At 43.2% G+C, this 234,296-nt stretch overlaps 1 protein-coding gene across 1 annotated transcript; it reads left to right on the forward strand.

The window, feature by feature from the left end:
- Positions 1 to 25,721: 25,721 nt before the first annotated feature.
- On the forward strand, positions 25,722 to 212,187 carry HS6ST1 (heparan sulfate 6-O-sulfotransferase 1). Its single transcript, XM_032119276.1, has 2 exons — positions 25,722 to 26,548; positions 205,609 to 212,187. The coding sequence occupies exons 1-2, from the start codon at positions 26,031 to 26,033 to the stop codon at positions 206,315 to 206,317; spliced, it is 1,227 nt and encodes a 408-aa protein (XP_031975167.1). The 5' UTR covers positions 25,722 to 26,030; the 3' UTR covers positions 206,318 to 212,187.
- Positions 212,188 to 234,296: the final 22,109 nt, after the last annotated feature.

Here is a 234,296-nt window from a genome sequence, read left to right on the forward strand (position 1 = left end):
AGCTTGAATCAGAACTTGAGAAATACACTAAGAGCCATCATCTCTAAGAGGGTTTTTTATTGCTAATTGCAACATTCCCCTGTGCAAGGTCCCCTCCACCTCTGAGACCTGGTATTGCAAGCCAGGGAGTGGGGCTGGACTGAGTACTTTCGTGGTTTGTGCTGGAAGTCCCATGGAGAAGGTGGTGGATGCTTTTCAGCTCTTGGCTGCTAAAACCATTAGCCTGGAGGGAGGGTTTGTTTTTGTTGTGTAGCTGCCAAACGTGGTAGCCAAGAGAAGTCAAAGGACACTAAGTTTGGGAATATATTTAACCACACATCCATCACTGGTCTTTTTAATTGGATTGTTGTTTTTTCATCAAAAAACCTCTCAGAAATCACCTACCCCTTCCATACAGTCATGGTTTCACTTTTGTATTGCAGCAGCGTGAGGCTGAATGGTTGGCAGAAATACTGTACTTTGTAGAGATGGAAAGGATGGTTTTATATAGGAAAAATGTGTGGGGCGCATTGTGGTCACTTCATTGCTGCTAAATTTGCTGCCTGCAAAGATTCTGCACGCGGTGGAAGGATTTTCTGTCAGCAGACTTCAGAAATAAATATTCATTGCTTTGGTGGAGGGACCTTTCCTGTACATCCAGTCATTTGAAAATGAAAGAGCTATATTGCAACTGCAGATGGTACCTTCCAGCACAGCTGCTTCCAATCTGACATTCCTTGGGCAGCACACCACCCAAGACTGTTGAAGTATTGCATTTCCCTTCCCCTTCAAGATATTGCAAAGAGCATGCAGGAGGTGACAGAAGAGGCTGGGTGGTCCTTCCCAGTGTGTAACATCAGAGGTTAAGGAAAAGAGACCATCATGGTCAGTGCCAGATGAGATTGGACAGGCTGTGGTAGAATGCACAGGTATTCGAGGTGTTACAAGTGTCTGTCTTGAGCATCTCGTTTGCTACTCTGAGGCTTCAGTCAGAAGGGTCTGGGAAAGGGGCAGCTCGGGCGTTTGAGATAGTGTCCAGAAAAGTTTGTGGAGAGTAGATTTGGTTATGTTGAGAATGTAGACATTGGAAGCAAGTCGTGTTGTGCTCTTCTTCCCTTTCACCACCGGGAGGAGCTGGGAGAATGGGCTCCCCAAATGCCCCGGTGCCTCCGCTGCAGGCTGGTGGCAGATGCAGGGGAAGCAGGGATGCCTGTGAAATGTACGGGGGTAGGGGAGGGTCTGTGTGTGCAGGATAAAGAGAAGTTCCCTGCATGTGCATTTTCCTCTTGCACTGCTCTCTTGGTACACAAGGGGAAGATGCTCCTTTCAGCTCAAGGATCTGTGTTTAAATGGAATTTTGCATTGGATTAGGTGCCATAGAACAGCCGGAAACCAACCTGCTCCGAGTGGTATGTAAACATCAGACATGTCAAAGCCATCCAAAAGCCAAATGTTGCCTTGGGCCAAGAGGCAAATGTTTGAGCAGGCGTCCAGCCCCATCAGATGCCTCGGGCAATGTCCCTGCCCACCTGGCAGGCACAGCTGCTCCCTGTACCGCACGGCTCACCCGCCCTCCTCTGAGAGTGGGCAGGAGCACTTCAGAGAAGGGAGCCAGAATGTTCAGACCTTTTCCAAAATGTCATGGCTCAACTGTCTTCTCAGGTAAGATGAGGGCAGTGAAGAGTTTCTGAGACCACAAATGTAAAAAGCAAAATAATGTTGGAAGCGTGTGACAGATGTGGACTCTTCCGTCTCAAGACAGTATCTGGCAGTAACAATGGGCATGTCTGTGGCTGTGTTAAATCAGTAATTCTTCCTAGCTTGCATCTTTTTAAGTTTGCAGAGTTATTTCTGTGCAACATGAATGAAATACATGGTAGCTTTGATCTTTGGCTCAAGGCACAGATGACAAACATTGTGCAGCCCCTCCAAAGCTGTCTGGGGATGAGGCAGTCACCTGTAGCTCACTTCAGTGTTTCATGGAACAGGCCAAGGAACACGGGTACCTTCAGCTGTGGGAAGGAAAATGGAAGAGTGCCAAGCATTTTCCTGAGCTAGAATTTGCTTATGATATTATAGTGTCTTTTTGCCTGTCTGCTCACCCTGAAGATTTTCAGACTGCACAGAGTAGCTCCTCCCCAGGTAACAGTATGAACTCATGCTACAACTTTGAAGGGCTAGAACAGTTTATGAACTTCCATCTCTACTTAGATACTGAGAGATTGCAAAAATTAATTTAAAGAGACCACACAAGCCACACATCCTGGCATTTAGTAGGGCATTTCACACATACTGTGTCATGTATGGTTAGCTAATGGAGGGGTATAGTTTGGTGAGCACCTCTCAAGCAAATACAAGAGGTATTTGAGTGAAGCAAGAGCATGGAAGCAATTTGAATATTTTCCATCTCAGATGCTGAATTTGGGACTTTTAGCTAATCATTGAAACTGCAGAGTATCCAAAGTCCTTGAAAGTCTTTAAGATAAGGAGGAGGAAGAATAGGTAGCCATGAAGCATTTATTTTCTTGGCTCCTCACACATCTCCTGCTGCCAATTTTCTCTGCTCTGCACACAAAAAGCTATTTGTCTCTTAATGCTAAATCCCATTCTGGGATTCACAAACGGTTCTTCCATGTGTCTGCAGGGATCAAGCAGATATACAGAACTGCCATCAAAGGAGCTGAGTGCTTTGGAAGGAGAAAGAATGGGACCAAATGCTTAATGTTGCTATTCTGCGTTCAGCTATGGAAGTAATCCCAGTATTAAGACAGAAGTAGATCTGCAAATGGAGTCTGCAGTTCAGTGCTGTGGCTGCCCAAGAAAGCTTCAAAATTCAGCAGTGAGGCAATCTCATGGATGAGAATACCCTGAAGAGCTTGAAAGCCCAAATCACCTCCATAAGAAAGAAAGTACTGCTCCATAGTGGCTGTCACTGGAGGTTCAAGGCTGCTGAACGGGGTCAAGATAATTTTTTTTTTTCCATATGTCTATCTAATTTTTCCAGTATGATATCTTATAGCAGCCCTTTGTAGTAGGGCTCATACCATACCTCACAGAGCTGATCCCTTTGAGCAATCAAAGGCATTTTCCCAAGAATAATGTAGGCAGAGTTGCAAGCATCACCCAGGAATTCCTTGACACCTGTAGTCCTACAGTTTGCTGTCCCTGGGAGGATTTGGGATCATGACTTTTGGTTCTGTTTGCACTAGCAGATGTGTTTTCCATCTGGGTTTCACTGCTCATTTTGTTTTCCATAAAGGAGTTGTGTATGTCACTGCTACACACGTGAAATCTGAACAAATAGTATAGATTATCAATCAGCATGATTTGTGAACAATGAATGTTCACAAAGTGAAAGGAGATGTAGATACACCAAAACAAGTCTTATTTTCTCATATATTGAGAAGTTCATTGTAAATGGTTTACATCTGAATTGCTCTCTAAGGATTGCTAGTAAATAAAACTTAAGAAACAAGCTAAATTTGGCAAAATTGCAGGACACATTTCACATACTCAAACATTTGAAAGGAGAGACATCAGTTTTGAAACTTACAGCTCCCCTTGTTCCTTCTTATAAAAATATTACCAGTTCTGTATTCTGCTGCTGCTCCTACATCTCCAATAAACATCCAAAGTATGAACATGGAAATCTACCAGCAAATGTTTAAGGGTGATAATGTGCTTTTATACCCACCCATCAGAGCATCACAAGTTCCATATGTTCCATGAAGTCTTTACTGCAGAGGTGGTAGTTACTTACAAGCTTCTCCAGAAGTGGCTGAAGGTGCAGAGCAGCAAACCTAGCATGCTAAAATATTCACTGTGTTCACTTCAGGCTGCATGTTCAGTTCTGGTTAAAATCCTTTCAACAAACACCACATCTTAAATTCTGGAAACCAGGAAGGGCAGACTGCAGTATGACTGATGGATGTATCTGAGAGGTGACTCAAAAGGAAAAATTATTGCATTTAGAAATAATTAAAGCTTGACTTTTCATAGCAATGAAAAAGTATCTCATAAGTGTGTCAATTCTAGTTTGCCTTTTGCCACTTCAGTGACGTTTTTGGCAAAAAGTAAATTCCAGAAGAACACTGGAACCACACTGTAACTGAGCAGGACCTGCACCACAATTAAATGAATTGGGAAAAAGGTGTCTGCCTGCCTGAGCTCCCTTGTAGAAATAACAGTTAAGATAGTGACATTTTTTCTATTTTGCCCCTACATTTTTATGTCTAAATATTCACAGCCACCACACCAATGGACTTGCAATTGAGGACCAAAGTGCATGACCCAGGAAGAATACTTCCATACAGGTTTAAAATCAGTCAAACAAACACTTATTTGATAAAAAGGAAGGAATATGTCATCTGTTGCCTTTAAATCTGGACAATCTAAAAGGCCAAGAGAAGTTTTTCATGCCAGTGTTCTGTGTCAGCACTTTCTGATTGCATTACATTGATTTAGGGTTTTAGGTTACATATACACTTTAGATCTAAGTCTAGGTTAGAAGAGGGCAAGTGATCTTTTCTTTTTATTCAGTGTTTGGTGGAAGAAGGAATGAAATGTCTCTGTTTAATTGGAGAATACTTTATTTATAGATACACTGCAGTACTACCATTACACTTAAGTAGAAATTCATTATGTGACTGTGCTTTCTTTCAGTCAAACAAAATAGCTTCCATTTTTCTCTGTGATCAGTGGAAAATTTAAATCTTCAAAGTAATGGTCTAATCCACCTAAATTGCAAAAATGTTAATGTTTCCTGTCTCTTCCTTTTCCCATTGTGCCTCTTTCCCCCTCTCCCTTTTTCTGTGAGCTTCCATCCTAAGTTATTTGCTACAGCCAGGAATGCTGCTTTTTCTTGGCCGTGTTCTTTCCCTTTCTTCAGGGCTGCGTGCCCTGGGAGAATTAAAGCAGCATTAGTCCAAAATATGTTTGCCAATAGTGGCTTGGAGTACTGTAACTTCAACAAATCTTGGCCCTGCATGTCCACGTACTGTATAAATATAATTTGAATTCAGTGCTCTCTCACTTTTCTGCAACACAAGAAAAGCAGTGACTTAGGAAATCGTAGAGTGGCTGAACTTTATTCTGCAAGTGACTCTCAGTTGTGATCACGAGTGTGCTGTGGAGATGTTTGTTTTAGAAAATAAAAAGTAAAGGAAAATAAAGCAGTGGCATACACAGGGAGATGATCTAGAAAGCCTATGCTGGTAGCTTTAGGAGTACATTACACGGAGGCAGAATGAATAAATGTTAGTCAAAAGTGGTAAAAGGGAATAAGGACCCTTGCCTATATCACAAGAAAATACTCTGTCTCAAGGACTGTTCAAGTTTACTAAGTGGCAGTTCTGTATTTATATCCCTCACAAAGCTTAGGAACATAAAAGTAAAGAAACAACCAAGGATATCACAAATCTAAGCTTGGCATGCAACAAATGCCTCTCCAGTCAAATAGGAAGAAATTTCTTTCGTGCCAGCATAAATATTAGTGGGACATAACAAAAATAGTAATTTTTAAGTACTTTAAATCTTAAACTACTTCCATTGTCAAATGTGAAACTTGAGAGCCCTCTCCCTTCACAGCATAGGAGAATGTTGTGACATGCAGAGGCCACAGCCTGGCTTTGGCCTTTTTATTGTCCAGTTTTCTGAGGTACCACCTTGAAGTGTTAGCTATGCAGAAACTACCAGCTTTTCATAACATCTGGAAGCTGTTCTTAACTTAGGGAGAAAATACGGGTTAAAAAGATGATTTGTGACAAGCAGAGAGTTGATGTAACAGGTATTTAGACTTTAAATCTGTAAGATATAAGATAGTGGGTTTTTTCCCATAATCAAGGGACAAAGCCATGGACTCTTGAAAACCTTTAGATCCTTGTGTCTAGTGAAGACCTCTCCTAGTAAGCCAAATATTTCTTAATTTTTTTTTTCAATTCTTCTGAGCAAGAAAGACAGAATTACCCATCTTACAGGCCCTCTGAAGTTGTCTTTTGGTCCTTGATACTAGGAGAATCATCAAGCTCTCCTTGCAAGATACCTCTAATGAAACAACATGGAAATTACGGCAAAGGAAGGGAAAGGATTGTGAGCTAGTTTCCATTAGCTCCTTCATGTAGCAACCTGAGGGCTTCAGTTGCTTCTCCTCATCCAAGCTGCAGCACTGTAACTTAGGGGCTCTTCAAGTAAAGGAAATATCAGTGCCAAATACCCAGGTAATGGCACAGAGCATTTATAGCCTAATGCTAAGTAGCAGCTGCAACATCATCTTGTACCAGACAAGTTTATCCAGATTTGTGTCTGTTTTGAGACATACCTCAGAATAAACTACTTATGTTACCTAAGTATCTCAAGCAGGGTTTTAACACTGGGCTGTTTCTTTTTGCCTCTGTTGCTGCCCTGCTGACTTTTAGAAATGAGCAATATTTCCAAAGGCTTCCAAAGTTCCCACGCTTTTTGTGAAAAACCTTCAGGTGTACGTAGGAAGGAAACAAGCTACCAACTGCTGTGAGAAAGCTGGGTGGGCTGAATTAAACTGTCCCAATCTATGCAGATTCGTAAGTAGGGAACTAAATATTCTGATATATACAGTTATATATAGATATACACACACATATTCTTATCTATTCTGATATATATAGCAGCTAGAGATGATGAGTCACCCCTGGAATAGTTTGAGTGTTGTATAACTGCACATAAAGGATGTGGGGGAGGCAGTGAGCATTGGGAGCGTGGTAAAAACATGGGAGTTGTGCAGAGCAGGGGGTGAACTCAGGAACACAATGTACAAATCTGTACAGACCCAGACTTTGTTCGTTTTGCTGTTCACAGAACAAAAAAGTTGTTATTTGTCCAGGGAAACTTTCATGTGGTATAGGAGTACATGCAAACTCTGAGTGGAATAGCACTGACCATTAGTTCCTGGTGACAAATTTAAAAGCAAAACTGCTTTTAGCCTTCCTCATTATTGGACTCTTTTTTAGGTCAGGCAGTTACTGTGAATCCATGGCAACTTTTCCTTTAGACTGTGACATTAGCATTTAAGTGAACAACTGAAGGGACCAACAAGAGACTGTATTATCAGCACAGCTTCAACAGGATTGTACAAAGGTCAGAGGTAATAAGGGAGTATTTTCTTAAGAAGCCATACCTGGGTTTTTCTTATTCCTTTGTAAAGACACTAAAGATGGCAGAGGTTTTCAGCCTTGAGGAATAGAATGAATAAAACCTTTTATTTTCACAGCTCATCGTTGAATCAGCAATGATAACTCATTGTCTTGTTGCTTGCCTTTAGCCAGTCAGTGGCAAAGTCAAATTCCTGCATGTCACATCAAGCTAACTCTCCAAGAAGAAAGAAGAGAAAAAAAGCCTTGTTCATATAGATTTACTCCTAATTGTTTTCTAATCAGTTTACATTCCATTTGTAATCAGAGAAGCCAAATCAATATTGAGCTAGGCAGGTGTGCTATGGAGGCAATCTTCCATGACGCCAAATATGAAAATAATGCCAGCTTGCAGTGTTATGACCTTTCTAATCTCACTATATTAACAATGCTGAATCTTCAGTTTCACAATTGCCAGGTTGTTACAGCACCCCTCGTTGTGAGGATGGTTTACTATATACTAACAGGACCTTACCTACCTCAATAATTTTGATAACATTTCTTCTTCATAATGCTTGCAATGTGTTTTTCCTATTTTACTAATAGGAAAAACCAAGAAGTGGGAGACAGGTTAAATTAGCTGCTCATGGCAAAAATGTAACCAAGTTTCAGGATTCAAATGCCTTTGCTGTACTCAGAACTACAGTTTGCTCTTCTTTTCTTTATTACGTTTATTTATTGATTGCTTCAGGGACAGTGTGAATATTTTCCAGACAGTTTACTTTTTCATAAATGTGCTCATCTGAAGAAAAGCTCTTAGAAATCTTCATTAGTATTTTGTTTTTAATCATATTTATCATTATCTTTAGGAATATGACTTAAACCAAAATACTAATATTCACGGTATTGATGTATGTATATATATATGATATACGATTTGTATTTCTTTAAGATTCATGATGTATTAAAATATCCAAATTCTCCAAAATTTTCCTAGTATAAGTCTGTCCAAAGTCCCAGAATTGATGAGCTCCAGGTGAACAAATGTGTATTCTTCAATTGCACTTCTGATTTTAAAACATTTCTGTGTTATATCTGTGGGCCCAGAATCTGTATTATTTCAGGCATTTTTGATCAGGAGTGCAATATTTGTAGTTGCTAAACTTGTAAACCTCACCAAGGGGAAGTAAAACTTATCTGGTGCACATTTACAACTAATACCATGGGGTCTTTTGGTTTGTGGGTTGAACAAACTTTCATCTTATTTTGTTGTCGATTGGATATTAATTATTCTTTATTATCAAAAGCATTCAGGGAAATAAAATACGACTCTCTGTGCTCATAGCCTTAGAGGGATTTGACACTCTAGTGTCATCTTTTATTCTCTTAGTGTTTAAAACCTGTTGGAAACATTTTTCTGTAGTATTAAAAGCATGATAGAGGGATCCCAGGTTTAGGGACATCACTGACCTCTGCCTGTCCTGAAGGCAGAACATTACATCTGGGTTGCCAGCTTGGATTCATGTCTTGTATGCAGCCAAGCAGCTGATTCATACTCCATGGTAATATTAAGGAGAATTTTTTCCCGTGGCATTTATCCAGTATTTGCTCAAGCATATCTATTCTCACCTTCTGAGGTAGCTGTTGAGCTGAGGTCTCACTCAGAAGGAGGCAAAGGCCTTTAAAAAGCATTCTCCCAAGTTCTCACAATAAGAAAGAATCTCTTATGGGTCAGATTCATGTGGTAACAGATGGTTGACATTATTGATGCTCTTATTGATACTCTGAACACTCCTAATCCAGACCTTGGCCATGAAGTCCAGAAACAAATGAAAGATATTTGGGAGGCTGACAGTTGTAAACAACTGCATGAACCTACTCAGCCATTGTGTGATTTCATTTCCTTTTTTTGCTTAGGCCCTTGGGGCTAGATTTGTTCCCTCTTAAAATAAAAAATACACGTGCAATGATGTAATTCAATAATGTATCCTTCACAGCAAAAAAGAGGCCAAATTGAGATTAGACAAGCACCTTTATTTCTGGTATTCTAAAGTTTCATTTTTTTGACAAGTAACCCCGTGTCCTCTCCCTCCCTCAGATTTCATCATCTGTATACTGATATAATCAATGAGCACTGTTAGGGCATTTATCACACAAGCTAGGGCTTTATGGTAGTGTTCTTTACACAGCCAGGCAGTCTGAGATGGGAAGGGGTTTTGTCTTACCTTTAGAAGCTTTTGCTTTCATAAAAGCAATGATGATTTCAGAAAATGCCATGTGTTGTTGCAGACTGTAGAACTGCTGCTCTGCTTTAGTGAGCAGAGCCTCGTAAGCTGCAGCAACTTCTCTTTCATCTCCTCAGACCTGTTGTTGTCCAGCTTCCAGGCTCTCAAACTTGTTTTTGTCCCCAGGCTCCAGCTTGTGCTGTTCTGCTGCTTTGCTCCTCCTCAATCTCTGTCTTTTTCTGTGAGGATGGCCCTCGAGGAAGATCAATACAGAGAGTTGAGAGTAGTTTGTGCATGATCAAGGAGGAAGAAATCATCAAGAGCCTTATCTGCTATCCACTGACACCTGGGTGTTGTGACCTTCATACATGTCTGTGTTTTCCTTCCTTCTCCAGCAAGAATGTAGTAATTTTAGAGGACAGGCAAGTGGCTTATTCTTCATAACCCAGTAAGCTCAAGAATGTAATCATCACAACTAAGAAACGAGCTTCGATAGATTGCAGTGCCTTTGAATAGCTGCAGTTAGCACAGGAGCAGAGACTCTTTTCTAAAGAGAATTACAAGACCACAATCCAGTGTGAACTCTGATAAATACAAAGATAACCTAGCTGTCTGCTTGCTGCAAAGATACAGTTACAAGTCAAAAGTACCTTTTTAAATGAAGGCTTTTCCATGCATTAGGAGAGATACTTCCCAAACCTCCAGAGCACTCAAGATTCATTGAACTATCACGATGAAAACTGTATTTTTCCCTGCATCATAGCAAACTATCAAGAATGCCATACTGGCCTTCTTTCTTGTCTTCCACCCACCCTTCAGCAGAAAAAATATTTTTTAAATTGTCTGCCACTACTCATTAGGGTACCTCCCAACCCCAAGCACTAAAATGCAGTGTAACAAAGCACGGTGCTGTGAGCTGGTCCAGGTGACACAAAGATGCTGGCTGGTGACAGGAGCCCAATAAAGTACCTCTGTCCATGTAAAACACTTCCAGAACACTTCTGGCTTATATGGACAAAAAAGCCCTTGATTCAAACCAAAAATAAGCTCGTGAGGCAGGGCTGGGGATGAGGAAGAAACCATGGATTAAGCATAAGGAAATTCTATGCTTTTAAAACTGCCATTAAATCAACAAAACTCCCATGAATGAAGAATGTTACCACCTTCTTTATGGCAGCAATAATTAATATTAGAGGCTGTGCCAGGTGTGAAGGAAAGGTTTGTACCTCAAAAAAAAAAAAAAGGGTTCTGTGTTGTCATTTTAATTTTCCAGCAGGAGTATCTTTTGGGACAAGGAAATAGGAAAGAGGCATTGGAGAAAATAGGAGAGAATCAAAAACTGGCCGATAACAGCAAGGAAAGCGTCTCCGTGCCTTGGTTCCTCAGTCAGAGTGTGCAACTACCACTTGCTTTGTGCTTTTTTTCTGTAAAGTCCACAAGGCCACGGTGCCAGTGCCTGTCCCAGGTACCACCTGTGTCCAGTACACTGCAGTTAAAAATGAAGAACACAGGTTTTATTCTGCTTACTACTTAGAACCATCATGGGCATGCCTGTCAGCTCCTTGTATTTTCTGAAAGGCCTTTTCCATATGCCATTAAAGGGGCTTGGTTCCAGGTCTACTTCAGGCAGTTAAAGCACCAGGTACAATTTTAAACTGCTGGAGTTAGGATGCAGTCTAAAATACAACTGTTTAATGTGTGGGAAAGGTAGAGTAATTTCTTTATCTGTTTTATGTCGTTGATGTATCTCAGCAGCAGTTGGCAGCATCTCTGTTCAGACACCTCAGTTTATGATACAGTCAAAATAGAAACTCCAGAGCAGCATGCCTACACTGGATGTCTAGTCAGAGAGACCAAATCTCTCCTACTCGAATCTATTTTATTTGAAAACATTTTTTAAAGATAGGCAAATAAATCAGTAAATAAATAATATAAATTATTATTATTATATATATATAAAACCTGATGGGTTTGTGTTATTTTAAAAATAGAATAATATAATTTATTCTGGAGGGGACCTCTGGACATCCATCCAGTTCAGCCTCCTGCCAAAAGCAGGGCCAGCCTCAGAGTTAGAGCTGTTTGTTCAATGTCAGTCCAGTCAAGTTTTCTGTACCTCCAAGGACAGAGAGTCCACAATCACCAGGCTGCTCTAGTATTTCATCATGCTTGTTTCAACTTTTATACAATATCCAGTTGGAAACTTTATCATCAAAAGATATGCCTCAGTTTTATTCACAGCTGTTGTGTTACACTACAGATACATCAGAGCTTGCTTTAAATGAGCTGGATTTGGTACCAGAGCAGCTGGTCACAGCAGTGTGGAGCCAAGAAGAGTCTGCAAAAAGCACCATGGAGAACCATGGAGTGAACAAGGAAGCAAAGGACTGAATAATCTCTTTATCAGGAGGGCATAATGGGATTAAATGGATACAATTCAATAATAAGGAATAGTAGGAGAACATTGGGTATTTCAAACACTGTGTTAATAGTCTGTGTTAAGTCACACCTAATTGGCATTTTATTGCCAAGTTTTCTAGTATCTCAAACTGCTCCCTCCTAAATTGCATTAAGTGTGAAATACAAGTCATATTCCATTCATCAAAGCACTGCTAAAGGGCCAGCCTGGAACTGATTGCCTTTCCAAGTGAGCAAGGGATGGCTGAGGCTGAACTGCAGCAGTCAGATGTGAGAATGGAGGGACTGCAACATGGAGGAGGGAGTTTGGTAAATCAACAATAGCCAAGCAAGACTGAAATGTTGTCTGGGCACTGTAACCATAGAGAACTGGAATTGAAAGAATTGGGTACTGGTACAGCAAATCCGTGCCGAGGGAAGGGATGTCAGAGTTACATGTCTGTGGTAAAGAAATATGATTTGATTAGTGAAAACTCAAAAAAATATGGTGGCATAGGGAAAAGGAGGAGTTTCCACTACTGAAAAAAGATGTGATGCACTTTGCCAGTAGAACCCTGACTGTTCAAAGCTGGGAATACTGAAGAGCAGGAAGGAAGTAGCTGTGCACTAATGAATGCGAGCAATGAGTGAGAAGTAGGTGCACAGATTTAAATAAGTGAAAGTGGTGGTATTTTGGAGCCCTCTCAGATTTTGAGTGCCCTTTTGCTTTGGTGGCCATATGTTCCTGAAGAGGTTGACAGAAAACCCTAATTGCTCACAGGGTTGCAGCCTCAGGAAATGGAGTTTTGAAGGTACTTCAGAGCACCCTCTTGGCAGCAGGGTCCTGCTTCAGCGAGAGTAACAGAAAGAGTTGTGCCCAGGATGCTCAATAGAGTTTATGGAAGAGGCTAGGGACACAAACTCTTCAACTGAAAAAGTTTAAGGGCCCAGAAATCCAATGTGATGGGTCCCAAAACCAGCTTGTTAAAAGCTCAGCTTTCTCAACAATACATTATATTTTGAAACACTTAAATTGACACTTCTAGTATCAGCATCACATCTTTATCTGAGGCCTATGACAGGAGGACTTACAGCTTTAATGAAACACATTAAAAGTAAGTAACATATAAAAACTTGCTTCCGTGACTCAGACCAGTGTCCAAAATCACATGAGCCTCTGAGAAAATGTTGAGAATATTCAGATATTAACTGATTCATGAGATCAGCCTAATTATCAACAGGATGCACTGCTAAAAATTAGTTGTGATACACAATTCCAGATAACAAAAGAAAACTCTATTGTTTTAAGAGATAGAATTGAAAAGAATTCAGAACAAGACCCAAGGATGATGAGATTTCAAGGAGTGAAACATTACTACTTATAAAGAAAGAATAATAAAAACTAAGTCAATAGATTTGCTGAACCTATATGATTGCCAAGCAGCTTAATATATATATATTTTTTGTGGCTGTATTCACACTGATCTGCTAATTTGGGATAGCTTCATTTTGCTTTTTTAGGGAAAAAAAGAGGATGGTTGGTATGATAATCTTAAGAACTGAAAGGGGACATAAGCTTTCTGCATCTTGAATCAGACACAGGAAAAATAAGTTTGTCTTCAAGAGCACCAGATAAGAGAGCATTTGCCTCTAATGGTTTAGCTTAGCATACTGTAAAGATCAGGGCAATTTATAGAACACTGATCTATGTTAGAGCCTAAATTTCACATGTGTTCTGTTTAGGATCTGGCACAGATAAAACTCTATTTTGACCAGAGTTAATTCTCTTCTAAAGATCCCTGGGACTCCTCCACTGTCTCTATCTTCAGTGAATTACATTAGTTGTCAGCTCAAAAGATGGGATGAACTCAAATTTGAATGCCCTGGATTGTCTTACATATTTTTACTACAGTAACAGATTCATCCGTTTAGAGGTAGTTGTTTGCAGGCAAACAATAAATACTATTTACCCTTACGTTTTTTCTCTCCCATTATAGTCTCTGTAAGAAGACAAAAGTAAATTTGAGTAGAATATGGTCAAGATTGGCTATTCAAGTGTCTAAAGCTAAGCCACATCTGTGTATATGTGTCTGCATTGTCTATCCACACAGTGCAGGGAGCACAGGATTGTGCTTTGTGCAGTACCAAGGCAAGACAGCACAAACTCTGGGACTTAGGCAGTTGTTTGGACTAAATATTGTAGTTAAAGTTCATGACTCATGGCCTGAAGTTCATAAAATTTACCAAGTTCTTTAATTTAAGAGCACAAGGTCCAGTGATTATCAAACCCACCACAGCGCAAAAAAGTCATACAGGAGGTGGCAGTACACTGTGATATGGCTTTAGTTCAAATGTTTTTCTGACTACGATACTTTCTCAAACTTCCCTGTCACTGTGATTATCATTCTTTATCCAAAGTCATAAGGCACTGATCAATAGATCTCTGTGCTCAGGAACCCAGGCTTTTTGCTCTGGGAGATCAAAAGATCTTAAAGAGTGGGGTTGCACACTTTCCTATCAACACCTTCAAAATGTTCCTAGATCCACAAGACTCAAGCTGTAGTTTTTTAAAAAACGTACAATGTAGTTTACTGCTGAGAATTGTCTGCAGTGTGAATCTACAGCAAGACCTTTTTTATGGTTTAATGGACAACTATCTCCCTCAGCAGTACTGGGCAAAGGGAAATGTATTGCAGAGCATCAATACCCTCATCTTGGTCTGGGGAAAGATAAAGTGTCACAGCACAAGTTTTTCTTCTCATGGAGGTTAATTCCCAGAACCAAGACCCTGTTTCTTCCTCTCTCCAGATTAACTGAAGTGGGAGGACAGTGCTCATTTTTCTTTCCACCTCTTTTCTCCCACATGCCACAAAAGTTGTCTCTGAATTCTTTTTCCCACAGACAAATCACTGCACTTTCTAGGCTTGTTCTGGGGCTATAATTCTTAGGGGTGGCCTACATAGGGAGAGGTCTGGTAATTTCTACTCTCAGCTTGCCCACATTATCTTTCCTACTGAAGTGCCTGCTCCATTCCAGTGCAGGAAGACTCAGTTATCTGAAGAGCTCCCAAATCATTGTAAATTATAGCTGACATAATAGGGAAAGCTAAAATCAATGCCAGTTTACCATTCTGTAAATTATTACAGTTCAGCTCATACCCTTTAAAATCTCAGGGAGCAGTGAGCCAGCTGTGTATGGAAACCATAACAGCTATTCCTCCCACTCAGGTATGTGTGTTTCTTGCACCAGACCCTTTCCCAAAATGACAGTCATTTGTAGAAAGTAATCTTGAGGAACCTAAGCGGGGAGATAATGAGAGAGTATTTTACTTTTCCCATTTTGACCTTCCCCTCCACAGCATTATGCAGTTCAGCAGTGCAAGGGCACCAGAGAACCACACATCTTCCTGCTGTGGCTACTGCCAGAGAGCATTGCTGGTCAGTGTGCACACAAGCTGCCCTCTGACGGCTGCTCACAGCTGCCCTTCCACAGCTGTTTGCAGTGCAATTGCCATAAAATCTGCTCTGAGCTCAGGCCAGAGACACTCAAACTGTCAGGCTCCCACTGTGACTGCATGAACACTAGTAAAGGTGGCATTTTTGTGGTATAACCAATATTCCTAACAAAGAAACCACACCCATTTTGCTGATTTTCTCTTACTGGTGCTGCTCTGCTGCTGGAATATGTGCCCTTTTAGCTACTTGTTCTACAGCTGAGCATCTTTGTCAGAGGTTGTATTGGCAAAGCCATCAGGCACTGGCAGTCCTGGGCTTACAGCTGCTGTGTTAACAACCACAAAAATCTGAGGGAACAAAAATTTTCCTTCTCCGCAGATCAGAATATCCAAACAAACACAGTGTGCTGATACATACTCACTTGTCATATTGTTTCTACAGTTTTGCATGTGGAATTGTTGACTCTCTTGAAGTTATTTAAAGGAATTCTTGCCAGTCCAGTGGCAACAAATGCTATACAGAGGCTTGACCTTATCAGCAGGCAGTTGTTTTCTCCTTGAAGCTATGAAGAGTAAAGTGCTAACTGCATTTTACTTGAGTTCTGCAAAATCAACACAAAACCTTCTCCAGGATTTATCTCCAGGAATGATGTGGAATTTTTTCTAGTATATTTGGCTGGATTATCTGAAGAACAATAATGAAGTACTCGTAACTTCTTTTGGTTTCTGCTTTACTTGGGACATTTGGATCCTTTTCATAGGTGGAAGCAAGGGATGCTGTAGTTACCAGCAAGGTTCATGTGTTCCTGCAAGGGATGCCATGGACTTGTAGTGCCTTGTTACAGCTTTTGTTTCAATAGAACACACATTTTTCCAATTTCCATTTCTCTGTCACAGACAAAGTTTAAACACCTTCCTTCCTATACCTTCTTCTCTTAAGAAAATGCCCCCTCTTAGCCTAGCAGCAGGAGCAGAGGAAGCTCTGAATGAAAATTCTCCAATGCATTACAATTACTCAACTTGGCTTTTGCTTTTCCACATCCCTAATTTTCCTGTTGTTTAGTAATGCAAGTATCTACCTAACTGACACATCTGTTCTGAAATGATGCAATAGTTTAACATTGAAACAAAGCCCCAGTGACCACAGTAAGAATTCCAGAATAGTTCTCTGTATGGACACTGCTCTAGAAAATCAGCTCTGTGTGTGTGTGTGTGTGTGTGTGTGTGTGTTATACTAAAAGAACCTACATTACATTTGAAAGAAACTTATTATTCCAAAATAAATAATTTTTATTATAGAACAGTGTCCACCCTGAGAACTGTTATAATACATTTCACTATACTGCGAAGCACAAACTAGGAAGAATAATAGCTTTATTTTAAACAACATCCAGCCTGTGTGAACTCATTTTTTTTTCAGGTTATTTCCATTGTAAAACTAGTATCAAACAGTCTGTTTCTGTTCAGAGATTCTTATCTTGGTGTTCTCAAAAGCTGTTTTTCGAGAGGTTACCAACATGACAGATGTGTGGATTTTTTTAATATTCTGGCTGGAAAGAGAAATCTTTCTTCTTCCATTTCTTGTACAGTGCAGCTTCCCCTTGAGTTTGTTCTGGGAAACAAACACTTGTGTCTGAGTCAGGGAAAATGATCTCTCACCTCTGGCTTCAGTAAATAGCCTTGTTTCATTTGATTCTCATCAAATCTAGGAAACAAAGTTTGAGATAAATAATTATTTATTCTTATAAATAATATCCCATGTGCCCATAAATTCAGCCTTTTCCATTTTTAACTAAGACTATTCCTCTATCAGTTTTCCAAGCAAGAAGAAATTACGAAGTAATACTTTTCAATTAGGGATGTCAACATTAGAGCCAGGTTTCATCACAGGGCACAGTATAGGCACATCAACTCCACCTGAGAAAAAAGGGCAGAGACAAGGATTTTGTATTCCAGCAGCGTGTGGAATTCTGTATCATTGGTACAGACCCATTTCTGTCTGTGACAAAGCCTCAGCAAGGTGCCCTCTGTTATATTTCAATCCTCTCTGCATTGTAAGTAAGGTAGATAATTGCTGATAAACAAAACTTTGCCAACTTGGAGGAAAAAAGAAGACAGATAAAATGGCTAATTAAAAGAAGTGATATTAAACTTCAAGTGTTTTAACTGTGTAATAAATATATCAGAGGGAGAGATTAAAACTTCTGAAATCAAGGGGAAGTTCCTGTCTATACATTCAGTTTCTTTCCTTTTCTGTGATAAATATTTTAAGGGAAATAGGTTGCTGGGCTTCCTACAGCAGTGTGTATGTGTTCTGTGTTTTCCTTTAGAACATGCAAAAGCTGTCAGGGCTGGCTGGTCTGGCTTAGGTCCTATTTTATTATCAGTGATAAAGAATTCTTGGAATTCCTCTGTTTCCACTCAGCATCCTCCACTGGTTAGAATGTGGTACAATAAAGAAGGTAACACTGCATCCTCTCAGGGAATGATGTGGAATCCTCTCTTGTAATTCTGGCTGTGAATAGTTGTTGACCATAGCCTCTCTCCCTCCTGACAGAGGACAACAAGGCAGGATTTTTTTTATTGCAGCAGACATAAATGGAAGTATGAGCTGGATGAACTGCAGTGACAGAGGGAGGAATCAATTAACTGAAGTTGTCAGTGTCTAGGAATGAAATCTAGGAAAAAAATCAGCACAAGTTCAATATGGAGTTTTATGCTTACCTGGCCTGTGAGACTTGATGACAGGGTAGTCGGGACTTCTATGTTTACACTAAAATTAAATAATACATTTTAATTTTTTTTTCAAGTTTAATTCTCTATTTCTGTTATGTATGGACTAGTAGGCTCAAATTTATTTCCTTTTTCCTCTTATTGTTCTTATGAGTCCTTAATCCCAACTGACTGTAATACCAGTGTACTTCATCTGTACATATTAAGCCAATTTCTAGGACTTTATATCAAAATTGAAGAAGCAGATGAGTCTGTGCCACCAGCTATCACTGATGCTCAGTGTAGAAATCAAGAAAAAGAATTAAGAGATTCATATACTATGGATAATGCCTTAAGTAGATCAAGCTTAAAATACATAAGCTCTCACAGCAGAAACTGCTGGGTCTACAGTTATTTCCCCTGTGCACCCATATCAGGCTTAACTGATGATCCCCTCTGAAGCTGGTCACTCCTTCATCTGGTGCAATTTTAAGTCACCACTAGGTACTGTTTGGGGAGATCTCTGCTCTTATCTCTCTGCCAAGTCACCCTGTGGCAAGGTTCAAACAGGGATTGAAGTGCCACCTAGGACAGAACAGCACGGAAAAGAACACGACATTCAGTCTGGGCAAGCAGCCTCGCCCTACAGCCCAAATGCTCTACACAGGCCCCACTGCTTTCATTGTCATCAAGAATGTGTTTGCCTGGTGGCATTTCAGCCTTTTCTCCCAATTTTCTTGTTGCTGTGGCCTAAAAATATTCAGCACTCAAGAGCTTCTTTTGCAGTAACTTTCCCTTAATTATAAATGTTGTGGACTTAATTTTAGTCCTGCAATCTCCATGAAATTCCTTTTCCTTGTGCTCTCGAGTGTTGATTTGGTATCATTTATAAGGACTGTTTTGATAGGATGCTGATAATCACAATCCCTGTGATAAAACCAACTGTGGAAAATCCCTTCTGTTCACAGCATCAACATGTCTGTGAGCACCCAGATCCATGGCAGAGTACAGGGCCCGGTGGGTGGGCAGCAGGGCAGGGAAATTATCCATCTCTTGGTTCTGGCAGCTCCTATTACACAGAGGCAGCTGGAATGTGAACTTCTTCCTCTTGCTTTGCCACTGAAATAATTTTACTGTGCTTCAAATATTGCAAAAATGAATGGGGGAAGAGAGAAGGGGGAAGTATTTCTGCAATTTTTTTTCACACCAAGGGATTTTTCAACCAATGGCTTTTATTTGGTGAGAAAGTATTCAAACTTTGATTGGTCAGCCTACAGATCCTCTGCTACATTGCTTGTAGAAGCAACATAATTGAAAGAGCTGATGCTGTGAACAAAAGGCAGAGGCTGTGATTATTCACAGCTTGGCTTTGTCAGACAATTTCTTTTTTAAAAAAATACATTAAACAGTGCATTTCAAATTCCCTGCACTTTTCAGGTGGTTGACTTCTGTCTAAAAGCTTTCTAAGAACTGAATGGTGCACATTTTCAGTTTAACTGCACATCTCCGAGCATAATTGCTATATAGCCAGTTTATTTTATAGCTTTCAGCTTATTCACTTTATTACATAACTCCTTAATTTGAAGATTAAATGGGAAAGTGATTAGTCACTTTTTTGTGTGTAACTCCGTTCTCCTGAACTTCGGCATCCCTGCTTTGTCTGTTCACGATGTTGAAACATCAGCAAGGAAGGATGAATCCGAGTTCTAATTAGATTTTTTTTTCCTGGAGAATCCTGCAGAGATGTCAAGTCAAAATCCTGTAAGCACATATGCTTTAGAATGCAATTTCCAAACTGGGTTTTTTTACAAAAGTTTTTTTTTACAAAGATCAAGGAAATTATGGTATAAAACACTAAAAAACAATGCACGTGCTAACAGGACATCTACATGTTTATGTAAGACCCAATGGCAAAGAGACAAGGATCTTCCTCGTGCATTGTAGCATTTCCTGAAGAGCGTAAAGATAAAACAATTGTATTTCCAATAATATTTAGATTAATATGTACGATACAAAAAACCCGTGACAGCTAGCTTGGCCCTAAGCCAGGCTTAAGCTTCAAGTCACTGCAGAAAGCTACTAAGCTGTTGTACAGAAACTATTCCAGCACCATTTTCTGAGTGTACATATCCATGTTACACGTGTGGAGAGAGCCAACAGCTTTGCTGGCTGCAGTGGCTGCCTTCCACGGTGAGAGCATCTTGGTGCTTCTAAACACATCACGCTGATGGCCCTAGCAGAAGCCAAGGATTTGTGTTCTGAGGGGTTTTACAGAGCAAGTCTGAAAGGGTTACACTTGTTCCCTGCTAACAGGCATGTCCCAGTGGACAGCTGCTGCAGGAGAGAGTCAGGGGAAGTGAAATCTTGTAGAAGCCAAGCTCCCTTCGTGTTTATTTAATACCCATGAACGAATGAGGAATAATGCTAATAATATGCCACTGCCAAATAGGCCTGTCCTTTCCATCAAGCCCAGACAGCATCATCTTGCAGCTGTTGTAGTACAAGTAGGAAAAAAAAGAGTGTGAATGGGGAACAGCTGGCACCTTGTGCCTTCTCTGTGGACCCACAAACTCCTTCCTCACAAGGATTAATACCTTAGAAACTATATATGCATCAGCTGCAGTCCCAGCTTCCTGCTTAAACTTGTAGGCATTTGTACATCTGAGAGATCAGTTAAGGTCTTTCCAACGTCACACATTCAAGTCTGGCATCTGCAGTCACTACATGCAGCACGTATTTGTGGCTTTGAGAAGTTCCACTGTTGCTTATCACATGAGGTCTCAGAGAACTGATCTGCTCATGGAGGCTTTTGCAGTGGGTCTGTTTCAATCATCTTCCCTTTGCAAGAGAGAAAATACAATTATTAAGTAACTAGCTCCGTCTCACCAGTCATAAGCTGACATCCTGCTAAGCCACAGGTGTACAGATCCACAGCATCCATGTGAGAGGAGGGAGCAGGATTATATCACAAACACACAGTCTGTGAATGTAGTTTGAAAACACAGATTTCATCTCCGTAGCTGCTGAAGTTACACTTTCCTTTGTTTAGGACAGCTGATAGTGCCTTCACTGTTTTGGTTTCTCCCACGGTTTCTAAGACTGTCTTTGGTACCTTTCAAACAGCAGATCTTTCCAGCAGTCCCCAAAAGCAGTGCAAGAGCTGAAATCAGAACCAGGTTTGGTGAGTCTAAGAGATTTTGGCATCATTCAGTGCCTGCTTCCTTGAATTAAGTGGAACCATGCTGTACTCAGGGATCAGTGATCACCTTGCTGGCTGTGAGAACTCTGTGGGGTTGTGACTAACCTACAGCATTAGGAGTGGAACCACAGAGTATTTACACTAGAGTTTACAAACTGCTACAGGTTTCCAACTGGGAGTGCGAGTATCACAGGAAAATGATATGTGAGTGCTGCCACTCTGTGCAAATGTGCATGGCTGGCCACTGATGCTGCAAGAGCAGTGGACAAGCAAAACCAGTTCACATTAGAAAAACAAGAGTTCTACATTTTGCTGCAGGTTGGAATGTTGATATTACAGGCCAAGGACTACAGTCTGTGATTTGTGACTCCTCACCATTCACTCAGTATATTGAGTACACACACACACATCAGCAAAGCAAATGAGCATCACATGCCCACTCTCCCTAAAGGAGCCGGGCTATAAACCCAAACAGCTAAAGTGGGATAACAAATGGTTTGTCTCAACTATTTGGGGTAATGGGGAGTTTATCCTCTGGAAACAAAGTAGATACAAACATTTTTTTCTTAAAAAGTAGTAGAACTTTATTTAAGGATAAAACATTTCTTGAGGTATTTCTTAGGGTTTGCAAGTGTTTAAAGAGGATTTTTTTGGTAATGTTTTGGTTAACTAAGTTATACTAGTTCGCAGCAGACTGTTGTATCTTCTGAGTCAAGAAGCCTTTAGACTTCCCTTGCCTAATAAAGCTACTATTTATTTATTAAGCTTTGAGATAAGTATTGCATGAGGTTTTGGTGGCAGAGGTGGTGTGTGGTTTACACGTTTCTTACTCTTGTTTTCTCATGGGAGGTTTCCTGTAATAAGCCATACTCTCACGATACCCGAGTTTGTCCTCACCTAGTGTTAACTCACATGTTAATATTTTATTAATTTTTTTTATTAGATTAGATTAGAATATTTTAGTAGATTTAACATAAATATTTAGGCATCCCATGGCCAGAAGCAAGCAATGATAAAATACCTTCCAACTGCTTTTGCAAAATTTGTGTTTATTTCTTGTTATCTCTACAAAGATCTCTAATCCTTGTAGCTGACTCCTAGCAAGGTCTTACCACAAATAAATCAAGAAAAAGGAAAGCCAGGAAAGTGGCTGAGTGTAGACCAAGCTTAGGTAACTTAGCTAGTATAGGAATTATTTTGTAGTGAGAATTCAAAGTTAGTTCCTTCACAAATACAGCTTAGTGCTAGGGAGTGTACAAAAGCCATAGGCCTTTCAAATGTGCCCGAAGGAACTTAGTCATGTGAAAATCACTGAAAATCAGCACAGATTATGCTCCTAGATCAACTGGATTCCTACAAAAGTGCCAAACATAATCTTTCCATTTGCTTGTGTAAGAGGGTTCTGCTCAGTCTGACACAGATCTGGAGTGGAAGGATGCAAAGGATTAGATAGACACTAAAATGTCAGAGAACTTTTCCAGTGGGGTATGGGGTGGTCTTTTGTTTGCATCTGCCTAGAAGAACGTGGAGAGAAAATCTGAAATGCAGCTCCTCTAGCCCACACTCAAGAGATAAAAATACAACTTTTTCCCCCCTCTAAAATGCTTTTTATACAAATATTTAGATTTTAGGCATCTTGATGATTGCAGAATGACAGTCTCACTGCTTCACAGGAAATAGAGCTTTGCTTCTGGAGCTAGTCAGACCTAGGGTGGTGAATTCCAGATAAGACGTAGGAAAGCCTAGGGAGGTCTGGCCTGAGAGTGGAAGATTCAGCTTGGAAAGATGGATAATGGCTAAATGCATGGAGGAGGGAAACTCACAGACTAAACAGGCAGTTACAGTATGTAACAGGAGGTAGCAGTAACAACTTGCATTTGTCAGATTTCTCACCCCTTTACAATGTTGTTTCCAATGCAGAAGCTAGGGAAAGTGTAGATCTTGTTATTTTAACTCTACTTGGATCTTCTCTTGTCCACAAAACGTGCTGGTCTAAACCAGCACTGATGTAGTACCTGATGTTTAACTCCCCATGCAGTGAAGAATTACTCTATCATTGTCTTCAGTGGAATTTTGAGCATAAATAGAGAGTGATTTAAGTATTTGCTTAAGTGATCATTTTAGGTGAGTCACATCTGCAAGAACCTTTAAAATAGCAGCATTTCAGAGCAGCATATAGAATTATCAGGGAAGGATTCCAAAGCATTTCGTAAAAATAAAAGCACTGACCCCTGAGTCAATGCAGTGTCTCCAAGGCAGGATGGCGGTAATTGTGTAAGTGTAAATCAGAAGGGTATAGTCCTTCCCTAATGCTTCCAGCATGTTCCCCAAAACCCACTTTTAGATGAAGGTGCTGCAGTAAAGAAAACAGCACTTTCAGCCATAACTCTGTATTTTCCTTTGTGGTCTGTTTATCTTACATGGATTGAATTTTAGTATGTTCTTTCACAAACTAACGGGCACTATATTTACCACAAATACAAATCTGTAATGAAATATCTCCATCTGTATAACTAATGAAAAGAGCAAAATATTTTATACCTTAGAGTTTAAAACAATTCATTACCAATTGCTCATGTAACTGGAAATAATTTAATGGCTGATTTCTCCACAGTTCTGGCATTTCTAAATACTTGTATGTTTAGAACTGTAGGCAAACACATTACAATCAAAAAATCTGCTCTGTGTTTTTTATGCTGCAATGTGTAGTGCAACCATGTATGTAAACCTCATGTATATGCCTGTATTTCTCAAACTGTCATACAAATTTCAAACGTGTAAATTAGGTTTATGCTCTGCTTCTCAGTGTAGCTGAACTCTGTGCATAAGAATGACATCATTGTTTCTGGAGTAACTAACCTACATGAGGAGAACCAGAAGTAGACTTTTAAGAGGAAAATATCAAACAGAATAAATGGTTTGAACACAACATATGATGCTTTTGGGTGCTATAAACATTTTATTGTTACTTGTTTGGGAAGAACTGCGTAACTCACTGGGGCTCCATAACTTGTGAGTAATGCAGCCATCTCAAAATGTAGCAGTTTTATCTGTCAGGGTGTTCAAATGAAAATCCAGGATCTCATTTCCTCCTTGGCCGTTGTAAATTTGACCCAGTGTTTAACAATGACCCATCGGCATGAATTCCTTTACATTTACATAAGGCGTAACTTGGATTAAAAAATGTAACCTGGTGGAATATTTCAGTGCTGGAGCGCTAAAATCTAGTTGTAACTTCTATTTTAAAAAGCACCAGAAGTTTAAGGAAACTTTCTCCAACAGCAGTAATGACAGGAGAATAGGGCATTTCAGTTAGACTCTTTTTGGCTAGAAATTAACAATTGTCCGTATCGTTTATTCTGCATAGACAACAACTCGTGTCTCGATGAGGTGGCAGCATGACTGCCACTACATTTAGCCTCACTCTTTGACATGGGGCCACGTTTCCTCCTCCGTTTACAGTCAGAGAAGAGAGGCACCAAATGGTGATTTCCAGGGGTTCCCTGGATACTTGGTGGCAGTGACCCCCATCTGCATTTCGGCCCCGGGCTGACAGACGAGCCGCGGGACCTGCCTGCCCTTACCGCTCCGCTAAGGGGATGCCTGGCTCCGAGCACACCGGCCGGGCTCTGCGGATCCGGATCGCACCGATCCTCGCAGCAACATCTCCCCCTGCTAAGTGCTGCCCGACAGAGGAGATCGCTGTAAGCCGGCTCCGTGCCGGGCACTTCCCGGCGTTCCCAACGCTTTGCTTCATTTGGGAGACTTAGATTGCAAACAAACCCTGCAGCAGCCCCGCTGCTGGATGGAGTCCGCCTGACTGAGCAGCACAAAGCATTTCGCTGGGAAAGTTCGCTATAAATAACACCTCTGACGATTTTTGCCTCAGCTTCACCTATTACTATTATTTACACATTCCGTGGCTGATGGTGTGCCCAGGCTTCTTCCAGCTCACAGCCATCATCACCCTCCGTGCGGCCGGAGCATTTTCCTCTTGCATCCAGTTGCGACATTGCAACTAGAGGCTTGCGGTGGCCCATGTGGCGGCCACAGCGGGAGCAGACACATGCGGGAAGACCCAATCCTTTTCCCCTGCAAACATTCTCGTCACTAATACTGTTGTCTCACAGAGGGAGTAGGAATTTAGCCCCCGAGGAGCGCCGAGCTCAGCTTTTCGGGATTAATTTTAAGGCGGCACATAAAGGCTGACCCTGGAAGCGCTAAGAGCCGAGTGCTTCGGGGAGCCGCAGCCGCCTCGCAGCCCACCTAGGTCCGCAGTGGCGGTGATTCCGGCGGGGCCCGCGGCGCGCTGCGGGGGAGCGGTGCCGGGAGCGGTGCCGGGAGCGGAGCCGGGAGCGGAGCCGGGAGCGGTGCCGGGAGCGGAGCGGGGCTCGGGCGGGGCCGCCGCCGGTCGGAGCGTGGCCGCGGGCGCGGGGCGGCGCGGGCGGCGCTGTGCATGCCGGGCGGGGCGGCGCGGCCAGGAAGCGCTCGCTGCCGGCCGAGCCGAGCCCAGCCGAGCCGAGCCCGGGCGCAGCCGGCGGCGGGGGCGGGCACAGCCGCGCCGGTGCCGCGGGGGCTGGGGCACGGCGGAGGCAGCGCCGGAATGGGGGTGGCTTCCTGAAGCGCGGGGAGGGAGGGCGGGAGGGGGCTGGTTCTTGCCTTTCGGTCGCTCTCCGCCCCCCTCCTGCCCCTCTCTCCCAAGTTCGCTGCTGAGCCGCGGCGCCTCCGGAGCGGCTGGCTGCGGGCTGCCCCTGCCCCGCTCCCGGCGCTGCCCGCGGCGGGGCGGGCGGGCACGGCGGCGAGCCGAGGCGACCCAGGGAGCGGCCCGCCGCCCCCGGGGAAGGCTCTGCTCCGGGGAGCAGCCGGGGGAGGCGGCTGGCACAGACGCCGAAGCTCCGCCGCCCACCCCCCGGCACCGCCGCAGTCTGCCCAGCGCTGGCAGCCCCGGGAGATGGTGACACATGAAGCGTGCGGGAAGGACCATGGTTGAGAGGACCAGCAAGTTCTTGCTGATCGTGGCCGTCTCGGTGTGCTTCATGCTTATCCTGTACCAGTACGTGGGGCCGGGGCTGAGCCTGGGTTCCCCCAGCGGCCGCTCCTACTCGGAGGAGCTGGACCTCTTTCCCACGCCGGACCCGCACTACGTGAAGAAGTATTACTTCCCCGTGCGGGAGCTGGAGCGGGAGCTCGCGTTCGACATGAAGGGCGAGGACGTGATCGTCTTTCTGCACATCCAGAAGACCGGCGGCACCACCTTCGGCCGCCACCTGGTGCAGAACGTGCGGCTGGAGGTGCCGTGCGACTGCCGGCCCGGGCAGAAGAAGTGCACCTGCTACCGGCCCAACCGCCGGGAGACCTGGCTCTTCTCGCGCTTCTCCACGGGCTGGAGCTGCGGGCTGCACGCCGACTGGACCGAGCTCACCAACTGCGTGCCCGGAGTGCTGGACCGCCGGGAGAGCGCCGCCGCCAAGACGCCCAGGTACCAGCGGCCCTTCGCCGTGCCCCTGCCCGCCGCGCTGCCCCTCGCTCGGGCCGGCTCCCCTCCGCCGCCACCGCCTGCCCCGGCCCTTCCTCCGCTGAGCCCCTGCCATGCGCTGCAGCACGCTGCCGGTGTGCTGTGCCTCAACCTGCCCTGAACCTTTCCTCAGCTGGTTCACCTGTCCTCCCCTCCCGTCCTCCAGGCTGTGCCCTGCACCTTCCTCCTGTAAATTTCCTGCTCTTTCCCTCCCACGCACCTCGTACACTGCACCCTCAAGCCCATGGTCTTCTGCTCTAGCAGCCTCTGTGGACCCTTTATGAAGACCATTTCTTTGTGCTGTTTACTCTCTCTTTTAAACATTTAGTCTTCCCCTCAGACATCACTTGCCACCTTTTAAGAACGCTTTACACCATACCCCTAGTCTCAAGCTTGTCCTTGTAACCAGCTTTGCCCTAACCTGTGCACTCCTTTTCCTCCAGCTGAAATTGTTCGCCAGTGCAACCGAGGCGAGGCACACGAGCCCACCAGTGCTCACGCTTACCTCCTTGCTTTGCTCCCCCCAGTCTGCACACAGTTTTTTGCACATTGCAGGAAACACTCCTTAATCACCTTTTTTATGTTCCTTGCTGTTTATCTTGATGGGAGACCTGAGGTGAACTCTCTTGGGGAAGGCAGCTACCTTGTATGTGTTCCTTGAGTGTCCTTCATACGTGCACCAGGGAGAGAGGGAGAGCCATCCTAAAGCACCCCTCTGTGCATCCCTGTGGAACACCTAGTGTATTTCTGCCCTCTTAGCCCATCATTTCTCTGCCTTGGCGTCTTCATGAATTGTAAGCTTCAGAGGAATTTTCTGTTTGAAGCGCTGTAGTAAAGACAGTGGTGTATATTAAGATCTCCAAAAGATTATGTTCTTTTAGCTCAATATTCTGTTGTGTCTTTCATTTCACAAGACAGTTTTTTAAATTATCGCTATTTTTAACACTATGCACATTCCTTTGACAAATTAGTTGTTTTATTACGATACTTTGTAACCTTGTTTGCCTTAAAGTTTCATTCTTTAAGGTGCCTGAGATCTCATGCTAATATTTGCTTATGCCATCTGCTTTTTTTATACGTATGTTGTCAATATCATCCATAATCCCTTCAATGAAAAGTGGCCTTTAAGAAAGTATGTTTGGGCATCAGAACTGTGTTTTCTCAGTGTTTTTTAAAAGCAATGTTTAGTGATTTTTTTTTTTCCCCTTGGAGCTGTGTGCGATTGCTGGGGTTCTTTATTGTCTCTGTCATGATTGCTGCTGTTTTCAACCCGTTTCAGTGTTAGTCATCCAAGTATGCTCAAACTGCTGTCATGCTGCCTGACCCAGCAGCGGCAAACTGAAGTATGTAGCTGAAGGGTTGAGGCTTTCCTGTGCTCTCTTATTAATTAGGTGTTTGAGAATACCTATAAGTAAAATATCTTCTGCCCATCTAGTTGCTGCTGAGGTTTCAGTGAAGTGTTGTTAGGAAAAATGCACAAAGTTCAAATCTGATTTTAAAAAGAAAGAAAAATTACCTGTTTTATGGACCTTGGCACTTGGCTAGCAAACCATTAACCTTCTATAAAGACCTGTGTGCGTTTATGGATTGTCTCAGAGCCTTGTGTACTTCCGCTGGCAATTTTGTATTAAAATCTGTTACGTGTTCAGTATTCAACTTTCTTCTGTTCAGCAGCTGGGTATTTTGTATAGGTACCTGAGAAAGGGGCATGTCAAGTTGTGAGGTAGCAATTAAATTCCTTACAGCTGCTCATAGGAAGTTGAGAATCAGAAGTCCATTGCTTCATCTCACATGCTTGTAAATAAGATTCTCCTTGCCATTTGTTTGGGAATATCAGGAGCTATATGCTTCCACATGCTTCTTAATTGTCTTGATTATTGGATGTGCAGGAAAAATCACTAATCCTGTCCCATTCCCTCATGTCTCTGCATATCAAGAAATAGTTGTGCTTAATGTTGTCTCTTGACTTCCTTTAAATCTAAGTTAGAACTTCTTTTCCAGGAGTTCAAGAACTAGGATGTGGAAGCTTTAGATAATCTATGGTTTATCACCTTGGTCTGTTAAACAAAACCCAGAATTTACTGTTCATTGTATCCTGGAGATGGTTTTAGTGCAACCAGCTGCTGGTTATTTTAATAATACTGTCCTAGGGTCCAGCTCTGTTGTACTGCAGTTAGCACCTTATCCAGAATGGGATTTATTTCATGCCTAAGAAAATTGCAAATAAGAGACAGGCAATGTTTGTTTAAAATAAAAATGTAATGGTTTTTCTTTGTTAAAATACAGATAGTCTTGTATTATGTCCATTACAGTAAGAGCAATATCACTTTGTTTGTCCATTGTGAGTGTTGGATCTCTTATGTTGAAATGGGACATGTTTTTACAGAAGGTATATGCTAGAGAGGCTACTGTTTTATAATGGAACTGAACTATGGACATAACTAAACTATGAACATATCTCTCTCAAAGGAAACAGAAGAAGCAGCAGCAAACTACCATTCTGTCAGGGTTCTCTCAGATTCTAATCTGGATTTTGGAGTGTAGTCTTCAAATTCAGCTTTTAAAGCTAATGTATTGGCTTCTGCATTTGCTACTTAGTGCAAAGTTTAAAGCTTTGCTCTTTCAAATATATGTTTGTCCCCAAAAACAAAACAGCTGACTTGTGATTACAAATAAATCTGCCTTCCAGTGAATGCTGGAAAGCATGAAGGTCATTCAGTATTGCCCACATGCACAAATCATGAGGTTCAAGCTGTTCCCTTTGTAAGGAATGGAGTTCTGTTGCTGCCCAGTGCCCTATTGCACTACATTCCATAACCTGGGCATGGAACATAAATTTGCAATGCAATTCAACTTTCTTCATTGTTCAGTTGTTCTGTGTTACATTTAATGATTTGGAGCCCTAGATTGCCAAAGGCTGCATTTTTTCTCTTTTTCTTTCTTTCTTCCACATTGATGCAGTAAGTGTTAGGGATGGGTGTGTTAGGTCCAATGGGTCAGCACTCTGAAAAACTACTGGTTCCCACCCCCTCCTAGTGGCTTTCCTGTTTTGTATTCAAAAGGCTTCTGGACTTCTTGAAGCAAATGTTATGTTTTATACACAGCCAGTAGAAGAAAGATTGATTTGTTTGGGGGTTGTAAAACTTGGGATTCCAAGGAACTCTGAAGTTGGCTGTGCTTATCAGTTAAGTCACTTAGCTGCAGTTCTCTTCATGGCTTTAGTGGAGGGCAAATTCCAAGATTTGGGGAATGGAGGCCTAATTATTCCTTGTGCTGTTGCAAAAGACTTTTTTAAAAAAGAAGCAAAATTAGGATGCATGCCTTGAGTCACCATGCTGGTATTTCAGCAAGCAGAAACTAAGCAGTTTCTGTGAACTGCTCCCTCCAATTTGTTTCACTTAAAATATGAGAGATCAAATCTCTTCAGTTGATTCTGAAAAAAAAAAAAGCCAAACTCATTTCTTTAATTTGACTTCCAGAATTAGGAAAATCTGTGAACCCATGTAACTGGTAGAGTGTTGGTTGGGCATTACTGGCTCTGTGCTCCCCCAGCTCACACACACGCTCTGCCTTCTGTTAGTCTCTTGCAAGCACCATGTAGATTTCTTAATTTTTTTTTATTTTTTTTTTTTTAGTGAGCTGCCTCAAGACATCAGCTTAGCCTTGGCTTTTCTGCTATGGTTTTCTGTATGTGCTAGTCTGTCATAGAAGTTTGGTTTCTGAGTTCAGCTGTGGACAAAAATGACAAAACTTTGCGCATGCTTCCGATTTAGGTATTTTTTCTCAAGGTTTCATACGTGAAGAAAGAAAAAAAAAATTTGTAATCCACATACTTTTATGTAAGAAATCCATGGCAGGTTAGTAAAACCTGCTGCTAAACAGATCAGTCAACAATCTCTATGATTAGCTATTTACAGCTTATGTTTTGGGTTGGGTTTTTTTAAAGAAACAATTAACAGGGCTCAGCAGTTTGTTAGTTTGATTTTTCTGAAGTGTGAACTTTCACAGCTTCTGACTACGTATCTGTCCCATTGCAGGGATCTGTTCTTGATGAGGTTTTTATTATATGTGTGCTTAGGAGCTGCAGAGACACATTGTCAAGAAACCAACTGTTTGAGAATGAAAAGCTTTACCAAATCAATTTTATAATATTAGCACTTTTTAAAAGCTTGGGCTTGTCATTCTTTTTGGATCTGTGTGTGTTGGGGATTGAGAAATACCTGTCTGCAGGGAGCAAGGGGCATTTTTTTCCACTCACCAGTTCGCCTCAGACTTCTTTCTCTTAAAGACACGTGGAGAAATATCAATATAAAGCTATTTTCAGTAACCTGGGTCATCTCTCAAACCTTTAGCATGTGAAGTATTTTAAATCCTACTGGTCTCATAGGAAACTTTTTGCACCTGGTTCTGCTCACCCAACAAAGCCAGGCTGGTCTTTCCCAGCCAAACAATTCTAAAAGGCCAGGTAGTTTTGTAGTGAAAATCTTTAAATTTGACATAGTTACCAGAAGTAGCTGAAAGTTGGAACTCTTCAAATAGCTGCCTTAACTTTGAGGTACGTATTTATCTAAGCTTGAGACTTTTGGCTGGTGTGCCAGGTTTAATTGTTACTGGGTTTTGGTGCTGTTGTTGACAAAGCAAAAGGATGTGTGTATATTTGTGTGTGACCTGATTTTTGAAAAGGATACGTTTGACTGTTTTTCATTAATCTTTAAACCAAAGTTCCATCATTGTAACTTTGTTTTTCTTGCTTAGAAGTTTGCAAACACTCTTTGCCTAGACCTCAGATTTTGCCTTTTTCTGTTTATCATTTCCTGCTCTACAAATAAAAGTGTTCAGTATTCAGAGTAATAATATCCTCTTTCTTTTTTTCTGTTGTTTTTCTATTCTTTTTCTCTTTGGTTCATTCCTTTCTTTTTTCTTTAACGACAATTTAAAAGTAATTACTTTAGAAGAGCTGGCTTGAATTTTGTTAATAACTGAACTGGATGCTTTGCTATATACTCCCATTGTAAGGAGAATCATTAAGGAATGGTCCACTGTAGATGCACAGTGGATGGGTTCCACCGTGCTAGTGCAGCCAAACGCTTCTGAGGTTCATTACTCAGCTCTTAGAGTTTGGAACATTTTATGTGACACTTCTCGGCCAAAGCAATGCCAAGCCCGGTTTTCAAGGCTCTGCTGAAGGGTCCTGGTTTGTCAGCGTGAGATGCTGAATGCTCAGTGAGCGATACAAACTGATGATCTTAGCAATGCCACCTTGTCAGCTTTATGCTGCATCTCGGAAGAAATCTGTGATGAAAGGAATTTGGAGTTCATTAGTGCTGTAGGGGCTTTAGGTGAGAACTGGCATGAGATGTGCAAACATGGGAATTTGATGTTGCCTGGTAGAACAGCAGCAGAATTACGTGGTGTGCCTGGGGGAGGGAGCACTGCTGGGGGTGTGGGGTGAGGACTCTTCCCTCCGGGAAGCTGGGGAAGGTCTTTAGTTGGATGTTAGAACATGAACTGGATGAGGTCGTATTACCTCTTGAGAAAGCACTGCTGGAGAAGATGAAGCTGTAACTGGAGCTCGTTGCAGGACTGCCCTCTCCCTGGGCCTTGGCTCCTTCTCCTTCCTCCTCTTGTGGCCCCTTCCCGCAGTGATTTGTGGGGTTAGGTTTAATGGGCTTGTTCAGCAGTCAAGCAGAAGCTTTTGGCTGCCTGTTGTAGAAATTGGAGGAGTGTAGCCTGGGATGCATTTTCTAGAAAGTAATTCAGGACATGCAGGCCTGGAGGTATTTAAGAAAACTTCCTCCTGAGTTCATTTTATAGGTGAGATCGATGTGCCTTACCTGAGTCATATTTGTCCGTAATGCCCACACTTCTGGCTGGCACCAGAGTCCTTGATGACTCCTTGCCAGCGTGTTCCTATCCCAGAAGTTTGGAGTGACAAGCAGAGCCCCAGAAGAATCAAGATAAAGCTAGTCAAAAGGGGTTGTGGCTGTGCTCTTCTGGGTACTTTGACCTGGAAGCAAAGAGTGACTGCAATGAGAGAACACACTTGATTTTAAATTTGCTTAGAAATAGCTGTCTTATCGAATGTATGACATACACCTAGAGTGTCCCTACTATACATTCTGCTGTCTTTTACAGGTTATGGCTTTTGTATATCTTAGAAAGTGGGAAAGCAGCATGGACAATTGCCTTCAGGCAGTCAGAGAGAACCAAAATCTCTGGTTTATGTCTCTTTATTTTAAACTTCCAATTATTTGGAAGCAATTTTACCAAATTTGTGGATGTAATGCTTGAAAAAGTAATGTTTTGTCAGCGAACACTTGGGTTTGTGCTGGCTTTAGAAAGCCAAAGTGACATAGTCTAACTCCACAAAGCTTTGTTTATGCTTGTATTTCCACAAAGTACTAGAACAGAGAGAAATTTTCCATTATTGACTGAAATTGGGCTTTGTCAAGCAAAGATGAAGCATGGTCTTTTAATTCCTAATAATCACAATTGTGATAGCTGCCAAGTCAAGATTTTTGATGAAGTTTTGCTTGATGTGGATGGAAGGGACTGATACTCCTGCATCAGAAGCAAAGACCTTCACAAACTAAGACGTTACTGTGTTTGGAGAATAAACAAAGTACAGGAAGAACACAGAGCTGAAGTAGCCCATTACAAACTTGCTTGTTTCACCAATGATGGTTGACCTTAAAACCAAACAAACAAGCACAAAAACACCCTCTACTTTTTCTAAAGGAATTGAAGTAGAATGATAATGAAAAAATACCACTAGCATACACTCAAGGCAACACAGTTTCTGTAATCACTGTTTGATGCAGTTTTGTTCCCCCTTCCTGTTTCCATAGCAGAGTACTCTGCTGGAAATCCAGAGCTGAGAATCTCTCTGAAGAGTCCTTTGGAGATTGTTGTCACGAAGGCACAAAGAGCCTTAAACACCCCTGTACTGTAGCATGTCAAGTCTGAGAGCTGAAGAGGATGCTTCAGACAGTCCTGTGTGTTACTACCAAAGGAGGAGCTATTTCCCCATGCATGTCTGTTGGAGCCTGAGATCTCTTGTGAGTGGAAAAAGGGTTTTCAGGAAAGGTCCACACAGAGAGAAGTCATCAGATGAAAAGCACAATGTACACTTAATAGGGTTTGGTTGTTTCTACATTTATTAAATGGTGTAAATCAATGTCATTTCTGTGCTTAGCCTCAGAAGTACAATACACTAAACTGGATGTGTTTCATCCCTATAAACTGCTGAATAAGGCTAAGGTTATGAGATGTTCTGAGGCATCTCTTTTTCAGTGGTGCATCCAGAAAGGGTTAAGAGGGTCCTGTTGCTCACCTTTAGCTGTAACCTGAACTTTTTAGCAGTACTAATTATATTATTCTTTCACCTGTGTATCTCAAAGCCTCTTAAAAATTTATAGTAAATAGCACCTGGTGTTATATTAATTTCAGGCTTTAGGTCTGTGCCTTCATTTCAGTCTAAAGACACTTAAGGGGTCTGTCTTAAAGCTGGCTTTGACCATAAATCTCAGACTTTCATGTTAATGTACAGCCTTTCCTGCCCAATCACTTTGTCTCTTTCAGAAGCCACTGGTTTCCTCACTTGTTATTATTGCTTGGCTCTGTTTTTCCCTTCCTTCCAGCCTATTAATGGTAAATTCTACATTGTAGCTCACCTATGTTTTTCTAGAGGAAATATTTCAGATTTTCCTGCCGATTTAAACAAGAAAACAGTTATTTGCAATTAACTTTTTATGGTCTGACTCTGTGTTTTATTTCATAACTAATCTATAGCCTGTTAAGCAGAGATTCTTTGATTGTACCTCACTGCAGATTGGAATACTATCATTGCTTTTATGGACCTCTTCTACATGGGGGGGAAACCTCAGAGCTTCCTGAGCAGCCTTTGCATTTTTTTTTCTTAAATAGACCAAATTTCCTTCTGCTTAATGTTAATCTTCAAGTACTAACAAGATGATTTGAGATTTTTCTGCCAAATACCATTGCTTAGGGTTTCAAAATGTGTGGTAACTTTGCACAAATTTCAGATATATTGAAAGGGACCTTGTTTCTGGACGAGTGCTAAAGATTTCAAAGTGCTGCTTCTTCCATATATTGGAGTTACTCTATATTTTAGCCTTAGTTCTTGTGTTAATTATACACACATATAAGGTACCTGATTACAGTGAAATCCTCAGCAACTTTTGAAAGATTTTGTGAAAAGCATTGCATAAAAAATAAGATTTAAAAAAGCAATTTTTATCTTAAACAGCTTAAATAAAAAAGTGGGGTTTGTATTTTTTTTCCTCTCAACTCTCTCAGAAAATTTAAACGTCCAAACAAATACTGTAGAAATAGAATTGACTTTTTTTGTTTAAACTAACAGCTCTTGCTGCCATGACCTCCTTGCTCTCAGTAAAGATTTTAGTTCGGATACCTGTGACCCTATATCAAAGCATCAGGAAAAAAATCAATGCCTCACAGCTAAGAGAAACAACAGCAGCATGCTGACTCACCAATTTCCTGACAGCTTTCACTTTCCTGGTGGAGATAGACAAAAGCACAAGCAGAACAGGAATCTCTGAGTATAACCATAATCAGTAAACCATCCCTTCTGTTAACATGCCTTAAATCACAAAAGACAGGATTACCTTCTTCTGTTCTTTGCCTCTTCTCTTCTCTTGCCACCTGTGCCTTTTTTTCAGCCTTTGAAAGAGAAAAGACAGATGTGATGTGGGTAGTTGTGCAAGGAAGAAGATTGCACAGATTTATTCTGGCTGCTGAAGCAAGTACAGCAGGGGTCATTTAGATTAAACCCCCCATTAAGGGGAATACTTCATCCGTGGCATACTGCACAGGAAAGAGATATACATATTCATAGGAGCCCTTGCAGGTAAGGAAATGCCTTGGCATCTCTTCTAGGAGGGCAAAACTGGAACTTCTTGTTCTGAGCATCTGAGTGAAGTCTCCCTCATTGATTATACTCCTCTGGTTGGGCTTATTATTTGCACCATTTCCAAAATAAATAACTTCAGTGGGAAAAAATACTTCAGATTTTCTTTGATTTATTTGGCTGTATTTACGGATGTGTTTAAAAATGGCACTATCCTTCTATGTGTACCTAACCTGACTCCAGTGGAGCCTTAGACCTGGCCAAAGGCAGTGTAGTGAGGTCCTGTATTTTTAACAACCATATTGTGTTACACGTATCATGTCTCTGACTGCTGCTACTGGTGACTTTGATTTTGAAATGTAATATTACACTGATTACCAATGACTCAATATTGCCCTTCATTATTAAAGCCATTATTTGGGCCCAGCATTTAATTCTGCTCTTTTTCTCATACTTTGAAAATAGGCTTTTTCTGAGCAATGTGTTATTTCTTTATAATACCTGAACAATTTTATTTTCCATTCCCTGAACTAACACTTTCTTCCAGGCTGGCATCGTCTTGTATTGCTTCAGTACTATTTATGTTTCTGAACTTGATAAATTAAGGCTTCTTCTTTCCCTTTAGAGCTCTCTTACTGCCTAACCCTTCTCACTTTCATAAGTTACTAGAATTTTACTTGGGGGCACTTTTTGTTCTGATTCTTGAAGAGCCCCTTTTGCGATAGGTCAGAAAATTTTAGGCCTACAAAATATAACTATGCCGACATCAGAAACAACTGTTAACCTGAACAGTCAAATTTAATGCAGTCAATACACTTGAATATTTTAGGTGAGGTACTACTGCCTTCTGACACTACTCAGAAAGGGTTGTTTTCATGACTTTGGTTAAATTGGATGAAGCTGACACCTGTTTATGGAGCCAGTTGTACATTGCAAACACATACCTTACAGAAACTCAAAAGTAGCCAGTTGCTATTTTCAGCAGTTCCATTTCACAGTTCCCAGTTTCCAACCCTGACTGTTCAGAATTCAGTCAGGCTCCAAGCAGACAGTGTGCCAGCAGTTTTTATGAGCTTCATTTTCTGTTTCTAAGAAAAAATGACACTCCAAATATTGAAATGATGAAACAAAAATCACTGAATGATACATGAGTTTGAATTTAAAAAACAACCCTGTCATTAGCTGTTTCTATTAACACAGGGCTGGCTCTAGATGGTCTCCTACTTGTGGCTTGGATATGTCAAGAAGGGACTGAAAAACAGTTACATGAATATGAGCTCTGGTTTGATTGTATGTGGTGAGGACTAATGTGACTCCCACCAAAAAAGGAGTTTCAGGAATTTGTTCAATGACAGGTGGAGCTGTAGTTAGCTTTTGGTTGTAAAAGGAGGTTTGGGATACAAGGAAAAAAAAGAGATAATAAGTGAATAAGAAGGAATCATACATAGCTTGTGTTCACTAGGATTTTCAGGTATTAGATGGTTTGTTAGTTACCAATAAAGCTGGTTTTAAAATAATTGTCAAGTCTTTGATCTTAGTGAAGACACAGTTTGAATTCCATGCCAAATTTCACCAAATTTCTTTGCCTTGGGATTTGCTGCCAAAACTGTGTGCAATTCTTTAAAGAAATAATACTGGACTACAACATGCAAGAAAAATACTTGAAAAGTCTAGTGTGAATCAATACAGTTTGTGAGACAACTAGCTTAGTGAATTTTAAAGACATTTGTCCCTCACTTATAAAACATATTTAGGTCTTTTAGCTGCTGTCCACAAAGAGTGTATTTTTTTAATATGATTTAGGCAAGTCCTTGGAAGAATAATTTGGCAAGTTCTTTGTAACTTTCCAACTTTTTTTCTTAGTGTTAGCTGCCTCGAGACCATGAAGAGGTCATGGATTTGCCTCCAGCTAGTCTGAAAGTTTCCCATGCTGTGACATGCTGCTTGTAGCAGCTTCTCTGAACATTAAAAAGGGAAGTGTCTTTCCCTGAAAACCCAATCAAAGCTCAAGGGAGGTCTCAAAAATCAGGATTAATGCCTGGAAATGGAAGAACTTGCGGTGGCTGTGGTACAGAAGTTTTCCACATTCCTTTGAGTGTCCTCAGTTGGGGAAGCGGGTTCCTGTGTGGTCAGCCGTGTGGGGGGCACAGGTCTTCCTTGGACATCGCTTTCTCAGAAACATTACTTAAGATTTTTCTGGACTATGCTTATGCCAGCAGTTCTTATCTAGGTGTTAACCTGCCTAAGACAGCAATTCCTGGGAAGAAATATTCCCATAGTTAGCTGAAATGTTTCCACAGTGCGTGTAACAGTGGCTGTCAGCAGGAGTAATACAGTTGTTTTGTCGGAACGTTTGAAATGGTTTGATGAAAACGTTTGTGCTTAATAGGATTTCTGTGACTGGAAAGCAAACAGGAAATTGTCCATCCCCTTTCCATGCCAGCAGAAGGCCCAGCCAGGGGTGTGGAAGCTGGGCATTACAAAAGCTGGATTGCTGCCCATGTTATGTACTTCAGGGAAGTGAGCAGAGACTGTTCTTAGCCTGTCTGTCCCAGCTTGCCCAGGCAAGTTTCATGTTTGTTTGACAATGCTCAAAGTGGGTTATGCACACTGTTTGCACAGCCAGCCCTTGTGGTGCTGAGCTGTAAGGTGATCCCTGCGTGTGAGGGGCTGCTGGGCCGTGTAACTGTTCAGCACAGGTCTCGTGTTCCTCCCAGACAGCTGAGCTCACACGTGCAGGGGTGGCTCCTCTCATGATGTCTGGGGGAACCGTGTACTGCTCCCACCTTCTGTCACCAGGGCTGTTGAGAGAGCATCTCCCCTGTGACTGAGCCAGCACAGCAGGATGTGACAGGAGCAGCACCACCAGCAAACTCTTTTGTTACATAAGAAGGGAAGATCCTTGCTATACCTGCGAGTCTGTATTTGTGAATAGCCCAGGCATCATCTCTGAAAGACAGCAGAGAACTTTGCCTAATTTTCGTACTCGGGGAAAGTGCTCCTTGCCATCTGACCTGAAGTATTTCAGCAGTAGTTATTTTTTATTGTCTGTTAAGGAGCTCTTTTGAAATACGTTGTCTGCACAAGAAATGGGGAAATGTTTGTATCCCAGTCTTAGTCTACCAGTCTTGAAACCACAGGTGAAAAGCCATTATCTGGCAGAGGTGTGAAAGGGCTGTTGTTCTTGAGGACCATATTCACAGGATGTGAATGTATACATACTCTGTTTCTTCAAATTCCTCCACAGTGTAACTGGTAATCCATGTGCCATCCTGAGGCAGGATATTATTTGTACTTCTTATAAACGCAGAAACAGAGGCAAAGGTTCAACTGTTCACCATGGGATATGCCAGGACACCAAATCTATGACAATATGTGTTTGCTGAGTGCTCATCCATGTGCTTACAGTGGTAGGTTGTGCCTCACCACAAGCAGTGTTGTACAGCATGATGGACTTTCCTGCATCAGGATCTGCTGAGGGAGTGAGCTTGGATGGGACTGTGTAACCAGGTAACTGAGGTAACCGTGAGATTTCCTGTCATTCACTCAGACACTAGAAGTAAAGACCTTCTAAATTGGTTTTCCAAATGTTTTGAAACAAATGCAGAACTAAATCTTTCTGCAGACTGTCCACGGTGTGACTACTTCCATTTGGAAATAACTGTCCCCTAAGGCTTTCTGTCAGAAGGCCTTCTTGGTGAGAGCATTTTCTTCCTTGTGCTCTAGCTGGTGTTGGAGGGGGACGACTTAACACTTGAGGTGTAGCTGGACTGTAATGACAATATAAATCACAGTAGGAGGGGTGCAGCTGCAATTTATAAAATGTGCTGGATGATCAAGAGTCTGTCCTGACTGCTGCATGGATCGTGGTTAGCCATGATAAAGCACTGCTTGTCAGTGTATCGCTCAGCTGGAAACCTCGCAGAAATTGAGGGATGGATTCTTTGAGCATTCTGGAGATGTGGGATGCTTGGTCTGCCAAATACTTCAGGCAAGATCAATTTGACCCCTTTCCTAATTAGGATATTTCCTGATTCCTCTGAACTTCTGAAGTTATTTGGGGATTGCCATGAAAAGTCTGTTTTCTGGGTTGAAGCCCAGCCAATCCCAAATCTGGAAATAACTGCTCATGAGAACAAAAAGAACAGTTATATATGTCAGCTCTACTATTGTGGGTAAGTGAGATTTAGCAGCTCTTGCCTAGTGCAGAAAGGATCTGAGAACAGTTTTCTCTTATGGAAATAAGTAGAATTGCTTACACGCCAAGGAATTTATATGGCTCTTTACTCCTTTTCATGGGAATCTGTGCTTGTGTTGCGATGTTTGTGAAAGTTTAAACCAAGTTAAAATAGATGCATTAAACTCAAGCTGGATGCTCTGTCTGTATGAACCATAACATGTTGAATTATTCTGAAAATCATCGCGTAATATGTGTAAAAAACACCCAAAACGGTATAGATAGGAACCAGTGCTACTGAATTCCAAAGGTGTCAGTCACAAAGTTCTTGGATGCATCAGGATTTACTGTGTCATGCATGCTGCTGTAATATTCCTGTCTTGAGAAAAACTCTTTTTCATGTGAAGTGGTCTCTCTGGAGTCAGTGAGGAGAGAATACGAGGGGGAAACAACTGGGCGTTAACAACTTCCCACAGGATAAAGCACAAAGAGTCCTTCCTTCAAACAAATCCAGTTACTGGGTGTGAGCAGGAAATCTGAATCTTAGCATATTTCTGTAATTAAGAATACAGGCCTCTTGCTCCAGCAAGTAGTTAAGCAGCTGTTTATAGTGGTGAGGGAGCTCAGAGTAGGAGTGGTTATACTGATTCATTCTGGTTATTGGCTTTTCTTCCCCCTTCCTAGTTATAAGAAATTTAACTGTGACTAACGGCTAAAGCTGTGACTATTCTGCATGTCACATAATCCTTTTTATTTTCCACCCCGCTTGATGATGCAAGTTGAAACAAAGGCCCAGTTGTTTAAGCTCCCTCTAAGCTCTATAAAAAAGTTCACATGCTTCTAAGCCATGCTTTTAAATCACACCTCCAAGCCTGCATGGAAAAGCTACAGGTAAGTTTTGAGCAATTCATTCTTCATTCTGTTCAGAGCACAGCTGATGGCATCAGGAGTTATTAGCATGCAGCTGGTTCTTTTAAGTGCTCTGCCTGGTTAGAGATGGAGGTGGAGCCAGTGCTTTGAGGTCAGGTAAGGAGATACCTGGAGCTTTCAGCCCCCAGGTCACTGGATCAATGCAGAACATGCTTAATGTGCTGAAAGCTCATATCCTCCTGGTCTGTATTTTCAGTGCTGCTCTTCGGTAACAGATGTTCTCTCTAGAATGTGACTATCTATATGGCACTAAGCAGACCCCTATTTGTTTTGAAGCCTTACTTGAGCAGGTAAGGTAGAATGAAACAGAGGAACTGAGCTATGCAAATGTCCAAGTCATTCATGATGTTCTGACACTTCCACTGATGGTTTCTGGTTTCTCCAGGTAGCCTCTCTGGCATGCCAGAGTGCTCCTCTGCTCTTTGTAAATAGAAGAGTGATGGTAGAATGGGACACAGGTACAGAGCGTGTCACTGCTCTTGAAGCAGATTTAGAGCAGTGTCAAAACTGACACCCATGAATCTTCTCACTTTAGTTCTGTGATTCAAGGACTATCCAAACTTTTATCCAAGTGGTCCTTGAACACAAGGACCAAAAATGTTCCACTTATTCAGGTTAGAAAAGTTGCTTCAAAGGCACACAATATGGAGTGCAGGAGAAACGTGGCCTTTAAAATGAGACTTTTGGACATAGCCCAGTGGCCATCACTTCAGTACCTTGGGCAGCTACTGGGTGCTCTTGTTCTTCCTTTCTTTTTTAATGTCACTGTACAGCTATGAAAAAGTTTTCAGAAAGACAGTGAATTGTAAGCTAGCCCAGGAGACAGGAGCAGTTTCCCTGTGTGTGTTTGAAGGCGCGAAGATAGAAAGGGTCGCAGTGTTAGTACCAAAAATAAACATGGATCTGGACTTTAAATATGGAGTTCAGCTTTCTCAACATTTGTGTAGTTTTGATTCCTCCTATAGCTTATTAGAGTCCTCCTTGCTTGGGAGAAGGGAGGTGTCTCAAGAACGAGCTGTTCAGGGTATGGCTCTGCCAGCAAGTTAATGCCAGGTGAGGATGTGGGTTGCTGGCAGGTGATTGCTCACCCTGCCTTCTCCCAGGGTAAGGTGCAGTATTTCAGCCTCAGTGGAAAGGGGGGAGCCACTTCCCTCTGTGACAATCCCTGCCCACAGGTTTCAGGGGGTAAGTGGCATGCTATAAATTTACCTGATAGCAAACCTTGAGATCCTGTAATCCCAAAGCTGTTGTGTTTGCGTTGGGAGGTACTGCAGTCGTGCAGCAGCTGCCTGCCTCAGACACCAAGCTTAGTGAAACCTGTGCCACATTCTTGAGTCAAAAGTATTTGCTGTTTGTTTTGCTTGCTACAGCAGCCCCTACCAGAGGTAGGAACTGTGCCATCACAGCATCAGGAGGTCAGGTACACATGTTGTACAGAGCCTCTGTGCATCAACTCTGTTTTTCACACATAGGAGCAATTATAATTCTTTGTTGTTTTCTTTTTTTTTAACCATTTGGTGCCACCATCCCTTACCTCTTTATCTCTGTTCCTCCACATGAGGAAAAAAAGAGCTGTAGATGCCAGCACTACTAACTCTCAACCTGAGAAAAATGGAATTCATTCTGAAAGCCACAGAATTAAGTGAACCTGTCATAGGATTCGTAGCTGCTTCTGACAAAAGTCTGGATTTAGTTTCAACAATTTAGTAATGAAATTCAATCATGCGTAACAGTCTCAGGAGAGGTACACTAACTAAAGGTCTTCGTTTGCAGCTCTCTCCTGAGAGCTCTCATGGCAGTGGGAGAGCTCAGAGCTGAAATGGGGATAAGGTGTCACACTGAAGAGCTTTATTGATCTCATCTGGAGTTGTCAAAAGAGGACTCATGTCTGACAGAAAGAAGGAGTGGGCTGTCCATGCAGACTTGTAGCTCAGCTCTCTTGGTTTCAGTGGCAGTGAGACACTGGCTCTGGTGCTATTAATCCTTTCCTGGCCCCTCATGGCAACACTGCTTGGGTTTATGTGCTGTATCCAGTTGCATCCTGGTAGAAAAGGAAGGCATAAAGAGGACACTGGAAGGTGCTTTAGCTCGCTGTCCAAGAACCTCCATTTGCCTTCAAGCCTTTTCTGGCTTCAGGCTTTGTGGCATGCCTCCAGTGAGAGTGCCACTGAGTGGCACTCATTAACTGACAGTTATTCAATTAATTTGTAGGACGCAGTCTCAGACAGGTTCTCCAGGTTGGACTAGTCCACATCCGACTTTTGGTTTCCATGAACAGAGAGATGTGGGAGGTTTAGATTTTGGGAAGCTTTGTCAGGTACCACACACATGCCAGAGGCTCTGAAAAAGCAGGTTTGGATCAGTGGCTTTGAGGACAAGCGTTGTCACTGCTTGGTCTTCGTGAGAGTTACTGTGTATAAGCAGAAATTGCTGCCCAATTTCTAAGCTTTTCAGCCCTGTGATTTTTATGGTATACAGGCAAAAGGTGTAATGTGATCAGGTTCAGCAGCTCTTACACCTATATATATATACCCGTGCAGTAAGTCTTTGTCAAGAAACAACAAAGGTGTCCATCAGACTTTAGGAGTTTGGTTTTCTGTATATTGGGTTTTTGAGTAACGGAAGAGATAGTGATGCTCTCAGTAGCAAGAAGGATTCCTGCTTTTTTTTTTTTTTTTTTTTAATTGAGAAATGTAAAGGGATGGAATACAAGAGCATGGTTTATTCTTTTGTCTTGTTTTCCCCTCCTTCGGAGAACAGATGTTGGAGTTATGCTTGGTCATTCCAGTATTAAACACTTGCCTTAAGCAGCAGCATCAGTGAAAAAAACCCCAAGAGAATGAAAAGTTGTATGCCATGCCACAAAGCACGCATGAATGTGGACTTGCATTTCTGAATTTTGGCAGGAAATGAGGTGGGAAATGCTTTATTTGAAACCTTGTCCGAAGAATCTATAATGGCACAATTTTAATTATGTTGGCAAGGAACCCTGGCAGGTGCTTGAGCTTCCACCACGCAAGGCCAGTGTATCTCTGGGGTTTGCCAATTGTTGTCTCTTGCCCTGCACACTGATGTTTTAAGAGAATAGTGTTTGCTGAATGGGAGCACGGAGGTGGGAGCTAAATACAGTAACATTTTCAACTCCAGCAGAGTCTACTTTGGCATGCAGCACACTGCCTTTTCTACAGGGACTTGTGTGTTCTGTGGAGTGTACTGGACTGAAATTAAGCATTTGCAACATTAATTGTAGCGTCCGGTTAATCTGTATGGATGTGTGTGTAATGATACTGTTCTGCAGCTTTTCCATGCTCTCCTCTATGCCCAGTTCCAACTGTGTGCAGAAGGCATCACCAGTGCTGTGAGAAGGCTCCTGTGCTCCTGCTGAGCTCTCTACTCACATCAGTTGCCCTTTAGAACCCAAGGGCATAAACTGCTTCAGGAGTACCTCCGATTAAGTTGGCAGTAATCTCAGAACTTTTGAGTGTGATTCTGACTGCTCTCAGCTATAAGCATTTCTTTCTGGTTTTGCTGCACTGTTAACATGAAGTGCAGACCTGGGATTGAGTTGGTTAAGGGCCATTTGAACCTTCCTGCAAACACTACAGTTCCACCTACCAAGCTCGGCAGAAGTCATGCATGGAGTTCCTCTCATGGTGTCTAGATGCCCTGGTGTCTTTTCTGCAGGTAACCTGCCGGTTGAGAACTGAGTCCTTGCTTCCTGTCTTCTCTTGAAGGCTGTTTCTCTCCTTCCCTGAGATGATTTCATTTTTCAGTGCTGCTGTCCTAGTTTCAAACGTTTCTCTTGCTACTGATTGTGACTTCACTCTCAAAAATGTCATTCTACAAGACACTTGGGGGGCATTGTTCCAGCACCAGGAAGGATAATGTTACTCCTGGTTTTTCTCACTATTTCAATACCTGTGTTTTGATACTCATTTTGGAAATAACTTCTAGGCAAACCTGGCCAACCAGCACTGATGGCTGAGGAGCTGCTTCTCTCACAAGCGTTTTACTGAGATGAAGTTTGTGAGGATTGCAAAACCATTTGGCTGGCACCTGCCAAGCTACTAATTTTTCCAAAACTATGCCTAACAAAATATTTTATGACATCCAGTGATCAGTACAAGTAGATAGTAAAAATCTACTACGTTTATCTTTATTTCTAAGTAATGAAAATAGGCACATTGTATACTATTCATGCATATAACATATAAAAAATTGTTTTTTACTGGGAAATGAGCAGCTTCCTCAGTGTGTTATGGATGTTCACTGACAGAGGCTCAGACAGATCTTTAATCTTAGAGAGATTAAGTTTGGTCCTATCTCTTTCTGAAACTTTGCATGTAATATTAAAATTTAATGTGTTTTGGTTTCTTAAAAAGTACACAAATCTAATTTCTAAAAAGAAACTGGTAGAGCTAAGAAGTACCATTTTATAATAGCAATAAAGCAACAATTTCTTGAAAAGAAGCCTAAGAGGGACTATTGCTTACTGGCACTTTTTTCAGTTTAATAATTGGGAATTCTCTTAAACATGTCATGTGCTTAATTTTCTGATCATCCTGAATTATCTGCAGTTTGAAAACAGATGCATTAGTAGTGTGCTGCAAGGAACAATTTAAGTTGTATTTTTCCTACATTTCTCTTGCTCTTCATAGAATATCATAAAATATGCTCTTTAACCTGCTGGTATGTTTTTCAGCAGTATTACTACTGAGAATAGGCTTAGACTTATGCCACTAAAATCACAGTAAGCTCATATTTTTTCTTGCCTTGAAAAACCTGCTGAGTATCTCAGGGGGTCAAGCCCTTAATAACTGAAAATTCCATTTACATTGGTCTTTCCCCCCCCCCCCCCTTTTTTTTCCTTGCTTTAATTTCCTCTTCATTTTCACAATCTGAAGTTGCCGTTTCTTATTGTCTGCTATCCTTTGTCATTCAAGTTTACATATGAAAGTGTAAATTGCCACTTAGTTTTCTGTAAAATGCTCAGAAGGGAACAGGACGAGTGTCTTTCCTATTTCAATCCCTGCTTAACCTTTGAGGTTTTTGACAGGTGCCCTCTAAGCAGTGAGCAGTGCTAATAGGAAACACTGTGGGCTCGTCTGTGAAATGACAGGGTGAGGAACTCACAGGTGATTCTTACTTGCCTGCTGCATCTTCCCTACAGGCCTTTGTTCTTAAGTCATTTGGTTTTCTGTAGCAAAAGCATCAAGGAGAAAAGTGCTTTCCAGCTTTTTCGTTTGAGCTCCCAGACTGCTGGGGAAGATGGGAAGAAGAGAGGTAGGCATTATTTCTGCTTTATAATTAGGTCAGTGATTTCAATTTGTACTGAAAGTGTTTGAGCTGTAGCTGAGTCAGTGGTGGATCTGCAGGGGAAGTTTTATTTTATTTTGCTTAATTTTGTTGTCCTGACAGATACATTAGCTGCTAAAGAGAGAAAAGCACTTTGAAATGAAGCTGCTGTGCATTTCAGGGATCTTGGCCCCATATGTCCTATCAAAGTCTTTATGGTTGACAGTGTAGAATGGGGTTTTTTTTTTAAAGATCTATTTTTTGGGTGGATTCTTACAGTTCAGCAATGGTCAATGCAAGGCAGTGAGTATAGGCTGTGAACCATGACTGTCCTCCTTCTGGAATAAGAGTTTTGAGAATTAAATATGAAATGAGTTAGGCTAAGAAGTGGAAGGATTTCCAGAGAAAAGGGCTGGCAGAGAAAACAGAACCTTTGAAAGCAGGTGCTTTACAGCTCACAACCAAAGTTGGCATCTCTTCATCTGTCATGGCAGGTGCTTTGCCCTTACTACCCCTCTGTACCTATGGGGAACTCTTTGTGATGAAGAGAAGTCACCCAGGACTTAAAGCAGACTTAAAATGCTTCTTAAAGCATTTTAAAGAAATAGATGAGGTGTGTGTGTGTACAGATCTGGTGAGAGCACCTACATCCGTGGGTATTTCTAAGGGAGGTGGGGAGGAGCTGTGAGGTGAGAGAAGAAAAGGAAGTGTACAAGGGAAGTGTTCTTTATTTTTCACTGATTCGCCACCTAAAAAAACTGCAAAATGTGAGTGTGCCATACAGCTGCACTGGGAAGGAAGGGCTCAGTGATTCATTTTGTTTGTTTTAATTGAAGAGTGATTGGAAAAACAACTTATTATCTTAATAAGCCAGTTCACTGTTGTATAGTAAAACCCTTTACAACTACCATTATGTTTCCTCACCCCAGAGGTATAAAACCTATTTTTTGCATCTGTGAAACATTGGCAGTCACAGTTTCGTGGATTTTCAGGTTGGCATGTGAAAAATCAGAAGCATTTAACAATTCTTGTTAAATGTATTTTTGTGCTAGTGTGTTGAAAATGTGATGTCTGCATTTGGGTTGCATCAGCAATTGTATGTCCAAGGGCTACGCTCAGATGTGACTGCTGTCACCTCAGGTGTGCAGGGAGAAGGCAGAGAAGCAGGGTGGGTTGAGGGTTTTGGAGGTCTGTTTTATTTCATCAGAGCCCATTTCACAAGCCAAAGGTAGACAGAGCTTGTTATTTTGTTGACTATGTCCTTTTCTATGCTGAAAGCATGTGTAGAGGAAGTGGAAATTTCATGTTTGGTTTTCCTCACTCTTCAGTCCTTGACCGTTGAGTCAGCTTCCTTTCAAAGCCTCTGGTAGCATGAAAAGCTGTGTGATATAATTGCTGCTGTTTGGGTGGGTTTTTTAAAGGCATTCTGCTGTAGGTTATTGCTCCACTGTTGTGTGGTTCATAGAGTTAAACTTGTTACATTTTTGAAGTGATTTATTTAGTGGACTGCTACATCACTGCATGTAAGGTGTGAGCAGAAGTAAATGATCGTATATTTGGGATTAGAACTAAAGTGGGGAATAGAGCTCTGTATCAGATGTGGATCCTTCAATGAAAAAGATCTAAAATTAAGTCACCTAACAAAAAAATATGTAGTTGAAATATTGTGCAGACAGCTGCAGCACACAACAAGATCTTTTCTTTCTGGCAGTTATTTTGAAACAAAATAAAAGAGTTTAGTGGCAGGTCAGCATAGGAGACAGTGCTATTGCAATTGTCAGTACCTTTTCAGATGTGCTGGTGTTTTTCAAAACTCCTGCCTGTGAAGGGTTGGATTTTTGGTAGTTGTATTAGACTGCCGTGAGGTCTGTTACTACAGCACAGTCACAGTAGTTTCCAGTTGCTCTTGCAGCAACAGATGTTCTATATAAAGGTTCAGATTAAAAGGGGGGGGGGGATAGAATAGTTATATAAATATACTCTGCTTCTGTTCCTGCAGGAAAAAAAACAAGCTCTAGTGGAGACTCATAAATCAAAGGAAAAGGGAGCACGCCTTGTGTGTGTTAAGTCAGTTATGTGGCCTGAGCTTGTCAGTCAGACATAATGAAATTCATATTTCTGCTGAAATTACTGTTTCCCGCTTCAGGAAGAAGCATAGAAGATTTCACAAGTTCATGAAGTGCCACAAGTTATAAATATATGGGAATTCTGTGCCTAAAAAAAAAAAATTACTGATGCAGTACAAACTAAAGTTAATCATATTATTTTAATGCGAGGGGAATAACATCATGGAACCTGGCAGATACTAACCATGGTGTTTTGCTAACATTTGATGTGCCACACAGTAACAGTCCAGTTGTGAGAGAGAAAAACAATGGTCATGGGAGGAGATGTATTGTTGTTTTGGCATGTCATGATGATAAAAAAGGATTGTTGTCAATTTTGGTGAAAGGAAGGGAAAATTCTTTCTAGTCTCTTTGTTGTCTTGGGAGTGAAAAATGAAAAGCAAAGCTTGGTGGGATGAGAGGGTGATGAAGCACAGTAAAAATGGCTGAGACTTCTTACTAAAACACCTCTTCGCAAAGTTATTAATACTGACAACTACTTTAGTAAAGATTCTGTGATTCCAGAGGTGACGAAAGATACCTTTGTTGCTTTAGCCAAACTACTAACCAAACACTATTGGTGTGTTTCATTTCTTGTTACCTTACCTTCAGCAGATGGTAGTGAGCCAGTTTGTAGACATGAGCTGGTAGACATGTCTGAGCACGAAAATATGCATTTTTACTGTGTTACTCAGCATTATAAAAGTTTGCCAAGACTCAGTCAGATTTATATTAATTTTTCTTTTGTGGAATTTTCTTTTTGCCTGACCAAAACCAGGTGCCCTTTGTACACATAAGTGTCTTTGTGGCCTTACAAATACTTCTAACAAATGTTGGCACGTGAGGTTACTCATTCAGGACCCACAGGCTACCTGCCTGGGGAGTGCACTGTGCTTTGGGGTGTGCATCAACCATGTGCATAACCATTGGCTTCCTCTGTGGACACAGTGGCATTTTCCAGCTGTGCAGTAGCAGTTACACACTCACAGAGCTACAAAGATGGTGACAGAATAGCAACCAGCCACTCTAGCATGTTCTTCCAGCCTCCCAGAAGTGTGATTTATGCTCAATAACCACGCCATAGATGCTGGGCTTGGTCATGGCACCTGGCTCCTGGTTTTGTGTTTTCACAGCAGTAAATTCATTGTGTTGTTTAATTGTTGAGATGCATGTGAATTTCTTGACTAGCCGTGTCTCTGACGAAGCATGAGTATTATTTTTTAGGTTGAACCTACATGTTGTTGCTGTGGCTATTCTCCTTTACAGACATCATGGGACCTCATTTCCATTAAGCTGTGCTTTCTCTCTGTCTGCCACTGTGCTACTGAAGTACCTGTCTGACCAGACAGGAGTTGCCAGCAGGAATGGGAGGCAGTCTTCTCAAAAGTACCCAGCAGCTGCTTTGTCAGTCAGGCAAAACCCATGACACTTTTCAGGTTGGCGTTTATAGGGACGTGAATCAAAAACGTGATTTCTCAGTTCAATCTAACTAGAATTTCTGGAGACTTTGGGTTTTCAAGTCTAGACAGAGAAGAAATTGAAACTGTTTTGGAGTTACAGCAAAACCCAGTGGCCAGTGCTGAAACTTCCAGCAGATACAGAGTGCTCATTCTCTGTGTGGTGGGCATGAGGGGAGCAGTGCTGTAGGGCAGCATCCTGTTTGTGATACGTGGCTTTTGGAAATGAGTGTTGGACCCTTAGACCTGTCATCTGCATGGTGGCTGAAGTTGGAGAAAGGGCAAAAAATAATCAGCTTAAGTAGAAATGCAAACAAACCATCGCGCTTTTAATCACAGGGACAGTGTGGGAATCATAAATCAGGGAAAGGGCTAATGGAGTGGTTGCAGGAAGCACAGGTGATTAGGAAAGGTTAGACTTTTCTTTCAAGATACTTTAGCTGCTCACTGACCCTGCACAAACTAAATTTTTGCACAGCAGATATGATAAATAGAAAACAAGATTATACAGAAGGAAATCAGCATTATGTAGATTTTCTCATGCACCCCTTTAACTGCGTTTTCTGTACTCTGAAATATGTATGCTTCTCTTAATCACATATGGTAGCAAAACACTACACCCTTCTGATGGCATGTACAACATAGAGTCATACAGTGTTCCTCTATTCCTGTTTCTTACCTCCTGGGGTTTTTTTTCCATTGCTGCCTCTCAGGATGGAAAAAAACCACTTTATAATATGATGGGGTTTTTTTTTCCAGACAAGAAAACCAGTGAAGTTTGAAGAAACGGAAGAGCATTGTAAAGTAGCTTTTCTGTTCATGTGCATCTTCTTTTCTTACTGGGGCCAGGAAGGACAAAACTGGGAAACTTGTTGTTGTATTTCTGTATCTACTGCCTTAGGCACAGCTTTGAGCCTGGAAACACAGCCATCAGAATTTTGTAGTCAAGGAATGTATCACAAGAATATTTAAATTTCAGAGAACTTACATGCTCACAAATGTATTTTTCTATGCTCTATCAGTTTTTTTAATCATAGATATTTAATCTTAAAAATCTTTTCTCAATAAATTGCCTTAGTGACCCTTCCTCAAGGCTTACAGTGATCTTTACCTTTCCTTCTTGTACAGTAGTCCAAAATCGGCCTGCTCCTATAATAGCACATGGCGATTAAAGATTTCTAGGACCTCTTTTCTGGTTTATTTTAGTTTTGCAAAGCCTTGAACTTCTGAAACAAACCTTATATCTTCAAAAGTGTCCATACTTTTAGTGTATCTATAATGGTCCCTGACTATAGACACCTTTGGCCTGATTTTGAGAAGTTCCCAAACATCCAGCAGATGCATTGCAAGCTATGTATGTCCAGAGATTTCAGTTTCTTAGTTTTCTAATACTAAATTTCATGAATGTCTTTCTGAGTTTTTCTCTCACTTTCCAGTCTTGCAAAAGGTTTTGGTACCACCACTGCTGTCCTGCACTTCATGGTTCTTGGCATAAGCTTTGTGAATTTTTTTATACAAATGATACCATGGTAACACTGTTATCTTTTTAATGTGCAAAAATGCTGTAACCAAGTTTAATATTTTGCAGGTAATTTGGTTGTGTCACTTGTAAAACATAGCAGGGAGTCTGTGCAAGTTTACATTTATCAATTTAAGAACTGGTTTGAGATTAATCAGTGCAACTGAAATCTTGCACATTGACTGTCTCCCCTTTCCAAAAACAGGTGCCTCCTCTACCTGTGTCTTATCCCACAGGCATTTCTGTAAAATCTACTGGTAGATTTCTCCAGATCAGGCAAGTTCATTCATCAGCTTCTGCTCTTGTAACGCCCTGAAGTTCAAGGGGTCTTCCAGAGTCAGAGAGAGAATGCAAAGCTCCTTCAGCTCTGTGTGATGTGCTTTGAGCAATAAGAGGTTCCAGACAGCATGAGCTGCATGCCCTCACCCTGGGCACCAGATTTGTGTCTCATCCTTGGTCCAGCACAGATGAAGAGCTCAGGGAGGGCAGTGTGCAAGAGAGATGTGTTCTGCTCATCTAGGCAAAAGCAGTGTAGGAGAGGCCACAGACAAGTGTAGGTAAGAATTATGGGCTGAATCAGCCCTGTAGGCCAAGAGTGAATAAACAGGATCTCTGTGAGTCCCTGGGAACTAAAGAGTAAATTGCACCAGGTAACAAGAGTATTGGAGAATGGGATTCCAGCCCTGAAAGCCTTACAGCATCTCCTTCAACAGCCTGACTTGTCCTGTGATGCAGCCACTTGGCTGCAGACTCAGGATTTAACTTTTGGGGGCTAACTAATGCTGTGGAAGCTTGTTGATTAGCAGTTGCAGCATGAGGATTATACTTTGGTGAAAACAGAGTTGCTGTTGCAAAGTTCCTTCAGGCTTCTCTTCTCGTTATATTTACCGAGTTAGTGGTCTGCAAGTGGTACTTGGATGAAGGGCTTTTTTTATTCTTACTGTTTAGTGTGAGGGCTCTGCCTTACAGCTGGTGGGTGACCAGCTAATGTCCTGCAACGTGGTGTTTTTTAAAAAGGATTGATGCCTTCAACATTAAGAAAAACATTCCTTTGCATTAGTCCATTTTAACAGCCAAGGCAATTTTCCACATGGTGGCTTTATGGAAATGGGTTGTGGCTCTTGCCAGCCATGACCAGAACATTACAGGAAATGTATTTTCATGGAAGATTTGCTGCAATTGCCAACTGGAGAAAGGGAGGGAGGCAGGGGTTTGTTCTGTTAATGGACAACTGCGTGCCATGGTATGAATCCCTCCTGTTAAATTAAATTGGTTTGCACTTTCCACTATTGCTTGTTCCATGCTGAGAGAAATAGTTACTGATAAACCACTTCCCTCTGTAAGAACTGACGTGCTGGTGTAGCATGACACCTTATGCTGAAATGGGGTGTACAACAAACACATTTAGGTGTCTGACTGAGATAATTTAAGTGGTACAAACAATTGCAATATTTCCATGGAGTGGCTTGGTCAGAACCAGAACTAATGGAAATTGGCTTTGCAGCCTCAGTGCTTATAGCTGGTAATATCGAACATGATTTACGGGAGTACTGAAAGAGATTTTAAAGCTGCAGATATTGCTGCACATGCATGTCTTTAAGCATGTAAATAGTATTTTTAAATTAAAAATTCAGCATGAAAGTGTGAAGGTTTGGGTGGATTTTTATGCACTGTATTTTTTTTCCATAGCTGTTAAAGTTCAGTACTTTCCAAGTAGAAGCAGGAATGATATGTGGCTTTATTTATATGTGAAAATGTTATCCGTGCTGGGAATATATGATTGCTGGCAGGAAAAAGCACTGCATGACTGATTCCCCTTTGGTAAATGTTTGAATTCCAGTAGGTCCATTATCAATTCCATATGAGATATTTTCCTGTTCTTCCTGCATGCACAGGAGTTGAGAATGAAAGAGAAACAGAAGAGAGAAAACAGGTACAACCCCTAAGCTAAAATCCTTGTTTCTGTCAAAGTAGTTTGGAGCTGTGGGGCAGGGATACCTCTCAAATACTCATTTAGGGTCCTACTGGCTTATGTTCTCATTTAATTTTTCTGCTGCTTGATTTCAGTCTTCTCTTGTAAGGAATTTAAAGCTGAGTTCTCTAAGTTTGTGTTGATCCTGACACTGGATAGGTAAGTCTGTTGAAACAGAGTTTAATAGAAATTTTACCTGAAATCAGCAAATGTCATTATAAAGAAGCACATGACGTAGGTTTTGCTCTCTATGAGGAGGGTCATGCCAAACTAGTGCAGGGGTGGTAAGACCATCCAGACAGTAAAAATAGTGTTTGTAAAAATAGTTTTGGAGTGGTTGAGGTTTTTATAGTGATGTGTGGAATTTTCAGCAGTTGTGTTGGTTTTTCTTTGAATTTACTTAGAAATTTTTAGTGCCTGCTGTGTGATGTTTGTAATTATATGAGTAGGGAAAGAGAAAACAGTGAAGTAAGACTAATTTGATAAAACTACCCTGAACATGCAGTAGATGTGTTTCTTAACAAACTGCCAATCTCTGTGTTATAAAATTTTAATTATTAGTCCTTTAATTTCCCATTCCCAGCAAGAAGGGATTGGTTTACTAATTCATTAATTAACAAATATGTTTGCCTGCAGAAAAACTGGACTCACCGATTGAAGTTCACTCTTTTGAGGAAGAGCACTGGATAGATACTGGTACTGGATAGATACAGTTGATATAGTTCATGTGGCATATGATATATTTAAAGTCTGGCTTTAATTTTGATACTATCAGCAGCATTATAATAACATTGCACAGCTTATTCTGCTGTACTTTTCATGCTTCAACATGTGTTACACAGAGGGAAGGACCAGAGTTAACTGGAAGAAATTTGGAGTTGGGAGCATGGTGGAAAGGCTGGGGCCTTGAAGGATCTAACACTGTCCTGCTTCCTCTTTGTGACTAAACTTGGGAAGTACAAGGTTCTTCTTTACTTCTTTGTAAAGCTTGATGATCATGGTGAGAGAATTATAAGGGTGGATGGTCTCCAGCCATTTCTTTAGTATCTTGAGTGTGAGACTTGGAAAATACACATAAAGCTCTTGAAACTGCCAAAGTAATTCAGTCCAGAGCTGAGGTGAGGAATCAGTGGTGCAGTGCCTTGCTTTGCAAGGGAGCAAGGCAACCTTTTCATACTGCCCCTGATTGCTGCTTCTCCTCTGAACAAAGGAATGTGCAATGAACCACCTCCACCAAATGTGATACTTCGATAGAGCAACGAGGGGAAATGAAGGGGTGGAGGAAACGAAAAATAAAACCTTATGTCCTGTCTATACAGTAAACACAAACAGGGAGTGAAGCTCCCTGTATGATTCCTGCTTTTGCTTTGCCTTTTTTAATTTTGTTGATGGGTAGCCATTCTTCTTAGCCTGAGCTTCAGCTATCATCTGTACTGCTTGGGGGAAGGCCTGGAGTTCGATAAAGCAGTCAAATGAGACACAGAAAAACAGTTCTACAAATCAGCACTCCCCTCACTGACTGTTTCCACCTGACTGGAGTGGCTTCTGTGGTAGATTGAGTGTGACATGCCATCTCATATGCCAAAGACAGAGTTATTAAACCAACGTACCATGCATGATTTCTTAACACAGTATCACCAGAGGATTGTTAAATATTCACCGGGACAGAAAGAAATGCAGGCTTTTGAAGAAAATCGAGCTTTCACATGCCAGCTGGCTATTAAAAACTCAGTGAAAAATTATGGTTCCTCCCAATTGTGCCCCACTGTGCTCTTGGAGAGCTCTGTATAGCTTTTTCCCTCTCTGAATCCTGTTAGCAAGGCAGCTCCTGAAAGAGAGCTGTGAAGAGAAGGGAGCTGTGCTGTGTACCTGGATGAAGGAATAAAGTTCTTTGCTGATTAACAGATGTGTATGGTGCTTAGAAAAAGGTGGCTTAATCGTTTGTGTGGTCAGTGCTCAGCTTTAAGGAAGGGAGAGATAAATGTCACACGTGCTTGGTGCGTGGCAGTAGAAACAATATGCTGCCAGTCAGTCAACAGGTGATTTACCTGATGTGTGTTAGTAGGTAGGTAGTGGCACAGGTGAGAATAGTAATGCTTTTTTTGGAGGAAGAAACAATGTATTTTGCAATGTCTGTTTCAGGAACAAGCATTAGGTGTTTGCACCAGAAGTGACATTAAAAGCTTGATGTCAACTCATAAAAGCTGAGAAATGCAGAGTTGTAACTTAAGAGTCCTTTTTGCCTTGGATATTATAGCATCTAAAAATAAAATGTTTTAGCTCTGTATCACTTGCTTATCAGTAAGAGTGAATGCATGTAGCAGAAGCTGTGCAAGTGGGGGTAAATTACAGGGTTCCTCTTTGATTTCTTTGTTCATTTGCAGTACGTCAAATGATGGAGCAGTGTGATTTTGCTTATGCAGGAAGTTTTCCCTTCAGCAGCTGATTAATCCACTGGCCTTTCTTGGATTTTTTCTTTTTCTGTGTTTCATAATAAAGAATGATGCTGGACTTGTGACTTGAGATTCTCTGTATTTTGTTGTCTTGACTCTTTCTTGTTGCCAGTTTTTCTCCTTGGTCGGGTGCCTGGCTGTGAGCACTGCATTAACATGTTTTGGTAATTCACTGACTGCTGTAATTCTGTGATGAGTCTTCCTGGCTGGACTGGAAACGGATTTCCTTGGAAGTGAAAAATAATGGGCTGAAGGCAGTTTTAGAGATTGCTTCCTGTTTTGTAGCAGTGCTTTGCAAAGAGACTCAAGTTTATGAGACCTGCATTGATTTAAAAAAGTCCCAACTGGCTCCTTGCCACTTTAATTAATAAGAACTAGTTCCACAAGCAGATGTTTTAGTTATGAGACAGACAGCCATTATGATCAGTAACTATCTGCTCTGAAAAAATTGTTACCTCAGACACACCTAAAATGGCTGCAAGAAGGGGCAGTGGTACTTGTGCCTTGAACCCAGAGGCTGCCTGGCGTTATCGCCACATGTGGCTCATTTATTTCAGGCATATCATTTTGTCACGTTATGCAATTGCATTTGTTGAGAAGGAGTCTTGCTAAGAGAAGGGTGTCTCAAGATAAGAAAATCTGTGATGGTGTTCTTGAGATGGTGAGCCATAAAAGCCTATTGTTTGTATTACTGCCATTGGTTCTTTTTACAGGCTGCAGAACACCTGTAAGGACGCAAAGTTTAGATCTCCTTGCAGTCTAAACCAAATCCTTCCCTTATCTTGGATATAGGGAAGGGTCCTAGAAGTTACAGTTGGGTGGCACTAGGAAAATGCAGAGTCAGCTTCATCAGGTTCTAAGCAGAATTGAAGGCACAAAAGAAATTAAACCCTTCACTCCAATCTGAGATATTACTTGATCGTGGATTGTCTCCTGTTGTTAATGTAAAGTGAGAAGCCTGCATTTATGAAGTAGCTGAGTGGAAGTTGGATTTACATAGGGCTATTTTATCGATGGTTTTCTGCTTTCTCTTAAACACTCTGCTTACTGGATGTTTGTATCTGTAGCTGAACAGCTGATGCTTGAAAAAAGAAAATGGTTAAGGAAAAAAAGATAAAAACAGCTGTTTTCTGAGTTGCTATAGACTGATGTCCATATCCCATTATTAACCAAAGTTTCTCTTAGTGCTGGGCTGAAGAGTTACAGCTGAAGATTGGGGCAGTGAGGTCCTGCAGCAGGCAGGAGCTGCTCTGCCCTGTGCAGGCTCACTGTACAGGAAGGCAGCTTTGGCACAGCACAGCTGGCAGTGCCAAGGGTCTGAGCAGCAGCAGCAGCGTTACTGACAGGGTGAGCAGTGAGGCTCACTAAGCCTTGTGTCCTCTAAGTTAATGGGAAGTAGCAACACTGCAGTGCATGGGCTGTCTCCTCTTTCCTTTTTCCTAAAGAAAGAAGAAAGAAGCTTTGTTTTCTGACAAAATACTGCATAACTTGACTGCTTCTTACTGTTGTGCACAAATTGTAGAGGCCATATAAAGCTATTCCTTTTGCACTTGATTTCTGTGTTACATGGGTAAGATCTGGGGCAGTACAGTCCACAGCAAATAAAGGAGTTTCCTGGATGTCCAACCAGAGCTGGCCACCTCTTCAAAATGGAGTAGGAAGACGCAAAGGGATCGTTCATTCTTTCTGCAAACAGCACATGTAATAAAAAGCTTCATTGGGTTTTGTTTTGCTTCCTTCACACAGCAGCTGAATTGCAATTATATTTAGATTTTTTTTCCACTGTTATTAGAAGGAGAAGAAAGCTGTTATTCCAGCATTACCAATTCAGACATGAAAATGAAAGTGTTTATTTACTTTTGTTACAGAGGTTGAGTGCGTGATCCTGCTTGCATTGCCATCAGTGGCAAAGTTCCTATTACTTTCAATGAGAACTGGGTTGCCCTCTTGTTGGGAACAGGAGATGCTATGATCAGCTTAATTTGTGACAGCTCTAAGAGTGTTCAGAGCCAAGGAATTGAAAAACAACCCACAAAAAGGAGGAAAAGTATATTAGAAAAACATCCAGCTATCATATCTGTGGGCCTGGTAATAATTTTAGGGGAAGTAAACAATGGCAATGGACTCTGAAAACATGCAGTGATCAGTAAAAAATACCAGATTGTTGGAAAATTTTTCCCTGAGGGAACTCTCTCGTTTGAAAATAATAAGTTAAAAACAAATATAGCAGACATGTTCAAGTCTAACAAGACATGTTAGATTTCTGAAGCATAAAATGGGAGGTGTGTGGATTTGGTTTAGTCCAGTTTAATTTGTCTCTAGATAAGCTTTGTGGGTGTCCCAGCTTGGCAAGTCCAGTTCTCTGTACATGTTCCCAGGTTTGCAGCAGGATGGGGGAAAGGATGCTCCTGCTGTTCTTTCCAGCTGTGGAGGTGGCCCCAGGCTGAGCAATCCACCTGTGCTGCTTTGTGCCCAAAGCTGCCTGGTTTAAATGGGGTTACATAGCTGAAGGTGTGCCTGTGTGGAGTAGGAAACCAAAAGTAGTGCATTTTAAATCTGTCTCTGCTTCTTATGCTGGCAGGCATGAAGTAGAGCTAATTTTGTTTGAGTTTTACGGTATCTGAGCCAAAGTTTATGCAGTCCATGTCTCTTCTGTTTGGTGAATAATCACTGAAACAAAAGTAATCAGTCTGTGTCTTTCTTCTTAAAAAGCAACAAAAAGTCATTATGGGAACCCTTGAAATAGAAGACATGGGAATATGTGTTGAGAAAGGAACATAAATTTATTTTTTTTTTAATTGTTAATGCCTTGCTCTAAGTAGAAAGCTTTTAAGTTTAAATAACAGTTTTAAAGTGTTGAAAAAGGAGTTAAATGTGTTCTTCACTCTACAGCTTTTGATGCGTTTACTTTCTCTTGGGAATAAATTTGAGCAGAGAGGTGATAATTCCTCAATGGATTCAACTTTTATCTCTTGTCTTGTATTTATATTTACTAACCCAAAGCTTCAGTACTTACTTGAGACTGGGTTATGGGTTAATGCATTTTGTTACTCCTTATTGTAAGCAGCTTGATAGTTAGTCTGTCTTCTCCATGCTCATCCTATGCAGGTAGGAATGCAATTACTGCCTGTTTATTGCATGTTTGGAGGTGGTGAAAAAGAGCATGAAGATGATGGTGGCCAGAATGGGTGGAACCTGGTTAATTTTGGGTGGGTTTTTTTTTGTTTTGGTGAGGTTTATTTTGGTTGTCTGTCCTCTCCCCCGCATCCCCCCACACCCAACACCGTGTGCATGTTCTGAAGGAATAGCATTTCACAGAGGGAAAATGTCATTATTGCTAATTTCAGTCTGGGTAGCTTATTTGATTGCTAACCAGATGGCAAATCCCTGTCTTAAATAAATAAAGTATCCAGCTAGGATAAACATGAAATTTAAACTGGTTTTGGGGGGAAAGGGGGAATTGGTTAGCAAACTCTAAAATGACGCTGTTCCTGGTCTTCCTTATCTCTAGTTGCTGTGGGAATATGAGTGCTGCAATTTCAGATTCCTGCTCAGCTTCTTGGGTTTGGCAGTTTAAGTAGATCTGTACAGCTGCACACAGCCTACAGGGTTGAGCATTCTGGGTCTTAAAGACAAAGATTTGCTTCTAAAACTGTGCTTCACGTTTTTAAATTAATTATTTGGCTTCTGGTGACTGAACTTCCCCTTCAGTGTTGCAAAGGTTATTCCAGGCCCTGTATTTTATCAACTGTTCTTTTTATTTGATTTTGGTTTGGCCATGCCTATCTCACGATGCTATCTGCCAGAGTTGATTCTTTGCATGATCCCTCTTCCCCCATCCAGGGGAAGGTGTGTCTGTAAGACAGGAATGTGTATCATCCTATGCAATCTCAGTCTCAAAAGCAGTGCCAGAAGATGAAGCAGTGACGTTCTGACTGCTTGAAGGATTTTACATCTCTGTAATGCATCATCATGTGCTTTCCCCACCCTTTACCAGACTCCTTCGTGCCTTTCCCTAGACAAGGGGTGACCGTGGCTGCATAGATTGCAGAGTTCTCACACTGAGAAGTGGTTCAGAGTAAAACATACCACAATAAGGTGGACCAAACCTGGGTTGAAACTGGTTTTTTTCATCACCAGCTCATGAATTTGTGGCATGGTGCTAGAAATTGCTTTCTGTTCTGAAGTAGATCTGATTTGAGGAATTTGGAAGTAAACCCTTTTTGACAGGGAGTTTCTTTTGGAAGGCTTTTGTCTTGCAGCCCTGTTGTTTCCCAGATGATTGAAAGTGTTGGGAGAGGAGGAGGAGCACTGTGGTCTTCCAGCTTAGAAAACAAGTATTTGTATCAGTTAGTTTGCTCTGCACTGGATTTTTCTCAAAAAAAAAAAATCCCAAACTGGATCTCTAAAGATCTCAGTGTTCCTGTGACAAGAGAAAGAAGCCATGCAGACCTGACATCTGTTACTGAGATCACAGAGCTGGAGAGATTTCAGGCTTCATGTCCCTCAAGGTAATGTTGATGTGGTTTTAAAATGTGTGTTGTCCATTCTAGTCCACTGAAATTATGGCATCACCTGACCAGTATTAGATTCTTCTCTTCATTTGCTTGCTTTTTCTTTCTAATTATGTTTTCACATTGCTTTCAGGTAGGATGAGTTAGTACGAGGGTGTGTTAGTCTTTAGCATGCCAATGATAAGCAATTTCTTCTGTGATAAAGTGAGACAGTAAAAGTTGCAGAATACACAAGTTTTTGGCTGGCATTCAGTATTCCTCCTCCTTTTCTGTACTCTTCCCACTGACAGCCCTTCAGGTGAGCAGGGTGAAGTGAAATGCTGGGGTCAAAAACACAGGCTGCAGGTACATCTTTGTTTTTATCCCATGCCACATCACCATTGTCCTGGTGGTACTTGTGCAAGTGTTTGGGCACCAGACTTTCAAACAATATCCTTGAAAGCAATTGATTTCAATAGATTTTCTCTAATCCAAGTAAGTTTTTTTTTCTGCACCAGGTCCCACAAATGTCTGCCCCAACGCAGCTGAGAAAGACTGAAGCATAATGTTGAAGTATGGATGAAATACCGATTTGTTTTTTTTCTCATCCTGTATCCCTGTTTTCAGGTGCTGTGGAGTTGATGTGTCACAAGACCACTAACACAGCTGATTATTCAAAAATAGTGTAAAGGAGTTAGGGCAAGGCAACACGAGGGTTTGGCTCTGCAAGGGTAGAGTGCACACAAGCCAGACAAACTCCCTGGATGTGCTCTTTGCTGCTGTTACCAATCTTCCCAGAAAATCTACAGCATTTAAAGTTTGCTTTGCCTTTTTCACCTGTACCCAGTTATTTTCTGAGCAAAACTGAGCTGGCAAACCCAGCAGTGTCTGTAAAGCTCTGGGTTTTGTCACACTTGGTTTTATTCTATATCCAAAGCACTGATACTGTATTGATTGCTGTGTTCCACAGTTGAAATTCTGCAATTTTAGGTTGATAAATTGCCTAAAAAAAGTGTTTTGAAATAAGGTAATTTTCCTGGTGACTCTGTCATGTTTTTGGTCTTCCACAGAGATTCCATAGCATGAGAGCCATTTGTTTGTAGTTCAGTATTTAAAATTCTGTGAATTTTGGCATGTAGAATTTTCTTTCGGTGCTTTTATTTGCGTTGTGTCCCAGATTATCTTTGTTGGTAATCTATATATAAACAGTCTATTATAGTGGTTAGTCTGTTGTTAAAGGAGACCTGGAAGGATCTACTGTGCTGTAAAAGAATAATTAGCTATTTTTTCTTTGTTACCCTGAATTGAATTTTCACTCTGTGTCATATTGACTTTTAACAGTTTATTGAAAACTAGATATGAGAAAGTCTGACTCTCACCCGACAGGCTAATCAGTCAATCTCTAATAGACCTGTGATGCTCCACAGCCACCAGCTAATAGATTTTCCATTGTTGTTCCTTCCCTGTTGATCAGATAATCTGTTGCAGTAGCTGAGCTATGGCACACACAGATGGCATTTTGCAGGGCATGAAGACCCTAAAATTCCCTTATACAAAGTCTCTATTGATTCTGACTTTGTAATTTACCAGCTTCTAGCTGCTTTTTTTCTGTTCCTCTTCTGATTCTGTTAAAAACTGCTGCTTGTTGAATCCAGAGCTCCTGGAAGGTAGGAGAACTGATGATTCTGCAACTTTTTTCCTCTTAATCTCCATGGAACTGCTGTCCCACAGGAATCAGGAGCTCTTTTTCTTACCTTTGGTTTGTGTGTGGAGTGTCAGCTTCTCTGTGGCTGCATTCACAGGGCTGTGGGGTCACGGCTGCTCCTTTCTGCTTGGGGCACACAGATGTAAAACAATTCCGCGTGCTGCAGCTTTATCTGTTGGCAGGGTGCAAGGAGTGGCAGGGTGCGGGTAAAACTTTTCTCTGTGACGAAGCTGATGTTTAGGGAGCTCTCTGAAAGCCTGTAATCTGCCATGAAATTTCTGAATATGAAAATGGACCATCACAGATGGGCATTATTAACAAATGACTTCATGCCAGTGAAGCATGAAAGGAAAGGAAAAAGGTAGCGAATGATACTGTTTCTCCATAAGAATTAGGCTCTAAAAATAAGATTTTGAGGTAATCTTGCATGCTGCTGTGCACTGTGGGTCCAGGTAGAAAGCCAGGCCTCCTTTCCTCACCTAGAACTGCTCTTAAAATTACGTCAGTGTGAAAGATAGAGCCAAAATACTGCATAGAAAAGTAGTCGGACTGTAAGAAGCATATCTGGGGTCTGTAGGTCTAATATGAGCAAATGACGGTGTTTGGAGTTCTATCAGGAGCTCTGCAATGAGCACCCGGTTTTGTTTCTGCACAGAACTTGGAGAGCTGTTTTTAACCAGGATCAGAAGTTAGCAGCTCCTCCTTTATTTATGTATAGGCTTAATGGGCCACTAGATTGAATTATTCATCCTCAGGGTAGGGGAAGAGGAGTAACTAGGAAAAAAAAAAACATTTATTTGTGACTGTGCACTGTGCACTGTTTTGTGTCTGCACATCCCCACCCACCCTCCTGTCCTGACAATGCTAATTTTCAGAAATTTGAGCTTAGTGATCAGTAAGTTGTGGGGATGTGGATGTGGATGGACGCATGCCACCCTTCCTTCCCCCCACCAGCCACCTCCAGGGAATGCAGTTTTTCATAGTAAGTGGTTGATGCATGGACAAATTACTTGTTCCTAGAAATAGCAAATATTTTTAAGGATCATTCCCAATGAATGTATTTAGAAGAGGAAAAATACCACCTTTGTAGTCAGTTTTCACTTCTCTACTAGAACTGTAGAAGGAATCTGAAGGAAATGTTGCAAATCGTAGGCATGGAAGTTTTGATGTAGCAATACATGCAGCTTTGAATGAAGCAATTAGTTACTGAAGGGTGGCTGTGCCATGAAGCTGACTCTAATTTAGAAACTCAGTAGACTCCAAATATAGTTTCATATTGTTGCCATGTTTATGTGACTTTGGGCCCTGAAAGTCAGGGTCTTTCAGACCTGTTAGGCTTTGACTTGATTTTACAGTCTTCAGTGTGTAGCCTTCATTGCAGTAACCTTTCCCTCTACCCTTGAGTGGTGAGCTTTTAAAATTAAAGTGAAATGAGTATGAGATTTGGTTAAACTCTCTGTTTAACATCAGCACATGAAGTTCAACAGCTCTGTTCCAAGTTCTGAGCTTCAAGCACATGGTAAGGTCAGGCATGAGGGGAGAGCCACTCCATAAGCCAGGGTCTTGGATCAAAAGAGAGAGAAAATGACCTGATCCCAGTAAGTTTGCCAGGAGAAAGATGTTAGATAAATGGAAAATAAGTAACAAAAGCTTCTGGGGATACTTGAGGGAAATAAGAGTTTTCTGGTTAAGAGATAACTTAGATAAGGTTACAAATGCTTTTTCTTTCCACAAGTTCTCTGTTTCTGCTGGCTTAAGCTCTAAGTGTAAATGAGACAAAGATCTTTAGCTGATAATGTTCGAGTGTTATGCAGCCAGCCAGAACCTTTAAATTGTTCTGAATTATGAAGAACTGGGCAACAGAAACCAGAAGCTGCACTGAAGGAACGACCCTGACTTGATGATTTCTTTTATAACTCATTATCCCTTTTTAAAGTCACAGTTTTCATGATATGCACTTTTAGAAGAGCTCTAGGGCCTCGCCTCTTCTTAACTTTTGATTGTTAGTTTGGTGCTTTGCTGGGAGGCTTAACCACTTGAGCTCCTGCCCAGGTACACTCCATGGATGTGAGGTGTGGTCCTCCACTTCTCTAGCCAGAAGTTCTCCCTTTGTAGTGCTTAAAGCTCTTACAGACCTTTTGGGAAAGTAGGGTTCATTGTTTTGTGCAAACATTGTCAGCAGCCTTCTGGAGAAGGAACTTAGACTTACTGGACCCAGTCCTACATGCCATTTTGGGCTGTAGAGGAGCCCAGACAGTAGTGAAGATACCTTTTAAGAACTCAGGCCAGAATGACAGTGGAGCCTTCATGCTATAGTGTTTGCTGCTAAAGGTGGAAAATTTTATTATTCTTAACTGCCACTGAGAATGGGGTTTTTTTTAAATGTCTAAGATTCCGTTCAAAATAAAAGAGGAAAAAGAAGAGAGTAGAGGTAGGAGTTTGTATATGCATCTGTGCCTCTGCCCAAAGATTTTGTCCAGAGATAGTGGTTGACTGCCATGAGCTGAGCCCTTCCCTCTGCCTCTCTGAGGAGCTGAACTCCAGCACTTGCACTTGGTAGTCATTTAAAGAAAAAATCAAACCCCTGATTGGATTGCAATTATCTGCACTCTGTCTTGGTGGGAAAGTGGATGTATATGTGGAATAAAAAAAGATTACTGGTAACTCTCTACAGAAAGAGATCATGGAGTTAAAACTACCCGAGCTGTATGCTGTATGTGACTCACTCCAAAGCTCCCCTACCCTTTGGGGGGGGCCAGGTGCAATCTGTCCTTCTTGCTTTGAGCTGGGAACAGTTGGAAGTTTGTAATAGTCATTTCTGAGAGGATATTTCCAGGTTGTGTTGGTTTTGCACAGCCTGGTTTTTGGTAGCAGGGGGGCCACAGCTCTGTGAGAAGCTGCTGGAAGCTTCCACCACGTCCAACAGAGCCAATCTCTGATGGCTCTGAAGATGGACATGCTGCTGGCCAAGCCTGGGCCAATTAGAGATGTTGGTAACATCTCTGTGATAACAGATTTAAGAAGAAATCAAAACAAAGGGGGGCACACTGTTAATTCCAGCCAGAGAAGAGGAGGAGTTGAGAACATGTGAGAGAAACAACAGGGAGACACCAAGGTCAGCGGGGAAGGAGGGGCAGGAGGTGCTCCAGGCACCAGAGCCAGGATGCCTCTGCAGGCTGTGGTGATGACCATGGTGAAACAGCTGGGCCCCTGCAGCCCCTGGGGATCCACAGGGGATGCAGAGATCCACCCACAGCCCCTGGGGAGCCACAGGGGATGCAGAGATCCACCCACAGCCCCTGGGGAGCCACAGGGGATGCAGAGATCCACCCGCAGCCCCTGGGGAGCCACGGGGGATGCAGAGATCCACCCGCAGCCCCTGGGGATCCACGGGGGATGCAGAGATCCACCCGCAGCCCATGGGGATCCATAGGGGATGCAGAGATCCACCCGCAGCCCCTGGGGATCCACGGGGGATGCAGAGATCCACCCGCAGCCCATGGGGATCCATAGGGGATGCAGAGATCCACCCACAGCCCCTGGGGATCCACGGGGGATGCAGAGATCCACCCACAGCCCCTGGGGAGTCACGGGGGATGCAGAGATCCACCCACAGCCCCTGGGGAGCCACAGGGGATGCAGAGATCCACCCGCAGCCCCTGGGGATCCACAGGGGATGCAGAGATCCACCCGCAGCCCCTGGGGATCCACGGGGGATGCAGAGATCCACCCACAGCCCCTGGGGATCCACAGGGGATGCAGAGATCCACCCACAGCCCCTGGGGAGCCACGGGGGATGCAGAGATCCACCCGCAGCCCATGGGGATCCACGGGGGATGCAGAGATCCACCCGCAGCCCATGGGGATCCATAGGGGATGCAGAGATCCACCCACAGCCCCTGGGGATCCACGGGGGATGCAGAGATCCACCCACAGCCCCTGGGGAGCCACGGGGGATGCAGAGATCCACCCACAGCCCCTGGGGAGCCACAGGGGATGCAGAGATCCACCCACAGCCCGTGGGGATCCACAGGGGATGCAGAGATCCACCCACAGCCCCTGGGGAGCCACGGGGGATGCAGAGATCCACCCACAGCCCCTGGGGATCCACGGGGGATGCAGAGATCCACCCGCAGCCCCTGGGGATCCACAGGGGATGCAGAGATCCACCCACAGCCCGTGGGGATCCACGGGGGATGCAGAGATCCACCCACAGCCCCTGGGGATCCACAGGGGATGCAGAGATCCACCCACAGCCCCTGGGGATCCACAGGGGATGCAGAGATCCACCCGCAGCCCCTGGGGATCCACAGGGGATGCAGAGATCCACCCGCAGCCCCTGGGGATCCACAGGGGATGCAGAGATCCACCCACAGCCCGTGGGGATCCATGGGGGATGCAGAGATCCACCCACAGCCCCTGGGGAGCCACAGGGGATGCAGAGATCCACCCACAGCCCCTGGGGATCCACAGGGGATGCAGAGATCCACCCGCAGCCCCTGGGGATCCACAGGGGATGCAGAGATCCACCCACAGCCCGTGGGGATCCACGGGGGATGCAGAGATCCACCCGCAGCCCCTGGGGGAGGTGCCCGTGCTGGAGGGGGTGGATGCCTGGAGGAGGCTGTGATCCAGTGGGAGACCCAGTGGAAAGAGGGGGGGCCCTGCTTCCAGGCTGGAGCAGCCTGTCCTTGGAGGACTGCACCCCGTGGAAGAGTGACCCACGCCACAGCAGTTTTGGGAGGACTGTGTGCCCGTGGGAGAGACTCACCTTGCAGCGGGTTTGGCAGGACTGCTGCTCATGAGAGTGGAACCAAGCTGGACAAGTTCACGGAGAACTGCCTCCCATGGCAGGGACCCCACGGTGCATCAGGGGAAGCACTCCTCTCCCTGAGCAGTGGAAGAAAACCTCAGTTGATGGACTGACCAAACCCCCATGCCCCGTCTCCCTGCACTGTCAGTGGCAAGGAGAGATGGGTTGGGGGGAAAAAGGTGTTTTTAAAGGCTTATTTTACTTATCAGTTTCCTGCTTTGATCTTAGTAATAAGTTTACTTTGTATCTCTAAGATGAGCCTGTTTTGCCATTGGAGTGTTTTCTCCCAGTTCTTAACTCATGAACCCTTGCCTAAATTTTCTCTTCTCTGTCCAGCTGTGGCAGGGGAGGATGAGTGAGCAACTTTTATGGGTGCCTGGCATCTGGCCAGCATCTGAACACTACACAGGTTAAAAACTAAGAAAGCTGGAAGGAGTCCTGTATTTTGTGATAGCTCTCCCAGAAGAGAGGATATACTATAGCCTTGTATTTTAAACGTATCTCTTCAGACACTTTTCTCGCCTGATTTGGTGATTTCTGAGCACCTTGGAACACTGGAATGGTTTAATTCTTCATTCATTTTGAAAAGTAAATCAAAGCATGTTTTGTGGAACAACAGTATGGATTCTGACAATTCTGAATAAAGAGTAATAAATAAAAGAATATTGGAACTTAGCAAGTGACTCCAAATAGAGTAGGTTTTCAATACAGGAGTCACCCTGATGATGAGCCATGTTTTATGAATACTTCTCAAAGTGCCAGGTTACATGTTTTTGTTTCATTTTTGGTGGCCAATGTCTTAATGCTCACCCGATTGTTCATACAAAAAGCTAGATATTGCAAGCTGGCTGACGTTTCTGGCTTATTCTTTGGGAGCTTGATGCTTCAGAAACCACAATGGATTTTTAAGGAATTGCTGTTGTCAAAATCTATCTGTGTAAACTCCGATAAGAAACAGTCAAGGTAAACTGTGGAGGGAATATCCTCTAGATCTCTTTGGAGATCTCCAGATATAATAGGGGAAGAATTATGTTCTCTAAACCACACACAAGCAGCTTCTGCTGAAATCATCACTCTGCCTATGAGGTAATTTAAAAGAGGCTGGCCAGGCTGCTGACCAGGCACTCTGAAGGTCGGTCAGAGAGGAGCTGCGTGCTCTTGTAGTCCAGCTGAGAAAGGTTTGGCTCTTGGGAGCCCTGGGTTTAGGTTTCATCTTTCAGGCTGGGAGATGAGGAGACTATTATTTCATTAATGATCTGTCCAAACATGCCTGCTTATTATATGGACTCCTTTGTTTATAAAAGGAAATTATCCATTTAATGAGTAACAGCAAAAGGAGAGGAGAGGGGAGAGAAACCCACTCCTGCATCCATTGAGACAAATTTCCTTGCAGAGAAAAGCCTTCTGTTTCCCATAATGAATTCCTCTGCAAATAGAAACATATACTAAGTGCTCGTGCTATGCTGGTGTGTATATGTTATGTACATTGACATAACTGTGCAATAGGTGTAGCATATGAGTAGGTGCCACTTGGATATAAATGCATAGGCTCTGCAAAAACGGGGGGGGCGAGTTTGTCATGAAATATGCTAGCTGGAATTTCTTCGACTTCATTAATTAGGTGAAAGACTCCACGATTCCTAAGGAGTCCCTTAGGACCATCCCTGTGACATTCTTCCTCCTTTATCTTTAATGTAATTATTTCTGAAATCCGTTCATGCAGATCTATTTGTGAACATGTAAAGTAGCAAGGTGGGAAAACCCAAATCATTTGAAAGGTTTTGTGGTACCTTCCAGGGGAGAGAGGGTGTCAGGCTGTTTGTGAAAATAGTGGTTGCTTGTGACAGTAGGTTTCCTGATTACTGTAGTAAGAAAGGACAGCAGTGCTAAACGGATAGGCAAAAAGAAATCTGAGACCAGAATAGAGCACTTCAGCTCTCACAGACAAATGAAGTGTAGAAAAGGGAGACCACCTTTCTTAGACACGAGGTCACTAATTCTAACAGTAGTGGAACCATTGGAATGACTCCTACACATGCTTTGAAAATGTGAAGCCAAAGCACCCATTAATACATCTCACTGTTGTTGATGAGGAACTGTTTGCTTGCAGTCTGCATCTGTTACCGTTCCCTTGAAAAGTCCCTGAGAGCAGGATGCAAAATCCTTCTTGGAGAAAGATGGGACAGAGGGCTAAAAGACATGAGAAAAGCAAGAAAGGTAGAACTGGTACGAGCAGCTCCATTTATATCTGTGCATGATTTGTCATGTTTCTAAAACTGCTCCATTGCATGTGCCTGTTTGTAGGGTACAAACTGTTTCCTTCCCAAGCCTCCCCATGCAGAAGCCAAATATTGCCAGAAGCTCTCTGGAGATTTGGTAGAGGTTTAGACTTTCTGCATGATCACCTGGGGGGGGAAAAGAAACAGGATGAATTGGCACCTGCTGGGAGTGGCATTATTTATGTTGTCCCATCCTGATATACCATTTGGTATCCCTGTGAGCTCCACAGCTGTAACAGTGTGAAAAGAAGAGATTTTGACATGCTTGGGGAATACATTTTCAAGGCATCTAATTTGTTTTCTAACTTTTGTACTTAGTTTCTTCAGTCGTGGATTACTGTTGCATTTGAATGCCTTTGAGAAACTTCATTGTTAGATGAAGTTACACTTACAGTCAGTTTTTATCCTAAAATTTGGTGGAGGGGCATGGTAAATAGTAATTCCAAGTGCCTTCTTTGAATCTGTGTTAAAATGTAGTGTGCTGCTTTTTCCACAGTGATTTTTAAGCAGTTACACTCAGCTGTGGAGGGTAAAAAGAGTGGATGAGGAGGAGGAGGTGACCTGCGTGCATTCACAGGCACTTGGTAACCTCTGGACCACCTGTCTTGGTTAAGATTAAACAGGTCTCAAATAACACTTTGTTACTTCTCCTGTGTTTCTATCAATTTCTACAAAAAATGTTATAGAAAAGTATAGATTCGTTTAGGGGAGAAATAGAACAAGATAATTAAAACATTCTTACATTGAAACTGCGAGGGTTTAACTTTTTTAACTTTAGGCAAAAGAGATGAGATTTTGGAAACAAACATCGCTGTGGAAATGATCAAAGAAGCATTTTTCTGCCTACTTTACCCTTTTCTAAGCATTTATTGCAGTTGCTTTCATTGCACTTAGATCAGCGTCTGCTGTCATTACCACACATGCTGTAACTTAACCTTGCACTTCACTGCCCAACAGCAATCATTGCAAACACAACCCAAGCATTGTGACTTTTAAAAGGAAAATAAAAATACAATGGTTTTTATAATTAATGCATACATTTTCTGAATAGTGGAAAAGCATCTGGAAGTCAGCATTCACTTCTCTTAGGTCAAGAAATTCTTTTGAGTCTAAATTGCTTGAATTTTTTTCAAATACTTTTTAAACCAAAAATTCGGAAGTCCTGAAATGATTAAATGCTGCAAAAATCTGCTACAGTTGATCTGTGGTTAATGACAAGTATTAAAAAGTTTTCTTCGTTGCATTATAGATTTTTTAGGGGGAGCTTTTTCTACTGCATCCCCCAGGTTGGAACTAGGACTTCAGTTAAGGTCATTTGAAATCTCAGCACAAGCTTAGAGTGATGCACATTGCATTTTATTCCATCTCTCTTCTCCTGCCTTCTCATAGCAACTTCACCCTCTTTCTGTGTTTTTCTTGCTAGCATGTGTGTGTTCTCTCTCCCCCTCTTGTTTCTTTTGGGTTTTTTATAGGTACTGTAGGTGCCTTGGGCCAGGATGAGCCTTTGCTTTGTGTATGTCCTAACATGGTAGAATGGCAGATCTTGCTTAAAAACTTCTAGGTTCTCCTGTGATAGTAATGACAATCCTAAATAGTAAATGACAACCCCATAAGCACTTTCCAGTTTACTGCAAGCAGCTTTTGCTCATAATATATACCTTTTTTCCTTTTTGTTTTAACAAATTAGAACATGGGAAGTCAAGTTAAAAATCCCAGAGTATTCAGATACAATTAAAAAATAAATTGACTCTCAGAAAAAACACTGTGCACTTGAGTCACTTAAAAGAAAAAAGACAGTGGCTAGAAATGCTGTATTGCTGTCTAGATGGAAAACATGTCAAATATGCATGAAACTCTTGGCCCAGGGGGTGGGGAGGTTGAGAAATGGAATGCATTTTTTTACCAGCTAAGAGAAACAATTTGCTTTCAGCCTCACCTCTAATCCTGATAAAAGAGTTTCTTGAACTCAGATGCTTCTCAAAGAGAATTGAAGGGGACGTTCTAATTTTATTTCTCAGAGAATTGTCTTCATATTGTCGGTGCTGCTTCAGAGCTGGAAAAAAGCAAGAACAAAGCAGAAAAAACCCACTCAGTCTGCTCCCTCTCCCCAGGCCTGGTGACAGGGTTATTGACACTGTCTGTACTTCCATGCCTTCTAATAAAGCCACGTGGAGCTCAGCACCAGGCTGAACCATGGGGTGCAGCCCACCCTGCTCGCTCAGGAGCTTCCACAGAACCTGGGACTCCAAGATCTCTGTAGGAAGGAGGTACACTGGGCACTCTGCAATTTCCCCTTGCATCTGCAGTGATGAATCTCTGGAAAACATTGCCGTAGCTGCTGTTTCAGCCTTTGCTTTCTCAGCTCTTATATGTATATCATGGCCTGTTTCTAAGGGGTCTGTGAAAGACCCAGGCCAAGTGAGTTTGAACAAGCTTGCATATAGCTTAAAAAATAAAATGTCCTTGTGTCCATTAGCAGCTGCTTAAGGAAATGGTGCGAACTGGAAAAGTTGAAATGCCACACCTTTACACAGGTTTTCTAGAAACCTCCCCCATAAAACACTGGGAAAGCTGAAAACTACTTGGGAGAAGACGTGTGGTACTGTAACGTTGTTTTAAGGCAATGTTGGAGGACATCAGGTTGTATTCACGCAGTGAAGAGGTTTTTTGCGTATGTTATGGTCATGTGGGGATTCATGTCATTGTAAGTCTTTAGTCTCTTCATTTTGGACCTCCACAGACACAATCAGTAGACAAAAGGAGTTTGGGATCTGGAGGAGGTTGTCCTTTTTTGTAGAGAAGGAGTAGATTTTCCTTCCCTGTTTCTCAGCTTGCTAAAGGAAGGCAGGATACCTTCACATCTGTTCTTTTGTCGTGTGGTTGGCCTGTAACACAGCTTTACAGTCTGTCTGTACTACACACTCCTGACATGTGCAACATCCCCTGTTCTGTTTGAAATTTATCATTTTCTTATTTGCTGGGGTTAAAAAAAAAAAAGTATTGCTTTTATACCTTCTCATTGTAAGACTGGAATTGTGCTGATAAAGAGTGAGCAGAAATGAGCAAACAGCCACTCAGGGAGAGAAAAGAATGGTGTGAATACCTTTGTTTTGGCTTTTTGGCAGTCACTGGATCAGGTTCTGTATCATTCATTGTTCAGAGGTAGGGAGCAATGCCTGGTGATGGATCTGTTTTATGTGGTATGTAATACTGAAGAATTGAGGGTTCTTCCATTGTATAAATTGCTTACAATTATTTTTTAGTTTCTCCTAATCTCCTTGTAATTAAGAGGGGAGGGAATTTTTCAGTCAACTGCTGGTGGGAAAAGGTTAATTTAATAAGCTTGATCATTTATCAGATAATAAACTGTAGTAGGAAATGTCATTATGCTGTACAGTGTGTGCTGGTTACCAGTTCTGGTATTTGGTTCTTGTCCAGTATTCATAACTTGTGAGCCATGGGTTTTTTTTCTAATGGGTTTTATGCCACTTAGTTCAGTTTGCCAGTGTGGTAAATTTGTCGTTTCATACAGCAAGTCCTGTCCCTGTATTATGCATGAATCTTCCTTCTTTTCAAGGCTCCCGGGTCTCCAGGTCCATAAATATTCCATTAATAGAAAGCCCCTTATGTTTCCCCTCTGGACTGGAAGTGGTTTAGGAAGAGGAGAGGTTACAGAAGTGAGGGGGTGGGGCAGATGTTGAGCAGTGATTCAGTAAATTCTTTAAAAAAAAAAAAAAAAAAAATCTTTGTGACTTTCTCCTTTTCACCTCTACTTACAGCATGTTCGGGCTGCTTTTCACACTGGAGTGGGGCAAGAAAGTATTTTGTTACTTAGTTCCTGATGTTTCAAATGTCCTTGGAACAATTTCAGTGTCAAATATCAGAGAATGGGAGGAGGAGAGATAACAATGGTTTGAAGTCAACATGTTGTTAATAAGATGTTATTTGTGAAATTAGCCAGTGAAGATGTAATGATACAGAACAGAATGTAGCTGTGGCATGCAGCATCGATAATAATAGGGCTGAAATATTTATGGCTTTCTTCTCCATGTAGCAGTTGTAGTTTTAATTGTTCATTTTTATGCATCCATATGATGTTTCTTTGTCTTCATGTGGTGCAGTTGTTTTTATGTAGCTTTTGTAACTCTTAACTTCCTATTGCCAGAGCAGCACCTGCTGGCTAGAACTGATAGAAATGTCATCTGAAATTCTTTGCTAATGTTCTTTATTTCCTATTTATTCAGGCTTTGACTATTTTCTTCCTTAGGTTTGAAGAGTTGTGCCAATTGTCAGTGCAGAGAAGTCACCATCAGTATCTTAAAAAAGAGTCTAATTTTCCCACAGGAATTAAGAAACCCTCTCAGAGGGTGCAGAGATGGGGTTAACAGAACTTTTGTACTCTCTTTTCCTTGATACATAAATTTTTCCTCCTGGACATACTATTTCAGTTCCTATCACAGTTCTCATGCCAAAACAGAGTATCTTTGAGCTCTGTCTGTCTCTTAAAATGTGTGAGCCAGCTTTCAAAGTGACCCCATGATCTGATGTTTCAATATGTTCAGTAGATGCCATTAGCTGGGAGAAGAGTGATGCAGATGCTGGAACGGAAAGCAGTGGCTAAGTCTGTGTAGGGCATTTTTGACCTTGCTGAAACATGGCCAATATTGTGTTACCAGGGAAATGCTGATATGAATCCCTTAATACATGCTAAGAGAGGGAACGAGACGATGAGGGATATGCTTCCCCTGCAGTTCTCCCACTGCACGTGATCTGCTGTTTCAGTCATATTGTGAGCCTCTGAGAAAATTGGTTTTGACTATCAAAGTTATAAATAAATACACAGAATGAAATGTGTGCTGCCATCCGATGTCCAGCTGGGATTTACCTGAGGCACGAAGTGGACATTTTGTAACAGAGCTGAATTAGGCTTGCCTGAGGACATGTGAAATGCTGGTAAAAGATATTCTTGGAAAGTGATGCATTCTGGTCCATGGCAAAGAGAGAAAATGTGTCTGAGAAACATTTTTATGAGGCTATGAGGTTTGTTAGTAGCAAGTGTGATTTCATGGTACCTACAGAAAGGGAGAAGGAGGAGGGTGACCTCTGTTAAGAGACTGGGAACCCTCTCAGGCAGCCTCAGGCCAAGAAACAAAATCTTAATGAGGGAAAAACTTGAGTTGCCCAAAACTCCTGCAGCACTTGCCTCCCTCAGACTCATCAGCACTCCCTGAGCTGGCTCAGGAGTTGTGGCATTAAGGTATTTATTGTAAAGCAGTGAGTCATAAGCTACATTTTTGAGGAGGTTGTTCCTTGGGCTGATGGTCTTGCTGGATGCTGTATAAATGGTGAGCTGTGGCACAAGCCCTGCAGACTTCCCAAATTGCATGGCTTGTACAGGAAGAAGCTGGTGGTGGTCAAAGCCACGGTTTAGATCTGTATTTTCTGCACTTGGCCGTGCTGTCTGTTTAAATCATGTGAAGACAAGGTGCTGCTGTAAACAGCAATGGAAACAAATAAATGGTCATTAGACCTATAAAAGCTAAATGCTCACAACTGTAAGCGCTGCTCATGGTCCTCATTTTGGTGTCTTTTGTAGAATTACAGAAAGTACAAAAATGATCTGAAAGAGAATCTTTACGTTTAGAAACTCAAACTTTTCACCTTGGAATGGGTTGCTGCTGGCTTCAGCTGTAGGTAACCGCTTCCTGTTTTCTTCCTTAGTGTGAAACCTCAGATCTAAAAAGTGAACTTTGCACACCTCTGCAGTGTGCACATCTCAACACAGCCCCCTGCTACTCTCTGCTGGGTTTGCCATTTCATATCAGAGTTTGGTGAATGATACGTTGAACTATTTGACTATCTGAAATAAAAGCAAACAGACTGAACAGATAATTTATTATGCTCTTCATACTGATATTAAAAAAAAAAGAGAAAGAAAAGCAGCTCACTAAAGAAACAAAAACTTCCTCTTTGTGCACTTAAGGTATTTCTGTTGCTTTGCTTGCATATGAGATGGCTTAACTATGCAGTATAGTCTGGGAACTTAACTGCCCAGTGTTTCCGCTCACTCTTTTGTCACCTTGTGTTCCTGTTTCTAAAAGAAGTAGGAAGGGCCAGACTGGATTTTCAAGGTGCAGCTCGCACCACTGTCCAACTTCTAATTTTTCTACCTCTGCTCCTGAAATACAGAGATTTTTCTGTGCTGGGGGCTGGAAGGAGGAAGGGAAAGAGTATTCTTAGCCAGGAATGTGGGGTTAAAACCTTTTTCTTACTGGTGCTGCCCTGACCTCTCGTAAACTCGAGGGAATTTCAGGACTGATGTGGAATTTACTCACATTTTTCTTTGAAAGCTTAGTATTTTGAGCAGAGAATAATTTACTGAGCCAACTTCTGCCTGCCAATGAATGACTATGATGGTGAAATTAGAAGGGGGAAAAGGAGTTGCAGAGAGAATTAATGGGAGAGGAGGGGAGAATTTTAAAACAGTTCTGACAACCCCATTTACTTGGGAAATCCTGTGCCCAGCAGCTGTATACATGGCTCAGTCCTGATGTAGCTCTTGTGAAGAGAATAGAACAACCTGACCCAAGTAACTAAACTGTTAATTTAGTTGTCATAGGGGGCATGTGAGTGGAAGCCCTGGCATTACAGGAGTGGTTTTAGTATAATCCTCAGTTGTTCTTTGAGCAGTTACCCAAATAGATTTCAGTGGGTAAAAATGTGAGCATGCCTGTGAGAATTCATTTATTTATTTGTGTAAATAGCAGTTTCACAGCCTGCAGACCCTCTGTGTGTGCTGGGCAGAGAGAGAGCTGGCCCACAGTGCTCACACCTGGGCAGCTCGGGTGTGTGAGCTGCAGGAGAGGTATTTGAGTTTCCTGGTGTCTGCACCACAGCGAGGACAAAACAAAGGTGTGTTGTGAGATCCTGGTCTGTGGCCATTCCAGGACAGGGTGCTGCTTCTCGTCCCATCACCATGGTCTGCACTGGGGAGAGGTGGGCAGAAGCACAGTGCAGTGTTTGTTCTCCAGAGCACCAGGGAACTCTGAGATGGGCGTGAGTGTTGCGTAGCTGGAGCAATCCCTCAGCATTCACCCCGTGTTTCCAAATTTGGCAAAGACTTTTTTTACTTTAGATCCTGGCAACATGCAGTTCCACCAGCAACAGTGTTATTGTGGCTGTGGGAAAGGAAAAGTAGGAAGTGTCAGTAAGGATTTCACAGTGTCTTTGACACGAGGCTCTTTGGTAGGAGAAGAGGATGAAGAAAAGGGGAAGTCCAAAGGCAATACATCTTGAAGTAGACCCAGAGAACAACTTTGTATGGGAAGAAGTGAGTTACTTTACTGTGTACTGTGAATAAGGTAAAAAAATTCCAAACAAAAGCTTGAACAAAAAACCCAAGCCTGTGTGAACCAAAAGGGTTTTTATCGACATATATGTATTTAAATCTCTTGTATCACAATCTTTTCATAAACTCTTCTTCTTCAGGTTTTATTGTGTGTTTATTCCAAAACAAGCACTTGATTTTTGTGCCTAGTGAGCACAAGATTTGTAAGTTTATAGGTATTGGCTTCCCTCTACTTTGGAAAAAAGTCAGTTGGTTTCGTAAGCCACTGTGGTTCCTCATCTCACTCTTCAGGTAAGCTCAAACACTTTGAGGACAACTAGAGACTTTTTCAGTCAGACAAAAATGAGCAGAAGCTGAAATTTATAGCTTTACCTATAGTATTTTCTCCAAGAGTCCAAGATAGAGCTGCAGGTGTTGTTGAAGTAAACAACAAATCTGTCAGCTGGTGGTTACATTTTAATGTGGCTTTGACAGAGAACTGATTTGATCCAAGTTAGGTAAGTTCAGGTTAACAAGCTCTTTCTGTGCCCTGCTGTATTCTTTCTGGTCGAGCTCTGCTCAGATGCTGCCAGTTGTGCCAAAAGGTGGAGTGATTTTGCAGCAACCAAGGAGCAGGATGGGACTTGCCAAATACTTGTGTGCTTGCAGCTGATGCCAGAACTAAAAACCCCCTGCGGCTTTGCCTGCTTTATTGAAAATGTTGCTTTTTGTTTTTCCTTCCTTTTTGTCCTGCTTTCTAACAGTGTTGCCCAGTTGCAATGGCAGCCTCCAGCTGTCCAAATACCTGTGGGCTTTTTTAGGTGTGTGACTTAGAGCAGGAGAAAAATAAAACAACTGGGCAGAAATTCTGTCCTTTCCCTACCCCCATTCCCTCTTTCAGGAAAGGCAAGCTAGGTAGAATATTTAGCAGTGTTTACATCTGTAATTTTTAAGCTGCAAGTGGAAGGAACCTGACTAAATTAGTCCATTGGTCCTGTCTTTGTTTGCCCTTTTTCTATTCCTGGTTTTGGTATGTCCTTTCCCACTGGATTCCTGTCAGCGAGTTCCTGCACGGTTTCATTGCCTCCAGCCAGCTCTGTGGCTCCCAACCCACAGCGAGCACAGTCATAAATCACACCCACTGCCCTGCATTGAGAAGAAGGATGCTTTTAGCCAGCTCGGGGCTTGTAATGCAGATGAACGTCTCAGCCTCTCGGGAATGCTGGGGAGAGCAGGATGGGGAGGGAGGCAGAGCTGCACCTCCATTCAGGAGCCGTGGAGCTGTTTGTAACTTGCCTTTGTTGAGTCCCGGTCAGGTCTCCCTTAGGTCACACATTTGCACTTGTTTTGAATAAGGCAGAAGAACCCTTGAGAGGCTGCATTGCCAAAGAGGGCTGAGGGAGAGCAGAGAATGCACTGAGGGCTTGGGAAAGCAAAGGGAGGAAGAACTAAAGCTCCTTCAGTGCAGCAAATGAAGGTCAGAGGTCTGCTATGACCTTGCACTGCCTTTGTGACCTTTCTGAGGCTGTTGACTGGGATGATTCCCTGCCTGAGGGATTGCTGGCATCTGCAGGCATTCCAGCAGCAGTTAAACACCTGTGCATTTGCTGCTGACATTTCATTAGGACGAGTAATGAGCCTGGATATTAAATGTCTACCTTTCTGGCTGGTCAGGGGGGAAAACGGGAGGGAAGCTACGTCGTGTCTCGGGGCTTGTGAAATCCTCATTTCAGCCAAGCTCTCTCCCCTTAGCCCTGCTGCTGAGCAGAGCATAGAGAGCAGAGCCAGCATCACCTCCTGCACTGTGGCCAGGGCCTGGAAACTTCTCCCATTTTTATAGCCAAGGCATAGCTCCCCTGTGTCCATCTCAGGTCCTTCCTAGAAGGATAAAAAAAATTCAATCAAGATTCCCTAGGAAAAAATGCCCACACCTGGGAGAAAGTTTATTCTGTAGCCTCCAGTTGCAGATAATTCCCCTGTGTAGTGGGATCCGAAGCTCTGTGGTGATGGATTGTGTCCCACAGTGGCATATGGAGAGGGTATGCAGGAATGCCTGCAGCAGCCTGGGCTGGGGAAAGCATTGCTTCCCTCTGACAGCAGGATGGGGCTGCTCTCCAACAGCAACCCGGAGGGCTGGGAAGCAAGGTCAAAACATGGGAGCTTCCTGCAGTTAAATTCAGCAAGTGAGATCCCAGGGGATGAAATGCCTCTCTGCTTATTTCAGTTGTCAAAGAATTGTATGTGTTTTGAAGTTGCTTGTACCACCGGTACACCTACACCACAAACACATACTTTTTCAAACCTAATAAATGTCAGGCTTAAACAAACAAAACCCCAAGAGTGGGTTAATGAAAATTTATTCTTTGCAGAAAGGTGTCTCTGCCTACAGCCTGGTCCTGCAGCAAACTGCACCTCCCAATCTGATCCTTTTTTGCTTGTACAGGGGAGAGTGCTTAGACTTATCCTAGCAGAACCTGAAGGGGCTGGATTGCTGAGAAGGAAACAGGTGCTGTGTACACCTACAATGCCTGAAACCAAGGCAAAATTTTTCTCTTGGAGTGCTTTTTCACAACAGAGATGGCAGCTGTCATTTTGCTGTTGCTTTGAGCCCTGCTGAAATAAGATCTAGTGACTTGTACTGATGTTCAGAAAAATTGATGTCTCTTTGTTTATGCAGTAACATAAAGATGTGCTGCTCTTTACAGACACTTGGCAAGCTTCTGTACTGTACAGCTGGGTTTGGGATGGTTTACACGGGCTGGTGGAGGTGCCTTTGTAAATTTTAGGAGGTGTTAAAGTTATACTCCAAAAAGCAAAGATGGGCTTCCATAACCATTCCTGTCTTCTGATAAAAGCTGACTGAAATAAGTGGGCTGAGATATAGATGTGGACTTCTGAGTATCCTATTTGTCACTGTTGGCTGAAGGACAAGAGAGGTGTCCCTCAAGCTTGGACTGAGTTTAATTGGAGGCATGTTATGTTTCACTCTATCAATATGAATCAAAATGAGTTTACCATGGTGCAGAGAACACTTAGCTGGGGGTTTTTTTCCCAGCCCTAGGGCAATTATTGCAAGATTATTTTATTCTTTTTGTTGCTGATGCACAGGACAATATTTTCATGAGCAGCATTTTCATTTCTGACAGTAGCTGGCCTATATATCACTTCGGCATAAAAGTATTGTTTGGAATCTGAAAACCACATGTATCTTAAATAACTGTGCTGCTCCTGCCACCCAGGCAGGAGTGTATTCACAAAAAGTCTGAGGGCTGCTTAGACTTCTTTATATACCCATGAAAGAAGCAGTGGGTTTTTTTCTTATTCCCAGGCATCCATGTGTTGGTTAGGCTATGTGTCTGTTTTCTTGCTTTCGTTGTACTGCAGGTATTGGTGTCTCTGTGGATTATTCCTGAAGGGCTGCGTGTGTGTTTCCCATTTCACCATAGCTGTGCCTCACCCCACGAGGGCTCTGTTGTGGTTTAACCCCAGCAGCAGCTGAGCCCCACACGGCTGCTCACTCACTCCCCACTGATGGGGGAGAGAATCAGAAGTGAGAAACTCATGGGTTGAGGTGAAGACAGTTCAATAGGCAAAGCAAAAGCCACATGCACAAGCAAAGCAAAGCAAAACAAAGAATACACTCACCCCTTATCAGCAGGAAGGAGTTCAGCCATCTCCAGGAAAGCAGGGCTTCATCACGTGTGACAGTGCCTTGGGAAGACAAATGCCATCACACTGCACTTCTCCTCCATGCTGAGCACGATGCCCTATGGTATTGACCAGCCCTTGGGTCAGCTGTCCTGGCTGTGTCCTCTCCTAACTCCCTGTGCAGTCCCAGCCTCCTCACTGGTGGGGTGAGGAACAGAAAAGGCCTTGACTCTGCGTAAGCACTGCTCAGCAATTACAGAAACATCCCTGTATTGTCAACACTGTTCCCAGCACAAATGCAAAGCATAATGCCATACAAACCACTGCGGAAAAATTAACTCGGAAGTTAGAACCGGCACATACCCTTAGTGTTTTCACCTTTGATTGAACGTTCCTGTCCCTGCTGTTCTTCTGTAGCCGCGCCCAGCCGAGACGCGCGCTGGAGCCGGGCACGGGGGGTCGTCGCTCGGGGGCCTGGCCGAGACGTGGATGCAGCGCCTGGCATCGGCAGCGAAGCTGCGACCAGAGGAGGCGACGCACGGAGAACTGAGCGGCGCGGCCCGGCCCGGCCCGCGCAGCCCCGAACGCGACCCCGGGAAGAGCGCGCAGGCACCAGCAGCCCCGACAATTCCAACACGGGAGCGACCGAAGGAGAGAGCAAAGACGCAGCGAGACAAAAAACAGCAGCCACTCGGAAAAAGGAAAAGATCATAGAAACTAAGATCTTAGGGATAGTAAAATGGTATAATGTTAAGCAAAATTATGGTTTTATAACAAGGTGTGACAACCAGCAAGACATATTCGTGCATAGAACTGCTATTAAAAAGAATAACCCTGAAAAATGCATCCCAAGCTTGGGAGATGGAGAGGTGGTGGAATTTAAAATTATACGAGGTAGAAAAGGGTTACAAGCATCGCAGGTCACTGGGCCTGATGGTGTTCCTGTAAAAGGCAGTATATATGCAAAAAATCGTAGTCATGTTAGACAGTATCTCTATTGTAAAACCCCCCTACAGTCTCCCTTTCCTAATCCCACCTTTCGCTTTTACCCTATGTCCTATTACCCCCAGTGTATTCCCAATCCGTTTTTTCACCCATGGTTTCCCTCACAAAACCATGCTTTTGCCAATTGTTTCCCCAAAAATCCCTTTCCAATGCCGAGTGGGGGATGAAAAGGGGGAGGGAAGAAGTTAAACCCTCTCCTGCCTCAGTTTCCCCACAAAGCATGCTCAGAGAGTCCTGTCTCCCTTCTGTCAGCCCTAAGATGTTCCACAGAATCTGTTTGGACATTTAAAGACTCAGGAGGGTGGCTTGTTTTGTTCTGAAACTGTTCTTGTTATGTTTATCCAGTAGTTTTCATTCTCCTTTTATTAAAATAAAACGGGTGAGGTGTTGGGGTCCCTCCCCCGCCGTGTAGCCCTGGGAGAGGGGCCCTGAGGGCACAGACACGGGGCTTCCCTGCCCCTGCTCAGCCTCGTTCCCATGGGTTGGTTTGTGTTCCCTGCGCGGGCAGAAGGACCCTTGGTCCCGTGACTGGAACAGTTCCTGGGCAGAGCTCCGGCCATGCGGCTGGAGGAATAAACATCTCTGAAACATCTAGCAAGAATCTGTCTGTCCGTATATATTTCCTTTCCACAGGACTCCTGGTTTGGTATATGCGTGTTGCAGGATCCCCACTGCAACATTCTGTCCCTTCGCTGTCCTTCTCCCCTGGCAGAGCTGATAGACACGCTGAATTGGTTCAGGGCTATGCTCAGTCTGAACAGAAAACTTCCTTGAGACTGCAGTTCAGTCATTTTTACAGACAGCCCCTGTGGACCATGAGATACTGACTTCAGCTGAGCTGCCCTCCCTGTTCCTTCACCATGTTGTGATCACTGGTCCCTCAAGCTTCCAATTTCTCCTGGCTCTACCAGCAGTGATGTCTCCTGTGCTCCTGTGAGTTGAGTGACTCCCAAGAGGATTTTGGTTTTTAACTCCCTCTTCTCCTTTCCTGACATCATAAGTGTCTCGAGTGAAGCAGCCATGCTCATAACAGTGCAGATTTCTGGTGGGATTTGAGGCAAAAAAGCAGTGAGCTGCTTTGGCATACTCCCTCTTGGGATGGTGTAATTTGGCCACTAGACCCTTCTCTGCCCCATGATCAAGTGAACAGGATAATCATGTCACAGCAGTCCTGGGGATTTTTGTTTTTACCAGGAAAGTGTGTGCTGGGCAAAGGCTTCTCATATGTCAGGGCTGGTGTAGTTTATTGAGGGAAGCAATGGAAAAAGAAGGGGGCAGAATGTTTGCTTTTTTAATACAAGTGATAAAATTCCTGGTTCTCACTCTGATAAGATACCAGAGGACTTGTGACTATCTGGTATTTCTCTAATTCCTAAGCACAAATGAGAGTGCGACCTGGGAGAACCTGAGGAAGTTGTGTACTGACAATGTTAAATCTCTTCCCCCTCTCTGAGTTTTAGACCTGAGTGCAAGTGTCAGGATATGGAAGTTTCGATTTCCATACCTACTGATCTCCAAACTTTCTATGCTTCTTTATTTCTGATTGTCTGTTTCTGAATACAGGTTTCATAACCAAAAGGGTTTGTGCAGTGAAGACTGAGGCCAGGGAGGAAAATGCAAGCAGACTTTTTGAAAGACTCTAGAAATGTTTTTGTAATCACAGGGAAAATACTTTTCAGGAGCTGACAGCCATTTGTTAATTTAAACTTTTCTTTCTTTTGAAGTTGTCAAACAGAGAAGAAGAAAAGCTTTATTTTAGTTCACAGGGTTGGGGGAGAAACCAAGCTGGGGTTCAAGCTGCTTTGCAAACACAGGGAGAGTGAGAGCTGTGAGTATCTGGACAAGCCATTAGTGGGGAAGACATACGCAGCACTGATTTCTTTGTTCTGATAATTGTGCCAAGATGCTACACACGTGTACTTGGTGTGTAGGGAATTTTTAAGCCTTTAGTACCATGGAGCAGGGAAGAGCAAGTAGACTCAGATCATCTTTTCTTTAGCAGGGTGGTTGTGTTTCTTGTCCCCCAGCGGGCTTTGTTTCTGTTGTTTATTGGCAAGTGTGGCACAGGCAGCTCAGAGGGAAGGGCATTTGGCTGGCATGAGCGCTGGCCACGCTGACCTTTCAAACTGCTGATGACAGGCAGGTGAGGTGGTGTGAGCAGACAGCCCAGACAGGGCTTCTGAACCTTTGCTGAGAGCTCAGCTTCACCCATCCCACTAATCAGCAGCAGTGTTTGGAAACTAGGAAAGAGCATATATAAGACACAGCTTATTTGCCCTTGAGCTAAGATTATGATTTCATGGGCAGTGACAAATTCTCTGAAACAAGGCAGCGTTTTGGTTTCTAAAGTGCTTGTTCACTCTGGCTGTGCCAAATCAAGTCCACTGCTGTAGTCAGAGAGATTCTGAGAAAAAATACTGAGGGAAATCTGCAAAATCAATGTAATTTGGTGGAACAAAGTGGCATAAATATGAGTGGGTTTTTTTCTGCTGAGCATTATGTAAGCTTGTGGTAACAGTTCCTGCTTTCAGATTCCTGCAATCAAAGATCAGAAGAAAAGAGGTCCAGGAGGTGAAATGGTGCTATAGCTGTACAACAGAACAGGGGTCTGAGAACCCTTGTGCTTTCATGATCCAGCGCACTCTCAACTTCACAGGGGTGCATTTGCCTCTCTGTTCCACTTTTCAGTCAAAGAAAACCTTTGGGTCTCCCTTTCTCATAAAAAAAACCCTATTTCCTTAATGCAAATATACACCTGAAAGGAAAAAAAAACACTTTACAAGAAAAGTTGGTAAAAATAGGTGGTAATGCTTTTGGTTTGTAAAGTAAACATTTCTGTAATGAAGTAACCCTTTCAGAACCATGCTCTGTCCTGCTTCTCAAAAACAATGCTGCGCTGAATGCGGGTGGGATCCGAAAAAGTGCAGGATGTTGATCTAATTCTGCTGGCACTGAAGTCAGAGCTACTGATTTCAGTAAGAGCAGGTTTATATCCATGCTTGCTTTGTTTGAGAAAAACAAATGAAATTCCAGTGCCCCAAAACTGTCTGTTGGTTTCAAAGACCGTATGGAATGGCTGATGTGTCACATGGTTGTAATAAATCCTTAGATTTTTCTTCTCAGTTCTGAAAAATACTATTCAGTGTCTAGTAAAACAAATATTCCAGTATAGAGGTATCATTTTTATTGCCTGAAAAGCTAACTTTTTTGGAGACATCTTATCACTGTTTTTCAGTTCACTTAATAGGGGAGCTCCTAAAGTGGAATACTGAATGCTTTTTAAATGTGTTTAGGGGAGAAAACTGTATTTTCATCAATGTCCAGAATCAGCCCAGTTCATACAGAAACAGAAAAATCTTTAGTGACAATTAAGAGGAATCAGTCTAATTTCATTCCACACAAACCTTTTTATGACTAATCTGAAAAAAAAAAACCAAACCCCATAGCATTTACCGTGTGGTTTCATTTCACTGAAATGCTAGCTTATTCTAGAGGCAGTGAAAGTCATGAAGGCTTTTGGAAAATGTGTTTTGAGGGGAATTGTTTTTCACCTTCTTTTCAGCTTGCACAAGGGTTGCTGGGGTGAAGTCTCAGGCCCCTCTGCCAGCTGGCCTCGCACCGAGTTGTGCATCTGCACCCGAGGCCATGTGAGATCTTACCCAGAGCATTTCCTGTTCTGCTCCCTTCATCCCTGCCCATGGAGCCAGGGGAGGCTGCACAAGAGGGGACACTTAGCAGAAGTGCCAAGTGATGATATTGTTTGAGTCTGAGCTACAAAATTATTTAGCTGTTTGCCTCTGTCACTCTATGCCAAAGACTTTGAACTAAAACACTGCTTAAATGCTGAAACAAGGAATTCTGCTGTCTTGCCACAGCCAGCCAAGGCCCAGGTATGCAGAAAACATTGCCTTTTATTTGTTTTCCATAGGAAATTCCTTGTAGTGGAGAATGCTAATTGGGCTTTGTTCCCTTATAGTATGGTTGGCTGATATCTGATCTGTGCATGAGGATTTATTTGTCCTCAGGCAGTGGGAATTAGGATTTTAACAACACAGAAAGATTTAAATGGAGTTTAAATCATATTGTGTTTGTTTTGTGCTATGCTGTAAATATTAAAGTCTGATTCTAAGCTGGGGAGAAGTTCACACTGTAGATGTTTAATTTTGTTATCTTGTCATCTTACCAATAGCTTTGACTCCTTTTTGCTCCCTTGCTGCTCCTGCTGCATCTGTCAACCTTGGAGAGCTGGCATGATTTCCCTGGCAGTGCCACACAACTCTAATCTTAATTCCTATTACTGTCTGGCCGTGGGACTGTATGTAGGTGCCTCTAGTACACTGCAGAAGGCAGCAGGCAACACTCTTTCTTCTTTATATCTCTGCAGCTCTAATCCTGCAGAAGCACTTGCTTGTAAAGATAAAGGTACATTTATCCTCATTAATGAGGCAGCGGGTCTGGAGCCGTGGATGGGTGCTGAGTTATGTCAGCAGAACCATACAGTGGCTGAACTGTTATTGCTAATAGAGACCAGGCAGTGCTGAAGGAACATCTGCACTTTACCTAGCCTAGCCTGCCATGCAGAGTTGCTCATGTTCATTTGTAAATCATGTTAAAATTAAGGAAAATGCAAAGAAAATACTGGTTTGGCCAGCACAGAGGGAGATGGGATGATGCTTGCTGGTGATGAGGGAAGGAAGCCCTTCAGACTGGGGAGTAGAGGGTCATAATTTGCTTGGTTGATTTTAAAGCTCTGGCCCCAGAGGACATAATCTGTTATGCAAAAAGGCTGTTTGGGAAGGCAGTGCCCTTCCCTGGCCAGTGCTGGGGGCTGTGGGGTGAAGTACTGAGGTTTTACTCCTGCCCCTGCCATTTGGGCAGGCTGAGCTCAACTTGACCCATGGCTCCAGTCCTCACTGTTAGAGTCACATAAAGGAAGCTTCCTGCTTTGGGTTCTGGATTCTCTCTCCTTCAAAATTCAAATATTCATGATTAAGACAAATGTGTGGAGAATTTATTTAGTTGCTTTTGGGTTGATTGGTTGGTTGCACTTTTTTTTTCTGCTTAATCTCGTGGAGTAAGGGGAGCTGTTCTACTCTCCTTGCTAATCTTTTATTTTTTTTTCCCCTTTTTCTCTTCCTTAGCACATTTTGTCCTTATGAGCATCCACCCTGATTTCTAGCCACAGAGAGCCTGGAGAACAGCCAGGCTTCAACCTTTGAATGCTAGGATACAGCTATCCTGGGTCAGATTAAAGGCCCACCTTAACACAGTATCTTCAGTGCTGGTCATAAAGAGAACTACAGATAATTGAAACAAGGCAAGGGTGTATGCTACTTCCCCTGAGTAAACTCTCCTGAGTAAAGTCAAGAAACTTTCTGACCTAGATGCAGTTCTTACTGTCTTTAGTAATTCTCAGTGGATTTTTCTTTGAGTTTGCCCAGTCTGCCATCAATGTGGTGTCCAGGCAGAGCTTTCTGTAGGTGACTGTGTTTCCATACTGCAAAGGATTTACTTGCTGTTGTTTGCTTTGGATTTTGCTCATAATTCTGTCAGCTGCTGCCCCAGCTCTGAGAATGGACAGAATGGAGAACTGATGATCCTCTGTTCACAGAAGGGCTGGAGGAATGCCCTGACAGGTGGTGGCCATTTTTTTAATGAGGATGAGTTGTTTGATCTAACAGAGGGGTTACAAGGAAGTTTTGTATAAAAGAAATGGCAAGGCTCAAGATAAAATCATAGTAAGCTTTGGCAGGAATCAGAAGACAAAAATGAAAGACTCTGGAAAAGAAGACATTGGGGAGCAATGGTATGGTCATCTGCTGTTGGAAATGTCCATCCATGATTTAAGGAAAGAAAGCAGAAACTGAAATTTGTTGCTAAATGTGTGTAGTCAAGGTTAATAAAGCGTATCCTTTTACCTCTTGATGTCATTTGCAACAGAAATGTAGGTTGTGAGTTACTGCAACTAGTGGAATTGAGAGCTGACTGCTCTCATACAAAATCTTTGTTAAGAATTAAGACTTCTGTCGTGCAATGGAATGAAAGAATAAAGTTCTATTGTATCAAATTAATATCATTGTAACAGAAGCCTCAATAAGAAAAAAAAAAACCCCAACAGTACAAAAGAAAGATTTTTTGGAAAGTTACTCCTATTCTTGTCTTTTATTTTCCTTTTCTCCTAAAGCAGTTTTTTCCCTGATGATTGTCTGCTCTTGCAATTTGCTCCAGACTTAGCACAGCTAAGAGTTAATGGACTCAATAGGAATCAAGTTCCTAAAACTGCTTAACCAAAGTCAATGGGGTCTGAAGGCAAAGTCAGGCCTTTGTGTGCCCAAGCCACCTGTGTTGAGCCACCAGTGCAGAGTCACAAACAGCTGTAGGTGGGAAGCCTCCGAGAGCCTTGCAGGTGGAGGAGTTGTGTTCCATCCACAGTGCACAAAGGATTTGGTTTTAATTCTCTGCTTTTTCATCTGGGTGCCTCATGCTGCTGCTAAACTAACACACAGCAAAAAGGCAGCACTGAAGTAGAATTATTTTGTTAAACTTTGCTCACTCTAGTAAAGGTTGAGTCTGATTTTGTGGAGTGCTCTTCGCTCCTGTCACCAAGCTGACTGGAATTGCAACTAATTTGCTCCCTGTTTTTTTTTTCTTTTTTCATGTTTCCTTGATGTCTTCTGACCTGCACCTGTTTCCTCATTTGACATGGTTTAGGTAAGTCCATGTGCTCTAAAGGAGTGTTGTCTTGCTGTGGGATTTTTAGTCTCTCCCTCTCCCCTTCTGTACACCACATGGCATTTGTGACTGTTTGTCCTGCACTTGGGAAGCACTTTTTGCCATCTGTCACATTACTGTTCCACGGGCTAAGCTGTGAGGCTGCACCCTCCGGGTTCCTTCAGCTCCAGATTTGGGAAGGAGGGTGACCTCACAGGCTCTTTCTGAGGCTGCCTGATGCCCTCAGTGATGCCCCAGCTCCCTGCTGGGGCCAGGGCAGTCTCTAGGAAAAGCACTCGGAGTAAAATCAGTGCTACCACACAGGGCTGGCACGCCTACAGCTGATGAGGAAAGCTTTATGATGTTACCTAAGTGAATGCTGAGTGAAAGCCACCTTCTTTTACCTAGAATTCCATTTTTGTCATTTTCCCCTCTTTTGTGCCTACAAATCAGAGATGCAGTTGTTTGGTAGGGCCCCTTCATGTGTGTTCAGAGTCTACAGCACTTTCAAGCTCAATAGGAGCTGGAGATTTTTTAACTTCTCCAAAACTTTCACTGTTAAATAGTGGTTCACGAAGCCTTCTTTGAAGGGCTACTTGAAAATGTCACCCTTTTAGGAAATGTATTCATATGCTTTTGAAGTGATAAATCTGTATCACCAAAAATTCAGACTGAAATCATTTACCTATTGAGCAGTAGAGCCGCTACCATGTGATATTGACTCTAAAACATTATTAGACATAACCATTATTTTTTAATTTCAAAGTGAAGTGGGTATTTTATATTTTCAACGCATCTAGACATGGAGACTTTGCTGGCATCTATTGAGGGTGTTAATATAGCCATGGGACTAGACAAGTGAAGCACTTTCCATGGTTGGGGAGCTGACTTGTGTCCTTGTAATCTGCTGGTGAGAAAAGCTTTAGTCGTCATCAGTGTGTGACTTTTTAATGGATTCCTTTTGTTAGAAAAATACAGAATGTAGAGGTACTGATATTCCAGGGCAGCATTTTACTCTTGCATGATGTAATAGAGGAGTTGCTGCCTTCACTGAACCACAGTGGATTTCCACTGATAAAAAGGAGGCATAATTTGAATTGCAGAATAAAGATGCGTGAACTGTCTCTCCTTCATGAGTATTTATGTGTGAGAAACCTGCAGCTATACAAAGCCTGCATGCATAATGTGGGAGCCCATATGCTTGACAAAAGAGAAAGCATGGAGGGCAGCCTACTTGTTAGATTTCCTGTGTAGGAAACAGATACTTTGTGGATTTCACATTGAGAGGTTTTGTGCACAGCAGAGCTAGTTAGCTATCCTGCTAACTTCTGTGAGGCTGCAAGGTGGGGAAACAAGGACTGAAACAGAAAATCATCCCCAGGGGCCAGGCTCCTGAGTGTAAGCGTTGTCTCCATGGGCAAACCAGGACAGACCAGCTTAAAATTCCCTCCCAGAAATCCCAGCCCATCAGCAGAGTGGCTGCTCACAGAAACAGATGGTCAGGCTGCCCCAGAGCTGGCAAGGTGTGACAAGGTGCTTCCTGCACTGGCTGCCGTGTCCTCATGTGCCTGTGCTGGGGTGGGCACAAGGCTGAGGCAGGAGGGCAGAGGAGGGAAGCTCTGCTCTGGAGGCAGATGTGCACCTGCCCATAGCGTCTTGCAGGGGACAAATGGGATACTCTGCCTCTCTGTACTGGCTCAACTGGGAAACCAAACACGAGCTGGCTACTAGCTGCCTGCAGAGGAACAAGTGACTTTCAGCAGCTCTGTGACCATTGCTGTGGTTCTTTTCAGAGGTAGTTGTCCCAGCTGGAGAGTTTGGGAGTAGCACTAACAACATGTCCCTCGCTGTGCTCAGAGAAACAGCAAAAGCAGAAGAATTTTGGCTTCACCACACAAAGTTTGCCAGTTGGGCCCCAACTCGTACCCTGGCGCATGGAAAAATGAATCACTAACCACACACGTTTGTGCAGTGCTTCTGCAGGGACCCTGCTTGCTTCAGCAGAGCCAAGTGCTGTGTCACATGCCATCGTGGCATTTCCCACCCATGCAGTGGCAGCAGACTGGGCTCATTTTTAAAGCTGTCCAATTCTCACAGTCCCACGTTCCCCAGCTGCAGCTGAGGTGACACAGCTTGTTGAATTTATGTCCCCACCTGTTCTTGCAGTGTTAAATGAACAATATTTTATTACCTGGACTGTCTTGGCAGCAGTCAACACACCTGTTGTCGTGTGCTCTGTTGGAAAGGCTCTTTGGAGGCCTTCTCTCAGAAGCTGCTTTGCAGAGAGGGATTGGGGGTGACTGGGTTGGCTCCTTGTGAGCATATGGAGAGAAGGGGGATCCAGCACAGCCACCTTCTGTCGTTTGAAACATTCTGTTCTGTGGCAGCTACATTGAATATCCGTGGTCTAGGAGTCATTGCCAGGGAGAAAGATCTGTAACTCCTGTGAACAGGGTAGTTAGGAAGAGCAGAAGCTACTCCAGGTTATTAAAGATACTCCCTTTAGAAGAACTGAACCAGCTGCTGTCCCTTGCTGCCTGTCCCTTGTGTGGAGCCGTTCTGAGGAGCTGGGCAGGAGTCTGGTGAGGGACCAGGATAAAGAGGTCATCAGCCATGCAGCCCAGTGTCAGAGCTCTTGTGCCTAAACCCGTCCTGGGCCCTCCTAACCCTGCTCAGGGTTGCAGAGACAGAGAAGGAACATTAGGGCAGGAGACAGTTCTGAAGAGGACTGTGCATCATTTGTGCTGTAGCAGTGCTGAAAAGTCATGATTTTTTTAGCTCCTGTGTTGAGCTAGCTTCAAACCAAGCCATGTAATTAATGACTGCCTCCGTTTAAACTTGTCATCTCATTCACGGAGAAGACAAACAGGCAAGGGCTGGGATTAAGGAAGAGAGGTAGCATGCAGACTATCCCCTGACAACAGCAGCTGTCAGCTCAATCAATGCAGCTTCTGCTGCTGCTGCTGTGAGGGGCAGGTGTTGTGTGTTCTAGTACTTGGGAAACATGACCTGACAATTGATGGTCTTAAATTTCAGCCAAGGAGCTCGTGCTAATACTAGACAAAGTGGTGAACTTAGGCACTGGAATAGGTTACTAGAGCAGGTAGGGGGGAAACGTGCTCAGAGTTTATGGACTGTCTGGGAAAATGTGTAATTCAATAGAGTTTCAGGTGCAGTTGAATCTGTCTTTGTTAGCAGGATCTCTTCAGGGTCTTTAAACAGTTCTGGTGAGCTTAATCAGTTGTGACTCTAATCCATCTCTTTATTTTATTTTGTTTTTAAATTTTGCAGATCAGGGGAAATGTCAAACACTTGCTTAGCATAAAATAGCTTTCCAGGGGCTCCAAGAATCCAGCTTACCTGACAGAATAGAAGCAGGATTATGATATTAGTATGTTACCTTTTCTTTAAAACCTTCTCACTGAATTTCCCCACTGTTGCATGACTCCTTCTGTGGATTATCATGACACTTCACCGAGCTGATAAGTGATGCAAAGAAAACCAAGATTTCAGGACACGTATTTCGCTTCAACTGCCACATAGTGTGATAGACATTTTGCTTTGCAATTAGGCAGCATGCTTAGGTACTCTAATCTGCAGCAATTTTTGCTCTATTAATAACCTATTAGTAGCCTGGAGCATGTTCTCTATACATTACTGCTTCACAAATTATTGAATTTCCCCTCACAAGTTCATATGAACTAAAAAAAAAAAATATAGCAAAAAAGGGTGAGAAAGATTGCTTTCATAGAAAAGGTGAAATCTGACCTCAGGATCATGAACTCTTGAAAAATACAGCTGCTGAATATGACCTGTTTCAGACCTTTGTACTTTCCACCTCCCTGTGCAGTGAAGCAAAGTGCACACACTCCACTTTGGGTCACTTGCCCAGTGCCAGCAGCACTCAGGTAAATCACAGCCCCAGGTAGCATTGCTTGTCATTCCAGTTTCACTGCAAATCTTATGGCCCTTTGAGCCCAGGAACTGTTAAATGCCTTGCCCTGGATTTTATAAATGGTGTGCAGAAAAGAGGCAGAGATGATGATGCCTCTGCTGCTGATTGCACTGTCATTGTGGGTAATTAATCTCTGCCTGGCTCTGAGCCTTCCGAACGAGCCCTCTGCCGTTGCTCTGCACCTGCCTCAGCTGTACCTGCAGCAGTGCATCTGCGGGATCCAGGCTGCCTCTGCAGACCCTGCGAGTCTGGGGAAGCCAGGGGGAATGCAGGGCTGCTAGCAGTGGTGGCATGGACAGGATCCATGAGTGTGTCTGCCCAGCTGTGGACATTTGGCTGCCTGGAAATTGTCCGAAGTGACGGGTTTCCACAGAGTGCCTCACCATGATGAGCTGTTGTGGTTTTCAGCTGGGGCAATCACCACTGATTTTCATGCTGTGAAAGAGCCTCTTAGACTGCCAGTCTGGGACTTCAGTGCTCTGGCTGGTGCTGGTCTAGATACACAGGAAATTCTCCTTTGCTTGAAGCTGTGTAGTTACATCAGCTCTGTCTGAGCTGCTGTGGGCAGCAGCTTGGTGCTAGCAGCCCATGGTCCCTGGATTCCGCTGCTGACAGAGTCTGTGGAGGGGGTCATTCCACAATCTGGGGCACAGCCAAAGGCCCCTTGTAGACCTGGCACAGATTCCATTAGCTGATGGCATTGCTTGCAGTCAGTCTGTGGACTGTTCGTCGGGCGGTCTGACCACAGAGATTTCTGGCAGTGACACTCCCAGGTTTCTGCAGGATGTGTGACCTGACCATGGAAGGAGTAGAGGCTTTCCCTCCAGTCTCTGGAGGAAGTCACACAGGCAAGATTGTGTAGTCCCCACTTCCTCCAGGACAATTGGAGAGGCCTTGGTGGCCGTGCTGACCCTCCCACAAGGCATGCCTGTGCTGGGAAGTGCAGAAGGATGCTCACAGGATGGATTTCCCATGTGGGCTGAGCTAGGTATTCCCATGTGAAAGAGCTAGGGCAGGGCTGGTGAGTGCATACCCACAGAACTGACTGTGGGTACAGAGAGTGATCAGAGGAAGATTGTTCCTTGGAACAGATTCAGCTGAAAATTTGAGCCAATGACTCTTTTCAGCAGCTCCTTCTCTGTTTCAGTATTGATACTTTCTTTTAGTTCTCCGAATATTTTGCTTTTTCTATTGTTTTTTCCCTGTTTCTAGATAAAGAACTCAATGTATTTTGAAGATTTGAAATACTCTTTGTTCAGTTGCTGTTACATCTAGCACCAGATTTGTCCTTCCTACATTCCCACATAATTTTTTTTTCCTGTGGAGAGATGGCCTGAGTGTTTGAGGCAGGTCCAAATGCAAAATCAATAAGAGCTCATTGCTGTACATGTCATGGTATTAGAGCTCAGCAAGTAAGAGTCTGCTGGGCCAGGAGCTTGCCTCCAGCCCCTTATCAGGCACTCACCATGCTCTGGGCTTTGCAGCTGCAGCACAAAGGGAGAAGTGATGTTCTGCTGATCTTAAATTAACATTGCTCAGTAATTTAGGTGCTTTACCACCAAGTCACTATACTAATCTTCCTCTTTTCCTTCTGAAAATTAAACAAGCCAGACTTTGGAAACCTTTTCTGTAAGGATTTTGCTCAATGATTATGAGACAGGATACCTAACAAGATTGTTCATTAATTATTGTTATTAATGCACATGCATGTTGCCTCTTGACAGTTCCTCAGTACTGAGTGCTTGCAGTTTGTGGGGTTTTTTCCTCTCTGTAGCTTTCCAGTTTCTTTTGGAAAAGTAATGTAAAAGAGAGACTTCCATGTGTTTGGATTGTTTTTCTCCATTCCTTAAGTCTGAAGGCTTTATTTTTGAGTCATTTTTGAGTCTAAGAGATGAATTTTGAAGGTTGTGAACTTTGCAGTTTACTAGGAAATCCTCTTCTGTAGCCAACAGAGTCACAATTCATTATCTTTCCTGCAGTTCTTTCTGGAAGGGGAAAATACATACATTTGATGGGGAAGCTGGAGCTGGGCAATGAGAACAGGAAGCTTAAAAAATTAAAACAGACATAGGCACTGTAGTATCAAGATGAAATAGTTTCTGTCTTTTACTTCATTTCTAATTCCCCAAATATTAGTGGAGTTTTTACATATTCAAAGAGGCTTTTGCATTTGGAGCGTGGGTTTTGACATTTGGGACTTTCTTCCCAAGAAACAGGCCAGCAACACCAGCTTCAAACACACCCATTGACCAAGGCATTCCCTGTGACCAGCATTTCAGATACTCACTGCCCCAGCTCCAGATCTGTGGGGATAACATGGTGCCTAGAAAATGCTGCATAAAGAATGAATGTCGATTACAGAACAGAAGTTGGATAAGTAGGGTAGGGGGAGGTGGGTTTTTATGACACCATCTGCCTCTGTGATCTGGAGCCTCAGTGTAAAACCATGGCTTGGGCTCTGTACTATAGGTTAACAAAAGCCTTTAAATACGGTAACTAATGGGTCAAACGTATCTTCACTTGTAAGGTTAAGACCCACAAGTCATCGTTTGTAAGAAAGTGGGGGGTGGATTGGTCACTGGAGAGGGAAGACATTAAATTAAATGTGCTGAAGCAGCCACATGGGACCCCTTAATAGTTTCTGAGTATTTTCTTAATGAAATGTAGCTTAATGCAATCCCAACCCCCCAGCCTGACAAACGTCAACTCTGGCCTGCTGAAGGCTCTCACGTCACTACTGCCTTTTAAATGATTCTGTGCACTCTCCACTCTCTGCTGCTTTCTTGTCACTTGCAGCCCCTGGTTTTTGACATAAACAAGGGAGTATGTCAGTGGGAAGCTGGGACTGTCAGACCTTTCAGTTTTGCTTTTCACCTTGTTGCTTGCTTACAACAAAAAGTAAGATATATTTAAGTGGGGGTTGTGCGGAGACCAGTGGTGCATTAAAACCAGGCAGCAGAAGTGGGGGAAAAACATCTGTGGAATATGAAATATGAATGGGAATCTGAGCCTCTGGAGGTCATGCTTGAATAGACAGTGTTGTACGAGGTGGATCCATCGAGCCTCAGCACTGGGTTCATCTGCTGGTCAGGACTCAGAGACAACATTGCTCTTTTGGGAACAGTGAGTAGAATTGGGTCAAACGCAGGCACCTGATTCATATTAAGAGCCATTTTAGAAAAAACATGGATCTTAAGCATGTCTTTTTAGCAAGATCAAAGGCCACAAACTCTTCTAATAATTTTTATGAGTGTGTGTTTAAACGCAGCCAGAGCAAACGCTGCGACTGACCGTTACGCATCAGTAGCATCCTCATGGATGAAATGCTAGACTCTCTCCTCTAACAGCTCAGGCCTGGTTTCTCTTAGGAAGGGGATTTGCTATGTACTTCTGAAACCTCTCCCAGAAGAGTTTGTCCTTCAACCCTTCTCGCTTTCTGTGTAAGAGCTGTCATTTTTCCTGCTGTCTCTTTGGTGGGGAGGGAGCGATCCTCCTCCTCTTCAGACCTCGAGATGAATTGGACTGGGGATTCCTGCACACAGCTCATCCCAGAACCTGCTCACCATTTGGGGAACACTTACACATTAGTTTTAATGCTTCTAGGTCTCACAGACGTTGCAAAATATTTTTCTGCAAGTTGGCTCTTTCTGTAGGTGCCTTCAGCTTCTGTTAACAGTGTGCTCAGTGGATGTTCCTCCTGTTGCCTGGGCAAAATGCTAAAAGATCCACACATGAGATCTCCTCATCTTTTTTTCCTTCACACCAGTGAAGCACATATGCTTCTGGAGTTCTCCCTGATATTTCTGGTCTCCAAGGCAATGTTAGATGGAGGCATTGCTCTGCTTTGTGGGTCTGCCCATCACTGGCAGAGGAATTGCCGAGTTCCTTGGGCAGAACGGTCTGCTGTGGATATCACAGAGTGAGCGCCCTGTTTAATAGCTGAGCAGGCAAGGAGCAGAGGAGAGGGTGTATTTTCACCATGCTTTGTTTCTGGGTGCTGAGGTGCAGACTTTAAATGGGTTGTCAAATGTCTGCAGCATTGAGGTAGTAGGTTTTCTGCCTTTCTCTGTAGTCAGTCTTTTCTTTCACTGAATGATAGTTGTTTTGAGGTAAAGATGCTTTTAGTTCTGGCCAGCAGGTTTTTAGGAATGAAAAGCTTTTGACTTCCTCTTAGAAGTATTTGGGAATGAGACAGAATCTTATAGTGTTACATGAGGTAGGAGCTGGACTCAATAGGAATGCAAGGGAAGCTGGTTGGAATTGAGATGCAACAGGAAAAGAAAGTGGAGGTGACAAACATAGTCTGAAGTATTTCTCATTATCACGTAAGTACGTGTGGAAGAAGGTCAAAAAATCTGTTACCTCAAACTAAATGTGTCTGGAAGTGAATCTAACAGATGTGTCCCACTACATCAGTCTCGACAGTTTCCCTCATGCTATTGCTTTCTTGATGTACTTCAATTTTATTTTAATTGTGCACGTGCAAAATGATTGTATTTACCTAGGCAAGTACCTTTCTGTAAGCCAATCCTTACTAACACTGATAAGGATAGTCCAACAAAGCCTGCTGAGTCCTCTAACAGTAATGGAGGGCACCTGCAAGCCTGTGAAATGGATGGGGAGATTTAAAATAAGTCTCCTGCCCTGCTGTGTGCTGCAGCTATTGTCAGACTTTAATTCTGGAGGGAACTGCTCAAAACCATCCCTTCCTTAAGGGCTCTGCTAATCAACAGAATCTGCTTTGTTAAACAGGACCGGTAGTCCAATAGATGTGTCTGTTTAAAGGAGAGCTCTGATAGAGGAACAGCATTTCATACCCTAGTTGGCATCTCAGCAAAGAGGCATGAGAGTGACTTGGTGTGGAATCAAAGGTTATCACCTTTATATCCTGTGATGGTGGTTCTGTCAAGGCAGGGCCCTGTGATGGTGGGGATTCTCACAGTGCCCAACTTACAGCAAAGCTATCCGAGCTGGCACCATTTCAGAGTAAAAACAGCCTGTGGAGACACAGATGATGCTGTGCTCCAGCAGAATTCCTGTGAATACTTCTCAGAAAGCTAAATGCCACTTGTTGAAAGATTTGGAATCTACTGCAGTGGAAAAAACCTGTGTCAGTAGCTGGGCACTTGCACACCCCGATGTGTGCGTGTAGCACTCGGGTTTCAGATGCAGCAGAACCAACGTGCTGAGAGCCTGTGCCCAGGAACCCAGCAAAGAGGAATAGGATTGGTTTTTTGTAAAGGTAGTTCCCAAGGTGGAGCTTCCCCCTGTGCTGCTGCTTTAAGGCTTCTGTCTCTTCTCCCACCTGTGAGAGTCCTTGCAACAGCTGCAGAAGGTGGATTTCCATATCCCACCATCAGACTCAGCTGTGTCCTGGAAAGATCCATCTCTGTATTTTCCCTCAGGGGAAGCTGATTCTTTGATTGCATGTGCTGTCTCACCCAGGGCTGGCTCTAGCTAGGGACATTAGTAATAAATAGATGTCTCTAGAGGGGCCTTTCAAGCTGGGACCCCTCTGTTTGGTCCTGTTTTGGAAATGGAAAGGTGAAAGGCCAGGGAATTTATCTATTAAAGGATTATCTTAGGAAAGATAACATATCAGGTCATTAAATAACTGCCCCCACAAGGTTTTCAGGGGTAACAAGCAGTGCTCAAAGCTGATGCTGCAGTAAAAATTATATGCAGGTATGCTGCACTCATAACCTGCATAGGGCAGGTGAAAGACCTTGAGGTTATGGTGAGGGAATGATATTGTAATTCTGGCCTCTTTTTTTCTAAATGTCAGTGGAAGTCATAGGCCTGAGTGCAGTCATAACTGGGTACATGTGCAAACCCCATCTTAAACCCTTGAGCTTGTTTTAAAGCTAATCCGTTTGTGCTTAATTTACAGACAGCTGGTTGATTTAAAGGGATTTTCGTACTGGAGTAAACAAGAAGAACATTTACACAGGGAGTAAACTATCACGCTGTAAATTCTCTTTGCAATTGTTGTAGCTATTTGTTTGTATTAGATCTTAACTTCCCCAGTGCCATGCTAATCCTTCTTGATCCTATAGTGAAGTCATGATCCTGTGTTTGATGTCACCATCTGTTGCCATAGAAGCAACTGTGATGTTGCAAATTAAACTTGGTGACTTCATGGCAAGATAAAAGCACATCTTCAGCTGCTTGCAAAAGTGGTTAGGAATATTTCCATTAAGTGTATGGAAAATATGCCAGTTTAGATTTTGTCTAAATACAGTTCTTGTAAAGTTTATGAACAGGGAGAGGTTGGAATTATATACTGTATGAAAGCAAGAGAAAAAGAATCTAGGGCTTGTATCAGATTTGAGCTTTTAAAAAAATATAATAAAATTCTGGCAAGTAGTTCATCGTTGGCAGGAGCCCTGCTGTTAAAAGGTTAGTATGGTTACAAACAGGATCGAAATAGAAACAGTTTAAAACTCAAAGCACTGTACAGATATCTCCTGTCTGTAGAGAAAAGCTCTCATGATCTCACCTGGCTGTGTGCAACATTGAAATTGGCAGTTGAAGTCATTGCCACATAAATATATCCAGTGGAAGTTAAGCCTTGATCACTTTTAGGTGTCCGACCCAATTTGAGAAAAATCTTCCTTTTCCTAAATTAGAAGAATGTTTTTTGCCTAAATGGCAGAAGGGGGAGGAAAGGTGTGAGCAACAGTGACCCAGCTGCACCTGCACAAGGAGCAGGCAAAGGGCCATGTGCTCCTCGTAGCCCTTGCTCAGCTCTTCTGCCAGTGAGAAGAGGCTTCAGACAATGCGAGGCTAAATCTAGAAGTTTTTGTCTTCCTTTTTATGTACAGAAGAGAGGGGGATAGTGTAATTTTTCTTTCTGCTAAGAGAGAAGAGAGCTGCCAAGTCCTATCCTAAATTAGGAACTTATTTATTTTTAATTGCACCTTTCTCTTTGCTGCCAGTCATTTTCTTTAAATTTCCTAGCTATTTCCCTCTTAGATAGGTTCAGTATCTTCCAATTCTGTATATTTGAGTGACTGAAATAATGTTTTCAGTGCAACCCAGAGTTATTGATGTCAAATATATTGACACCAATGTATTGTTGTCAAAACCAACTTGATGCAATGCAGGCTCGTGTGGAGGGTGCCAGCTGCCCAGTGAAGTTCAAGGAGTGCTCTGCTCCTACAGGCATCTGTGGGAGAGGCCCAGTCTTGATTCTGCTTGTCTGCCTAAACAGCTACACTGTACCTGGCAAACACTGCACATGCTTATCTTCACCTGCTTGCCCTTGTCTGTATTTGAGGATGGTGGCTCAAAACAGATGGTATCCAGACATTGTTAAAATTAAAAAGAAGAGTCAGCTTGAAGTGCTTACAGTGAGGATGCAGGCTGTAGCATGTGGGGCTTGTGTGCCTTTCTATTGAAGATTGATCATCTTTGGGAAGAACCAGGTTGTATTGTCTATCCTGTTCGACTGCTGCAGCATTGTTCCTGCTGATGTATTGGTGGTTACATTATTCAGATCACTGAGTTCACTCCTCTGATAAGCAAACAGCTCTGATAGGATTACTTGAATAATTTCTTTAAGGGAAGACACTAATTTTGGGTTCTCCTACTGTGTCTCTCCCCATCTCTGAATATCTCCAAGGGACATGAAAGTAAAAAGTAACATCCAGGGACCCCCAGAAGAATTAGGTTCACTTTAAACATGACACATGCTCTATATCCCTGGGGCAGGCACTTCATTTTGTAGTGTTTCAGACTTTTATGACATGATGATTGATTTTGTAGAGGTGAAGTTGCTTAAGTCATTAGTTAAAAAGCCTGATAAAGCTGCAGAAAGATATTAAGCTGTTATCAATCATCAGTGTCTCTTTGTTCTCCCCCAACCTCTACCCCACATTTCAAAGAGAAGGAGCGAGACAGGCAGGGGGCTGCCTCACTTTCAGTCTGTCAGGGTTTTATTAGATCCTGGCTCTCTTGTCAGGCCCTCTGCTGAAGGCTGGGTTCGCACCAGATGATTAATGGGGAGCAGCATGCTCCAGCTGATGGCTCCCGCTCTGCAGCTGGCAGCCTGAGCCCTGTATCCATCCAGCCAGGCCCTGCTGGAGCCCTGCCCTGTCCCCTCTGCCTGCCCCACAGCCACACCACTCCCACCTGTGCAGGTGTGTGGCAGCCTGCAGCTGGAAACGGGAAGAGTTTCAGGGTATTAGTTTCCTTTTCTCCCTCTTTGTGTTCCACTCCCTCTGGTGGGGTTTAACTGGTCCTTGGAAATCTCTTCAGGGTATGAATGGCAGCTCAAATCCTGTGGGGAATTCAGAGCTACTCAATGCACACACAATTGATTCTTGCCCTTGATTGTATGGGGTTCTCCCAATTTTTTTTAATTATGTATTTTCTCTGAATCACAGAGGTATTTTTCCTGATTTCCAGTACTTTATTTCCTATGTCATTTCTGCTGTCAGTGTCCCAGGGGTTGGCCTTTTCATTCTGAATTCCCTTTTTATCATTGCCGTTTGCACTTGCAGACTAGGGGAAATCCTTTCATTACAAGCTTCATGTTGGATTGTGGCTGGGAGTATTGTTCAGGTTATCATCATAAGAACAGAAGTATGTTGTGTGGCTAGGATTTTCCAGCCTGAATAAGCTTGTATTCTTATGGTATGACTAGTGAAGGGATAGTGCAAGGCACAGGTGGATAATAGCTTATGGAAAATTATCATCAGGTCACAGAGTTGAGAACAGGAAAACTGGGCTTGATGTCTCCTATATGTATTAAAATTCCTGATTTTCATCCAGCCAACCAAAGCTGCTAAATGCTTCAGACAGCTTACTCTGGCAATGCTATTATAGTGGACTTAATTTAGAGCATGGGGGAATATAGATATTTTTTTTCTCGAGGTTTATGTTGTGATTTTACTTTTCATAATGTAAGAGCATTCCGAAAGTAAGGTCCTTTCTGTACACAAATGCAACAGAACAGATATTGAAGCATGTTGGAAGGACCTGTCAAACTTTTGTTTTTTCTTCTAGAGCCCTTTTCCTACATCAGCTCCACTGAATGGGTTCTTCAGTGGTACACGGATAATGTACTAAAACCCATTTTAAATCTGTTTTGACTAAGTTGTGTTTGGTTTGATGGGGTGGTTTTTTATTATTTTGAAGAATGATGTATCATGTCAGACCACAAGAGTCCACCTAGCCCCCATATCCAACAGCAACTAGACTGAAATGCTGCAAAATAGCACCAGGATAAGGCCAGAGTGTAATTATCATAGTGGTGTTCCATCCTCAAGGACCTCCTGAGTCAGAGGTGGCATCTTCAGCCATTACTCCCATTCATTTTTCCAGTTTCTTTCTGAACCTGTGTTCCTCTTAGCGTTTGCAGCATTCTGTGAAGATGAGTTTCACAGTCTTAACTAAATACTGTGTGAAGAGCAACTTCCTCAGCCACTTGTGAATTGGCCACCTGCAAGTTTCATTTCCTGTCCCAGAAGGGACAGTGGACACCTGATCTCCAGCAATCTGCTGTGTGTCACAGCATTCCATAGCCCTTGTCCAGGTGCCTACTCAGTCATCTCTATTTCAGGCTGCAAGTTTTTTCTAGTTCAGGTGCATCCCTTTTCAGGGATGGTAGGAAAACATGATCTTGTTCTGTCTATACATCATCCATCGTACTTACTGTCTCATATTTGCTTTCCTGTTCTTAATTCTTGTCACTCTCCTTGCTTTTAGATAGTTAGAGAAAACTAAGCTGGCATTTTTATTCAGCAGTCTCGTTAACTCCCAAAGCTGGATTCTGAAATGACCAATTTATAGCCCATCACTGCATATGTGCAGTTAGGATTACATTCTGGGTGCCTGATTTAATATTTTTCTGCCTAGGTTTCATCTGCCTTTTTATTCCTCACAGGTGTAGCAAGGTATTTCTTCAACTCTTTGAAATACTCTGTATTTCCTGTCTTGATACACTGGTACCTTTGAACCTGGTGTCACTGGTCATATATTTTCATATTGGCTGGGAATGTGTTGCCTGGGTGAGACCCCAGCACAGATCTGTGTGCAGTTTTCTTGTGCCTTTGTGCTCCTAAGAAAAGCAACTATTTGTTATCTGTGTGTAAAGCAGTTATCCTTCCTTTTCTCCACCCACTGAAACCTCTTTTTTGAGACAGATTTTCTTCTGGATCTGCACTTTTTGCTTAGAAAGCAGAGGTGCCCAACAACACAGGTGAGACTCACAGAATTCATTGAATGGTTTGGGTTGGAAGGGACCTTAAAGCCCATCTTGTTCCCCCTCCTGCCTTGGGCAGGGACACCTTCCACTAGCCCAGGGTGCTCCAAGCCCCGTCCAAGCTGGCCTTGGACACTGCCAGGGATCCAGGGGCAGCCACAGCTGCTCTGGGCACCCTGTGCCAGAGCCTCACCACCCTCACACTGGAGTATTTCTTCCCAAAATCTAATTTAAATCTACCTCTTTTCAGCTTCAGAATGAGTTATAAGATTATTTTCCAGGCGTGGAGGCAGAGAAAGGATTACCTTCGTTGCTCAAATGCTATTTTCAAATAGGGAAGTTTTTAGTTTATCAAGCATGAAAGCAAGTTTGAAGAAGAGGTGAAAAATATCTGTTTCTCCTACTGATGCTTTACAGGCTGCCTGTGCTTTATCTGCTGTTTGTACATCACATAAATCCATTTGCCACCTACGTAGATTGGAGAATGCCAGCTTGTATCAAAATACTCTACGAAATTTAATTTAAACTCCTTAAGATGGTTAATGTTCACTAAAGGTGCAGTAGAAAAGGAAATACTTAGAGCTAAAAGTGTCAAGATTTTCTCAAGCTTCTCAAGGAGTTTATGAGCCTCTTAATTTCACCCCCAGTACCCACACACCCACATGCTGGCTGGTTGTGCAGAGCTGTTCAGAAATAAAGCTGATCAGTAGCTTATGGCTACTGATAATGCCAGTGTTCACTGTGGACAGAACTGTTTCCCAAGCCATTTTACTTCTGATTTCAGCAAACATGACATTGATTCACAGAGTAGTTTGGATAAACAGTTATTTTAAAATAGCCTATTTGAATTATTTTCTCTTTGGAATTGGGAGTGAGTGAGTGTCTTACAAGTCAGGTGGTGGTGGTGGTGCTCTGTTCTGATTGCATGATTTAAATTTCTAAAGGGAGGAAATGAACAACTGAGAATAATGACCATCAAGGTAATAATGGGGATTCTTGTTCTTACACAAACACCCTTTCAGCTCTGGAGAAAGGAGCCATTTCCCTAACATTTGTGGAAACAAAAAAAAAAATGGTTCAGTTGAACATTCATGAATAATAATAAGGCATGAATATTGTCTGTAACAGCTGTTGGGTGAGAACTGCCATGTAAAGCAGTGTTTTGAAGAGTTCATTGCTTTGTTCAAGAGCAAGAAGTTTTTGAAAGAATACAGCCATTGAAATCATAAAGCTGTGGTGTCCAGCAGCAAAGACCAAAACTCGGGGAGCGTTGGAGGGTTTTGATCTTTTCTTCATTTCTGCATGGGAGCGGACGTGCCTGCACACGCGCATGGCTGATGTCAGTAGCACACAGACCTCTGCACAGATTCCTTTCAGTGAAGCTCTTAAAGCAAGGAGGAAGCTTTGTAAGATGTTTGCAGCTTCTGGCTGGTGGGCTAATTCTCAGAGAACAGCTGCCAGCTGACCAAAAGCCTGCCTGAGTGCACGGGAGAGCGGTTACTGGCTCTGGTGGTAGTGCTGGTCAAGGCACGGAGTCCAGAAATGCTTAGGCACTTCTGGGTGGGGTGTCAGGAATGATACAAATCTGTGAATCATCCGTGGTCTTTTCATTATTGGATTTTGGTTTAGTTTCTCATGAGCACCGTTTCAAAGGAGTGAGTAGCACAAGGGTGAGCAAATGGGGCTTAGAAGTGCCGGTTTCATTTAAGAGCACCTCGTATATGGAAAGGTGTGGTGGGTAATTAGTTTGATTGCATGTGCATTTCGGTGTCCATCTACTCCCTTTAAATGCTGTTTCCTGGATGGCCCAGGTGAGAGCCCAGAGGATGCTCAACAGCCTCTTTGTCAGAGAAGGCAGGAGAACATGCAGGCCCCCAGCTTTATTGTTCTATCTGGGTTCCATTCCTGGAGCACAAAGCAAACCTGCTTTTTGGTGGCTGTTCAGTGCATAGATCAGGCTGGTATTGTGAAGTTGAGGGAAGCTGAGAACTTGCAAATGGCTTATTTTCTGTTGGACAAGGCAAAAGAGCTTACCTCTTACAGCCACCACCTTATTTTCAGAGTAAGGCTGTAGTAATGTGTGTAGGGGTAACTTCTCTTGCTGGAAGGTTTACTCAAAAGATTGGTACAAAGCAAATAATTTGGGAGTACAAAGGGAGGGTGATTTCTCCCCTCCACCCCATCATTCATGACATGGTGCAGTTCAAGCTTGTTACCTCCCCATGTAATCTGCTCATTTTCCCTTGTCAGAGGCTCGAAGCACTGTATTTACAGCGAGAGGATTAGGCTGGCAACTCTCCAGTAATGCTGGAAACTGCCTCCATGAGCCCTGATTCGGCTGAGGTTGTCAGCACTGATTGATTTTCATGGTTGACAGCCTTTGAAATGCTTTCAGATTGTGATTTCTCACTGGGCCTGAGGTGGGGGAGGTATTTTTATTATCATTATTAATAGTAGAAATAGTATTATCTGGATATTTATGCAAGTAGAGATTAGGGGCACAGACTGGCACGAGCAGTTGGTGTCAAGCTTCATGTTGGCAAGGAATAATCTCATCAGGACTTGCATTGCAAATGGAGCTAGTTCGTGGTCTTTCCAAGGCAAATGAAAATTCACCATAAATTTTCATAATTTTACTAGTTTTGCCATTGTGGCTTAATAATAAGCACACTGGGATTTGGGTTCTCTGGGACAACCCACTGAGTTTTGTAGCTTCTAAAATTGTATGTCTTTAGTTTGATGTGTCACCGGAAATCCTGGGAAAAACAAAAACTCTCCAACATCTTTTCAGTGTTAGAGAATGAAGGCATTGCTTTATTCTGGCCAGGATGTTGTTCTGGCCAGGATGTGCAATAGAAATCATCCCATCCACACATTGCCTGGGTTGTGCAGTGAAAATCATTCCCTCACACATGGTTCTTTACTAGATTTTTCTCATATTTATACAGACAAACCCCAAAGAAATTCTCAAGTTCATTGGTCTTAAATTACACAATTCTTAGTATTCGATCTCCTGTTGGCTATCGATGCCTTCAACCTTAGATGCTCATTTAGTCCTCATTCTTCAGTTCTCTTTTCAGGGATGATGTTTGGAGTTGATGTTCATTAATGTTCGTTAATGGTCGGTTATCTCCTCTGTTTCTTCTGGCTACTCCCAATCTGTGGATGTTAACACCATCAGGCCTTTTGGAAAGAAACTTCAATTCCCTTCCCCCTGGGCAAAGATGAACAAAACCCTGACCAAAGTTAGTTAAAAAAATTTTAGAAGTTGCATCATTTCCAATAAATGGAACAAAATTCCATTGGTTTCAAAGGCGAGTGTTTTAGTGAGGTTTCAGAAGAGCAGTTTTTGAACTGCTTCTGCTGAACAAAGGATCTGCAGGCTAACAAAAATTGCAGGGTGACTGTTGTTGGAAGGTACAGAATGTTTGTGCATGTTTTATGCCCATGAGCATCATGGAACCACAGAATGGTTTGGGTTGGGAGGGATCTTAAAGACCATCTAGTTCCCACCCTCCTGCCATGGAGTGGGACACCTTCCACTCATGATCAATCACATCTTCAGGCACGCAGATGCAGGTTTTTCATTTGCCTTGGTTTTGCTCAGTTTTCAGAGCAAGCAGGTGTTCGTCACTGTCAAGTCACTTTGGATGTCCCTTCATGTGACACGTGTCTGTCCAGCTCCTTTTTCAGTTACTTGCTGATGCTCTGCATTCACTGTAGTCCCAGCTCAGGGGCAGTCAGATGAACCTTGTAGAGACTGCAGAAGATAAACAACTGTCCTGAATCCTCTAAACCTGCACCTCAACTGTGTTCTTTCCCCTGCTATGGAAAATAAAAGCCAAAACTCATTGAAGGCAGCACGGGAATATCATTGAGGTTTATTTCTAATATAAAAAAACATCTGTCAGTTTTGTGCTGTGAAGACGCTAATGCTTTGAAATGAGCTTTGCTACTGTTAAGGATGGCAAAAAAAATAAAATGAAAGCACCCATGCAAACAAAAACCAGGCAAAAGGATGTCTGTTAATAGCATTGCTCTGAGGAAACAGTCTCCTCTTCGTGGGAAATACATTACTCATGAAAATAGGAAATCACAGTGGCTAATGAGAGGAAGTTTCAGAGTTGGATTAGTCTGCTCATCTTTGTTTGAAGGAATACCCCTAGAGTACCTCTAGATAGCTAGAGAAAAAGGTCTTTTTAAGTTCAGGCCTGAAATATGCTACTGTTTGTGCAATTTTTTTTTTTTCCCTGCAGTAAAAACATTAAGGAAAAATAATTCCATATGAACATTGTAGTTTAGGGCTATAGTCTTGAGGATTTCCATGTAATGTGTGCCCTGTATCACCTGCTGAGGCACACTAGTGGTAAACCTATGACCTTACTTCAGTAGATGTTTCCTAAAGAGCCTGTGGACCAAAAATCCTTTCTGTAAGTCACTGTGTAAATATGTCCCAAAGACCAGCAGCCCTTTCCTCCAAGCTTTTACTGGTCTCTGGGTACTGAACTTGGCAGCAAGATCCCACCCATGGCTCTCAGAAGCGGTGAAAAATCCTTGACAGGGCAACGCAGGCAGAGTCCTTGGCAGCTACTGACTCCTTTTAAACCAAGGAGATGAGCTCTGGCCTGGAATTTCTTCCTTTTTTCCATGCTGTCAGGAAGCATATTTAGTAGTAATTTGGCTACTTTTATGCAGTCACTATTTGTGTTGACATCTCAGTGCATTTACAGGGGATTTCTTACGTGTAGAGAATCAGATTTTGGCTGCAGGTAGTTTCTTAATTTATATACCTACTGATCTGATACTATTAAATACCAAGTGAACTATTCCATCTTCCTGCACATGATGGTTTTGTGTGGCAACCCAGTCAGGGATCAGTAGCAGCTACTATCTCAAGACTGTGCATTTCTTTAAAAAAGAAAAGTGCTTCTCTATAGTGTGACATATGGTTAGAATCTGGCCCATTCTTCCAAATATCTGTGATAACCTTTGGGCAGTTTAAACATACAGATTCTCATCTCACACCGATTCTGGATTGCTTTCCTCATGTAAGGAGGAGAAGCAGAGCTGAGCCTTAGAACTCTACTGGGCACACAGAGGATATGGGTAGATTGTTAGAGTGAAAACACACGCTTGTCTTCTTTGGGAGCCACAGAGGATTGCTTGCAGGAACTTGGATTGTCCTCTTTCAAAGGATATATGAAGGGACTCTCATCACTTGTTCTTTATTGGATTTCACCAGCTCCTGGTGGGGCAGGTCTGCTGTGGGCCTTAGTAAAGGTATCCTGGAACTTTTGCACTTGAGCAGTCAGTCCCAGCTCAGTCAAATGAGATGGGCCAGGTTCTGCTCTTGCACACTGAGAAAATTCCCTGTACCAGGTACAAAATTTGGTAAAAATACTGTTTTGATGAATTATGGTCATGTCTGTGGAGGTGTCGTACATTTACTGACCTGTGATTGTATGGGGTAGGTCATTTCATGAGAAAGTTCAGAGAAGATGCCTGTCCAGACAACTGGATTTCTCTTCTTTGTAGAAGTAGTACTGCTTAATTAGTCAAATCCCTCCTCTGTCCTAATATTCTGAGACAGTAAATGAATTATTACTCTTTGTGTCTTTTATTAATTGAAATAAATCCTTCCTTCAAAAAAACCTTTTCAGCACATAAATTCTGTAATAACTCCACACACAAAACTGATTCCTTTTACCCCACCTGTGCAATAGAGAACAGAGAGAGTTTGGGTGTGGTAACCTCTTCTTAATTTCAGTTGTTGCTGTGACATTTCACATACTTTTCCCTGAGCTGTGTGATTGTACATGAAAAGGCAGATTTGTTGCTATAGAATCACAGAATCATTAGGTTGGAAAAGATTGCTAAGATCATCGAGTCCAGCCATTAACCCAGCACTGCCGAGGCCACCCCTAAACTGTGTCCCCAAGTGCCACATCCACACGGCTTTTAAATCCCTCCAGGGATGGTGACTCTGCCACTGCCCCAGGCAGCTGTGCCCCAGCTGGGACAGCCCTTTTGGGGAGGAAATTTGACATTGTATTGTTGACAGCATTTGTTTATATAGATTGCAGGTCTTCACTAAAATCAATTTTGTCTTTCTCATCGGTCTTCTCGAGATGCTTTGGGTTTGTAGATGATAAGATGTCATCAGTAATCGTCTAGAGGACTGTCTTAGCCAGAGTAGCACTTTCAGTTTTCATTGCTATCAATTTTAGTTGTGTGCACTCTGTGCAGACTGAGCACAGTGCTGCCCATCATGTTGTCCAGATCTCGTTTCTGGAAGGCTAATCCATCACAGCATAAGTCAGGAGTCACACAGCTCCTTGTGGGCATTTCAGTGCTCGTCTCCTAGTAATGTGTTTTTGAGATGTCAGGGCTTGGGGAATTTTGTTTAGCCAGCTCTTTTCCTGAAGCTCCCTGTTTAATTTTTCAGTTGGGAGGCTTTCTGTGTTGGTTGGTTGAAAGTAAATGTACACTGCTGTATTCCCCCTCACCTCCCAGATCCTCAAATGCCGGGCAGAGTGCTATTGAACCCCATGGGAGTTGTGTCACTGAGAAACAGCGGCTGAGCCCAGTATCATTTCTGTGCTGTGGAAAGATCACTTGAGGTTTTTTTCTCTTCTGTTTATGCTTTTCATTGCTTACTTGAGGACAGGATCTTCTCATTTGTAGTTCTGTGTTATTTTAATGGCCTCATAGCAGGGACTCCATGAACTTTCATTGAAAATGTAGATAAATTGTCTCTTCTTGTGTTTATTTATCTGCCATACAACTAATACTGTTTAAAGTAGAATACAGTGGGTTTAAGCCCAAAGAATATGTATGACTTGCAGCTGTAAAATAGAAGCAGATAACAATATAGGCATTTATATTTGCTTACTGTCTAAAATCTGTCATACAGTTTGTTTGTTAAGACTATTACAGAGATACCCTGTACTCACCAGTTTCACAGGAACAGGACACAGGAAACCAAAGAGAGAATTTTATCTTTGGACTCCATGTAAACTCCATCGTGAATATAGAAGTGTCAAGGTCAGTAGGACCAACCTGAAGAAGAGTGCTTGAAATCCAAGGCTTAAAATGAAAACCGAATGAACTTCAGTTTGTCTGCTTTGTCCTTGTGTGGGTGGCTAATAAAGCATATGTATGCATTTCTGAGTGCTCCAAAGAACAGTTTTGGCAGCAGTTATGCCTATCAAGTACCATTTGTGTTTCCCTGCTTGCTCAAGGGATATCCTTAAAGGGGAAGGGTGAGAAATCAGCTCCTGTAGTCATCTTCACTGTCAGACCAATTCGTGTTTCAGGGGCAATGCCAAATCTTTTGCAGGAGAGCTTTTCTCCCACGCATGTATCTGTCCCAGTCAGAGAACACATCCTAAGCTGTGAGCACTGGGGGTGGGGGAGTGGAGTTTGAATATACCTGGAACAAGAGCTGCTGCCTGCTTGCCTTCTGTAGGTCTCCATCTTGGAATATCTTTTGTTAATTTAATTAGCTGTACCTTCTGCAAAGAATTTCCTCTCTGCTAAACTAGTCACACTTTTCAGGTTGCCACAGAGCTCAAATGTTTCTTCATGTAAGAAGTATCTATCCCATAATGGACTAAAATTCAGCTATTTTATTCAACAATCGAAAGACTATTCCGCCTGCATGGTGGGGCATGTTGTAGAAGAATTTCTTTGTGCAGGTTGCTGGACCTCCACAGGTTTGGCTTCAGTTAGTCACACAAAGGCTGTATTTTTTGGTTTGACTTGGCTTGAGGAACCTGGAAGACAACACTGCTCTGTTTTTGAGGGAAGGAACACGTAGAGCTGAATGTGGTGCTCGTACTGCCAGCACTTTGGTCCTAAATGAGCAGAACAACCACAAGCAGTCAACAGCCAGAGCTTACACAGAGTAACTCTTGCCAGAGAAATCCTTTTGTTTTACTTGCTAATTTAAAAATTAGTGGCTGAGAGGAATGCAGTTTCAAGGCAAACATGAGATACACGAGGAGGAGAGTGATTTATAGAGCTAGAACAGGAAATGAAGGAAGATGTAAGCTTGAGAGGATAGGAGGAGGAAGGAAGTGAAACAGCCTGAGAATGAAATCGATTAATTTCTTAGTAGTTCTCCTACTGGATGCATAAAGCCCAAGTGATCCAAGTAATACTGTAGGGACAGATTTGTCATGGGAGAGACACAATATAAACTCATTTAGCCTGTTTAACATGTAACCTTGTATTCCACGGGTTTGGGAGTATTTTTCCCAAAAGCCTTTTGCTGGCTAACTGTTAAACTGTGAAAGCCCAGTTACTGATGAAAAATTCAGAGCCATTTTCCTTTTTTTTGACCATAGCCTGTTTGATCTGTCCTGCCAAAACAAGCACCCACTTAACTTGATGGGGTGACAATTTTCACACCTTACATTCTGCACTACTCTGTCTGTCCAATTGTGGAAGAACATGAACGACTCAGGATGGTTACCCAGAGTGGTAAGCTCGTTTTTAATCCAGGATGATGCTCCAGTCATGGCCAGAGCATGTATCACTCCTGATGGCATCTTAGAAGGAATTGCTACAAAGCTTGCAGAAGGAACAAAGCCAGCAGCTGCCTGGCCTAGCTTTGAACTTAAAAGTCCAAGCCTTACATTCCCAACAGACTTCAGCCAGGTGCACTGCTAACCTGCCTTGGGGTGCTCTCTGTTACAACATGAAAACACAGCTACAAGGGCTGTGCTGAGAAGTGCATCTGTATTTCTTTCATGCCCTTTGAGAGGTGCATTTGCATTACTGGAGAGGCAAGATGGATGCTGTATTTTAAAAGTCTGGGAGAAACTTGCTAATATGCCCTTTTCTTTTGAAAATGCAGATCTTCAGTTTCTAAGTAGAGAGATATGCTAAAGCACACTGCTTCAGTGCTCTGCTGCTTTCTTTTGGGGTTTTTTGCTTCATGTTTTCCAGAAATAGAAACTTTTCAAAATCATAAGCTTTGTTATATTAGCTTTTGTTACTTATTTTTCTCAGAGTAACTAATGTCGGCTATAATAATAAGTTAATAATCAAATGCATGTTTGAGTTCTATATGAAAGCCATGACTGTATAAAACATGAGATAATGAACTTCACATAAATTGACATACTTATCTTAGGGCAAAGGTCCATTTTATATGTGAAGGAAAAGACAAAGAAGATGATCAGAAGCAGAGTATATTAAGGCCACACTTAGATTTAGTTAGGAAAACAATATTTCCTCTTTTAGAACTGTACAAGTCCTTTTGGCTACTGTCTTATTTTGAAGACCTAGTCCAGAGGGGTTCTGGCTTGGTTTGGGTTTTTTTTCATCACCCATTTCCTATATTCTAAGCAGTTAAATGTTACCTCTTTTCTGAGAATTAGATGAACTGGTGTTTGTGAGGAGGCTGGAGCATGTTCTCTGTTCCTGCTCTTTGGTCAGGGCACAATAAACAGCCGCACTGCAGCCTTGGTCACTCAACTTCTAAGCTAATGTTGCAGTGAATTTTTTTTACAACTGAGAAGCAGACAGATGACATATTAGATTAGTCTGCATTCACTCAAATGCCTTTTTTCAGGCAACTGGAAGACAATTGAAATAGCAGCAGTGATGAAAGTCTAGGGGTATAACAGTTTCACAGACAGATGATACCTTTTGTTGTCCTGACTGATCTGCATGGGAAAGCAGGACAAGCTTTTGATGACAGTTATTTAATCAGCTGAAATATCAAAGCACACTCTCTTATCTGTACATTGTAGAGATTATGTTTCCTGAGATTTTCATGATGATTCAGTAGCTCTTTAAATACTCGTGTTTAAATGTGTTTAAATCAGCCAGTGGGAATGAAGAATTACCTTTTCTGCTACAGAAGGGGGAGTGTTAAGAACAGACTCACCAAGTCTGCTTGGGAAACGTCTGAAAGGTTTCTTTGGCGTGTGTTTTCTGAGCGTTTCCAGAGGAACTAGTTGAAATTGAGCCACTCTTCATACGCTGGGAACTGCAGTGAGGTGCTCATTTTAAGTTGATGAATGGACTCAATGAGAGCAATGTAATTCTGGGATCATGAACAGGGGAAAGAAATTGCTCACTCCAGGAAGAGCTCTCCTGCCTGCTGTCAGATGTTTGGCCTTTCTTTTAATGGTAAGCTGTAGGAGTCAGCTGCCAAATGCATTTCCCTGGTGTGGCAAGAGGATGTATAGTGTGTTCCCATCTCAGAAATTCACTTGGGCTGTGTTTTTGTAATATTAGTAGAGCTCCCTGCTGCTAGATCTATGGCAAAGAAGAGGCAGTATCACAGGCAGGAATGTTTAGCATTTGATAAAATGATGGCACAATTAGCAGCCATTTGTAATGTGTCTTTTCTTATTTTCAAATTTAGTTATTCCTAGGAACAAACAGTGAATATTTAGGATCTCTGAAGTATATATATATATGTGTGTTTGTATATATATAAAAACATATCATATTGAAGCAGCCCTATATTTCACTGCATACATTCATTTTCTTTTAGTTCCTATGTTTGAAGGGCATAAAAGCACTGGGTCCCATAAAGTGCTGTTTAAGCTAAGAAATTGAGTTGACTTATTGTCACTGAGATGAGAACTATAATAGGAAGTTTGTTATTAGCTCAGAGCAGGACAGTTTAACTTTGCTCAAATCCCAAATCTCCTTATCCTTCCCACCAATATTTTAAAGGAACAACAGCCACTTGGAACAGATCTGTCTCAAATCTCTGGTACACCTTCTGTTTGTTAGTGTTTATGGGTTTGTACCTGTTTTCCCATCTTAAAACCTGTTTCCCTGGTGCATAAACACCTGTGTAAACAGCAAAGTGGACAGCCTGTAAAAACCAGAAACTGCTCAGTGCACAATACCCAGAATTAACAGGTGTGTAATGAGCCCCTTTCTGTGCAGGCTCCTTTTACAGCCTCTGACTGGTGCTGCGGGGGGGCTTGCCTGGTTCTCAGCTAGATCTCTGCATTTTTACTTTATTTAGTGAGTAGGGGGAGAAATATATGAGTTTTGCCCTCATCTTTCACTCACAATAATCCAAGGGAGCTGGAGTGACTTTTTTAATAAATGAAAAGACCATAATTCTACCCAAATTAACATGTGCTTTCATCTGTCTGCTGTTTCACCAGATGGTTGCATTGTTGTGGTACCCCTTTGTCCTTTCTCATCAGTGTTATTTTATATCCTCCCCCTCCAGAAAACGTAGGATCTGTGTCCATCCCTGCTTGCTTGCCTGTAGTAGAGACAGAATGGTAGGAGAAAGGCTGCTTGCCATGAAACTCAGCCGCTCTGGGAAAAACAGAGGCTGGAGAGAACTGCTGAGCTATTCCCAGTCTGTGGTTACAGTGATGGTCAAGGTAGGGTCCATGTCAAACAAAACCAGAAATGCTCTAGTGAACGCTATTTTTTCATCTCACTCACACAGAAGTCACCTTGGCCTGGTGAAGTGGATTTTTGCCAAAGGGCTTTTTCTCAAGACCTTTCTCTCATGCTTCTGGCAGATGAGGTCTTGGAGGGGACTTTATTTAAAGCCTTTGGCTTTGAGACTGGGCTGTAAGTAACAGTAGCTCTTGTAGCACCTGTGCACATCAGACAGCTCTGAAACAGGAGCTGTTAGGGGATGTCAGGAAAAATATCAGTAAAAATATCAGTAAATCTCATCTAGACAGAGTTGCATTTCCTGAATCAAACTAGCATATGCAAAATTGATTGCATCAGATAAAAATCCTTGAGTTAGGATGCCTGAGCCACACTTACCATAAGCTGACGTAGTGTGGTTTCCTGGACAGAATCCATCTTCTCCAGCCTGGTGTCAAAGCAGTTCCTCTTCTTCCTCAGTTCTCTTAAATCTTTTACATGGTAGCTTTTACTGTCTCCTTCAAAGTAGGCTCTTTCAGTTAAATTGCCTCATTTGATTCCTGGTGTGCTGGTCAGGAAGCTTATTACAAATACCATTTGTTTCTTAGTCTTCCAATGTGGAAGAGGAGTTTCATAAAGCTTGGAAGAATGAGGCGTGTAAAGGGATCATTAAAACAGGCAAATCGAACATTCTCTGTTTCTATCAGCATTAATCATGCTTAAAGACTTTTCTAATATTGTCACAGCAGGCAGAACTGATATAGTTGGGCTTCTGTCATACAAGTGGTAGGAAAATAGTTGGAGTAGTTGAGTGCTGGGTGAGAGAACCAAAAGCAAGTCCTTGCAGTCACCATCGTGGTCAGGGACAGCATTGTTCTGTCTGTGCAGTGAGCTGAGGTCCATCCAAGTTAACTGGAGAGCTTTGTCCTGGCTGTCCTTGGTGAGAGGTGTTCACTGTGCAGGCTGTGAGCATAGCCCACAGAACTGGAATGATGCCTCCCAGAACGTGCTTCAGATTTCGGGTATCCAGCAAATTTCCAAGTCAGTCATCTCAGGTATATGTCTAAAACTTAGGTGGGACAGTTCTGGACCCTTTCTCTCTCTCTCTCTGTGAGAAATGCTCTTTTATATATTTGTTTTGGTTTGCTCATACAGGGAATGTAATTACACACTTTGTTTTCTTTTCAGTAAAAAAATAAATGTAGAAATAAGAAAGCATTAGAAGGGCATAGTTCTGATGTAAACAACACTTTCAGATTAGGAAACTGTCTCAGATTCCTTTCAGTTTCCAAAAAGTGGACCTACCATAAGAAAAACTCCCCCATTTGCCTTCCCCCTGCCCTTCTCTTTGGTTATTCTTTGTCCCAGTTGTTCCCTGCTTTCCTGGAATAAGAGTAGTAATTTTGATGTCAGCAACAATTATGTTATTTCCCTTTTTTAATGCTATGAATCATCCTATCTTTCACGTTCACAGTTTCCATGAAAAAGAATATGGAATTGGAACCAGCTTGTTTTATAGTGTGGGGAGGGAGATTTTTCCCTTGGGCAGCTTCCATGCTTTTTCTAAATTAAATTTAATCTTATCAAATTAATTAAGGATAGTTTCTCTTAAACATTAACTGATCCAGCTGCTTAATGGAAAGGCAGGTTAGTTTTGTTAGACTAAAGGAAAGCAAACTATTCTCTCCTGGCTCTGTGCCGTGAAATGAACACCAGCACTGGCCTGGGTTGTAAGACATGAAAAGGGGGACACTGGACCTTTTGTACTACAGTGCTCAGAAATAAAATTTGTGAGGTTTTGTAGGTTTTAGATGTTCAGGACACTGGACAAGGTAGGCTAACCTGTCAGATATTGCCATATGTTGCCATTTATTGCTGGGTACAGCAGACTAGGGGACAGTGACTGGGAGTCGCAGTCGGAGAGCGGTGGATGGGTACCAGTGCAGAGGTGAGTGCTCAGCAGTCTCAGTAAAAGAAGGATCTCCACATCACAAAATTTATCATGGCACTTGGGACAGACAGATGTTCTCAAGCATTAAATATGGTTGTGTTTCAGGATTGCTTTGTGAAGTAGTGGTGGCCCACTGTTGGAAAATGGAAGCCCTGATTTAGGGCACTGCAGTCCAATTCAGTGCTTCTGTGCTATGGCATTATATTCCTCCTTCCTTACAAGGGGAGGGGAAAAGGTTTTTCTCCTTATCTTACTTGCAGGGTAAGGAGCAAAACAGGAGTAGGACAGCTATCAGACTGTTTTATGAAAACATCCTTTAATCTCACAGCTATTAGCCTGTGAGGTTTAAAAGGCAGTTTTATCTGATAGACTTTAGGCAGGATTTCACATGTGATTCATCCATGCCTCTGGAATACCCTCCTGCCCAGGCCTGCCAAAAAGGCAGCATTGTTATCAGATGTATCTGAAGCCTGCTTGTAGTCCCCCATGGCTGGACAGAGTGTTGTCATCCTGAGCTGTAAGTGATTCCTCCAGCACTGTTTTTAACTAAGTTTCCAGGCAAGCAAGATTTATGTCATTGTGCTGTATTTCTGTTGAATCCCTGACCAAAGTATCTGGAGTAGAGGAGTCTGGCAAATTCCAGCCGAAGAGGAGTAGTCTTTTAAAGAGAGGAAGGTCTGCAGAGGTTAATGAAAGCAGGCAACAGTGTTAAAACACAGGCAATAATCTTACTGGGGTAAAGGCTATGACTTGTTACTATGTAATAAAAAATCAACACAATATTTAATTAGAAATTTACAGTTTCCAATAGGAGGAGTAACTGCATGTTCTTTGCAACTTATGGTCAATGAAATAATGCAAGAAAGTTGAAGTGTGTGAATGCTTTTATCAAGAAAAATTAACTGCAGTCTTTTTGCGGCCTTACCGTTGGACTTAATGAAAGTCACACAAGAAGGTTAGTCCTAGACTATCATAGTTTGCACTGTTATTTAATTCACCATTCTCCTTTTTGCTCAGCATTTCTCATCTGCTTTAAAATAGAGAAGATGGAAGATTACTATGGGCTGTCTCAACATTGAAATGTAAATGGATTTATTCGGGGGTTTTTACAACTATTCTCAGTTTGAGAAGCAGTATCTGAATTAGCTGTCTCTTTAAAATCATTGTCAATGATTTTAAAATAGGGGTGGGATGCTTGCTGGAGAGGGGAGAAAGGAAGACACTGGCATCTGCTGCCTGTTAAGTCCATTAATTGAAAAGAAAATACTGCTGGTGCCAGAATGTACAGCCCTGCTTCTAATTAAGCCTAGAGAAGCAATGGGCTGGTTTTAATAGAGAACAGCATCTCCCCTAATGGTGCCAGCAGCTAAAAAACACAAATGGATTCAAAGCATGAAGCACATGCAAGACACTGGTGACTCTTTATTTGTAGGGTCAGTCCTTGTGCCATACTTGGAAACCTGCAGTATAGCACAAGACCTGGAGGAATAATTGGGTCCCAGTTAGGAGCAGAGTCATGTAGACTTTGCTAGATCTGGGAGAGGGTGTTTACAATACAAATTAGCAGTAGTCATTAGTAGTGTCCTTTTAGAAACAGCTAAGGAAGCAAGAATTTCCTGGTGGCTTTGGTGGCAGGGGGAAGAGCTGCCAGGGCTTGCTTTGCTCGTGGCAGCGTGGGTCCAATTAGCGTGATCTTCATACTTGAAATGCTTTGTGCCTGGGTCACCCACAGGCTCAGGTGTCTGCTGCATGCACCCCATTTCAATCCCTGATCCCTTAGTTATTCCTATTTTGCATAACAGTATAGAAAAACATAATAAAAACCTTCATTCTGAAATGGTCAGCCATTAAGAGTTCTGTGCTGAAAAATGTCCTAAATGACTTCTAACCTGGTTTCTGAAGGGAATGAGATGTATATGGTTGTATCATCTAATTTCATGCTTGTCACTCCTCTTGTAAAAGCTTCTGAATTCACTAGGCAATTTCAGCTGGAAAGTTCAGTGAAAATAGGTGGCCAGGCAAAGCAAAGAGACACACACAAATTAATTCCCTGCTTCAGGGGAGGTTTAGGGGTAAGCTCAGCTGCATTATTAGACATTAATGAACCCATACGGGACACATGCCTCTGCTTCTAGAGAAGCTCTGAGTAGAGCTCCCACTTTTGTTAGACATGGGATAATCAAACCCCAAGCCCTGGGAAATCAGCCTTTGTAAGTTCCACTGCTCACTTGCTTTCTTTGATAGATAAATTTTGCCTGGTCAGCTCTGGAAAATATCTCTTCGTTTCTCCAGAGCAGGAGGCTCATCCGTCCCCCGACACCACGGAAAAACTGCAACAGGCTTATCCACCATTTCAAAGCAGCTTTTTGATCCATATTCACTGCCTTCCAGCCCAGATGCTGGTATCCCTTGCAGGGAATGCATTAGATGTATGTTGTGCCCCTTCTAGGGGATGGGAGTCCTTTTCGTTCAGAACCTGGCTCTTTATCTCCAACTATAGACAAACCCAAGGCTCGTGGCTCCAGAAGCAGCTGCTTCTGTCCATTTTATCAGCTAAAATGTTCCTCCATCACATCAAACTGCAGACATTTACCAGAAGCAAGGTTGGGGACACAGAAATATCTCAGGGCCATCTGTTGCCTTGTGGATGCTGGGCTAGTTAGCATATTGAGTAACACACTGAAATGCAGGATGCTTCTGGAACTACAGATTCGATGAGAGTGTTTACCTTGAGTGATGGGTGGCACTCTGTGAAGGGAAAACCACTGGCCTCAAAGTCCTGCCTGGCATAAATGGTAGCTCAGGGTGCCAGCTGCTTACACCTGAGTGCCTGAAACCAGCCTCTTACGAAACAATTCCCAGCCAACACCAAAGGATCTTTCAGCAGGAGGGGTTTCAGAGAGGACTTACATTATTGTCTTTTCAAAAGTGCAGTTTGGAAGGGGGCTGGATCATATTGCTTGATCTGGATGGTAGGAGGAAGTCAGAAGAGGCTTTACTGTCAGTCTGGGACGTCTGTCTGTATGTTAAGCTTAAAAACTCATTTTGCTTTGGCGTTAGTCCTGATCATGTCGTATCCTGGCCCATCTGATCCAGGCTAAAATGACCTGGCTATGTTTTTAAACTGCTGCTGTGAGCCTAATTTAAACGTGGCTTATGTTTTCATGGTAGTGGTCACTAAGTCCTATGTGCATGTTGTAAGCCTTTTGTCACAGTACCTGCTGGATTTTTCTCTTCATTGAATTATTCAGTTGTGTTGCTTCTTAAACCTTTTTCCTGTAGAATTCCAGCCTGTGATTTGTTTTGAGGTGCGTATTTTCACTTTGGTATCTGCCATAGAGTGAGCTTTTACATTCAAGTTGTTCATAGGCAGATGGCAGCAAAATAGTCAGTGAACAGTAAATCGGCCAAGAAATGTGATTAAGGTGGGGGGAATCACTTTCAAATGGGCTGCACGTCACAAAGAGTTTCAGCCAAAAAAATTAAAAGGTTTTTCTTTTTTTCCTATGTATATGGGGGAAAGGTCTAAGACCCAGAAAAGGAAATTGGTTTGGTATAAGCAAAAACTAAACTTCTACATTAATTTGGTCATTCACCTCTCTGATGAAGATGGGGGTTTTCAGCCTGGAGAAAAGAAGGCTGCAGGGAGACCTTAGAGCCCCTTCCAGTGCCTAAAGGAGCTCCAAAAGAGCTGGAGAGGGACTTTGAACAAGGGTCTGGAGTGACAGGATAAGGGGGAATGGCTTTAAACTTACAGAGGGCAGGGTTAGATGGGATATTGGGAAGAAATTGTTCTCTGTGAGGGTGATGAGGCCCTGGCACAGGGTGCCCAGAGAATCTGTGGCTGCCCCTGGGTCCCTGGAAGTGTCCAAGGCCAGGTTGGATGGGGCTTGGAGCACCCTGGGACAGTGGAAGGTGTCCCTGCCCAAGGCAGGGGGGTGGAGTAAGATCATCTTTCAGGTCCCTTCCAACCCAAACCATTTGATGATTCTTTGACTTAAAATATTTTGTGTAGCTCAAAGTTTAAGTCTTATTTGAGTTCAGCCTATGCTCTGCAGATCAGGGATACTCTCCACAGCCAAGACCTAGGATGCCTCAGGGTTTCCGTGTTTCTCAAGGTCTGGGCTGCAATGTTCTCGTACCCTTTGACTTCTCTAGCAATGTCTTTTGAGATTTTTGTGGTTTATGTGGTTGTGCTGTTGCAATTTGTGCTTGGGCAATGACCTCTAAGCCCAGCTTCAGTTTTTGAAGTAATGTCTTTGACCTTCCAGGCAGAACAGAAGATTGAACTTTATAAACTGACCTGTGTTCATGACTCAGTAATTCTTAACTCTACTGGGACCACCACCTGGGAGGCTGGAACACAGTCTGGGGCCTGCTGACCTGTGGCACTTCTTCTAAAGACAGTCAGGAGGCAGTCTGTCTGGCATTAAATGAGCCTTGTTTGTATGTAAGGCAGAGGACACAGCCCCCACAGCTGAACTCTTGCGGAGCCTGAGCTGTGCACTGGCCCTGCCTCGTGCCAGCCAAGGGAGGCAGGCGCCTGTCCACGGCCTGATGGGGACGGAGTAGGAGCACAGAGCCGGCAGTAAGAGGTCACTGCCTTTCCCAGAGACAAGCTGCTCCCAGCTGTGCCTGCTCCTGAAAGAGGGAAGCTCCAAAGTGCCAGTGAAGTGCAGTCCGCAGGAGTCAGGAGTGCTGCCGCTCACAGTGTGCCTCTGTGCAAGGGAAAAGTGAAGCCAGCACAGCTGTATTTCCCCTTCAGAGAATGGAAGGTACCTGGCGTGTGACACTTACTTGATGGGCTGCTTACCCCTCGGTGGTTAGACCCTGAGCCCGAGGTCAGGACATCTAGGAGGTTGCACAAGTTTTGCCGCTGGCCTGCTTTTGAGCCCTTGGGCAGCCCCTGTCGCTCAGTTTTCCATTCATCCTTTGTCTCAGGCATTTAAATTATAAGCTCTCAAAGACGCTGCCTCTCACTCTCTAAGTATGTCGTACCTGCCTGCACCAAGCACTGTTTGTAGGCTGGCTGCTGCTGTCACACACAGTGACAGGCTGGAACTGATGAATATCTTTTGTTCCTCTTGAGTGAGATTTGGCCCCATACCATGTGCCTGAGGGCCCCTAGCACTGCTCCTGGCAGCAGACTGCTACTCCATCTTGGGACTTTCCTGTGCTCTGTGATATTGGGTGAAAGGACAACCTGGTGGTTTGAAGGGTCATTCTTGAATAAAACTGCCCAAATAATTTTTTTTTTTTTCACTGATGTGGAGGACAGGAATATTCTTAGCAAAGTGGTTTGGAATTTCTAATGAAATTGTCTTGACACTAAAAATAAAACGTGGGGGAAATTGCAAGTTTCCATAAGAAACCGAGTAATTGGTTAAATAGTTAAACAATTCAAAATTAAAGTCGTACCTCCAGTTATACTGACTTTTCATTTTCACTGTTGTTCCCTAAACACACCCATTCAGACAGTCTTCATAGGGAGAAAACAAGTGTGGCCAGCACTTGGTAGAGAAAGTTTTCCTTAATGATGTTTCTTTAGAAGTGAAAGAAATTTGCAAGTGAGTGAACAAGCTGGCAGCACTGAGGTGTCTGTATTAGTTCTCTCCATGTTACCTGTCAGGTTTGTTTCTAATTGGTGCTTTCTCCCTCCTGTTTCTATCCTGTCAACTTCTCTTTGTCTTTTGGGGGGCCCTCAGCTTTGCTGTGAGATGCCCAGCAGGTAGCACAGTGCTTTGGGAAGCTTTCAGCTTCTGCTGAGATAGTTTCTAAAGGTGCTGTTTAAAAACATGGGCTGCATTCATTGGGGTTGTGATTGGTGGTCTGGAAAACAAGCACGGGTAGCAGCTCTTCCCTGTTTGGTATGTTAGATTGGACATCATCATCCCTTCCAATTGCTTCCTCTGTATTTCTGGCTGACTCAAGCAGTGCTCTCTCAAGACAGGCCACAAAGCTGCACTGAAAATCTGCCACTCTGTAATGGTTGAGTGTATTGCAGGGAGAGTGAGGCAGCACCTTCCTCATCTGTTCTCGTTTTCCTTCTCCTGCCCAGGGCTGAAGCACACCTCTGCTCTTCAGCTTCGTTCCCTGTCCCCAGTGAGCACACCTGAGCCGTGTTGGAGCCTCCCTGGCTGGAATGAGTGTTAGCCCATTAGCAGAATGCCAAATCTCCCAGGCCTCCACTGGGCTTTTTAATGGAGCCCTCTGAAAGCGAATGCTTTATTTTGGGGGCTCTGCTAGACAATAGGCTCTCTGGATTCTCCTCCAGGGGACAAGCTTGTCAATCAAATTGTCACAGACAATAATTACCCCCTGCTTTATTTGCTCTGTCTGTCTTCAGAACAGTCAATTAGAGCTATTGATACAGACAAGCCATTCTCACCAAGTTAGTTTTCAGTCTAATTAAAAGGAACCTGTCAGTGCCTTTCCCTGTAACCCCCGGGCTTCTAATGGCTTCTCTTTGTGCGCAGTGCAGGAACTGAAACTCAGCCTCACTCCTGCAGGCAGAGGCTTAGTTAAGGTGCAGGCTTTCATCTCAGCCTTTTCCTCAGTTATGGTGAGAGGGCGGATGAAGGGAGGGAAAGGAGTATTTTCTAGAAAAGACAGTCCTGTCTGCCTGGTTTTGTTCAGTCTTTTTAAAATTCATCATGTGGAAAGAGAAGAAATCCACTGAACTTGAGAATCCTTGAAAGCACTCTGATGGTAAATAAGTGTTAATTCTCTCTGAGCATAGAGACCTTTAAACAGGGAAGTAAGGGCCCTCTTCAGGGATGAAAAACAGTGCTTTTTCCTGCCAAAGTGTTTTGTTCTGCCTTTTTTTTTTCTTAAAATGACTCAAACACACAAAAAGACACGCCAAAAATCTCATCATCTTCAGGATACTGCGGATCTGAACTGTATTCAGGAAAGTAAATACTTTGACCAGGCTTTAGTTGTGCTGTTAGAAAGAAACTGCCACACTCCACAATTTAAGCTCATTTCACCAAATTGTGTCCTCAGCCATAAAATAAACTCTGTGTCCCAACACCTTCTCAGATCCAGTGTATGTGATCTAGTTTGTGGAGAGACAGTGGGCAAGATCCTCAGGCCTCTGCTCTTACAGCACCAAGCTGTCTGTGTTAAATAAACCTCCCTTTCTGAATTAACGGTGTACCTTTTCATATTTTTTTCCTCTTCCATGTTTTCACTGGATGGATCTTCCACTTGTTGGATCTTCTGTTCTCCTTCTCTTCATTATGAACTGAAACATACAGGTAAGTGTAAAATCTTTTTTTATAAAAAAGATTACTATCTCTTTCTTCTTTGCCTTTCTCCCCAGTCATATGCTCTATTACAAGTGACTTTTGAGTAGTGTGTTGCACAGAGGAGAAATAGTAGCAGTATGACCCCCAGTGCTCTATAAATACAAGTCCCAAAAAATGAGCCATTTCACAAAAAGAAAAGAATATCCAAACCCAAGTTTCCCATTTAACCCAGAAGCAGTATGAAGCAAGGCAACACAAGTCTCTTGCCAAGGAAATTGCTAACCTCCCACTTTGTGCCAGTGTTGCAATGAAAAGCACTGGAATTCAGAACTCTGTATGAGGAGACTCTTTGCTTTCCCTCAGTAAGGGAGATCTCCATAGGAAGTCACAAAATAATTTCAAAGCGTAATTCAAAATGGGAGTGGGATTTTAAATGTAAGAAAACCTACTAATACATTTAATCAGCACAGCTTTGAGCTCAAAACTCTCTGGCAACTCCCACAAGTGTTTGCTGAGCAGTTTGCTGTAATATGGGAAGTCTGTTGTAATACAAAACCTGTCCCAAATCCTTTCCCCCAGCCCTCCTCTAATTATCAACCACGTGACAGGGAATAAGAAATGCTTGATTTCTGGAGTCTTGGAAAACTTCCTCCCATCTTTGAAGATGTGTGGAGAGTCAAAAGGGTTTGTGAGATCTGAAAGAGAAACTTTTAGAGAGGTGCCTGAAACCTGGACTGTTGCACCTGAGTTGAGTAGCACAGGACAGCTCGAACTTCTCCCACCTTCTGTGTGACCTGAGCTTCCTCATGGAGCTTTGGAACTTGCTCTGGAACTCCCTACTGATGACTGCATTATTTGGAGGGTGTTGCAGGTGTCTCCCACACACTGCTCTTGCCAGTGCTGCAATTTCTTTTCATAGCAATTTGTAGGCAACTGCTGAAAATTCAGTCCTGTTCTCAACCTTGTGTTTCCTGCCTCTTTCCTCCCCTAAATATCTGTGACTCTGCTGGTGCTGCAAAGGCAGAGTAGCTGTCTTTGTGCTGCTACTCATTCACCAGTCATATTTTTTTCTAAATTGGATTAAATCTTGTTTTAAATGTGTTTGGTTAATGTAGTACTTCAAAATGATGCTGCAATAGCCAAAACACCCAAAATTGCCATTTTTTGAGAAGCTGTTTTGCTGCATAAGTGAACTCCAAAGCAAAGGGTAATTGCAATTATAAAAGCACTCATGTAAACTGCATGCTTTAAAAGCTTTGTATTACAGCTTTAAAATTTGAAATGTAACAAAACGCCATCAATATTGCATGTACCACAGTATGGAGCTGTAGGTCTGAGCTGCATCTGTATGAGCAGAGTTTGAAGCCATCCAGCTTTGGAAGCTTGTGTGCACACATACCTATGTAATCTTGATACACTTCCACCAATACATATTGACCTTAAATTGTGTTCATATGGGATGCTACCCTTTCTTGAAAGAAAAAAGAATAAGAACAGCTGTACTGGAGCAGGAGAAAAATCCATCTAGTGTGATAGCTCCAGGAAGACTAAAACAGGGCAAGCATATGTGATAGTTCCCCTTAATAGTTCTCCAGCTTCCAATTATTTTCAGTTTAGTGATTTCCTGAGCATCGCAGAAGTAGGACATGGAGAGTGGAAATTAAACTTGCCAGACAAATGTGGAACAGAATATGTTTCTGACCTAAGTATTTAAACACTGCTTACAGCAACACATTACTTTCTTCCTCAAGTCCCACATTCCTTGAAGTTCCCAGCACTGCACTCCCTGTGCTCACCCACCAATGCTGGCTTTCTCCCAGAGGGCAAATAAATCTTGTGCACTGGTGTACAGGTTCCTTTGATGTAGCTCTCTTAAAACTGTTTCAGTGTAAGTGATAGTGATCCAGTGAAATTGTAGCTGGTGCTGGGAAATTCAAAGCAGTGGTTCCTCTGCTGGGGAAGAGGGAGATTTGTCTCTTCCTCCTCCCAAAGGCACCACTCAGGGCTGTGTGAGATATCCTTGCTTTCCTTCTCCGTGGTTTTCACATTCTCTTTTCCAGTCTTGCCAGTAATGGATGGTCTTTCTGGGTTTGTTTAGTTACATAGAACAGTTGGAATCTGTGTCTATGCCAAAGTCTTTGTGACTGTGAGTGGCTTATGTAGAATTAGAATTAAATCTCTTAGGAGCATCTACCTGCTGTCCTTTCCAGTACATAAGGGAGTATTGTGAGCCCTAGTTTAATCCTCCAGGGCCAGTGATGTTCTCGAGCACAAATAGCTGGCCTTTGTTTTCCTTGCAGAAAAACCATTGCTGGTCATCATTTTGAAATGACTTACTTCAAAAATGATTTCTGTCCTTTACTGAGAATGTTCAGTTTGGTTGCCAAAAGTGGTGTTTTGAAATGTAGCTGAAGGTAGGTAACATGCACCTGTTGGAGGAGTGGAGCTGGAAGTGTTTGTGGTATTACAGAAAAACTGGGAAACGAAACCACTGGATTTGCACTCCGAAAGGAGGCTTCTCTCGCATGCAGCTTTGCCTGCTGCGTACCAAGTCACAGTAGCAATATGGTAGGTTTTTTGTTGTGAGTTTTGGGTTTTTTTCCAAATTCTTCTTGCAGACAAAAGACCAGGCTTTGAATACTGTGGTCAAGAGGTGTATCCTTGAAAAGGTAGTGTTCAGTAAAGGCTTCTTCAGACAAATGGTAAAGATAAGACTTATTTAAATGCAGGAAAGAGAAAGTAGTAGAATTATTAACCATACCATTACTCTTTTTACAAAAGGCATGTGTATTTGTATGCACAGGAGTTTGGGAAGGTAGCACATTTGAAAGGACCAACACTCTGTTTTACTTTTGGTTGATGTCAGAGTAAGAATTCATTGCTGGGGGTTGAATGAGACATGAACTGTCAATTTGCCAGCTGCACATGTGGAAGATTTCCAGACATTTTGTCTACCATTTTTGGCAAACTGTGACCTTGGGGTGTTGTCAGCTGTGACTGGAAGGTTTAAATACATGTAAGTCCTGTTTAGAAGGAACAGTCCCTATTCATAACAAACTTTTCCATTGAAAAAATCCAAACAGGTTCTCTTTTTGCCTCACTAGGAATCCACTGTCTCTCAAATAGTTTAATGACCTGGAAGTTTTCCCTATCCTCCTTTTCTTCAGTTCCTGAACACTCCTAGTCCCTGGTGTTGTTACATACCTTATATTGAGACATGGCAAACTGAAGCAAACTTCTCCCAATTTAGCAGTGCTGAGTAAGGAGCTGCAGATCCTGAGATAAGCAGAAACCTCATGGTGGACAAAATCAAGTCAGATTGTAGCAGGATGAAGACAGCATACATGAATCCTGCAGATTTGAGTGAAATTTAGCATAAAAGAATGAAAGTGCATCAAAGGCATTCTCTATCTCATAAATTTAAGTTTCAATTTTTTTTTTTTGGTGTAAGAATTCCAGCTTTCCCAGTCTGGCATGTCACCTTGCTGAGGCTCACCCTGCAGTGCCCACAGTGACAGAGCAGTGCAGTGTAGCCAGCTGGGGTCAAGCCCCTATCAAAGGTACCAACACCTCTTTGAAGTGAAATATTAGGCTTGCAGGTGTAGACACTAAACTTTGATATACACATGTAATTGTGTGTGAGGGCTCACATAAATGTTAAATAGCCCTGCAGAGCTACTTCACAGTCTTTCATAGGAAAATTCAGCCTGAATTTGTAATTTACTAAACCTGGATATGTCTGAAAGCTCAGCTGAAGGTTGCATGTATTCTCAAGTGAATTAAGTGTAGTCGGCTTAAGTTTCTGGAATGACATGAGGAGTGAAGAGAAAGCATATATCCAGTACAGAGATATTCTTGTGTGTACTTGAAAGCGGCATGTGAATCCCTGCCTTCACTGCAGCAATGATACACCTGTATCAGTAGCAAGTCCTCTTGGGGAAAGTTGCTTTGTAGTTGCATTATTTTCCTTTTTTTCTGTTGCTTGTAGTATTGTGAAAATACAATGCCTAAGGTTAAGGCATTCCTGCTCCAAGCTGGCCTGTGTGGGAGGGAGGACTGCCATGGTTCATCAGTTTGGGTGCAAGTCTGAGGTGGAAGGGAATTGACATTCTGTTGAGATAACTAGAATACAATTCTTGCAATTTCTTTTGATGTATTATCATGTTGTTCAGCCCAATAATACACATGCATCATGTCTTACAGAAGATAGGTTGTAATAGATGTTTGAGAAATGCAAGCATGTAATTAAATATTGTACCATAACATATTCAAGTGGGAATGCAGTTAACGTCATCCCTTAGCATAAATATTTTTCTTCTTTGGAATATTAATTATACAGCAGTAACTCTTTCTTAATATGTTTTGGTTTATAGCTTTGCACTCAAAATACCAACATAACCAAAAAGATTTACTTCTGTAAATCGAGTTGCCTTATCCTTAACATGAAATTGTCTGAAAATTTATTGGCAGAGTTAGTCCTGTTTTTTTTCATGTCTTATGGCATTGTTGCAAACAGATACAGGGCTATGATTTTGATCACAATGAGATAAGAATGACTAAACTGGCTTCATGCTGTTGTATCACCTCTGTAGTTACTGTTCCCTGCTTTTATTTTGGCATTTAACTTGACTGCACACAGCAGAAATAAAAGAACACTTAGGAGGTAGAAGCATGGGGGCTTTTGAAGCTTGTGATGATACAGGGTAAAGGGACAAAGAAATGGGATGTTAAGAAGATGCCTGAAAGTCAGTGCAGTTTCTTGCTTCCCTAGAGACCACTGTGGCTCAGGATGAGGCCAGGTGTGCCTGTAGAACAACATGCCTTGCTACCAACTGGCTTTGGTCCTTTTATCCTGATGGTGATGGTGGGAGGGAAACAAGTTGCAAATACCTCTTTCCTGGGAAAGTGATGTCAGGTACAGCTTGCAAAATTCAGTGAGAGCACATTTTGGTACCATAGGAATCAAGCTGATGTCAAGTGGCTGTCAAATTGGGAAAGATACAGGACACACAGATGTCACAGTTGCTTTATTTATAGGAATTTGGTTATACAGGTGCACAACCCAAAAGCCATAATGAGTCTCAGTGAAGCTGAGCCTGGGTGATGAAAAGTTTTGCCATATTTTATCCCATTGTTTCTCAGTTCTCCAGAATTAAAAATAGCTGGAGATACAGTTTCACCTCTTTTTTCCCTGCCATTTTTGTTTTGACTCCAAAATGATTTATGGTTTTAATTATTTTTTGGAGAGACTTGAGCTGGCCTTGGATCTAGAGGGACAGAAGATTTTAAGAGAAAAAAGCAAGAACTCTTCAGATTTGCATCAAAGAATGGGGCACAGACATTGGTTTGAATATGTGTGTCTCTCAGAAATGCACAATGTAATTTTTCCTTCATCCTGTGGGCTTTGTTGTCCTGAAGATTGTTACTGAGGTTGGGAGGTGCCTGGCAGTTCATTGGCTAAAACCAGGCATTCACATCTGGCATTGTTTAAATCTCCTACATCCCTCTTGAGTGCACTTTTGCAAGTTGCTATTTCCCAGGCTAAACCATGGCAGTCGTTCTGATTGAAATAAAAAAAAATTTTAAAAAATTCATTAGCCAGACTCAGAGAAGTATTTATGGCTTTCCCCTCCAAATATCAGTGGCTGACAGCATCATACTGAGAACAGGCTAAACAAATTCAGCTGGGTTCCCAAGCAAAATTATTACATGAATATATAGTTTATTAATACCAACACGTGTCCTCCTGCAATATCAGCAGATGGTCCAGTCAGACAAGCAAAAATGTTATCCATCTTTCCAAAGATCAAAGAAAAAGAAGAAGAAAACAACTCAAAATCTAGAGATTCTTAGTAGATGTGTTGGGAATTCAAATGTCTAGAGAGAACAAATGAGCAATGTCAGCCCTCAGAATAAAACACAGAACTCAGCATCTTACCCCTTTTCACCAGGATAACTCCCTTGACATCAGCTGAGATAAATTACACTAACTTACAGAAAATAACACCCATTACTTAAAATTCACAAAGGCTTAAATTATTCTGATAGTGCATCTCCAGCCCTTGTATTCTTCCCCTGGAGAGTGTCTCTGAGGAGATGCCAGACAAGTCAGGAGATGAAAGACCCCTCTGCTCCTGGGGTATTAGAGGTGTGAAAAGCTGTCAAAAGGTTTAAGAATGGCCATGCCAAGTACTGACCCACTCTCAAAATTCATGCACAGAGCTGATTTTACCAATCTACACCTACACCTCATTTCATTTCCCAGTTCCCTGTAAAACCTCTCTTTCTTTTGCTATTACAGCCATCATTATAAGGAAAATGGTACCCAGCTACAGTGCTGCAATTTTCCCAGGCTCTTATAGCCAGAGGTTGACAGGAATGTGACTGGTTTGTCTTGCTCCAGTCCCAGATATATTTTTCTCTTATTTTCTTGCTTCTCCTGTATAGTATCTTACGAGTATTTTCCTGCCTTGGGGAGTTATTTCATCTTTCTAACCTAACACAAGTAATTTAATGAAGAAAGGAAGTTGATTAGCAAATATAAACTAGCAAGCATTTTATGTGTTTAAGGATGAAGAAACTGATCTCACTATGATTCTTAGAAGGAAATGTGACTGTCAGTGCAGCTGAGTCTCTATTACTTAGTTTAATTGCTTTTACAATGTTTGACTCCATAGATAAAGAATGAAAATTAATTTTTTTTTTTTTTTAATTGGAAAACCACCCAGTGAGTTACCTTGTTGAATTTTGCTGTATGGTTGTTCTGTAAAGACTGATAATTATACATTTCTCAAGATGAAAAAAGTAGATACAGCATGTCTGGGTACAACAGAAATATCTTTGGTTCACATAATGATTTACAGGTCCCACTGACCAATATGAAAATGTATTGTTGGACTTCCTGATTTTCAGTTTCATTTGTTTCCTGAGAAGTAGTTTTAACTGGTAAAAAATATGGGGGTGTGAGTTAATTTTTTTGAAAGTTTTTAGGAAAGGTGGAATTTGGTGGTCCTACTTGACAGGGAGGTTTTTGCATGAGAGTTTGTCCAGTTTGATTGTGGGCACAGAAGCCTTTGCCTGAACCTGTGAGACCTCTTCTTTCCTAGTAATCTTTCACTGAATCCTTGACCTTATTGATAAGGTCGAATACTTTCTTGTGTAGGGCCAGTTCAGTTCTTTAAGGGACTTAAGCTTCTTACAGGAATGTTCTAAACAAGCATAAGCCGCATCTGTTTCTCTCAGCATTTACCTGCTGGAGGGCAATAACAAAGGCAGCTCACAGAACATTTAGTTGGGGTTTTGTTGCAAAGGCTGAGGAAAATTACTTTCATGAGCTATTTGCAACAGAATTGTAATTAACTCAAGTAACTTTTAGGAGAATTTTGACATTCCTGCTGATAGCAGGAGGAAGTCCCATTGAAGGCCCTATATCTGTCTGTCCAACAATATCAAGGAGAAAGTGTTACAAAATCAAACTAGTGGCAAATAGTGTGAGACATCCCGCATGGTTTGTGGTGTAAGGCTGCTCTTGGGAGTTACCTGTAACTGTTAAAGCTGAGTACCAAGTCACAGTGTAATTTCAGCTTATGTTATCTGATTTGGCATTTATAATACTAGTCATGAGGCATCAGCATTCCACAGCCTTTATTGCCGTTAGGAGGGGACACAAACTAATGTTTCATGTGTAGTAAGGAAATCCAAGTTTCTAGTCACAGGTTTCAGTTAATGGGATGAAAATCCACTTAGGCAGGAAAAAAGTGAACTTGAGAGCAAACACTTCACTTTGGGGTTTCTTAGCCATACTCTTAGCCTTAGCTTTGAGCTGATGGGGGCACAATTCCCCTGCCCCCTCCTCCAGCTGCTGAGTATCAGTGTTCCCTGTGCATCCTGCTTTAAAAAGCTAGTAAGGAAATGTTTTGAGTGGAGCAAATGGGAAGCCACAAGGACTAATGTTGCTGCTCTGAGTTTCCAAGTAAACTGTTTTGATCTGTTGCTAACAAACCACTGTCACCAAGCCCAGGAGATCCCCAGGTGTTGTCCACCAAAATGTGTGAACCGCAGTGACCGGTGCCATGCTGCATGTGAGAAGATGAGGAAATGCTATTTGTTTGTACATCAAAATACTGTTGTTCACTTGTCACAGCCTCCAACCCAGCCATGGTCAGTTGGGTGCTGTTTGACCCCGCTGGCCACTGGCCAGCCTTTGGATGCCAAGCATGCTTTCAGTGTAGTGGAGTCTCACTTGCAGTCCCAGTCCAATGTGGATACATGCTAGTGTGGCTCTCTTGGGCTGTGAGCCTCTGCTTGCAAGTCACTGTGGCTGTGGGATGTATCTGTGCACGAATGGTCTTTTGGGGCTTTGTCCTGTGGATTCCATATTTGTTGCTGGGACTAAAAGGATTAACAGACTGGGGTTTGAAAATACCACAGCATTTCCTCTGTGGCCATCCTAAGAGAGTTGGCAACCTTGTATTTAATAATGGGTACTTGATTGGGGAAGAGCATATGGAATTGCTTCTGGTTCCTGGATGTATTTTATTTTTTCAATTGTATCAGCCTGATAGCCTTATGTCAGCAACCATTTCTGAGAGGGGCTTTGTGCCAGCTTTACGGCCTGCATCAATCAGACAGTTCATCTCAGGTCGCAGCAGTCAGCGACTCAGCCAGCATTAAAATCAAGAACTTTCCACGATAAGCACATTCACCTTTTTGTAAGAACAGATGGCAGGATTAATCCAGGGGTGTTGATGGCAGTGAGTGTGCTGAGTCACCTTAGCAGGCTGTGTGCTCTCTGCCACCACTGCAGCACAGGTACCGTGGCTGCCAGCCCCACTCCAGCCTGCCAGCGACACAGCACATGGGTTCCTCGAGAGGAAATTAGGAACTCACACAATTAACGTTTCCATCAAGTGGATTCTCGAGCTTTTTCCCAGTTTGCCCTGCCTCCATGACATGCTGCTGAAGTCAAACAGTGCATTAAAGGCAGCAGAAAAGCAGCATGGTGCTCTGGTGGGAGGGAAAATGGTGTATTGATCTGCTTGTAAACTGCACAGCAAAGTAAAGTTTCAGTGCTGATGATATAAGTAATAGCATATGGGAGCAGCTGTCTGTAAGGAAGCAAAAGGTACAGTGTGAAGGGCCCCATTATGGAGCTTTAGGTGGTTTTGGGGGCATACCCCAAAAATGTTCTGATGATTGTGGACTCGGTGCACCTGCTGATCTTGGAAACCAAGCTGTGTTAGGCTTAGCAAACATGGCATGAGAGACTGCTTGGCAATCTTAGGTATTGTAGGCAAGAAGCAAGATGTCCAGACTGAAGAGCTGCTGCATGTTAAACACTAGAAATCAAATGAACTCCAGTAATTAATTCACCCCTTTCCCCACTGCTAAGCTGCAAGTTGTGCAGAATAAGATATTTCAGAGTCTTTGTCCTGCTACCTTGTGAAGATTTTTAATAACTTTCCCTTTGTCAGCTGGTACCTACATTACTGTCTAAGACAGCTGATTGAATTTGCTCCATAATGCTACACCTTCTGGATGGTGCTCCTGCTGTTAGACTGAGACTGGCAGGAGCATCCACAGTCCGGGTAAGAGGTGGTCCTGCTGGTTGGGTGCACCAGGGGATTTCTCTGCAGAACCAGCCTCCAGTGCAAACCAAAAAAGAATTGACCAGAGGCAGGAGGAGAAATACAGAGCTGGAGAGTGAGGGAGTGTGCTTTGCACATAGCAGGTCACTAAAGGGTTTGGGAAAATCAGGTCTTCTGACTCCAGCTCCCAGGGAGACAATAAACCATTAGAGCCTGCTGCTATAGCTCCTGACTGGCTGTTGGGACTTGAATCATACATCTTCATTTCGAGTTCAGCAGGCAGAGCGCTGGCTTTTTTACAGGTTTTGAAGCAGAGGAGACTGCTGGAACATGCAATTATTTGCTTAAGGTGACAGACATGCCTGGGTCCTGAAGGACAGTAGTACTTAAAAACTGGCAACCATAGACCTGTTCTTGTTATGTAGAGGCATCTCCCTGGGTGATGAAACCAGAAAAAAACTGTGTGAGAGTTTGGAATAGTGCCTGTCCTTTCTGCCAACCCATCTCTCCATGATGCTGCTGATGTGGCATCTCATGGCTGTTCCAAACAGAAACACTAACTGGGGGTCTTGAAACTGGATTACGTAAATGGTAGAGGCAGACATGTCCTTTGGTCTCCTCTCTAGCAGTTAGAGGTATTGAGGACAGGATTGCTGAACTTTTATCCACATCTGCTTAGGCAGAAATTCAGTGGTTCAAGTTCTCCTTGGCCAGTGACACTTTTGGAGCTGGTTTCTGAGACAGCTTTTCTCTTTACAGGACATTTTCTCTTCAATTTACAAGTGGTAGTAGGTAATATTCTGCAGGAGCACAGGCAATGTCATATGTGAAGGAAACTAGTGAACTTCTGATAACCTTGCAGTCTGATTTGATTACTCCTTTCACCTTTAGAATAAAGGCTGATTCAGAGATAGGAACTGATCTAGTTTTTCCCATCATTTTCTTGTATCTTTACAAGCTAAACTATCTAACCTTTTTCATGTGGGTTCTTTTAAGTTACACAGAGTGCTGTAGCTGTCCTTTTGTTTTTCTGTTTCTCTAAGCCAAATGTGCTGCTCTGCTGATCCTTCCAATTTCCTAAAAGCGGTCAAAAATCTAAAATCTAACAGAGCTAACTTTTTTGAAGTAGTGGAAGTGCAAGTATGTTCCCCCTCCTCCCCATTCTGCCCCATCTCTCTGTCTTTTACTATGCTTTGCCCATTGTTTAGCCCTTTCCTTTTTGATTGTCAGGTAGTAAATTCAGCATGAAGAGTGTCTGGGATGTACAGAATTCACCCCTCTTGCTATGGTAGGGGGTCTGTTGGGGTGGGCAGGCAGCCTGCTCCTGACCCCCTGCAGCATCCTCCAGGCAGCTGTGAGGGCAGAAGGGATGGAAATTATGCACACCAGAACTGCAGCACCTTCTCCTGCAGAACTTCGAGTCCTTGATGTACTTAGGGAAGGTATGTGTATTGTGCCAGTGCCCCAGGCAAAATGTTTATCTTTCTTCTCTTCATGAAGGTGCTTATTTCTAAACAAGCACTCCAGTCTGCTTTCCCCTGAGCTGTGCATCTTACTCCTGCTTTGGCATTTGGGTGTCTGCAGGTAGGGAAAGTGATCACGGGGTAAAGGAAGAGTGATGTGTGGTGGGTACACCCCTGTGCTGACTAGTTCTGAATAAATGCCTCTTGTTACTAATGTTTTGTGAGAATGAGAAGAAAAAAATGTAGGGAAACTTGCATGTGATTTGGATTGTAAATGATTTGGCTGTAACTCTTAAATCCTTAAAACAGTCTGTAAGAACAAGATAAAGGAGGTACCAGAGGTTTATAAAGTCTTGCTTGATGCATTGCCACTTGGAAATGTAGCATGGCATCTCATTCCATTCTTGGTGGATCCAGCCATAAAGTGGGACCACTCAAAGACTCTGAAATGATACATTTTTTATATTCATGTGCTTTTCTAAGTGTCACTTATTTGGGATGCTGTGTAAAACATTTTGATTTAACTTGATTTCATCTGATTTTTTTGGATTGTGAAGAGCTGTTAGTTTCTCATTTAAACTGCCACATAGCATTTAAATTCATTAATTGACAATTATCTAACAAGCAACAGGAATAGCTCTCTTGCTGGGCTGAAGCCTGAAAAGCCCATCTGAAGCTTTACAAATGTTAGGACATGTAATGAGCTAACAGTGAATTTGAGTTTCTGCAGGTTCAGTGGGAACTCTTCCTAATTGATGACCAATTCAATTTTTCCCTTCAATCTGGAAGAGGTAACAAGACAGGGACAGGGTTCAGAGCAGTCCACAGAGAGTCTGTCTTCAGAAGCTGTTCCTTCTGTCTCCATCCTGAGGCTGAACTGAAGACTGCCTCCCATTTCAGAGGGTTAGCAGCTGATATACATTATTTAGAGTTCCTGTAATTTTATTTACAAGGAAATTGGGGGTTTATTATATTGCATTTCAGTGTCAACTGCAATCCATTCTGTCACCTAAACTGCCTTCTTTTAGGGTGGAGAACTAGAAGTATGATTATAATTAGCACTGGCCAAGGCAGCACAGTGGTGTGATTCAGTGCTTGCCCAGATACTCTCATCTAGAAAGGAGGTTTGATGTCTTGACAGCAGTCCATCCTTTGCCTCATTTATTTGCCTTTGGTATGTACGTGATACAGATACTCATGGGTTGAGGTTTTGGTTTGTCACTTTGTGTGTCTGAACATGGAGTACTCATTACATCACACAGCTGCTGAACATCAGCCAGCAGTGTAACACAACCAAGAAGCAGAGCTCGACCTGAAGGTTGAGAATTGGTTGAGGTGGTTTGTTTTAAAGGAGCTTTTTCTACCTTTACAAATTCAATTTCAAAGTCCTGGGTGAAAGCTGGAGTCAATGCTAAGGTTAAACCTAAGAATTGCTAGGAAAACTACACTGGGAGTGCTTTTTCAGGGAAAAAGCCACCATACGGACCAAGTGCTCTTGCTGTGGAATCAGCTGCACTGGCAGAGCTGTTCATTGTCCTGGTTTAGTTACATTTCTCCCTGGAGTGGAGCACACACATGAAATGAGCTTTCCAGCCAAAAGCATGTGCTGCCAGTATAAACATGTCTGCACAGAGGGGCTTCAGCTGGCACAGCGCTGTCCTGCAGAGCCCAGCCTTTTCCCACCTTCACACAGGGCTCTGCCAGCAGCCACCTGTGATATGTGCATGGCCTGATTTTAGGCTGAATTGATTATTCATCCACTTTTCTGGTAGTCCTTGTGACATTGAGTGTAGGGTGGCACAGTGCTGTTCACAAACCCCAGCCTCTCAGTGTCAGTCTGTCTATTAATCCTTGCAAAACCTATTAATTCCTGCCTCTTAGTGCCCTTCCCACCTGCTTCACTCCACAGTGCACGTTCTTACGGACACTGTGAGCACACAGATACCAGTAGATTAAATTTTCACAAGTGTCTGAGTGAACTTTGGGACTTAGGCTCTTGAGAGCCTTACTTTGTGTAGCTTTTAGCCTCATTTAAGGTCTACAGTCTTGTATTTATATTGACTGATCACTTGTACAGGTAGGTAATCCTCATTAGATTGCAGGACAAAGAAGCCAGATCATCGCTGATGTGAATCAACATCACCCCTTAAATTTTGATGAAACAAGCTCATTTACACCACAGTGAGGATTTGGTGCTTTATGACTGGGCTCATCACAGAAAACATTTGTGTGGAGCATCTGAGCCCCTAAATGCTGTTCAGAGAATCTGTCCCACTGCCCCATACCAGAAACTGCAGCCTCAGACAGCTTCCCATCTTACAGGTTAAGTATATGTCATATGTTTGCAATACCAAATACGAGTGGACTATGATCCACCCATATTTTGTGTGCTTTCAAAGCAGCCATAACACTGTAATTTGTTATTGGGAGTTACTTGCTTTTCACTCAGCTCCAAACTGGGAGACAGAAAACAGATTGTTGTTATTGCATGTTCTGACAGGGAGTATACAGACTCTCACACAGGTTCCCTCTTCCACCTCCATAACCCCACAAGATAAATTTTTCCAATTCTCTCAAAGTAGTTATGCACCTTCCCATTTTTTGTCAGTCTTGTTCTGTGTGCAAGAAATGTTACAAATGGCTGGATTTTCAGAATATCCTTATGCTCATATCTGGCCTGAATACAAAGAGGTCTTAGGACTTAAGCATCAGGTCTATTGAGCAAATCCAGTGCATTTCCTGCAGAGTTTCTCCCGTGCATCAAACAGCATTGTCAGTCAATCCAGAGAAAGCTGTACTGTTCTATGCCACTGCAGAGTTGTTCTCTCTGATCTGCATATTACATTTTTCATTTGTGTAGAGGAATATGCTGTGCTGGGGTTTTTGCAAATGTGTCTTGCCAGTGTCACGGGAACTTTGTCAAAATCGTAGTGCTGAGGAAGTAGAGAAATCCAATCTGGGATTTATTTAGGACTTGTCAGAGTTGCTGGTGCTTTGTATCAGTGTCAGGCAGGCAGCTGGGCAGCAGAAGGGAGGGAGACAAATTACTTGGTTTCTTCTCCTACTTGTTAGGAGTGACTTGTTAGCTAAAGCAAATTGTAAGGTTAGGTTGTGAGCACCTTTTCTGCTCCACTGTGCTCTCCAACTTTGGAATGTTTACCATGTCAACCCTGTGATGTTTAGTTAGGAAATCTACTACCATCATTAATTCCATGCTCAAGGCCTCTGTCACTTAAGAGGTCATGAAATCAGAGGTCTGACCTGATGTGAGAGAGAGAAAATCAGGGCTAGTGGTCAGATGTTGGCTCTCTAGCTTTCAGAATTAAGTGCATCTGCCATTTGTGTAACAACTCAAATGATTTTCATGCCTTGGAGAAAGGTCTTTTCCTTCACAGATTTCTAAGGCAAAGAAATAAGGCTTTTTCATGTAGCATCGAGCTTTTGCCCTTGAAGAATCTGAAGCCTTTGTGCTCGAGCCCTCCCAGTCTCCCTCCATTGAAACAGAGGTGATCCTGATCAGAAAGAAAATCTTCAAAAACAGGACTGGGACTTTCATCTGCCCTACTCCTGCTCTGCCATGACTTTCAGGAAGACTCTGCATCCTTAACACACTGTTTTGCTTCCTGTCCTCTTCCTGCCTTGTCTGTTTAGGAACCTGGAACTGAAAATTCTCTCTTCAGCTGTAGGAGCAGGCAGCCATACGCTGCAGGGCAGGGAAGAGGCTATAACACACCTGCCTCAGATGTACACACATCTACAGGCTGCCCAGAGCTTTCCAGTTCCCTGAGGAACAGAACCTGAAACTGTGGGGATCACTGATGTTTTAGGTCCTTGAACAAGCAGAGGTTTGTCCAGTAAAACCTGATGTCACTGTAAAAGGACACTATGCCCTGCTCTAGACAGGGCAGAACAAAGGAACAAGCCTCATCTTGGCCATGGAGCAGCTTTGTCCCTGCCCCCATCAGGGACCAGTGGGATGGGCATTACATATTCCATTTGTGGCAGGGTTTTGTCTGTCTTGGTGCTAGCCTACTACAAATAAATGCTAATAGTTGCAGATAAAGGGAATACAGGACTTTTCTTCATGCTGAACTTGTACCTGCTCTTCAGAGGTGCTGAGCCCACACAGCAGCTCTCACTAATTTCATGTGTTTGGTGCTTTTAAAAATTATTGCACCTTCAATACTCCCTAGCCAGCACTGGAGCAAAAAAAAAGTAAAGTAAGTTAATAATCTTCAAGAAAATGTACTTTTTCATCTTTCTTACCGTTCTGTACAGCATGAGATAAGAGAATAAAAGTGAAATAATTTAATTTTGAAGATGTTCAAATGCATTGATAATGCTAAGGTGTTGGTTTTGTGAGCATTGCCATGCTGTCCCAAGGCAGCCTGACACACTAAGGGCTCGATATGAAATGTAAGGGAGAGCTTTTAAATAAATAATGTGTGAAAAGAGCTCCTCAGCCCAGTTTTTATTCAGCAGGAGGGTGGATGTGAAGGAGAAGGGGGGAGGGCCTGTTTCTGAGCTAAGCGATGAGGAGAATACAGTCATTCAAATGTGAAGAATTTTTAATTGGGGGAAAGGGAGGCTGAGAGTGGGCGGGACTGGAACAGGGGAGGGAGCAAGGAGGCGGCAGAGCAAGGGAGTGATCGAATGACAATTCTTAAAGATGCCTTGAACTGCAGGGAGCCTAAAGTAGGCTTAGAGATGAGCCTAAGTAACTGGGACAAAGTCTGCTCAGAAGCCACAGATGGGCCTTGGCTTTCACTATTATCTGCTTGAACTCACAAAGGGAAGGAGAGGTAGAGGAGGGGGTGAGGGTAAGGTGCTTTCTCGCCTCCCTCTCCCTGACATTTACATCGAGGGAAAAGTATTGTTCATTTCCACTTGTAGGGAGCCGGGCAGGAGAGACAGAGGGTGGGAGAGAGCAGCAGCTCCGGGGATCAGACAGCCCTGGATTCTTCCATCCTGCTCCTGCCAGGCAGGGTGTTAATGTGGCGTGAAAGCAGTTTAAAGCGCCGGGCCTCTCCCTGGGCCAGCGGGTGTCCCGTGCAGGCCGCAGTCCCCAGTGGGTGGCTGTCAGGGGCACTTCGGTCCGTTAGGCAGAAATTTATTACTATTATATTTTCCCCCTTTTTTTTTTTTGTTAGAGCGGTGGGGAGAAAGTGACAGCTGTATTAGGGGCTGAAATACCTCCAAAGGGATCAGAAGACATCTGCAGGGAGGGCTTCTGACAAAAACCTCTTTCAGCACGCCTTAGCAGCAGCTTCCAAAGATACCACAGCAAAGAAAAGAAGGGAAGGTTTACTGCTTCTGGAGGGCTCGGGCTCCTGCTTTTTTATTTCTCTGTTTATTTCTCTGTTTCTTGATTCCTTTCCAGCCTTTCACAACACAGGCATCCTCCCCGCTAGCGCCCCACGCCTGGGAGAATGACTGCTCGGTGCCCTCCGCTGGCATGCTCCTCTCTTGCTCTTTGTCTCTTTCCCAAATAATGAAAAGTGGAGGCTTTGAGGAAAAAAGGTTGTCTGGGAGTCACATCTGAAGCCGGTGCTCCCTCCTGACGGCAGGTCCTCCCACAACCGGTGCTATCAGGCTTGCCAGAAATATTTTAAGCAGTTAAAATGGCTTTGTACTTCTTAATCTCTCTGTCCCTAACCATCCTTCCCCCTCTCACATCCCATCCTGCTCAGCTGTGGAGCTTGGGAGGGAAAAAAAAAAATAAAAAGCCAGCAATCGCTTTTATCATTAACCCATTCAGCTGCAAATCCCCCTCCCCAAAGAAAATGCACATGCTGATTTGCCTATGCAATCAGCTGTATTCTTCATTTCTATAGCGCCTTTCTCATTAACCACCTCTCTCAAAGGAACTCTTCAGGAAATAAAATCGGTTAGAGATTAAACACAAAAAGTCAGCCTTCCGTGTTAAAATAGTGCCATTTTAGTGAGGGAGGCAGCATTAGCTGGTCTTATCATTCCACTTTCCCATCTGCTGCCCCTTGGAGATGGGCATTGACACAGCAGAGCGGGGCTGTGCCAAGGAGCTGGGGGCAGCCTGCCTGTGGGAGTGGTCTTAATCTTTCATTACCTTAACAGATTTTACTGCCTGGGATTCTGATTTATTTTTATTTTTTCCCCAGGATTTGAAGCACTCTAGAGACTAAACTGCAACTGTGTTTTCTTATTGACATTCCAGAAGGTTTCGTTCAAACCTTCCCAAGTTCTGTTTGTTTCAGCTTATCTCCCTTTCCTAGGAGTGGAGAGAGCTGCAGCAGGAGGAGCAGTGCATGCTGGGCAGGTCAGGAACCTGCCACAGGTAGTCAAGCTGCCAGGCTTGGCAGCTCTCCTGACTTGTATCCGCCCAGCTTTGGCTAAATAGCCTGTTACAGTGATTGCTGGCAGTACAAATGTGACTTCTGGTTGGTTCCCCCCACCCCCGCCTTTAAAATAATACAAAAAACTTTTGGGGATTAAAGTACTAAATGAAAAAAATAGTATCTTGAAATTTAAAAAAAAAAATGAGAAGGTTAATATTACTTACTTATGTGTATAGAAAATATAGATATAATGCGTAAAGGAAGGTGTAGCATCATCTCCAGCACCTTTCTTTCTGATTGCAAATAAGCTACTACTGAGCATCAAAAGAAATTCAACAAGGAAGCATTTTTATATTCATTAATCCTGTATGTTGTTGTTTCGAGTAAGTTTCTTCGTGTTCTGGGTTCCTGTTTTAAATCCACGCTTATTAAAGCAGTGTTTGAAGCTGTAAGTGAAAATTTGTATTACAGGATTTCCCAGCTGGAGGCTTCTGTGTCAGTTACAGCTGGACTGATGCTGAGTGTTTACTGAGTACAAGCACAAAAGGCCAATTTTCCCATAAGAAGTTGAGAAAGTGGAAGAAATTACTTTTCAGATTCTATCATCTGTAAGGAGTAGTACCAAATACTGTCATTTGGTTAGAAAAACCCAACAGGTGATTTTGAGTAGTCTCATTACTGTAAGAAAGATAAGAAATTCCAAAGTGCTTGCCAGGGGGTTACTGAAAAACATCAGAATTGTTTAACAATTCTGCATTCAAACTCCAAAACAAAACTCAAATGGATGTCATTGTGTGCGTAATCAGTATCCAGGGACATCTAATTCCTTCATGATAGTTTGTTTTCTGTTAACTGTCATGACAAGAAGAAATTTTGCACTAGCGATTGTTCGGTCTTGATTTTAAATGGAGAATAAATCCACATTATAGTAACAGCAGTGCTCCCCAAGGCAAAGTGTTCACACTCCAGAAGGTGCTGGAGCTTTATTGTGAATCTCGCCTGCCTGTTTCTGTGGCTTTTAGTTGTGCTTTAATAATTGAAAACTCTTAAAAACACAAAAGTTTTTGGTAATTTACAAATGTGAGGTAAAGCAACACTGAAGATGGATGGAAAAGGACATTGAGAGCTGGTCTACGTGGCATTTGGCAAGTTTCCTTGTAAAAATGCATAACTCACCTGACAGATCTTTATAATCCCTATCCTAAGAACAAACCAAGGCTGCAGCTGGAGCCCATGTGGAAGGTGCCACCCCCTCATTTCTGCTGTTTACAGTGAAACTTGGTGTTCCTGGATTTGGGTTACTTAACAAAAGTACTAGACTGAAAGTGTAGTTTTAAGATAAAAGCAGATACCTGCCTGTATCAGAGAAAGTTGAAACATCACTTGTTTTAAATATTTGTAAGGGGTATTGTTTGCGTTTTAGTTAGTGCAGAAAACTATGAAAATCCCAATTGGATTGAAATGGTATAGTGAAAATTGGATCAGGAGGGATACATAGGTACTGAAGCTATTCCCTTGTTTATCCCAATGTACTGATGCTTTACATACCTTTAAAATCCCTCACTGACTGTTCTCACAAAGGCTTCTGGTTCTTGTGTTGCCCTATGCCTGACCAAGATCCTGCTCCATCCCTGCTCAGGTTGGGTTTGTTTTGCCCTGGGCTTGTGATGCTGTTTGTGATGACTTCTAAGGTCCCTGGATGTACTGGGAAGCAGGAGAAAGGGGGACAGCACTCATCCAGGGTGGAATGATTAGAGGAAACAGCATCTAAAGATGTTTAGACTCAGCTGTTTTGTTGGAGTGCTGAAGCTGGAGCTGCACCCAGTAAACGGGAAGCTTAGCAACCTGTGTGTGTCAGCAGAATCTTTGTTCAGAAGTGTAAATTCCCCGGAGCAAAATAATGGGTATTCTGCTTCCACTTTTTCTCGCCCAGCAATTGAATAACCCGTGCCTAAGGGTCAGAACCACAAGAATGGTGTCCCTGCCCTGGTTTTCTCTGTAATCCTCAAATGCAGGCAGTCCTGGCCCAGAAACTCAAACCACATATGGAGAATATGACTGCAAGGGGGAATCTTTGATTTTTAAAATAGGAGAATAAAGAGAGGAAACGCAGGGAATCTCACTGCATACATACAGCCTCACTCCTGGGTGATTCGTTGCTCATTAAAAAGACAGTGATGAGGAAGTGCTCCATTTTGTAACAAATGGGGGAATTGCATGCAACTCCCCTGCCACCTGCCACGCTCCCGACTGCCGCTCTCGTTCAGAGATCAAGGAGTGAACAAATAACACAAACCACTTTCCCTTGATGATACAGGAGCTCTAATGTTGCCGGATCAATTGTAACAGTGAGAATATTACGGCCATAATGATCAAAAGATTTAAAAGAAAAAGGATTGTAGGGTTAGTTACTATGTTTTGTTGGACTGACTAATACAGCTGCAAAGAATGGGCAGGCTTTCATCAGCTCAAGTGAAGTTGGGGGGATGATACTGTGCTGCTGTTGACTTTGCTGTACCTGTTCCTGCATGATATAGGAGCACACTGTGCCTTTGTCAATCAGGGGTGCGGAATGAGTCCCTCAAAAAGCCTCTGCCCTAAAACACACCTCAACACACGCTCAGGGCATGACAGGCCCTTGCATGTATTGTCCCCAGAGCATGGTAAGTGGCCATGGGGCTGGTTCTGCTCCAGGAGGGATATCATCAGAAGAGGAGAGGGGGGCAAAACCAAAAAAATCATGCATATCAACTGACTTGATACAAGTTATGCATGAATGTTACTAGTTTAGTACGTTTTCGTTGGTCCTTCTCTGTGGTGCATACCATTTCTTAAAACAGGAAAACAAACACAAGCTTCACCTTCATTTTAATACCATCCAAGAGAGATAATGCTTGTGATTGTTGACAAGGGGTAGGGAGGAGGAGAAGTAGGGAATTGCAACGAGGATTTCTATAAATAGAACTTTGCTATAGCAATGCTTTTAGTGGAGAGTGTTCTTGCAGACAGGCTTGTAATGAAGAGGGAGCAGATTTATTGTGCAGGACTGTCAGGCTTTCTCTGAAAGATTTGTTGATGCTGTGCCAGTATGCTCAGTTTAATTCTGTGCTTCTGTCTAAGAGTTGCCCCCTATGCTTTTTGCCTCAGATTTTCTTTATTTTGTTCTGTAGTCTGAACAAAGACAAAGAAACAAAATATTCTATTTTTTGTAGTGTTTTGATATAATTATTTAATGTAGCTAAGACTGAAACAATAATGAATCCTTCATTATTGTGTGTAATTTCAGACTTATTTCTGAGAGGTTTCTTTTCCTCTCCTCCCCCACAAACACTTGTTTTTAATTTCTATGGATATGCTCTTTCCCTGGGAGGCAGCTGGACAATGCTCCTTGCTGCCAGAGTCAGTGGAAAGGTTCATGTGAGTCAGTCACTGACTTTTGGCACTCACTCAACAGCAGATATCAAACAGAAGTAGAGAATTTAATTTTATTTGGTTTGTTCTTTCCTAAATTGTATCTACATCGGTCCCTGGATCTTTCTGAATTTAATGATGATATTTTAATGTTCCTTTGTCAGAAAGAACTCATGCCTAGGCATACTCGTGCTGCTGTTTCTTTCCTTTTTTTCAGTGGAAATAGAAGGCTGAAAGCCCACTCATGACAGTAGGAAGCTGGGCAGAATCTGCATGCTGACCTCCCCACTGTCCTCATCCCAGCAGTCAGAGCTGAGGAGAGCTAAGAGAGCAGAATCTCACTGCTGTCACCCGGGTGTGTCATGCACCTGACAGATTCGTCCCAGAATCATCCCTGAGGAGCAACTCCTTTCCCCATTTTAATCATGAAATGGTTCATTACTGTGTCCACTGTGTTAGTGGCAATTTGTGAGGCCATTTGTGTCCAGAAGAGTTTCCTGTCACAAGCTGTCTCTACTCACCAGGCGTATCAAGACAGTTGCATTTAGAAACTGGGATGGATGGCAGCTGTTCAAATATTCCTTGAAAAGGTGTTATTTTATGGCTCAACTATAAATCTCACAAACATCCTAACACACCCCTGTTGAGGAGATAGAGATATCCTGCACTTGATGGCTAGAACTTACGGGTAACTGTTGCTGCCTGTCCTCTTCTGGGAGAAAAACCTGATAGTATGGGCAGGTTTACTGGTGCTGGTGATTCTTCCGTGGCCAGGCTCTTGTGGGTTGCTGAGGGTCAGAGCAAGGTGCCCTCCAATGGCAGCACCAAGGCACCTGTGTGAGAAGTGACACTAGAGTGTCAGATTCAGAGATGCCATAAATAGGAAGATGAATGCATGGGGCACTAGCCTTTTTAGGAAAGTATTTTTATAAGTTCAGGAGCAGCAACTTCATTTTCTTAATTTTTTTTTTTCCTCCATCTAGCTTGTTTCTAAATGCAAAAGTCTGAAGAGATGTGAGTGGCTGTAATGCTGGCTGCATTAGGCTGATTGTCGTGGGAGGAGGCAGCTGTGTGCTATCTCAGGATATAGGGGAGGAAATCCAAAGTTCATCCCAGAGCAGAGACTCCTGTCAGTCATAATGCACCACTGAGCAGGATGAACCTTCCCTCCTCCCTCCTGCTGGCAAGCGCCATAGAGGGGCCCATTGTTGCAAAACCTGTTATCAGAACAGACATGCTACAGTGGCATATTTAATCCACAGGAAGCTTTGGCAGCACTGTATGTATTGATCACAGCAGCCTCATTGAAGAAGGGCTGACGAATGAACACATGGGGAACACGTAAAAGGAGGCTGCTGGTTAGAACTGGGAGCGTATTTGGATCAGATTTGTAGGTCTGAGCCCATTACGGTTTCTCAGGCCTATGATAAGATGTCACAGATATAATTGTATTTGACATATCATCAAAAGGGACAGAGGCTGCTCCTTGCCCTAATGTTGACTCGCCTTGACAGTCCAGTGGCCCATAACATCTGACCTGTAATCTCAGCAGAGTTACAACATTAAGTGGGATCAAATCCAGTCAAACCTTCTCAAGACTGCTCCAGGAATGTACAGGAGTGTCTCACGAGAGGACAGGCTGCCTGTCCTTGAGTTACCATTGCAGGAAGATGCTGACAGCAGCACTGTGTGGTACTTTGCAATTAGAGAAGCTCCTTTACTTAGAGCCATGTCTCAGCTCTAAGCACTTCTGACTTTGAATGACTTCAACTTTTCTACTGTAGTCTGTCAAAACCAAAGAATGGGTGTATGTAGAGATGAAAAGTATAGTTATAACACCATTTTTGGCAGCCTGTTGGGGGCTGTAGTAGGAGACTTTTTAAATAAAATCATCTTCCACCTGCAGGAAGGAGAGATGAGGTGCCTTAGTTCAGGTATGCAGAGAGCTGCCTTTTTCAGTTTGCTCTGTATTGCAGCTGAGGCAAAGAGCACTCCTTTTTCTCAGAGCTTTCAATACTCTGCAAGAGACAGCATTAGAGTTGCCATCTACACTACAGCAGGTCCATTATCACAGCTATATTTCCTCTCCCTCATCTTTTTTTAGGAATACCATCTGTTTAGTCATTAGCCCCATCAGCTCTCATTAATTGAGTCATGTCTCATTTAGGTTGCTGTATTAGCTTCTCATTGTTCCCTAGACAAGGCTTTTTTCCATATGCCTTGCTTCCTGTTGAGCTCTGTCCGAAGTCAGGTGTCAGCTGGAGAGCAAGGATGGGATCCAAACCCAGGCTGTCTTTCAAAACCTCGTGCCAAACTGCCAGCCTATTTCTTCAGGGCACCAGGTGCCAACTTGTCTGTGCTGGCCCAGCTCTGGAGAGTCACGGGGAATATGGAATGGCCCTGACTAAAGAGAGAAAGCCTTCTGTCTCCTTTCGCCTTTGATTTCTCTGCTTTTCATCATCTCTGCTACAGCTAATAGGGTTTTTTCCTCCCTCCCATTGGTACAGTGGGTGCATCTAAGTATCAAAATCCTGATGCAGAACAGATACTAAGAACAAATCACCTAGAAGGAAATGATGGACTGCATTTCAATTAGCACACTTTGCTTACACAGAATTAGTCCTGTCACAGAACTTTATCAAGAAAGCCTTCAGAAAAGCAAGGAGGAAAAAGGAGTCCTCCTGTGTAGTTGAATTTCAGCACTGAGGGTTTGTTATAAAATCTTCTGTTTAGCTCAGTTGTTCCAGGCTTATGTTTTTTTACCATTTGTTTTATTGAGCTTGCTGATTTTTATTGTTTGAAGGGTAGAAGGATTAGTTACAGCACAGCCCCTTGAATGATTCCTTATCCTTAAAAGAGCCCTACTGGAGGAGGAGATGTGTTAGAAACTACCCAGTTCACTGTGGAACAGATTCTTGTTGAGACCACAAAATGTAGGTGTGAGTTAGGAAAAGTTGCCTGAGAGCATGATTTAGGAAGTGTTGAAGTAATCAAGGCTTCTCAGAGTGATGTACAAAGAACGAAATTAGAGGAAATTGTGAGTTCACAGTTTTCTTGAATGACCTGCCTGGCTTGTATGCTCTGGGGCCTCCAGACAATATACAATCCCTAAACATTTTAAGCACTTTGCCAAAAAAACAAGAACAAAACATGAAGCTGCTGAAAGAAAAGTGTTTCTTTTTGCAGACATTTAGATGAAGACCTGTTATGGCTGTGTGGCTTTCTCAACTTGCTTAGCTATCAGATAATTAAACATTAACAATAAATTCTTCTTCTGCTCCCGTCATTCCCATGTACATCCACTTTCATTTTCATTTTGCTGCAATTAGGTGCCTACAGTTTCTTCCCAGGGCTTCTCTTTACACCTATCAGATGGAGGACATAGCTTCCTCCAAAGCTGTGGCTCCGTGTAGATGTCATATGTGCCAAATCTGCTAGAAACAGTGTCATGATGAACCTTCCTCAGTGGGCAAAAATCTGGAAAACTCTTGACTCTGGAATGAAATGACACATAGACTCCAAATCAGGAGATAGAGGTGATGCTGAGCAAAACTGTGTTACTTTCCACAGAAGGCCTAAGTTACCTGTGCCTTTTAATTTCACCTTCCCTCCCAGAAATGCAGGGTTTGCTTTGACCTGTTTTACCATGCATTTGAAGCCAAAGCTGGAGGAAGATTTGCTAAGACTTAAGAGGACATAACTCCTTGGCCATCTGTTCTAGCTGTACAGCCTCTATGCCTTGGGGCCTGGTGAGTGCATAGCAAGGCTGGACAAGTTATTTCCCCTTTCTGCATGACTATTTGTAGTTCCCACTGCCACCTCCTTTATATTGCTGCTCTAATTAAACTCTTCTTAATGTGAAGCAGCCATAGACTATCACAAACTCTGTGCATTGCATATGTTTTATTGCTTGTCTTGTCTTTCTCCAGCCCCTTTTGATTCCAAGGGAAAATAAATTACTAAAAGATAATTTTCTTCAACCAGAAATTGTGTGTATTATCCACATATGAAAAAATGTATGATGTATTAGCTCCCTGTAACAGCTTGAATATTTTATTATAAATACATTTAAAAAAATAAGGTTCATCATTCAAATGGTTTAAACTATAAATGAGAACAAAAAGTTGAAGTTCGTAGGATAAAGCATAATTGCCTCAAAATGGAGAATTAAAAGAAAAAAAGAAGAAAAAACATGTAGCCAGTTATTTCTTAAATGCTGTGATTTTGATGTTTCATGTCTTTATTCACTCCTTTTCTTATCCTTACAAAGACTAAACACAATACTTATTCCAAACTAAGCTGTGGCAAGATGAAGCTTCAAAGGTATTGATTTCTTTATAGGAGAAGCTTGAGCTGGTTCCTAACAAGCCATCTAGCTTCAGACTTAATTGTAAATATGGATTCTGGTTCACCAAGGTGCCAAGATGTCCATGAGCTCTGCAGATCTACTCGTTTTGCAAATCAGAAGAATGCATTAGTAGTGCTGAATACACTGAAGTGGAACAGCACCTGTGATTGAACTGCCTGGGAGAAGAAAAGAGCTGAGGGATCATCAGCCCTTCTGTGGCTGTGCAGGGCCACAGAGGCACCTGCCACGCTGGGATGTGCAGTGATCAGGATCTGCCTGTGTTACCAGCTTGCATTAACCCTTCCATAGATCCCAAAAGCAGAGTTGTTGAGGTTGGAAAAGACCTCTGAGGAGGCCTGCCTTGTTCTTTCCCAGGCTGCCAGGCTAAAGCACAGGGACAAGCAGGGTTATCCCAGAGCCAACAAGCTTGTGCTCCTTAGGAGGTTTCAAATCAGCTTGTCATAGTGAGCCAAATACAGACATTTTTCTGATTATCATCTGAGTGAGAGAATGAGTGGGGATAGTTGTTTGCCTGTAAGTATCGTTTCTAGGAGCTGAGAGGCTTAGTGGATTAATCTTGCTTCTGGGATGTGGATCAGGCTGAAGTGCAGGGAAGGATGATTATTAAGACTGAAATTCTCTGTCAATTTGTTGGCAGAGATCGTTTCTCTGCATCAGGATGATGGTGGCAGAAGTGTCTCATCTCAGAGGCAGCACAGGGAAGGGCATATCTGAGCTGAGCCCGAGAACAGCAGGCAGCTCTCTGCAGGGGAGGGAAGGCTGGGTTTGCCACACTGCGTTTCTGTAAGTCTTTGTGCTGTAAGAATTACTTTCTTCTTCCTGCAGAGTTTTTTTGTAAGAACTACAAGCATTGCAGAGAGCAGCCCTCCTCAGTGGCCTGTTCCTGCTGTTGTTTTGGGGGCTGAACAGTCCTTTCTCTGTCCCACCAAGGCTGGAGGTGTTTCTCTGTTTTGCCCTCAAAGACCAGAAGGTCTTTTTCTGTCACATTCAGAGTCAGAGTGGTGGTTGCACTCAAGCTGTGCTGAATGCTGCCTTGGTGCCATGCAGTTTCCCAGCAAGGAGTGCTGCTTTGGAGGCTTCCTTCTTTCTCAGCCCTCGCTAGTCATTGCTCCAGCTCCTCCTTCTCATTGAGGAATAATGGTTTGGTCTGGAGCATTCACTGTACATTCCTAATGTCACAAATGCAGAGAGCACATGACTTTTTTGGTTTGGTTTTTTTTTTTCCATATTCATTTTGCACTGTGGGAGTTTCTGGATCAGGAACTGAGATGTGAGTATATAGGAGCTGTGTGTCTTTAACATTGGCTTCAGTCCTGCTGCCAGTGTTCCCATTGCAGTGCTGCACAGGAGCCCAGGGAGCAGAAGGCTCTCACTGTGCTGGGAGCTGGACAAACATAGCAGAGAGACAATACAGTATTTTTGGTCCATCAGAGTTTCTACTGTAAGGTCAGCAGCTGCAGTTGAAGGCTGGCATGAAAAGGACACAAGGAGCCAATAGCAGTCAGTGCTATATTCTTGTAGTGATGTTTTAGTTTGAAGGTTGGTAAAAATAGAAGACAGGTAAAATTGGTACCTCTTTGTTCTGTAACATTTAAACAGCGCCCTTTTGATTTTGTTTATTTTGTATTGTAGTGTATATTAATTTAGTTTTGAAGTAAGTGGTATGTTGCATTCTCATTTAGAAATGAGCCTGTATCTGAAATACTCGGAAGAAATGTGAATTTGCACTGGACTCTGCAGTAGAAAGAGTGGCTGGTTCCAGCTTTGATAGTCACAGGAGCTTATAGGAAGGCGTGTTTGCGGCCTGAGGCAGAAAATAGCTTTGTGAGTGCAAGTTTTTGTCATTATATTTGTGTTAAATGTAGCCCCAGGAACTAGTTTCTGGAAAGGTCTTCTCCAAATGGGGCCTGTCTGAGCATGCTTGTCTTCTCTCTTAGGGTGTTTTTTACTCAGGCTTCTCCTTTGGGCCAGTCCAAGTTTAGGTATTGAAGCACATGGCCAGCTGATTCCAAATGTCTGGAGACTTTTCTTTCCTGCTTGCATACTTTATTTTAATTTTCATGCAAGTTTTATTTTTAAAAGATTGGAAAAAGATAACAACAGCCATGTTGCTGGCCATTCTCTTAATCTGCAGTTCATTTTTTTTCCGTTGGGCATTGTGGGAAAGAGATGTGTGTGCCTGACCTTGGATCAGTCCTTCCTACAAAGCTTTCGAGTCAGGAGACTTAATCCTCCTTTTCATGCCTCACCTCTGCACAATCGGGGCCAACCTTTGAGCAGAGCATAATGATGTAGTGTGGTAGGCTGGGCAGATGGCAGGGGAAAATGCATGTGAGGTATTTTGGTACTTCTGGGGAGCAACCCCCATCAGTTCAAAGATTATTGTTATAATCTGAGCCGTGCCTTCAGAGCTTAGAAGGGACAGTAGCCGGGTATGTGTCCATGCCTCAAGGCTTTCCACAGTCTCAGTTGCCTTTTAAAAGGCACTTTTTGAAAACTCTCTGGCACAGAGCGTAGAAATGGCCAGATGGCACTGAGAGGGTCAAGTCAGGGCCTTGCCTGCAGTTCTAGGGCATCCTGCTCAGTCTATGGCTTGTGTTTCTGTATGAATTGACAGGTTTTGAATCCTAGTCTACTTCTGTTTTAATGTCATATTAAATACCAGAGACATGTGCAGAAGCACCTGAATGTGTGACTCTTAGAAACACATCCCTGCCAGAGCTGGAGCCCTGGCTGTCCGTGTGCCTCATTCCCCATCTGCTGCCTCTCACACCGCTCCCAGCACAAGGAGACTCTCGAGAACTCACACACTGCTCCAGGACACGTTCATCCCTGTCACACCAACTGCAAGCAGATTAGAAAATACACTTTAATAGGGACGTCTGGGGATGGGAGCCAGCTCTTAAACTACTCCTCGCTCAGGTGTATTAACTGTTTCCGTGCAGAAAAAGCCAACTACAAGCCAGGGACGATGATGCAGATCAAGGTGCAAGATTCATGCCTGCTCATGCCCTTGAACAGAATGCACTGCCCTGCTATAAATTTTGATTAAGCCCTCCTGAGGCAAAGAGTTGTTGAAACATATATCAGTATGCTGTAACCTGACAAACCCTTGAGGGCAACGTGTTGTACCTGAAGCAGAGCATGATTAAAATATTAGGCTGACACATGTGTAATATCTGAAAAGTTTTCTGCCACAGCCATTAAGCCCCTTAACGCTGTGCTTTGGAATGTGGCCATGAGCCATAAAAATGTCTGAACAGACAAGAGGGTTGGTAGTGTCATAAATAATAATGGCACAGCTCTCCAAACATGCATGAGTACGGAGAGAAAAGGAGAAGTAAGGAGCACAACAAGATGACGTAGTGAGCTTTATTAATCTTAGCAGATGTAAGATTTAAGATCGGAAATTTTCTGACAAAAAGCAAACAAAATACTGTAGGTTCTCCTGAAATAAAAAAGGGCGGACTCTGATTAGTGCTTGGTATGTCAGTAGCTGACATCTATTTTTTAGCTGCAACTATTGTAAAAGATACAAAAAGAATTGAGCTGTTTAGTTTACTTTAGTTTGACACACCATACTGTCACTCTGCCTAATCTGCAGTGCGTGCTAGGCAAAGGAAATTCAGATTCCAGGAACAGTGACTTCAGTGGAAGTTAATGTTTTTTCCTGTGTGATGAAGGAGATGCAATGAAACACTGCCATTTTCAGCAGAAGCTGCCAGTGGCAGCATTTAGGGGATGTTGTGTGAGGAAAAAAGCCTTGTCCCAGACTATTGCCTTTGCACAGAAGTCACTTTGTGAGCAGCAGCACTGCTGAACCCCAGTTTCTCCAAGAGTTGTGGCCTGTGGGTTGATTCTTCAGTGTGGCAAGATTTGGAAAACTTTGCCTGAAACTGGCATTAATAACAAGCCTCTCATGCAGCACCTTTGGTGTCTGACAGAAAAATACCCTCCCCACTGCTGTTGCTGTAGTCTTCCCTGATGTCTGCAGCTGTCTGGGATGGCAACAGCACTGCTATCAATGAGTGGGAAATGCTCTGAGAGGAAGAGCTGAGAGCTGTCCTGGCTGTGTCTATTCCTGCTGCCATGTTGCTGTGCACAATCCTGGTTTTAACCAAGTACTATTCCAAGTGCTGAGATTCAGTGCTGCGTGGGAGAACCAGTGATGTTGGTACACCTTTCCTTCAGCACCATTCACAGCCAGCTTTGGGCAATGTGCTCAGCTAGAAGCAAACATCCTGCTGTCGTGCTGAAGAGCTGTGACAATGGCATGGTGAGCAGTCCTGAGGCAGTGCTGGCACCAGCTGCGTGTTCAGGGGTACCTGATCTTCCCGAAGGGCTGAGATGAAATCATCACCTCACCTCCTCTGGGCACTGCCTGTGTTGCACCTGGGGCTGTGTCCAGCTTCCCGAGTATCAGGTGGTTCTTACGTGGCTGCTTCAATTTGCAGGGCTGTAAATAGCCATCCACAGACATGGAGAGGTTTGTGGACTTTGTGCTTATTCTTGTTTATTCAATGTGACCTCAATCTCTCTGTATCTTCCTGTGTTCTGTTGCACATATGGATGCAGCTCGGAGACTGATATCTCACTGACAGAGTCAGCTTGCACTAATTTAATCCATTTATATAAAACAATGTGACAGGATAGTTCGTGAAATCCCTTGCCCCAATACTGCTACTTCACGTACTTGAAAATACTTTGACTGCCCTGAATGATATGAAAAATAATGTTGACATTTTGCAACGAATTGTTATCTTCTCAGCTACAGGCCAGACCTTCTGCACATAGGGATGGACTCGGAGCCAACCTGCAGAGCCAGGAAGGCTGGTACAAAATCCAGGGAGCTTTTAGTAATGCTGGTAGAAGTTGTAGACCCTTTAGGAGGGTTTTGGGGATGCTTTATAAGGAAGTTACTCTTATACATTATAGATTGAGACCTTTAGGAGAAGTAGGTCAGAGAGAGTTGGAAGTGGTCACAGGAGAGAAGCTTTAGAAAGGGTGAGCTCTTCACCTCCAGATAAACTGGTTTAACCACATGGTACACAATCAGGCAGATGAACTTACCCACAGAACCACAACAGCAGACTAAAGGGAAGTCTGGTCCTTCTGAAGACAAGGCAGTAATGTCAGGAATGCCCCTTTGTTGTACTTGGTGCAGCAGTACTTCAGTCTTTTAGATGGCAAGAGAGGATGTTTCTCTGACACAGAAATCTTTTCGTGGAAGGCAGTTCTCAGCTGCACCCGTAATAATGAGACTCTTTCTGCCTGAGCGACTTATTTTCTTAAAGTTAGGTTTGAGTTATTTGTAACAGGCAAACCAATGGTTAATGTTACTTAAAGTTTGAGAACTTCAACATTTTTTGACTTGATTTTCCTTTCTTTCTGCAAAGTTTATGAATACTGTATATATGTATACTGTGCTGTATATATGGCTTGATGCAGAGTTCCAAATGCATTATTAATGATTCCCTTGTTGTATTTTTGCCGTATTTTCTGCAGAGGTAATTTTGTTCTTCTTCAAAATATTTGTTTCCACTGCTCCTGGCTCCTTGCACTTTCCTCACCTTGGCTCAGGTGAAGGTGCAGTTTGAGAGGCTAAATAACAGGACTCTTTGCTAGTGCAGTGTCAGATTGAAGTGTCCCCATTAAAGTGTACATTGGAAACCATTTTGGAATTTGTAGATTTGAAATACCAGCAGACAAAGGCCAAGTGACAAAGAAAAGTAAGGCTGGACTTTAGAGAGATTACGAACTTTTTTGCATGGCAACATTGATAAAAGCCGCCTCCCACATCCCCGTTTCTGAGGGGGAGCAGACAAAGCCGAGCTTTTTAGCTCTGTCTCTGGAATAGAAATGGACATCAGAAGCCGCATGTAAAATAACCAAACCAATATACAATTGCAAACTTGGATAATCTCTTTAGCCTGCTTTCCTCCAGTAAGCGTCGGCTCTCTGAATCACTATTGAGAGCCTCAGAAAGCACCCCCGGAGCTGTGCTGCGGGAAACTCGCTTCTCCTGACTTCCAGGCTGCATTTCTTTTTTTGTTTTTATTCTTTTCTCCCCATGCCTCCCGTCTTTGCCTCTTTCTCTATTTTTGTCCATGCAAACATTATAAAAGGCCTAAAAGTGGATAAGTGTCTGCTTCTAGTGTATTTAAGAGGGACTACCATGCAGAGAATCCCCCAAGACAGCTGCTTTGGTTCCAGGCCAAGCCGGCATTAGTGCTAGAGGGATTTAATTATCATATATTAATATACAAACATAGAATATATGATGCATTTCTCTGTTGAAACAGACTTTAACTTTGTTTATAATTATTATTCTTTGCACTTTTACACTTTCACCTGAGAATCTCAGGATACTTTGTCTGCCTTTAGGCACGTTCAAGATGCTGTGTGAGGACAGGGACCTTTAGAAAGCCTCTGCTATATATTTAAAACTTTGGGAACAGGCTGGTTGGTGTATGCGCACAGTGTGCAGCTGTGAGGTTGGGACACAGTTCTGGGGTATGGAATTACACTGCCGTGTGAGAACAGCAGGGGAAGCTCTGGTGGTATGCAGAAGCAGCATCTTTTAATTTCAGAATGCAAGATAGAAGAGATACTAAGCTGTCGTTAGAGAAACAGTTTATGGAACGTCCTCATTCTTAATTGCAGATTTCCTCTTGGATTTATTACATTATCTGGGTGCTTCCCTAGCATGCACTCAGAGAGTTCCTGTCTCTCTATGTTTTCTCCTTTTTGTTATCTAATTATGAAAATTGATTTTAATGCAGCAACTAGACACTAAGTGTATTTAGTGAATGCAAGTCAGGGGAACAGTTTCTTGCTCCCAGTACAAACTATTAGTGACCCATTCTCTGAACTACAAGTAGTTTTAAGAATCCTAGTTTTCCTTGTTTTCTACTGAGAATTTCCAGAATTTTATTCCGTTCAGCTAGCACTGTGTACAGACCTCACCCAGCCCAAGGGTGTATTAAAGCCCCATGAATCTCACAGATGTTCACATATGGCAAGTGCTCTTCTGTCACCTACCCTGTGGCAACACATGGCTCATTCCCTGTGCTGTCAGCAGCCTCTCCAAAACACTGCCCTAAAGCCATGAGGGGGAAGAAGGGGAAGGATCCATCGAGCACTCCCTCCACAAGCACTGTTCCTCTGCTGCACCATTTCCACATAGATCCATCAGTAGGGATGTTTAGGAAAATTTGAAGTTTACAACCACAAAGACAAAATAATTTCTTGGCCCAGCGTGGGGGTGAGGTGGGCTGCTCCCCTTCCAGCAGGGCTGGCAACCTTCCTCTTCCTCTGGGAAAGAGAAACAAATTTTTAGCAACCAGATGCCACCAGGTGCAATGAGTTCACAGATGTCTGGCTACAGCAGCAGCCAAAAAAGTCAAGGGATGCAAACTCCATCATCTCCTCACTTCTTCCCTGCTCTGGCCCTGGTCAGGGCTGCAAGCACAGAGCAGGAGCGGTGTGTCCTGTCTGCTGCCCTGCTCTGCTGGAAGGATGGGGAGCAAGGGGAGCCAGGGACCACAAAGGCCAGCCTTGCTCATTTTATAAATGCATATTCTCATCTGCAGTTACTGAAACTACATTTATGGCAAAGTTTTGGATGCGTCTACTGTGGGGGAACTGCTTGGGAGCACTTACTGAGGGATTTGGTCAGTTCAGAAAGTCTGAGCTGAAATGGCAACTAATGACTTGCTGTCCAAGGGCAGACGTGGCTGGCTGTCTTCCATTCCCCACTCTGTGTATGCCTGTTCCTTTGCACTGACTTAGGGGTGTGATTAGCATCTCAGTGAGTGGGTTTGCCTCATCAAACTTGGGAAAAAACCCCAATACTAAAAAAACAGTGGGGTAGCAAATTGCACCCTGACTTGATGTTGTTTTGCACATAAACGCTTGATGTGCTGGCGTGGCTCAAGGAGACATCAGGTGGGTGCTGGAGCAGGAGGAGAGGGCAAGACCTCACGCACCAAGATGGGGAGGGGAGGGCAGCATGGCTGCTGCTGGCAGCCACAGGCTCTTCAGGTGGCTCAGCTCCTCTCATCAGAACATGCTCACAGGGTCCATGCTGCCTTCCAGTGCTGCTCTGGAAAAATGTGGTGGATCCCAAGCTCCTTTGACAGAAGCTGCGTCTCCCCGAGGCATTAGTAAGGGCAGTGCTACCGTGGTTAGGGACTGAGTGCTCTTGTGTTCATCCCTGTGGGTCTGTGAACATTCAGTATACTCAGCTCAAGCACTTTCAGCTGCTATTTAGGATTTGTGTGGGCTTTCAGCAATAGCTGACCCTTCTCAAACTTCCTCATGTGTCAAAAGTGTGTTTGCGGTCAGGAATGCCTGTATCTGAACAAGACTGACTTTTTTTGAAGGTTTTGCTGTTGGCAAAACCCAGCTTCAGCATCTCCTGAATGCTGTATTTTTATAGTATTAGGGAAACAAAAGCCAAAGTAGTTGAGAATTCAGCCATGTGTTTTTCCCAGCTCCCACTGGGAGGAAAACAGTTGTCCACACAGTATCTTCTAGGGGGTCATGGTTGCAAATGGATGGCATTATTATGAGAGTCTTTTCATTAAAAGCCAAAAGGATGGGATCTCTCTCCATCACCACCCCAAAGCTCTGCTTTCCCTAAAGAAGAAAACCCAAGACCCCAGGCAAGTCAATTAAGCATTGTATAGACCTGTCAGACAGATATGAAAGGGACGCTTTGGCCGCAGTGAGGCCGAAAGAGGGGAATGGATCCCAGAAAGTCTCTTGAGCAGATAATAAATAGCCTTTATCTGGGAGGTGTGTCTGTGTGTGTTTTTTGAGGAGAGGAGATGTCAACCTCCCAGACTCGCCTTCTTTGTTGGGCAGACATTTGCTTTAATTAAAAACCTCCAAGGGAATGTTAATTGGCCTGGGTTGAGGGTGGGAATCATTACTTCATCCTCTCTCTCCGTCCAAGCCCATGCACACACACATGCAGGAGCACACATGCTTTCTTTTACAGCACAGAGAAACAGCAGCAGCTGGTTCCTGGGAAGGCCCCTCTTCCCCAACGTGCGTGTTTGCGTGTCACAGATTGGGAAAGGAACAACAAATACATGTGGGGCTTTGGTTCCTTCTTCCTGAGAAGTGAGGGGAAGATCTGCCAGCTCCTTGCATCCACCTGAGAGCCCTGTGCAGCCGGAACTTTGCCAGTCAGGGCCGCAGCCACAGCCAGCAGCTGGTTCCCCCAGGATATGGCATTATGTAAAGTGGGGCTGGACACACTTGGCTAATGAACATTCTTTGGCTTTGTTCCTTTGAGCATTGTTTTCCATTGGTTCATTTTTTTGAATTAGGTCATTTTGTCCCACAGTTCAGAGTGGGAAGCCTCAAGTGAGCTTGCAGAGACATGACAGGGTTCTCTATCCCATAAAACCTTTGCTTAGTTTTCATTCTTTTCAGCTTTTCCAAGATAAGTAAAAACAACCTTACCCAGCATATGTGCTGCATCTCTACATTATCACAGTGTAGCCTAACCTCTCCCCATCATCTGTTTTTTCTTTCCTGTTGTCACTCAGAGCAGTAAGGGCAGTTTCTTGGGAGTATCCTTTGGAAACAGCAGTGGTTGATGGTCCTGCTGTTTGAAGTCTCGGACCAATGTGAATCACAGTTTCAAAGTCCTATGCTTTTTTCTTTCCGAGCTGTCATCTTGTTAGTACCAGTTATCCTTGTGACTATGGCTTTTCCTAAAGCTGTTTAGTTTCAAAATACTGTGATTTCTTTTTTCTTGTGTCTCAAATACTATCTACAGTGACAGTTTGTAGAAAGTAACTCCAAAATACAGATAATAACTGAAACGAAACAGAGGCTGTACATATATATATATGAACAAAAGGTGTGAGAACATACAGTTTGTAAATCAGAACTGAATTTTATCTAGCATTTTCTAAATGGCCTTGGGTTTGAAGGTGCTTAAGCACAGGGATGTGTATTCATACAAATTCACTCTTAATCGGAGCTAATGTGCAACTTCAGACCACCACAGCTGTAACAACAGCTCAGTATTGGACTTCAGGCTTTTTATATTGTTAACAGAGAGAGAGGTTTCTGTTTGACGTGCTTTTATCGCCTTCCAGGGGAGTCTTTCTCTCCTTTGACTGGCCAGGAAGGCTATACCTGTACTCCCAGCACAGGTAATTAGAATAAATGTCAAAATTTGGATGCCGTAAAACAGGAGTACCTGTGTTCCAAGGGCTAAGGTCTCTGCAAAGCCAAGGAGAAAAATGAAGCCTGTTCATTTCCCCAGAATTATATTTAAAAAGGAGTGAAAACATGTCAGGCTCTTGGGGGAGGTAACACAGCTGCCTTGTATTGCGTTCTGGAATGTCTTTTAAAAGTGACCTTTTCAAAGGATGTTCTTGTGCTCATGGCTTGTACCCATTTTTGCTCCTAGGTATTCAAGCATGAGTGTGATTTTACTTGATAATTGAAAGAGTAGAGCTATTGAATTCCTAACAAGGACATCCCTTCTCAAAAATTGCTCATTAACTGTTGGAATTTTAAACTAAATACTAGAGCTTTTAAGGAGCCTAAATTGAAAGGTCTTCTCTGTTACACAGCTTTCATTCTCTTGATTCACGTGCTGTGGTAATTTTTGGCATTAGCACAACCTTTCAAAGTAAGCAAGGCATAAATCTGTATTATACATAAGAAGCAGGGGAGAAAACTTGGCAAAACAAGAAAATCTCAGAACTCCGTATCGTTTAAGCTTTGTTTGCTCATCCTAGAAAGTGCGATCCTACAATGTGCTGTCTGCAGAACGTCTCAAGGTAAGAAAGAGAATACTTTAGTAAATCATGCAGGATTCCTTCATGTTATTGACTGATCTTAAAAGATGGATGACAAGGCTGAAAATCTTTTCAGTCTCTAGAAGAGCTGCGGGTTTGAGCCGCCAGCAGCGCAACAGATTGCACAGATGTGGTCCTTAGCCGATTACTGCTGAGTGCATCTGCCTCGCTGCCAAATCTCCTCTTCACGGGCCACGTTTTATCCCTTATTTTAGTCATAGTTTAGTCACTATTAGCTCCTGATATCAATTATAAAACAAGGAGGAAGTGTCAGCATACAGTTAATTTTCGCAAAACACTGGAATTAAATGGCCACGTGGCTATGGCCAACGCTGCTCACGACAAATACGTTTTGTTTCACACAGGTTTTTAGCCAGTTCTCTTTCAGTGCCTGTGTGAGCTACGATAAGCAGTGCAGTGATAATGCATCAGAGATAGGCTGGGCTAACACCAGAGGAGTTAACATCTTTCAGTGCTGTGTAACCTGTTTGCACAAGAACTTTAAGATCTGTTATGTCTTTCACCCTCATCTGGACACACAAAACATTCAGATCCTTTCACCAAATTTGGACAAAGAAGAGAAATCCTTTAAGTGGGCAATTGAGAAAAATTCAAACCATTTTTCAGGCTGACAGATTAAGGGAAAGGGAAAACACTGTAAGAAACTAGACTTGGGTCCACTTTTCTGAGGCCCCACTCTCAGACTCAGTCCCATGTGTGCTGAAGTCAAGCAAGTGGCTCAAAATCAGTTTTTGATTCTGGTTATTTCTCAAGTTGCATTTGTCAGTATTCTAGTGCAGAAGCAGCACTGAAGGCAATTTAAAGGACATTTTTGAAGTATAAAACATAGGAGATCGCATAAATGTAATTTTGAAAACTAACTACCTCAAAAACTACAAACTACTGCTTTGTCTACTCTGGGTATGTCTTTTTGTTGTAGAACTGCCTTAGAAATTGCTGGTTTTCTTCTTTCTTGGACTACAAGGTCAACATAAGCATTTCTTTCTGCGAACCTCACAAATGACATCACTTTGGTCAATCAACAAATTGGGTCTCCTGATGCACAGTTAATGAAATGGGCTAGGGTGCTAATCTCTTGCCCAATAAAAAACTGAGATTAGGTCCTAGCTTGTAAATCACGTTGGCTGGAATGTTTGTAGTTCTTTCCTAGAAGCAGCAGCATCCAAACAAGGGATGTGCAGGAGGAGAGGAGCAGTGGGTCTGGGGTGAGAAGAGCAGGGAAGATTTGCTGATTGCTTTGGAGCTGCGCTGACAGATGCTCACGAGGAAGGTTTGCAGGCAGCCAGGAGAACGATCCTGCGTCTTGACTGAAGTCAGCCCACTTACAGTATTGAAAAGGAGAAGGGAGGCAGCTTGGTGGTCTAAAATATCTGATTTGCAGCTCTGGAGGAGTTGCTGAGTGTCCATGTGGCAGGACAAAACAAAGTTGTCTATGAAATGGATCTTTCAGCCTATGGGATGTGTCAACTTGAGTAGGGAGGAGCACTTGTGGAGTGCAGGTGGTTTGCCTGGAAAAACACGCTCACAGAGAGTGCAGATGGCCGGGAATCGTGCTAGGTGGTAGGCAATTTGTCATCTATTTATGCTTTTTAAAATATATTTTTCTAAAATACAGGAGTTAGCAGAAGATGATCCTAATGACTCCAGTCTGCGATTTTCTTCCTCTATTCCTTTTAGGAGAGCCCATCAAACACCAATAATTCTAATCTTTTACAAGTACCTAGTGGCTCCCTGCCAAGAAAGGTTTTAAGAAATAAATAGGAGCTCTTAAGGCAGTGAATTTCAGTTTTGCCTAATCTGTGCAAATTGATGAATTAAATCCCTTTGCATCTCAAACCCACTTTGGAGATTTGCATGGTGATTATTTCAGTTTTCATAAATTTTCCCCAGTCATTTCCTGTCATTTCTCGAGAACAGACATCTAATCTCTACAGAAATGTGCTTGTGTAGTATGTGGTGTTTAAAACTTGTCTGTACATATTCAGCTATTGCATGGCCATAGATAATGTATGTAGATGCATGCAGGACACCAGAAAGCTCAGCTGGCCCCGATGAATGTGCCTGCAATGTCTGTGTGTGCGTCCTCTGCAAAGAGCAGAGGCAGATTTTGAGCTACAATGAATGTGATTCAACAGGCAGCTACTACATTTGGCTACCCTGCATTTGTAGAGGCCTAAGTGGAGGCTGGTTGTGATGTATGAATCCTGTATTGTGTACCTGTAGAATGTGTTTAGTAAACTACATTCTATGTGTAAGATGCAAGACTGTGTAGTGTAGTCCAGCTGCTGGCTCGCTGAAGTGACAGCTGAACAGATAAGCCAAGAAAGATTCTTCTGTGTTCTGTTCCTGTCCCTTGGAGTGCTCTAGTGAAGTTTAAATGCCTGCTCTGCTCAGGCATTAATTGAAAAGCATCCCTTAAAATGCAGCTTCTTTGCCTTCTGGGGCCTCCACACAGAAGTTTTGTCACGTAAATGTGTCCCTCTCATACAGCCTCTCGGTATGGCGTGAGCTGGAAAATATTCCTTTATCTTAGAGCTTGTCCTCATTTTGGCACAAAAGGGAGTATTCCTGATGCATGTGATGTTTTGGGATACAAGGGTCCCATGGCAGTCAGTTATTTGTTCTGGTGTCAGGAGTTGTAATAACTCACTCGTATTATCAGAAAAGTTTTGCTAGCCTGAGATGGGAGTCTCTGTGCTGCAAAAATAGCAGTTCTAAGTATCAGCTATGAAATTATTATTATTGTATCCCTAGCCTTAATGCTTTTCCATTTTCTTTCTCATCTACTGTTTTCATGCTTCTCTGGAGTGACTGTTTATAGAAGCAGTGCCTGTATGTTTTGTAGAAAAACGGTTATTGATACAAATGGAGCTAGAGGTATACATCATGTATGTATTTCTGTTTGTGTGCCTATGCACTTTACATGTTCATATGAATGAGGAAGTGCTTTAATCCCAGTTTTATGGCAAGGACAGCATTCTGAGAAGCTAGTGGTAGGTGCAAGGATGAATGAAAAGGCAGTGTCAGAGACAGGATCGGAATCAGGCTTCTGCTCTCTCTGCTTTCATCAGAATTGCAGAAGATCAACCTAGGAAGGACAGGAGGTCTACTCCATTCTGATGCCCCCAAGGCAGGATCCATTCAAAATAAACTGCTCATGACAAATCTTCAGTTAACTTCTTCCTAAAGCATCAGACCTGGAGGTTCCCAGGGTCCTTCCAGTGGTCGTTTTGGCTGCTAGCTGGATATTTGCCCGCAACAGACTGTCCTGTCACTGGATGTTGCCTTGCCCTGCACACAGCAAAAGTACACAGGGCAAAGTGGGAATAGAAGTTGGATAGATGACTGCCTTTGATGTGTAACCCTGGAAGTTTAATAGACTCTTTCTGTGTTGAGGTGCACTGTGGTACTCTATGTTGTGGTATTTCTGAGTCTTCTCTGTTTAACAGAGTCTCTTGGGTATCTGTGTAAGAATTCTGAGCCTGTTTCTTAATCTAGAAAAGGGGATGTAATACCGTAGCAGGTTGAGAGTGGTCTTGCTGGAAATTCTGCATTTTCTTGGTAAATGCTTAGAATGTGATTATCCCATCTGTTTGGTTGGACCCATGGAAAATTCATGTGTAGGGAAAGTACAGCTGAACTGCAAGGAGGAGAGAGACCCAGTTTGTCTGACCCTGAAAAACCCCAAAACCTAATGGTAAGGAGGCTGGAGTTTCATATGATGTTTTTTGAGTTATCTTCTGGTTAATAACTAACTCATTCTTTTCTTAATTTATAAAATGAGGCAAAAAAATATTGTTGTTCCACAGGGTTGGAGGATGTGAGGATCAGTTTAGGGCATGGTTTGAAAATCTAATTATTGGTGGCTTCGATGGCTAACAGTTCCTTTGCTGCCCTCTCCTCTCTCCCTGCCTCCCACAGCTGCTGGCCCCAGGGCTGCATGCTGAACTGGATTGGGAGAGCAGGCAGGGCTCCCTTCTTTGCTGGGTTATTTTTAACTTGTCTCAGTTGCTTGATCAAGCCCAGCATTTCGTCTCCATGAAGCAGTTGTTCTGACACTGCTGGAGTGAATGCTTTGGGGGTGGAAAAGAGCTGTGCAGGGCAAGGATGGATGGCGGGAGCTACTTCAGTTGACCTTGCTGCCAAAATAAATGTAGATCATTCTTCCACTGGAATGCAGCACAGTGGAGAAGTGCTGCCTTGAGAACGCTGGTGCACAGGCTCCCTCTTCACCATTTAGACTTGTTATGGAGAGAAGAAGAACAGTTTTCCCTGCAGTCCCCAAGCAGAGAGTTTCCTGTTTAGCATGAAGAAAGCCTTTTTATTACAATGATGAGGATGCATGTAGGTCAAAGTGGTCGTTAATTCCCATGTCCTCATTCCTCTGCCTCCCTCCTGCCTTTGGCAGTTACTGTCCACCAAGGTGTCAGGGTTTGTTTTTTAATATAGATATCTGTTGCCTAGGCACTGGATTAGGAGTGCTCCAGTTTATGACAGGCCCTGATCAATCTCTAGGTAGGAACATCTATGGGGGCTGAATGGGAGGCTGTGACCTTGGAAGGAGAGTGTGGCTGTTCATTATCTTGCCCCTGAGCTGAGTCTCTCTCTGCACATGTGTAATCCTAGAGTTTGCGTATTTTCCATAGAAGAGATTCCAGCTGGCCTTTGATGTCACCTCGAAAATATTTATAGAGGACAAGTCAACTCTTTTATACAGGGAGTGTTGCATGTACTCGGAATCAAAGTGTAAATTATATCTTTCCAAATGCATGTACCTACTCTTGAGTATCAGAGCTGCTCTTAAAATACATACTGCTCATGAAGCTCTTTTTTGCCATTATGAAGGAGCTAAATGTCAATTTAGAGTAAGATCTTGATAAGCCTTATATATGAGAAGGCTTTTCCACCTCTGATGTCCTTGCCAATGTTTATAATACCACAGTATCCAGCAATTATACTGGATGATTGGAGTCTACCCATAATTAATTTGCAATGCTGAGTGCTGTTACACCGCTTGGTGGAGGTATCCTGAATATTCCTAAGGAGGAGAATATTATGTACAGGGGCATTTTAAACTGGACTTCTCAATTTGCAAGAAAGAAATGCAGTTACTATAGCTTAGTAACTATAGTTAACTGTAACTAAGTTAACTATATCTTTCCATTGCAAATCTTTGCAGTGTTTTAAAGCTCACCCTTCCCCAAGGCTGCTACCCACCAGTCTGAGACAAAGATGAAAGAAGTTACAAAAATGTGACTCTGGCAGTCTTGGTAAAGAATTTTATGTCTCTGTGTATGAGATCCATCGGAGTGTTATGCATCCACCGTGTGTTGTGTATTCCCAGCAAAGCGTGAAACTTGTGGTCTGAACATGAGGAGTACGTCTCTTTCGTAGGCAATTACGTAAAGGTGGCTTTTGAGCTGGGCCTTTTATTGGGACAGGCTGAATTTCCACTCTTGTCTTGGTTTTAGGGATGAAAGTTTGTACCCCTGAACAGTGATTTGAGAGGGCACAAGTTAGGGGTGAGCAAGGCAGCAGAGGAGCACTAGCCCCAGAGCCTGAGCTGGGAATAAAGCCGTTTGTATGCAGGTCTGTGTGCCTGCAGAGCTGCAGGAGGAGTGCTGTGCAGGGTAAATGCATTTTACAGCTCATAGGGAACATTCTCTCCCACTTTCTCTTAGGATTATTATCTGGATTCATAATTAGCCTAGCACAGCTTCTAACTTGCTAGTAGCAGAGTGGATTTTCTTATGGTTCAAACAGCTCTCTGTCCTTCTGTCAGCGCATCTTGACTGCAAGCTATTGCTCAGTTTCATTGGAGAGATTTCCCCAGTTTAGCTGCTTAAAAGCATTTCTTAGGAGGCTGCAGGATCTCACAGAGCCGTTTGTCTGGCATTTCTCAAACAGTTTGCTTCCTGTTGATAGTAAACTGATGTAAAAATGCCAGAGTTGTAATAAACTGTCCACTCGTGCACTGCAGACCAGCTTTAGACTTGCTTAAAAGTCACTGGAGCTGTGCACCAAGTGCATTTTTTTTCTTACTCTTTTTATTATTTTATAGAGCAAAGGGCAAATCCAGGCTGAAGGTCAGTTTATTTCTTCCTGCAGAAAGGTGGTGTGTCCTTTATGTGTTTGCCAGTGTTTAGTTAAGGGATAAACAGACAAGAGAACTGGCTTGCCCCAGAGGACTGTGGAGCTGACCCAAAGGCATTCAGAGCCTGCAAAACTATTTTGGCAAGAAGATGGCGAGTAGGGACTGAAGCAGAAGCACGCTTCTCCTGCTGGCATTTGCCTAGGACATAAACATGGGAAGCAATAAACTTGTCACAAAGGTCCATATGCAAATGCCTAATGCTGGAAAATGCAAAAGTATGAGCATAGATTAGAACTGTTCCTGACTTCTTTGGCCAAATGGTTTTATAAGGTCAGCAAGACAGCTGTAGGAAAAATTGGCCTGAGAGAACAGACAGCACAGCCATCTGTGGTGCTGTGCCTGCAGCCAGTCCTGAAGGTGAGTGAGGGAATGATCTGCACCCATAAGAGTTTACTGTCAGTTTCACACACAGGGATGCAAAAGAGAAGGAGAATATAGAATTAAAGCAAGGTTGTTCTAAAGGTGTGTAATCACACATCACCTAAACAATCTTTCCATCGAGGAAAGAGGGTAAAATATCAATAGTAAATACACAGGTGAATAACCAGGCCCTTCTGGTAAAGTTTTGGCCACCAGAATTGTGCACCTTGAGTATTCACAGGAGCTGTGAGGTGGAAGCTACCCATTAAGTGAGAAGCAAGATAACACACACTGATGGACGGCTTCCTGGAGGAGCAGCCAGCATCAGCTGGCCCGGGGAGAGAAGCTTCTTTCTGACATGTTCAGAAATGCTCTTGCTGTGCTGTGGTGTGTGGTAAGGTGAGATGTTCTCCAAGCAGAAGCACCTGGGCATGGAGGAAGCCATGCAGTATTTGTCAAGGAGTAAAATGCTCCACAGGGACGTGGTTACACTGCTGCATTCCCTTTTTCCCTGGGGGAAAAAATACATTGCAGTGGTGGAAGATAAAAACAGCCCTCAGTCACAGACCTGGCAAGCATCTATGTATATGGTAAGCATTCCATGTTGAGGCTAAATAGTGAAGCCATTTAAATGCTCTTTTCTTGGTAATGATTTAATACCAGAAGATGCTGCCAACATTGCAGTCTGGCAAGGAAGGCCAGAGCCAAAGCTAAGTCCCAAATATTTTCTGTGGATGTTACTTAGGAGGGCAGGATCACTATGTCAGTGAGTTCTCGGGTTCTCCTGAGCTCCTTCTGTGAAAGCAACCATGAAGGAGAGGGAGAGAGAAAACAGGCTAAGTTTGGTCCTGAAGAACACCAAGGCAGGGCTTCCTGAGATGGAACACTGGAGAAAGGGGAGTTGTGGAGAAGGTGGAAAACAGACACACCAGATCAGGCCACATCCATCTTTTCCTTGTAGTAGTTAGAAATGGTGCTCAGGGATGGCCAGGAATATGCCAGGCATATAGGATACCTGCCCCTAACAGCCTCCAAGAGTAGTTTTGGTCCTTCTTTTTACCCCTTGTGTGTTCAGAAGGGAAAAAAAATTACTTTTTGTAGATTCTTGTGTAGTCCTCCCTTATTAAAAAAAAAAAAAAAAAAAAAAAGTACTGGATCCATATCAATTTTTTATGGAAATAAGACAGGAAGGCTCTGAATTTTGCATACCAGTTGGGCTAAAAGGGCAACAATATGATACATTTTAGTACATGTGTTTTGAAATTCTTTTAACGAAAAATATCAAGTAAGCAAGTTAAAAGGATACCAGGGCTACTTCTGAAGCTTGCAAGATAGTTAAAAGCAAATAATTTAAAACATTTCATTAAAAATGAACCCAGAAGTTTTTTGAAGCTCACCATTTTGTTCTGTGAGCTCAGCATATTCATTAACCTCCCAGTGAAGATTACTGAACAGCTGGATCCAATTTGTGGAAAGATAATCATAAAGAAATTAGATTAATAGTCTGCAAGTGAAGCAGTTGGTGATCAGCTCTCTTATATGTAGCATGTTGTTACCTGTTTTCCACGTGAAGATGGTTCCTGCAGTCCCAAGAGGAATGAGGCCGTATCTCGATGGTACAGATCTCCATTCTCCTGGACTGTGAACACAGCAAGGCACAGATAAGCACAGTTGCTGCTGTCTCCCTTTCTCCTTTCCTATCTCCCTACTCTGGACACATGACCTCCATGACATATGTGCATATTTGCTGCAAGGGAATCACTGCCCTTTCAGTGTCAAAGACAGGACATTTCTGACACACCAGTTAGTGCAAAAAGGCTCCTGCTGGCCCAAGTGAAGATTAAGTGCCTTTGTCTGGTGCTTTATTGTAATACAGAGAGGTGAATGTAAAGGATGGCCTGTCCCTCCAAAGGCACAGCCACAAATGAAGCACCATGTTGTTCTGGCTTTGCTCTCTATTGATTTAACTGATAAAACTCCGAGTTCAGCAGGAGCTGGACTGGGCCAAGGCAGAGCACGTCTGAGTCCCCCATCAGGCTGTCCTATCACCACTCTCATTTTTCACTTGCTTTCACTTTTCCACAAGAAAATCTGAAAATTTTCTTGTGTTCTCCACTTAGTGCCAGCCACCTTTGTGGAAACCCAAAAACCTCTCTGGCCCCAGCTCCCACAGCATGTCCTTCCAACAGGCTGCTCCAGCAGGGATGTGTATTTCCCTACACAGCCCACTGCTGCCCTCACAGCCCTGTATTCAGTCCAAACAAGTGTAAGACAGCTATGCCTCATGCTCTCAGTCTTTTCCCTGGCAGTCTCCAAACACTGCATCCTCACTGAAAAGTGCCCTGGTTTTGCTTGCATGCAGCAACTTCATTCAAAGGAAACAAATACTGGTTTGAATGTAAAAGTAGGGTTCATATCAGTGATGTCCCCACTTCATTCATGTTCCAGGAGTTTTCTCTCAGGTATGGGACAAGCCAACAAAAATGTAACAGGCAAGAATTAAAGCACATTCACTTTTGCACAGGGATTGGCACATCCTGCAGCCACCTGGTTGCTCTCTGTTTTGCTTCTTAGCTCACTCATTCTCTGACCTGTGACTTTACTCTCATTCAAGCAAAGAGATGCAGAGTAACCTGGCAAACCTTAAGGCTTGATTTTCCTGACTAGGTGATCAGAAACACCTTGCAGTTGTTTGCAGTGTGATTCCTAGGCAGTTTAGCAGATGCCTTTTTTCAGAAAGTCCATCATCACCATCATTCACTCATCTTTCTGTGTTCTACAATCACCAAAATGATACACTCATTCTTACCTATTGACATTCTCCTGGGCAAATGTATATCCTTGCACAACTGCACAGGTTTCAGGGATAAACTGCTACAGTAAACCTTTAGGTGACGTCCTGTTGGTGTCTTGGCTTCCAGATGCTCTGAGCTCTCAGCTAAGTGACAGGGTTTGATACCGGATACCCCAGAGCTGCCTCTTTCAAACCCAGCAGTGTGGATGAGTGACAGTCCTCCAGCCAGGACTGTGGAACCCCAGCTCCAGCACTGCCCCACTGCCCCATGCACACCCACAGGCTCATCCTCCCAGTGCAGTGCTCCATCCTCAGGCAGCAAATGGCTTACGGCCATGTCCGAGGTGAAATATCTGCTTAAAGTCTTCTTACCGTGAGTGGGACTGGTCTGGACTCAACTGGAGTGTTCCTTTGAGTCAGGGTTGAGAAAATCCTTTTTTTGTTGTGTCCCCCACTGGTCCCATTCTAAAAGATCCCTCATTTTGATGGAAACATGGAGCAGAATAGGCCATGTCTTACTTCTGTCATGCTGGAAGCCAGCCAGATCTCTGAAAGTGTTAGTCTTTTTCTTTATGGCCTGAAAGGAGTATTTGAATTAAGTGACAGAGCTAGGTAAAGAGGCAGAAGGGGTTTTTGGTTTCCTTTTTACTCAGACTTTCAGTACATGCTTAAAATGTGACATTCTTGTCTGGTATTTTCAGTTTAGACAGAAAGTGGCTGTTTCTTGGGTTGAAAAACCAAATTCCAGAAAGAAATCATGCTTCTGGCAGAGCAGCCTGCATTCCAGGGCATGATTTCCTCTGGTAACTAGTCCAAGAGAGTCAATATTGGCTGATATGACCATGACTGCATGTATTTCTCATTACTTTTCATCAAAACTTGCCAGAAAATTCATGTTTTGGTGCCAACAGATCACTCTTCCTTTCCATATATTTTTACTGTCATCATTCACTAACCCCAAAAGTCTCTCTAAGGAAAAGATGTAATGCAGCACACTCATCTCCTCTCACTTCCCACTGCAGAGGAACAGAAAGTGACAGATGGAAGGAAGCCCTATAGCAAAAAAATGGGAGATTCTTCAGGAATGTGGGTTTGGGAGTCCCTTGCAGGATCAATATTTTCTGGTGCATAAGAAGACATGATTCTAAATGAGGTCATAAAGTACAGGGTAGCTTTGACCTTTCTTTCTGTGTTTCTTTCTGCTTCAGCTCTGAGCAGAGCCTCACTCATACATGGTCTAATTTTTATATGTATGCCCTAAGTCACCTCAAAATGTTTTCTGAAAATCCTCAGGCCTTTCTCACTCTCCTCTTGGGGTGTGTGTTGGCCACTTCTGCTACACTGCATTCCACAGCAGTGGACTGTAAACCTGCACGTTTGAGGGCTTGCTGTTAGTCCCACAGCACATGAAAGAGTGGGATGTCTCTGTGCCTCTTTTGCCTGAGAGACTTCCTGAATTGGAATAAAGCATAATGTGACCGGAGTTTGTCAAAGACGGAAGAATGCAGCTGCAGACCCCAGAACAATCGATGAGAATAGATCCCAAGTCCTGAATTCTCCGAGTGGTTAAGCACATTTCAGCACACCCCATCAAGCAGCTAAACAATTTCTGTGTCCTCTGTCTCTAAAACTTACTTAATTTGATCTTTCTGCGTGAACCAATTAGTGATGAAACTGCCCAAAAACTGATCCATAAGGGGTTTTTTGAAATTCCACCTGGGCATCTGTCACTTCTACGTTCAGCAAAACAGCTGTGAGTGATCCATAAACCAAAATCACATTCACAAGTATTTTAAAAATGAGGGATGGGAGATAAATATATGAAGATAAAAATGCATATAAATATAAAAATTTTTAAATATAGAAATGTATATATTTGGGTAATTATTGACACAGAGGGGAGTTACGTTGAATTTCAGCAAACTGAGTTGGATTAGTTGAAATACACACAAGAATGAGCAACTAGTATGTGAGCTTATAGCAGCATTTCTAATTGGAGGCTTTTTAAATAGTACCACTGTAGAGTTTTTCCTTTTATCTCAGCTGCTGAAATTGCACTTTCACCTTGGACTCCCCTTATGGAGCGGAAGGAACTTGTTTAAAATTTGGGGCTTACTGTACAATGAAAGCTGTAACTGTGCAGGTGTGTCTGTAGGTGGAGCCTCCTAGCTCATTCCTACTTGGCCTGGCACTGCTGTACATGAATGTGCAAAGAGAAGACAGTGGGGGAATCCGATCTGCCTAAATTCTCAGTGGGATCTACACAGTAGAGTAATCTGAGGGGAAAAGCTCCAGTCCCTGCTGATGCACTGCTGTCCCCAGTGGTATGGGTAGACCCATCCTCCTGATCAGATTTTATCTATTCCCCGATAAGTTAAATTAAGAGGTTTTGAGGGCTAAGTGACAAAGCTCCTTAATTCCAAATCTGCTACCAGCAGCAGTGCTGTCATCACCTGTACTGCGAGCTCAGCTCTGTAGGCTGCCCTCTGTGAGGCAGATGGGCAGCAGAGGCAGCAGAAGCAGGGCAGGCAATTTGGGGAATGCTCTTCTGCCCCTCTCCCCTCCAGCTGCACACTTTGCTCTGTCTTTGGAAGGTTTCTGTCCTCTAACTAGGATTTCAGAGACAGGGACATAGAAGGGGGCTAATGCATTTGGGAGTCATGGAGCTGCAAGTGTTGAAGGAAGACTCCCGAAGAGAAAGCTACGTGCCATCCTGCAGACCCAGGCAATTTGGACTGTGTTAAAAAAACCAGCCTTATTTCTCCCCCATTTTCTCCCTAACATTTCCACTTAGCAACAGAAGATAAAGTTACATCAAGTGAAGTGATTGTTTTGATTTATATGGCACCCTGGATGGACTAGGTGCTTGCTTTAAAAGATACATGAAGTACCAGTTTCAACTGCTTCCAGCCTAGGGAGATGCATGAGATGTGACAAGCTCTGCTAGCCCAGAGGACGTGCTGCAGGAATATTCCAGGTAGGGAAAGGAGGATAGCTGGAAAGTAGCTCAGTGCTAAATTCCTGTCTGCCAGAAATTAATCCCTTGAGTGGGTGCTCACTGCAGCTGTCTGCAGGAGCTTAAGCTTGCAGGTGGGAAGAACAAAAGTAGGTGAAAGCCAGCTGCTTTTTCTCTCACTCAGGTGAGATGCAGAGTGATTTGGCCTGACTCTCAGCAATGATGCTGAACCCCGAAGAACATTATACGGCTCTCAAACCCCCGTCAATATTTTTCAAAATACAGTTTCTTATTCTACTCCATGTTGGCAAAGTCACATCAATCCCACCATGCTCCAACCCCAAATTCTTATCAGTGCTTTCCTACTTATTTTAGCTTTTCTTGAAAGTCTGTTGTGTGGCAGAACTCCCTGTGATGGTGGCTTTTGTCAGAGTCCTGACAAAAGGCAAAGGTCAGACACGGCAGTAAGTGAGGTTTGTGTTTGATCTTTGCTGCACTAGTGCTGAAAAGCTGTGGTACCTTGGGCTGAAAGCTGAAGAGTTCTCTTAAAGACAATGTTCTTTTAAAGACAAGTTCTCTTTCTCAAAATATAAGGGGTTTGTAGTATGAGGTTTGCTATTTGTAGATTGCTTCAGCATTCATTTAGCTCGTCTAACGATGTGCTCTGCTGAAACACCAAAATTACCCGAGATCTCAAGTGAACAGTCCGTCCTCTCTCAGGAAGGGGCCAGAGCATGTGTGGAAGACCTGCCAGAATCAGTGAACACGAGGCTCAAACTGAGCATTAGCCCTGTCAGCTCTGTATCTGGTGGTACTTTTTTTTTCCCCTTTATTTATCATCATTCTGAAGCTAATTTGGAAGGTAATGATTTAATACTGTCAGAAAGCATACAGAAGGGGAGGAAAGGCCTCCCTAATTGTGTTTTGACATTTTTGACATCAGCGATTCTTTTGAAGGAAAGAGAAAAAAGAAACAAAACAAAATCTGTTCAGTCAAGATTCTTCTGCTTTTTGTTTGCTTTGGCTAAGAAAAATCAGGTTGCAGAGAAGCTGGTGTTGCAGAGCCAAAGCTTGCCTCCCAAGCTGTAGTTTGTCAGAACTCTGTTTTCATCTAAAGGCAATTTTACAGAAATTTGCTCTCCTCTAAAGTGAGTGTTCACTTTGTAAATGATACAGGACTTTATGTTGTAAGGCCAACACCTAAAGCAAGATTCATTTTTGTATCCCACTTTCTTGGTCTTTTCGTTGTTTCTTTTTTAATTTTGAAAGGAAAATAGGGCATTTCCAACCCTTTTTACAGTTATGTACCAAACCTTAGGACCGATACTGTATTCATGCCCTGTAACAGAGGAAATCCTGTTCTGCTAGTGTGAGACAAAAAGTGACAGAAACAGTTAAATGCCAAATCTTTGTGGGGAGGACAATTTGTTCTTCTTCCTGCTGCCCTGCTGGAGTTGGTGGTCAAACGTTGGAAGGATCCAAAGCCACAGTCTCTCCTCTCTCTGTGTCAGTGGGTACCTCTGAGCTCGTTGCAGGGAAGCATTACAGAAACCTCTGAGTCTGCCACAGGGACCTCTTGCTAGATGCCACTACAAAGCCCGTTCTTCTCATCTCCCTTCAGCATGCCTAAGAGGCTCTCACCACAGATTTCTCTCCTATAGGTGTTCAGGATATTTTTTTCAGCTGCCTGGTAAGCTTTAAATGAGAGCAAACTCATCCCAAGTTTATGAATTACATTAAAATGTCTAAATTTTCAAAAGATCAATAAAACCTGAAATCTCCCAAGAGACCTAGGTCTTTCCCCTAGGATTAGCCCCAAGTGAAAAGGCCATTACTGTTTGAATATTTCCTAAGTATGTCCTAGATGTCTTTTAAAATTTTGATTGAAAGTTAAATGTACAAGTTGTTTTGAAGGGCCTTTCTGATCAGTTGTCAAGAAGGTGAGTTGAAAGGAATGAGTGACTGAATCTGAGCAAAACTGAAGACTTGTGGGATGGGTTCTGAAAGAAATACGAACTCCTCTATCAGTTGTGGGATGTGGTTATGGAAGCAACTCACAAAATGATGTACAGACAGCACAGCTTCTGGTGCTGCTGCATGGCAAACAACATTTAGAGTCAAGCATCATTTCAAAGGGGAATGAGAAGAAAAAACACTGAGTTTTGTAATAAGCTGTCAGTAGTTTTCTGAACCCCAGGAAATACAGTCACACCCTATTTCCCCCCCATGTCCATGGCAAGGCACCCCAATCCAGCCAGTCAAAAGGAATGAGCGGATTTTGCTACATTAACTTGCTGGTGAAACAGATCGTGTGAATGAAGCTATTCAACCCCATGGCTGTTCACAGAGCACCGTCTGCATCACGTAAACTCCCCAGTTTCCAAATCTCCACAAAATTATGTGCATAAATTATTCAAGTGGCTTGAATTTGCCCCTACAACTGAGTTAAGAGTCCACCATCTGAAAAGCTGGATTAATATGAAACATGACACAATTCCTTAATAATTTTGTGGTTCCTTAGAAACAAAAGCATGAAGTACAGACAATACACTCTCAAGTCATTGCTTTGCTCTGGTTAAGGCAGAACTTTAAAGCTGTAGCCTGTCTTACTGTCATGGAACATACTGTGAACTCCGTCACTCATGGGAAAACGTCCTTCAGAAATCTGAATGTCTCTGTTGTTTGTTTTTTGGAGGTTGCTTTGTTGTTGCTGTTTTTGAATGGTGGTCCTTCCATCTCCTTTATGTTTAAGAATTTGTACATCCCTGGTACTTTGCTGACAGTCCCACTGGTTTGTGAAGAGCTCACTTCAGCAGTGTGCAGCTTGCTCCTTGCTGAATACAAACAATACTTCAGTGCATTGATGATGGAGGGCTATTCCAGGAAAAGGGGCTGGGGCAGGCTTCTGGTATGATAATTGAGCAGGGAGCTTCTGTTGCTTTACTCTCCTGTTCAGACCTTCAGAACAGTTTGCTATTTGTAAGATTCCAGAGATGATTGTTCTGGGAGAGAGACAAAACTCTGGCTTGTTCAGCTGGCATGCTAGGGCACATCAGAGCAGTTTTGTCCTGCAGGCACATTCTTGAGCATTCTCCTCTCCCTGCCCAAAGCCAAGAACCAGGATCCATCCTGCTGTAATTTCCAAGACCACTCTTTCATGCTTCTGACTGCAGTCCTGAATGAGATGTCTCATGAAGCAATCCAGCCTTTGTAAGCTGGCACGCAGAAGCTTAGGAAGTAGTTCAGTTCTGCTTCCATGCATGTCTTCACAAAATTAGGGACTGCAAAATGCATTGTGACTCAGAGCTGTATTAACAGCCAGATGTAGGAACTTTAAAGAAAGGCATTCTGCAGATTGATCACAGCAATGCTATTACCATCAGTGGTGTGTAAAGTGTCAACTGCAGCTGTGTTGAATTATTCATTATTTCATAAGTACAGGGAGACTTCCAAGGGCAAGGTTTTTAAAATCCATTTGAAAAGTGAAATGAAAGCCCCTGTAATTAAAAATCGTTATTAAGTTTCATTTATTTAACTTCAACTGTTTCCTATGTGATTATTATTAAAGTTATTACATTTATTGATTTACCTACTCCCTTCCCTTTCTCTGCCAGCTAATGAGAAAAAAGTGGTTTTGAATTAAGCAAATAATCTTGCTTTCCCTAGACAATTGTTCTGTGCTCTCATGTTGACCTCTGGAAAGAGATTTAGTGGGTGATGCTCTTATTTTTGCTGATAGGAGACACTGTGCCCATCAGCACAAGATAAAAGGAAATAAATTAAAAGGAAATCTGAGTTTTGATGTGCTTGCATCTTAGACCCTTAAAACTGTTGGTAGCTTTGGAATGACTGGAATCTGCCCTGGGCTCAGCAGGGAGTGAAGTGCAGCAGACAGAAAGCAAAGCTTTCTTGTTTAAGAGCAAGCACTGGAGACAGAGTGCATGTCCAATTCCATACAAACCACATTATCTTTAGCTCATCTCTAGTAACAGAACATATTTCCATCAGTACCATGCCATTCAAGTTTAAAAAAAGTTATAAATCCCTTTGATACCTCAGCGGTCTTTATGGCCATGCCACAGTGCTCTTGGGATCGAGGCTGGGGTATAAATAGCTGCTCTGGCTCGTGTGGCAGCACCGGAGGAACAGGGATGATGCTTAAAATATAGCCTGAACTGAGCTCCATCGTGGCAAGGATCACTGTTTCCTACTCTTTTACAGCTGGTAGGGATGATCCAGACAGCAGCAAGGATGCACTGAGAGCAGCACGCCTGTCCCAAAGGCTCCAGGCTCCACAGCCTCGTCCAGCCTCTGCTGGCCATCATCACAAAGGTGGGAGCAGCCAGAGGAAGCTGTATGTGGTGGGGACACAGGCAGCAGGGTGCTCACAGTGCCAGGTCTCAGCTGCCACCATGTCTTACCCTTCCCTCCTTCCTGAACCCCTTGCCACAGCCCGACTGCCCTTCCTTGCTTGGCACGTGGCATCAGTAGCCTGGCTGAAGCCAGGGCCCAGTGAGGGCTCTGCTGCTGACAGTGTAGCTGTGTGCATCCACCTCCTGGGTATCTTTAATGGTGGCTCCCTTAGGCTTCAGCTTTCCTGCCTGCCTTTTGGGATTATTCATCTTTGCCACTTTCTCAAGGATCCTGCAGGGTGTTTTTACAGATGTTATCAATGTTCCTCTCGCCCTGCAGTAGGAGATGCTCTTAAGTGTCAAGGTGTTGTCACATATGCTGTTGCCTTTATAAGCATATATGTTCACATGTATGTGACAACATTTAGTGTTTGGCCTGGGAATAAAGACTAGTAATTCCATTTTGCCTTTATGTGTAATCTTTCAGTAGTGCAGTATTGTCCACAATTGGAGGCAAAACTGGAGAGACACAAAACATTACATATTCACCTCGAAAATGGGACCCTTTTGTGGAGTTAGTTGTGTAGGACTCTCCTTCTGCTGCTTCAGTAGTGCAGTCTCAGTATTGTACCTCCAAGCATGGACAGAGTATCTTAGAGTAAATTTCCTTGATTCCTGTGCTGTGTTCCAGGCCCCATGGCAGAGGACATGTGCTCCATAGTTCATTCCAGCTCCTCATGGGGAAGTTGAGCTACAGGGCTCTGCTGAGACACAAGAAAAGATAAATAATCTTGTGAAAGAAGTTGTTACAAAACTCCCCATCCCTTTCAGACACCAGTTGTTTTTCCCCCAACCCAGAGACCACCTGGGGGCAGATTTCAGTGGGAGGGGGGAGCTCTCAGACCAACTCTCTGCCCAAGCTCCAGACCCTTTGGGGTGTCCTGCCTTACAGCGGCTCGCTCTAACAATTACTGTGGTGTTTTTGAACCACTTTCCTCCATTCTCACTGCATCCTCATCAAAGATGGAATTCTCTGAGTGAATTCAGTACATGGATGAGTGTCAGGGCGATAACAGACTGCCTGTGAAGGTTTTGGGGTGAAAGTCAGACACAGTTCATGTTCCCACTTACTTCTGTGACCGCATGAAATGTACGTCTCATTACTCGTGCCCTTGCTCATTTCTCATTCATCTTTGCTCAGTAGTTACTGAAGGGTGAGATCATAACTGGAATTCATTTAGAACTGTGTTCTCTCCGCCCTGTTGGGTCCTTCAGCACAGTGACTTTATCCAAGATTTCATTTCCTCCTGTCTTTTTTCATAAACAGAAAAAAGGTGGATGGAAGAATACTCTGGCAGAAATGCTTTGGCAGAAGGCCCTGGTTTTCCTCATAATCTCACACTGAGTGAGAGCGAGCATCATCACTGAAACTCATCTGCTGCCTCCCCACACGTGCTGGGGGCCAGTTTCCAGCACCCAGCTCAGGCCCAGGGGAGGAGAGGCAGCTCATTGCTATCACAGGGTATTCCTGCCCTGGGAGCTGCAGCCACATGCATGTTGGGCTGATTAGCTGGGAGGCAGCAGTCAGCACCTGACCCAGCTGCACCAAGGCTCTCCGTACGTCCCTTCAAGGCTGGGATGAACAGGGAGTGCATGACTTCCCCCAGCACCATGGCAGACACATTTGCTGTGCTACCCCAGCACATTTATGTTGCTTTCTGTATTTGTCTGTAATCTTTTTTTCTTACATTATGACCTTAATTTCTCTGGAAGAACAACTCTTTAGTTGTGTGCCATTTAGGGTCAAGCATTGCAGCTCAAGTAGAAAAAAATAGAAACACTGAAAGTTTTTTAGTATTCAAACCAGCTTGATTTTGCTTTCCCAGAAAAGGTTCTTTTTAGGAATTTTTAAAAAATGCTTTTAATTTTTATCATCACTGAAAATGGAAAAAAGCATTATAAAATGGAAAAAAGCATTATAAAAACAATTCCAACATGCCATGCCAAATTCATTACGTTTATATGCAGGCATTGGGGGGAGGACACAGGTGTTGTGAGAAAGGATTTCCCATTTGCTTGGGTTTTTTCCTCTATTCACAGACACTCACGTCAAACCTTTTACCACAGTGTTGGAGCACTGATGATGAGGCAGTTAAAGGACTTGAGCTTGCTTCCTGCTTGCTTCCTTCAGTAGTACTGGAAACCTTTCGGTCTGATAAATTCCTCAGGAAATTCGCAGATTTTCTGGCTTTAGAACAGCCTTGGTTTCTTTTCTTGCAAGTAATCCTTCCCTTCCCTTTTCTGTACCTTCATTGCACACAACTTGTGTTGTTTTATGGATTTTTGTTTTAGTGTTAACAGGTCTCCAAAGCCTTTTCCATTGTTTATGCTGGAAGTAGCCTACTAATAGAGGGGAAAGGGGCTGGGTGTTAGAACTCTGCCTGGGGCTCTGGGATAACGTGGCAAATCCAGTGGGCTGGGCTGGTACCACCGGGAACTGGAGCTCTGCCAAGGGCTTAATGCTGCTGAGTGTGTGCAGACAGATCTGTTGATACACACCCTACCTTTTCCCTCTGTCTGCACCCAGGACTTCTGGTGGAGTGGGGTGTGTCTGTGTTAAATTTCATAGTACATAAAATATCTTCCTGCTACTCTTTTGATGACATGTCAGTGTCATGAAGGAATGCTAGTAAAAGATCATTTGCATAAATCTTTGAAATCTTTATCCACTGACAAAAGCACCATGTGTCACCCTATTTCATTTGCCCCATTGTTTTTACTTTATCATTGCTTGGAGAAAGCAAACCAAATTGAATTAAAATGTCTCTTTTTTGTTTTTTCCCTCCTTAGCTGGAGTGGTCATAGTGAAATACAAATCTAACTGTGTATTTTCTCTCTCTTTTCCTTTTCCCATTTGACCCGGATTTGTCTTTTGGTGGCTTTGATATCTCTGTGTGATCCTGTCTGCTTCATTACTTTAAAGGTAAGATTATTATTTCCTCAGTCATTATCATACATGTTTCAGAGGTACAGAAATGTAACTCGAAAGCTCTTGGGGGAGGAGGTTGGTAAGGAGGCCATTTGGAGTGCAAGAACTCCAGTTAAGAAGAACATTTTCTATTTTGTCTTCACTAACCATTGGCTGCAAGTAGGGATGCTCCCAGCAGAGGAGGCTGGGTCTTCCTGGGCGACACCCCAACACGGTGGACACAGTGCCAGGTGGGCTTTGTCTCCTGCTGCCACCCAGCTCTGCCAGCTCCCCCACCACAGCTTAGAGGGGGCATCAGAGCAGCCTTGACACAGCAAATCTGCCCAGGACTGCAGGAGCAAGACATGGTCACTTGATGTTTCCCTTGACACAGGAGTTCCAGAGAATTGGGGCTGTCAGAGGTGGCTCAGTAGTTTAAAGATCACAGATATCAGCCTGTTTAAATGACAATAGAGAGAGGGGATGCCAGTCAAGAACAGAATATACAGAGAGAGGTGTCCAGAGACAGGCAGGGACATTGTCTGTCCCTGAAAGCTGGCCGTGTTTTCTTTCTGTTGCTCTGTTACAAGAATGTCTTTGGTTCGCACAGCATTTTCTGCCGCTTGGGAGTCTGCCAAAGTCTGAGGTGAAATATCTCCAGGCCAGTCCTTCCCAGAGCTTGCTGCCTTTTCATGCCTTTTCAGTGCCTTCTGTTCCTCCGGAACCAGGACACTTAGGATAAAGAATGTTTTGCAGGAGAAATTTAGAAATGTGCAGACGTTGGGAGGCAGGGCCGTGTATTTTCTGACAATTTCCAAGCACAGAATTCCACCGAAGACAAGCAACAGAAACTGCAGTAAGAAATTTCATTTTAATGAGCACTTTTATATGTAACCAGCAAGTGGCAAATAGTGAAGTCCTGATGCTTCCCAGCTTGCACAGAGACAGTCCTGGTCTATGACAGATCTGGAAAAGACTATTATTTTTCCAAACTTTATACTTCCCCCACTTCCTAGAGGTGCAGAAGTAGATGCTGTAGTGTCTGGGTCATCTCCACAACCCTGCAAAGGCCTGGCTGTGTTCCAGACTCTGACTGACAGAGGGTTGGACCCAGTAGCCTTGTGCCTCTCTCAACAATGTTAGGTTGCCTTCATTTACATAGTGACAGTGGAGTCACAGAAGACTCAATGAATTTAATTAGTAGGAACTGGAAAACGTGTGTACTCATTATGTAAAACATGTAAATTTAACCCTTGAAATGGAATTTTCAATGACTCACCACCGTGGCTGGATGCCAGCGCCAGAGGCAAAATGACAGAAACTGCAAGTGTGTCACAAGAAATTAAATCAGCTATATGAAGGTTCCTGGGTTTTGTTGAGGAGGTGGTTGTTCATGCCCAGTAGAGACTAAAAACTTGTTAGGAATGTTGGGGTTTCTCCATTAAAATGGGGCTTTGAGGTGGGATATGTGTTTATAAGGAAGCTAATTGATAGAAGACCAGAGAAACATGGAAGGAGTAGAGGAATCATATGCTGGATCTTTACCAAAGTGTGTGCACAGAATAAAAGGCCAAAATAAACATTACACAATGGTGGCTACTGTAGGTATGCTCAGGGCTCTGATGAGTGTTGCAGTGCCAAAAAACGGCTGAGAGGAGATTTTTTATTCAGCCAGTCACTGCAAACGTTAATTCACAGGCCCTCAGACAAGTTACATGTGGCTGGATTATCACTGTGGGATGCCCTGGGGTCTCATTCGGCTTCATTGTAGAGGATATGGAACAAAGAATTTCGTGGGGAGCTTTAGACTATTGTTGTCAATAAGAAGGGAAGGGTCTTAACCCTGGGACTGTTGCTGACACTTCTAGATGCCATCCAGGAGCGGGTGTGTGTAGTTGCAGCTCCGAGGACTGTGCACAAAAAAGAGTTTCTAAGGGTCTTCTTGAACTGTTGCCACTGTTGAAAAGCAAAAGGAAGGTCTCTGAACAACTCTGAATATTACACCTGTCACGTGATAAATGACCCTCAAAGGCTCTAATTTTTCTGTGCTATCCTGGACTCAGCAGGAGGATGAAGCAGGATGGGAGCACAAAGGGGTGTCCCGGAGCCTCACTCTCTGAGGGTCCCCAGGGTCTGTGCCATGTGTGTGGTCTTGCCTGGCTTTCCCACTCAGCAAGTCCCTGTGTGACAGCAAGGCACATCCTAACCAAGGCTGGCAGGGCTGGGAGCTGCTCTCAAAGGGGTGTTTTAATCTCCTGGTGGGGTGTTTTGAAGAGGAAGAGTGCAATCAGGGAAACATGCTCACCACCCATAGGAAGTAGGGCCAGTTGTCATGAATTCTTTTCTGTCCTTCAGCATGGCCTCAGTTTATTTATCAACTTGCTCCAAGTTCCTCATTTTTCATTGTTTAGTTCAGAGCTGCTGCTCTGAAGTTTTCCTGTGCTCTCTAGGGACCATTTGACGAGTGGCATCACTCTGCTTTGGAGGCTCTTGCTTATCCTGCACTTCTCTCCACAAACATGCTGGCTCCCAGAAAGGGCTGTGTGCTCCAAGACCTGCAGAGAGCAGCCTTTCCTGACCCCATTTCCAAATGTCACCATTCAGAGATTTCCTGTGTGTACTCCAGAACAAAATCATCTACTTTTTTCTCAGAACCAGGCAGTAAGTGTAGATGTGAAGCCTGGCAGGCCCGAGACAGAGCCAGACTCCCACCTTCAGCAAAGCCCACCTCATCGAGCAGGGGAGCACACCTTACAGGGAAGGTGTGGCACACTGAAACAAAAGTGCTGAGAGCAGGAATTGTTTTCATTCAGAGACAAACTGCACCCTGATTTGTCTGTTCCTGGCCTGACTATCCATACCCCCAGCTCTTTGTACCTGCCTGTTTGACCTAGCAGCTCAAGGTGAGCAGGTTCTTAGCCAGGAATGACATGAGTTCAGATTTTTCTGTGCTGTGATGCTGCTTTATTTTCCAAGGTTTGCAGCCTGACAGCCTGAGGCAGTTATTAGACAGGGATGCTTGACTAGATCAGAGTCCAAGATTATTCCGGTCTGGGGTTACCGTGTCAAGTGCTGCTGTTCGCAACAGTAGTTTGAAGGATTTAACTTCTTAATACCCCCAGTTACCCAGGGAGTGAGTTGTACTCATTGTGGAAATGCTTGCTCATGCAGAACAGTGTTTGATTTTATGTCTGTGATTTACACCACGCCTCAGACGGAGTGGAGAAGGTCATCAAGGGAAGTTTAACTAATGAGTAGAAAGAAAAGGTTATCAGAAGATTCTTAAAACATTTTTCAGACCTAGAAAAAGTTCTGCTCCTCTTCCCAAGCTTGTCCCAGTGCTCCAGCAGAGTTATCCAGGCAACATGTGCTCTCTTTCTGATTGCCATCCTCTGCTGCAAATTCTGCAACGGGACTCTTCTGCCCAGGAGTTTTCCTGACTCTTTCTCTTGGTTTATCATTGCTGCCAACAGCCAGCCATGGCAGAGCAGTGAAAGGCCTGGTCCCTTCCTCTCTTAACCCTTGTGCAGAGGGTATCTGTGGGAGTTAGGGAATTTTGTCTGCAAGCTGACAAGGCTTCTGTGTAGCAGCGGTCTGCCCTGAGATGCAAGGATTTAAGGTGTCTGGGTGTGATTCTGAGCCCAAAGAGCCCGCCTTAGCCAAGATGACACATTCAAAAGTGAACTCAAACTGTGTGAAAAGGACCACAACTGACAGCAGTGGAGATCAGGGACAAGGAAAATAATTTCATCAGCATTTTCATTGACTTGAACACTGTAGGTCTGACAGTTGTCATCTTCTTTAATATTACTGGCCTTGCACTTCATGTAGGAAAGAAAAAATAGCCAAAGAGAAAAACACATTTAGGGAAAAAGGGTGAAAACCTTTCAGGCAGTGAAACAGTGAGTGCAGAGCACAGAGAGGGAGAGAGAGGGGGACTTGGCCTGTGTCACAGCACTGCCAGAGCAGTCCATGCTTGGAGGGAGAATGGGCCCACTCATTTGCATCACAGAGCTTTGGAAACAACGTTTGTTTGTGGAGTGAAAGTCCTCTCTAAAAGTGAGAATGCAATTATCTTTATGAGACTGTAGCTTGGAGGACAGCTCCGTACTGACCTTCTCTCCTGCCAGCCAGCCAGATTAAAATCATCAAAGCTGATCATTGCAAAGACCTGTGGGCTACTGGACTCCCAACTTGGAGCAGCACCAGCAGCTGTGCCACAGGTCTGTCAGAAGGTACCACTGCTGCACCTCCCAGCTGACTCAGTGTGGGCAGTTGGGCACATCTTCCCCTCCAGGGCTTTTGGGGAAACCGCTGCTCATGGCCTCCACCCTGAGTGTTTGCCCTCTGGACTGGAGAGTAAATGATTTACACACAGACAGCTAAGCATTAACTGCTTCCCCATTCTGTTTTTCTAGTCTGGTTTGTAAGCAAGTGACCTAAAGATAAAGTCACTGCCCCACACTTGCCATCTTGCAAGAATTTTGTACCCAAGGAGTACTTGGTTTCAGAATTTTGGCTCATTTTTCCAGACCTCTTACAAACATAGCTCTTGCTAAAATAGGAGCTGCCACTGCTAGTCAGCAAAGTCCTGTATTCATCTAGTTCCTGACACACATTAGTGGCTGCTAGATGATAATGAGGTTTTGTTCATTACCCTCCTCCATCAGATTAGAATTCCTGATCCAGAAGCCAAATGCTGCAACATCTCATTTTCAGTCCTGAGCAATTTCAGGTCCTTGTTTCTCTGTGTAGCAGAATGTGAAATTTGTCCAGAATATCCCTGTCAGTATTTCCATCATTATGGTTGCTTCATTTATAATCTTTTTGAGAAAGTCAATCTGTTTGATGAGATGGGATCAGTTTATGAGCACTTTATACTCAAACAGCAGCATGACACTCATCCTAACAACATCTGAAGGGGGCCAGGGGATATTAGTGGGGTGCAGTGCCACGATCCTCCTGTGAGATGTACTGTAGGTACACAACAAGTATCCACCCAGGAGTTGTGACTGCATCCCCTGCAGCTGTGAGTGTAGCATTCACTCACCCTCCTCAGTTCTGGTGCCCATAGTTGGAGAAGGCAGAAAATAAATAGGGGAGGATTCATTGGGAAATTATGTGAAAGAAAAAGACTGGTAACCAGGCCTCCAGAAGAAGCTCATAGAGCACAGTTTGTTGGGTTCAACCCAAAGTCTAAAGGGCCATTGATTTGCAGTCTGTAAAGAGAGCAGCAGGCTGGCAGTAGTCTAATAGACTAAAGACAGATGAAGCTGGACAAACGTGGGCTAAAGATTGTATAAAACTCGCTGGATTATACTAGGTTGAGCACTGCTGACAATTGCTCGATTGAAATAGGATTATTTCAAGAATACTTGCTGAATTCAAGGAAAAACGAAGTCGTAGGAACCCAATGGCCCCTGTAATTCAGAAGTCAAAATTGCAATAATCTTCTGTGGTTTTACTTTCTGTGAATGACAGTGAGATGAACAGGTTCCTGGCTTCACAGTGATTTGGTCAGAAAATGAAAATCATTGTGTATCCTGTCACTTGATACTGTGCCGTTGACTTGAAGAGATATCTTCCCTTGTTTTCCATGGCAGAAGGACCTTTTGCTTTGATTGGTGAGTCTTCTTTTCTGCCACACAAATTGCATGAAAATATAAAACCAAAGCTTTTCATTAGAGCTCTACCCAAGCTGCTGGTGCTCTAGCAGTCAGGAGGATATGAGAGGTTGGATGTACATTTACTGATTCAATGTCAGTGGGCTCTCAAGGAGGAAAGTAAACTAGTTGACACAGTAAACATTGGTATTGAAATAAAAGTAGAGTAGTTAACATGAGAAAATTGTCTAAATCTTGATAGCTCCTCATTTACCTGGTGAAAAAAGTGATGGATGGGGCAGCTGATCATTTCAGCCGGGCAGGTCTTGTCAAGGAAAGCAAGGAGATGAAAAGGCAAGCAAATAATTCACTGTTCTGAAACCCCAGAGGTGTATGAACTTTAGCACTGGTTTGAGTCATCTTGATTCACCACGACTCCTGGTGTTCACTCTTGTAACCAGCAGTAAGTGCTTCTGGAATCCCAGCAGGAAAGGGCACGGTCCTGAAAGGGTAGGGAAATCTAGGAATTACACAGTGGCAGCATTTCGAGAAGCAGACGAGTTATTTGGGAACCTAAGCTGATGTGAATAACATTTTTCTCATAGATGGTTTTATAGTGTTGCCATCCTTCTGTTCAAAAAATTGGCTTTTGTTCAACCCGGTGCTCTCAGGAAGCCCACTGTAACATCCACCTCCTTCAGCTGCAAAATTGGCACAAAGAAGGGGTTGAAACCCACAAGCAGGCCCTCAGTTTATCAGTGTAAAGGCTGGGAGATAACTGCTGCATTATCTGAGCCAAAAAATACTTAGTAGAGCGTTACACCAGTAATCTCAGGCTGTTCTTAATGTGCACCATATCAAGGGTTAAATGAACTGGAAAGCTCATAGAAAAAAGCTCATACAGTGCAGGTTTTGTTTATACTGAAATGTTCCCATATGTTTCAGTTAATGCAGAACATAATTGGGTCTGCCTTGGGATGGAGACATTTTTCTTACACAATTTATCCATTAACCATGTGTGTGGGAGAGTCCACTTCACCAGAAATAGCTTCCTTTCCATTTTAGCCAAAAACCCACAGTGCAAATCTCCTCCCTTCTCTCTTCTCCTTGTCGCACTCATCCTCCTCTCCAAAATGTTCTGCCTTGCTGCAGAGAAATAACCTTGTGGAAGAGTTTCAAACATGAGGTAAAATAGGTCTGCCCTAAATTAGCTTTCAGTTAATGTATTTCCTGGCTCAATTTGCTGAGCAGCTCACATAGCACATGGACATTCCTAAATTAGAAAATCGTACATATAAAATTTTTCTTGGTCTTTTGTGTGTATGTTGTTTCAAGGTCAGGATTTCTGGTTTTGATTTTAGTACCTCAAAGTAACAGGAAAGAATTGTGTTTGACATTAATTACATCCTTCTGCCTGCTTTATTATTATTTGGATAAACAAGCTACTGATTTGAGGGAGAGAAAAGTCTACAAGGTGTTTGAGGTCTTTATTTCCTTTTCCTTTGGTAAACTTCCAGTAATTTAGCTTGTCTAATTTGCTGCTGGAAACCTGCTGCTGAGAGTGCTCATACCTGAGAGAGAACAAAATTAGTGAGCTGCAAGGAAAATTTCAGTAATGAGATGAGAAGCAGGGAAAATTTGACTTTGTTTGCTTTGTGTGTGTGAATGTGAACAAAAATCAGAAGGAATATTGATTGTCTGAAAGCAAGACAGTGAGCAGTGAATGGAATGGGAGGCTCAGAGATGTTTGTGGTGTGATCAGTGTGTTCTCCATCAGGCCATGCTCCAGCACCTGGTGAGCTGTAGAGTATTGTACCCTCCAGGTGCAGACAGCAGTCTTGTGCTGGTCACTGTGATACACATTGGTGCTAGGGAAGGGATTTACAGCAGTGCAATTGATCCCTGAATTATCATCTCAGCAGAGGGGAGCCCTATTGCATCCTTGAGTCTGTGTTGTGGCTCCCCAGTGGCAATTTAAGGGAGCTGGAGTGGGTTTCTCTGCACGCTGCCACTGATCCCCCCTGGTGCTTTATTGGCCCACAGGAACCCCTGACAGCCTGTAAACTTAAGCCAGCTTTTGTACTACTGCCAGTTACTACTGGCATAAGGCAGGTTTGGGTTCAGAGGCATGTGGCAGCTACCTCTAGCCCTTTCTGGACCTGTACTACACATTTCTTGCCTGTGGCCACGGACATGCCATAGTGCTGGGAGGCAGAGCAGGTTGGTGATCAGCTGAGTTTCACAGCACACAAATGCTTTGTGCCAAATGACAGTCCCAAGAGCAGTTGTTTCCCTGATGTTTTGAGACAGTGGGTTATCAGTGTATGAAGACTGGTGCCAGCTGTGAGAAAAAGCCCCTGTTAGATTTGAAGGGAGATTAATTTTCTTCCCTGGAATACAACAGTGAAGAAAGCACTCTCCAAGTTCCTCCTTGTGCTCGTGCACACAGGTAAATAGGTGTTTTAGTTGAGCTGTTTATGGAAGAGCTCAGTCACTTTAGTTGACATGTAGGAACAACCTAGTCTGATTAGTCTCATGGTTTTGAGAAGCTTCCTTTTGTCCTGTGCTAACTCCCTTTCCAGGTGCCTGCTCTTTGTTCCATGTCTTATGTGTAGTTAGCTCATGCTTATCTTTAAAAATACTGATCATGAGATATGTGTCCAAGTCAGCAGACATGACACTGCATACACTCTGACAGTGAATTTATCTATCACTAAATTGGTGCATTTCCTAGCTCTGTTTCAGAGGCCATAGGGAGCTCTGCTGCCGCTCGGGGTGGGGGGAGGCCTTCTGTTTGAGGATCTCTGCATTTTTGTTTGTAGCTATTTACTGTTCTTTTTCCTTCTAATGAGCACAATTCCCCCCTGCCTAGCAGTCCCAGTTGCTTAAGTCTTTCCCTGCCACTGTGTAGTCTGGTCCACTGCACCCATGTGCTTACAACCGCTTAAGGTCATCCAAAATTCATACCATAGGAGAGAAATTGCCAGCTAAGAGAGAGAGAAGTGTAACTGTGCAGGAGGCAGAGTGATAAATGAGTTTCTAGAAGGAGGGAGTGAGAGGATATTAGTTTTTAACAGCTTCTAGAAATCCTAAAATAGAGCAGAACTGGGCCACAACTAAAAGAAATCAAGACTACTCGCTGATGAACAGAGGCATCGCTGTTGGGAGGGAAGGAGCTTTGGCAGAGGACTCCTCCCACAGCTTTCCTGTAGTTACTAGAGTGAATGACTTGGAGCTGGAAGGATCCTGGGCTCCCCTGCCAGAGTACTTGGAGCTAAGCAGAATGAGGTCAGCTTAATGTGGTGGAATTTTTCAGCCAGTCCAGTGGTTTTCCAGGGGCCTGAGTCAAATTTTCTGAATGCACGATTCTGGCAATTCATAAATTTTTTGGCCCTTCTAACCATCAGCCAGAAACAGTATAAAACCCACTTTGCATGTACATGTGGACAGGCAGGAATTTAGGGTCAGTAAATGCCACAAGAATGGGTTGGCAGACTGGGAGAGCACAGACTGAACTGAGAGGCCTCAAGTTTCTGCTAAGGCTTTTATTTTCTACCTTTTAGCTTCTTAGTGAATTAGCAAGGGAAAAGCTTGGTTTTCTTGGTGCTGCTGAACAGCTGGAAGACCCCAGTGCTTCTGGTGAAGGCAATGAGATCAGCCGAGTCCCAGGTGACAAACTGGGCACAGAAGGTTGACATTGTGATAATGGCAAATAAGACATAATTCTAGGGAGAAAACAGTGTTTGGCTCCCTAAACAAGGCTTGACAATATTTTTTTTTCTCAAATTGTCCTTCCAAAGGATGTTTGACACTGCTTCTGTCCAAGGTATGGGATTATGTGTGTTTTGTGGCAATTCCGTATACCCTGATCCCTTTGTCCTGCTAACAAGGTACCTGCCTGGAGCAGCCCACAGCTCTCCTCCAGCCCATTGAAACCACAGCACAGGGTGGCTGGGGCACCTCTGGACAAACTGGTTTTCCCACCTGGATGAGAGTTCCTGGATCTGATGGTGTAGACATAGCCTAAAGAAACTGGTGGGGATACAGAAAGCAAAGTAGGTCCAGCTGATTTTCAAAAGGTTTCTTTGAACATGGATTGGGAAGGGTCCACGTGTCCTCAGTTAAACATATCTGCCCTTTTTGCAGGAAGGTGGACCCTGCTGGGGTCCTAGTTGTCCCTTTCTGAGAAAGGCCCAGCACTAAAACAACATAGAGATCCAAGTTCCTACTTTACCTAGAGATTATTCTTCTAAATAAGGGTCTGGGCGTAAAAGGCAAGATCAAGTGTTATAATTGTAGGATCAATTGTTATAACGTGTAATGGTGAAATCATTTTTGTCTGCCCCTCTTCCACAGTTTTTACTGGTTGTCTCTTTTACTCTGCTCTTGTCACTGCTGCTCCCCAGCATGGGTCACCAGCAGGCTGCATTTCCTCAGGAGGGTCCTGCCCTGGTGTGAGTCCTCCACTGGCCACAGTCCCTCAGGGGAGTCCCTCCTTCCAAAAGCATGTCTCCAGCCCCATATGTCCTCAGGAGTCTGTCCCTCCCCATGTCTCCTCAGGCTTCTCCCCACATTTTCTCATGTGTCCTCCCCTATCAGTTGTCACTCTCTTATGAGAGAGCTCATGCACAGCATTCACTTTGTCTTCAAGGAAAGCATTTGGCAGACAGGCAGGTGAAGTATGATCCAAAATCCCTAAGAGTGAGTGCAGATCTTCCCTCTGAGTTCAATGAGCTTTGGATTGTGCCCTAATGGAAGGAAAACTTGGCAGAAGAATGTATAGACTAGCTTAAATCCCCAACTTAAGTCAGGGAAAAAGATTTCAGCAAACCGATGGTGGCTGGAAAAGCTTGAGCTGAGTGCAAGAGGCCAAGCACAGGAAGGAACAGAGAGGTCAGCACTGGTGCCCAGAAAAACACTGGTAATGACAGTAGTTCTCTGTCAGAGTTATGGGCATGTTCAGTCAATTAAAAGTGACAATCGACCTCTAAGCTGGGCAGCTTTCAGCCTGCAACAAGGCTGGGTGTGTTTGTGTTACCTGTATTAATGGTAATCATTTGAAAAATTCATCATCACAGTTTTTCACTTTGGAATCGATGCAGCTTTTAAGTAAGACCCATGCAAACCTTATCCACAGAAGGCAAAAGAAAAGGTCAGGTTATAGTAAATACAGTTTTAAAAATAAAGCTTTTGGATGATAATGCATGCAGCCAAGCTCACCCAAATATTCACCCCAAAGGGAGCTAATCGTGTCATTTGCAGCCTAGCCTATCCCCTCCTGCACAAATTAGTGTTAAAAGAGAAAACATCTAATATCTTTAATATCCCCTCTTCAAAAAGGAAGCCCTTTGTTTTACCACCAGATTGACCTGATGGTGTACTCAAGGCTGATATGTCTTAAGTAATTTTACAAATTTAATCTAACAAATCGAATAAAATTTAAACTTAACAAATGTGATCACAATTCATCCTCAAGCTCCTCTTTTCTTGTCTTCCTACCTTGTCCTCCCTATCCTGTCATCTGGATCATTCCGAGTTTCTCTCCCAGAATATTTTGCTACTCCTAAAGGCTTGGACAGATGAGAGTTTGTGGTTAGAGAAAATCTATATATTCACTGGGGATGAATGAAAGCTTATGTGGAGCTATCAGTTGTCAAGGATAACAGGTAACATTCTTGTGAGGGGAAAGGGTAGTAAAAGGTATTGAAGATTCTTTGGGATAAAAAATTGGAATGTGATTGATAAATCTGCCATCCATCATCTTCAGTTCCCAATCTCAAGACTCATAGCAGCCTTTACAGGCTCCTTGATGATGAGAACAAGGCACAGCACTGTGTGTGGGACCTTGGCACCCAGTTTCAGTAGGTGCCATCAGAAACCTCATCTGTAAAGTTCTGTGTGTTCATGGTGATAACAGGCATTTTTCTCTTCTGTGGAAATAATCTCCATTTTCTCTGAGACTGAATGCTCTAGAAAGAGAAGAAAACACTCATGATTTCATGTAAATTCATCACAAAATAAAATGTCATTATTTTCAAGGTTACGTGCACAGGGCAGGTCTTGCATGAAATATGTTTGAGTTTTGCTGTAAGTAACTTTAGCTCAGGTTGAATTCCAGGTTCCCATTCAGGAAAGTGATCTCATGTTGAGCACATACTTTTTGGACTTTTGGAGCAGCATGAAGGATTGTCCCAAAAATATGTCAATAAGAGGAATCTTCCTTTGCATTTGAAACACAATGTGATATATATGATGCATGGTCCCATAAATAACAATAATTCCTCTGAGTCAGAACAAAGATATGAGACTTAGGAGATAGAAACACATCCAGAATCACATGTCTGGAGTTGAATTACTAGAAAGAGTTTTGGAATTTAAAGTTGAGTTTGAGCGTTTGCAGTTTCCCGTGCATTTCCCTGTTTTTTCCACTATTTTCTTGCTTTTGGTTACAGTTTTTTTGATTAATCCTGTCCCTATGTATATGTTCACCAGAGGGATGGTGATCAGTCATGGAGGAGTGTCTTTCTGCAGCCCCCCAGGAGCTCTCCCCTCCATGCTCTCAGCTGTGACGTATTCCCAGGCTAGTGCTCAAACAGGGAACATTCTGAAGCTGTGATTTTGATACCTGAATATTTCTTGGGTTTCACTTTTGTCAAGGCAGGTCAGCTGCCTTATATTGGCTTTTGGAGCAAAATAAAATAGACCTCTCCAGTTCTTCAGTGGCAAAGGAGAACTAAAGTTGAGTGGGACATTGCACTGCTGGTGCAGCCCCATCTCCACTGCCTTCATTGGAACACAGAGACACAGACAGCAGGGAACTGTTCCTGCTCCTGTACACATGATCAGGGCTGCCTTGGCTGTGTGGGAAGATGCTGGGCACTTCAGGTACATTTGCAGACAGTGAGGAAGCTGAATTACAGCTCTTCAGCAAGGCTGCAACTTCCCGGGGCACTCCCTACTTCTCAGAGGAGGGGGAGCAGATTCTTCCATAGTGCAGAGGTCTCTGCCATGGATCATAACTAAGTCACAAGAAGAAAATCCTAAAGTGGGTCCTGAAAATGTCTGAACCGACAGTTCAGAGTCAGGCGTAGCTGTCTTGTCTGAAAGAGCAATTCTGTCCTTTGATGTGTCTTGTGTTTGATTACAGAGGGCTGTGCAGGAAGGAAAGGAGAGACTCCAACTGTCAGAAATATTTAAAAGATCTCTTGGGAAGGAAGGGTCATTATCCAGAGGAGTTGAGCTTTGCAGGATGGAGGAGACCAAAGCCAGGCATAGCACCTGGAGGGAGGCTTGAGAAGGACAGATACCTGTCAGATGCAACCATAAACAGAAATTCCCAGTTGTCTTTAATCAAGCCTCTTCCTGTCTCGTCAGAGGGAAACGGGTCCCATGGCAGTAAGAGAAGGGAAGTAAGTCAGTGCCTCAGCTGTTATTCTAGTGTTCTCCTGGGACAGACAGAGAATATCACTGTGGATGGTTTGATAACAGGCGTCATCCCACAAGGAGGTTCTGGCTCTTCTCAGTATCTCTGAAAATGCCCTGAACCTCGTCCAGAGGCCCTGGAGCATCCCCTGAGCAGAGAGACCAGATCCTTCTTGAGAGGATGGGAACTGGGAGAAGTACCTGCTCAGCCCCAGCTGGTACCTGCTACCAAATGCCTGTCAAGCAGTGATGGAAAAACCATGCAGCATCCGTGTTCCAGAGGAGAGCCATGCTCATGAGCCACAGTGTGCAAGGGCTGAAATCTCTTGCTTAAAACATGTGTTGCAAGAAATGAGCAAAACCCAAAGTAAACAGTTTACACAGAGGTAAGCATCTGCTGATTGCTGCTATACACAGGCAAAATGAGGCTCTGTTTGAAAATGGCCTCATTTTGCCCTTGGTGCCTTTTTTTATACAGTGGAATAACTGACTCCTCAACACGCAGAAAGCTCCATTACTTATGTTTCCACTGTGCATTTTCTTTCCCAAACAATGTTTGCTGCCCCAAGAGCCTAATTATCACCTAAGAGATGTTAACAGCCAGATCATTGGAACTTCAAAAAGGTTTTGATCAAATACAAGCAAGATGTAGTTTGTATTTTGCTGCCCTGTATTCCAGGAGCAGCTGGTCTCCTGAGGTAGGAAAGTGTGGACTAAGTTAATGAATTTAAATACGCTTCTGTTAGATCTTTTAATCATGAATGTAATTGCATCTGGTAGTCTTTTTAATTTTTAAATATAGAGGATGTGATTGGATTTCTTTTTCCTTTTTTTTTTTTTTTGTTGTTTTGGGTTTTTTGGTTGTTTTGGGGGTTTTTTTTTTGTTATTTCTTCATTTTCAATCTGTCACTACTGTTCCTCCCTTCATGGAATTCTCCAGAAGGAGCACCTTGTCTTCCCAGAGTGAACATGGTGAATCTTTACTGTATTGATTACTTCACAATTCATTTTCTGCATTAGCAGTCCCCCTTCTGTCCCTCTCCACCACCGCTTCTGCCTTGTTGTGTCTGGCATAAGGAGCAACCACATGCAGTAACAGGTACACCAAGCCCAAGCAAGGAGTGGGAGGAATTTACCTGTGGAATTTACCTCTGATGCATACCTTTCATGCCAGCTCTGGCACTTGTCTCTGGGCTGACTGGAATAACAGGATGCACAAGCATCAGCACAGCTTCTCAGAAAGATTAACAAGGGAAGTTTGAAGCCCAATACTTGTGTCCCACAGGTGACTGAGAGTGTTTCTGTGTTTGAGCTAACTGATAATAAAAAACATCACTGGGTTAAATGGTGCAGACAAAGGAAGCAGTGCTGGCAGTTCTGTGATGCTGAAAGCTTTCCAGATTTCTTGCTTTTGTACACATCCTCTATTTAGGATGAAAAAAAATGCTATACACCAAGCTGAGATCCCCCAGAGTACTGAAAGAAACGGATTGCAATGGCCCTGCTACCTTCCAGCTCCCATGGGCAAAATATTCAAAGAAAAGATAAATTACTATGTGAAGAGACAGGCAGGAGATTGAATGACTCAAAGCTGTGGGATATGGAGTCTCATATAACAAGATCACCAGCTCTCATTCACCCCAGGTTGGTGGTGCCTGAAAGCCTCTCCAAGCTCAGCAGTTTGCCAGAGTATCCGAAACAGCTCATGGCCCCAGCCCAGCAGATCCCAGTGGGCAGAGACTTAGCACAGCATGCTCCAGGGATGTGGATTGCCACGCACTTACTTCAAAATTTACCAAACACAAGAAAGTTTTTCTCTGTGGTAATTGTTTTTACAGAGAGACTGAGCACATGCCTGCATTCAAACCGTGGTTATTTCAGCAGAGCTGTGCTGATTAAACCCTTTTTGGGAAGGAACTCACACTGGCAAGGATCCTCTGCTCCATAGTTTAACCCATTTCCCTGGACAGAGTAACCCATACCCACAACCACAGATATATTGCTACCCACAACTTTTTGCTGGCATTGCTATTTGGCTGGTAATGTTCTTTTATTATTTACTTCCTACAGTACAGCTATGCCAACAAAACTCTTCTGTGTAACCTAAGCTTGTGAGGGAGAAAAGGCCTGTGTACATTTTTTAAAGGTGGTGTTTCACAGTCAAGCCTGAAGCAGAGACTTAAGCAAAAGGCTCAGCAGATACAGGTGCATTGCAATCTCCCAAGGCAAACCCCAGTGCTGCATGTCCCAGTGCCACATCGCCCGCGGGCAGAGGGCACTCCGGGTGCAGCAGGGTGTGAGCAGGAAATAGCTGTGACACTGAAAATGTAAATACCCGGGGCAGGTGCTGTCGGAGCCTCTGGGAGGAAGGCTGTGCGAGCAGAGGCTGCCTTAGGAAGATGCGCCTGTGCCGGCTCACCCGTGGTTGTGATGCCCGGCAGGGCTGCGGGAGGTGCCCAGCCGGGTGACTTCACGGCGCTTCAGGGTGGCACACGGGCATCGCTGCCTGCAGTGCCGCTCTGGAGAGGGAAACAGCCCCAATTACCCATTCCCGGCAATTAAATGAGACTGCACTCGTGGCCTTGCTGCGCAGGACATGACAAATCCCAGGAGAAGGGAAATGCTGGCGGGAGGAGCGGTCCCTCCCTGCCAAGCCATTCCGTGGCAGGAGATGCCATCTAGTGGGAACGCGGCCGCCTGGGCACAGCCGGGGGTTCCCTCTGCGCTGGGCTGTCAGAGGATTCCCAGGCGGCAGCAGAAGCAGGAATAGTCCCGCTGTGCACTTTCTTTGGGTTTCTTTGGGCAGAAGGATTTTCCGCGTTGAAAGCAGTGCTTTGGGAGATGGCAACATACGCTTTTAAGCACGTAATTAGACTTACCTACAGTAGAGCTGCAGAGGAATTTGGCAGCCTTTTGGCCAGCTGGAACACCTCTGGAGTCCTTCACGTGGAAGGTGAGGGAATAATGTTGGCCTGTATTGAAATAAAAAAAGTCTTTCAATGATCTATTAATCAAAAAGCAGATTTTTAAAATCCCGTTCAACACGTTGCTGCTTTTCTGGTATTCACAAGTGCTCTTGCTAACCGCAGGGCAAGGAATCCCATTAACCAACTTTAAAAGAACCCAAAGTTAGTCAGGGCAAAATATCCCTTCTTCACAGTGCAGGGGTGCTGTCCCTGTGAAATACCCACTTGATATTTCATAACTCTCTCAGCCTCGCAATGCACAGGTCTGGGGGATCACCTAGCAGAGAGATCCTGAGGCTGCTGAAGTTTTGAAGACTCAAATGTCCATCTGAAGTCTCAAACCACGAGGCTGATTTGTCCTTCCTTTGAGTGCAACTGAGGGGAAACGAGAGGATTCCTGTAATTAGAAATGGCTTGGCTGTTCCTTGCACCTCTCTCAGCAGCGCCAGGGACAGGTCACTGTCAGAGACAGGATGCTGGCTGGCCAGGACAGATCAGTGATGGATTTGGAGCAGCCCTTTCCAGCACTGCTCAGTTAATGAATTTTACAGTCTTTGTTAGCTTCCTCAGCATGGTGATTCACTTAGGAGAGAAATTGTGTCTGTGAGCCAGACCATCGCTCTGACAATTCATGTTGGGTATGTCTGTATGCCTGCTTTAAATGAACAGTGGCTGCTGAGGCTGGCAGGGAGTATTCGTGCTGTTTGGAATAAAATACCCACACTTTGTACTTCGCATGTTGCACATTCTCCTTTTCCTGAGGAAACAGTTTTAACAAAAGTGTTAATGGCAGGCCAGCTAATGCTGCATTGTTTTCAGGCTCAAGCAAAAGAAGTTCAAACCGAGAACCAACCTACTGTTTTCAGATCAATAATTTGTGAAAAATGAATAACGATGCCCGTGCAATCTCTCGCTGTGCTGTGGGGCAGGGCTGGTGTTGGCCACAGAGACAGCACAATGAGCAGCCCTCTCTTCATGGGGCTGAGCCCCCCCCTGCTCAGCCCACCTCTGGTGGTGATTTTTAAGAGCAAATTCCCTCCAGTTGTTTCCTTAGGGCTGACTGGAGGCAGTGCCACATGCAGAATGGGTTTCTTGGTGCTGGCAAGGCCTGAGATCAGCTGCTGTTCACTGCAAACCCTTTGATGGATTTGTTGCGTACGGCTTTTAGTAATGTCTTGATTTCCCAGGAAATGATGTGTTTTAGACAGAAGCCAGGCAGCTTGTTACTCCTGCCAGCTGGCAGGGGGGTGGGTATGTGCATACAGATATTTGGTGTTTAATAATTGAAACTGGTTGTATCAAGGTTGGCAGCATGTCTTTCAGCTTTAAAGACAGGGTATTGTTAGAGGAAAATTGGATGTTTTCCTGTGCCGAAGACAAATTTTTCTTCCCCAGCTAATCTTGGTGTCTGCAGCTGTTGTGTCAATATCTCCTCCTGAAAGGCAGGGAATGAACTTCTGAACATCTGTAACAGCTACATTAAGTGGTGTGGTTTATTGTAGAATTATGGATGATGATGGCTGGGTTACTAAACTGTAAATCAATCAAAGCATTTTGATGATATTCTAGATCATGAGAAAGAGACTCATGCAGGAAGAGACAGTGATTTATTGCACCAACTGGTAACACATTCAGCCCCAGTCATTTTTATTTATCATTACTTTGAAAAGATTTCAGCCCTTCATTAAAGCACATTTTTAAAATACCTGTAACAATGATAAAGTTTTGCTGTAATGAAAATTGATGCTCCTGATCTGTGATTTTTGGTGATAGGAAAGAGAAGAATAAGGAACTTAAGATACACAAACTTCACACTAAATTAGTTGAACAATTGCCTTTGCTTAATTGTCTTTTATGAGCAAATGAAGGGAGCTTTTTCCTTTTCATCCTTAAATCTGCTCCTTTGAAAGCATCTCACACTATCTGTAGTTTTGAACCATGGTACTCAGGATTTTGAATGCTTAGCAAGTCATCCATTTCCGAGGCATTAGCAACACAGACAGGATTTATTTCAATCTCTGCATATGATTCTTTGATCTGGGGCTTACTTAAGTGCATTCCAGTGCAATTAATTAGGAAAACAGTACAAGACAGTGGCAACTCCAAGTGATCTTAAATGTAAAAGTGATTGATCAGTAGCTCTGCTTTCTTGAGGATTATCTTTTGCTGCTTAACAACATCTGCTATTCCTGAGCAAGGGAGAGTCAGTTAATTGAGGAGAGGGAGCTTTGGTACTCTTTGTAAGCCACTAGTATGACTATTCACAAGAAAAGAAGCCGTGTGGGAACCTCCCCCAGCACTGATTTTAAGAAGGAGCTGAGTAAATGGAATTAGGACCAGTCCCCTACCTGATGCTGTGAGGTGTGTGGCAGTATGCAGCTCACACTGATTGCTTTGCAGGGCAGCAGTTGTTCCCTTTTCCTAGCAGCCCTGTGTGGCTTGCAGAGCTCCTTGGAATCCAGTCCTTGCACTGTGCCTGCTTTCAGGGATGGATTCTGCTGCTGCTTGTGTTTTCTTCCTTGGAATGTCTTGTTCCTTGATGTTCGCTGGCTGGCTGAAAGTTTCAGTGTTTGCTTGTATGTTCAGGACATGTCAGTCCAGTTTAAAAATCCTGTGCATCTCGATCCTGTTTCCTATTTCCTACTGAGTCTTCCTACTCAGATCAATAAAAGCAGCTGTCCATCAGTTTTTGATTGGAACAAGATTGATCAGTGAGCAACTCAGGAGTGCTGTGTTGCAGCTGCAGCTGCCTGACACAAATATTGCCTCCCTTTGCCAAGGAATTCAATTGTCCTGCTAAAGCGATCAATATCTGCTCCTCTGACTACTCTTGCTCTCTTAATCTTCCTCTATTGTTTCTTTATAATTTAATCTTCTTCAAGGAGCCATATTTCCTGTCTATCATGCTGTTACATTTTCCTTGAATCTTTTTTGAGTCTCAGAGCCAGTGGAGCTCCTGTGATTCACAAGAGAAGCTGACTTACAGTTCAAAAGAAAATGCAAATTCTAGCCTATCTGCTTTATTTACAGCTGTTTCAAATAAATATCTTTACATATTGCATAGTTACTTCAGCTTTGTCTTTGCTCTGTATCAACTTGCTTCTGGTTTTCTTTTTTCTGTTCGGCAATATCCCGGTCATTCTTTCTCCTGCGTCCTGAAGCGTGCAGGGATCAGATGCAGAAATCCTGCTTTATTAGTTAAAATAGTCACTTGTTTTATTCATTGCATCCATCTTGACACCTGGGGAGGCTAAATCCTTGGCATTCTCTCTCTTCCCAGGACAAAGACAGCATGAAGCTCTGCAGATTTCTGTGCAGAACCAGTGCAGCTCGGTCCCAGTGACACAGTGGAAAGCTGCCTGGCTTGGCAGCCTGCACAGGCAGTGTATTAGGGCACAGCACTTACTCCCTGGAGCAGGAATGAGGCCCCAAATGCTTTCCACTTATCTAATGGTGGGGTGAAAACTGCTGTCCTATGCTACATATCCAGTGGAAATTGATCTCTGATGCAGAGATGAAAAGTTCAGTGTCTCATTGCAAATGTGTCGTTACTCTTCAGGGATTGATTTGTTACTGGCTTGGTTCTAATGTGGCCACACACAGGAAGATACTCCACAAAAAAGGGATATAGAACCCTTCTAGCAAATATTTTCTAGTAAGTATGGGTGTAATGTGTTACTGACTTCTGTGTGTTTTGTAATGCCAAAATCAATGCAATTGGAAGTCTCTGTGACAGAACCAGTAAGTGAAGGGAGTGAAAATTTTTCTTCCAGAGAATGGCCATGTTTTTCCCCTCCTGAAACTTCCTACCTTGCTGACAGCAGGGGCAATAATAAAAGCGAAGGAATGCAAAGAATAAGCACAGGTTGCAGTCCACCTTTCTGCCATCTGTTCTCTGCCAGCACTGATGTAATCCCTCTGGCACTGACACTTCCCCTTGCCATCTGTCAGCATTCCGATGTGCTATTGATTAGGGGGTTTACTGAGGTCACTTAGGAAGCACAACAAGCCTCCGAAAACTCGGGAAAGGTCATAAATTAAAGGTGTTTGATTTGTTACTTGCTGTCATTTTTGGTGCCTTCCTTCAGTAGAAGACAGCAGTCAACACTTCCTAAACTCCTCATATGAGGAAAGTTATGATGGCAAAAGAATGAGCTTGTTTATAAATGGTGCAAGTAACATAAGCTTTTAATGGGTCCTAGAGGAGTCCAAGGCTCCAGAGGGCTCTGGAATGCCTTTCCCTCCACCCCCATTTGCTCCCCTCACCCTGACCCCCACGTTTTTTTCCAAGCCTTTGTCCAATTTTCATCATATGTGTCATTTTGAAAAATGAGCTGGCGGTTCACTCCTAAGGTTCATAGCATGCCATGTATCTTTTTTTAGATTAACTTGTTTGCAAAGAGACAGTTCAACAGGAAATTCTTGTGCTTACACAGCACTGCAATTTTTATGAAAAGCAGAGATGTTGTTAAAACTCATTATCTGTGTCTATTCTGCTAATTGGATATAAAAAAGTCATGAGACTCGAGGATGATAGGACCACACTTGCTTCCTGGGTAAAAGCCAACAAACCTGAACTAGGGCTGAGTGTGTAACACTGTAGTGTGAACACAGTGAGTATCAGCATTGCACAGCTCTGAGATCTGAGGTAAAAGTGCACCTCATTTCATTTATGGAGACGAATGGAGATAGTGGTCCTGAAAGCATCCACTTCTGATGGTTTCAGAGGAATGAATGCCCAGCCATAGCTACCTTGATGCTCCATTTGATTCCAGATGTGAAATGCTCCCTTGTATTACCATACATATCAATCAGTATGGAATAGCCTGTACCATTCTGCCACTCCCAACATGGCTGTCAAGGCTCCATGTGCCCTCCCAACTTTCTGACAAACCAGGTCTCACCCATCTGCCCTTGGGGCTCACTTACATCCTTTGTGCTTCCACTCCAGCTCTGCTGCCTTTGCCAGTATAATTCAGGAGGAGTATCTGTGTTACAGGAATATATACACAATACTATTCCAACTATTGCTTTGCAGACCCACCTTTCTTTGTGGGTCAGCTTTAAATAGAGACACCTCACACTGTGCTGCAGCCACCATGTGTGCAGACACACAGCATTACTGCTCCTACAGATCCCAGAATCAAGGCTGTATTGCTGCAGTGTGACTGGATCAAGCACACAGATTGACCTTTTCCTGAGTTTCGTGTCTTCAGGTCTCTTCACTACCGGTCTGGAGAAGGCCTTGCAGTTGTGTTTGATTGTCTCTGGTATTTTTGAGCTGTGACTCAGCCCATGCATGGCTTGTGAACACCAAAAGGGAGCTTTTGTTTAAGATTGTTTTGAGTGGATGGAGGGGTGGGTGTTTCTCTCATCAAATGCCTGAGGTGCTGCTTTCTCTTTTATCTCCTTCTTCATGGTCAGACTCTGTTGTGCTTGCACCCAGATGTGGTGTTTGGTGCACGCAGGTCCAACACGCTGGAGCTCTGCTCTCCGGGCAGGCTCTGCAGTGGGATCATCATGCTGTGATGACAGGCTGCATCACCAGGATTGCAAACCATTCAAAATTGTCCACATTCTATGAAATATATGGGTGAAAAGAGAGAGGAGTGGCTCTTCTCATCTGCCTCCCCCTCCTGGAGCAGCCTGAGCATTGTTTCAGGGCTGGCTCTCAGTGGGCTGTTGGCAGCATGGTCCAGGCACTGCTGCATCAGGAACTGGCCCATGGTGAAATCAAACCCCAGGATGACTCCCTGAGCAAAGATCTGGAGGGTGAGCAGAGCCTGTGTGAGGGTTGGCTGTTGTTACATTTCCAAATGTCCTATCTTTTAATACAGCTGAGTCCCAAGAGCAGAGATCATCAGGCAAAACAAACACAATTATGCAAAACAAACCTGGTTCCCAAAGCAAGCACTGACACCCCCTCCTTTCCTGGCAAAGAAAATCACTGCTGTAGCTATTTACCCAGTCTGAGAGCTGGAGGATTGGGTTTGCTGTTCAGTTTCTTGGCTTTTGGGGTTTTGTGTTGCAACCTTTATTTAAACATAGGGTATAGAGAAGACGCTTGTTTTGTTTGTTTGGGGTTTTCTTTCTGTTTCTATGACTTTTAAAGGACTGAAGAGTTTATTGTGTGTGAAATGCAGGAAGAGTCTAAATGAACAACAGATGAGAGGAAATAGACTGAGGAAAATTAGGGCTATTTGCTACCAAAGGAAGTAATCATTGTACATATATTAAATTCCAATCTCTAACTGAGAATGTGCTTGTTGTGCAAGAAATCTGACTGTAGAGGAAAACAGGGAAATATGTGGAATCTTGGCAAGGCTGGACTTTAAAAGTGGTAAGTATGGGTTTGGTGCACTGGTGGTAAATAAGCCAGGAGGCAGCTTGTACTGAAGTGAGTGGTGGCTGGAGAGTCACCCAGAGTTTCCCATCGTAGCTGAAGGTCATTCTCTGTGCAGAAGGGGGAAACTGTTCTACCATAACTCTGCTATTTGTAGGTAATGTTTAGTATGATTTTATAATGAGAATATAAATTCTTTATGAACTTTCATCTGCCACATTCTCAGCTCATCCATCGTTAGATACACCTGACTCACCTGTTACTTATTACTTATTACTTACCTGTAAGTCCTTGCTGGGCTGTTCCTTAAGGATACACTGCTCGTTTTCACTGGAGATAATCCTTACCTGGCAATCCCCTTCAGTATTTCAGCCAAGTGAGGGTTTAGATGATCACAAGGGGGGTGCTGAATGCTCTGGTTCTTCTTCCCTTGGTCCCTGCAGGCTAACAGCAGGGCAGGTGCACGTGTGCATTTCACTGCTGGGAGGCAGAATCACTGGTTGTTTCAGTGATAAACTACTCACAGTGAGAGCCAGTATGAATGGAATAAGGACCCTCACCAGGGATTTGTGGAGTGCATAATATGTGGGCTTGACTTTTACAAGGATGCCTTAAATCAGCCACAAATTTGACATTACTACATCTTTAAGCAAAACACAGCATTCCTCATTATTACAAGATGGCAGACCCCCTGCTCAGTTAATTCAGCAAGGATATGGAATGATTTTTTAATTATTTTTTGTTTTCTAGCATTAGAAAAATTGTAGCCTGGGGGCATATTGCTTTGAGAGATTGGGGTTATATGGTTGAAGCTGACCTATGCAGCTTCCTTCCCCTTCCCCCTCCTGGCAGGCAGATGAAGCATTTATATTGCAAGTGGCTAGCTGTGTTTTGTTCTTGATCTGATGGAAGGCCACCACAGAAGTCAAAAAGGACTTGTTACATATTTTGCTTTTCCTGGGAGGAATGCTTGAAAGCTCAGTGAAGAACCTGTAAAAATTTTAAGAAAAATAAAATAAAATTTGGCCATGTGGGAGGAAGCATTCAAGCACAGGAAAGAATAAGGAATTGCACAGTCAAATAAGCAGTTCCTGGCAGAATTTAGAGACCAGCAGCAGTAAGAAGGGTGCATCAGCATGTAGAAAAGAGTGGAAATGAACTGAAGAGAAATGATAGCATCATATTTAGAATCTGTCACTTTATCCGAATTATGTTGACTGGTTATTAGCAAAAGAGAAGGAATTGAGTTTTTAGAGGAGGAATGGTTTCATTTCCCCTTCATTAGCTGAGGAACCTGCTGACAGGAATTAAGACAGAATATTGCTAAATGGCAGCTTCAGCCATGCAAGAAAGGGTTGTTTTTAACCCAGAGCTGCTCAGTGACTGCATTTGCAGCATGGCCCTGCTTAAAAAAAACAAAACTCTGCTGGCAAAACTAAGGCTGCTTTGTGCTGCTATGTGAGAATGGGAAGGAGAGGTCCAGGCGGGAATCCCGTAGGGCAGTGGTGCCTCTGACGCCTGTGTCATGAAAATATGCCTCCAGTTAACCATTGTCCTCTGACCTCAATCCATGCTGAAACAGGGGCTTTGCATAATCATGGAAGGAGACGGCTCCTGCTCCAAGAGATGTTATGTTTTGAATTTCCAAAACAGACAAAGGAGACATTGTCAGCCCTTCACACATGGGAAACAGAGGCAGAGAGAGAGATTTGTCTGGGGCAAGCAGGCTAATTTTGACAGAATGGGCACTTAAAGTAAGGTTTCCTGAATTCATTTGTGTATTATGACCACAAGATTGGCCTTTCCTTTCTAATATTGGATTTTGTTCTTCCTGCAACTTCAGTTCGGGTAAAGGGTTGTTCATCAAAAACATTCTTTTATTCTGTTCTGTTTAAAAGATATGCTAGGGATTCTTTCCTTGGACTAAACTGTGCAGCTTCCAAAACTGTGCAGGTCCGAGTTGCAACTCTGCAAACACGTCAGAGAGCTTCAGGTGGATTTTCATGTTGGGACTGCCAGGAACAGTAATGCAAGAAAAGGCAGAGGTGTGACTTTGTCTTCTGCTTGTCTTTGTGCCCTTGGAGATCACAACCCCATGGCTATGTGAAGGGGAGCCTGCAAGAGCAGTAATGCTGCTCTGCTCAGCTTCACATGGGAAGCAAAATCTTACTAACTCCAATGTCCATTTGTCTTGCTCAAGCTTGTTAAATCCAGAAAAGCCAGTGAGACATGACATTGCATGACCAAACTGGGGCTGCTTGGCCTTTTTATGAGGCAGTATTGAGTGGAACCATCTGGGCTAGGAGAAGACCACACTTCTGAAATGAGCCTTTAGGAACACTAAAGTTAAGTGGCTGTCTGGGACACCATGCTGAAAGGAAGGGCACTCACAGCTGCATGGGGCTTATGGGTTTATTTCATCTCTGATGACAAAAAAACCCTTACTAGTCATGTGGTTCCTCATAAATATCAAGCCACTGTTGACAAGTGGCACTGCCTGTGTTCTCAGCCATGCTGAAACAGAGTTCCCCCAGCTTTCTGACTGCTAATGGAGGATGCTTTACAGTTACCTTATTTTTCTCTAAACTTAAAGGCAATCCCAAGTTATACTTCAAGAACAGCAACTTCAGTATCTTAAGTGCCTTGGGTGAATACTTGCATGGTCATCCATCTAACGTGCAAGTGGCTCACCTCTCTGGCTCCTGAGGTCCCAGTCTCCTGGGAGGTGTACTGCTCACTTGCCTGAGGGCTGAGGGAATCTGCTCCTTGGAAATGAATATATTTCTAGAAAGCTAAATACAAATTTGGGAGCATAACTTTCACTATGTGAATGGTGCATCTCAACTTAGGCAGTTAAAACTATTCTTTTGCTTTAAAGTCTCTGTTTAGTTTTGTTTGTTAGGGGTTTTTTTTATTTAAGCCCCATTGGGGCAGCTTCCTTAAGTACTTGCAGAGGCCTGGTTCCAGTTTCCAAAGATAAATCTGATTTCTGTGTTAGGAGGCAAGCTCTTTCCTTCAAGCACTTTTCTGTGTGACAGACTTGGAAAGGGGCAAATTGGATTCAGTAGAATTTCAAAAATTGTAACCTATTTTCCTGTGCTTTTTATCATTGAGATGAATCTTTGAGAAAGATCATTCATGGTAAAATACTTACCAGGGTATTACCTCAGCTAAGGTAATAGCTCTTATAGTGTAGGTTTGAAGAAAGAAGTACTTGCTCCTTAAGCTTTTGCCAATCTGTGTCCTGTTCAAGCTGTCTCTGTTTTAATGGACTCCAGAAGCTTTGCATGATATTTATTAATCTGATTTACTAACAGTCTCCTAAAGTTTAAACAGAGACAGAGAGAGAAGATAAGCTGGACTCAGGCTTACAGGAATCAGATTCATGCCAACTCTGCCACTTCCATTTGACTTTATGCACATCAGTTAATATTTGTGGTTCCCCTGTCTACCAAATGCAGATATTAATTCTTGCCTTTTTTCACTATCCCTACTTGTACAGATGGCATGTTTGGACAGGAATCAGCTCCTCCTGTGTCTGTGGATACCTCACACATAAATGAGTCCCTGATCTTAGGGATCAGGGGGAAGCAACCTTCTAGTTGCTTCTGTAGCCACAAAATAATAAATGGCTTCAACCTGCTCACTGAAAAACCTTTGGGTTACATTGGTGAAAATAAAAAGTCCACTGCAGTTCACAAGTCAAAAACTGCTGATAGTGTTTAGCACCAATGTCTGTCATTGAACATCTGGCATTCATCACTGCTTTCCTTTTCTTTCTGCTGTCATATTTTATCCCATCTATTGGAGGTTCCTTAGCTCAGTCTGTATAAATTATGGCTGCCTCTCAGGGTAGTGGAATCACTACAGGCTGCAAGGTAAAGGAAGGAAAAAGAAGTCGGCTTAAGGAAAGAGTCTGCTCCCCTTTTCCTCCCCTCTCCCTGTACACAGACAGCACTGGACAGCATTACTAGACAGCAAGATACTCTTCCTGTTGAAGAGAGATGGAATAGTTTCCAAAAATAACAAATGTCTTTACCAGCCCTACTTATGAAGGTAGAAAGCAGGAGAGGAATTAGAGCTGGAGTGGACACCCGTTGCCATTGCTGGAAAGAGCAAAATTGGCCACTTTGGAACAGCCCTTCAGCAAGTTTGTAATGAATTAGGAAAGCAAACTTTACTTAACATGAGACTTCCTGGGCAATGGCTTTGATGTATTATTTTAAAATTAGATTGCTCTTATTGCAGAAATTTAAGTTACTACTAGAAGAATAATACTGAAGGTGCTAGGAAAACATGGGTGTGTTAAAATTAGCCAAAAGAGAATACTGTTACTATTTTTTTCCTCAAAAAATCTTTTCACTGCCACCTCAATGGCCATTACATTCAGTGCTCCTGAACCGTGCTGGCAAGGCAGTGAGCCCTAGCAGCATTCCAAAGATGCATTTCTGATGGGGAGATGAATCCTCCAGCACCCCTGTGTGGAACACTTCCAGTTGCATATGTGTGTTCCCTGCCAAAGCCAGGTGCTTCTGTGTGCACAGTGTAACACAGCCCTGTGCCCCACAAGCTCGTGCCAGCTTTAGGAGCTAGAGAAGGTATTTCCTTGTTCTGGAAGCACAAAGACACCTCAGTCCCACACTGCTGGCAGTTAGGGAAGAAAAGGCCCATTTCCCTCTGTGTGCAGAGGGCTATTGTAGACTGCCATCTCTGTCAATCCCAGAACTTTATGGGCTGAAGCTGGAGGGTCTCTGTTAGAGACAGCTGTCATGTTTTCAGTTCTAGGGACAGCTTGTATTGTTGGGGGCTTCATTATACTTGGAACAGCAAGAATTCCCCTTGTCATTATGTATGTTCTTCCTGGTTGTCTTGCTTTTCCCTTCTATTTAGTCTCGTGTCAAAAGTGTGTCTGAAGTTTGTTTGATTTAGTGTCAGGTTGACTGAAATGGGAATAAATTATTGCTGCTATTGCTGGTTGTCAGCTCAGCCTTCTCTTTCTGCAAAGCATATTGCATTCCTGATTTCCCATTGTTTTTCGTTTATGTGCCTGTGGTGTTATCCTGCTACTTACTGCAGACTCCCAGATTTCAGCTCAGCAGCCAGATCAGTCAAGCAGTGGGTGTCCTGGTCAGCATCTGCATGGAGTGGAAGTGATAGGCCCAACTCATAAACAGAGAGGCTGCTGGGCTGTCCTTCAGAGCAGGTCCTGGCTGGCACGGCGGGCACACAGTGCTTGGTGTGACAGGCCAGGCAGTGCCAGGAGACACGGTTGCTCTCTGAAGTCAATAGATAGGTTCAGTCCTGGTGATTTGTTCTGACTTCGTACTCTGTTGCTGGGAACGGACATTCTGGTGAAGGTGCTACTGCTTGGCAAGGCTAAACTGGTGGGCAGTGAGAAAGAGAAACACGGGCCTAATGTTGCACACACTGCTTTGCATGAGATATTGCAAGAAAAAAATAGCCCACGAGTACAGTGGAATGGATGATGTGATGTTGATTTACTCTCAGGTTTTTGCTGTCTGCACTAGATCTCTGCTTGCCAAGCATCTGTCCCGTTACTAGCAGAATATTTATTCTATTTTCTCTTCTTCTTGTAGAAAATTTTACTACATCACACTGCTGAGAGACCCCGTATCTCGTTACCTCAGCGAATGGCGTCACGTCCAACGAGGAGCTACTTGGAAGACCTCCTTGCACATGTGTGATGGCAGGACACCAACTCCTGAAGAGCTGCCATCGTGCTATGAGGGCACGGACTGGTCGGGCTGCACGCTGCAGGAGTTCATGGATTGCCCATATAATTTGGCCAACAACCGCCAAGTGAGGATGTTGGCTGACTTGAGCTTAGTGGGCTGCTACAACATGTCCTTCATCCCAGAGAACAAGCGAGCACAGATCCTGCTGGAGAGTGCAAAAAAAAACCTCAAAGACATGGCCTTCTTCGGCCTGACAGAGTTCCAGAGAAAGACTCAGTACCTGTTTGAGAGAACTTTTAACCTGAAATTCATCCGGCCCTTCATGCAGTACAACAGCACGCGGGCAGGAGGGGTGGAGGTGGATAACGACACCATCCGCAGGATCGAGGAGCTCAATGACTTGGACATGCAGCTCTATGACTATGCAAAGGACCTCTTCCAACAGCGCTACCAGTACAAACGGCAGCTGGAGAGGATGGAGCAGAGGATAAAGAACCGGGAAGAGAGGCTTCTTCACCGGTCCAATGAAGCACTTCCCAAGGAAGAGACCGAAGAGCAAGGACGTTTGCCCACTGAGGACTACATGAGCCATATTATAGAGAAGTGGTAGCCTAGGCAGACTTTTATATTAATGATATTCTAGGGTTTCCATATAAGAGATCATGGAAGTAAAATTGCAAAAACAACAAAAAAAAATATTTTATTTAAAAACAAGTCTGTAAAACAGAAGATAGATTGCTTCCTTAAGCATAGGGTCTTTTTACTGTTTCTTACAAGACCGATGATATTCTTAAAAAAACAATAAATACATAAAAATAAAAAAAGGGTCAACATTCTAATGCAGAGGTAAAAAATGCACAAATGCAGTTACCCACTCATACAAAGAATACAAAATACAAAAGAATGTCTCTTATCCTCACAATTTTAACACAAATGGCAGAAGTAGGAATTTTTGAAATCTCTTTCTCCCCATGGCATAATGATCTAAAGATACATAATTAAAAAGAAGGAAATAGAGGTTTTCTTTTATGGGGGTGGTGGGATGGGAATTGCATTGTTTGTCAGTAACTGATAATGGTGACTAAGTTGAGGATTGGCCATCCTGTCAGGCTGGGATCTCAGCACACAGGCACTCACAGCATTTCAGCTGGCAGCCACTGCCAGAAAGTAGAGCACCATTAAAAAAAAAAGAAGAAAACCAGTCAGAGGATGAGAAACATTAAAGCAAATTGACTACAGCCTGGGATATGTACTTAGCACAGTGGTTCTGATGCATTGCACTGGTATCACATATACATACGCAGCTTCATCACAAAAGTAATAGGGAATTCATGCACAAAACTCCCAGATTTGTTTCCCAGACAGGTCCCACAACAAGTCAAAAGCCAACCATAGACTCAAACCTGCATTCCCATGTTATCCTGTCGGCTTACACCACTACCACTCAAGCCACCATCAGTATTGTGTGTTAACAGCACATGAAAACCCTCTCCTACATACTAAAAAAAAAGAAAGAAAAGTTTAAATACTCCTTCATAAATCCACACAAAATTCAGACCCCGCAAATGATCAGTCATTAATGGGAACGTGACAAAGGGGTGGTTGTGTTTTGTTTGTTGCTATGTGAAATACTGACCCAGAATAAGCTTACAGACGTACTCTAGCTGTATTATTTCAGTTATTTTTACTTGCTTTTATCAAGAGGTAATGGGCATCAGCTGGCTTCCAGTGAAGTCACTAGAACTGATTTAAGTGGGAACAGGATGGGGCTGTCTTCCAGAGCTGTGAAAATTTCTGACTATGGGTCTGAATTAATTATGAGACAGTGCACATTGTCTTTTGGCAGGGTGCCTGTTCTGCAGCCCTTACTTTAAATGAACAAGCTGTGTTCATAAAACTGGAAAGGAGAATCATGGATAGTGTTTTTTTAGTCTCAGACCGCTCTCAAAGCAGAACTCTTTCTCTTTCAATGCTGTTTTTTAGGGCCTCATGTAAGTTTAATCCTCCAGTGTGGGGACAGTCTAACCAGGTTCTGCTTACTGACTTTTCAGTCATAGAACAACAATGGCTTCTCTAATTCCTCTTCCCACTCGCCAAATTAAAATATGGCTTATTTTTTTGCTGTTGCAAGCACTTCTTTGTTTGGCTGGAAGCATGGAAATGAAGTAGTTTTTGCCTGGTTCATGTCTCACTCCGTTATTGCTCAGCCTGTAGGACCTGAACCAGCTATTGTTTAGGGTAAACTCTGAACCAAATGGAATATGATTTGATTTTCAAAGGCCATGTTAACTGCAAATCAAATATGGCATTGAAATCACTGGAGGAGAGGCAGAGAGCTGGTGCACTCAACTTTAGCATGTCATTTTTACAAGCATCTCTTTCCCATCATACAAATCCACTGATGTGCTGCTTGGCTTGTATTTTAATTCTTTCTCTGCCTCTGTGCACTGTTTCCAGCAGTTTCAAGTTCAGACTGAGTTTTGCAAAGGAGGGGCTTCTCTGTTCTCCTGTGCATGCCCTGGGGGATACACCTTGCTTTTGGAGACGTTCTTCTCCTCAAGAGTAAAGACAACTAAAAACTTGAGAACAGAAAATACAAAGAGCACTTAGGGCTCAAATACAATTCTGTTACAGCCCTGAGCCAAAGTCCACCAAAGTCAGAGGATGTCTTTCCTGTTGCTTTCAGATGGATTTTGGTCAGGTCTGCATCCTGCTGCTGCAAAGTGCACAAGCACACACTCACCTGTCTGCAGGCACCAAATGACTCCTGTTCCCAGAAATGTGTAGCCTGGCCATAAGCATTTCCACCTAGATGAAAATTGGGAAGCAAAATGAAGCAGTATTTGGTGGTTGGCTTGGGGGCAGAAGGTATTACAAGTCCATTTGCTCATCTCTGAATTCCAAGACTGGGAGAAGCTATGTCTGGTAGTTGCCAGCACTTTTATGTGTTGCTGTAACTAAAGAAAACATTTGTATCTTAAAAATTCGACTTTACAGGCTGTTTATCCACAAAACCAACACAAGACATATAAAAAGCAACTGTTCTATGTGCACAGTTTCCACCTTTCCCCAAAAGCTTTTCAGGGTGCGTCCTGTGTTATGGATCCATAGCACACAAGCGGTGCCTGCAGCTAATCCCTGTTTGTGTGGCACTGCTGGGACTGCGTGATTCACACCAGTATTGTGATTGTGCTGTGTCTGCCTGAGCTGTTCCTGTGTTACAGGCTCTGAGTAACCAGCTGGATGTTAATGAATCTGTCTGCAGGGTTGTCTAAATCAGAAGCAGCCTCTGACCTTAGAAGCATGTCAGTAGAAGACCTTGTTCCAACATTTTCTTTGTAGTATATTGCAGTAACAAGCAGAAGAACTGAAATTATATTGAAAACTGTTAACAGTTTCATTTCAACCACAAAAGGAGGGCTGACCTCACTTAGTACTGAGGCAGAAGTTTCTAGATTTAAATCCTGCAGCCAGCAAATGCCTCCGTTTTCCCACCTCTACACTGGGAGTAACAAATTTACGGACTCTAAAAGGGTATTCCAGGGTATGAAAAGTATAGGGCACTTTGAAACAGATTCTGAGTAATGGAAATGAACAGAATCACCCAAAAGCCATCCCTCACCCTGGCTGCTGTGCTGGTCTGCTTATGGCTGTAAGCCATGTGTTAATTTATTTTAAGTGCTGTGTACCAGAACATGGGTTGCAGGACACACCTGGCACTATCTTCTTCCTTTAGTGGGTGCAAGGGAACTTTTTTAACATAATGTGAATGTAGCTTTTTGTGATTTATATGTACCACAGCTTGAAGTGGTACTATTTCTTTTCTTTTTAGGACTGATATTTTGATGCTACAATAACATGAAAAGTGTGTGTGTAGTTTTAAAATGAATGGAGAACAATGGCTTTAAGGCACTCTGGCAGAAGTAGTGGCCAGACAGTAGATTCCTGTTCAATATTTGCCCCTTTCTTCCAAAATGTTTTTCCTGTGGCATCCAGATACACCACGACCTTCTTCAGTACATGAAGTGTTTCTTCAGGGGGTCTGTCTATGTGTCATGATCCAGCTCAGGTTAAGAGAGTGCTGGGAGCAGTGCGGGCAGGTGCGAGATTGGACCTGTCTCTCAGGGACTTGGTGAGGCAGTTCCCCTTGAAATCAGAATTTACCTGGTCAGATGCTTACCCACCCCACAGTGTTTCTGCCATGGTTCCAGGGGTACCCCCTGGAAAGCCTTTACAAAGGCTGGGGCTGTGTAAGGTGTTTAAGGCTGTATAGGGCAGCAGTACCAGTGTGAGTGAGCAATTTGGGCAGGAAAAGGCAGTGGTCCTTCAGGCTCTGCCATCTGGCACTGTGCTGACCCTGGCACATCACAGACAAGGATTGGGCTCAGTGGGGATTTCCCAGCAGACTTCATTCCTGCTCTGGGAAGGTAGAAAGGCCAAGACATGTTGTAGTGCTAAGAAGTCAATGTGCTTTTAGTTAAAGCTAAACGTCACTGCTTGGTGGGTGTTGTTGCTGAAGAAAACATTTTCTTGCTGCTTTGTCTCATCCCAGTTAGCTCTGTTGAAGGAGTTTGCTTCATCCAAAGTTTTCCAGACAGTCAGGTGCCACCTTGTACCCAATCCAGGTCACAAAATGCAGGATTGACTGGTACAGTTGACAGCCCAGGCTGTCAGAGGGTTCAAAGTCAAACACAAAGAAAAAGTCAGCAAAGGATCAGGGTGAATTTCTGGCTTGTCTGAATTTCTCCCTTTATACCCAATATTTTGGAATAAATGAGGAGCATTTCAGTTGGTGGTTTTGCACCCCATAGTCCATTACTTGCTTACAAAACTGGGATGACAATGAAAGCAGCATAAGAAAGATCCCAATAAGGTTCTGAATTCTCTCTCCCTGGGCTGTCCTGTTAGAGCGAAAAGGAGCAGTGCAGTTGCTGGGAGAACAAGGCAGGAGGACTCCCCAGTGACAGTGCAGACTATTGGGAAGTTTTTGCTCTGAGCCAGTCAAGTCACTTCACAGGGACCAGTGGACAGCTACGGAAGGTGATGATAATGTTACAGCACAGGGCCTGACCAAGGTTCATATCTTGGGGTTAAAAGCATCTCTAGTGTCTTGCTGGTGTTTAGAGTTACCCAGACCCCCTCCTACCCCATAGGCTTTTCCAGTCATCACAAAAAAGGGATAGTACTACAGGAATTCATCAACCAAACTATGCTTAATACTGTATTCCCAGAGCTATAGCTTGGCATGCAACCTGATACTATCTGCTGGATCCAAATCACAAGGCTGGCTGCGTTCTCTTTTTATTCTTGTTTTCACTTTCATTAATATTAGCAGATCATGTTCCAGAGGCAGAAGTGAATGTAGGATTCACTGCCTGATCAGGAGTGTAGCCAAGCCTTTATGGCACAGGTCAGCAAGCAGCAGCTCAGGTGAACCAGGGCACACAATCCCAGCTACCCGTGGCCGTTTGTTTTACCCCATCCACAAGAATTCTGCCAAGGTGAATGCAGACCTGATAAACACATGGGAGTTAAAGCCTGTGTTGTCCCAGCTGCAGGGAGTTTTCTCTGTAATTCTTAGCCATGCAAGCTGAAAAAAACAAGATTTGCAAATGAGTCTGTCTCCTCAGAGCTCCACGGTTCCCCCTCCCTGGTCAATTCCCCCAGGTGTCAATTCCGGAGACTGGATTGAGAGAGTTGTACTATAATGAATAATTTTATATTCAAAAGGTTTACTGAGCATGATTTGTTTTGTACATATTGGAATATGATTTAACTTATTTTTATTGCCCCTTTTAATCTTTTTTTCCTTAAGGAGAAGACAAAAATCCCCATCCTCTCTCAATGTGAAGTTCCTATGTGTTTATGTGTAGTCTGCCAGTCAAAACACGCAACAGGCGCAGGATTTCTCACCAGCCCTCCTGCTATCTGATTTTGTTTTTCATTGTCATTTCTATTCATCTGAGACTTTGCTTATATTGTCTCTTCTTTCCTCTCTGCCACACAGTCTGTGCAGGGCAGGGAAAGGGCAATGCAGGCAGGGTTCTCTTGTTCTTCCTCTCCCCTTACTTGCGTGCTTTACTTACCAAGGAACTCAGTTCCTCTAGGAGTTGTGTGACTGAGGGTAAAAAAAATACAACTGTCCCCCCACCTGCCTTCCATTCTCCATATTGTAGATCAAACAGATTCAGCTTCTCTGAAAGTGATTGTGGCTGGACTCATTCCATTGGGCTGAATGTGTATGGTTTGCACTTTCCCCCCCCACTTCAGGAACTTAAAAACAACAAAAAATAAAAGGCAACTGTTTAACTTGAGCCGAGTAACACTTAAAGCTTTATATATTTATTTATAGCATCTTACAAAAAGTGTTAAAAGGTTTTTTTTCTTCCACAAGAAAAATAAAATTTTAAAAAATCATCTAATTGTTTTTGTCTAGATCAAGGATGAATGTTAGCAGATGAAATAAACCCTAAAATTGAGCATCTGTTGTGCGTGTTGTCCTTGCATTGGCCTTTGGATGCTGTTTCAGTGTAATATGTCTTGCCTGTTTATTACAGAGAGATAAAGCTGCCAGTGCAGTTGATTAAGAATATTTGTTTTCTGCTACAAAAACAGACTCCTGGACAAGAAATATTCAAGCAGAAACTGCAGTCTGTTCGTTCCTATTGTTACATTTGAGCCAACACTGCAGAAAGTCCTTAAACCTCATGGAACCTATCATCTAAGAATTACCTTTGCTGCTGTACAGTGTTCTTAGTTGTCTTTTTCAGAGTCACTGCAACGAACACATTTGCAGGCAATAGAGGTTGTTACACCAAACATTACAGAATAATTAACAGAAATTTTTTTGTTGGTTTCGTGCTCAGTACTTTGTTGTGCAAAAATGTTCTGCAGTTACTGAACGAAGCCACGTGCCTGTTTTGCACAGTGAAAGTAAGCTGGGGGTAAGAAGATGATGGTACAAGTGTTTCACAGCATCCTGAATGAGAACAGCAAGGTATTTATCTAAGTGTAACAAATAACATGGCTGTGATTTTACTGAAGCATCACACTTGGAGGGAGGGAAGGAGGGGCCGTGCAGGTGCTGCTGGAGGACTCAGGTAAGTGACTGTGTGAGGGGAACACCTGTGATCCCAATGGGGCTCACCTGTGAGGGGAGGGGACTGATGGAGACCTCGGGTCAGTCCGTTCAGCTGTGCTGGTACCACTGCTCAGGAGGCCTCATGTCCTGCTGAGCTGCAGGAGAAACTTCCCAGTGTGGCTCCCTCTGGCCAGCGTGGCAGCCAAGGTGCAGGCACAGCTTGTCCTGCTCTGTGGGAGCCCTGCTGTTCCTGTTTTAAGCGCTCTTTGTCTCCTCCTTGACCTCTCCAGGAGCCAGGAGGATACTCTGGCACAAGAAGTCTGGGCAGGTAAAACACTTTCATTTGCACATGGTCTTCCTACACTGCCTTTAAAATGGGTTCTTCTTCTCCGTGCTAGGAGCCTCCAGGAAAAGAGGGAGGATAGCAGGTGGAAGGAAGGCTTCTGCTGTTGCAGAAAGGGAAAGGAGCAGAATGGATGCTTGAAGGAGGGTTAAAAGAAGCAGTGAAATTACTGAGGGAATAACCTCCAGAGTCTCAGGATTTTTTCTTGATTACACTGATTACTCAATTTCTTTATTCTTGAGTCCAAAATGTTGCTGTTTCAATTCTGCCTGGTGATTTTACACTATCCAGCACTGCCTCTGGGAAGCTGTGGAAGGTGGAAAGGCCAAGATATGCCTCTGGGGGATGTGCTGCCTCAGGTTAGTTGGAAAGTGCCCTCCTTTGCATCCTGCTGTTACCCTAACAATAAACAGCCCCTGGCTGTTCTGCTGCCCCAGGTGACAGCCTGCTCTTCCTGAATAGAAAACTGATCCTGATTCTACTATACCAGAGGAGGTGGTGCTGAGATCTTGTCAGAGGTTGTGTTTTATTTCTCTGGCTCACAAACTCACACAGAGCTACTTTAACTCTTTAATAACCTCTTTCTTTCCACTGTCTAGAGGACAAGGAAAAGCAAAGCAAATCTGCTTTAACACTGTAGTGCCAAAGCTTTCCTGCGTTGATCTTTGGGTCGTACAGGTTCCCTTTTTGCCTTGCTGATGATCCATGTGTGGGTCCACATGATGCTGAACTTCTTTATTGTCACAGAGCAGAAAGAGGGATGTAGGTCCTTGCGTAGTTAAATGTGTATCTAGTGGTGACTGCATGTTTCTATGGATTTTGTAAAAGTGGACAAATCTTAGGAGAATCCCAGGCCTTGCGGTTTGGAACACTTTATGATGCAGTACTTCAGTGGCGCTTAGAATAGGGATGTGAATAAATTTATACACAGATAAAATAAAATTATGGGCTTTCTGCAGTTGGAAATATTCATGGCTGATTTGGGCACATCAGCTCCCCTCTTTGCTGCAGGGGGAAACCAAGGCACATTCATACATAAACTCAAAAGAATATATTGTGGGCTTAACACTAAAGCAGCTTGAGTTTTACTCTGGCAGTTATTTCATAAACTTCAAATAAAGGGGGTGTAGTCAATGAAATATTCATTAATTGAACAGTATTTAATAGATCATTGCTATGTATCTCTTAATGCAATCAGAGGTTCAAGTGGCGAAAGCTTTTCTAGCTAGGCCCTGTCTACTTTAATTGATCTGGGAAGTAAGTGGCTTGGAAAAGAAACCATGCATGTTCATACTTTGCAAATATCTATAAGTCTAAAATGAGTAAGTCTCTATTTATTAGTCAGACCACACTGTCTGTATATGTGGTACTGTTTGTTAGGGCTTAGAAATTCTTTGTCCCACATGAATTTACTCATCTCACTCTCTCTGGTGATGCTCTTCTCATAAGCTTTTTTACTCTTGAGTGCTTTCGTATCCCTGCCTTACTCTGGCCCACTGATATTCACAGTAGGTTTGTCCCCTTCACAGAAGGTTTGTCCCCAGAGACGGGGGGCATGCAGTATCTCAGTCAGGATTCTTGTGACCTTTGCACGAGGAGCTGCAGAACTGAGATACTTTTTAATCAACATCCAGCCAACAACACAAGGGAAAAGTCGAATGCCTGTCCTCTAGGAGATGGGAATGGATGAGGGAAAGCAGTGCTTTGCAAATGTTTAATTAACTAGATGTTATTAGTGGGGAAGAACAAAATAAATATATAAATATATTCTTCTAGATTATGGTCATGGAATCCAGATGTTTGTGCAATGAATGAGTAATAGACATTATAATAAATAATAAGCATTTAATTCAAGTGGCTTTAGCATATTCTGGTTATTACTGGATTCCATTTAAAAGTTCCTTATTGACTTAAACCACATGTTATACTCAGTTGGGCTGTAAATGGTAAAGAAATTCCGTGTGGCCTAATCTAGTTAATTCAGGCTGGGTACCTGATCCCCAAATGAATATGTGGTAGTCAGTCATCAGTTTTCTGGCATAGGCAGTGACAACACATATAAATCATAGAGTCTTTGTGAGATGGTAAATAACTTTCCTTTAGAGCCCTTTCTATGGGATTTGATTATTAGTGCCAGACATTGTTTTCTGAACAAGAGCTCACAGCCAAATTAGTGAATGCTCAGACATTTTGCATACTACAGCAGCCCCCATCAGTACTGGTTTCTACTGATCATATGTTCTTTTCTTTCCTTTCCTTGATATCAAATATTTAGATACTAAGTGAGAATTTATAAACTGAACCCAATTAGCCACAACTCCATGTAGGCTTTTAAATTTTACTATGTTAGTGAATGATCATACCGTTTGTGTTATTGGAAATGCTAATGCTACTGGAGTTAATTAATGGAGGCTTTGCTCCCTGGCTGGAGAACCTGGATCTTGGAAAACTGTGCCCCTGGGAGAAGTGTGCAACCTTATGGGCTCAGGGATCTTCTGCTTGTTAGGTTTTTGCTCAAGATCAAATGCCAAGTCATGCAAAGAATTAAGGGTATGTGGTGTTCTGTTTTGAGGGCAGTCTGGCCTTCTGAAGCAGCTAAAATGACCAAAATTCAGCTGTTTTGGAGGCGAAAATGGAGACAGAGGTCCTATTGAAGGAGAAATCTTTTGATAGGAGCAGCCTAGCTGATGTTATCAAGGGACCCTTCATTACAACTGTTCCACATAGCTTTTCATGTGTTTATTCTGAGTACTGTTGTTTTCTCTCCACTGGGAAAGCTTGTCAAAGCAAAGTGTAAAATCGGGGGCCAGAGTGCTGGTGAAGGCCTGGCCCTCACGGGCACGGCCTCGTCTCTCGTTGTTCCATGTTGCCCTTGGAGAAAGACATCCACAACCTTTTGGAAACAGTGTTTAATCTGAGCACATATGCAGGCTTTTTGGTTTCTCTTTGCAGCGTCTCAGTAATCTGCAGGTCATTTTTACTCTCTGTGTGCCTGTCTGCCTCTGTCCTGGTGAGAGCTATGTGCTGTGCCACGTGAAAGGCGTGAGCATGGCTGCCTCCTCCCGCGAGGACCGAGCCCAGGATCAGCTCTGCCGAGGCCGCACACGGAGACAGGGCCATGCCTCAGTGGACAAAAACTCAGGCCAAGCTGAGCTTTGTGGTGTGGGTTGTTTGTGGTACAGCAATGTCCTCCAGCAGGAATGGCTGCTGGCCTGCCAGCCAAGCTCTGGAGATGTGCACATGTTGTCTGGATTTTCATGTGTACATTTAAGGACTTTCACAAGAAAATCAAACCAAATCAAACCCACCGGGACAGTGTTGGGAGGAAGAATTACAGCAATAAATAAAGATTTCTGCTTGTATGCCAACCCAACAGCCTTTACTGTCTCCTCATCAAGTGATCTGCCATTTGTTAGCAATCTCTTGTTAGGGCCTTTCTGCTCTTGGCCTGTTCTTGCTTTTGTATATATTTTACTCATCTTGACAAGAGAAAAGAACTCTATTAAGTAGAGGAACTTACAATTCACAGTGCCTGTAACTTCTGTGGCAAGACTAGAATTACAAACCACATCAGCATTTTTGTTTGTTTGTTTTCTCTGTGTTTGGGAATTTCATTAGCTGTCTTACATTTTTGGTTGTGGGTTATTTTTCTCCCAGTCTCCTGTGGCTTCTTTGTGAAAACCATTTGTTTTGTCGTCCTTCCTCATTCTTTGTAAAGGTGGCCTGCAGGTCTGGGTTGGCCAAAACCCACAGGAACTGACAATGAAAGCATGTGAAGCAGTTGTCTTCTTGGATGGGAAGGTGGTAGGTGGAAAGTAGTGTGTTCCTTACAGTAGCCCTTGCCTCTACCATTCATTTCTTAGTCCAGAGCTGCCTTTTGTGCATTAAAAGCTCTTAGGTGTGTTTCTCATCCTCCAAAATCTGTTTTTGAGTTGTCTGTGGTGTTTTCCCCTCAAGCCTTCTTCTCCTACTGATGTTCTATTTCTTTTTTACTAGCACAGATGCCCTATGGCAATAACTGTGCCTGTAAGGTGTCTGATGCTTTCTGCCCTTCCATATATTTACTTGCATACTACTTTCAGTAATTAAGGCCCCAGGTTCCTGTGACTGAAATGATGCTGAAATGTCTGGAAAACTGGAAGGTGAGTGTTGGAAAGGATGAGCATAAGGGGATAAAGACAGACAAGCTGGTAGTCACCAAACTGTGTCACACTTTTTAAGGGTAGGATGGAACCCAAAGCTCTCATGGTCTTTTGTGCTGGCAGCAAAAAGACCATCACTGAAACCCAGTGTGCTGTGCTGGGGCTGTTAGGGTGGGAACTTTGGTAACTGTAGAGAGATTATTAACCTTTCTTTCCTTCATGCCCTTAAAGAGGAAGGTCGTAGATTCTTCCACACTCTAAACCACATCCAAAAAATATCTACCACCTTCTGGTGAGCAAGGCTGGGGTAAGAGTGGGCTCCTCCTTAGGTCTCCATTACGTTTGCTTCACTGTACACAAGGAGAGGGGTGACAGAAAGGCGGCACATTATCCAGTCATTCTTATAAAGAACCATTTCTCACACATTAATCCTGGATTCCATGAAAGTAACACAATGCAAGTTTTGGTGCGGAAGAGTGGAGAAGAGCAGAAGCCAAGAGGTGTCCATAGTTGCTATGTTCTAGATGCTCTGCAATGCTCCTTATAAACAGGTCACAGAGATCTGTCTGGCTACACTTGACTGGAAACTTGCCAAAGCAGCCTGATGCTCAGGCTGCTGCTAGCAGAGATGATGCTCCAGGATAAAATAAATGGAAAGGTCACTTTGATTAACTGCCCATCTCTCCTCTCCCTTACTCTATCTCAATCTCTCTGCACCTTGATAACCACAGGCATGTCTGACTCATCAGCCAGGTCAGCCAGCTTCCATTTAAATGTTGAGCATGAGCCAAATTATTCTTCCTATCATATTTAAGGTCCTTCACGTTGTTAAGTGGTGGTGTGTAGTAGAAAAGAACTGCATGGAAATGTGCTTAAAACACTGACCTAGGATGTCAGTGTGCTTTTTCATTTGTTTTAGAACTCTGTTGTCTCCCCTCACTACAGAGCTTCACTCTTAAACAAAAAACAACAAAAAGACCTTCCTTGTCTGGGGCTTTGATACATAATAAATGCTGCAGGTTTTCATTCATCATGTTATTTTGAAGCATTGTAGCATTCGTACCCTAGTTCATCAAATGTGCCCTCTTTGTGTCATAAAAACACAGAACACAGTGAGCCCCTGCCTCGGGGCCCTGTAACACAGATCAGGAGAAAGGAGAATTGGTTTTGCCTTCCCCCTGGGCTCTGGCATCATCCGTGATTTTAATGGTAAGGTAAGACAGGAGCTTCTCACTGTCAGCATTGTAAGGACCTGCAATCTTCTCCCATTAAGAATAAGTAAAAGCTGCCTCTTATCAGATTTACATTTAGTCCCCCCCAAAAGTGAATGTTACTAACTTCAAAAGATTTTCCTTAAAGTATTTTTGAAACTGGCCTATTTGGGCATGTAAAAATACAGAATTCCTCCTTAACGTTACTGTCATCCCATTTAAATGCCCAGTTACCCTATCATGATTTCCTTATCTACAGAGCAGGCAATGAGCCATAATTTTGAGGGGACAGTGATTTGATGACACTGATGGGGCTCTCAAACTCCATTAGGGTGCATGAATCACAAGTTAATTAGTCATTTTTCCTAATATAGTGAAGTTCTGTCTTTAATCCTACAATTTCTGTCTCTTGTCAGGTTTATTATTATCTCCAGATGGACTGTTCTGTCTCTTCCCTCAAAACTTTCTCATGTTATGAGGTAAAGTTTTTATAGGAGTACAAAATACTAGTTTCTTTTCTTTGAGTAAAAAATTTCCAAGGTTATACTTTATTTCACACAAGTAAAGATTTGAAACTACAGCTTCAGGAGTTTCAACTACTACAGAGTTTCATAGGCAATTAGACTCAGAAAATTACGAGGTCTGATTGGGACTCTAGATCAAGGATATTAGAACCTGACTGAATCCCAGTTACTGACACAGGAGATAATTTTGAGCACCATTGATTGCTGCTCTCGGAGTGGAGATGCCAAACAAGTGCTGCAGTGCAGGAGCTGTGGACGTTTAGGATCACACATTCTTCTGACCCATCCTTCCAGGTGAGGAGGATGGGGCTTATCACAGAGGGAATTTGGATATTTAGTGGAGACCCCCAGTGCCCTCACCTTCCTGGAGGTCTCCTGCCTGCTGTTGTGCACTGCTGCTCTGCTGGGGTGAGGTAGGGTGTCCCTTCTCCAGCCACAGAGCTGCCTCGACAATATATTTGGAGCTTCCACTGGGAAAAACTCCTCCATGCTAAGAGCACGTGCACAGGGGACAGGTCTGGCTCTCTGACTGTGCTGTCAGGTCACAGGAGAATCTGGGGGAGGATGGTCTGGACTTTCCTTGGACGTTGTTGGGAGAGCTGTGCTGAAGTATTGTAAGTCACATCTGATATTAGCAAATGCAATGCTTGGATAGATCCAAGGGTTCTGTCTGTGGGGGTGTCCTCTGCTTGCTCTGGTAGGATTGGAGGGGGATTTTCATTTTATAAATTGAGCCTTTTTTAAAAGGTGGGATCTGAGGGAACTGGAAATCAAATTCATGTAGCAGCTGCTCTCTACAGATAAATCTTCCTTCCAAGTCAGCAAAGGCTCCATCTCCCTGTCCTGAGTGCAGTTCAAAAAGACTGACCCACTACAACTTGGTTTGCATCTCCAGACCTCTTAACAATGCTAGAGCAAGATAGGTTTGAGGAATGAGCATGAGCATGGTGTAAAAAAAAAGTTAATGTTGCCTCTCACTTTGCTGCCAGCAACAATTTGGCAGGAGGTTTTCTCATTTGGGAGTGGGAGGGGATTGATGGTTTGGTTTGGAGGTCTTTTAGATCCTTATTGTTGCAGAGAATTTCCTATACCCTAACGATGGAAAGCTTATAAGGCTGGTGAAGAATGTGGGTATTTAAATTTTTATTTTTACATCATTTTGAAATCCTGAAATTGAAGGTAACAGATACAGCATAGTTAGACAATTACCCCAAATCTAGCTGCCTGTTTTATAAGCATTGTGGTGTGATTTCAGTAAGCTGAAAGAAACAAAGAAACTTGTGGACCAAAGTTAAAATGTGCATCTGGGTTGCTTTTGTGCAAGGCAGGAGGAGACCTGAGTGACTTCAAGGAAGGTGCATGTTGTTAGCTGGGCACAGTGTGGGATGTGACAGGGGACGGTTTGAGGGAAACAAGTTTGAATACCATGAAGAACAGGAGGAAAAGCTGAGGCAAGAGAAGGAAGGAGAAGGTGGGAGCCTGAGGAAGCTGTGGGCAGCAGCTCTCCCTGTGGATGTGGGTACGAGAGGCCAGCGTGGGTGTGGGAGAGCTGGAGAGGAGAGGCTCTAGTAATCAAACTGAGAAGTCAGAACAGCCCCAGCAGCAAGAGTTTTAATTGTAAAACTGCAGAAAAATAGATTTCTTCCATGTTTTTGTTGGAGAATTCAAGCCCATGTACAGGTACAGATTGTTTTCAGTAGTCATGTTCATTTGTGGATGGTGATAGAAGTTGTGGGGAGCCAGACCTGGGTTACTTTTGAATTGCAAGTGGAGAAGGGAGAGACTGGCCTTGAATCTGCTCTGTTATGCACACTCTGCAGCTATCAGCATGTCCAGCGCAGTAACCACTGTGCTCAACAGCATGTTATCCTGCTGCAAGCTACCTGCTTATTTTGAGTGTTTTATCACAGCAGAACTTCTTGCAAATGAATCCTTCCCTGCTTCTTTCAGAGCTCATGTTTCATTGCCTTTCAGTCAAAATTATCTGCTCCTTTTAATTATCCCCTGCTTTTACTGTTTGAGACTTGGCACAGCACGCAGTACTGAAGGAATTTCCAGTCCAGATTGACTCCCCTGGAAAAAGTTCATACAGAAGTCAGGGAAATAAGAGGTATTTTCTGAAAAGCAGAGTGAGGAGAGAAAGGGAGTCAGGGTTTAAGTAAGGATTAGACAGTTCCTGTTTTCAAAGGTGGCAGCTGAGTAGGAACTACTCCTTCCATACACAGCGATGAGCAAGTGCTCATGTGCTTTGTGGAATATATAATTATGGCTCACTGCCTGCTCTGTAGATCACGTAAGCCATAATGCAGAATGTATTTGAGAGCATTTCCACCAGCTTCATGTTGAGGCTGTTCCTGCTGAAGGCTCACAAATGTAATTCAGGGCTTCTCCCTGGAAGGCCTGAGGAAGTATTAGTGCCTGCTGTTTGTTGCCAGACTTGAAAACACAGAGGCTTGTGTTCAGTCCTCAAAGCATTTTGCTCAACTGTAAGCATGCTTAAAAAGGAAAAGAGAGATGAGAAATTACTCATGCTTCTCTGTTCAGAAGTGTGCTGGTGAGAAGGAAAGTGATCTGCTCCAGTTGGAACTCCAAGGAGTAATCTCCTTTGCAGGTCAGGGAATTTCCCACAGGAAAAGGAGGAGTTTGTAGACTGCTGCTCTGGTGCAGCCAGAGAGAGCATCGTGGTAAACTGTGATTTCTGAGGCCAGGGAGAGGTGATGCACTTTGCTGCAGGACTTCAAAATTTTATATTTTTTTTTCCAGGAATCTTCAGGAAATGTGCATGTGTTGTTGTGGCAGACCACAGCCAACTTTTATCTTGGGCTCCTCTCAAAAAAAGAAAAAAATCAGCCAGGAATGAGAATTGAAACGAAAAGACTTTGGGGTTGTAATGAGTATTTCTTGGCTGTGAATTCTGAAGGGGTTTGGAACAGGTGTAAGAACCTTTCCCAGAGTGACATCTCATAGATACAAACTCCACGGTCCTGACAGGGCTGCCAGAGGGAATCACGCACAGTTAGCTGCTGGATGTGTGCATGCATGACTGCCTGCCTGCCCTTCAGCCCAAGAGGCAGAAAACCAACTCTGCTCTGAAAAAAAGAGGGAGGAGGAAGAAGGAAAAGAGTGTTTAAAGGTAGCTGGAGTAAGTGACCTGTCTGGAAGCCTGTCTGCCCATCCGTGAGCTGCCGAGCGACTGGGACACTGCTGCTGAAGTACTCAGGTGCACAGAGCTATGGGAACCTGGCCCACCAGAGAGGGAAGAGAGAGCAGGTCAGAACTGAGGATGAGAGCTCAAATCCATCTATATATTGAGGCTGTCTGAAAGACTTTGCCAGTGTGGTCTGATGCTTATGTATAGAGCAGAGCACCTGGCATAAAACCTGAGTAAAGCATTTGGATTTCATGGTCTGCATAGGAAGATACAGTTCAGCTTTGGGTCAGTTCCATAAAGGGACCTTAGATCCTGTGCACAGTGCACTGCAGAATTAGGTGGTGTTCTCTAAAGCTGTGTTGGAAAAGTTCCTGTCCCTGCACACCACATGAGCATTGTCAGGTCTCACAGACCGGGTTTTAGGAAGCTCTTCTCGCCCATTCGTGTAATTCTGACTTTTGCTCTCCTAACTAGTCTGAGACAAGCATTTATGTTCCCTAGAATTTAGGGTCCTGATCCAAAAGCTGTTTAAATTTTCAGGAATGATTTCACTCTGTGAAAAACCTGCCTCTCCATACCTCTGGATGGAACAGGACAGTTCACAAACATTCCTTCCTAGGCCGGCAAGAGCAGCTGTTTGAGCACCACCCAAGGCTGGGGATGCAGATCTCCAGGATGTTCCATATTGCAGGCTATGTTTGAAAACTTGGCTCTTAGGTTCACTTTTTCTGCCGCTGGAGCCAAACCTTATATTTAGATTACAGCACTTGTGGGAAATCTGCCCATCTTTGATGGGTGGGAAGAGGCTGGAATTAGCAAATTCTCTCTCTTAGCTGGAGTCTGGGGTTTTCTCTGATGCCCACAATGCCCTGACTTCCCTCAGATGCTGATGCCCATCAGAGCCTGACCAGACATGTGGCTTTGGACTTCCTGCACCATATTAAGAGATAATAGTGGTGCCAGTGTTACAGAGACAAGCTAGAACTGCAGCCACTTTTCAGGGAATTTACTATGCATCTTTTTTTCTGGATATTCTCTACTGGTTTTGGATATGAATGCAAGCAAAGCCACTGCCTGACTACTGCCTTTGGTGTGGAAACAGCCTAGAGCAGCAGGATTCAATTTTTATTTTTGAAGGCTAATAATTCTGATTTTTTGAGATCATTGTGTGCCACCATATGGCATGCTTTAACTGCACAAGGAACAGGCTTGTGTTGAGTAACTTTGTGAATCTTGGAGTCTGTGGAATTCTCCCACCAGACTGGGGTGTCAGAGTAACCAGGCTAGGGTGTTCTGCTGTCGGTAGAGCTCTGATGTGGTGGTACTGCTGAGTGGCTTTACCGTGACTGAGCTGCAGCACAGCTCCTTGCAGGATTGGACTTCTTACAGTTTGCACCTTCATGGGTGAGGTTGTCACTTTAAATGTGACTGGTTTAGACTGAAAACCATAAAAACGAGATCACTGCCAAGAGCTGTAGAGATCCCAGAGGTGCAATGATTTTATTGAAGACCGTGGCTAACCCAGCTGTGCTCAGATGAGGCTACCCTTCCTTGTGCTGTTTGCCAAGGGAGGGATTGCAGGAGCTGGTATCCCTACAGTTCAGAGAGGTTTGCATGGCATTTCCTAACCTGCTTCTGCCTTAACAGAGGGATTCAAACTTCCAAGCCAGACAGGCTTTGCCTGAAGTATTTTATGTGAGCATCTTGCTCACAGTTGGTTGGACTGCAGGAATAATCAACATGGATGGGAAGGTTTCAGGTGGATCAGGGAGGTGTCCCTGTGCCTGCAGGGTGAGGTCCAGGCTGTCAGAGGTAACCTGGGCTTTCTGTTTGCTGTGTTACAACTGAACACATGCTCCATTTATTGCACACTGACCATGTCTATGGTCCATGGCTATTAAGAACATATATGCACAGGCTTCACACATAATGTTGTATATCCCGATCTTGGCGAGCACTGATGAGTGAAAGGGAGAATTTGTGGTCACTGGTCAAAGTGAGAGTTGAGCTCTGTGATGAAATCTCTTCCTGTGCATGGCCTCTACACTACACAGGCCTCCAATAATACCTGGTGACAGGGGGGTTGATGGTATCTTCACTAGGGGAAAAGAAACTAATTTAGGACAAAAGTGATTTTTCCACTTGTTACCTGATGAGCTGTGAAGTTCTGCTTCAGCCAAGAGGTGTGAAATTATTACCTTGAAACTGCTGATTAGACTGAGCTCTGGTTTTTGCTACAGGTTCTATGATAACAGAGAAAATGGACCCCTGTTCTGGATCTGCTCTCAGGAAATGTGTGAAAAGCTGATGCCTGGTGATGTAGCACTCAGCTCCTTGCAGATAAGTAATGTTTATCTCAGTCAAAATTCTTTCTCTATTGACCTTAAAGCAGGGTCAGGACCCTGGATTTCTGTTAAGTTACTTTGCTTTTAAACTGTCCAAATAAATATTGTTTCTGCACACTGACGCAGCTGTGTCATAATTGTTAAGTTGGAAATTTGTTGGCAGTCTGGTGCTTGATGTTACCTTTTGCTCCCCTCCTCGTTAATTAACTCAGAGTTCAGTGGCAGCTCAGGAGTCTTTCTGCATTTCCTATCAGAGTTGATGCAGTTCTGGATTGTGATCATACTTATCATACTTTGCTGTACTGTATTGAAATGCGTTTAAATAATAGGCGGGGACTGCTAAGTAAATACTTAGAATGTGACTATATTGCATGACACCAGAGGAATACATGTAAAGGGAGGTTTTCTAGACTTCTTATTTACAGCCTCAATGGAAGTATGAGTTGTTAATTCAATGACTTGGATCAGGCATCAGAAAGTTCGTCTGTATTCTCAGCAACAACTACAGGATTGTTTCATTTAGTTCCTTGCTTTTGCTTTAAAGGTTTGCTTCTACATTGCATCTAATTTTATGTAATTTTCATCAGCTGTGAGAAATGAGCTTAGTCCCATCTCACCACCCCATCTCTGCCCTTCCACTAAAAATAAGCTTTTTTGTTTGTTTGTTTTTTCTTTTTAATTTCATGTGCTCCCACTGCTATTCCTCTTTTTTGCACATGGTGATGATGATGTGGCCTTAGAAGCAACATGTTTGGAAAGTTGGACTGGCAAAAACAACCCCACCAAAAAAAAGCTCCAAACATTTATTCTCATCAGACCAGCTCGCTGAACCTATTTGCTTTCCAGGTGTGCAGTTAATGCAGTGGGTGAAAGAAACAGGGCTGGGATGAGCTCTCTCTGGGACTATACCTGAAGTAAATGCAGGTCAGACTGTGCCTGTGTTACTCCATACTGCAGTTTACTCACAGTGAGATGTTCAGAAGGGGTCGATTTATATTTTACTACTTTGCTGATAACAATAAAAAGCATTAGTACCGTGCTGGGTTGGTATTTTTTTGTTTTTAAATCCAAATTTCACCTTCTAAAGCTAGAATGCATCTATTTTGTGTTCCTATTGTATACTGAGCTTCTCTTTTGGTTCTGGACACATGAGCATGGTCGCTTGTTGCTCTAACATGAATGAAAATGGTATTCTCCATATGGGCTTTACCTTTTCCTGTAGAAATGCTTAGGAGTCCTGAGCTGCTCAGGAGTTCACTGTGTGCTCTCATGGGTCACTCACTGCCATAACTCTGGGCTATGCTTAGGGCTGGTTCTTTTTCCCGCCCCAGGTTTCACAGTGAAGCTGGATGGTGTTGTGTGGAGTCAGGCTTTGAATGAATGGCCCTTATTGCATTGCAGAGAACCTCTTTTGCCCCATGAAACTCCATTTCAAGTGCAGGAGAAGGTGCAAGTTGGTGGATTTTATGGTTTGTGTGGCTGTGCATTTTTTGTGATAAAGTCACACAGTTGAAAATGTTCTTGCAAGCTGTGGACCCAACAGGCTGCTTGAAGGACAGAGGAGGTGGTTTGTATGGAACTGTCTAGCCAAAGCTCTGGTGCCTCAGTTCATGCCTCCTGGCAGCTGTCTGGGCTGAAACCAACAACTGAGTACTTCCATGTCTGCTTTTTCTCCAGAAATTAGCTCAAAATATTGCTGTTTTACACATTTGAACTAGTCTATGTGTACAGGTCTTAGCCACCATTCAGAAAAAGCCCCAAGTATAATAAATTTAAGATGCTCACAGGGCCGTAGTGACAAACAAAATTCAGTTGGTGTGAGTGTGGATATATTATTTATTGCCGTGCATTATTAATGACCTTGTAACACACCAGTGACAGCAAATCAGAGCCAAAAGGGAATAAAAAAGGACATAAATAGTTGAAATAAATAATGTATCTCCTTTCAGGTCATGAGTCCATCATTTCAGCAATAGTGGGTTTCTCTGGTTCATTTTTCTATCTTTGTAGTTCAGTACTGCTTGTTTTTATTTGATCACTTTGCCTTCTGCTACTAGATTAGTTAGAGAAGGCTGTGTGCTGCTTTTATAATTAGCTGATGAATTAATTCTTTCCCTTCCTTCTGGCTGTGTTTTGGATTTCGATTATCGGAGTAGCCAGGCTCCTGATTTCAGTTATTCTTCAGTTACTTACCTGTGGTTCTCCTGTGATGCACAAACTGGGAGCACGCAGAGCCTCTCTTTTGGAGTGAGCCTGACACCTCTGAACTCTTGCTGGAGAAAGCTCAGGAGATAGTTTGAGAAACCACTCCATTCTTCTTCATGGGCATACCTGGGTGAGCACAGGTCAGCTAAGCAATCTGTGTCTTGGAAAGACACTCTGAGCTGCAGGTTCCTGCAGAGTTCCAGGCATATTGTCCCCTCCCTCCCCACCTCGGGAAGCTGTAGGTCCAAAGAGAGGCAACTTTGGGTCTGAGTTTGAATTGGATGATCATGCTGCAATTACATGTAAAGGTTGTGTCTCAGATTCATCTCGGTATTGGGCTCAAATACGAAGAAAGTAAGAAAACAAAAGGAAGTAAAACACGTATTTATTTTAAGTCCTGGTTTTCTGTGGTTGCTGTAGGGTAGTGACTGTGGGGTTTTTTGTCTAAAGCAATTAATTTCTTCCTCCAAGTCTGTGCCATTGATGGCAGCAGATGAATTTCTCAGATTGTCTCTGGCCCACGTGCACTGGTCAGTGCTGTGGGTAATGCTCTGAGCGGCTGCTGACTTCCAGGAGCAGCTCCTCTCCTGTTTTCTGCTCCACAGACATGAAAGCTTTACAGCCTTATGTAAATGAATGAATGAGCAAGCAAGCTGGACAGCACTTAGGTGGTTTCAAAGGTTGGGTCCCTGTAGTAAGAGCTTTTTAATATCTCATTCCTTGATAGCTTCATCCCTAAAATTCCTGGCCTTTGCTGAAGAGCTTTTAGAATCAACTTCCAGATGTTAAAATATTCCGTTTATGCTTGATGGGGCTGGCTGCCTTCAGATCACATTTCTGCTTTTAGAATTCAGTTCTTGCTTTGATCAGCAACACAAAGTGATCAGGTACATTTATTATTCCACAGATATGAGCTGGCAAGAGATTTTTCATGCACCAGCTCTGGGGGAGGGAAAACAGGCAAGGCAGGAACTGTGACAATGAGGAAGAGGATTGTATCTTGTTCCCAGTGGGTTTGTCCAAAAGAAATAAGCAGAAAGGCTTGGAAACTCAGGCAAAAGTGTGGAAACTCAGTGCTTCAGAGTGTAGGCAGAGCATGTTTCAGCTCTCCTGTGCCACTCTGACGGTCACAGGTACTTTTATGACTCAATCACTGTGTGCTCTTGCTTGCTTTGCTAACACAGAAAAAGGGGAACACACGTTCAGAACACTCACTGTACAGCCAATGCTCACCCTTTAAAGAAACTGAATATATTGGTTGTATCAGTGAACAGAATAAAAGTCTTGAAAGTCCACTTTTGATTTTAAATCTTGTATTAGTTTTTAGGTGTTAATGTTGTGCAGGCAGAAGTGTTTCTCTGAGTGGGATGTGAGACAAGAGCTTCTCTTGGAAACAGGATCTTCCTGTAGGAAGGTCAGTCTTCTGCCCTTACATCTGAGTCCTTTCTGCCATAAAAGGAAGAGGTAGGAAGAGGACTCTTGGACGAGGCAGGTGTTTCTAAATTACCTTCTACAAGATTTTTTGCACACTCTTGTCAAAGAGCTTGTGGTAGTTGTGATTGGATACAAGGCAGGGGACCAAATAAACCTCAGCATAGTGCAAAGGTCTCTGTGTTGGCTCATGATTTGCCCCAGGATGTTGGTGGTAACTGAAATAAATAGTTTCACTTTCTTTTATTCTTAATAAACAGTAAAAAATAAACCCTCAACCAATCAACAAAGCAGCCAAACAAAGAAAAACCCACCCACAACAGGTGCAGAATCTGATCAGTTTGGCTGCTCCTTTTCTTGGAAGCCCTTAGACCTTTTCAGGGGAACTATACTTCTATACTTGAACTTAATTGAAAAGCCTTATAACATAATAGCAGCAAGTCAAGTGAATGATCAGTACTACACAGAGCTGGTGCTCATTGCTTGTGTTAGTGTGAGTGCAGCAGCAAGGCACGTTTGTTTTCTTTTTTTTTTTTTTTTTCATGGAAGGCCACGGTAGACCACAAGGGAAAAAAGTCTTTCCCACTTTCAAAAATTGCTGGAAATTGCAGGCAGGGGTCAGCAGGCACTTGTGGATTTTCTTAGCAGCGCAAGTGCTCCATCTACAGCTCAGAACATCTCCTGAGATCGTTGTGGAGCACAGTCGGAGTCCTTTTCTTTAGTAACCTTAATTAAAGTACCAGACAGCTAAAAACTCCGTTAGTGAGCCCCCCAGTGTGATTCCGGGTAGCCAGTTTCCAACAGAAAATTGTGTCACCTACTATAAGGTCAGCTGGTTTATTCAGTGAGAAAGGGGTGGCAGCAGAGAGGGGAACAAAAGCTGAAAAAGTTAAAGTCAAATGTTGATATGAGGGGAAAAGAGTGTGACATTGCTAAGTGCAAACTGAGGTGGGCAGCTGGATGATGATCTGCAGCACTGTCACTGTGGTGAGGTCTGAACAGGCTCCCAGCAGTAGGATGGGAGAGCGAAATCCCAACTCATTTCACGAGATTTGGGTACATTTGGGAATGAGATTCTGCAAACGTGGCTGTGGTATCAAGGTACTGGCCTTGCTGACTCAGGTGAGACCTTTCAAACCAGTAGTCAGTGATGCTGGGACAAATAACTACAAGATTCAGGAGGGCAAAAGCAGCCACTCATTTATTTTTGAGGCTTTTTTGAAAGACCCAAGAGGAATGGCATGTGAAAACAGCAATGTGTTCTTACAGAGGTCTGCACAGATCAGCAGCAACGAGGAGCTTTCCCATAAAATCCTAATTCAGAGTTAGAGCCACATTCCTGAGGCAGGAGCATAATTCAGTCAGCCTGGCTGCTAACTGGCCTTGGTGGCTGCCAGCACAGCAAGAGATAAGGCCTTATTTCCCCAAGAGGGAAAAACACAATCTTGAACATATCTTAAATACAGGTCAACTTAAGGACACACAGTAGAACATTTGGGAAACTGTTCCTAACTCCTTAAGCTTTGTTAGGTGAAGATGGCAAAAGTGTTTTAACAAAAACCAGGACGTGTAATAGGTATCCATGTGCTATATGTAAAAATCTTTAAAATATCACCTATACTGGGATATCTTCACCAGGCTGGTGCAATAGATGTTGAGCAGCTCAGGTATTTTAAGATTTTTCTAAAATTTTTCTAGAAGATTTTTCTAAAGGGACAACTCAATAGCTGGTGTTTAGAAAGTCAGAAAAGATGGCTGGAGGAGTCACCGACCCGATGAGGTCAGTTTTTGATAAAGTATGGAAGATAAGGCACGTGTTCCAGAGAAGCTCAGAAAAGAGCTACTTGTCCAAACATGAACTTGAAACCAGAGGGGAAGCTCCTGGGAGATCAGGGGCGCCTTGAGAGCTGAAATTACTCTTGAGGGTTTTTTATGGGACATGATTCTTGTCAAAGCAGTGTAACTTTGAGGAATTACAGGTTTGGGATAATAGCAACACTGAGTGTATACATAAACACTTCACAAAATCCTTGTTGCTTGTACCTTGTTGCTCCAAAATAATGTTACTGTATTGTTGGGGTACATGTTAAAAGAATTAAAACCCAGTTAGCAAAGTTCCAGTAGTAATAGTTAGTGGGAATCCCTATCAAAAAGGTGTTTGGGATTCTTTTCCTCTGCAGTGGTCTGTGCTATTTGGTGCTTTCCTAGAGGTCTGGAAGCAATTGTGGTGACGGCTGTTGAGCAGCAGTGAATCACAGGCAGCAGCACAAAATCCTGAGGCCTCTTTTTGCAGGGAAACCACAGAAGCATTTTGGTAAGTTTGGTAAGTTTGAAAGCATTTGGTAAGTTTGAAACTGCACGTTTGAGAATATGAAACACAAAGACTTCCAGGAAATAGGGGGCTGCATTCCTGAGTCAACAGGGAGTTTTGGTGATTGTCGTGGACAAGCAGTTCATAAGAAATTCTCAGTGGGTTGAGTGGAAGGATTCCTGTGGAGCTTGATGGTATAAAAGGCAAATACTTAGAGGATGGGGGTGGATATACAGAAATACACAAGCAAACAAACATGTTTTCTTGATGTAGCGTTGATGAAATTGAATGTATCCGGTTCTGGTGCCAAGTTTCCATTTTATTTATTAAAAAAAAAAAGCAAAAAAAAATTTTAAAACTCTCAGCCAAGCAAAGGAGAGAATATCAAGAAAACAGTCTAAAGGCTAAGGGCAATATTTTGATGTCTGGAAATACCCACTGCATATTTATTGTAGTAAATAAACACCTAGATAGAGGAATAAGGTTGGAGAATAAGAGTCTGAGAGCTGAGACCTGTTTTTTCCAGCAGAGGAAGGAGATGTCTGTGTGGTGGAAACTTCCCCCAGAAAAGGGGAAGCAAATAAAGAAGCACACCTTTAGTGTTGAAAATGAATTTTAAGGAAGCAAAGCAGGTTCTCTGTTCCTTTGTATCTTTTAGGAGGAAGCCAAAGGCTGTGCACAAGGTGGCTCTGCTTAGTACAGGTGGAGTGGTGAGAAATACAGCAGCCTTGGGTGAGAGCACTGAGCTGTGGGGCTGGTGAGGCAGCTGAGAGGTGCCCACTCTGAACGATGGCAGCATGTCCTGGTCCTTCCCTCTCACCTCTGCGAGTTGGAAAAGATCAGTCGTTTCTAAGGGGTGCTGTCAGGGAGTGCTTCCCACACACACACACACACCTTGCAGGCTCATCAGATTCTCAGCAAATCCATGTCCCCCAGGCACAGCCCTGTGGCCAGGCAGGTTCTGCATCTTCAGGTGTGTTTGTGCTCAGGTGTAGTAACATTAGTGAGAGGGGGAGGATGTCAGATGGCTAATGATGTTTTCTGTTGCCCAGGAGCAGGAGAGGACCCTGCTGTGCCATAATCAGGTGTATTGCAGAGTTCTTTATTCCAGATCTTCACACGGAAGAAATGCTGTTCTCATTCCTCACCAATCCCCAAACTGGCTAATAAGGAACAAATTCAATGTATTCCAAGAATAAGGCAATCCTTCTTAGCAGTGGTCTTGATAAAATCTAGGCAGCAATAAACCCTGGTAGTCAGAAGTGATTTTCCCAGTGTCCCAATTAGGGAATGCTGCTCAATTACCCGGATTCCAAGGAGCAGCTAGCATACATGCTGCAGACAGAAAGGGAGAGTGGGGGAGAGCTCTTTATCTTCAAGTTAGTGAAGATCCATGTGTTGACTCCAAACAGATGGAGTGTAAAATCCATAAGCAGTGATCATGACTGGGTAAATACGGTTATGTGGCAAAGAGGAGATGGGTAAATGGAGAGGAATTTCCTTGTGGGCAGCTTTGAATGTTGAGATATTTACACTGCCACTGTTAGCCAAGGTGGAAGCATGAATCCAGTGTCAGAATAAATTTTTCTGTGGTGACTTGCAAGGCTGCTCTGGGGGAGTGGCAGGGTTTGGGAAAGTCAGTTCCTTGAGGAACCTCGTCCCCTGTGACCCGCTGGCCAGTGCTGTGTTAGGGATGGCAGATTGGAGAGTCTCTTGGCTCCAGAGGGTACAGGTTTAACTCCTTTCCTGGGGTGCATTTCTGCAGTGAGTGCAAATCAGGCTGCAGTTGATGGACAGAGTAAGAGAAGATGTGTTCTGGACACTAGGAGCTGGTGAGATGTGTGGCAGAGGCACCATACAGCTGTGGAGAGGAGTTCCAGGACTGGTGAGGGCTGGTTCTGGTTCCCCGTTGTGGGTTTGCAGTGCCAGTCTGGGCACCTTCACTCACCACCAAGGAGTGGTGGGAGGACTGACCTGGCAGGCTGGGGCAGAGCCCACAGAGAGCTTCCAGCCAGGAGCCCCTCTGATGGCCTGTATGGATCAAGGGGCTTCCCTTGTGATGCAGACTGCAGGTGCTTGCTAGGGCCAGCATTAAATCCAGTGGCCTGGATTCTCCAGGCAGTGCTGGCTGGTTGTTAGTACAGCATGGAGCTGTCTGCAGGCAAGAAGTCCCTGGGGATGGGACAGGAAGGGCTGTGGCACCCAGAGCACAGCTGAGAGTGCTGGTGTGTGCTGTGTGCTAAACTCAGGGATGTTTCTGTATGCACAGGAACTGTGTCATGTGTGCCTTGGATGGGCCAAACCACCAATTTGGGAGCAGGATCCCTTCAGGCTTAGCACAGTGTGCATGGGACACTGGTGTGGGGTATCCCTGTCCCTGTGTCTAAGCCTTGGGGACAAGGGCAGCATGGCTTGTTCTGAAGAGCGTTTTAGTGACTTTTCATCTTATGTCAGTGCAAGTATTTGGTCAATACATGGAAACAGGCAGCAGGAGCAGCTTGTGGGCAGGGGATTTGTTTACCTGCAAACAAAGTGCTGCCTGCCCTCATATGGCTTTGTATCTCCCCCAGAAAGAGCCTAAATGCTACACAGCAAACCAGCAAGGGAGAAGCCTCTACACACATCGGGGCACTCAATTCCTTTCATCTCTCCTGTGGAGACAGGAGCTGGATGCGAGCTGCTGTGCCCAATATATCAGCAGCAGCACTGAACAGAGCTTTGGGTTAAGTCCTGCTTGGGTTTTGTGGCAAAGTCTTGGACAGAGGCACCTGCTGTACAGCTGTGTTCTCAGCACAGGGCAGTGGACAGTCCCCGTGTGACTTGTGGCCCCTCAGGCTGTTAGTTCAGGGCAGCAAGTTTTACACTGGAAAGCTGGCTCTGCTTATTGATGAGAGCTGGACACAGGTGCTGGAAATTAGAGATTGCTGCTGAGAAAGTAAAGGGACAGGTTGGAAACTGTTGAGCAATGCCTTGCACGTATGGCCAGAAGTGCAAAGCCAAGTGAGAACGTGATGGGCTCCTCCAGCAGCTGCCCTTGGCAGGTTACTGCCCTGAGGGAGAAATCCTGCACCGTGTGGTGTGACAGCCCCAGCTCTGTGTGGTGTTATGGCTGATGTTACCTGCATGTATTGATAGCTGGCAGGATGCAGGCTGAGGGGAATGGGACAGTTTGCTCCTCAAAGAAACCTGTTGTATTCAGGTTAATACAATTTTTTTTAATTTTGTAAAAAAAGGCTTCAAAACTACTTTTTTTTTTATCTCCCACTCCCCCATCAGAATTTTTCTCATTTATGCAGCTCTTTTGGGGTGGAGGGTGATCAGTTCTTTAGCATTAAGTATGTACAGTAACATGCTTCAATAGGTACTTCAAAAAGCCAAAGGAGGGGAGTGCAAAGTCCTGTTGAGGAGGTCATAGGCATATAGTGTGTATTTATTCTTTCTGGCTGCTTCCTTTTCCCCTTTTAGTTGTCTCCTAGGATTTGGTCTCATTTTCCAGACCTGAGCAAGTTCAGTCAACTGTAAGAAAGCAAGTGCATGCCTCTGTAGCATTCAGTTGGGCTTCCTGTGTCAAGCTGTCTCATTTATAGCTCTTTGGTTAATAAAGATGCTCTGGTTAAGAGGCTTTGAGAGTCCCATGGGAGTTTGGAATTCATTCCCAGCTCTGAAAGAACTTTAGACACAGCTCTTGGAATACTTGGAAGTATTGCTGGAGGATCACTTTCCAAGTGTTTACTGTGAAGTATCAGTGTAAAACCAAATCAAATGAAGAAATGACAAAAAGCTGACACAGAAACATCCTTTTTAAGTAGTAGTAGGTAGAGTTCCAAAAAAAGACCTAAAAGGTA

The sequence above is a fragment of the Corvus moneduloides genome, chromosome 10 (assembly GCF_009650955.1).
Source record: "Corvus moneduloides isolate bCorMon1 chromosome 10, bCorMon1.pri, whole genome shotgun sequence".
NCBI classification, from domain to species: Eukaryota; Metazoa; Chordata; class Aves; order Passeriformes; family Corvidae; genus Corvus; species Corvus moneduloides.

Coding starts and splice junctions, on each gene's coding strand:
- HS6ST1 (XM_032119276.1), top strand. CDS start 26,031: ATGAAGCGTGCGGGAAGGACCATGGTTGAGAGGACCAGCAAGTTCTTG. Junction 26,549..205,608: donor GCCGCCGCCAAGACGCCCAG/GTACCAGCGGCC, acceptor TTCTTCTTGTAG/AAAATTTTACTACATCACAC.